At 39.0% G+C, this 288,358-nt stretch overlaps 6 protein-coding genes and 2 long non-coding RNA genes across 12 annotated transcripts in view; 4 read left to right on the forward strand and 4 right to left on the reverse strand.

The window, feature by feature from the left end:
• Positions 1-27,267: 27,267 nt before the first annotated feature.
• LOC134532229 (uncharacterized protein K02A2.6-like) lies at positions 27,268-28,244 on the reverse strand. Its single transcript, XM_063368650.1, has 3 exons — positions 28,197-28,244; positions 27,621-28,115; positions 27,268-27,390 (listed from the first exon to the last, which is right to left on the reverse strand). The coding sequence occupies exons 1-3, from the start codon at positions 28,242-28,244 to the stop codon at positions 27,268-27,270; spliced, it is 666 nt and encodes a 221-aa protein (XP_063224720.1).
• Positions 28,245-56,160: 27,916 nt separating this feature from the next.
• LOC134531669 (uncharacterized) lies at positions 56,161-58,292 on the reverse strand. The gene is made up of 3 exons (XM_063367456.1): positions 57,393-58,292; positions 57,146-57,295; positions 56,161-56,416 (listed from the first exon to the last, which is right to left on the reverse strand). The coding sequence occupies exons 1-3, from the start codon at positions 58,233-58,235 to the stop codon at positions 56,237-56,239; spliced, it is 1,173 nt and encodes a 390-aa protein (XP_063223526.1). The 5' UTR covers positions 58,236-58,292; the 3' UTR covers positions 56,161-56,236.
• A 4,083-nt stretch (positions 58,293-62,375) lies between these two features.
• LOC134531668 (uncharacterized) lies at positions 62,376-68,481 on the forward strand. 3 transcript variants are annotated; one of them, XM_063367453.1, is made up of 3 exons: positions 62,376-62,798; positions 64,532-64,696; positions 65,884-67,359. In XM_063367453.1, exons 1-3 carry the CDS (start codon positions 62,619-62,621, stop codon positions 67,342-67,344), a joined length of 1,806 nt encoding a protein of 601 aa, XP_063223523.1. In that variant the 5' UTR covers positions 62,376-62,618; the 3' UTR covers positions 67,345-67,359. The 3 variants fall into 3 exon arrangements, with proteins under 3 accessions (XP_063223523.1, XP_063223524.1, XP_063223525.1); XM_063367455.1 differs by lacking the exons at positions 62,376-62,798; positions 64,532-64,696 and adding exons at positions 67,424-67,573; positions 68,302-68,481 and having other exon boundaries at positions 66,427-67,326; XM_063367454.1 differs by lacking the exon at positions 62,376-62,798 and having other exon boundaries at positions 64,428-64,696.
• A 224-nt stretch (positions 68,482-68,705) lies between these two features.
• LOC134531670 (uncharacterized) lies at positions 68,706-80,341 on the reverse strand. The gene is made up of 3 exons (XR_010075059.1): positions 80,096-80,341; positions 78,544-78,695; positions 68,706-68,793 (listed from the first exon to the last, which is right to left on the reverse strand). It is a non-coding gene; the product is annotated as an uncharacterized LOC134531670 (long non-coding RNA).
• A 25,903-nt stretch (positions 80,342-106,244) lies between these two features.
• LOC134531671 (beta-catenin-like protein 1) lies at positions 106,245-201,762 on the reverse strand. Of its 3 annotated transcripts, none has more exons than XM_063367458.1 (11): positions 201,697-201,762; positions 196,417-196,662; positions 191,703-191,809; positions 185,888-186,059; positions 171,623-171,782; positions 138,988-139,211; positions 132,323-132,471; positions 127,850-128,031; positions 124,682-124,860; positions 107,710-107,908; positions 106,245-106,441 (listed from the first exon to the last, which is right to left on the reverse strand). In XM_063367458.1, exons 3-11 carry the CDS (start codon positions 191,774-191,776, stop codon positions 106,353-106,355), a joined length of 1,428 nt encoding a protein of 475 aa, XP_063223528.1. In that variant the 5' UTR covers positions 191,777-191,809; positions 196,417-196,662; positions 201,697-201,762; the 3' UTR covers positions 106,245-106,352. The 3 variants fall into 3 exon arrangements, with proteins under 3 accessions (XP_063223528.1, XP_063223527.1, XP_063223529.1); XM_063367457.1 differs by having other exon boundaries at positions 201,368-201,759; XM_063367459.1 differs by lacking the exon at positions 201,697-201,762 and adding an exon at positions 201,589-201,607.
• LOC134531673 (uncharacterized) lies at positions 124,531-136,786 on the forward strand. Its single transcript, XR_010075060.1, has 2 exons — positions 124,531-124,992; positions 132,280-136,786. It is a non-coding gene; the product is annotated as an uncharacterized LOC134531673 (long non-coding RNA).
• On the forward strand, positions 201,755-222,119 carry LOC134531672 (protein SET). Its single transcript, XM_063367461.1, has 2 exons — positions 201,755-202,120; positions 216,116-222,119. Exon 2 carries the CDS (start codon positions 216,271-216,273, stop codon positions 217,150-217,152), a length of 882 nt encoding a protein of 293 aa, XP_063223531.1. The 5' UTR covers positions 201,755-202,120; positions 216,116-216,270; the 3' UTR covers positions 217,153-222,119.
• A 24,413-nt stretch (positions 222,120-246,532) lies between these two features.
• The window catches only part of LOC134531674 (uncharacterized), a 523,079-nt gene continuing 481,253 nt past the window's right edge, over positions 246,533-288,358 (forward strand). Inside the window, exons 1-2 of the mRNA XM_063367463.1 lie at positions 246,533-246,644; positions 250,302-250,457. Of these exons, the coding sequence (XP_063223533.1) occupies positions 250,368-250,457 (90 nt within the window). The 5' untranslated portion in view covers positions 246,533-246,644; positions 250,302-250,367. The remainder of the gene's footprint in view (positions 246,645-250,301; positions 250,458-288,358) is intronic.

The raw sequence follows: 288,358 nt of genomic DNA on the forward strand, positions 1-288,358 counted from the left end.
TGAAGCAGCGCTTACAAATGCATAATGAATGTCCATATCCAGTCAGCTGTGCACCTACTAACCTCGAAAAGTGCTTAATGAGGCAGTAGTGGGATGCACCTTCATGTGTAAGCCACAGGAGGTCAAAATGTTGCTCTTTCTCGAGCTCTCCAACACGCAGTGGCACCACCTTGCATTTGTCGTCGACTGCATAAACATTGATAGAGACTGTTGGTTTGCGTTTTTCAAACACCTTGACTTGACTGATTAGCATGAGGAAATCAAGCCCGTCCAAGACAAACTTTGTCTCCAGGGCCAGGTACCATTGGTCGATTCGCTCTGGGTGATAACCATCCACAAACGACGCAAGTATGGCCCACTTGAAACATTCGCAATCATCCACATTCCGGGGATTGATGACGTCACGTTTTTCAGCAATGGTAGGAGGAAGCGGGAGGAAGCGGGAGGAAGCGGGAGGAAGCGGGAGGAAGCGGAAGGAAGGAGGACGCACGCAGTGGGTCGAGCTTACTGACCCGAAGCTGGATGCGCTTAACAGAGGTGAGGACCAGCCAGAGTTCTTGCCTTCATATTCGCCCTCCTCCCTGCATATTTTTTGAATGCATTTCCTTACCGCCTCGGCAATGTCATCCACATTGTACAGGGCAACATTAGGTGTCTTGAATGCTCGAAGATCCGTACCCTCATCGCACGGTGCCGGTTTAGCATAGTTGCATTCGAGCCATACATTGAACTTTATGAGTAGTATATAATAGGGGCGCCGAGCGCAGGTATCAGGTAGTGGATTGAAGATTGTCGGTCCGCCATCTTGGATTGTGACGTCACGGTGGCCATCTTGGATTGTGACGTCACGGCGGCCATCTTGGATAAGCGTAACGTGACACTTTTTCGTGCGTGCAGCCGCCGTAACGGGACACAGTGTAACGGGACACAGCGTAACGGGACACAGCGTAACGGGACACAGCGTAACGGGACACAGCGTAACGGGACATAACGTAACGGGACAAGTAGATCATGGCGTCCATCTTGAATCCGCCATTTTGTATGACGTCAATGTGTGTTCTCGAAAATTCCGGTGATGTGTTTTCCGCCATTTTGAATTATGACGTCACCGTTGCAATTTTCGTTACGGCCGCCATCTTTAACTTTTTTATTTATTATCCGATTTTAACGAATTTTTTTTTTAATTTATAAAAAAATTCACTTAATATAAATTTAATAAATTATTTATAAAAAAATTACATAAACGACACGGAGTTCGGAGTCCTCGGTTCGAACCCGACAGAGGCAAAAATAAATAAAAATGGCGACCGATCCAACCCTCACAGTGGACGCAGGCAGACTGAACCCCACCACTTATGTCAATGCACATATACCATCAGGTAGTATGACATCATGTCCGCCATCTTGAAATTCGGACGCCATCTTGAAAATCTTTATTTATTATCCGATTTTAATGAAAAAAATTCCAAAATTCATCAAAAAATTAACGTATTTGAATTCTGTTTGATTATATCGATGCACGTCCTTGGTTCGATTCCCGACGAGAGTAAACAGTCGATCCTTCCTCCATGAAAGCTACCTAGACTGATCTACCACCACCAATACCAAAATATATACCGTCAACTGGTATGACATCATGTCCGCCATCTTGTCTTTATCCGCTGGAGACCACCATCTTGTTTTCGTATGCTAGAGTGTGCCGATACCATGTAGTATAATTATCTGGTCACCACACCTTTGACCTTGACCTTGACCTTTGACCTTGACCTTGAAAATTGACCTTGACCTTGAAATTTGACCTTGACCTTGAAATTTGACCTTGACCTTGAAATTTGACCTTGACCTTGAAATTTGACCTTGACCTTGAAATTTGACCTTGACCTTGAAATTTGACCTTGACCTTGAAATTTGACCTTGACCTTGAAATTTGACATTGACCTTGAAATTTGACCTTGACTTTGAAATTTGACCTTGACCTTGAAATTTGACCTTGACCTTGAATTTGACCTTGACCTTGAAATTTGACCTTGACTTTGAAATTTGACCTTGACTTTGAAATTTGACCTTGACCTTGAAATTTGACCTTGACCTTGAAATTTGACCTTGACCTTGAAATTTGACCTTCACCTTGAAATTTGACTTTGACCTTGAAATTTTACTTTGTCCTTGTCGACCATCATGGACCCGACATTTAATGTTCAGTACATGCTACCAGGAGCGACCAACTGCTGGAGTACGTCATCTTGTGTGTGTACTCATATTATAGAGTACATTTACATCTGGTTAATTTTATTTTAACCTGCTACAGTGCAGTAATCATTTATAACCGAGGTGCCCCCCACCATCTTGAAATTCGGACGCCATCTTGAAATCATGTAATAATGTAGCTAGAAAAGCGGGAAAAAATCCAAAATTCATCAAAAAAATCACTCATTAACTTACAAATCGAATCGATGGATCCCTGTCCACGGTTCGATTCTTGACCAGAGACAGTTGTAACTAATTATTAAATAAATGTTAGGTTCTGTTTTCCATTACCTTTCGCGGAGTTTATTAATCATTCAATCTACGAAAATCAACTCAAGTCAATATACCGGACCAACGAATTAAATCAGTGCCGATTAGCCTATTATGAAAGTCTAATTTTTCAATAATCTGAATAACATATAAGCCGTTCATGTACAAAGCCACACATATAGATCAATTGCCTTCAGTCCATGAGACCGAGTCATGTCATTATCAGACGTATAGGCTAGTCATTTCAGGACCACATGACCTTCGTAATCCATCGTGACATTTTTATACATTCTAAAGGACCAAGTAACCTTGTAAAATATTTTAGTAACACCAAGAGGTGATAAACTAGTAAATATTCAATCACTACATTTTGTACTACGCGCAATCAACAAAAAAGGAAGCACCAACAACGAAAAGACAGCACCACCAACGAAAAGGCAGCACATTTGGAAGCACCGACAACGAAAAGGCAGCACATTTGGAAGCACCGTCATCGAAAAGGCAGCACATTTGGAAGCACTGACAACGTAAAGGCAGCACATTTGGAAGCACCGACAACGAAAAGGCAGCACATTTGGAAGCACCGACAACGAAAAGGCAGCACATTTGGAAGCACCGACAACGAAAAGGCAGCACATTTGGAAGCACCGACAACAAAAAGGCAGCACATTTGGAAGCACCGACAACGAAAAGGCAGCACATTTGGAAGCACCGACAACGAAAAGGCAGCACATTTGGAAGCACCGACAACGAAAAGGCAGCACATTTGGAAGCACCGACAACGAAAAGGCAGCACATTTGGAAGCACCGACTACGAAAAGGCAGCACATTTGGAAGCACCGTCATCGAAAAGGCAGCACATTTGGAAGCACCGGCAACAAAAAGGCAGCACATTTGGAAGCACCGACAACGAAAAGGCAGCACATTTGGAAGCACCGTCATCGAAAAGGCAGCACATTTGGAAGCACCGACAACGAAAAGGCAGCACATTTGGAAGCACCGACAACGAAAAGGCAGCACATTTGGAAGCACCGACAACGAAAAGGCAGCACATTTGGAAGCACCGACAACGAAAAGGCAGCACATTTGGAAGCACCGACAACGAAAAGGCAGCACATTTGGAAGCACCGACAACGAAAAGGCAGCACATTTGGAAGCACCGACTACGAAAAGGCAGCACATTTGGAAGCACCGTCATCGAAAAGGCAGCACATTTGGAAGCACCGACTACGAAAAGGCAGCACATTTGGAAGCACCGACAACGAAAAGGCAGCACATTTGGAAGCACCGACAACGAAAAGGCAGCACATTTCGAAGCACCGACAACGAAAAGGCAGCACATTTGGAAGCACCGACTACGAAAAGGCAGCACATTTGGAAGCACCGACAACAAAAAGGCAGCACATTTGGAAGCACCGACAGCGAAAAGGCAGCACTTTTGGAAGCACCGACAACGAAAAGGCAGCACATTTGGAAGCACCGACTACGAAAAGGCAGCACATTTGGAAGCACCGACTACGAAAAGGCAGCACATTTGGAAGCACCGACAACGAAAAGGCAGCACATTTGGAAGCACCGACAACGAAAAGGCAGCACATTTGGAAGCACCGACAACGAAAAGGCAGCACATTTGGAAGCACCGACAACGAAAAGGCAGCACATTTGGAAGCACCGACAACGAAAAGGCAGCACATTGGAAGCACCGACAACGAAAAGGCAGCACATTTGGAAGCACCGACAACGAAAAGGCAGCACATTTTGGATGCATCATCGAATAAGGAAGCACATTTGGAAGCTCCATCAACTAAAAAAGGCAAAAAGGAAGCACAAGTTACGAGATCTAAGTCTTAGTAAGAAATCATAATACAAGAAATAAAAACATTACATTCTTATAATTTAAATTATTTATTTTATTTCTTTACATTATACAAATGCAAGTAAAACAAGTCAATATTGTATGTAGCCAACATTCCTCAGTTCCTTGAGTATGAAGGATATTTCTTTGATGCACGAATAGTTTCCTGCACAAAGCGAACCATGTAGTAGTCTTAGCCGGTCAACCAATATGTTTGGATCTTTCCATGATGTGTAATCATTCTCTTCTACCACCATCTTCCTTGCACATTTATAATAAATATTATGATCTCTGATGTCTTCCGTTTTACCACCAACCTCAGGGTAACTTTCATGTTTGAGACGGTGATCATCACAAGCTTGATCAGATTTATTTAATATATCACGTCGTTTCCATCGTTTCGGTCTCAGGACACCGCCACATTCTTCGATCTTGGCAGCTTTAGGTGCTTTATCATAGTCTATGTCTTTGTCAACAGCCTCAGATTCACTGTAACAATCACCGTAGAAGGAATCGTCTTCACTCAATTTACCGTAATAATTCGATGTTGATGATGTTGAAGTGTCTTCATCGTCTTCGTGCTTCCTTTTTAGGAGTCCATCATTTTTACAAAGTAGGAAAGATCTACTTGAATTCGGCTGGAATATATTCTCACTTTTCACGTTAAGGATTCTTCCATTGTCTTCATTCTTCCGTAAATCATCAACCTTCTTCAATTTAAGTTTTTTGTCGAGATCGGAAGAGCCAAGAAAATTATTGTCGTAATGCAGATCACTCTTCCTTAGGCTAGTAGATTCATCGTTGTCCTCTAGCTTGTACGCAGGCTTGGCGCTACAAGTTCTGCCATGTCTTTTTAGGCTCTCTCTCCGTGTAAACGACTTGCTACATCGAACACAACTTATCATATTGCGCAGTGAATATTTAACACAGTCATTCTTCTCGTGTTGTCTTTTATTCTTTCTCAAGATAAACTCTTTACTGCAAAACTTACACCTATGTTCTTTCGAAACAGCGTCAGATCCCAAATCGGAATTCATATTAGTTACTGAGACTAATGCCAGATACCAATTGAGTGTTTTAAATTAGATTCAATACTTAAATAGAAATTTTTTTCATATTTCATCAGCGAGAATTAATATATCTCATGCAAAAGTACTTTATGCATGTAGTTCTGCTTTTCAACAACAGATATCGCCACATGTTGCTTGCAGGTAAATAATATTTAGTTATTTTATGCGGGATGCGGGATGCTCACTAACGATCGCAAAAGAAGGATGGCTTCGTTAGACTCCAAGGAAAAGGAAGTTCGTCTTGCATGTTGGTGCTCCACAGATGTCTCATGGCGTAATATTAATTTGACTGAGTAATGATATTTGTTAATTCCACCTGATAAAAATATTGCAAGTTTTGATTTAGTAGCAGAAATTATCGAATTAAATGTAACTCCAAAGAAAATGAAATGTCTCATTAGAACAAAAAAAAAATCCATGCAGAGAGCGGTTTCTCAGAATAGTCAGAAACACTTGAAGAAACCACAGGAATGATTGCAAGAACACGGGAAAAACCATCAAAATATTGTCAAGAATAATCAGGAGCACACTGAGAAAACCACTATAATATTAACAATAATAATCGGAAGCACACGGAGAAAACCATCATAATATTAGCAAGAATAATCAGGAGCACACGAAGAAAACCGCCACAAGTTTTCTTTGATATCATTAAAATACAAAAAAAAAATTAATAAAAAATAAAAACGAAAAAAAATTCAAACATTCTGCTAGCTTGTGAACTTCTCATTGTTGAGCAAAGATAGAGTTCTAGTACAAGCCAGAATGTTTGAATTTTTTTTCGTTTTTATTTTTTATTAATTTTTTTTTTGTATTTTAATGATATCAAAGAAAACTTGTGGCGGTTTTCTTCGTGTGCTCCTGATTATTCTTGCCAATATTATGATGGTTTTCTCCGTGTGCTCCCGATTATTATTGTTAATATTATAGTGGTTTTCTCAGTGTGATCCTGATTATTCTTGACAATATTTTGATGGTTTTTCCCGTGTTCTTGCAATCATTCCTGTGGTTTCTTCAAGTGTTTCTGACTATTCTGAGAAACCGCTCTCTGCATGGATTTTTTTTTTGTTCTAATTAGACATGTCATTTTATTTGGAGTTACATTTAATTCGATAATTTCTGCTACTAAATCAAAACTTGCAATATTTTTATCAGGTGGAATTAACAAATATCATTACTCAGTCAAATTAATATTACGCCATGAGACATCTGTGGAGCACCAACATGCAAGACGAACTTCCTTTTCCTTGGAGTCTAACGAAGCCATCCTTCTTTTGCGATCGTTAGTGAGCATCCCGCATCCCGCATAAAATAACTAAATATTATTTACCTGCAAGCCACATGTGGCGATATCTGTTGTTGAAAAGCAGAACTACATGCATAAAGTACTTTTGCATGAGATATATTAATTCTCGCTGATGAAATATGAAAAAATTTCTATTTAAGTATTGAATCTAATTTAAAACACTCAATTGGTATCTGGCATTAGTCTCAGTAACTAATATGAATCCCGATTTGGGATCTGATGCTGTTTCGAAAGAACATAGGTGTAAGTTTTGCAGTAAAGAGTTTATCTTGAGAAAGAATAAAAGACAACACGAGAAGAATGACTGTGTTAAATATTCACTGCGCAATATGATAAGTTGTGTTCGATGTAGCAAGTCGTTTACACGGAGAGAGAGCCTAAAAAGACATGGCAGAACTTGTAGCGCCAAGCCTGCGTACAAGCTAGAGGACAACGATGAATCTACTAGCCTAAGGAAGAGTGATCTGCATTACGACAATAATTTTCTTGGCTCTTCCGATCTCGACAAAAAACTTAAATTGAAGAAGGTTGATGATTTACGGAAGAATGAAGACAATGGAAGAATCCTTAACGTGAAAATTGAGAATATATTCCAGCCGAATTCAAGTAGATCTTTCTTACTTTGTAAAAATGATGGACTCCTAAAAAGGAAGCACGAAGACGATGAAGACACTTCAACATCATCAACATCGAATTATTACGGTAAATTGGGTGAAGACGATTCCTTCTACGGTGATTGTTACAGTGACTCTGAGGCTGTTGACAAAGACATAGACTATGATGAAGCACCTAAAGCTGCCAAGATCGAAGAATGTGGCGGTGTCCTGAGACCGAAACGATGGAAACGACGTGATATATTAAATAAATCTGATCAAGCTTGTGATGATCACCGTCTCAAACATGAAAGTTACCCTGAGGTTGGTGGTAAAACGGAAGACACCAGAGATCATAATATTAATTATAAAGGTGCAAGGAAGATGGTGTTAGAAGAGAATGATTACACATCATGGAAAGATCCAAACATATTGGTTGACCGGCTAAGACTACTACATGGTTCGCTTTGTGCAGGAAACTATTCGTGCATCAAAGAAATATCCTTCATACTCAAGGAACTGAGGAATGTTGGCTACATACAATATTGACTTGTTTTACTTGCATTTGTATAATGTAAAGAAATAAAATAAATAATTTAAATTATAAGAATGTAATGTTTTTATTTCTTGTATTATGATTTCTTACTAAGACTTAGATCTCGTAACTTGTGCTTCCTTTTTGCCTTTTTTAGTTGATGGAGCTTCCAAATGTGCTTCCTTATTCGATGATGCATCCAAAATGTGCTGCCTTTTCGTTGGCGGTGCTTCCAAATGTGCTGCCTTTTCGTTGTCGGTGCTTCCAATGTGCTGCCTTTTCGTTGTCGGTGCTTCCAAATGTGCTGCCTTTTCGTTGTCGGTGCTTCCAAATGTGCTGCCTTTTCGTTGTCGGTGCTTCCAATGTGCTGCCATTTCGTTGTCGGTGCTTCCAAATGTGCTGTCTTTTCGTTGTCGGTGCTTCCAAATGTGCTGCCTTTTCGTAGTCGGTGCTTCCAAATGTGCTGCCTTTTCGTTGTCGGTGCTTCCAAATGTGCTGCCTTTTCGTTGTCGGTGCTTCCAAATGTGCTGCCTTTTCGTTGTCGGTGCTTCCAAATGTGCTGCCTTTTCGTAGTCGGTGCTTCCAAATGTGCTGCCTTTTCGTAGTCGGTGCTTCCAAATGTGCTGCCTTTTCGTTGTCGGTGCTTCCAAATGTGCTGCCTTTTCGCTGTCGGTGCTTCCAAATGTGCTGCCTTTTTGTTGTCGGTGCTTCCAAATGTGCTGCCTTTTCGTTGTCGGTGCTTCCAAATGTGCTGCCTTTTCGTTGTCGGTGCTTCCAAATGTGCTGCCTTTTCGTTGTCGGTGCTTCCAAATGTGCTGCCTTTTCGTAGTCGGTGCTTCCAAATGTGCTGCCTTTTCGATGACGGTGCTTCCAAATGTGCTGCCTTTTCGTAGTCGGTGCTTCCAAATGTGCTGCCTTTTCGTTGTCGGTGCTTCCAAATGTGCTGCCTTTTCGTTGTCGGTGCTTCCAAATGTGCTGCCTTTTCGTTGTCGGTGCTTCCAAATGTGCTGCCTTTTCGTTGTCGGTGCTTCCAAATGTGCTGCCTTTTTGTTGTCGGTGCTTCCAAATGTGCTGCCTTTTCGTTGTCGGTGCTTCCAAATGTGCTGCCTTTTCGTTGTCGGTGCTTCCAAATGTGCTGCCTTTTCGTTGTCGGTGCTTCCAAATGTGCTGCCTTTACGTTGTCAGTGCTTCCAAATGTGCTGCCTTTTCGATGACGGTGCTTCCAAATGTGCTGCCTTTTCGTTGTCGGTGCTTCCAAATGTGCTGCCTTTTCGTTGGTGGTGCTGTCTTTTCGTTGTTGGTGCTTCCTTTTTTGTTGATTGCGCGTAGTACAAAATGTAGTGATTGAATATTTACTAGTTTATCACCTCTTGGTGTTACTAAAATATTTTACAAGGTTACTTGGTCCTTTAGAATGTATAAAAATGTCACGATGGATTACGAAGGTCATGTGGTCCTGAAATGACTAGCCTATACGTCTGATAATGACATGACTCGGTCTCATGGACTGAAGGCAATTGATCTATATGTGTGGCTTTGTACATGAACGGCTTATATGTTATTCAGATTATTGAAAAATTAGACTTTCATAATAGGCTAATCGGCACTGATTTAATTCGTTGGTCCGGTATATTGACTTGAGTTGATTTTCGTAGATTGAATGATTAATAAACTCCGCGAAAGGTAATGGAAAACAGAACCTAACATTTATTTAATAATTAGTTACAACTGTCTCTGGTCAAGAATCGAACCGTGGACAGGGATCCATCGATTCGATTTGTAAGTTAATGAGTGATTTTTTTGATGAATTTTGGATTTTTTCCCGCTTTTCTAGCTACATTATTACATGATTTCAAGATGGCGTCCGAATTTCAAGATGGTGGGGGGCACCTCGGTTATAAATGATTACTGCACTGTAGCAGGTTAAAATAAAATTAACCAGATGTAAATGTACTCTATAATATGAGTACACACACAAGATGACGTACTCCAGCAGTTGGTCGCTCCTGGTAGCATGTACTGAACATTAAATGTCGGGTCCATGATGGTCGACAAGGACAAAGTAAAATTTCAAGGTCAAAGTCAAATTTCAAGGTGAAGGTCAAATTTCAAGGTCAAGGTCAAATTTCAAGGTCAAGGTCAAATTTCAAAGTCAAGGTCAAATTTCAAAGTCAAGGTCAAATTTCAAGGTCAAGGTCAAAATCAAGGTCAAGGTCAAATTTCAAGGTCAAGGTCAAATTTCAAAGTCAAGGTCAAATTTCAAGGTCAATGTCAAATTTCAAGGTCAAGGTCAAATTTCGAGGTCAAGGTCAAATTTCAAGGTCAAGGTCAAATTTCAAGGTCAAGGTCAAATTTCAAGGTCAAGGTCAAATTTCAAGCTCAAGGTCAAATTTCAAGGTCAAGGTCAAATTTCAAGGTCAAGGTCAAAGGTGTGGTGACCAGATAATTATACTACATGGTATCGGCACACTCTAGCATACGGAAACAAGATGGTGGTCTCCAGCAGATGAAGACAAGATGGCGGACATGATGTCATACCAGTTGACGGTATATACTTTGGTATTGGTGGTGGTAGATCAGTCTAGGTAGCTTTCATGGAGGAAGGATCGACTGTTTACTCTCGTCGGGAATCGAACCAAGGACGTGCATCGATATAATCAAACAGAATTCAAATACGTTAATTTTTTGATGAATTTTGGCATTTTTTTCATTAAAATCGGATAATAAATAAAGATTTTCAAGATGGCGTCCGAATTTCAAGATGGCGGACATGATGTCATACTACCTGATGGTATATGTGCATTGACATAAGTGGTGGGGGTCAGTCTGCCTGCATCCACTGTGAGGGTTGGATCGGTCGCCATTTTTATTTATTTTTGCCTCTGTCGGGTTCGAACCGAGGACTCCGAACTCCGTGTCGTTTATGTAATTTTTTTATAAATAATTTATTAAATTTATATTAAGTGAATTTTTTTATAAATTAAAAAAAATTCGTTAAAATCGGATAATAAATAAAAAAGTTAAAGATGGCGGCCGTAACGAAAATTGCAACGGTGACGTCATAATTCAAAATGGCGGAAAACACATCACCGGAATTTTCGAGAACACACATTGACGTCATACAAAATGGCGGATTCAAGATGGACGCTGTGATCTACTTGTCCCGTTATGTTATGTCCCGTTACGCTGTGTCCCGTTACGCTGTGTCCCGTTACGGCGGCTGCACGCACGAAAAAGTGTCACGTTACGCTTATCCAAGATGGCCGCCGTGACGTCACAATCCAAGATGGCCACCGTGACGTCACAATCCAAGATGGCGGAGCCGGCTCTCGGCTCCACCGCCTGAGGCCTGTTTCCGGAGCCCCTATTATATACTACTTTTATGGCCCCTGAAGTCTCTATGACCTCAGTCAGTTGTGCAACTATCCTCTCCTCCATTGCCTCCAGATACGTGCATATGTCGAGTGAACGTTCAAAGTTGTTCCGGGCTATAAAGGTGCGCAAATTACCATTGAAGGCGCGAACCACTTCCACAAAATCTTTATTAAAATCATCCTCTACACTGTCAGGCTCTACGTCGGATGGACCCTGAGACATATAAGATATATTAGGTAACACCACTGGTGCAGCAGATGTCGATGGTTGCTGCCCATCATTGTCACATGCAACCATTGTGCGACGATGCTTGAGTGGTGGTGGCATGGGGGCAGGACCCTGACATTTAATTTGATGTGCTGCCAGGTTATCCCCCCTAGAGAGTGTGTTACCACATACCTCGCACATGATGCATGCACCACGGCTGGTGTTACCTTCGCAGGCAGTCAGCTCGTGTCTACGAGCATCGAAGCCCCGCTTAAATGGTCGGTAGCAGTACTGACAGTGTAGGGATGAGGAACGTGACTCAAAACCATTACAAATTTGGAGATGCTGCTTCAGGTTATCCCGACGAGCGAATTTGGTGCCACATTTTTCACAAATGCTCATTTAACGGTTAGTGGCACCGGCACACTGACGCTCATTTCGCAAAGCATTATTACGGGTTGTAAATACTTTCTTGCAGAACCTGCAACTAGCACCCATCGCGCCTACCCCCGAACTAGCAGAAAAATCGGCGGACATGGATGATGCCATCTCTCTTGACATAAGCTCCGGATCCTGCAGAGAAGCCTCGATGCGGTTCGACGGAGAAGTAGATAGACCTACCTACCAACGGAATACTAGTTTAAGTACTATGTCGAAGAATAACCAGAAGTCACTTGCATAAAAACAATTGAAAGTGTATAAACAGGACTATAAACTTATGAAAAAAATGTTAGTGCATGACTGGGAACTCATAAGCAAAAACAATTGAATGTATATAAGCAGGTCTGAGTAAACTAAAATACTGCGAGTGGTACTAAATTTAAAAAAGGAGTAATTGAAATGTATAAATGGTAATACAAATCGATAAACGAAAAACAATTTAATGTTTGCCGTCAACCGCGGTCTCGTGTTCGAGTCCGGGCGCGAGTTCTAGCGGGGTGGCTGGTCTGGTTAACGTTTTATGTTCCGGGAGGGCGCCAGGCTAACTCGGTGTCTAACCATGAGGGTTCGTGGTTCGTTGCCCCAGCGTGGTCCGCTAGAACCGTCGGCGGTCTTGTCTGGGAATTTACGTTAAAGAAGAATGCGTGGGATTGCCATAGTAGCGACGTGCCTTTATTCAAGGGATTGACGTCACACCATACAATTACTGAGCACAGACATGCCCCTGAGGGCTACTTGTCCGTTGCGAGGTGCAGGCCGGTACATGTTCAATGTTTCGTGGCACTGGTTTCTCGGGTAACAGTATGCAGGCCAAGTACACTTGGTGCAAGAGAGGCGCGCACAGATGACGTGGCGCAAAGTTACATTAACAAAGTACACTTAATGAAAATTAGGCGCGCACAAATGACGTGGCGCAAAGTTACGTTAACAAGTACACTTAATGAAAATTAGGCGCGCACAAATGACGTGGCGCAAAGTTACGTTAACAAAGTACACTTAATGAAAATTAGGCGCGCACAAATGACGTGGCGCAAAGTTACGTTAACAAAGTACACTTAATGAAAATTAGGCGCGCACAAATGACGTGGCGCAAAGTTACGTTAACAAAGTACACTTAATGAAAATTAGGCGCGCACAATTGACGTGGCACACAGAGTTTGTGGGTGACTGGAGTCGGCCAGTCCCGTAAGCGATTGTTTCTACGCTGGTGCCGTGCCCACTGGGGTGGTACACGCACCGCCACTAAACTTGGCGAAGTTTTCCTTGCGGGTTTGTGGTCAGCGCGAAGGCGCGTGGCCTTAAGAAAAGTTCTGTGGTTTGCGGGAGACGGCCCGTGCCGTATGCTGAAGAGCGACCCTGCGCACCAGGTGTGGTGCGGGACGTCTTTACGTTTACGCAGTCGGATTAGGTCCTGAACCGTAAAAAACGGACCGGGCACGCACGGAGAGGTGAATAGAAAAAGGTTTAGTTTATGCTAAATGACTATATTTACCGGACGTTACTTGCGATGAAGACAATGGTTGTGGTCTCTCCGTGGGACGTAGGTCCGTCCCGGTCCGCGAGTCGAGTTGAACTGCGGAACTGGCATGGCGTCCGGTGGCGCGTCGGCCCCTGCCGCGCCAAGCTTGACCTCATTACGTTAAAAACTAAATGACTGCGTCTGGAAGAGACTTTAAGGTCGCAAAATTCGTAATTAATTGTTTGAGGGGGAATGGGTGTGGTTCGTCTCTAGTCCACTCGGATTTAGTGTGCTTTATAATAATAATGTCTGGTTTGGCCGTTCGGCTCGGTGGCTCGCTCGACTCGGGTGGGCCACGGCCAGGGGTGCGTTCCGTTAGCGGGAGAGTATACTGGCGGGTGCAGGTCGGGCTTAGGGATGGTCGTCGGTCGGACGACGTCATGTTTATAAGCAGGACTACAAACTTGTTATATAAAATTTACCAATGTATGACAAACAAACATGTGTCAACATTTTGAAGCTGTAATATTTCCTGTGTAAACAAAAGCAAGTCATACTAGCTTTAAAATAATTAATTGTAATGGTAATAATGTGCTGGAAAGAAATGCAAGTAGTTGCTGGCGAGACTCTAACAGACCGTCTACCGCTATGTGACAAAGTGCTAGGCTACGTATGTACGTGAAAACTAAGCAACTTCTAAAATAATTACCAAGTCTTTATTGTCTGCGTGAAAACTTAATTTAATTAGAAAACGTGTCTGTGAAAACTTTACTGTCTGTAAGTGAAAACTTTATTTATTATGAATATATTTGTAATGAAATACGCAGGAAATGTAAATAACGAGTTAATAAAAACGTTCACAAAAATATAAATAATATTTATGATTTAATATTGTGTGGGACTCGGTCATATCGTGCGCGATGTAAGGAAATGGAGTCGCAGTGCATATATAATATCACGTAGCTCTGCGCTGGGTCAGAGCACTCCAGTGTGTGTGTGTGTGTGTGTTAGAGAGTGTGTGTGTTAGTGTGTATGTGTGTGTTAGTGTGTGTGTTAGTGTGTGTGTTAGTGTGTATGTGCGCGCGTGTGTGTGCGCGCGCGTGTTGGTGTGCGCGTGTGTGTTGGTGTGTGTGTGCACGCGTGCGTGTATGTAGGTGTGTGTGTGTAGGTGTGTGTGTAGGTATGTGTGTGTATCCAGACACTTTATGACATCAGCTCGTGCCTGCAGTAGGACGTTAACACAGACTACGTATGTATCAGTTGAGACGTGATAACATTACAGGTTACATCAGCTGAGACGAGTTCAAAGACTTGTCCGTACCCTCTAGCATAGGGTCGATGCCTGAGCGCAATGGTATATATAAGCCGCTAGGATATTACAGTACATTATGTAGACGCCAACTGCTAATCGCTGGTACTCAAGTCAAAAATGTGTTTAATAAATACGAAAAATAACTATTCTATGTGAAAATACACTCGTAAAGAATAATGTATGAATTACTGTATACTGTATTGTGTTTGTATAAAGTACATGGATGATAGTAACACCCCTCTGACTTGTCGACTCTATGTATCTATTTCTCGTATAATTTCAATTATTCTAAGGGCATAACATAGCTAATTAAAATTTATTATAATTTATTGGGCGCCTTTGCTATGTTATGTGAGTGTCCGTTATATATGTTGGACGTAGTGAATTAACTATGGAAACAAATGAAATTAAAATAATAAAAGTAAAAACTGTAATTGTGTAGAGTGAATGGGTATGACAATGAAAACAACACACAGTTTAATGAAGAAAGACATGCAAACATCTATAACAAATACACTGAACCATATTAATTCTAAAAAAACAATTACACAACAACATTAATACTTCTATTGCCACACAGTGGGAATTTAATGGGGTTGTTATGGATAGTGATAAATTGTACAGATTATTAGGGAGAAAAATTCTGAATTGGTCAGGTTAATTGTGGTTTTCCTGGTTAGGTTGACTGGTTAAAAATGCAGGAGATACGTAGGCACAGATTTATACTAAAGTTCGTTACATTTAAATTATCATTTGTCAAAAGTTCTTATACGAGAAACAGTTTAATAGTTAATGTATTCAGATTTCCGTAATTTAACGTCGATCAGTTTCAGTAAAATATACAAACACTAAGTAAATAATTATTATGAAATTCCTTCATTAAATAATATCGTCACCTCGGCTAGTGCTCAGGGTTAGCATAAGTTCTGTTTTTAGACCACTGAGTAGAATTATCACTATAAATCATTCTGAAATAATCATTCAAATCTGCAATAAAGTTCAAAAGAATTACAAAAAAAATGTTCCAAATTGTCCGAAATATATGTAGTTGATTGGAATATAATTATAGTGTTCAATAATACTAACTTGTAAAATTCCGTGCTAGTGACGCTATCCAGCAAAAAATGGCAACTTTTAGCTTAAGCTATAAGCCTCTAACTAATTTGCAGATAATTTATCTATTTGCCGCCGGATCCCGTTGTAAATACTCACGGTCTTAGTCACCACAACACAAATTAGTTTATAATCACAGAATTTATATTATCTTACAAGATTATGTTAATTATATCAATTAACATAAGGCTGGTGTCGGGATAGGCCCAGACGAAGAGACGCCTTTTCTTTCTATACCTATTAATTCACGGATGCACTTCCGCCCACGGCGGTATGCTATTATACAGGATAGCCTGCGGCTGTAAACATTGCAGCCAGGAACAGGTAATCTGATGTACGTGATTACTAATCACATCAAAACAAAGTGGAAAAACTATTAAATATAAAATATTCACTGACACACCAGCACGCCCCGTCAGGACGGATGGGCGCGGCTCACCCGACTCGTCAGCGGCCCGCACCGGGTCGTCGGCGAGCCGCACAGGACACCAGGTGTCTCCGGCGACACCGGCAGCACCTGTGGGGTCCACTGACACACCGGCACGCCCCGTCAGGACGGATGGGCGCGGCTCACCCGACTCGTCAGTGGCCCGCACCGGGTCGTCGGCGAGCCGCACAGGACACCAGGTGTCTCCGGCGACACCGGCAGCACCTGTGGGGTCCACTGACACACCGGCACGCCCCGTCAGGACGGATGGGCGCGGCTCACCCGACTCGTCAGCGGCCTGCACCGGGTCGTCGGCGAGCCACACCGGACACCAGGTGGCCCCGGCGATACCAGCAGCACCTGCGGACCGCCTGACGGCAGCGGCAGCGCCCCTGGAACAGTGCGGTGAGTCGTTCCAATTAAGGCAGTTGGGACCTGGGGCGGGGCATTTACTCAGGATTCCCGTCAGGATGGATGGACAGCCAGTGCATGCCCTTGTCGACACGGCTGCCAGCCACAAGTATGTGTCAGCTCAGTGCTCGAGCGTATGGGACATTGACTCAGGTGCGGAGGAGGTACATTTAGCGACGAAGGGGGCAACAGCTCTTATTGTCGGTCGCACGAACATCATCCTCTCCATCAGGGATCATGTCAGCCACACAACAGCACTAGTAGTAGATGGGCTACGGGAGACGCTAATCCTAGGACTGTCTTGGCTAGCACAGGAGGACGCCACTGTGGAGGTCAGGGAGGGGAGACTACACATTGGCCATCACTAGCGGTGCACAGTTTACAGCCTGGGCTATCGGCCACCTGCCGAACAGGGAACACCCATCATGTTCGCGGACCTGAGGAATGGTGTGCCCGCTGCCCATGTAGAGCTCATAAACAGTGTCCTGTCCCAACAGCCACAGGTGTTTGCGGCAACGGACATGCTCTGCTGTACCACAACCATGGAACACACCATCCCCACCCGACCTCACCAACCCCAGTTCGTAAAGCTGTACGGGTTCGGACCCACTGAGAGGCACGTCATCCAGACCCAGATCACAGAAATGCTACGCGATGGAGTCATCGAGCCCAGTGAGTCGCCATACAACTGCCAGATTGTCATGGCGAACAAAAAAGATGGCTCCATGCGTTTTTGTGTTAATTTCAAACCAGTCAATTCAGTAACCATACCCGCCCCACCACCGCTTATCAACATAATGGACGCTTTGGCAGGGCTGGGCGACGCCCGCATCTTCACGTCCCTGGACCTCAAGTCCGGGTACTGGAAGGTGCCCGTATGTCCAGAGGACCGCCCGAAGACCGCGTTCACTGCCCCTGACGGCCGACGTTTTCAGTTCTGTGCCATGCCGTTCGGGCTGATGGACGCCCCCGCGACCTTCCAGGCCATGATGGTACGTGTGTTAGATGGGTACGCGGGCGAGTTCGCCGCCGCATACTTGGATGACATCATCATTTGGTCACGGTCGTGGGAGGACCACGCCCGGCACCTCGGCCTGGTCCTTGAGCGGCTGGCCAGACACGGCCTCATGTGCGACCCCCAGAAATGCCACATGGGCACGGCTGAGCTGGAGTACTTGGGGCACATAGTGGACACGGAGGGTTGCCGCCCCCTGCCAAAGCACCTGAACCTTATTGAGTCTAAACCCGCCCCACGAACCCGCAAGCAGCTGCAGAAGTTAATGGGCCTTCTCAACTGGCTGCGCTCATTCATTCCGCATTTCGCCAGCATCACAGCCCCGATGATGGACTTGCTGTCACCCAAGCTCCGGTTTCAGTGTACCAGCGGGGCGGACGCCGCACTGGACGCGGTAAAACGGCAGCTCCGCGAGTGCCACCAGCTCGCCCGTCTGTAGCCTGACCTTCCCCTGTTCCTTCAGACAGACGCCAGTCAGGAGGGGATGGGGGCCGTCCTGTACCAGGTGGGGGACAAAGGCGTGCGCCGGGTGGTGGAGTACGCCAGCGCCAAGTTCGGCCAGCCCGAATGGCGGTACCATGTGAACGAGCAGGAGTGCATGGCCGTCGTTTGGGCTATGTGCCGCTACCCGCCACCACCTGGAGGGCCGTCGGTTAACGCTGCAGACGGACAGCCAGTGTCTCCGCTGGCTGGACTCTGCCCAGGGCCGCAAATCGAAGTTCACAAGGTGGGCGCTGATGCTCCAGAACTTCGACTTCGCGGTCGAGCACGTCCCTGGACGGGACAACCAGTTCGACGACGAGCTGTTGCGCCATCCCGACCCACACAACACTTTTCAGGATGACCAGGCCTGGGAGGGGCTGTTGCCGCCAGAAGGAGTCGCGCCGTCAGTCACTCCGGGGGAGGCGCCCGCAACCTTGTTTCACATCCCAAGGGCCCCCGACCATCCCGCCATCTTGCCTGTGGAGACCCTGAGCGAATTAGTGGAATTCGTGAAACAGGCCCAGCGGACAGACGACCCCACACAGGCCGAGGTGCGGTCATGTGGGGAGCAGGCTCACCCCTACCACAGGTGCATAGACAGGGTGTTGGAGACCCAGGTACCAGGGGACATGGACGCCTGGTGCCTTCATGTGCCGCTCGGTGCCCGTGAGCAGGTCATGGGCTTCCACCACACGCACGAGCTGGCGGGTCACCCGGGTGCACACAAGACACAATTAGACGTCCGTAAGACCTTCCATTGGCCGGGGGTGACGCGGGACGTACGGGACCTGGTGCAGCGCTGCCAGCAGTGCCAGCAGAGGAAGACGAGGCGGTCTGACAGAGTGGAACAGCAGCGCCCCGCCGGCCCCGCGACCCGTTTCACACCCTGGCCCTGGACATAATGGGGCCCTACCCGCGGACCACCTGGGGAAAGAGGTTCTTGGTCGTCATCACCGACATTTTCACACGGTGAGTCGAGGCCTTCCCGTTGTCCAACGTGCGCGCCGGAACCATAGCCGCCCTGCTGGACCACGAGATATTCCCGCGGTATGGTTTCGCGCGCGTGCTGTTGACGGACAACGGCTGTCAGTTCAGCGGGAGGCGCTGGAGAGCTGACTGTCACCGATGGGGTCTCGACCACCACACCACCCCCATTTACCATCCCCAGGCCGACCCCACTGAGAGGAGAAACCAGGAGGTCAAGGCAAAAATCACGTAAAATTCATAGGAGGTAGCGGGGACGGCATCAACCTATCAACCAAGAGTGAAACATTATTATAAAACAACATTTTCTGTTAATATTTCACGAAACATGGAATAATTGAGGTTTGTTTTTGCTGTGAAACCAACAGCAGATGGGAAATCAAACACCATATGCATAACCTCATTAGCTACACCTGATGGACAGATTATTCAAATTCCACTCGAACACCAACCTGCAAATCTACACCAAGCAGTTACAAATACTCCAAACTATGCCAAGGTCAGTAAATCATTAAATAAAAGACATCAAACACAGAAAATATGGATAAGTTTGACGTCGTGCGACCGAAGGCCACCCTAAAGCCCGACCTGCAACCGCCAGTATCCGACCCCGCTAACGGAACGCGCCCCTAGCCATGGCCCACCCGAGTCAGACGAGTGCCGCGGGACTTAGGTATTATCCACGCCCTTAACGTAATCGGCAAGAAAACTGAGTCATGTACACAGTAAATTCACTAAACTTTAATGAACCACCACTTTGAATTAACAACACCGTGCAACACAAGTGCGACGTAGGAATGCCCGGATCACTCATGTGTAGTTTTCTACTAAAACAGATGTGAGTGCCACCCTTGCGGCCTTCAGCCTGAATTCAATAGTGTAATATGTGACGTAACTCAAACCGCCCAAATTAGCATTTATCATTCACCACTGGAGTAGTTATCAAGCAACAAACAGTCTCCAGTGGGACTCTAATAATTCAAACTTATTTTATACCAATTTATTAAATGTCATTTCTAAAACATATATGGATATTAAGTTAATCATTAAGTTTTATTGTATGAATTTAGAGCCACTTTCTTTTTATTATTAATGTCATTTTTTACGAATAACGGAATTTTAGAAACTCTGGCGCGACAGGGAGCTCACCCCTCCCCTCGCGCCAGGGCTGCACGCCAGTACAGCGCGACTCGCGGACCGGGACGGACGCACGTCCCACGGGGAGCCATCATCTCTTTGTATCCATCGAACTTCCATCTGGTAATTATAGTCACAACCGAAACCCTTTTTAAATACTCCCCGTGTGCGCCCGGTCCTTTTCCGGTGTAGGGCCTAACCCAGCCGCATCAACTTAACACGCCCCACACCACGCATTACGTGGGGCCGTGCGATATACGGTACGGGCCGACTCCCGCCACCACAGACCTTTAATTAATCGCCAAGTGCACAGGCACTGGCTACATCCAATCGTAGACATGTTCTTAATTTAATAGCGAGCCGCGGTCCACACAGGTGGGCCCGCGCGTCGCAGTTTACCAATTACGGGATTAGCCGACTCTAATCAAACACTCTCCCTCAACTGCGACTGGTGTGAGGACGTAACGTTAGTGATGGCGCGTCAGAGCGCCTAGTGTATCATTGACAGTGTACTTTATGTAGGGAAATCGTGTGAGTGTAATTGCAAGTGTAATTTGCCAACGTAATTAAAGTCCACTCCGCACACTCCGTGCGCGACGTGCGAACGACAGTGCAAAGCCGTGTATATTATTTCTGAACCTCACCAATCCAGTTAGGGATCAGCGTCCTATGTTGTGTAGGGCCAGTGGGGCAACAGGCATTAGGGATCCCTAGCATCATCACCACCACCGCCGTTCCTAGTGGGCCACGCAGGGGCTTTCGGACCTCACGACCCACCTCGTGGCTAACCACCGCGTTAGCCTGGCGCCCTCCCGGACACGTTTCCCCGCAAGAGAACAGCCTTCCCGCTAGGAACACCGCCGAGTCTCGAACACGAGAACCCGGGCGATGGCAAGTTTGACAGATGATATATCAAAAACATATTTGGATAGAGAGAAAAACTTACAGTTTAAGGACTTTACCTGGAAGAAATTGAGGAAAAAACAAAAAGTGCTGAATCCATACCTAGTGGGTCAAATAAAAAATTGGAAAATCTGTTAGAAAAATTTCATGAAGGAAAAAAAAACTGTATCTGAAACTCAAAATTTAGGGAAAATTGCAAAAGATTTCATGATTGAGAAATTCACGGGCAGAAAATCAAATGCTTACCAGTGGATTAAAGATTTCAACAAAGAATGTGAACGTTTCCTAATCAAAGAAGACAAAAAGAAAATAGAAATTTTAAAACATTTCTTAGAATAATGCAGTGTAGTTTGGTACAACTGCATTTAAATGAAACTTACAGTGGAATCGGACTGGAACAAATGGGGGAAACCTTTTTGTGAGACATTTGCAAACAAAGGATGGTCACCCATCAGATATGCTGAATTAGAATAAACATCAATGACTTCCCGAATATATTGATTTTTATAGCAGGATATTGAAATTATTGAGTACTATAGTTCTTCAACATGCTATATTGGATATTATATATTTTAGAAGCAGCCAATATCTACTCAAATTCACTTTAATAGCAAAGTCATGTAATAAACAAAAAATTGAGCCACATCTAGACACACTTCTTAGATAAAACAATATGTATCGATTTTATTTTAACTGCAGCCAATATCTATTAAAAATCTACTTTAATAGTAAATTGATGTAATAACTATCAAGTTTTTTTACATTGTTATAAAATTTCTTTCATACGTCGATAAAGAAGTATCACTTTAAATTATAAATAAACCAAACTAAAAGGTAGAAAATAAATAGTTTAAAAAACTAAAAAACACGCTTTATATAGAAAACCAAACTAAAAAATAGAAAATAAATTTTAATAAATTTGAATTAAGAATAGTGTAAAAATTTTTAATGAATATAAATTAATAATAGTGTATATAAGAAAAAAATGTATTTTATTTAAAAAAAAAAGCGTGGGGTGCATGGTGTCAATATTTATAAATATTTCATTGACATATTAGTCCAGTCGATATAATTAAAAATAGGGGGTTAGCTGGAAAGTATTCCGAAGTTAATGAAATTTTGATATGTCATTTGGGGGTACTCTGGGGTGTAGAATCTGAGTTTTCGACCTCGAGGACCCTGTGCTAACTTTGGGGGGCCCAAAAAACCTCGAAATTTTTGGACATTTTTCAGTTTTTCACTTATATCTCGTACGATAAGCGTTTTTGGTGTACTATATTTGTTACGAAGTTGTAGACCATTAAATTTCCTTTAAAATACACTGTCTCACATTTTTTTCTCTCGATTTAATACTAACCGAGATACAGCCCGTCCAAGTAACAAAAAAATTTCTCAAAATTAAAAAAAAAGCAAAAAAAAAAAGATTTCTTTGACCAATAACCCATTCACACCAAACAACTACGACACCTATGGACCCACCCCCCCATTTCGCTCCTTCCAAAGTCAATACTACATCCTATTTCAATTTGAGAAATGCTTTACAAAAACCGTCTCTCACGCCAAAAACCCAAACATTGTACACCCTTCTGCGTGTAAGGGATTACTGGAGAAGTCAGCACAATGGAATGAACTCTCATAACCCCTTGCCTAGGTATAACATAACGGGATCAGGGACAGGTGTTTGGGCGAGCCTTATCAACACCGATTCAATAGAAGGCCTGAACGCTGGGGAAAGTTAATGGCGTGAGGGCAGGACCCTTCGCCCTGCTGCCTAAACGAGGGAGGCAGTCCTTGCTTGCTGTTCTGTTATGGTTTCTGTTGCAGTCAGCAGTTTTCATTTTAGTGTTTGGCTGCTTTTATTGTTCATTTCTGTGTTTATATTTCTGAAATAATATTACAAAGATCTATTTTTAAATGTTTTACAAGTGAGTGTACAAATCGCAGAGGAATTCATACGAACGGATCAACAGTGCACGTGTTAAAATTTCTACAAGATCTCGGGACTAACAAATGGCTTATAGCTATTTTAGTGAAAATTTTAAATGAAGTCTACGGTCAAGGGTAAGTCTTAAATTTTAGTTTAAAAACTACGCACTACTTTTACTTAAACGTCAATTCATTATTTATTTTAAAAAAAATGTAATAATTTTTCTTGTTTTATTGAAACAATCGTAGTGTGCTTGTACAAAATTTAGTAATATTCGAGTGAAGATTTTAAAAAAATTTATCTATAATCTCAGTATCAGATTTAAACCATATGCGGGATATTCTAATGTATTATTTACTATTGAGTAACTTATCTTAGTTATGGTATTACTATACATTTATAAGGGGTTTTAAAATTGAAATTGAAGCGGAAGGATAAGGTGGTTACACTAGCATCTGTTTCCTGTTCTCTTAAAATCAAGGACAAAAAGGTTCTCAATAGACCAGATGGATTGCGGGCATGCTATGCCTTCAAAGCATCAATGAGCAGATGGAATGTTCTGTGGAGTACGCTCAGAGACAACTGACCAGCATGTGGAAATGAGGCCTGCCCGCATTGCCGGGAATAATGGCGATATCAATAAACTCAGCTATTGGTTGGCTGACCATTCACCATTTCCTGAGACCCAAGAGCTTATGTCAATCAGCTCAGGAGCTGTTGCTCCAGAAGGTGTAAACTGCTACATAACCCGATTCATTGGTATCACCTGCTTGAAGAATTTTTTAGAAAAAGTAAATTTTGAAGATTTGAAATTGAAGTGGAAAGATAAGGTGGTTACACTAGCATCTGTTTTCTGTTCTCTTAAAATCAAGGACAAAAAGTTCAGAATAGACCCACTCACTCTATTCCAACGAGTTTGCATCATGAAGCAATAAGAGGCTGACCTCAGGAATTTGTTCGAATATGAGCTAGCCCATTTCCCAATGTCTCTATTCACAGAAGAAGGTATGCACAAGGGCAGAAAGTCAATGATGTTTATGGCATTCAGTCCTATATAAGAACAAGTGGACTTTGGTACCATAAAATGCAATGTCATTGATGGTGGGTACTTGCTTCATAAAGTCTGGAGTAAGTCAAATGAAGCCACATTTCAGGAGGTCTGCCAAAACTACATGGGCTATGTTCAAAGGCACTTTGGGAGCAATGCCATTGTAGTTTTTTTATGGATATCCTGTTGGGATCAGCTACCAAAGCACCAAAGCAGTAGAACGGCATCGGCGGTCATTGCTGCATTCATCAACGAAGTTTGTCTTTTTAAAGACAACATCTATTAGTACAATTTCACAGGCGAAATTTCTCTCCAATGACACCAACAAGAAAAACTTCATCACCATGTTGAAGACTGAAATGCAAGCCAAGGGTATCCAAGTAAAACAGGCATTAGAAGATGCCGATGTTATGATTGTGGAGACAGCTGTTTCAACAGCTGACAATTTTGACAGTGTCACCATTACAGGGGAAGACATTGATCTCCTTGTGCTACTCACTGCATTAGGTTATTCCAAAAATAACATATATTTCCATAAGAGTGGCAAAGGTAACACCCCTACTGTTCTATATTCATCCCATTCTTTCAAGTATGAACCACAAGATATTCTGTTCCTTCATGCAATAAGTGGGTGTGACAGTACCTCAGCACCCTTTGGAATTGGGAAGAAGAAGGTGATGCAAGTGTACAATAAGTATCCTTGGCTTTCGAAAATGTTGGAGGTGTTAAAAGAACCCGAGGCAACGCCTAACCAAATCGCTGAAGTTGGGGAGAAATTCCTTGTGATACTGTATGGAGGGACTATCAATGCTGACAACCTAAACGACCTGAGGTACCGCACATTCTCAACCATGTTGGCAAAGCCAAAATGTCAACTTGCCAGACTGCCACCAACAAGAGATGCTGCCAAGTATCACTTCTTCATGACATACCTGCAAGTCCAGACGTTGATGGGAAGTGAAGGGGGTCTCATCAGAAGTTGCCTTCTGCTTGGGTATGGAGCCTAACCAAACGAGGTTAGTATTTTATGCATGTTGACAACATGTCTGTCATGATATAGTAATACATTTTAAATTTTTAAGCACTGTCAGACGATTTCCTATTCCTTCATTCATTGTACTATTTCAAAATACATGTATTAAGTGAGTGATTAATCTGTTTATAGGTGTGGTCCCCATCACCACAACCATGGACGCTGCTCCAGAGAAGCTGCTCCACATCATCAGCTGCAAGTGCACCACTGGATGCACCTCTGGAGGCTGCAGCTGCAAAAAGGCAGGACTCCAGTGCTCTGCCATATGCAAGCATAGGCGTGCCTACATGGGGGGCCAGGTGGGCCATGCCCCCCCCCCCCCCCCCCTAATGTAATCACTCATATTGGCATTTTCTCTAATGCGTTCGTTAATATTCGTATATTCCTGGCACTGAGACACTCAAACTGTTTTTCAGTGTTGCAGCGTGCTAATTAACAATATTTTTAAACATTTTATCGTTCTGGACATACAGCCGCCTTATTTTATTTAAAACACGAGGTCATGGCCAAGCAAAAAAAAAAAAATATTTTAAGAGGTTTGTTAAAGTTCTGTTGTCTGAATTGCTGTGTTTGCATTCACTAAAAAGAAGTTCATTTCAAGGTAGATCTGGACCAAGCTATTGGAAAATTCGAAGGGGAAAAATGTGTAAGTACCCTTTAAACATTGTCTATGGGAAAAAAAAAAACATATTTTCAAGATTGTTAAAATTATACGGATATAAATATTAACTAGTAAACATATCTCGTTGATACTGCACAAAAATATAAACACGGCAATGAGTTAATGTATTTAGGCTATTTAACATTCTAAATTCAGCTTCTGATTTAAAAATTTAGCAGGGCCCCCCCCCCTAATGGAAATGTCTGGGCACGCCTATGTATGCAAGTACTGCGTTGGCACCGCTTTCGAGAACTCTCCAGATCCAAACATTAATGGAGAGGACTCAGACGACGAATGCGACGATCAGGCCAACCTCCTTCAGAAAACGTTGCCCCAGGAAGAAGACGTAATGGACGACGGCGATGCAATGACGACGACACAAACATGCCAATAGCACCAAAGCGATCAAAGTGTTTGGATACCTGATGTGCATCAGATTTTCCAGTTGTTGATATTGATGAGTAAGTACATTATTCACCTGTAAATGGTGAAGATAAAAAGTTATTGGGCAAAAAACTCTTTTTTTTTGCTTTTTTTTTAATTTGGAGAAATTTTTTCTAAATTTGACGGGCTGTATCTCGGTTAATATTAAGTCGAAAAAATTGTGAGACAATGTATTTTAAAGGAAATTTAATTCTCTATAACTTTGTAACACAATATGTTACATAAAAAATGCTTATATTTCGAGATATAAGCGGAAAACTGAAAAAAGTCCGAAAATTTCGAGGTTTTTCGGGCCCCCCCCCCCCCACCCCTCCGAAGTTAGCACAGGGTCCTCGAGGTCGAAAACTCATATTCTACACCCGAGAGTACCCCCCAAATGACATATCAAAATTTCATTAACTTCGGAATACTTTCCAGGTAAAAAGTGGATATCGACTGGACTATATATCATTAGAAGGATTATCATTTCGATAATAAGCACTCCACACATTTTTTAAATAAAATACATTTTTTTCTTATATTCACTATTATTAATTTATATTTATTAAAAATTTTTACAGTATTCTTAATTCAAATTTATCAAAATTTATTTTCTATTTTTTAGTTTGGTTTTCTATATTGTTGTCCCCAGGCCGTGGCTCCTTCCCGATCCCCGACGTGCGACTATGAATTTAGGTTGTAATTATTTCGGCCGACTAACTCAGTGAGAGGTGGGGGTTCGTGCCTACTGTGGCCGTGACCGGGAGCTGGGGAGAGGGGGAGGTGATGAACCAGGCAGGAGTATGGGAGTAGAGATCGAACCAGGAAACGTCCGCTGGTAGTCTACAAGATGTTTTATTTAGCCCTTTTCCCTGAGCGCGCCTGACCCACAACGATTTTACGGGACATGTCCCCCGCCGCGCCGTGAACAAACACAAATTGCAGGTCATCCACGAAAGTGACTGAAGATGTCGAACGTGGGAGCTAACCGAAACGACGGTAGCGACGCTAGCAACGCGCGTGGCAGAGGGCCTACGGACTCGCGGAGCGCAGCGATACAGAACCTCCCTCAACGGCAGCCAAGCGGCGACTCCCGACTCCCAGCCCCCCGCGCGGCCGGAAGGGATGAAAGCGGCACAGAGGGTCGCGTGTCCACTGCGGGCCAGGCACGGCCCCTGTACAAAGCTACACGATTCAAACAAAACACATAACTACCCTATTTGAATACACAATTACAAGTTAAGTTATTTACAAATAATTATACAAAGATGTCCGTCCTTGAGCGGTCCAGAAGCGAAGTTAGGGCGCACGCGGGTGCGTCCCTAGCACGGAGCACTCACTGCACTGCACCGTGGGTTTAGGGGAAAATAGCCCCCTTCAGGTACCCGGCGGTGGGCAGAAACGGCCTCTAAGTCTATGAGGGCACGACGACTGTCATCAGGATGCCGGGTCGTCTGGGGTGTTCGTCGTGCCAGGAAGAGCTCCTGGTGTCGTCGGGCATCGTCACGTAGTTCGTCAACAGTGGTCACGTCGGTGTCGGCGAGTGCTTGCGCCTCCCCGGGCAGGGCGAGGGTGCGCCCCTGCACCAGTTCGGCGGGGGAATGGCCCGTGACCACGTTCGTCCTTCGGCGCAGGCAGTACAGCAACGTCGGCAGGTGCAGGTCCCACTTGGTGTGGTCCTCGTCCAACCGTATGCGAAGCTGAGTCTTTATGTCCTGGTTCCGCCTCTCGGTCGGATTCGCGCGCGGGTGGTAGGTTGGCGTCGTGCGATGCTCCATCCCCCACCGCTCACAGGACATTCGCCAGTGTCTCCCCACGAACTGTGCCTTGTTGTCCGTCAGGAGGACCCCGGGGTACCCGTATCGTGGGAAGAACTCGCACTCAAGCAGGGCAATCACGGTGCCGGCCTTCACGTTTGGCACTGCGAACGCCTCCGCCCAGCGGATGAAGACGTCCGTGACCACCACGATAAAGCGCAGGCCGCGGAACGTGTGAGGGTACGGCCCCATGATATCCACCGCCACAGTGTGGAAGGGATCCCGGGGCCGTCGTGGGACCTGCTGCTCCTCGCCGTCGGGTCTCCGGGACTTCCGCTCCTGGCAACGCTGGCAGGCCCTGACATAACGACGTACCTCCGCCGCGTCCCCCGGCCAGCGGAATGTCCGTCAGATCTCCCGCAGTGTCTGCGCCGTGCTGGGATGTCCAGCCAGGGGGTGGTCATGCAGGTACCACAGTACCCACCGCCTGGCCTCTGGCGGCACGTGGGTCCGCCACCTGCCCGACTTGTGCGGCCCTCTGGTCTGGAGCACGCCGTCAAGACTCCGGTGGCCCGGTATCTCTTTCTCCCCACACTCGGCCAGCCGGGACAGGGTGTCTGGGTTCCGGAGCTGCTCCGCCCGCACCCGCGAAAGCAGGTCGGCTAGCGTCTCTGGCGGCGTGTCTGGTTCGGGGACAGCGAGACCGGGCAGCGCATACAACTCGCACGGCCGCAGCCCCGGGTTCTCGACGACGGGCTCGTGAATCGGGGGAAGCACCTCCTCCCAGCCCTGGTCGTCGCGGAACACACTCGTGGGATCCGGATTCCTGAACAGCTCGTAGGCCAGCTGATTTTCCCGTCCCGGGATGTGTTCCACCGAGAACGAGAACTCCTGAATCAGCATGGCCCAGCGAGTGAATTTGGACTTTCGGCCCTGAGCGGAGTCCAACCAGCGAAGGCACTGGCTGTCGGTCCTAAGCGTGAACGAGCGGCCTTCGAGGTGGTGCCGATAGCGCTGAAGAGCCCAGACGACTGCCAGGCACTCCTGCTCGTTCACGTGGTACCTCCTCTCAGCCGGCCCAAACTTCGCACTGGCGTACTCAATCACACGCCGGACACCATCGCCGTCCACCTGGTACAGCACCGCACCCATCCCCTTCTGACTGGCGTCCGTCTGGACGAAGATGGGTTGGTCAGGTTTCAGTCGCGACAGCGTGTGACAGTTCCGGAAATGGTCTTTGACCTGGCGCAGGGCCTTGTCCGCAGCGGGCGTCCACCGGAACTTGGCCTTCGGTGACAACAGGTCAGTCATCGGGGCCGTGATCGTCGCAAAGTCAGGCACAAAAGACCGCAGCCAGTTCAGCAGTCCCATAAGCTTTTGGAGCTGCTTCCTGGTCTTCGGCGCCTGCTTCTCCACGATGAGTTCCAGCTGGGCAGGATGCGGACGGCACCCCTCCGCCGTCACCAGGTGCCCCAGGAACATAATCTCCTCAGCCCCAATGTGACACTTGTTCGGGGCACAAGTCAGTCCGTGTCTGGCCAGCCTTTCCAGGACCAGCGCCAGGTGGTGCGCATGGTCCTCCCACGTCCTATAATAGACGATGACGTCGTCCAGATAGGCACTGGCGATGATGCCGATGTACCCGTCCAGGACGCGCATCATCATAGACTGGAACGCGGCCGGGGCGTCCATGAGCCCGAACGGTATGGCACAGAACTGGTACCGCCGACCATCTGGCGCAGTGAACGCCGTCTTCGGACGGTCGGCGGGGCATACCGGCACCTGCCAGTAGCCCGACTTCAGGTCCAGCGTCGTGAAAATTTTTGCGTCCCCCAGCCCGGCCAAGGCGTCAGTGATGTTGATCTGCGGGGGGGGGGGGGGGGGGGGAGCGGGGATCGTCAGTCTGTTGACGGCCTTAAAATTTACGCAGAAGCGTAAACTCCTGTCCTTCTTAGTGGCCAGCACCACCCTCAAGTTATATGGGGAGGAACTGGGCTCGATGACCCCATCGCGCAGCATCTCGTCCACATGGGACTGGATCGCCTCGCGCTCCGGGGGCCCGAAACCATGCACCCTCTCAAACGGCGGGCGATGCGGCACCATAGGGATACTGTGATCCGTCATCGTCGTGCGTCTTAACCGGTCTGCCGCCGCAATTACCTGAGGTCGGGACTCGAGGGCCCGACTGATGGCGTCAGCATACTCTGCCGGGACGTTGTGCCGGAGGTCCTCCAGGCGGGTGACTGACTGAGGAGGGGGAGGGGGGCTCTGGTGGATGCTGTACACTGTCCAGCGCCCGCGGGTGCCGAAGTGCATCCGTCCGGCCCGCACCTCCACAGCGGCGTCGACCTCGTGCAGCCATGGTGCTCCCAAGATCAGCCCCTCGCGCAGATCCAGGACCACCCAGGCCTCGATGCGACTGACATGACCAACGATGTTCAGTGTTACCTGGGTGGTGCCCCTCGCCGTCGTGCTGGTGTCCCTGATGGCCAGCTGCACCTGCTCCGGGAGCGGTACCACCGCCTCCTCGGCGACCAGGTGAGCCGCGCCGAAGGATCGGCTGGCTGCGGTGTCCACCACGGCCAGCATCTCCCGGTCGTCGGCACGAACTGGTATCCGCAGCAGCTATGGTTCCTCGGGTCCAACTCGCCCCAAGTGGACCGGCACCTGGCCCACCTCGCTCGCGAGTACCATGTCATCCGGATGTGGGGAGCCTAGGAAGGGCTCCGCTGGCAGCTCCGGCACCAGCGCGTCGTCCCCTCGGTGAGCTCCTCTGCCGAAGGCAGGCCGCCGGAGAGACACGTCCGGCTCCTGGATGGCTGGTGACGAAGCCACGGGAGTCGGGGTGGCACTCCTCTGTCCCGATGGCGACCCTGGCACGGGGGCGTTTGGCTCAAGCCGCACCCGATCCCCGCCGTCGTCCGACGGCGCTCGGTCCTGCTCCGCAGGCAGCGTCCGGGTCTCCGACGGATGCCATAATCGGTGGATTAGTTCTGTCGCTGGTTCCGCTGGTGGTTCACGCCCCGGGGTGCGGCGCCCAGCCGTATGTCCGCCCCCGGCTCCGCGTTTCCCGCCGACGGCGCGCCTCCCTCGCGCGCTCCCTCCAGCGCGGCCTTTGTGGGGCACAAGCGGTGCCAGTGTCGCTCCTCTGTCGGGCAGTAACGGCAGCGTGGTGGCCGCTCCTCGCTCTCCTCCCGACCCGTCTGGCGCCACGACGGGTCTGAGGGGGCCGACTGTGATGAGCCCCCTCATCATGATGGTCCTGCTGCGGGGGTGGGCGGACGTAAGGCACGACAGCATGTGCGTCCTTTAGTGGTATGGGTGCGAGGGGTGGTGCTGCATGCCGGGAGTGTACCGGGCCACGCGTGTATTGCGCGGCCTTGAGGTCCTCTTCTATGTCCCGTGCTAGTGTGAGGAAATTTTCCAGGCTTCCCCCGGCTGCCCCCCGCAGAAACGGGCGTAACTCCGGTGTTAGCAACTCGACAATACTGGACAGCATGTCCCCAAACCGGCTGCCCGTCGCGAGGCGTCTGTGGAGGCGGAGCTTTTCGTACACGGAGGCTTCCACGCTCTCGCCGCAGGTCTGAGCACAACAAAACAGTTCGCGCTGGCATCGCGCGCGCGCGCGAGAGAGTCGTTGAACCGCGACTCGAGGCGGTGAGTGAAGTATCTCCAGTCCATGTCATATTCGCCCGTCTGCTGCCACCAGGCGTGGGCTTCGCCTCGCAATTGGCCGCTGACGCGCTCCGTCCACTCGTCAGCCACGACGCTGTAGCGCGTCAGTTTGTCCCGACACACACGTGTGAATAAACACGGCTCCTCGTGTGTCTGCCCAGTGAACTCTGGAAGAGTGATTGGTCCTCTTGCAATGCGGGAGATCGGCAACACTTGTCCGTGACCCGCCTTGCTTGTGCGTTCCTCGCACCCTCCGCACATAAACAGGCCGTCACGAAAGTTCAAAAACTCTCGTGCGTCAGTGCATGCACGATGTTTCATGACGCCGCATTGGTGACAGCGTGCGGTCTCGTCGGGGTGCCCGTGACACTGTACTGCTGCGCATCGCGCACTAGCCCTGTCCTCTACACTGTCCGCCTGGTGTTCGGCTTTGAAGCATTGCTGGCACATGCAGTACAGGTAAGAATATTCCTCGGCCGGGCAGATGGCCGCGCGCGGATTACGGCAGTCCCGGCATAAGTCCTCCATGTTAATGGTTATGTGCGCGCAGTCTTGCAATACGCGATTGGTGGTTCCGACCCGGGCGGCAGGCCGTAGCATCGGTGACGGGCGGGACAAGTCGGAAGGGAGGGTGAAAAAAAACTGCCCCTTGTTTGGAGTGCACTACCCAAAAAAAAGGGCGGGGGAAGAGCGTGCGGCCAAGTCACTGGAATGCCGCACTTTTACCTCGCAAACAAAGGGTGTGGGTTCTGCCGCCCCCTTCCGTTAGACCGCCCCTATCGCTTTCCCTAGCGAAGCCGGGCGTGAGTCCTGCCGTAGGTACTCACTACTCCAGCCTCCGCCGAGCTACTCAACGAATTTGGCGAATTTTAGTTACACCTTGGCCACTCTAGTTGGGCGCCATATGTCGTCCCCAGGCCGTGGCTCCTTCCCGATCCCCGACGTGCGACTATGAATTTAGGTTGTAATTATTTCGGCCGACTAACTCAGTGAGAGGTGGGGGTTCGTGCCTACTGTGGCCGTGACCGGGAGCTGGGGAGAGGGGCAGGTGATGAACCGGGCAGGAGTATGGGAGTGGAGATCGAACCAGGAAACGTCCGCTGGTAGTCTACAAGATGTTTTATTTAGCCCTTTTCCCTGAGCGCGCCTGACCCACAACGATTTTACGGAACATGTCCCCCGCCGCGCCGTGAACGAACGCAAATTGCAGGTCATCCACGAAAGTGCACTACTCCGCGACTGAAGATGTCGAACGATGGTAGTGACGCTAGCAACGCGCGTGGCAGAGGGCCTACGGACTCGCGGAGTGCAGCGATACAGAACCTCCCTCAACGGCAGCCAAGCGGCGACTCCCGACTCCCCGCCCCGCGCGGCCGCTGCGCCGCACGAGTGGTGGCGGGGGGAAGGGGGGGAAGCGGTACGGAGGGTCGCGTGTCCACTGCGGGCCAGGCGCGGCCCCTGTACAAAGCTACACGATTCAAACAAAACACATAACTACCCTATTTGAATACACAATTACAAGTTAAGTTATTTACAAATAATTATACAAAGATGCCCGTCCTTGAGCGGTCCAGAAGCGAAGTTAGGGCGCACGCGGGTGCGTCCCTATCACGGAGCACTCACTGCACTGCACAGAGGGGTTAGGGGGAAATAGCCCCCCTCAGGTACCCGGCGGTGGGCAGAAACGACCTCTAAGTCTATGAGGGCACGACGACTGTCGTCAATATAAAGCGTATTTTTAGTTTTTTAAACTATTATTTATTCTGTCTATATCTTTTGACTTGTAATGAAAGTGTGGGGAATAATCGGAAATATGGTCTCAACTATCAGGCGGGCATGAGCTGAACAGAGGTATAGAATTTCCAAGCCTGATAGAATGCATCAGATTCTCCTTTCAGTTGCACAGTCTGCACAGGCGCGAAGTTTTTTATTTATTTTTACTTTTGAGTGTGTGCGCTTATTGTCGAAGCGGGGATAGGTACCATCCTGAACCGACCGATGCAAAACTGCTTTTGTTGAGGAAAGTGCGGGGTTGCCAATTTGATTTACAAGATCCCTTTCAATTATCAAAGCACCAGAAACATATTTTCACATTAGAAGCTATAAGTATGTAAATTATATATATTTTTTTCTCGTCTTTTGACAACCCCACCCCCCCTCCCGAAATTTAATTGTGCAGTCTGTGTCGTTAACCCCCCCCCCCCCTCCCTTTGTGGGCACCCCTGCAGTTCACGAGTACTGGGCGAGATCTATGATTCAACTAGCTTCTTCATGGCCGTTGTCCTCAAATTTATATCACAGAACAGCATTTCAATATGGCTGCTGGACATGTTATTAATTTGTCAACATTTAATTTTCAAAATATTATTTTACTGTAAAAATTATGTTCAAAAATTATTTTACTGTTAAAATTAAATGCAATCAATAATTTTAATATGATGAGAGTATTTATTTCCATACATGACAACATTTATCTGGGAATATAGATTTTTATTTTGTATAATTAATTATCCTTTGCATGTACTATGCATCCAGTGTGTACCTATACTTTTAACTTGTGTGTCAATTGCGTATCTACATGATTTAGAAGCTAGAGTCTGATGTTAATGCAGCAAATACATTAGTTGTCTCCTGACCGCACCTATACTGTTAGCTAGCATTAGTTCTTGTTTTTCGAGGCGTTTAATGTAGGGAATTTATTATTTTTCAAGCAAGAATCGTACTTTATGAATTCATATTTTTTCTTACAGCAATGTTCTTTGTAGAATATATTCTATGCTTTGGAAGAGGCTTTCACTTTCACTGTAGTGCGTGTTAGAGCAGGAGCACGGTCTAAGAAGGGGAGGTCTGGACACTCACCAGATAAAAGTGACTACTTATTGTCTCCATAGTTCGTTCGACGTCCGCTATTCAACTCTAGCGCTAGGTGTCTTGCGGTGGAAATATATCACTAGATGTTATTATGAATTTGTCAATTCTTTTGAAAAACAAACAAGAGGTATATAATACATATACGATACAACGAAAGTTAAAAATCTAGAGGTTGCCGTCGTCCGGGGTCTCGGGCTCGAGTCCCGGTGCGGCTCCTAGCGGGAATGGCTGTTGTCGGTGTAGTGTTTCCGGGTGGGCGCCAGACTAGCTCTGTTTCTAGTCGATAGGTGGGTCGTGGGGTCGGTTTCCCTGCGTGGCCCACTAGGATCGTCGGCGGTGTTACGTGGGTTATGAGGAATTCCCTACTTGGCGGTGGTTGGGAGTCGTATGGTTAATTAATTAGACGCTGAAGTGATGCAACAAATGATGTGCGTCGTTTATTCATGCGACTGTGGGTTTGGTGTAATACCGTTGATTACACACCACGTCGTACAGAGGGTGACGTCACACAATACAGAGGTTACACAATTACACAAAGTTATTCTGAAAAGTTACGTAATAAGACGTGGCACAAGTTCACAAAAAATGTTACGCGAAGGTGCGTTGCACAAGTTTATTGAATGTTACGCGGTGGCGCGTCGCACAAGTTTACAAAAGAAAACGTTCCAGATTCAAGGCGTCGCACAAAGTTACTAAATATTATGTATTAGCGTGGCACTAGGCGGTTCTGATCCTGGTTACTCAAAAGAGGGGTGAGGGCGAGTGGAGGCGGCCAATCCCGTATATCAATGTCTCGAGGCAGTGTTCGCATCCACTGTAGTGGAGCGCGGACCGCAGCTAAATTCGTCCAAGTTCCCTTACGGGGTGGTAGCGCCGGAGCGACTGGTTTTAGTTCAAGTTCTGTGGTTCGGGAGGCGGCCCGTGCCGTATGCTGAAACTACCCCGCAGACCAAGTGTGGTGCAGGGGGTTTTAAAAGTTATGCGGCCGGATTAAGTCCTGGACCGAAAATTGGACCAGGTACGCACGGAGAGATTAGTAAAAAGAGGTTTCGAGGAAGTGACTATAACTACCATAAGTGAGTTCAATGCAGACAATGGATGATGTCTCTCCGTGGGACGTGCGTCCGCCCCGGTCCACAAGTCGCGCTGTACTGGCGTGATGTCATGGCGCCCGGCCGAGGCTCGGTGGCCCTCGCGCCAGGGTTGACCTCATTACGTTAGTTTCTAATGTGACACGTTAATAACAGATTTTAAGGGCGCTAAATTCCTACATTAATTATTAAGGCTAAATTAACATCACTCGTCCCTTCTACAAATTGGAGTTAGTATGTTTACGAATTATGTCCTTTAAATTATACGTCACACCAGCGACTGTTCGTCTCTTGCCGGACTGCTCTGGTGGAGGTTAATAACAAACACAAGGGGTTAAAAATTATGTCACATGGTTAATTAACTAATCTAGGCAGAAGGCCGCCAGGGGGACACTCACACACGTATCGACGTATTTACACACGTGAGTGCCCGGGCACTCCTACATCGCACTTTCGTTAATCAACTTTTAATTTGACGCCGACCGCCGGTGCTCCCTCTGGTTCGCACAGGCCGTTATGCCACAACAACACTTACTCTTAAGTGCGCCGAACACACCCGAGCGTGATGTCCGCCGAGTGTGTGAAAATGCGCCGCGACGAACACCAAAGCGACGTCAGCGCCCGGCCGTGTGTGGCAATGCGCCTAATTAATTATATAATTATTCTGTCAAATTAAAACAACTAAATTAATAACAATTTAAAAGAGGATTCATGTAAGGGAAATTTTGTCTAATTGTTTTATAAGCATATATTGTGTAACTTGTCTTTAAGTCCAAAACTGGCCGGGTCGGTTTTCCCGCGTTCCACGTGGTTAGGCGCGAGGCCACAGGGCGGTCTCGCGCCCAGTTACTGTCGGGGGCTCGAAGGGGTCGGACGCTCCGCGAACGTCGGGCCATCAACTTTCGCGCTTCATCTCCATATCAGCAATAGTGTAAGTCTTTTAAAATCCTTTAACTTGCTCGGCGCCGACCCCACCTCAGTCGCACGATATTTCGTGCGACTCGTAACTTATTAATTTTTATCCCGACAGGGAATTTTCTCATGTTCTACGTAATATCGTGTCCAGTTTAAGGACAGCGTATAGTGTTACGCAGTTTTCGGCTTCATAGCCAGTTAATCGTTATTACCGTAGGCTTTTTGTAACGAGTGTTGAATGCTTACTGACTAACTTTCGCCTTTTAATTTTCACCATCTTAAATGTGTAACTCATAACGTGTAATCTAACTGAATAACTTTCAATTTCTAGAGACTTTTACGTGTACGCCTCCAGCTGGCGTATCCACGTAATTTTAGAGACATTAATATTTCGTCGCAGGCTAGACTGCAAACAATCCTGAACATAGAAACTTCTCTACGTATTTACATGTCAGCCTAAGTTGTGGCAACACCAGTTCCGTGACTATCTGCCAAACCTTTCATAGGGACGAGAATCCACCGTTTCAGCTTGTCGATATTACTTTACAATCTATCTTCGTCGCGCGCGCCGTTACGTTCAGAGATACGCTTGTCACAGCGGTCCGACAACGGACGCGGCCAGTATCGGGACGAATAAGTGTATCAATACTGAATAAAGTGCAGTGTCCTGTAACTCCTTTACCGTTCATTTACAAGGCGTCCTGGGTGGCCTGAACAGCCCAGGTAATTTCCGAACCGAGACGCGCTCCTGCCTGCAGCCACGAGGCCGAACCCCCGTTAAAACCCCTGAGATCTTTTACAACGCTAATATTTAATTAAAAAACTAAAACAGGCAGCGGGAGTGGCGTCAAATTTATACGTAATATTGTTTAATATTCTGTGTTTGTTTTCGCAACGTGGTCGGCTGTAATGTCGGTCTGTTTATTAGGGGGCCGGATTCTACCTTGGTTGCTGGTGGCTCGCCTGACTCGGGTGGGCCATGTCTAGGGGCGCGTTCCGTTAGCGGGGTTGAATACTGGCGGTTGCAGGTCGGGCTTTTGGGTGGCCTTCGGTCGGACGACATCAAGGTGTAAAAGTAATGAAAAAAACGTACCCGTATGTATTCGTTACTATAACAATTAGTACTCGTTACTTTCGTATCGTTACGGTAATTGTTACTTCTGATACCGCATAACATGCTATGTTATGTTACAGCAACGAATCGAGTTGTATTGCGTACGCGTACAGCATGACGTCGCGTAAATAATAATAAATCGAATATTAACAGTTAACAATATTTGATAATTAACAGTTTTTGTTAACCAAGAAACAATTAAATCTCATTAGAGCGGCTTTATTATATTATCTCCTTTCAGCTAAGAATTAAAAAAACTTGAAAATACGTGATAATAAAAAACAAAAACATACATACCTATTTCTAATTTGTAAAAAAATCTTTCTTACGTTTTTATGTTCCAATATGAAACTTTGTCTACACACACAATACCTTTAATAAACAGTAAAAAAACTTCGACGACGAATTTTCAAATTATACTTTACTTAATAAACAAACATCGTTCTTTGTAACGTACGTTTTAAAATTCATCGAATAATAATAATAATAATAATTACACTATATTTTAACATTCAAATTTAAAGGGTAAATCAAAGTACATAACTTGGCTGATTTACGTATTTGAATAACAATAACAAACCTGCATTTACTTTACATTATTTTCTACACAAATAAGTGCCATCGTCAGGTATTGTAATGTAAATTACAAACTGCGATTACTTCTAAACTAGTTTGCCGTCGTCCGGGGTCTCGGGCTCGAGTCCCGGTGCGGTTCCTAGCGGGAGTGGCTGCTGTGAATGTAATGTGTCCGGATGGGCGCCAGACTAGCTCTGGTGCTAGTCGGTAGGTGGGTCGTGGGGTCGATTGCCCTGCGTGGCCCACTAGGACCGTCGGCGATGTTGCGTCTGTTTAAGGAATTCCCTACTCGACGGTGGTTGGGAATCGTAGGGTGAAATAATCATAAGCTGAAATGAGGCAATAAATGACGTGCGTCATTTATTCAGGCGACTGTGGCCTGGGTGTAACGCCGTTGGTTACACGCCACGTCGTACAACAGGTGATGTCACAAAATACAAAAAACTACACAATTACACACAACTAAGTCTGAAAGTTACTTAATAAAACGTGGCACAAGTTTACAAAAGAAATGTTACACGAGGGTGCGTTACAAAGTCACTAAATATTCCGTATTAGCGTGGCAGTAGGCGTTTCTGAGCCTGGTTACTCAAACGAGGGGTCAGGGTGGTTGGAGGCGGCCAATCCCGTAAATCTACGTATCGAGGCAGTGCTCGCGTCCACGGTCGTGGAGCGCGGACCGCGGCTAAATTCGCTCAAAGTTCCCTTACGGTGTGGTGTCAGTGCAAGAGCGACTGATTTTAACTAAAGTTCTGTTCCTCGGGAGACGGCCCGTGCCGGATGCTGAACCTACCCCGCGGACCAAGTGTGGTGCAGGGGGGAGGTTTAGATTTATGCGGCCGGATTAGGTCCTGGACCGAAAAATTGGACCGGGTGCGCACGGAAAGATTATTAAAAAAGAGGTTTTAAGAAGTGACAATATTTACCGGAGTGAGTTCGATGTAGACAAAGGATGATGTCTCTCCATGGGATGTGCGTCCGCCCCGGTCCACGAGTCGCGCTGTACTGGCGTCATGTCATGGCGCCCGGCCGAGGCTCGGTGGCCCTCGCGCCAGGGTTGACCTCATTACGTTAGTTTCTGATATGATATGTTAATGATAGAATTTAAGGGCGTTAAATTCTTACGTTAATTATTAAAGCTGAATCAAGGTCATTCGTCCCTTCTACAAATTGAAGTTATTATGTTTAGGAATTATTTCATTTAAATTTTACGTCACACCAGCGACTGTTCGTCTCTTGCCGGATTGCTCTGGTGGGGGTAATAATGTAACACGAGGAATGAATAATTATGTCATATGGTTTCATTGACTAATACAGGCAGAAGGCCGCCAGGGGAACACTCACACACGTATCGACGTATCACACACGTGAGTGCCCGGGCACTCCTACGTCGCACTTTCGTCAACCGACTTCAAATTAATACATAATACTGTTTAATAATCAGTGTTTGTTTTTATAACGTGGTTGGTTGGAATGACGGTCTGTTTATTTGGGTGGGGCCGGGTTCTACCTTGGTTGCTGGTGGCTCGCCTGACTCGGGTGGGCCATGGCTAGGGGCGCGTTCCGTTAGCGGGGTTAATACTGGCGGTTGCAGGTCGGGCTTTAGGGTGGCCTGCGGTCGGACGACGTCAAGTTGGAATTTCGTATCTACGCCTTTTGAAATAACAAAGGAAAGTTTAGAGCACTGAATAAAAGTATTGTGGGATTTTTATTATTTTTTTTTAAGGAAGAGACCGCACTCGTTTTGCAAATGTTGTATTTTATTAAATAATGGTGTATTGTCAAATTACTTACAAACAGGTATTATCAGGGTTTTGCTGGTCATTAATAAAATTCATCATACATTCCATTAAAAAAAAGTCGGGCCTATACAAAAATAAGTAGGTATTCTTTAGACTACATTCATACAAATAATAAAATTTAACTTACTATTCCAATGACGTTTCCAAACTGATCTTTGTGATCCTTTTTTGTGAGAATGTGGTCTTCCACAAAATGTTTTTCGCATACATAATGGGATCTTTTAAGGACAAACTTGTCTCGTGGAGTTGCTTTCTGCCACAATTGCCTAACATTGTCATCATTGGGAACTCGGAATATCGCAACTTTCTCGTCCGACTTTGCCTGATAATTTGTTTTGTATCCAGGTGCAACACAATGGTTAGGCATTCTCACAATTACAATAATACACGCTTAATCTCTTTACTAACAATCAATGCTCCTTGCTCACAATGAAGTTCCCGTCTTCCCGCCAATGCTAATGTGGAAACAATACTATATAACCTAATTTAAGTACCTCATTTATGAAATAATTCCCAAACTTATAAAACAAAAACACATCCATTTTATTACTGTATCGATATATGGAGATTAATGCATTTTTAACATTTAAATGAAAATTTAAATGATTATTATGTTGAGTTGTTCACAACAACAAAGCTTAAAATACCACCGCAGAACAAGCAGCGCTACAGGTCAGCTGGTGGAGCAGAGCGGAACTACGGAGACATTAGGTGTGCCACTTTGTATGTTGGCCTGGTTGGGGAGTGTTCAGACCTCCCCTTCTTAGACCATGGCGGGCTATCTCTTGGGACGCCTACGTTTCACAAAGGGTTGAGGACCAACCCGAACATGCCCGAAGACTTAACCTTCGGTCAACTTCGGAACTTTGTTCTTCTTTTAACAAGACGCGCGGGAATTTTGATTAGTGAAGGCCCACCGCCCATACTTAAGGACAGAGGCTATTCCTATCTTGCAGAATCTCGTCACTGTTCAACTATGTAACAGAACTTAACTGAATTCAACATGTTTCAGGATAATTATATTTAGTGTTGTATCTATAGCATGTTTCAATTTTTTTTTCGTGGAAAATTTAAAATCATCTTTATATATTTACAGCTTAAAATTTTATTTTCTTTCTGGGAGGGTGCCAGGCTAACTTATGCAGCTGTTTGGTGGGTCGTCGGCCCCAGCTTTGTTCACTAGGATCGTGGCGGTGGTTGGATTACTAACTAGAGAAGTCGTATCACACTCCTCAGGCAGCATGGTTGGCTGATGCCTAACTTAGGTAAGGGGGCACTGGAAATCACTGTCAATTTGTTCTCGCATTTATTGGCATGCTATGCATTGCGGTGTTACACTATGCGTTATACATTATACTTTACCCTGACAAAAGTTTCTGATTGCTTTGTTATGTGCTTACGTTACATCTAACAGCAGTCTTATTGGGGATTTGCATGGAGTCGGCCATACCCGTAAGTTTTTGAATTACGACTCGAACAGGCTCTACGAGCCGTGAATCTACAAGTGCTTTAATGTCTTTGTTTGGGCCAGCAGACATATGCACGGCTACATTAAATTAAAACGCTTACCTCTGGAGTCAGCGAGTTCCATAATTGTCGACCCTGTGGTGTGGTCACGTGGCAGGGTTAAATCTAAGGCGGTTGGGATAAGCCCGGCTCCGCAAAGATGACCCAGGGATGTGTGGGTAACGAGAGAAAAAAGATTTAGAGGTGAGAAAGTCTATAAAACATTTACCACAATATTTCAAGACATGTGTGTAAAAATGCTGAGAGTTAATATTGTGGTCATTCACTAAAAACTGGTTTCATTATATTTGTGAGGTTCATACTGTGCAGCTATACTGCATGACTATTAAGTAAATTATATAAACAATTATTTTATGCACAAATTACTACATTATGTTTCTCACCATAAAAGTAATTGTCCATAAAGGTACATACTGAGGTTGTTTAAAACAATAGCATGTTATGAGACTTTGTAGTGTCACCTGATGGTATAATGTAAAGAGGAAATATTACTGTGTAAGCTCTGTGTTGGTAATGCTCAGTATAGAAATGCAGTAATGTATGAGACATTTGCAGCCTAGATTGTCACTAAAGAATATTTTTTTTTATGAAAAAAAACATAAATATTAAAATTTTTTTGTGTCCACAGTAATCTCTTTCCATTGTATTATTTTATCCGTAACATTCCTGTATAAAAAATCCTATCATTGTAGCTTTCCTAATTGTTCGTTGGTTTACTTGATATGTACCAACACTTATTCGTTGGTTTACTTGATATGTACCAACACAGTGGGTGAATGTATCTTGAAAGCGATACCACATAAAAGGTTACATGTTACATTTAAATTTATATGTTCACTTTATAAAAAAAATTCATTTATGTGCTGTGGAATGAAAAAAACGAAGAGACATTGAATATTTAAACACTAATATTTTAAAGGCATAAAATCTTGCACTTTCTTTCTTGTACATACTAATAACTACAATGTGTTTTAAAGATAACTGACATGTCAAAAGGTAAAATTATTTATTATGAACGTTCAGCAAAAATCTTTAAACTTTTCTTTCCTTTAAATGACAGCATTATTTTTTCCATATGAATCACCCAAGTTTGGTAAGTTTTGAAGATAGACAATCATGAAATATAAGGTTGTAAAAAATACTCTTTATTTCTCCAAAAAAAAAAAAAAAAAATTATTTCACTTTCTTAGTTACTATCAATTAACTGGCAATGAAATAAAATTCTAAGTGAAATAAAAAAGCACTATTATAACAAAAATTCACAAAATAATTCATTTTCATTGAATGTCCAAAGAATTTAATCTACAAGAAAATGTTCTAATGTCTTCACATGCCAGCATTAAACAGAAAATAATTCTTCCTTTCTATGGAGTGTCCAAGGAGTTTAATGTTTCAGCTCATTTTCTAATTTCCTTACATACCTGCAACAAACAGAAACAATTACAAGTACTGAGAATGTAGAGAATAAGTCATATAAATGGCAATCTGGAGACAAAGTCCATAACAGAAACTGTAGAGCAATAAAGTAATACATAGTATTTAACAGAAACTATATAGCAGAAAAATAATATTCATGGCAACATGATACACACCAGATGGTCAACACATTTCATTTGGTAAGTATATGTATAATTTGATAAGCTCAATAGTTTTGGTAAGCCTATCTTATTTAAATGTATACTGTTCTTCATGTATTCACAGCTTTCAATATTTCTTTTTTGTTTTTAATATTTGTCAAACATTCAGTTACATAAAAAATTGGAAATATCGTATACCTACATCACAAAGAGTGTTTGGTGATTTAATGCAATGGCAAAATCAGCACCTACACACATTAATTAAAAAAAAAAAACTACTACTGCTTATAAATACAAGTGGCAACAATAGTTAACAGCACTTAGCTCTTAATGTTTCTCAGGTAGATGTATAGAATATAAACGTGTGGTGATTGTAGTAGTGTGCTGAAACATGACTGTCCTACGCACAGAAAGTGTTTTGTTTTATTTAAATAACATTTTTATTATTATTATTATTTATTGACATTTGATGTGTTGTTCTATGATTATATATTTGGACGTATCTGCAACTACCATTTTCTATGGCGTATCTGAATGACGCCGAAGCTCAATTAACAAGACCCCTCTAGGGAACATTGGACTTAAAACGGCAAATTGAACTTTTTGTTTATAATTTGTAAAACAGAATTTCCATTGTTGGAAAATCCTATTTTAAATTTAAGGCATTTTGATGTATTAATTTGTTTTGTTAATTGTCTGTGAGTGATTTTGAACGTGTAATTAAGTCAACAATCTTAGGGTTTCAGCCAATCAGCTGCGGTGTTACTTAAGATAAGCGTCACTACAGAATTAACGGTAACGAGTCTTGAACTAACGGCGATGATGGCTACATAGCCTGGGTTTAAATCCCCTCAAAAATCAACGAAGATAAATAGCTGGGTAGATCATCCTACAACCAGGATGCTTATTACGTCGTATAAACTTAAAGTATATGTTATTTAATTAGGGCACGTCATAACTGACGTGTATTCAGGTGTGATTTACCGTGAGTAAACAGCCGACTCATGACGCTATGTTAATGTAACTGTTTTCTACCTACATACATCGTAATATTGCCGACGGACTTTTAAATATTACGTTTCATTGTTGAGCGCATTAAGGGACCTTTTAAGATAAACATTTTTATAAAGACAATCACTCATCCTGTTTCTAAACTTGACTTTGTTCAAACACCCACTGTTTCTTGATATAATTTGTGCTTTTATGGCACAGTAGGTACATCATATCATTTATAGTGTAGGTACTATACTATACTGCTGCTAAACTTCTTCGGTGTGTTCTTACTGCTGGTGCCAGTACCATTAATAGTACTCGTTTATTTATATATAGACCCTTTTGTTGTGTGTGTGTTGTCGGGACGATATACACTGGCTGTCACTATTTTTCAAAATATATATATATGTGTCAATGGTACTGTTATGCTCTTGTACTCTGACCATTAGAAACATGCAAAAAAAATGTTATTTATCATAAAACCCACACTCTTGGACACAGGCAGCTAGGTAACATGTATCAACACATAGGGATAGAATTCAGGTTTTTATTGATAATAAAAATTGCTATTCATCAGGGACAACTAACCTTGGTGTAGAGATAAAAATCAATATTGATATAATTAGATAAAAATCACAGAAAAACAATCCTAACGATACTGAACATGACTCGTGGATATGCGCTTATATAAATTAAACATCAGGAAAATACGTATTAATATAGCAAGCGTAATATAAATAACCTTTCACTTGGTTATTATTCGACTGATTTCTCGGGATATGCGACAGTCTTTCCAAGCTTAACAACGTAATTTTTATTCGTGCCACTAAGTAATACAATTTACATCCCATATTCCATTATCAGTTACAGCAAGTCCGAATTTAACATTTATGGACACAAAACATTAGTGATTTACTAAGATATTTAAGAGAAAAATAATTTTTTTTTTTCCCAACTTTTCATTGCTTCACTGTGAAATTTTGTTTTCAAAACTATGAGTGTAGTGAGCTTGTATGGTGCACCCATCTACTTGCAGCATTTGTGCTTGTTTAAAAATTTGAAATAGGGATAAAATGTGGTAGGTAAATGGATGTTCCTTTTGTGCTTAATCTGCTAGCACTATGTGAAGCAGGATGGCAAATATATTCAATAAAAAAAATTAAATAATTAAATCAGTGCCATTGGATGTGTAGTTTAAAGGGGTGGTTCTTAACTAAACGATTTTACAATTTTTTTTTGTAGCTAGCCTAACTCAACTGACCATTTTAATTTCTCAATCGTTGTAATATAACTAACATAACCAACTGTCCTTACCCACTATTTAAATATTTTAAATGTAGCTTACTAAATATAACCTAACCAACCATTTTCACAGTATCATAATTCTTGACATATTTTTTAAAAATTATTTAAGAAATCATTATGTTATTGTAGTATACTGTTTTAACAAGTAGAAATGTTAGGTTAGCTACATTAAAATTACTGTGAAATGGAGTGAATGATTGGTTAGGTTAGAATGTTGGGTTTACTTTTTGAAGGGTTCAATGCCGAAACATTTTGTTCAACATTTATAAAAAAAAAATTTTTTTTGTGTGATTTATTATATGGGGTCTATAATTTTAGCAGTTTAAATTATTACATTCTTGCTTTATTTAGGAATAGTCTCTTAGGCTCTAGCTTAAAGGAAGAAATTTTTAAAGTTAAGTTTTGGTGGGTACACTGTAGTGATATCTTACATTTAAGGTTGAAACAACTTTCATTTTTTTAATGCAGTTAATTTGTTATGGGCTTCATGCCATATGAACTGGGTTACTGTAATACAATTTCATTGTACATTAAATATTTTGGACCTATTTACCGACTAAAGTTATATTCTGTTTGTAAATACAGTGTGCCGTCACCCGACCTCAAAGGCCCGGGGGGTACCTGACGGGCGCTACGGGCGTCGCGATGCTGTTGTTGTCCAGAGGGGCGCCAGGCTAGCGGGCTGCTAGGCCGTTGATGTTGGGTCGTGGGTACTCTGCCCCCGCGTGCTCCGCCAGGTACACGGCTTGAATCTAACCTGAATGGTTCTCCCTTGGCTGTGCAGGCCGCTCGGCCGTGTGGAGGACGGGAGACTACGAAAAATGATTGTATACGAGTTGGTGAGAATTACCTTTAATTTAGTCCCGCTACAAAACCTCTTGCCAACACTTGGCGACGTCTAGCGGTTACACAATTAACAAAAAACACAACACTACGCGACACTAAAATTGTTACCGCGGCAGTCTCGCGGGACGCGGGTCGATGCTCGCTGGAGACGGCCAGCGCCGTAAGTTAACGGGTGCAGGGGGGGGCTCTATGAGCGGGCTCCTAAATTCGGAGAAACACTTACGTGAGTGCAGCCGGCAGGCATATGCACGGCGTCCTTAATTAAAAATACTTTCGCTGGAGTCGGCCAGTACCGTAAGTTCCGTGATACGATACATAGCGTGGTATCACAATGACGACGGTCGGGATAGGCCCAGTTCCGCAAAATACGCGCAGAGTCGACGTGGGCAGCGATGAATTAATAAAAGGATTTAAATTTGAAGGTGTAGTACAGAATAAAAATAATCAATGAAACAAACTTGAATGCTGCCCACGGACACACGTCTGTTCCCGGCGCGGAGTGGTTGGAGACTGCCGAACATGGCTGCCTCGCAAGGAAGAGAAACTTTCTCTTCTTTGTGAGTCGGCACCTAAAACTTATAATACTTAATTTAATTTGTTATATGATGAGTAAAAAACATGCTCCAGGTGCTTGATTAAAACTTTGCACCTGGTAAATATTTGCCTAAGGCTTAATAATTGTTTTAATTGATTTATTAATTTAAAAAGTGGCACCAAGTTGGCGACTGTAAATTTAAATACAAATTGTTTCAATGTGCACTGTTTGGGTTTGAATTCCCTTAGTTTGGCTAGACCACTATCATAGGCCAATTAATCAAGGCCAGTAGCCGCTGTGGCTAGTAACGAGGATTGTTTTCTGTTCTGTGCGAGCCGCGCACGCACGGAGTCTCTACGACGCACTTGCTCATTGCTTGTGATTACTTAATTTCATTCTAAAGCCTCGTTTGGGAATTGTTTTCCGTAGTCGAGCCCCCGGGGTTTCGTGTCCTGATGTTTAATTCAGTTAATTGAGGTCACGCCCGGGGCGCTCGCTTGACTCAATCCGGCTGGGCGAGGGGCGCGCTCCGAAAACGGGATACGGTACTGGCGGTGCGGAGCACGGGCTTAACGGCCATGGTCGGTACGACGTCAAGTGAAAGATTTATATCTCATTTTTAATGACATGAAAACTGTTTTTGGTATTATTTGTCTGTGATACAGAGAAATAGAATATGATGTAGGATTCCAAATTTGACATTTTGCAAATACTTATATGTAGTCTATGTCAGTGAGTCAATAATGCACCACTTCATAATCTGGGCATAACTTCTTGTAACTGTTACTTATGAGTAAAACAATTACTATTTTTAGCATTCTCTAAAAAATTTCCTCTATAATGGCTTAATGGCTTTAATCAAAAGATTTTAAATAATTGTTTACTTACAAATAAACATTATTCCTAGGCTTAAACATTTTGTTTAAAAATATGTACCTACGTCTTTCGATAAATACATCCATATATTATTACATTTTGTCAAATAAGTTAATTGACACTACAATTAAGTTATCAATAATGAATATTATTTACAAATGCTACAAACACTAATGTTAGTTATTATCATAATTTGAAACTTAGGCTTATAGAACCAAATATTAATTAAATATGTACATAGGTCCACTAAGTTTTCTGTTAGTGCAACAGGTACTTTGCAATGTTGCAAAAGTTGAAAGAAAAAATAATAAGGAACCACAAAGACAATTACATAAAATTCACTATCACATTAAAATTAGCTTAAATAATATTACAAAGCAGCAAGTGTCAGAGGCCTGAACGGTAGAGCTAAATTTTGTGATTGGTATGGGCGATACATTGTAGTGTATAAGAAATTGCATTTTTTTATAACTTTTTAATAATCAATGCATGGATGTGTTCTTATAGTTGTGAATAAAAAGTTAATTAGTGTCCATAACCATTTGTCATTATTTGTTAAATAAGTAAAAGAAAGCTATGTTTACTGGCTCCACATTTTGCACTACATTTGTTGTATATAGGAGGCTGATATAAAGCCAGCCCTATATCATTTGAAAGATAATAATGCAGTAAATGTAAACAATATTGATAACATTTTAATAAATAATATCACATATATACGTACTAAGTTCTTGACTGTTCATTTTTGTAACTTCTAACTCTTCTTTGTGCTCTTTTTCTCTTAGCAGCACATGATAGAATCTGACAGAACTGTCACTGAAACAACTTAACTGGTGTAGACATTGTGCAAGAAATGAAAATAGAAATGTGCAGCAAGCTGGTTGTTTATGTTTTGTTAACAATCAGCACCCTTTCTTCACCTCAGTGGCAGCTAGAATGAGTCAGCACTTAACTCTTGCACTAATAAGGGCAAAACTAAAAGAATTGTTTTAATGTAAAATACATTATTTTGTAATGCACATGTTCTTCAATATTGACTGTTCTTGTAATAAGTCATTATAACCCAATACATATAGAAACATAATACATTCTTTTTCTTTCTGTAGTCATCATGCTGGCAGAAGTCATAAACGAAAAGGAACATAGAAACCTAATTAACTACAACTCAACTAACAAGTAGTAGTAGTAACATTTTTTGACTATACCAACATGAGAAATAGGCTATTTATCTCCAAAATGTACCCTTAATGTACTGGCTCATAAAATCAGCATTCACGCATGTTGTAAAAATTTCAAATCTAGCTCTGGAACACTAGGGCATACTCCATGGTACTTTTTAACACTCTTTTGGCCCATGCTGAAAATGAAATTTAACTGTCTCGAAACATTTGTTGCATGAGAAATGTGTGTTCTAGTAAAGATGGCTCAATACAAAATTGATCCAACCAAATGTTAATTGGTTTGGTTTTATAATTGCCTCTTCTCTCATAGGCTTGTGTACATTATTGTTGATGGTATCTGGCGTATAATGAAGCATTCCAAGATTTGTTCTGTGTATCTTCTTTGGTTATCATGTATTGTTTTATATTTATTGTTTTTTTTTTCGTTAACATATCTTGTTCCAAAACATTCCTGTGTATCACTGATATATTTAATCCTGAATCACTTACTAAGCTTTTCCATCATTTCTTTAATATTCAGCTTCATCTTTAGTGAACAAAACAATCATTAACAAACAATGTAAAAATCAATGACAACATTTCTTTTCTTATAAATGCAGGATTATTGTTTCAATCTTGTAAGTCCAAGTTCAAATATTTTGTTTTATTGGTTTGTTTTTTTTAATTCCAAACCCTTGGATTGCCTCATTTAACTTACAAACCTTGCCTTTGCAATCCTTTTGTGGTTTCATGAATATCTGCTCCTCCAAATCACCATAAAGAAAAGCTTTTATCAATTTATATCCCGTTCTAACACCTCTATCAAAAAGTCCTAATTGTTGAATGGCTCACTAGAGGAGCCACTGTCTCTAAGTAATCACACCATACTCTTGACTGAGCCCTGTTGCCACTAACCTAGCATTATACTTTGTGTAGGCCAGGGCACCACATATGATGCACAGAGCTTCAGGAAATACCACACGTTTAACAACCGCTCCAGATATCAGAGTGGTATCTGTTTACAAAAATAATTTGAGAATATACTGTGAGAAAGGATGAGTAATTCTGTTTCCAAATTTTGTTTTTGGACTCCATCTTCAGACAAGTGAAAATGGCTTAAATAAATAGTTTCAGAATCATTTTAGCCATGAAATATTTGGTACAGATTCTTGAATGAAAGCTCTCAAGAAACTTGAACACCTTTAGCTTCATTTCTCCACCATATAATGTTATGGTTACCACTCAAATCTCAGTGTTGCCTTATGCACAACGATAAGACTGTGCAGCAGTCCAGAACTTTGTGCTTAAGAGGCGACACCACATTAGTAGAGCCAAGATTTTACGGTTTTATTTTTTGGGAAATTTCGTCCTAAAGATTTTGAGATTTCGTCTTTATCGTCATAAAAATTCAAATTTCTTTTGTATTGTCTTTATGATTTATTTCGAAGATTTAAGGACAGTGATATTAAATGTAATTATAATCCCTTATTTTAATATTTACAATTTTTGCTTAAAGTTAATTAAAACATTGTTCAAAGTAAATAAATACTAACGGTGTAGATTGTGTATAAAAGCAAGTATAAAAACACGATAAACATAACTTAGGACATAATTTTGACATTGTTCTTCTCATATTTGGTAAAGGCACATTTATATATAGGTGGCAGTATTTTATATTGGTTATCATTATTCACAAATCATGAGAAAGCGACCATAGTTAAAAGTTCTGCATTCTCAGGCAAAAGAGATCTTCTCCGGTCACTGACAATTACAGAATATTTAGAAAATGACCTTTCAGTGTCAACATTTGATGTTGGTATCCACATTAATTTTAGTGCAGCTGCAGCAAATTCAGGAAAGTCACATTTTAGTTGACACATGAGGTTCACTATGTCTACATTGTCTGTGTGTGGTTTTTGTAGTTCAATGTTTACAAGCTTTTGAAGGGACATATAACCTGCTGCCACTGCAGTTCTTGGCACATTTTGTAGGAACGGTAGAGAATCAACCACTTTGGAGAAGTTTTTGCCTTCTATACTCACATTCCCAATATTTTTGGGGTTGAGCAGGGCATCAGTATCACGAAAAAGTGCATGAGAAGGATCACTTGAGACCAAATCATGTAGCTTTAGTAAGCTAAGCTGTGATGTCTGTTTGAACAGTTCTTTCAAGGCTGCAGACTGAACACTTTTCATTTTGCTCAGTAACTTTTCAACACACTCTGGAAAAATTCCTTTTGTTAGAACTTCCAATGAAATTTGAAGCTTCTGAAGCTTTGAATAGAGGAGGTGGGCAGTTGGGTAGGAGGATCCCTCCAAGAAGTTTATTGTGTCAACAAAGCAGGCACAATTTTCAGTGACAAACACACACTGAGCTTCCAGGGCTTGTATCTCAGTTTCTTGCAGTCCCTTTATGAATTTCACACCAGCATTATTTTCTTCACTCAGTTGTTCGAAGAAGCTAACAATGTTATGCAGGTGGTCAGCCAGGTAGAAAACAGCATGAAACCACGTGTTCCATCGTGTCACAATGGGCAGTGGAAACATCTTCGCATTATCTTCTCCATTCTTGTCCCTCAAAAAGTTGAGGTAAGCATGCCGTCTCTTTCGTGTGTTCAAAAAAGCATTTTTTACCTTGATCACAAACAGGTTTAAATCCTCCAAACTGTTCTGCCAGATCTGCCCTACCAGATTGATTTTATGTGCCCAGCACTGCACGTGGTACACATGTTCACCAAATATACCTTTCAATGTGCTTGCAGATCTGGTCATATATCTAGCACCGTCAGTTACATATGCAACTATGTTTTCTTCTTTGATTTCATACTTGGTGCATATGTCAATCACAGCTTTCGAGCAGCTGACAGCATTTGCAGCTTCAAGTACACATGATGCTCCAAGTAAAATGCTATGTTCTGCCCCTGGTTGCAATATCTGGAAAAGAATATTGAACACACAGTTATTTGCTTTATCTGTGGTTTCATCTGCCATAATTACGACTTTCTGGTCTGCCACTTTTTCTCTGATCTCTGCCTCTTTCTTTTCCCTTAAAAGAGGAATATATTTTTTTCTTACCCAGTCTGCACTAGGTATATCACCAGCACCACCGACATGTTTTGCTAGCCATTCCCTAAGTTTGCAGCTGTCCAGTTTCTCAACAGGAATTCCAGCAGCAATAAATGCTTCAACTGTTTCCAGTACAAATTCATCTTTTTGTTGCTTGGCTCGTTTTAGCACTGGCTCTGCCTCATAAATTGAAAGCTGCCGTTTTGAAGTTTGTTGCCTTTGCTTCCCATTTTTGTGTCTCTCGGACTGAGTGTGTTTGTTTAGTGTATCTTTCCTTTCAAACTCTAAACGACAGTCGCAAAATTTACACATCAGTATTTTACCGTCACTCACATAAAACCCTTCTTTTGAAAATTCTGCTGCACGTGCAGCCACTGTTGGTTTATTTTTAGGCATTTTTTTTGTTTGTTACACGATGTTGCTACATCTTCCTAAAACAGGAACACAGAGAAAAAAATCCACGAAAACTTAACGAACGTAAAATGTTGTAAAATGTAATGAAAATATAACTCTAAATCTAAATTTCAGCACGGCAAAAGTATAGTCACGGACGTTGTAAACCACTTTTTTTTTTTTTTACAAAAATAATGTTTAATGCAATCGTGCCAATACACGAAACATTAATATTTTTTTTCTCTTTACACTGGCGATGCGCTGCACGTCATAAAGATTTTAAAGCTTCGGGTGCTGCAGTACATTTACTTAGTCAAAAAACGACAAATTTTTTCCCAGCTTTTAACTTACGTTATGAAACGCACGCGGAAAATTATTACGCTCAATACAATTGTATTTGCGCTTTGCGTGTTGGCTAACGGTGTCTGTTCACAATCTTCGCATAATGGCGGCACTGTTTTTCTAACGTGCGTATATAACCAAATATTTTCAATGTTTGATATAACCTAAAACTAGGAAGATTATTATCCGTGAAAAAACTATGAAATATTAAAATCTTCTGTTATATTTGTATATTGGAGAAGTGTGTTTGAAACGCCTACAAAGATAATTGATCCAAGAAACGTCGTAAACAAAAATTTGGCATCTAACGATGTTATTGTAATGCATTTCGTGTTTATATGGTACGTATTCTATTTTTCGCGTTTCGGTGGTGTTAACTCTCAATATCGTTTTATTTCGCGTTATTTCGCTTGTGCGAAAAAATTGTGGCCCTACACATTAGTGGTACCAGCGATCATTACTTTTATGATGGCCACATTCAAAGCTATTTCATTCAGCCTATATAATCCACTAATATTTGTTGCTGTGGCCTCAAACTCTCCTTGTACACTAAAGTCATACTTGTACACTATAACTCAGAAAACATGATAACACCTCTTTCTACCATTCTGTAGACAGAATGTTTGACGAACTCTGTTGCACATATACCACTATGCTTATTTTTATAGCACCATTACTTTCATTCTGCTTTGCTACAAATTATCCTTAACCTACACCTAAGAGAATGTCATTGTTTGCAATCGTAACTTTTTTTGAGCAATGTTCATATAATATTCTAACCAGTCTTTCCTTCTAGTTATCTGGGTACTTGTGCCAGAATAGACATTCCAGTTTTTGTACTCATGTTTGTCTTTAGTACTGCAAATAATGAGGTTTCAGAAAGATTAGAACCAACATTCTTTGCTACATTGTTTACTAATTTTTTTTACAATGTCTGATTTGATAATTGTATTGGAGCTCTCTAGTACCATAACCATGGTGTCATATTTTTCTGTAAAGATGCTGAGCATGATGATGCAAACAAATTAATCATCTTCAGGAGCACTGATATCTGCAAGTGTTTATACTGATGACATTACTTGATTAACATGGTCTTCCATGTTTCTATGAATACACAACTTCATACTGAACAAGGTTTATGCTTTTTTCTTCATATGTCTTGGTGTATTCCATTCCTCTTGTGCTGTTTTATCAGAAAGTATTACAATTAAGAATATTTTGGCTTCCAAACATTATTATTGTTCATGCCTTAAAGTTTTTCTGTAGTAGGTAGAGTACTTGTGCCTAGCAAAGTTGTAGGTGACATTAAAAAAAATCCTTCATCTCTAAAACACACTAATTCAAATAAACATGTGCTCTAGGTCCATAAACTACTTAAAATACTTAATACTTGGCAGCACTGTGTTAATATGAATACATAAAGCTAAGATAGAGCTTCATAAATGCAACATTACACTGGGATTCACATGCTCATGATTAATGTGAATTATGTAGCGGTTTTACACTTTGGATAGTTTACGCATTGTGAAAGACTTTACTTGCTGCTTAGAATTCCTGTTTACTTGTCTGAGGTAGAAATGAAGTCGTGTTGTACAGTAGAATTTTATAATAAACTTTAGCAATTCCTCTTCGTGATAAACACAGCCCAAACTTTGTGTACTTATTTTGGCTGTGACCTCTCTGATAATATGTAATAAATGGTCGGCACTAAGTTTGTCAGGTTTTAATGTGCTTTGCACAGTTGTTTCTATTTCACAAAGGAAATTGTGCAGTTGCTGTGATGGAACAATTAAATTACCTTGGTTACGAAGATCAATTACTAAACCATATTTTGAAAAATACTGATCGTCAGATTTTCCAATTAGAGAATCATTGCAAGCAGAGCACTGATATCTGCTTTTAATCTTACGTACAACATAGCCAGCAATGTAGAAAACAATATCATCTATATGTGATGCTACGTAGTCATGGTCAATTAGGCATGAGTTGTGTACTCCGAAAGTGACATGTGACTCACTGGATTGTAGCCATTTGTCCAGCTCTTCATCAATTACATTTGGTTTATTTATCTCAACTTTAGCAATGTCTTCCAGTGTCGTCAATACTTGTAACTGAGTCTCAGTGTCAGTTGGACAATTTCCATGTTTGGATGGTTTTGCCAAATTGTATACTGATAACAGTCTTGTTGAAAATAGAAATTTTCTGGGGCTGGGATGGATATTAACACCATTGCACTGCCGTATCAAACCAAAGAAGTGCTGCAAAAAGTGACAAAAACAGGTTATCAGCATTAATATTTTGTGATGTGTTACTTAAGACACACAAGTTTTATGTGTAGGTTGCAGAACTATAAGAATTATCTATTAGGTATTAAAATGGAAACTGGACAAAACAATACAATTCAGATTTTCAACGACATGGCTGCCTTCATAAGAGTGGAGAATAAAACATGTAGGTAGATATGTGTAAAGGTTTTAAGTTGGATTTGTTATATTTAATTTACTTATTTATTATGCTGTAAGTGATGGACTCAATTTAATTATTTGTTATTTAAATTGAAATCTCATTGCAAAGTACCACACTTAATTGAAACATATAATTCTATACCCATGTAATATGTTTTAAAATTGTGAACTTTTATAATGAAGTTCCAAAGCTGTATTTCTTATGTTTCAATGGAATTTCACTGAAGTCAAAACACATGTTTTAGAGAAGTAATATAAGAAATTGTAACTATCACGTTATAAAATTACTAGCTGATTGTTTTTAAATATATTAAATTGTGCTGGAAAAATCAGTGAAATAATATGTGTATTTGTATTACTAAGCCTGCACTAGGATTAATTTGTCCCTTGGCATGTAGTGTCTCTTGCTCCTGCCCTCTCTGTCGTCGCCAGGTGCTCAGAGGCAGGGAATGCCACAATTGATATGTCCATAAATTTGTCCCTATTTTTCATTTTCAACACTGATTACTTTCCTGCATTTCATAACATTTTTTCTGCTTTCCCAAATATAATTATTAAAAATTTTATAAGGCAAAAAAATTAAATTCCATTTGCAATATTGAACTTTTCCTATAGACATCAAATAAGGATTAGTTAATTAGCTATTATTTGCTTTAAAAAAATCAGCTATGAATGTTTTTTTTAAATAATACATACCTCCAATATGTTTTGGTTTACCTTTGATGTGAGAAGGTAACGAAAGCCAATAGAATTAAGTGTATGTGACAACTCAATGATTGATGTTATCGTTACTCTTATTCCACAGGCTGTTGATGGTGAAAGAAACAATTCTGGCTGATATTTGGTGGATAATTCCCACATGTCAATATACTCCAAGAAACCACGAAGTGTCTACATAAGAAACAAAGAATCATTATTCATTAAGTATTTTTCATGTTTCAATACAGGAAAATCTTTATTTTTGTTAAGTGCAGTTTATGAATAGAAGCAAATATTTCTTTTAATGTTAAATTATTACTGTATTTTTTATATCAGTTATTATAAAAAATAACTAAACGAATAATTCTGAGTAGCCTATTTGTTATGTACAGACATAATATTGAAATATTTCAAAATTTAGAGTTTTACCTTTTCATCATCTGATCCAACAGTCAGGCCTTTCCATGGTTTGTTGTTGTCTAGTATGGAATAAACTTGTGCAACTTTTTCTATGTAATTTACAGTGCCAGAAATATTTTCTAGACCAGGCTTGTTACTGTAAAACTTCAAAGCTGCAGCTGTTTCCATGCTGAAAAGCTAAAAGCATAAAAATTTCATTATAATTTTTACAGCAATAAGAAATTATTTTTTTAAGGTGAGTTTCGTGTAAGTTTCTAACCAGTTTTAATCATGTAATTACCCTCAAATGTATTGTGTTTGTGTGATAATGTAAATTAAATTATTAAGCTAGGTTGTTTGTAAAAAAAAATGTTAAATATAAAACTATACTGGTGACATACAATTTATTAATTTTTTTAGTTCTTAAATATAATGTTTTCATCAGTGATTATTGGATTATTTCAGTTCATGCAATGCCCAATACAAATAACTTAATAATTTAACATCTAGTGTAGCCTAGTAAGTTGAATTTTAATTTTGAGTGGTATCAAAATAATTTAGTAAAACTTTTGTTGTCTCCCCATGTTAAAAATAATTAATGGTAAAAAATAAACTGTCTATAAAATTATTTTTGTGTACTTATTTAATAAAACAAGTATATATATTTAATTTACAAAATAATTTTTATGTGTTTTGTGCACAGGATGTGAATAAATTGGCCGAGCCCATATTTCCCATTTCATTCCCAAAAATGCTCTTGGAAGTAAAAGAAAATTGTGTTCATAAATTCATTAGTGCCACTGGTAGTTAGTCGGTAAAGAAAACAATGACAAGTACCATCATCGCTTAAATTTTGATGTGTAGAACTTTTATTATGAATAACTGCATTATGGAAATTACATAATTTGTACAGCAATTTGTAGTTACCTGCTTCATGAGAGTAACACTCATTTTCTGGAAATTATTTGGCTGCACATGTTTATATGTTAAATTTGGGGCCATTCTTAGGCCTGCCGCTTTACTGTCATACTTCAGTAGAAGTTCCAAGTGGTTCATGCATGCTTCTTCCATCCCGATCTTAAATAAAACAAATTCCGTAACAGATTTTAACAATCAAATAATCATATTGAAATGTCAGCAATTTTTTTTTTTTTTTTTACATATGAAAACTAACCTTAAATACACGTGATTTAAGCCATCTGTTTCTTATGCACTTAAACAAGTGTGGACCATCAGAAATGAAATATAACTTTCTGTCGCCTGTTTCACTACATGGGTGGGTAACTGAATTACAAACTTTCTTCTCATCTTTTATGCCAATACCAAACTTTTTCCACATTGAACGGTTTGTTGTTGCTCCATCACACACTACGCAGTCTACAAACAGACCAGCTGCATCTAGTTTCACAATAGCATCCAGAACCAAATTTGTAAGGACATTGCCAGGGGCTGCATTTTTGGTGAGATACACACCAACAACCTGGCCCCAGTTACCAATAAATGGCCGAAAGAATAGGACCAAACCATGGTCAGCATACTGAGAGATTTGTGTGTATGTTGTATTAGAACCTATGTCCACTAACCCTGTGATTGTACCAGACACTGAATTTAAATCCAAATGTTGTGTTAAACTTATTTCGTCAAACAGCAGTACACCATGACGTTCAATTGTGTCTTTTCTTATAGGCAAGGATTTCAGTTTACATTGAATGCACTGCAGAATATCATCTGAAATGCCACATTCTGCCTTTATACCTCGGATGTATGTGTTCATAGTGCGTACTGTGGGAACATGAAGAATTTTTTGTTCTTGAATATGCTTGTACAAAGAAGGGCTCTTACATCGCATAAGAATACATTCCAGTATCCATTTCTTACTAAAAGAATTTTTCTGCAACGTACATGAATGAAAGCACTGTTTTACAGCTTCTTGCTGTTTTTCTGGCAAATTGTTTATGGCCTCTTGTAAAGCAGTAGTAGAAAGCTGTTTGTTTTTTCCTTGTAAGTGTTTTATCATTGTAATGGCAGATCTTTCTTTTAGTACCGAACGCTTCACATTTCTAGTTAGAAAGCATCTTCGTGAAACTTTAGATTTACTTATTAATCGTGTTTTGAAGCATTTGCAGTGTAGGCAAACTTCATTTGAAACAAAGCAACATTTTGGACTAAACAAAATTCCATTGCATATTGTTGCATTACTTAATATTTTTAATGACACTTGAGGTGAGTTCATGCTGGTTATTTCTTTGATATGTACCCCTTTGCAAAACTCTATTATTTCCAACTTTCTGAGAAGTAACAAAATGCTGTCTGTAGTATGGACATAGTTAAAATTTAACCTCCTCATATTTATTTTACGATTGCAAATGTACAAACTTGGCTGAGCACTGTCACGTTCCCAAACAACTTTAATTAACAAATCTGCATTGTTCTGCTCAGATTTTCGGTAGTAGAAATATGTCAGTGAAGCATTGTTTTCTGTTTTTCTGCCCCAACCATTATCAAGAGACCTTGATATTAGCCACTGCCACACATTTTCGTTTTTTGTGGTGCTTGGGGAGCTGGCACTTTGTGGCTCTAAGCGAGCTATCTTGACAGAATTTTTGTTATCAATGTTCTGAAAACAAGAATGTTCAAACATGATTATTATTTTGCTATATATTTCTAACAATAACTATTCAGTAAAAGTACACTGTTTACCTAGTTTCATACATTTATTTTATGCTTCTGATATAACTTAAATTATTGCCAAAAACTAATGTGTTTCAATTAGTAACAAATCTGAGGTGGTAATTGAGTAGTTAATAACACAAGAATTTTTCTTTTTAATCTCACAAACAGTTTTTAATATGATCCCTTCTTTTATGAACTACTGGATCTGTTACAGATTCCAATGAAGATTGTTTTGACTTTATTTACATTTGTGTATTCTTTAAAGATGTGTGTATGTGTAAACCGTTATGTGATAAAATAGGATTTTCTAAGCCCAGTGTAAATGAATTTTCAGATTGAAATTAAAATTCCCTTAAAGCTCTACTTAACAGTGATTAAATTAACTCACATAGGTTTTGTTTTATAGAAAAGCAAATACTTTGAAAATTATTATTATTCCTATTGTAATGCACTCAAAATATTTAAAAGAATTTCATCTGTAATGTGTTAGATTTCATTTTTTTTTTTTTTTTTTTTTTAATTTTTTCTTCTGAATTGTGCTGGTGCCCAAGTTTTAATAAACATTGCAAATTATACTGGAATAAGGTAATTTTAAACAGACAATTATAGTCAAGTCTTTAAGTGAATATAGATTAACTGAATTTCATGTTACGATTCTCAATTATATACCTTTAATAAAACTTAAATGTATTTCTTTCAATTTTATGTTTTACTTAAAAGTTATGAAATAACATAAAATATCATGTGATGCCTGCCCTGCAAATAGAGCACTTTGCTGCCATAATTGTTTTACAGCAGATCCAATGTTCCTGAACAGCCAAAAAATTGTGGAGAAAAAAAAAAGGTAAGTTAATTTCCCCTGCCATGAAGAAAAAAAATATTTTGTTGGACTTAATGCAAAAAAACAATCATAATGCACACACAAAATTCACAGCTATGCTATGCTGTAGCATAAAATCAAGTAATTATCTTAAAAACCACTTGAGTACTGTGTGGTAAAAATTTTTCATTAAAAGTAAAAATGCCACCAGCAACTGTAAATGGTTTAAAGTGAGATTTTGGTTACTTTGAAATTTTAAATTTAAATGGTCGTAACTGCAGCAAGTATTGTGTTTGATTCAAAAATGAACTTACACTCATCTCTAGTTTTCTTCTGTATGGCTTGCGCTGTGTCAAGTATGATGGCAAGTTTGGAAAAATAGTTGGCACTGCAGATTTTGTTAAAGTTACTTTACCTCTTGGTATCTTGATGGTTTCACCTTGAACTTCATGAACATAATTTCTTAAAATCATTTGTTCCTGAAATGTGTATACATAGTTGCTAATTACTTGATAGATGCTGTGTTCAACATGTATGCCACATGCCACTTCATGTCCTATAACACTTTGTGCTCTTTAAAAACTGAGCACCTTTGAATTTGAGCACATTATTGTTCGAGCTAAGTGGTTTTTAATGGATTTTCTCGTTTTTGACACAATCCACAATAATAAGCCCACATTTGTTGTATTCAAAAATAAGTAAAAATATAAATGTTGAGTAACATTACAGTCAACCCTAACAAAAATTAAATAGTTATCTCATTTTGTATTGTAAGTTTGGAACTATTCAAATCACTTTATTCATTCATATATATACATATATATATGTATATATATGTATATATATATATGTTTTTTAAAATCAATTGTGCTTTTTGTTCATCAATATTTTTTGCATGAATTTATTTAAACCAAAATAATATTTAAAATCAAAATGCAATTAAGGTAATAAAGGGATTTTGAATGAGCTTCAAATAGTCATTGACTTCATTTGAATTTAAATATTAAATAATGTACCTACAGCACACATTGATATATTTTTCAGTTGGTTGGAGCAAACTCAGGGCTGTTGGAAAGTAAATTATTATTTTTATACACGTGTGGTTGGGCTTTCACCTGTTGGCAAGAAGCTCCCCTCTAGCTCACTCTACCAATTTCTGAAGCCTCCTCCTGAAGTCCGTCCCTCCTCTCCCATTCAGTACCCTTCCCTCAAGCCCATTCCACTCTCGCCCTGTCCTCACCAGAAACACCTGCTTTCCTGGTTCAGTTTGTCTCCACTCCCTCTGGATCTTCCACTGGTGATCCCTCCTCCCTCTGTACACCCCTCGGGTCAGCCTATCTCCCGGATTTCCCCAGCCCCTCTACCCTTCAATTACTTTATATAACCTAACTCGTTAAATATATTTTTCCTACTTTATATTAAACTGAGGATCTTGTGTACTAAGTCACGTGCGTTTAGATTTTCCTAGTTGTGAAAGGAAATTGTACAAGTCTATAAATATATCATCTTGAAATTGTACAAGTCTATAAATATATCATCTTGGGACATCTGGCTTCCACAATGTTTTTTTACGTTCCTTAATATACAGTGTGTGTTCTGTGTGTTGTGTCTACTGGAAGATTGAGCAACAATTTAGACTGAATTGTTATTAATGCCAACAAAGTTTCAAAGTGCTGTTAACTTTCTCTAGTAAGCACAATTGCATTTAAATTTAAATTAACACACATGTAGTTCTGGTGAAAACATTTTCAATTATAATATTTAGATCTAATTGGTTATCTTAGTGGCATGTAGTATTATGGCAAACTAGGAGGCTATTTGAAAAAATTACCCTACTTACATGAATTTTGATTAAATATATATAATTTTATTTAAATTTGCCAAGAGCAAATTTGAATTAATGGGTGAATAAATGTTGATATTTAAAGTACCTATTACAATTATCAACAGCCCAAAACGTACTGACAATATGATTGCCAATTTTTTTTTTTAATTTTGGGGTTATTGGCATACAAAAAATGTAACCTCAAGTTTTTTTAATGATGATACAGAAACGAACACGAACCTTAACATAAACAAACAAAGATCATAATGTATGTTGTAATACCATTTTTATATCTGGTTTGATATCAACGAACTCATCCTACTACAGAGCCTAACGTGACTATCAAGCTGGAAGTCGGGATGGAATTGGTTAGGATATACAATTTATTTTCACGAACCTCGAAATGAATTTCACAAACATAATCATTTTTCCTCAAGTCTCTATCACTCCTTGGGATCTTTCTGTTCCATAATTCTCTTATTTTTTCGTCTGCAGGAGCCTTAAATACTTTAATGCTTGCGTCGTACTTGCTACTACATCCAGTTTTGCAACCGGGCACAAAACAACACTTAGGCATATTAAAAAACTAAATTAAATACTACTTATAGATGAAAGTTATGCTATCCTAATTTTAAATTCAAACCGAACTGATAAGTTTTACACATATTGTTATTTCACTTTGAAAATTGAAAACGGCCCATTTAAATGCATTGAAACAGATGAAAATGACCCCCTCATGGAACACTACTGCTACCTGGCGGAGAAACCAAATAGTGTGCCAAACTTATAACATTGATCTTCCCAACCTGTAGTAGAATTAACCTTAGCAGGAGTAAGGTTAATTCTACTACAGGTTGGGAAGATCAATGTTATAAGTTTGGCACACTATTTGGTTTCTCCGCCAGGTAGCAGTAGTGTTCCATGAGGGGGTCATTTTCATCTGTTTCAATGCATTTAAATGGGCCGTTTTCAATTTTCAAAGTGAAATAACAATATGTGTAAAACTTATCAGTTCGGTTTGAATTTAAAATTAGGATAGCATAACTTTCATCTATAAGTAGTATTTAATTTAGTTTTTTAATATGCCTAAGTGTTGTTTTGTGCCCGGTTGCAAAACTGGATGTAGTAGCAAGTACGACGCAAGCATTAAAGTATTTAAGGCTCCTGCAGACGAAAAAATAAGAGAATTATGGAACAGAAAGATCCCAAGGAGTGATAGAGACTTGAGGAAAAATGATTATGTTTGTGAAATTCATTTCGAGGTTCGTGAAAATAAATTGTATATCCTAACCAATTCCATCCCGACTTCCAGCTTGATAGTCACGTTAGGCTCTGTAGTAGGATGAGTTCGTTGATATCAAACCAGATATAAAAATGGTATTACAACATACATTATGATCTTTGTTTGTTTATGTTAAGGTTCGTGTTCGTTTCTGTATCATCATTAAAAAAACTTGAGGTTACATTTTTTGTATGCCAATAACCCCAAAATTAAAAAAAAAAATTGGCAATCATATTGTCAGTACGTTTTGGGCTGTTGATAATTGTAATAGGTACTTTAAATATCAACATTTATTCACCCATTAATTCAAATTTGCTCTTGGCAAATTTAAATAAAATTATATATATTTAATCAAAATTCATGTAAGTAGGGTAATTTTTTCAAATAGCCTCCTAGTTTGCCATAATACTACATGCCACTAAGATAACCAATTAGATCTAAATATTATAATTGAAAATGTTTTCACCAGAACTACATGTGTGTTAATTTAAATTTAAATGCAATTGTGCTTACTAGAGAAAGTTAACAGCACTTTGAAACTTTGTTGGCATTAATAACAATTCAGTCTAAATTGTTGCTCAATCTTCCAGTAGACACAACACACAGAACACGCACTGTATATTAAGGAACGTAAAAAAACATTGTGGAAGCCAGATGTCCCAAGATGATATATTTATAGACTTGTACAATTTCAAGATGATATATTTATAGACTTGTACAATTTCCTTTCACAACTAGGAAAATCTAAACGCACGTGACTTAGTACACAAGATCCTCAGTTTAATATAAAGTAGGAAAAATATATTTAACGAGTTAGGTTATATAAAGTAATTGAAGGGTAGAGGGGCTGGGGAAATCCGGGAGATAGGCTGACCCGAGGGGTGTACAGAGGGAGGAGGGATCACCAGTGGAAGATCCAGAGGGAGTGGAGACAAACTGAACCAGGAAAGCAGGTGTTTCTGGTGAGGACAGGGCGAGAGTGGAATGGGCTTGAGGGAAGGGTACTGAATGGGAGAGGAGGGACGGACTTCAGGAGGAGGCTTCAGAAATTGGTAGAGTGAGCTAGAGGGGAGCTTCTTGCCAACAGGTGAAAGCCCAACCACACGTGTATAAAAATAATAATTTACTTTCCAACAGCCCTGAGTTTGCTCCAACCAACTGAAAAATATATCAATGTGTGCTGTAGGTACATTATTTAATATTTAAATTCAAATGAAGTCAATGACTATTTGAAGCTCATTCAAAATCCCTTTATTACCTTAATTGCATTTTGATTTTAAATATTATTTTGGTTTAAATAAATTCATGCAAAAAATATTGATGAACAAAAAGCACAATTGATTTTAAAAAACATATATATATATACATATATATATGTATATATATGAATGAATAAAGTGATTTGAATAGTTCCAAACTTACAATACAAAATGAGATAACTATTTAATTTTTGTTAGGGTTGACTGTAATGTTACTCAACATTTATATTTTTACTTATTTTTGAATACAACAAATGTGGGCTTATTATTGTGGATTGTGTCAAAAACGAGAAAATCCATTAAAAACCACTTAGCTCGAACAATAATGTGCTCAAATTCAAAGGTGCTCAGTTTTTAAAGAGCACAAAGTGTTATAGGACATGAAGTGGCATGTGGCATACATGTTGAACACAGCATCTATCAAGTAATTAGCAACTATGTATACACATTTCAGGAACAAATGATTTTAAGAAATTATGTTCATGAAGTTCAAGGTGAAACCATCAAGATACCAAGAGGTAAAGTAACTTTAACAAAATCTGCAGTGCCAACTATTTTTCCAAACTTGCCATCATACTTGACACAGCGCAAGCCATACAGAAGAAAACTAGAGATGAGTGTAAATTCATTTTTGAATCAAACACAATACTTGCTGCAGTTACGACCATTTAAATTTAAAATTTCAAAGTAACCAAAATCTCACTTTAAACCATTTACAGTTGCTGGTGGCATTTTTACTTTTAATGAAAAATTTTTACCACACAGTACTCAAGTGGTTTTTAAGATAATTACTTGATTTTATGCTACAGCATAGCATAGCTGTGAATTTTGTGTGTGCATTATGATTGTTTTTTTGCATTAAGTCCAACAAAATATTTTTTTTCTTCATGGCAGGGGAAATTAACTTACCTTTTTTTTTTCTCCACAATTTTTTGGCTGTTCAGGAACATTGGATCTGCTGTAAAACAATTATGGCAGCAAAGTGCTCTATTTGCAGGGCAGGCATCACATGATATTTTATGTTATTTCATAACTTTTAAGTAAAACATAAAATTGAAAGAAATACATTTAAGTTTTATTAAAGGTATATAATTGAGAATCGTAACATGAAATTCAGTTAATCTATATTCACTTAAAGACTTGACTATAATTGTCTGTTTAAAATTACCTTATTCCAGTATAATTTGCAATGTTTATTAAAACTTGGGCACCAGCACAATTCAGAAGAAAAAATTAAAAAAAAAAAAAAAAAAATGAAATCTAACACATTACAGATGAAATTCTTTTAAATATTTTGAGTGCATTACAATAGGAATAATAATAATTTTCAAAGTATTTGCTTTTCTATAAAACAAAACCTATGTGAGTTAATTTAATCACTGTTAAGTAGAGCTTTAAGGGAATTTTAATTTCAATCTGAAAATTCATTTACACTGGGCTTAGAAAATCCTATTTTATCACATAACGGTTTACACATACACACATCTTTAAAGAATACACAAATGTAAATAAAGTCAAAACAATCTTCATTGGAATCTGTAACAGATCCAGTAGTTCATAAAAGAAGGGATCATATTAAAAACTGTTTGTGAGATTAAAAAGAAAAATTCTTGTGTTATTAACTACTCAATTACCACCTCAGATTTGTTACTAATTGAAACACATTAGTTTTTGGCAATAATTTAAGTTATATCAGAAGCATAAAATAAATGTATGAAACTAGGTAAACAGTGTACTTTTACTGAATAGTTATTGTTAGAAATATATAGCAAAATAATAATCATGTTTGAACATTCTTGTTTTCAGAACATTGATAACAAAAATTCTGTCAAGATAGCTCGCTTAGAGCCACAAAGTGCCAGCTCCCCAAGCACCACAAAAAACGAAAATGTGTGGCAGTGGCTAATATCAAGGTCTCTTGATAATGGTTGGGGCAGAAAAACAGAAAACAATGCTTCACTGACATATTTCTACTACCGAAAATCTGAGCAGAACAATGCAGATTTGTTAATTAAAGTTGTTTGGGAACGTGACAGTGCTCAGCCAAGTTTGTACATTTGCAATCGTAAAATAAATATGAGGAGGTTAAATTTTAACTATGTCCATACTACAGACAGCATTTTGTTACTTCTCAGAAAGTTGGAAATAATAGAGTTTTGCAAAGGGGTACATATCAAAGAAATAACCAGCATGAACTCACCTCAAGTGTCATTAAAAATATTAAGTAATGCAACAATATGCAATGGAATTTTGTTTAGTCCAAAATGTTGCTTTGTTTCAAATGAAGTTTGCCTACACTGCAAATGCTTCAAAACACGATTAATAAGTAAATCTAAAGTTTCACGAAGATGCTTTCTAACTAGAAATGTGAAGCGTTCGGTACTAAAAGAAAGATCTGCCATTACAATGATAAAACACTTACAAGGAAAAAACAAACAGCTTTCTACTACTGCTTTACAAGAGGCCATAAACAATTTGCCAGAAAAACAGCAAGAAGCTGTAAAACAGTGCTTTCATTCATGTACGTTGCAGAAAAATTCTTTTAGTAAGAAATGGATACTGGAATGTATTCTTATGCGATGTAAGAGCCCTTCTTTGTACAAGCATATTCAAGAACAAAAAATTCTTCATGTTCCCACAGTACGCACTATGAACACATACATCCGAGGTATAAAGGCAGAATGTGGCATTTCAGATGATATTCTGCAGTGCATTCAATGTAAACTGAAATCCTTGCCTATAAGAAAAGACACAATTGAACGTCATGGTGTACTGCTGTTTGACGAAATAAGTTTAACACAACATTTGGATTTAAATTCAGTGTCTGGTACAATCACAGGGTTAGTGGACATAGGTTCTAATACAACATACACACAAATCTCTCAGTATGCTGACCATGGTTTGGTCCTATTCTTTCGGCCATTTATTGGTAACTGGGGCCAGGTTGTTGGTGTGTATCTCACCAAAAATGCAGCCCCTGGCAATGTCCTTACAAATTTGGTTCTGGATGCTATTGTGAAACTAGATGCAGCTGGTCTGTTTGTAGACTGCGTAGTGTGTGATGGAGCAACAACAAACCGTTCAATGTGGAAAAAGTTTGGTATTGGCATAAAAGATGAGAAGAAAGTTTGTAATTCAGTTACCCACCCATGTAGTGAAACAGGCGACAGAAAGTTATATTTCATTTCTGATGGTCCACACTTGTTTAAGTGCATAAGAAACAGATGGCTTAAATCACGTGTATTTAAGGTTAGTTTTCATATGTAAAAAAAAAAAAAAAAATTGCTGACATTTCAATATGATTATTTGATTGTTAAAATCTGTTACGGAATTTGTTTTATTTAAGATCGGGATGGAAGAAGCATGCATGAACCACTTGGAACTTCTACTGAAGTATGACAGTAAAGCGGCAGGCCTAAGAATGGCCCCAAATTTAACATATAAACATGTGCAGCCAAATAATTTCCAGAAAATGAGTGTTACTCTCATGAAGCAGGTAACTACAAATTGCTGTACAAATTATGTAATTTCCATAATGCAGTTATTCATAATAAAAGTTCTACACATCAAAATTTAAGCGATGATGGTACTTGTCATTGTTTTCTTTACCGACTAACTACCAGTGGCACTAATGAATTTATGAACACAATTTTCTTTTACTTCCAAGAGCATTTTTGGGAATGAAATGGGAAATATGGGCTCGGCCAATTTATTCACATCCTGTGCACAAAACACATAAAAATTATTTTGTAAATTAAATATATATACTTGTTTTATTAAATAAGTACACAAAAATAATTTTATAGACAGTTTATTTTTTACCATTAATTATTTTTAACATGGGGAGACAACAAAAGTTTTACTAAATTATTTTGATACCACTCAAAATTAAAATTCAACTTACTAGGCTACACTAGATGTTAAATTATTAAGTTATTTGTATTGGGCATTGCATGAACTGAAATAATCCAATAATCACTGATGAAAACATTATATTTAAGAACTAAAAAAATTAATAAATTGTATGTCACCAGTATAGTTTTATATTTAACATTTTTTTTACAAACAACCTAGCTTAATAATTTAATTTACATTATCACACAAACACAATACATTTGAGGGTAATTACATGATTAAAACTGGTTAGAAACTTACACGAAACTCACCTTAAAAAAATAATTTCTTATTGCTGTAAAAATTATAATGAAATTTTTATGCTTTTAGCTTTTCAGCATGGAAACAGCTGCAGCTTTGAAGTTTTACAGTAACAAGCCTGGTCTAGAAAATATTTCTGGCACTGTAAATTACATAGAAAAAGTTGCACAAGTTTATTCCATACTAGACAACAACAAACCATGGAAAGGCCTGACTGTTGGATCAGATGATGAAAAGGTAAAACTCTAAATTTTGAAATATTTCAATATTATGTCTGTACATAACAAATAGGCTACTCAGAATTATTCGTTTAGTTATTTTTTATAATAACTGATATAAAAAAATACAGTAATAATTTAACATTAAAAGAAATATTTGCTTCTATTCATAAACTGCACTTAACAAAAATAAAGATTTTCCTGTATTGAAACATGAAAAATACTTAATGAATAATGATTCTTTGTTTCTTATGTAGACACTTCGTGGTTTCTTGGAGTATATTGACATGTGGGAATTATCCACCAAATATCAGCCAGAATTGTTTCTTTCACCATCAACAGCCTGTGGAATAAGAGTAACGATAACATCAATCATTGAGTTGTCACATACACTTAATTCTATTGGCTTTCGTTACCTTCTCACATCAAAGGTAAACCAAAACATATTGGAGGTATGTATTATTTAAAAAAAACATTCATAGCTGATTTTTTTAAAGCAAATAATAGCTAATTAACTAATCCTTATTTGATGTCTATAGGAAAAGTTCAATATTGCAAATGGAATTTAATTTTTTTGCCTTATAAAATTTTTAATAATTATATTTGGGAAAGCAGAAAAAATGTTATGAAATGCAGGAAAGTAATCAGTGTTGAAAATGAAAAATAGGGACAAATTTATGGACATATCAATTGTGGCATTCCCTGCCTCTGAGCACCTGGCGACGACAGAGAGGGCAGGAGCAAGAGACACTACATGCCAAGGGACAAATTAATCCTAGTGCAGGCTTAGTAATACAAATACACATATTATTTCACTGATTTTTCCAGCACAATTTAATATATTTAAAAACAATCAGCTAGTAATTTTATAACGTGATAGTTACAATTTCTTATATTACTTCTCTAAAACATGTGTTTTGACTTCAGTGAAATTCCATTGAAACATAAGAAATACAGCTTTGGAACTTCATTATAAAAGTTCACAATTTTAAAACATATTACATGGGTATAGAATTATATGTTTCAATTAAGTGTGGTACTTTGCAATGAGATTTCAATTTAAATAACAAATAATTAAATTGAGTCCATCACTTACAGCATAATAAATAAGTAAATTAAATATAACAAATCCAACTTAAAACCTTTACACATATCTACCTACATGTTTTATTCTCCACTCTTATGAAGGCAGCCATGTCGTTGAAAATCTGAATTGTATTGTTTTGTCCAGTTTCCATTTTAATACCTAATAGATAATTCTTATAGTTCTGCAACCTACACATAAAACTTGTGTGTCTTAAGTAACACATCACAAAATATTAATGCTGATAACCTGTTTTTGTCACTTTTTGCAGCACTTCTTTGGTTTGATACGGCAGTGCAATGGTGTTAATATCCATCCCAGCCCCAGAAAATTTCTATTTTCAACAAGACTGTTATCAGTATACAATTTGGCAAAACCATCCAAACATGGAAATTGTCCAACTGACACTGAGACTCAGTTACAAGTATTGACGACACTGGAAGACATTGCTAAAGTTGAGATAAATAAACCAAATGTAATTGATGAAGAGCTGGACAAATGGCTACAATCCAGTGAGTCACATGTCACTTTCGGAGTACACAACTCATGCCTAATTGACCATGACTACGTAGCATCACATATAGATGATATTGTTTTCTACATTGCTGGCTATGTTGTACGTAAGATTAAAAGCAGATATCAGTGCTCTGCTTGCAATGATTCTCTAATTGGAAAATCTGACGATCAGTATTTTTCAAAATATGGTTTAGTAATTGATCTTCGTAACCAAGGTAATTTAATTGTTCCATCACAGCAACTGCACAATTTCCTTTGTGAAATAGAAACAACTGTGCAAAGCACATTAAAACCTGACAAACTTAGTGCCGACCATTTATTACATATTATCAGAGAGGTCACAGCCAAAATAAGTACACAAAGTTTGGGCTGTGTTTATCACGAAGAGGAATTGCTAAAGTTTATTATAAAATTCTACTGTACAACACGACTTCATTTCTACCTCAGACAAGTAAACAGGAATTCTAAGCAGCAAGTAAAGTCTTTCACAATGCGTAAACTATCCAAAGTGTAAAACCGCTACATAATTCACATTAATCATGAGCATGTGAATCCCAGTGTAATGTTGCATTTATGAAGCTCTATCTTAGCTTTATGTATTCATATTAACACAGTGCTGCCAAGTATTAAGTATTTTAAGTAGTTTATGGACCTAGAGCACATGTTTATTTGAATTAGTGTGTTTTAGAGATGAAGGATTTTTTTTAATGTCACCTACAACTTTGCTAGGCACAAGTACTCTACCTACTACAGAAAAACTTTAAGGCATGAACAATAATAATGTTTGGAAGCCAAAATATTCTTAATTGTAATACTTTCTGATAAAACAGCACAAGAGGAATGGAATACACCAAGACATATGAAGAAAAAAGCATAAACCTTGTTCAGTATGAAGTTGTGTATTCATAGAAACATGGAAGACCATGTTAATCAAGTAATGTCATCAGTATAAACACTTGCAGATATCAGTGCTCCTGAAGATGATTAATTTGTTTGCATCATCATGCTCAGCATCTTTACAGAAAAATATGACACCATGGTTATGGTACTAGAGAGCTCCAATACAATTATCAAATCAGACATTGTAAAAAAAATTAGTAAACAATGTAGCAAAGAATGTTGGTTCTAATCTTTCTGAAACCTCATTATTTGCAGTACTAAAGACAAACATGAGTACAAAAACTGGAATGTCTATTCTGGCACAAGTACCCAGATAACTAGAAGGAAAGACTGGTTAGAATATTATATGAACATTGCTCAAAAAAAGTTACGATTGCAAACAATGACATTCTCTTAGGTGTAGGTTAAGGATAATTTGTAGCAAAGCAGAATGAAAATAATGGTGCTATAAAAATAAGCATAGTGGTATATGTGCAACAGAGTTCGTCAAACATTCTGTCTACAGAATGGTAGAAAGAGGTGTTATCATGTTTTCTGAGTTATAGTGTACAAGTATGACTTTAGTGTACAAGGAGAGTTTGAGGCCACAGCAACAAATATTAGTGGATTATATAGGCTGAATGAAATAGCTTTGAATGTGGCCATTATAAAAGTAATGATCGCTGGTACCACTAATGTGTAGGGCCACAATTTTTTCGCACAAGCGAAATAACGCGAAATAAAACGATATTGAGAGTTAACACCACCGAAACGCGAAAAATAGAATACGTACCATATAAACACGAAATGCATTACAATAACATCGTTAGATGCCAAATTTTTGTTTACGACGTTTCTTGGATCAATTATCTTTGTAGGCGTTTCAAACACACTTCTCCAATATACAAATATAACAGAAGATTTTAATATTTCATAGTTTTTTCACGGATAATAATCTTCCTAGTTTTAGGTTATATCAAACATTGAAAATATTTGGTTATATACGCACGTTAGAAAAACAGTGCCGCCATTATGCGAAGATTGTGAACAGACACCGTTAGCCAACACGCAAAGCGCAAATACAATTGTATTGAGCGTAATAATTTTCCGCGTGCGTTTCATAACGTAAGTTAAAAGCTGGGAAAAAATTTGTCGTTTTTTGACTAAGTAAATGTACTGCAGCACCCGAAGCTTTAAAATCTTTATGACGTGCAGCGCATCGCCAGTGTAAAGAGAAAAAAAATATTAATGTTTCGTGTATTGGCACGATTGCATTAAACATTATTTTTGTAAAAAAAAAAAAAAGTGGTTTACAACGTCCGTGACTATACTTTTGCCGTGCTGAAATTTAGATTTAGAGTTATATTTTCATTACATTTTACAACATTTTACGTTCGTTAAGTTTTCGTGGATTTTTTTCTCTGTGTTCCTGTTTTAGGAAGATGTAGCAACATCGTGTAACAAACAAAAAAAATGCCTAAAAATAAACCAACAGTGGCTGCACGTGCAGCAGAATTTTCAAAAGAAGGGTTTTATGTGAGTGACGGTAAAATACTGATGTGTAAATTTTGCGACTGTCGTTTAGAGTTTGAAAGGAAAGATACACTAAACAAACACACTCAGTCCGAGAGACACAAAAATGGGAAGCAAAGGCAACAAACTTCAAAACGGCAGCTTTCAATTTATGAGGCAGAGCCAGTGCTAAAACGAGCCAAGCAACAAAAAGATGAATTTGTACTGGAAACAGTTGAAGCATTTATTGCTGCTGGAATTCCTGTTGAGAAACTGGACAGCTGCAAACTTAGGGAATGGCTAGCAAAACATGTCGGTGGTGCTGGTGATATACCTAGTGCAGACTGGGTAAGAAAAAAATATATTCCTCTTTTAAGGGAAAAGAAAGAGGCAGAGATCAGAGAAAAAGTGGCAGACCAGAAAGTCGTAATTATGGCAGATGAAACCACAGATAAAGCAAATAACTGTGTGTTCAATATTCTTTTCCAGATATTGCAACCAGGGGCAGAACATAGCATTTTACTTGGAGCATCATGTGTACTTGAAGCTGCAAATGCTGTCAGCTGCTCGAAAGCTGTGATTGACATATGCACCAAGTATGAAATCAAAGAAGAAAACATAGTTGCATATGTAACTGACGGTGCTAGATATATGACCAGATCTGCAAGCACATTGAAAGGTATATTTGGTGAACATGTGTACCACGTGCAGTGCTGGGCACATAAAATCAATCTGGTAGGGCAGATCTGGCAGAACAGTTTGGAGGATTTAAACCTGTTTGTGATCAAGGTAAAAAATGCTTTTTTGAACACACGAAAGAGACGGCATGCTTACCTCAACTTTTTGAGGGACAAGAATGGAGAAGATAATGCGAAGATGTTTCCACTGCCCATTGTGACACGATGGAACACGTGGTTTCATGCTGTTTTCTACCTGGCTGACCACCTGCATAACATTGTTAGCTTCTTCGAACAACTGAGTGAAGAAAATAATGCTGGTGTGAAATTCATAAAGGGACTGCAAGAAACTGAGATACAAGCCCTGGAAGCTCAGTGTGTGTTTGTCACTGAAAATTGTGCCTGCTTTGTTGACACAATAAACTTCTTGGAGGGATCCTCCTACCCAACTGCCCACCTCCTCTATTCAAAGCTTCAGAAGCTTCAAATTTCATTGGAAGTTCTAACAAAAGGAATTTTTCCAGAGTGTGTTGAAAAGTTACTGAGCAAAATGAAAAGTGTTCAGTCTGCAGCCTTGAAAGAACTGTTCAAACAGACATCACAGCTTAGCTTACTAAAGCTACATGATTTGGTCTCAAGTGATCCTTCTCATGCACTTTTTCGTGATACTGATGCCCTGCTCAACCCCAAAAATATTGGGAATGTGAGTATAGAAGGCAAAAACTTCTCCAAAGTGGTTGATTCTCTACCGTTCCTACAAAATGTGCCAAGAACTGCAGTGGCAGCAGGTTATATGTCCCTTCAAAAGCTTGTAAACATTGAACTACAAAAACCACACACAGACAATGTAGACATAGTGAACCTCATGTGTCAACTAAAATGTGACTTTCCTGAATTTGCTGCAGCTGCACTAAAATTAATGTGGATACCAACATCAAATGTTGACACTGAAAGGTCATTTTCTAAATATTCTGTAATTGTCAGTGACCGGAGAAGATCTCTTTTGCCTGAGAATGCAGAACTTTTAACTATGGTCGCTTTCTCATGATTTGTGAATAATGATAACCAATATAAAATACTGCCACCTATATATAAATGTGCCTTTACCAAATATGAGAAGAACAATGTCAAAATTATGTCCTAAGTTATGTTTATCGTGTTTTTATACTTGCTTTTATACACAATCTACACCGTTAGTATTTATTTACTTTGAACAATGTTTTAATTAACTTTAAGCAAAAATTGTAAATATTAAAATAAGGGATTATAATTACATTTAATATCACTGTCCTTAAATCTTCGAAATAAATCATAAAGACAATACAAAAGAAATTTGAATTTTTATGACGATAAAGACGAAATCTCAAAATCTTTAGGACGAAATTTCCCAAAAAATAAAACCGTAAAATCTTGGCTCTACTAATGTGGTGTCGCCTCTTAAGCACAAAGTTCTGGACTGCTGCACAGTCTTATCGTTGTGCATAAGGCAACACTGAGATTTGAGTGGTAACCATAACATTATATGGTGGAGAAATGAAGCTAAAGGTGTTCAAGTTTCTTGAGAGCTTTCATTCAAGAATCTGTACCAAATATTTCATGGCTAAAATGATTCTGAAACTATTTATTTAAGCCATTTTCACTTGTCTGAAGATGGAGTCCAAAAACAAAATTTGGAAACAGAATTACTCATCCTTTCTCACAGTATATTCTCAAATTATTTTTGTAAACAGATACCACTCTGATATCTGGAGCGGTTGTTAAACGTGTGGTATTTCCTGAAGCTCTGTGCATCATATGTGGTGCCCTGGCCTACACAAAGTATAATGCTAGGTTAGTGGCAACAGGGCTCAGTCAAGAGTATGGTGTGATTACTTAGAGACAGTGGCTCCTCTAGTGAGCCATTCAACAATTAGGACTTTTTGATAGAGGTGTTAGAACGGGATATAAATTGATAAAAGCTTTTCTTTATGGTGATTTGGAGGAGCAGATATTCATGAAACCACAAAAGGATTGCAAAGGCAAGGTTTGTAAGTTAAATGAGGCAATCCAAGGGTTTGGAATTAAAAAAAACAAACCAATAAAACAAAATATTTGAACTTGGACTTACAAGATTGAAACAATAATCCTGCATTTATAAGAAAAGAAATGTTGTCATTGATTTTTACATTGTTTGTTAATGATTGTTTTGTTCACTAAAGATGAAGCTGAATATTAAAGAAATGATGGAAAAGCTTAGTAAGTGATTCAGGATTAAATATATCAGTGATACACAGGAATGTTTTGGAACAAGATATGTTAACGAAAAAAAAAACAATAAATATAAAACAATACATGATAACCAAAGAAGATACACAGAACAAATCTTGGAATGCTTCATTATACGCCAGATACCATCAACAATAATGTACACAAGCCTATGAGAGAAGAGGCAATTATAAAACCAAACCAATTAACATTTGGTTGGATCAATTTTGTATTGAGCCATCTTTACTAGAACACACATTTCTCATGCAACAAATGTTTCGAGACAGTTAAATTTCATTTTCAGCATGGGCCAAAAGAGTGTTAAAAAGTACCATGGAGTATGCCCTAGTGTTCCAGAGCTAGATTTGAAATTTTTACAACATGCGTGAATGCTGATTTTATGAGCCAGTACATTAAGGGTACATTTTGGAGATAAATAGCCTATTTCTCATGTTGGTATAGTCAAAAAATGTTACTACTACTACTTGTTAGTTGAGTTGTAGTTAATTAGGTTTCTATGTTCCTTTTCGTTTATGACTTCTGCCAGCATGATGACTACAGAAAGAAAAAGAATGTATTATGTTTCTATATGTATTGGGTTATAATGACTTATTACAAGAACAGTCAATATTGAAGAACATGTGCATTACAAAATAATGTATTTTACATTAAAACAATTCTTTTAGTTTTGCCCTTATTAGTGCAAGAGTTAAGTGCTGACTCATTCTAGCTGCCACTGAGGTGAAGAAAGGGTGCTGATTGTTAACAAAACATAAACAACCAGCTTGCTGCACATTTCTATTTTCATTTCTTGCACAATGTCTACACCAGTTAAGTTGTTTCAGTGACAGTTCTGTCAGATTCTATCATGTGCTGCTAAGAGAAAAAGAGCACAAAGAAGAGTTAGAAGTTACAAAAATGAACAGTCAAGAACTTAGTACGTATATATGTGATATTATTTATTAAAATGTTATCAATATTGTTTACATTTACTGCATTATTATCTTTCAAATGATATAGGGCTGGCTTTATATCAGCCTCCTATATACAACAAATGTAGTGCAAAATGTGGAGCCAGTAAACATAGCTTTCTTTTACTTATTTAACAAATAATGACAAATGGTTATGGACACTAATTAACTTTTTATTCACAACTATAAGAACACATCCATGCATTGATTATTAAAAAGTTATAAAAAAATGCAATTTCTTATACACTACAATGTATCGCCCATACCAATCACAAAATTTAGCTCTACCGTTCAGGCCTCTGACACTTGCTGCTTTGTAATATTATTTAAGCTAATTTTAATGTGATAGTGAATTTTATGTAATTGTCTTTGTGGTTCCTTATTATTTTTTCTTTCAACTTTTGCAACATTGCAAAGTACCTGTTGCACTAACAGAAAACTTAGTGGACCTATGTACATATTTAATTAATATTTGGTTCTATAAGCCTAAGTTTCAAATTATGATAATAACTAACATTAGTGTTTGTAGCATTTGTAAATAATATTCATTATTGATAACTTAATTGTAGTGTCAATTAACTTATTTGACAAAATGTAATAATATATGGATGTATTTATCGAAAGACGTAGGTACATATTTTTAAACAAAATGTTTAAGCCTAGGAATAATGTTTATTTGTAAGTAAACAATTATTTAAAATCTTTTGATTAAAGCCATTAAGCCATTATAGAGGAAATTTTTTAGAGAATGCTAAAAATAGTAATTGTTTTACTCATAAGTAACAGTTACAAGAAGTTATGCCCAGATTATGAAGTGGTGCATTATTGACTCACTGACATAGACTACATATAAGTATTTGCAAAATGTCAAATTTGGAATCCTACATCATATTCTATTTCTCTGTATCACAGACAAATAATACCAAAAACAGTTTTCATGTCATTAAAAATGAGATATAAATCTTTCACTTGACGTCGTACCGACCATGGCCGTTAAGCCCGTGCTCCGCACCGCCAGTACCGTATCCCGTTTTCGGAGCGCGCCCCTCGCCCAGCCGGATTGAGTCAAGCGAGCGCCCCGGGCGTGACCTCAATTAACTGAATTAAACATCAGGACACGAAACCCCGGGGGCTCGACTACGGAAAACAATTCCCAAACGAGGCTTTAGAATGAAATTAAGTAATCACAAGCAATGAGCAAGTGCGTCGTAGAGACTCCGTGCGTGCGCGGCTCGCACAGAACAGAAAACAATCCTCGTTACTAGCCACAGCGGCTACTGGCCTTGATTAATTGGCCTATGATAGTGGTCTAGCCAAACTAAGGGAATTCAAACCCAAACAGTGCACATTGAAACAATTTGTATTTAAATTTACAGTCGCCAACTTGGTGCCACTTTTTAAATTAATAAATCAATTAAAACAATTATTAAGCCTTAGGCAAATATTTACCAGGTGCAAAGTTTTAATCAAGCACCTGGAGCATGTTTTTTACTCATCATATAACAAATTAAATTAAGTATTATAAGTTTTAGGTGCCGACTCACAAAGAAGAGAAAGTTTCTCTTCCTTGCGAGGCAGCCATGTTCGGCAGTCTCCAACCACTCCGCGCCGGGAACAGACGTGTGTCCGTGGGCAGCATTCAAGTTTGTTTCATTGATTATTTTTATTCTGTACTACACCTTCAAATTTAAATCCTTTTATTAATTCATCGCTGCCCACGTCGACTCTGCGCGTATTTTGCGGAACTGGGCCTATCCCGACCGTCGTCATTGTGATACCACGCTATGTATCGTATCACGGAACTTACGGTACTGGCCGACTCCAGCGAAAGTATTTTTAATTAAGGACGCCGTGCATATGCCTGCCGGCTGCACTCACGTAAGTGTTTCTCCGAATTTAGGAGCCCGCTCATAGAGCCCCCCCCTGCACCCGTTAACTTACGGCGCTGGCCGTCTCCAGCGAGCATCGACCCGCGTCCCGCGAGACTGCCGCGGTAACAATTTTAGTGTCGCGTAGTGTTGTGTTTTTTGTTAATTGTGTAACCGCTAGACGTCGCCAAGTGTTGGCAAGAGGTTTTGTAGCGGGACTAAATTAAAGGTAATTCTCACCAACTCGTATACAATCATTTTTCGTAGTCTCCCGTCCTCCACACGGCCGAGCGGCCTGCACAGCCAAGGGAGAACCATTCAGGTTAGATTCAAGCCGTGTACCTGGCGGAGCACGCGGGGGCAGAGTACCCACGACCCAACATCAACGGCCTAGCAGCCCGCTAGCCTGGCGCCCCTCTGGACAACAACAGCATCGCGACGCCCGTAGCGCCCGTCAGGTACCCCCCGGGCCTTTGAGGTCGGGTGACGGCACACTGTATTTACAAACAGAATATAACTTTAGTCGGTAAATAGGTCCAAAATATTTAATGTACAATGAAATTGTATTACAGTAACCCAGTTCATATGGCATGAAGCCCATAACAAATTAACTGCATTAAAAAAATGAAAGTTGTTTCAACCTTAAATGTAAGATATCACTACAGTGTACCCACCAAAACTTAACTTTAAAAATTTCTTCCTTTAAGCTAGAGCCTAAGAGACTATTCCTAAATAAAGCAAGGATGTAATAATTTAAACTGCTAAAATTATAGACCCCATATAATAAATCACACAAAAAAAATTTTTTTTTTATAAATGTTGAACAAAATGTTTCGGCATTGAACCCTTCAAAAAGTAAACCCAACATTCTAACCTAACCAATCATTCACTCCATTTCACAGTAATTTTAATGTAGCTAACCTAACATTTCTACTTGTTAAAACAGTATACTACAATAACATAATGATTTCTTAAATAATTTTTAAAAAATATGTCAAGAATTATGATACTGTGAAAATGGTTGGTTAGGTTATATTTAGTAAGCTACATTTAAAATATTTAAATAGTGGGTAAGGACAGTTGGTTATGTTAGTTATATTACAACGATTGAGAAATTAAAATGGTCAGTTGAGTTAGGCTAGCTACAAAAAAAAATTGTAAAATCGTTTAGTTAAGAACCACCCCTTTAAACTACACATCCAATGGCACTGATTTAATTATTTAATTTTTTTTATTGAATATATTTGCCATCCTGCTTCACATAGTGCTAGCAGATTAAGCACAAAAGGAACATCCATTTACCTACCACATTTTATCCCTATTTCAAATTTTTAAACAAGCACAAATGCTGCAAGTAGATGGGTGCACCATACAAGCTCACTACACTCATAGTTTTGAAAACAAAATTTCACAGTGAAGCAATGAAAAGTTGGGAAAAAAAAAATTATTTTTCTCTTAAATATCTTAGTAAATCACTAATGTTTTGTGTCCATAAATGTTAAATTCGGACTTGCTGTAACTGATAATGGAATATGGGATGTAAATTGTATTACTTAGTGGCACGAATAAAAATTACGTTGTTAAGCTTGGAAAGACTGTCGCATATCCCGAGAAATCAGTCGAATAATAACCAAGTGAAAGGTTATTTATATTACGCTTGCTATATTAATAACAAGTAAATCTGTAATTTATCTGTAATTGAAGTACAAAGCTGACCTCAACTTCACTTTAGTTATTATTCGCCTAATTTCCATTAATCCGCGAATCAGCAACGTTAACAAACTAAAAAATCGTTCATCACAATAGTATAGTTACTGTGATATCAAACCGATAAAAACACAAACAAACACATCTATTTTCATCCAGTCATAACTTATCTCAAATATTTGCTTACCTTCATATGCAGATTCGATTGCTCGCGGCGAAACAAAAACGCAGTAGTTTTTATTTACGTATCCAAAAGCCATAAAGTTGTGAAATTCACACATTCTTTACGGAAGACTTGTTCAATATAATTCTTGCAAACAAAAAGCACATAACCAAATACCATACCGACTATTTTAATTGACTTCAATGCGGTTTTCTCACGTTCACGTTCACCCTCATAAAATGGCAGTGTTGTTACCCTTTAGCTACGCCAGCGCACCTAGCGGCAGAAATTTTCCCTGTGCCAAACTCGCCCATAAGAAAAGCCGTTTTCTTCCTAACCTGTAGTAGAATTAACCTTAGCAGGAGTAATCACCCTGTAATCACCGTTAGGGATGCAACATCGCTCTGAAAAACATCGATATCACGAACATCGATGTTCAAACGAAAAAAGCATCGATGTCAAAAAACATCGTTCTGACAACCGATACATCGATGTTTTAACCGATGTTTTTAAATATCAGGAAAAACATGCCAAAATGATTTAAACTATAGTATGTAGCCAATAACCATACCTACTACAGGTTCCTGACCACAATATCCACAACCCATTTACAGTCGTGTCTCATGCAGAACAAAAACATGTATTAAAAGCAAAGTCTGCTACCAAAAACTTAAAAATCCGCATGAACTACTTGACCAGCTCTCAGTAAACTTCAAAGAGTTGTGGACAAATTTAAATGACTACAGCTTCACAACTTTAACAGAAATAAAGGTAAACATTAGAAGGGCATGTCCGTAATTCAAATGTATGTAAAACTGGCCGTCTGTTCGGGGTTTATGTGTGTTAGTGAGGCGGAATGATAAGCGCGACGCTCGCTGGTGCTTCCAGCGCGGTATAGTCTCTAAGCGCAAGGCTCTGAACTGGCGCGCATTCGTCTCGTCGTCACAGGATAACTGTGAAAGTTGAGCGGTGACCGTAACATTATATAGCGGAGAAATGAAGAAAAAGGTGTACTGCACTGCCCTTAAGTGGTTTCAAGATTCTGTATCGGTTGTTTTATGCCTAAAAATTACTCCGAAAAAAAAACATTTAAGCCAATTTTCACTCTACTAAAAACACAGTTTAAAAACTTAATCAGAATTCAAAAGTACCTTTCGGCATTCAGCGAACACTCAAATGCTTTTCGTAAACAGACCCCACTTGGATATCTTGAGTAGTTTTCAAATCACGTTTTTCCTGAAGCTCTCCGCACCGTGTGTGTGCCCGGACAGCCTTGTTTATGTTTTTAGTTATCATTTCATGAATATATTGTAAATATTAAAGATCATGAGAGATCTATCTATCCAAAAAACCATTGCGATACGTCATCTAGTTTTCAAGAAACTTTTTTTTTAATTTTCTATACTTATAAAACTTACATTTTTAAGTATAAATACATATTGCAAATGCTAAACCATTTTGGTTGGTATCCTTATCATTTTTTCCCCAGTATTTTAAGAAGTCTAAAATCATTTTAAAAATAACTATTTTTTTACACAATTTATTTTTAATTGAAAAAAATAGGGGAAAAGCATGAAGTGCAGGTTTAAAATGTTACATTAATTTTCTCATTAGAGCTAGCGAGACCGTATCGGTAGATACCAATAGCTTGTATGTACAACAAGCTATGAATTGTCCATAAAGTCTCGCTGCTTTTTCCCTATATTTTTATAAATTGAAAAGAAAATTCTTATTCAAACAAATTTTTTTAACAGTATTTATTTTTTCCAAATGATTTTACACATCTTTAAAGTACTGACGCCGTCCCCGCTACCTCTGAGTATTTAGACGTGATTTTGTTCAGTTCGTGATCTCAGGGAAGGTTCGGCCTTGTGGCTAGAGGTAGGGGTCAACGCAGTAGGGCCCCCCGAGCTGTTGAGGCCACTCGGGACGCCTGAATAATAACACAAAACTTCTTCAGATAGTTCGTGAATTTAATACAGCACAGCCCAATACATGGTGCTGCCCGTTCTGGCCGTAACGGTTTGCCCGACGCGACTAGTCACACGCGCAGCTCACTTCCTCAGTGGCGGCTCACGATTCTTATGCGCGTGAGGGGCAGACTCGTTTACGTGATGCGAAAGTTACAAAAGACACTCTGACATGGCACACGATATTTTGAAGCACAATACACTACACTAATACCTAGCTCTGGATTAAGTTTGGTGGCGCACTGCCGTACGACGGTGATACATAAGCCCTGACATGACGAATTACACTTAGGCGAACAACTATTCCACTAATACATTACACTTGATAAACTGGGCTAGCAGCACGTAGGCCCGTGTTTCCGGCGACTCTACGTGGTGTCTAGATGTGACCCAGGGACTGAATCGTTATTAAGTCTGATAGCACGTGTCGCCTGCTGGCTGCCCCGTGCGGGCCAAAACTAAATAGCCTGTAGGCTAGGTTGGGCGCGAAGCGCCGACGTGAAACCACATAATCTCCCCACAGTACTTACGTATGACGTGGAACACTCATCTTGAGCACTGATTGAATTAAGTTAAGTACCTCATGGTAAATTTAGGCCGACCGCGGAACTGTACAAAAAGGTTGAAAAGAAATTACACTATGGAAAACTACATGTCGGTGAATGCAAAGTTTGAAGGTTCCGCGTTGCGCGCAGGCTGCCGGCCTGGTTGAGCTCTCGAAGGACACTAGCGGTGTCGCCGCGCGCGACCCCCCTCCCCCGCCAGCCCTCCCGCGGAAACGTGTGAATTTCGCGGGAAACTGAACCGGCCAGGTTCGGGACAAATCGCACATTGAAACATGATTTTGCAAAGACTTAATTATTAATTAATAAAAAATAATGTTTAATAAAATCCTGTGGAAAAACATAATTATAACAATTTGTTGTAGTGCGGCGGAAGGATATGCCACACCCGGCCGGATCCTTGCGCCGGTGTAGCACTCGTTGTATGGCGTTCGCCTCGTCGCACGAACTGCACTTTGCTGCGCGCACGGGCGCGTTCGGTGCACACGCTTTTGCGAGACGTTGATGAGGCATAGCGGTCTATGCGACAGAGGAGCATTGGCGGTCGGCGTCAAATGCCCCCCCTTCTCTGAGACCGCTATGTGCATCAACGCCTCGCTTCACACGCTGAGCACTTCACTGACGTTCGCCGCACTGCGAGCCCTACACTACGCGGCGGAGTGGTGGTGTGTTGTGATGTAAACATTCTGCCCTGAATACCTCTCCCACTCAATGAATGATAAGGGGTTACGCCCTGACCCGTGTCCTTTCCCCCCCTGGGACTGGGCAGCGACGTGCGCCTCTTCTAGCTCAATATGGTGACAAGTGGGTGGGGGGGTCAGTGTGGTCGGGGTGTGGCAGGGTGGTGGAATGGATGACGTGGGCGGGGGGAATGATAGGGGTCCGGCCACGAGTGTTGGCACACCTGGATCGCCCCTTACGGGCCGCGCCCGGGTGGAGTAGCTCGACGGGGACCTGGACCACTCGTAATCCGCCAGGTAGGCCGGGGGTCGGCGGGCCCTCTGTGGTCGTGTGGTGGGGACTGTGCTGGTAGGGGTCTCCACTGTGCAGAGTGTGGTAGGTCCCCTCGTGTCCGGTTGGGTGGTCGGGCAGCTCGCCTCCACGGCGGGGACAGGAGCGAACTCTACCGGCTCGCTGTCGTCCGCGCAGTACGTCCTGACCGGGGCCCGACGTCTGCGGGTGGGGCGCCTATCCCTACTGTCCGGCTCCTCCTCCCCCTCCTCGGGCTCGTCCACGGATACCCGGAACGTGGCGTCCGCCAGGCTGAGGTCCAGCGGCCACAGTGGCTCGACGTCCTCCTCCTCACAGACCTCCTCCCCCTCCTCGTCAGGAAACCAGACCAACGGATTCCCCACCTCCTCGGGGACGTGCGGAACTGTGGCCAGCGGCACCGGGGACCTGCTCGGGGTGTCCCGGAGGTCGGGTTGGTTGCACTCATGTGCCTGATCAGGGCTACCCACGTCTGTGTCGCCCGTGTGCATGTCCCCCCGGGTGGTGGGTTCAGGTGCTGCTCCTTCCCGCGGCGTATCTGTGGCTTCCTGGAGTGTGGGGGATGGTGAAGAGGGGGTCGTTGGGCCAACTCTGACCCCATGCGCGACTACGCGCAGGTCGTCCCGGTGCACTTTAGCGGGCCGTCCCCTTGGCGTCCGGACCGCATAGGATGAGGGGCCCGTCCTCCACAGGACCTCCCGTGGCTCCGACCATCGAGGCGCCAACCCCGCACAAAAGTTACGCGCCCCGGACGACAAGTGGTGCTGCCTGACATATACCAGCTGACCTGGCTGGATGGGGGGTGGGGGGTGACTAGTCATGGGCGTGTGGGCCGCCAGGAATTGGGCCTGCCGTTGTCTGGCGTGCTCCCTCCCCTCCTCATGATTGGGGCGCGCCACCGTGCCCATGGCAACATCGGCCACCCTGCTTTCCCCGGGCAAAGCCAAGTTCTTCCCGTACAGAAGCTCGGCAGGGGAATGACCGGTGACAGCGTTGGTGCGGCGCCGGAGGCAATACAACAGCTTCGGCAGGTGGACGTCCCATTTGGAGTGGTCGTCCCCCAACCTCAGCCGCAGCTGCGCCTTGACCTCCTGGTTCCGCCTCTCAGTGGGGTTGGCCTGGGGATGGTAAATGGGGGTGGTGTGGTGGTCGAGACCCCAACGGCGACAGTCAGCTCTCCAGCGCCTCCCGCTGAACTGACAGCCGTTGTCCGTCAACAGCACGCGCGCGAAACCATACCGCGGGAATATCTCGTGGTCCAGCAGGGCGGCTATGGTTCCGGCGCGCACGTTGGACACCGGGAAGGCCTCGACCCACCGGGTGAAAATGTCTGTGATGACGACCAAGAACCTCCTTCCCCGGGTGGTCCGCGGGTAGGGCCCCATTATGTCCAGGGCCAGGGTGTGAAACGGGTCGCGGGGCCGTCGGGGGCGCTGCTGCTCCACCCCGTCAGACCGCCTCGTCTTCCTCTGCTGGCACTGCTGGCAGCGCCGCACCAGGTCCCGTACGTCCCGCGTCACCCCCGGCCAATGGAAGGTCTTACGGATGTCTAACTGGGTTTGGTGCGCACCTGGGTGTCCCGCCAGCTCGTGCGTGTGGTGGAAGCCCATGACCTGCTCGCGGGCACCGAGCGGCACATGAAGGCGCCAGGCGTCCATGTCCCCTGGTACCCGGGTCTCCAACACCCCGTCCACGCACCTGTGGTAGGGGTGAACCTGCTCCCCACATGACCGCACCTCGGCCTGTGTGGGGTCGTCTGTCCGCTGGGCCTGTTTCACGAATTCCACTAATCCGCTCAGGGTCTCCACAGGCAAGACGGCGGGATGATCGGGGGCCCTTGGGATGTGGAATAAAGTTGCGGGCGCCTCCCCTGGAGTGACCGGCGGCGCGACTCCCCCTGGCGGCAACAGCCCCTCCCAGTCCTGGTCATCCTGAAACGTGTTGTGTGGGTCGGGATGGCGCGACAACTCGTCGGCGAACTGGTTGTCCCGTCCAGGGACGTGCTCGACCGCGAAGTCGAAGTTCTGGAGCATCAACGCCCACCTCGTGAACTTCGACTTGCGGCCCTGGGCGGAGTCCAACCAGCGGAGACACTGGCTGTCCGTCCGCAGCGTGAACCGGCGGCCCTCCAGGTGGTGGCGGTAGCGGCGCATAGCCCAAACGACGGCCATGCACTCCTGCTCGTTCACATGGTACCGCCGTTCGGGCTGGCCGAACTTGGCGCTGGCGTACTCCACCACCCGGCGCACGCCTTTGTCCCCCACCTGGTATAGGACGGCCCCCATCCCCTCCTGACTGGCATCTGTCTGAAGGAACAGGGGAAGGTCAGGCTGCAGACGGGCGAGCTGGTGGCACTCGCGGAACTGCCGTTTCACCGCATCCAGGGCGGCGTCCGCTTCGCTGGTCCACTGAAACCGGAGCTTGGGTGACAGCAAGTCCGTCATCGGGGCGGTGACGCTGGCAAAATGCGGAATGAACGAGCGCAGCCAGTTGAGAAGGCCCATCAACTTCTGCAGCTGCTTGCGGGTTCGAGGGGCGGGTTTGGACTCAATAAGGTTCAGGTGCTTTGGCAGAGGGCGGCAACCCTCCGCGTCCACCATGTGCCCTAGGTACTCCAGTTCAGCCGCGCCCACGTGGCATTTCTGGGGGGCACACGTGAGGCCGTGTCTGGCCAGCCGCTCAAGGACCAGGCCGAGGTGCCGGGCGTGGTCCTCCCACGACCGTGACCAGATGATGACGTCATCCAGGTACGTGGCGGCGAACTCGCCCGCGTACCCGTCTAACACACGCACCATCATGGCCTGGAAGGTCGCGGGGGCGTCCATCAGCCCGAACGGCATGGCACAGAACTGGAAACGCCGGCCGTCAGGGGCAGTGAACGCAGTCTTCGGGCGGTCCTCTGGACGTACCGGCACCTGCCAGTACCCGGACTTGAGGTCCAGGGACGTGAAGATGCGGGCGTCGCCCAGCCCTGCCAAAGCGTCTGTTATGTTGATAAGCGGTGGTGGGGCGGGTATGGTTACTGAATTGACTGGTTTGAAATTCACACAAAAACGCATGGAGCCATCTTTCTTGTTCGCCATGACAATCTGGCAGTTGTATGGCGACTCACTGGGTTCGATGACTCCATCGCGTAACATTTCCGTGATCTGGGTCTGGATGACGTGCCTTTCAGTGGGTCCGAACCCGTATGGTTTTACGAACTGGGGTTGGTGAGGTCGGGTGGGGATGGTGTGTTCCGTGGTTGTGGTACGGCGGAGCATATCTGTGGCCGCAAACACCTGTGGCTGTTGAGACAAGACATTGTTTATGAGCTCTACATGGGCAGCGGGCACACCGTTCCTCAAGTCCGCGAGCGTGATGGGTGTCCCCTGCTCGGCGGGTGGCCGATAGCCCAGGCTGTAAACTGTGCGCCGCTCGTGGTGGCCAACGTGCAACCTCCCCTCCCTGACTTCCACAGTGGCGTCCTCCTGCGCCAGCCAAGGCAGACCTAGGATCAGCATCTCCCGTAGTCCCTCTACTACTAGTGCTGTTGTGTGACTAACATGGTCCCTGATGGAGAGGGTGATGTTCGAGCGGCCAACAATACGCGCTGTCGCCCCCTGCGTCGCTAACTGTACCTCCTCCACATCTGAGACAATGTCCCGTACGCTCGAGCATTGATCCGACACATACGTGTGGCTGGCGGCCGTGTCGACAAGAGCATGCACCGGCTGTCCATCCATCCTGACGGGAATCCGGAGTAAATGCCCCGCCCCAGGTCCCAACTACCCTAATTGGAACGACTCACCACACTGCTCCCGGGGCGCTGCCGCTGCCGTCAGGCGGTCCGCAGGTGCTGCCGGTGTCGCCGGGGTCACCTGGTGTCCGGTACTGCTCGCCGACGACCCGGTGCAGGCCGCTGACGAGTCGGGTGCGCCGCGCCCGTCCGTCCTGACGGGGCGTGCCGGTGTGTCAGCGGACACCGCAGGTGCTGCCGGTGTCGCCGGGGCCACCTGGTGTCCGGTGCAGCTCGCCGACGACCCGGTGCAGGCCGCTGACGAGTCGGGTGCGCCGCGCCCGTCCGTCCTGACGGGGCGTGCCGGTGTGTCAGCGGACACCGCAGGTGCTGCCGGTGTCGCCGGGGCCACCTGGTGTCCGGTGCGGCTCGCCGACGACCCGGTGCAGGCCGCTGACGAGTCGAGTGCGCCGCGCCCGTCCGTCCTGACGGGGCGTGCCGGTGTGTCAGCGGACACCGCAGGTGCTGCCGGTGTCGCCGGGGCCACCTGGTGTCCGGTGCGGCTCGCCGACGACCTGGTGCAGGCCGCTGACGAGTCGGGTGCGCCGCGCCCGTCCGTCCTGACGGGGCGTGCCGGTGTGTCAGCGGACACCGCAGGTGCTGCCGGTGTCGCCGGGGCCACCTGGTGTCCGGTGCGGCTCGCCGACGACCCGGTGCAGGCCGCTGACGAGTCGGGTGCACCGCGCCCGTCCGTCCTGACGGGGCGTGCCGGGGTGACAGTGGAGGCCGGGCTAGGGTTCCAGGGACAGTGGCCAGCCATGGCACTACCCCCTAGCGGGCGTTTCCCGACGTAAGGCCGCCCGCCCCACGGGCTTGCCAGACAGCTGCCCGCGTGGGACGGACGTCGTGCCAGTGGTACCGCTCCTCACGGCAGTACTTGCAGCGCGGAGCCCCCTGGTTTGGTGCCCCGGTGTTCTCCCTGGGTGCAGTACGTCGGGACGGCTGCTCCCCCTGTTGCCTCGGCACTGGCTCCACGTACGGTACCAGAGCCCTGGAGACCTCGGGGGCCGCCAACATCGGTGGCGACGCACCTGGCCGTCGGGTGGGCGGCTCGCGGCTGCGACGGACAGCTTGCACGTCGCGCTCCACCTCGTTCGCCAACCGCACGAACGTCTCCAGTCCCTTGTCGGTGGCGGCCCTAAGGAATGGCCGCAGTTCGGGCAGCATCAGCTGGACGACTACCCCTAGCATGCTGCTGTCGTCCTCCCCTTCCGCCAGCCGTCGGTGGAGCCGCGCCTTAGACCTGATGAAGGCCTCCGCGCTCTCCCCCGCCTCCTGAGGCCGGCAGAACAGTGACTGTTGACACCGGGCCCGGGCACGGGCGTCGTTGAAACGCTCCTCCAGTCCGTTGGCGAAGTCACCCCACTCCATGCCGTATTCTCCGGCTGTGGTCCACCAGTCAAGGGCACACCCCCTCAGCTGATCGCACGCCTTCTCCGTCCACTCATCTGTAGGCACCGCGTATCGTGCCAGCCTGTCTCGGCATGTCCGCAGGAACTTTGCGGGGTCCTCGTGCTCCTGCCCTCCGAACTCCGGCAGCTTGAGGGTGCCGCCGGGGCGCGGTGCGACAGGGGCCGCCGGCGTCGCTGACGGTCTGTCCAGCGCGAGCTCGCACGAGCGGCACATGAATAGCCCATTCCGGAAGTTAAGGAACTCCCGGGCCTCGGTGCACGAGCGGTGCCTCACGGTGCCGCACTGGTGGCAGAACGCCACCTCATCGGGCCGCCGATGACATCCCCTCGCGCCGCACTGAATTGTAGACGTCGGCCCTGATTTTCTGTCGTCAAAGTCTGTTTTGTGCTTCCTATCTGTGTCGCAGGTACAGGTGGCGAAAACCCCTGCCGCGGCATGATTTATTGGCAACCCTGGCAGAAGGCATGCGTGGCATACCCCTTCCATGTCTATCTTTACCGCTCCGTCACGGCTCATGTTCGTGCTCCTGTTCGGCGCGTAGCAGCTGCGCAGCTGCGCCACCTGATCCGTGTGCGAGGCGCGCGGACTTCCGCTCCCACAGCCGTTATCTCGCCTGACGCGTAACTTGATGCGCGTCTGGCGTGTAACTTGACGCGCGCCTATCGCCAGGTGCCCGCTCCTTTGGCTGTCTGCGCGTCGCGTCCGTTTCCGCGCGATTCCCGACTTCCTACGCGAGCCTTTACTGGTACACTAATTTGAAGTATAAAATTTGAAAAATTTGAGAAAAAATGTGAAAAATTTGAAACAAAATTTGGAAATTAATTTTTAGAAAATTAAAGCCACACTAGTCGGGCGCCAATTTGACGCCGTCCCCGCTACCTCTGAGTATTTAGACGTGATTTTGTTCAGTTCGTGATCTCAGGGAAGGTTCGGCCTTGTGGCTAGAGGTAGGGGTCAACGCAGTAGGGCCCCCCGAGCTGTTGAGGCCACTCGGGACGCCTGAATAATAACACAAAACTTCTTCAGATAGTTCGTGAATTTAATACAGCACAGCCCAATACATGGTGCTGCCCGTTCTGGCCGTAACGGTTTGCCCGACGCGACTAGTCACACGCGCAGCTCACTTCCTCAGTGGCGGCTCACGATTCTTATGCGCGTGAGGGGCAGACTCGTTTACGTGATGCGAAAGTTACAAAAGACACTCTGACATGGCACACGATATTTTGAAGCACAATACACTACACTAATACCTAGCTCTGGATTAAGTTTGGTGGCGCACTGCCGTACGACGGTGATACATAAGCCCTGACATGACGAATTACACTTAGGCGAACAACTATTCCACTAATACATTACACTTGATAAACTGGGCTAGCAGCACGTAGGCCCGTGTTTCCGGCGACTCTACGTGGTGTCTAGATGTGACCCAGGGACTGAATCGTTATTAAGTCTGATAGCACGTGTCGCCTGCTGGCTGCCCCGTGCGGGCCAAAACTAAATAGCCTGTAGGCTAGGTTGGGCGCGAAGCGCCGACGTGAAACCACATAATCTCCCCACAGTACTTACGTATGACGTGGAACACTCATCTTGAGCACTGATTGAATTAAGTTAAGTACCTCATGGTAAATTTAGGCCGACCGCGGAACTGTACAAAAAGGTTGAAAAGAAATTACACTATGGAAAACTACATGTCGGTGAATGCAAAGTTTGAAGGTTCCGCGTTGCGCGCAGGCTGCCGGCCTGGTTGAGCTCTCGAAGGACACTAGCGGTGTCGCCGCGCGCGACCCCCCTCCCCCGCCAGCCCTCCCGCGGAAACGTGTGAATTTCGCGGGAAACTGAACCGGCCAGGTTCGGGACAAATCGCACATTGAAACATGATTTTGCAAAGACTTAATTATTAATTAATAAAAAATAATGTTTAATAAAATCCTGTGGAAAAACATAATTATAACAATTTGTTGTAGTGCGGCGGAAGGATATGCCACACCCGGCCGGATCCTTGCGCCGGTGTAGCACTCGTTGTATGGCGTTCGCCTCGTCGCACGAACTGCACTTTGCTGCGCGCACGGGCGCGTTCGGTGCACACGCTTTTGCGAGACGTTGATGAGGCATAGCGGTCTATGCGACAGAGGAGCATTGGCGGTCGGCGTCAGTACTGGAAAAAAATTGATACTGAAATCAACCAAATAGTTCAGTATTTACAACATTTGTGATACTTACTTAAAAATGTAGGTTTTTATAGTAAGTATAGACAGTTAAATAAATTGTATCTTAAAAACTAAATGTCGTATCGTAATGTTTTTATATATTCAATAAATTTTCATGAAATTATAGACAAAATATTATAAAAAAACTAGGGCAATTTTAATGATGAACGATGTCGATGTTTTTGGACTTTTTCGTCGATGCATCGCTTTTCAAAACATCGATGCTAACATCGATGTTTCATGAACGATACATCGATGTTTTCAAAACATCGATGTATCGTTTGCATCCCTAATCACCGTTCACATCTCGCCAAGCCACTCAGGGTATTTGTAAATGTTGTTTGTGACATTCCTGGGCTAATGGAACGTTGTTTGGGATGTTCCTAGGATTTATTTCCATGACCACCGCACCAGCTACAGGGTTGCGACTGGCAGCCTGTATTTCGCAGAATTATGGTTTAGTTAGACTGTCTCTTCCTGCGCTCCTGTTACCATGACTTCATCCAGCGACAGCGAAATGGACGATAGTAGGGAGCGATCCCGCAGCCCTCTGCATCGAAGGACGCTTCCTTCTTCAAGACCTAGTCTAATTTCTTCCTTGGACAGAGAGACTGAAAAGGATGCAGCTCGAACTACCATTCTCCTACTCAGCAGTGGTAGTGATGATGGTGATGATGATGATGATGATGATGATGATGATGATTATGATTATGTTGACATGGATAATTATACGGAAGATGAGTGGGATGCTTATTTACAAAATTTGTTTGCGGAGATAGATGATGAACAGATGGGGAGAGATTTTGAAGTCGAGGAGTAAATATTATCTTCCCGACCTCTCTGCTGTCATCTTTTTGTTGTTTTTCCCTCAATGTTTGCACATATTTACCCTCCCTTTGTGTGTTCTTATGGGAATTATTTTGATTTTCGGCTATATGGTTGGGGGGGGGGGGGGGGGGGGGGGTAACACAGCCAGGCATGGCACTTGGAATAATGTAATCGGATGGATGGTTTGTTTGTTACAAACAAATGAAAAGCCATTTCCTTGCATTACTCTTCTGGTACCATGCTTGCCCGGTGCCAAGTCCGGGTAAAATGGTGGAGGCATAATTTCTAAGTAGTGTCGAGATGTATAGCAGTTCAAAACTGGCTCCAATTGCCTCCAACTGCTCCAATTGCCACCAACGATAATGTTGTCATGAGACTGATAAAGCCCTAGTACATTATATTGAATATATTTTATAGAACCAGTTTCTAGCTTTTTGTTTTATTATGTTATATTTGATAATCACTATGTTTTATTTATTTATAAAGTTACTGGTAAAACATTTTGATGCTGTTATTAATCCCTGTGTTTCTATGTTTTTGGTAGTATGTATGTTATGAGTATACAATAAATATATCATATATGATAATTCTTAAGTGCTAAAACTTTCGGTAAATATTTACAATCGCGGTAGATGCCAAAAAAAATGCTAAAAATCTGAAAATACTTCTATTCTGTGCCCTTTCACTTCCTCTTTTCAAAACAACCGGCGGAGGTAAGAAATTCCAAATACTTTAGGAGATATAGAATTTTTTAATTTCATTATATGTAGAGTCGGGTAGATGCCAAAAAAATTGCTAAAAATCTGAAAATACTTTTATTCTGTGCTCTTTCACTTCCTCTTTTCAAATCAACCGGCGGAGGTAAGAAATTCCAAATACTTTAGGAGATATTGAATTTTTTTAATTTTCATCACAATACCTGCGTAGTATGCGGCGATGCCCATTGTTTCTTGTCATAGATAAGGTTTCTTGTTTACGAGTATCATGTTTCTTATTGGACATTTTTGTCACGTGACTGTTCCGTGATTGGCCAGTATTGAAATGAACCAATACGTGATTATTTATTCATTTATTGTTCAATACGATGTTTAATTAATCGGTCAACTTCTGACGTGAACGACTACATCATTTCCTTATAGTGACAAAGGAAATGTAGAATGTACCCGCCTCCAACTTAGGTGAGTTTTTAACGTTTCTAATTTTAAAGTATTATTTTTTTTTGGATATTGTTGCGCAAGTAATAAGTAAAAAAAAAAGTACGTGAGTTGTTGATGTTCATCATTTGTCCGGGTTTTGTTAGGTCAGGTCAGTTACATTATAAATAATTTAAAACTAAAGAACCATTAAATTAAATTCACATTATTTTTAATGTTCGCTTAGTTTGAAAGTATTTATAATGTAACTGACCTGACATAATCGACCATTTTATTTATTACGCATTCACTAACACACGTCAAAATAAAAAATGGCGACGTTCGAAGGGTTAAACGGGCGTTGTATTGCTAAATTAAAAAATTCGATATCTCCTAAGTATTTGGAATTTCTTATCTCCGCCGGTTGATTTGAAAATAAGAAGTGAAAGAGCATAGAATAAAAGTATTTTCGGATTTTTAGCATTTTTTTTGGCATCTACCGCGATTTTTAAATATTTACCAAACTTTCAATGGATTGTATGTATCGTGTGTAAACGAATAAGTATGTATATTATTCCTTCAATTTTAGTAACTATAAAACTTTTTCGATTTTCAAAATTATTTCGGATTAGGAAACATTAATTTTATTTTTTACCTTTGTCGGCACCCAGCCTTCCATTGATTTTGATTACCTTATTTTCAGTGATTTATGTATATTTATTAAGTCACAAAACCATTTCTTATTCTTAATACAACAGATGAAGTAAAAGAAAAGTTTATATCACTTAAGTGGTTCATCATGTGTGATCATTTTTAAAGTGTTTTTAATCCTATGTTGTATAAAGTTTGCGTTACCTACCAAATCAAATTAGATGGTAAACATTGGCGTAGCTGTGTTCATAAAGTTGGGGGGGACAAATAATGATTTTGATGTCATGTAAACCCATTCCCTTCTTACTAAGAGGGGTCCGGGGGTCCTCTACTGGAAAATTTTGATTTTGAAAGTGCAAAATAGCGCTTTTTAAGCAGTTTTTGTATCTAACCATTGGATACATCAATGTTAAAATTATTATTGTTTCCTTAAGATAAAATTTGAGTGTGAAGAAATTACAAATAAAGTTGGGCAGAATAATATTATAAAACAAAAATATCACGGTCTAGAAAGTTGGGGGGGACAGTCCCCTCCACCCAAAAGTTCAGGGGGACACGTCCCTCCTGTCCCCCCCGGTTCCTACGCCCCTGATGGTAAATGATATGTTTGACCAAATAAATATCTGCTTATCAAATATAATCTACTCAAAAAGAAAGAATTCTCACAACATAACCTTTTTACAATGGTGGCTCAAATTATTAATTTATATAGGTATACAAATGTATGTGTACTAAATAAAACTCAGTGTTCGTGAAAAGCATAATAAAATGTTCTTCAACTTTAATTTCATTACTTTTTTGGTTAGGATGGGCTATTTCAGATATATTGCTAGTAATAAAACTAAAAAAATAAATATTTAGAAAATACTTTTTAAAAGGTGGTTTTCAAAAAGTGTTAATTAAGTTACAAAATAACCCATTTCAATGTATTTTGTACTCTTTCGAATCGTAATTTTATAAGCTAGATTTATTTTCAGAACAATTTTTTTGATTGGAAAATTTGTTTTCGGATAATTTGAGAAAAATCAGGAAAAAATGAAAAAATCTACAGTTTTTTTCAAAATGGCGACCAACACTCAACTCGTAAATCGGGGCAAACTTAGGATACTCTTACTACGAATGAAGTTCGTCGATTAAAACAGATTCCAGCTTTCCTCTAATTATTCGTCACCAAAACCTTTATATTACTGGCCTATGAGGGAATGACGATGTTGATGTATGCTATAGGTGGTGAAAAGCTCTACAAGAATCAAATTTAAAAAAATTAAAAAACTTAAAAACTTATTGTATTACCTTGTGTCAGTGGCGTAGCGTGGGTGGGGCGGAGGGGGCGGCCTGCCCCGGGCGGCAGCCCGCGGGGGCGGGTCGCCGGTAGAGCGGGTTGAGATCTGATCTATGATTCATTCATTACATGTGTCAGACACACTATAATGTTCCATTTTTATCTAAAATTTTGCGCACCGACTATTTTTTAATATTTATTTAAAAGAAAAACTGCGAAATCACTGACAGAGCTCTTTATAACGTTTGTTTGTTCACATACGAACGGCAACATCGCATCACGCCGCGCGCGAGCCGAGTTGAGCGGCACTCATTATTATGTTAATTACTCATACAAAATCTTTTGTTTCACGCGTCGGCCCGTGTCGATGCCTCTCTTTCGCACTCATGTATTAGAAGACATCGACAAGGACGAGTTTCAGATGGAGCGGAAGCGTCTTCAGCAGTTTGTTGTTGTTGCCTGTTCTGAATCAGAGGAAGATGTAAGTTGTAAAGGACCACTGGAGCTCCTCCAGTTCATTCAAAAACTGAATATCGGAATTTCGGTTCCAAATATAGTCATCTTGATTCGTATATATTTGACTTTGGCGATTAGTGTTGCAAGTTGTGAGAGAAGTTTTTCGAAGTTGAAGCTAATAAAAAATTACCTCAGATCTACTATGAGCTCCGCTAGACTATCAAACTTGGCTATATTGTCGATTGAACAAGAATTGGCTGCTAATATTGATTTTGACAAAGTTATTTCTGACTTCGCTGCTCATAAGGCCCGTAGAATCCGCTTGTAAAACCGCTCATCCTATTTTAACTTCAATAAAAGGTACCTCATTGCATGTGAAATTTAATTTTAATCAAGCACCTATAGAATGGGGGCGGCAAAATGGGTCTCCCGCCCCAGGCGCCGAGATGGCACGCTACGCCACTGCCTTGTGTTAGCCTTAATAGTAATGGAAATACATATCTTATAATATATAATATACATTTTTATTGATAATATAACCAAAGCACTAAATTATTCTGTTGGTCTGTTATTTGCAGATGACCTAAAAATATGTAGAAAAATTACTTCATTATATGACTGTCACTTACTTCAACACAACATCTCTTCTGTTGTCGCATGGTGTAAGACTAATCTCGTTTAACTTAACTACGGTAAAACCACCACTATAACCTTCTCAAGAAAATATCATCCTATTGTATTTGAATATAAACTAGACAATCATACTATTGCAAAATCAAATTGTGTCAGAGACTTAGGTATCTTGCTAGATTCAAAATTATTCTTTCACAATCATATTGAAACACTAAGATCAAATGCTAATGAAATGTTAGCGTTGATTAAATATATCACATCCAATACATCTAATTTAGATTCAACACTTAGTCTTTATATATCCTTGGTGAGATCTAAATTTGAATATGGTTCTGTGATTTGGAATAACATTAATAAATCAGATAGTGACAAATTGGATAAAATACAATTCAAACTGATCAAAATTATAAACCTAAAAAGTAGCATTAATCTAAATGTAGATTTACACTCCCTTCTTGGTTCCTTATTATTTAGAATAGAAATATTAGATGCATTATTTGTATGTACACAATTGTTACAAAAATAAAATTAATTGTAATTATTTTCTTCACAATACTGGATTTAGAATACCTACCTACTTTCGATAGTCGTAAGCAATCTTTAATTTGTACGTTAAGTAAAACAAATGATCTATTATTCAGAATCACTAAAAATTACAATAAATATGCAAGGTTCTTTCCCGTATTTTGTGGTTAATAATCATATTGTTTAAAGTTAGTTTTTTTTGTGTTATTCTTATTTCCTACATTATAAATTTGTAAAGAAATTATTTACTAATTGTTAAATGTTGCATGTTGTGTGTATTGTTTTGTTCTGTCTGCATGTATCTGTGTTGTTTGTATCATGCCTACCACCCAAGGCCATAAGCTGTAGGTAGGCATGCAACAAATATTAAATAAAATTTAAAAAAAAATCAGTTACATCAACATTTGAATCACTGTAATAGTATTAAAATAATAATAATTATTTTGTCGTGACTAGGGATGTAAGGGAACGAACAAATTAAATGTCGGAGTGGGCGCCACCACGTGATGTGGGCACGTGGACCCGGCGGAGACTCTCTTCAGGGCGTGACGTGACCCGTGTAGGGCTAGGCTCGGTTCCCTTAGCATGCAATATCGTTACAGTGGGCTCTTCAGGCGTCCCACACGCCTCGAGGTTCAGGAGCAGGAACACGTGGTCACTCGACTAAAAATCACACGTTCGACGTACTCCTTTTATTTCAGCAACGTTACAACACGTCTCCAATCGCGCTACACCTACATACACTATGAAACTGTTAAAACGCCAACGGCGGGAGAGAATAAGTTTACAGGCTGACCAGGTCACCTCGTGGCCTGGCCTCGTTAGTATAGGACGCGGTTCGTGATTAAATGTTCGAATTGAACTTACATATTTATTAAAACGAGTCGGCCACCCGGGGTAGGCCTCGCAAATACAAAAAAGGTTTAAGAATGATAAAAAGTCCGGCGGATGTTAAAAGATCAGTTGATTAAGAAAAATGTGAAGTTGCGCGGTGCTCACCAAGCATCTTACCCCGGGTGACAAACGGAAGCGACTGAAGAGGCCAGGGCAGCATGGCAGCCGGAAAGCACTGGTTTTACCATTAGTCTCTCCTGTTATTTATTAATACATATTTTAACTAAAACAAATACACTAAAAATTCTATAATAAAATCATACCAAGGTTTCGTTAATTATTTAAGTTGAGTATTGATTATTTTAATTATGATTATGGTTCAAACTAGTTGCGGGTAGTTCCATTGCCTGCCGCGTGGGGCGCTTCGCCGTCCTTACCACTAGCACTGCAAACATAATCCTTAGGGAATATTATTTAAAGAAAAGACAGTTAGGTAAACCTAAAAATTGAATAATAAAATAAAAGGGGTCGTGACAAAGACTTTACTCCCGCCTCTTGTCGGCACCTCACACGCACACACACACCTGCACACGCGGCGGGAGGTTTGAAATAGAGGCTGGAGATGGGAGGAGAGGGGTGGCGACGGCGTGAGGCACATCGGTCTTAGGGAGGGCGTAGCCCCGGTCGACGTCAATTTATTTATTATTTTCCATGTCTTATTCGCTGTCAGTTTTTTTTTAATTTAAAAAAAAAACAGTGTGTGACATAGGTTTATGATGAGAAAGAATAGTTTTTAATGCATGCCTTGGGATACAACAATTCATACCAACGAATGGTGTATTCACTTAAAAAACTGCTATTAAACGTAAAAAAAAAATCTATGAGTACAAGGCGTGGAGTGGAGGTGATGACGATGGTGACATCTGCTGTGGGAGAACAGAAGATCATGAAAATTAAAAATGGAACATTTTATAAAAAAAAATTCCTTCAGCTTGTAAACTTCTCCTTAATTTTGGGTTTATGTAAGTGTAGTCGCCTTTAGAGTAACTCCGTGCATCTCCATCAGTGAAAACGGATAAAATCAGTAAAAACGGCAGGTTTGGTTCAACATAAGTTTAGTAGCTCTTGAATGTTGTTTAAACTATGTGAGAAGCATTCAACAGCAAAATTTTAAGACAAGACCACATTGGTTAAATAATACAGCAAACATAAGGGCACAAATTAGAGCCTTTAAGGCGATTGGTGCACGGTAAAAAACGGTCACAGGCCCGAAAACAATGAATTTTGTATCATATGACCACTGAAGAGTCTAGATGCCTATGTGGGTGACCGTTACTATGTAGGGAGGTCAGGAGCTTAGTTCCAGCTCGTCAGTGGCGAGATGGCCTTCAGACGGGAAGGGTGTTGCTGGCGGTCGCTCTGCGGCCTGCCATCTAGCGGTAACTAACAGAACCTCGAAATTGTATCTCGCTCTCCCTCTAACACATAGCCGATACGGTTCTATCGTGCCCGGAGGAGGGGAAGGTTTAGCAGGTTTCTCTTTCACTCATCCTTCGCCATGGGGAGGCGGAATGGAGTACTTTTTTGTCCGTAACTGCGCACATGTGACTGAGAGCTAACCTCTGCCACTCCCACACATCTTCTCACTCAACTCGCTCGTTCTCTCACACTATTTCAATAAATCTTTTCAAATCTTCAACATCAATACTTTAAACCATTGTGCTTCCTACGGATTAATTATATTTCATGCACGAGCCCGACTTCAGCTGCAAAAAAATAAAACGGGTAAGTAGTCAATTTTTTTCTTCAAAAACCTTCCGAAACACTGTGTGTTAAAAAACATTCTGAAAGCGCATTTTTCTAGATAAATGGAAATTCTAAATCACCTACGCCACAAGGAAACATTGTGCTTTAATATTATGTAAAGAAAACACCTCTTAGTTTAATAGTTATGTAAAGGTGGTGTGATATGTTTTAGATGTTAGATGCTATCAAAACTATTACCATGGAAATGGAAATATGGTTAAGGAAATATTTTTCAAATGTTTGTAAACAGTAAACAACATATAAAAAATCTTATAACTGTAAAATTAAAATACAAACAACCCTATAGCAAATTTAATTTCAATATGAAAAAGTCTAAAATAATGTTTCCAAGAAACGAAATTGCAATAGCAATACAAAAATATCGCAATTTTGTTACATTGTTAACGTATATATTATTGTTAATAAAGGCAATAAAAATGACATACTCAATATTTGGAATACAATAAATACCTTAAGCCCTACATAATTGCTGCGATATTCACAATAAATGCTTTTCTTAAATATAGTAATTAAAAAACATTGTAAATAAATTAAGAACATACATATTATGCTGAAGGAAAGTGGACACGATCACACTGAAAAATCTTAGAGGGTAGTTTTCCTCATCTTATTTCTTTCTTTGCGTTTTTGGTCTTGTTCGTTAAAATATTTCATGTTCAAATACTTGATACGCATATACGTTCTTGTCCTGACAAAACAGTATATAACTTCTTCTGGATATTTATTTTCAGTAGTTCCGCAAATAATTTTAGTCAGTGATTCAAAAATCCGCTCTTTTTTGCACAAATTGTTGCCATGAACATTATCAAAACACATTTCAGCGATATTTATTAATTCAAAAAATTCATTAGTGGGACATTTTAAGTTACCCTTTGATTGTACATGTATCCAGCTATCATCCTCCGAATTGAAATCCGTAGTGCCAAGGTCAGGTTATTTATTTTTGAAACGGTGAGCTAAATAGCCAGAAACATATTTCAGCCCTTAAAGAGAAATTTCGTCACTTGAAAGGGGCCTGGCCTCTAAATCTAAGTCTATTTCTTCCATGTCAGCAAGATCTATTTCATTTAAAGGTGATTTCTCTTGAAATGTGTTTGTAAAATACATTTCCTTGCACAAAAGTAGTTCTGTACTTTCATTCTGATAAGCCCTGTCCTGTTCCATTTTATTTGACGAAAAATCACTTACCAAACATATTTTGTCTGTCTTCTCATCCGTGTTTTTCCGTTCAGCAAAAACTGCTGCAGAATGTTTTCACAATATGTAGTTTATAATTCTGTATTTAAAGTAAATGGGCGACAGATGCGTATTTTGATGTCCCATACCTCTAATATATGGAGAGAGAAAAAACCACTCTAACACATCTTAGTTCAGTTAAACTGTTAACAAATATTTAGGTTAACAGGTCCTATACATATTTCCGAATGTTTTACTGACTGAGTTATACTGGACATTAATTAAATTGATCGCTGATATTTATACTTTTAAACAAAATTTTGGATTTATCATTTTATGTGAACTGTAATGCGTTAAAAAGTGTAACGCAACACTACACACAGGTAGTGATGTCTAGTGCACTGCCCTATGCACATTAGTTAACAAAAAAATAAAATGAAATATTAATTACTGATAAATATGACCTTGATGTCGTGATACAAGTAACACATGCTTATCTGATATTTATCTCAATTAGAATACGAAATAGGAAGACAAAATAATTAACTGATTTTAAGACTGATTTATTACTTACACACGAATAAACAAATACCACGTATCCCTCAATACAGTAATTCCATTTGACCAAAATATCACTCCGATTTTTTTTAACTATCGTTGCCAGGTACATGGGCACGACTTCGCAAATGTCAATGTTTCACGTAGAGTTAAAAAATGGATTTACGGTTCGAAAAATTCACTAACTCGTAAATTAAATCAATTGTCCGATAAAACATAAGACCTATAGACTCAAGACCACTAAGATAGTTGTGCATTGTATGCTCATATGATTGTGCCATTAATAATACTGATAGGCTAATTAATTTAGTAAATCTAATGTTTAATAGCTCCGGTTTTTTTTTTTTTTCATTTGTTAACTAAATTAATTCCCATAACTTTTAAAGCATCAGAAAAAAGTGGCCAATGTTTTAAACTGAAGTAATTAATCTTCGAACTTTTCGATGAACCTAAGAAAACTATTTAACAAAGAGAAGTTGTTTCAGTTGTAAGTACAATTCTTTACTTTTTTCATAGATTTCCAAAACGTGACGATCAACGACAGCTCTGGGAAAAAGCGCAAAGCGGAAAAATTGGACTGCATCTCCGAACCATGCATTGTGTACAGTGCATTTTGAAGACAAAGGGTCTTAAGAAGCGAAAATCGTACTCGATTAAAGGATGGTATGGTGTTCGGTATATTAAGGTTTCCCTCAAAGTAACGGTTTCACAATGCTTTTAAGATATTAGTTACATCCCAACATAAGTTTAAAACATTTCTCTTAAGAGTGTGCTTCGTAGCATTAAAAGATGTGCCTTAATTATTTTGCAAATTTATCATTGTTATGGTGACGATGTCAGGGGTTTTCGTAATCTTTTTAGAAATATAGTACAGTATTAGCAACTACGTTAAGAACTGTTGTTTTATTCACACAGAGAAAAGAAATACAAAATTCTAAAATTTAGCGTTTGTCTTTTTTTATATACTATATAGGTTTGTTATTATATGTGTGTTGTAACATGTATAAAAATTTAAAAATGTTAAATATATTCAACAAAATTTGGTAATTATATACATATATTAAAAAACTTTTATGTACGCGACTTGAAAGTACGTGAAAGGTTTTCAGTCTATAAAGGCCTATTCTATGATTTTTTAAAATTATTAATTCTTATGCAAACAATTAATAAAATTGAAAGTTTCTTACATTGTCAGTATATGCATAGCATTACAGTTATTCCAAACAATTCTCTACCAGTGTTTACCTAAGGTTTGCATGTTACGTTGGTTGAGTAAGTAGACTGGAACATGAACATGTTATTGAAAAGACTTCTAACTTCTACTAATACACGTATATTACAAGAGGTTTGTAATAGATTAAATGAGGTAAGTAAGAATTCGTTTTTATAAACGTTGTGTATGAAATTATAAATTTTGAGACGTATAACAAAAAGAAGTGCGTTCCGAAGACATATGTCGGTAGTGTTACCCACTGAAACATTATTCCCACTTCAACTCTCTGTAAAAATAAAAGAATGGGGTTGAATGGGTCAAAAGGGGTATATAAATAAAATTTGAGGCTTCTTCCTTATTTCATAAGCTGGTGTCCCCCACTTATAATTGCAAACAAAAATTTTTCCTCGATGTTGTAATTAATTTACTCTGCGTATTCACAAAATTTTTTGGCAGTAAATAGGTATTTAATTTTTAAAAATGAAAGAATTCATGTTTCGAAAAAAATATTAAAGCGGTGTGGGAAAAATGTTTACAGATACTCCAGTAAAATTTTGTTTTATTGTTTTGATAGTTTCGGAGCGGTTGCGAGTTTATAGTTTGGAGGATTTTTCGGTCGCGCGAGGCAAGTTTGGCTCGTTTTCGTTTTCTTCCCGCGTAGGAAGCAGGGAACAAACGCCGATACCCGGCTTCACCTCGCATCCTCTGCTGGTTTTCCCTTGTCCTCTCCAGATGTATTACTGTATATTAGCTCCATGAGCGCGACCTTGACAGACCCTTCGTTTCTTCGGCCTCCTCTCTCGTCCTCCCTCTACACCCCATTCTTCCCCCTCCCCACCCGCAGGCTGCGGCCAGCCGGCCGGAGCTCCGCCGGACTACCTGGTTCCGACAAGCGCCGCCCTCAGCGCCACGTCGCAGGGACATTCTTCCCGGCGGCGAGAGTTTTACACGCAGCACTAGAACTGTCACTCCAGAGGGCGTGTTTTGAGTCGGATCGTATCAAAAACAAAAGGATATGAAAATATATACATAACTCAATAGTGTTCTGCCAATTATGTTTTCATTTTCATTTAAATTTATTCTTTAAATCGCTCCTGAAGTAGTCCAGCAGTGATCAATGGAAATTGTCAATATTAAACTGTAATTTTGATGAAAATTTTTTTTTCTTACTTTTATAGGTGCAGAAACCTGTTCGTACACTCGTTACTTGAACTATACCTAAGTTTAACATAATTATGTGTTTTCTAAATAATTCTGGCTTGGAATGAAAATAAATGCATTTAAAATGACATAACTCAGTAAAAAAAAGTTTATTAAAAATATCCTAGGTATATTATGTCTTAAAAAGAAGCATCAAAAAATAAATATGTACAGTTAAATTAGTTTTGTCGTAATATTTTCCATGCACCAATCGCCTTAATACATAGTGATCTGCACATTAAAAATTTTGAGTAGTAAATGTACCTCCCTACTTGTTCATCCTTTTTTTTTTTTAAAATTACCTAATATTATAAATGCATTTAATTCTTACTGTAGAAAAAACATATCTTTAATGGTAAAAACTTTACAAGCAGATATATGTTCTTTGCTGTATTGGAATGCAGTGTAACTGCTAGAACTGTAAAAATAAAAAAAAATCATAATTATTTATGACACCATCCACTAGTGTAGTCTGTTTCATGTTCAAATTTATTTTTTTTATTCTGCAAATGAGGTCCTCCAGTCTTTCACGTGCCATATCACAGTATTAGTTCAGTTGTCTAAAAAAATAAATAACACAGAAGAAAGAATATGACCGACAGGCTTTCCCTCGGACGTTCCACGACAACGGCACACCATGTTACATGTCACGTCCGCTGCCTAGGTTCGCCAGTACACATTCAATAATGGTATCAGCGACAAGTGTCTGTAGGCAGGGTGAGTAGTTTTCCAACAAAGCTGTATGGTATAAATGACAGTGTTTGTAGGCAGTGCCTGCAGTTTTTCAACTAAGCTTTCTATGACTTCCTAGACAAACAGATAGTTCCCGATGGCTTTCACAAATAATAGTGTTTCTTCTGGATTTCCCAGACCAAAAGAATTCACTGCTAATTCAAAGTAGGGGTCTGCGAATACTTGAAAATTTCAAATTCAAATAGAATTATGGTACTTTCAATTTGACATTTAAAACAAAATAATTTTTCAAATTATTTGTTACCGATACATACTAAAATAGCTTATGGAAGTTTAGTTTTATTAGCTGTCACAACTGTCCATAACATCGCATGATAAAAAAAAATAACTGTATTATATCTTTGAAAATTCTCTATATCAAGGTTGTATCATTGCGATTAATAATACATGGCACAGTGGCGGATTCATAGGGGGGCGCAGGGGGCGCGCGCCCCCCCCTGACCAGGGCAGCCCAGCACCAAGCATGGTTCTTGGCAAGGGGAGGGCACGCACCCGGCCGCCGATGTTATACAATACACATTCATACACTTACCTTTAACGACTTCGTGTCTTGGAAACAGTTTGAATAAAGTTTTATTAAGCTTTGCATGTGACTTTATTTGTTTTACACCAATAGCTCAAGATGTCTTTTAGCGGTGGGATAAATACGTGTGTCAAGAACAGCAAATATTCGGGCGAGACGTAAATGAAACGGATAGAGCTTGGAAAAAGATCTCTGGCTGCATCCAAGCAACAAAGGTGATGTAACAAGGGAGTGTGTGGAAGAGGTAGACCTGCGCCCCCCCCCCCCCCCCCTGAGATTTTTCTGTATCCGCCACTGACATGGCATCATGATCACTAACGTCTGTCAGCCATCATATGAAGTACAACACATGCAAGTTTACAGGAGAATAAAGTCTTTACACAACTAAAACTTTTAACAAGCTACATACTTATAATGATTTTTCCTTTACTAAAGAAAATAATACTAATACGTTTCATTTTCTTTGTGCACCTATCCACCTAACCACATTCATTATAACATATCTGCCAATAGTTGAGATAAATTTCAAGAATTTAAATATTTTAAAAATATTACATGAATATTTACACTGCAACACCTCTCATCAAGGACTGATTGTTTCACAGTAAAATGACAGCAAACTTTTAACTTTACCTGTCCTTAAACACAACAATGGCGGTTGTACAAACAAAAGTCATAAGTTTTCATTCATGAGTTATATTTTGACTCAATGATCTCAGGCCTCTGCACACATTGACTGTTAATATCTCAGCGCTTGACCTCATCGCACATATTTTCAGAATTATTTAAATAGTATGTATATTGTTATCATCAAAAGTGTTTTTAATTGAATGACCTAAAGTGTTATCATCATGACCGAATTCAAAACTTTAAAGAGTACGTGCAGTTTTTTGTAGCAATATTATGAAGGTTACAGTTATGCAAATGTTTGTACTGTTCACAGAAACTAAAAGCACCAATAGGTTGGTACACTTTAACTTAACTTCAAATTATGATTTAATACAATAATTCCATCAGTAATATGTATATTTAAGAAATTTTAAGTCCTATTGAAATAAAAACTAACTAATTTATCCCACATAAAGTATAAAAAATTTGTATTTTTATAAGCCTGTGCTATCGACAGGATTAGATAGTACAGAATGTCCTTAGTCCATAAATTCTTACTTTTATTGTGTTTTAGTACACTTACTGTGTTGGGCATTGATTTTTCTTGGATTCCTGAGAAGTACCTATAAAAAATTTACTGAAAATTTTGTATTAATTTCGAAAAATATTCGTTATTAGTGAATAACCTGATATTTGATTTGAAATTTGATTCAAATAAAAAAACAGTATTCGCAGAAGCCTAATTCAAGGTTTCCCGATTTACCCGATCAAGTGGCCGTGCTGTTACAAACAAAAGACTAACAGGCCAACATATCCAGTATGCAGGCGTGGAGGGCAGGTGTTGCTTGGAAACCCATGGGAAGGGAAATAAACAAAATGAGAGAGGGTCAGAGAGCAATAAAGTTACTTGTTCAAGTGAAACTCGCTAAGGCAAGGCTCGAAGTTTGAATTTGTAGTCCATGATCCTGCTGCCGACTCAAGTTCAACATGCAAATAATAAACAAATAAAAATACAGATGGTCTTAAATATAAATCATGAAAATGTACAAACTAAGATTACAAAAAATGTTTTATTTATAAATATTGATTTAAATCACATTTTTTAATCTAACACATAAAATTAAAAAATTTGTACAGATTTATATATATATATATATAGTTAAAACTTGTCAACTAGTTGCAAAATATGTTGTTGCTCCATTTTCCGCCATTCCGTGTCTCCTACGTCACCTAAGTTGCCAGCATATTCTGAAACAAAAATTCAGTTAGAAATTTTAATTCAATAAAATCTTTGTTCAATGTACCATTAGCACAGAATATATTTATGGAAATATTAAAAGTGATTGCTGGGTCTTGCTGTCGTTATATAATAAACTGCACAACGTGGTATATTGTACCTACTTTTCACTTTGTATTACATCACATCAGGCATCTTCAGTTCAGGGTTTAGAGCTAGAAGGTGGTAAGGCTATATATATTCTGCTAGGGGTCTTCTTCGTTGTAAGACTTTACATATTCTGCAAGTTTTTTTTTATATATATAGGCTGCCAGTCACGAGTGGTATCTTCCTACTAACTCAAGTGTCAGTCAATCAGGGAAGGACTTTCCTACCATTGGCTTGCTGGGAAAAACATGAGCAGGGGGGGGGGGGGGGAGGGAAACGCCAGCAGATAGCAAGAGCAATAAAGAACACAGTGTCTAACTCCAAAATCAACACAGCCAACTAGAAGAATGCTAAACATTGTTAATTAACAACTGAATTCTTGAAGGCGGCTGCAACAAGGCATGCTGAAACGTCAGGCACACTATCATTTTCAAGGCCGTGGCATCAATAAAGAAGCCAAGCCGTAAACAGTTAGTGTGTACAATCTGGAGCCAACGGTGATTGGCAATGACATGAGACTAACACTTTAAAATCTGATTTTTTGGGGTACTTGCATGTAGTATTCTATGCACACTGTATTTTAATCTAAACTACAGTGAAACCTTATTAATACAAACTGAGGGGACACAAATTTACTAATTTTGTAATAATCAAACTTCCCCACGTTGAATGTACATGGTTGGCGTAAATAAAAGTTAACACAAAATTATTTACAATTTTGAATGGTATGTTGCTACAACTTATTATGTATGTATCTAATAGATCTCTGAGAAGATTTAGAAAAAAAAAAAAAAACCCCACACTATTTAGTTTGTTTCTAATTTATTTTTAACACACTTTGGACAAAGCCACACAACTGGTCCAAGACTTTGACTATTTCAGTGTTATATTGCAGGAAAGTGTAAATTGAGGGAAAACTCTAACTCCTCTAATACAGAAGAAACTCTTTTACTGTATGTATTCTTTCTTCAATATATACTTTCACTTTATTTTAAAGAAAAATTAAATGTCTAATAGCCTACTAATATACAATCAATCAGTAGTGTAGTAGGGGTGGTAGTAGTGATGGTAATGGTGATGGTAGTAGTATAGTAGAGGTGGTGGTATAGTAGTATCAGCAGCAGACACACACCCCTCATGACGTGGCGGATGGTCTTGAAGGAGCCGCCGCGCAAGTTGAGGATCTGGGTGATGCGCTGCTTGATGCTGGGCGGGCCGCCGCTGCACACCTCCAGCAGGATGTAGTCCACCAGCTGCAGAGTGAACAGGCCGCCCTCCAGCCGCCGCAGGTAGTTGCTCTCTTCGTCCTCGTCCGTCTCCTCGTCCCCGTCCTGCCCCACACCATTGAATATATATAATGTATAGAAGTCGCGAGCCCAGGTTAAATTTTCTGTCTGGTTTCTCAGAAGAATTGTTGTAGTTCCAAGCTCTGCCGCTGCGATCGCTTTCATCGCTGGGTATCGGCTATCGGCCGTATACGCCCCTGGTGGTATTTGGCAGAACTAGGTTAACCAGCCCAGTCGTGACATCATCCTTCACCCCCCCCCCCCCCCCCCAGACACCCAAATCAAAGACCGATTCAAATTACCCGGCAGGTCTTATCAGCATCGTTAGGCGACCTTGAAGAGGAGCTTCCTTTACCGTCGTTTGAGAATGATGAAATACCAAAAGAAGCTAGCCACGGAAATCACTGAATTATGGGATTCTGTACCCGAGTGAAGTGAAAATTAGCTATTAAATCTTTGTATTGGGCCAATAGTCAGTGTTCCGTTCAAAATATGGTTTTATTTTAAAAGTAAAATACTTATTTAAATTATATTTCGCGTTTGTACAAATTTACTTTTAGATATTGGCAAGGAAAATCAACATACCTTAAACAACCTTCTCTTATTCAACATTATCTATTAAGTAGTAAAAGGGGTAGATATTATTTTTAAAAATAAAAAAATGGATCCCACTAAATCAGTATTGGCAAGATATATATATAAATTCAATAATTAAATACGCATATTAAAATTTTTTGTATTTAACTTTTTTCGGTAATAAAAATTCAGGATGATTTTGGTTTAATTGGTTTACGTATATTGCTATATTTTCTAAATCACATAGAAAAGGGAAAAGAGTACATCAGTGAAAATTCAAAAATTTAGTTTAAGTAATACTAGCCATACCAAAAAATCAATATGCGAGATAAGAAATTTGGTAACTGCTCTACATTCCAATTAAAAATGCACTGGTTTCATGAATACTGAAATGTATGCGTAATAAGGCATATTATGTTATTATCCTAAGCATGACTATAACTAAAAAAATTACAGTAATTTCAAACGATGGCAGTCTTAACATACAATAAGTGCGCGAGTCTTAGTTTATATTTTAATTGGCTTCTTCGTCAGATGGAAAAGAGTTAAGAATTCATCAAGGAAATATATATTCTCAAAGTCACTAAACCGGGAGATAGAAAATAAGGTAGGTACTTAATTTTAAATAAAAGTTAAAATAGGCTTACGCTAAACCAATTAAAAATAAGTCGTAAAAATATTTTTATTTATTAAATATGTTCTATACTTGACAGTTCTTTGTGTATAATTCTTCAAAAATCTTAGGGAATTTAATTCATACTTTTCTTAAAATGGTAGAATATCAGCAATACCCGGAAATTACGTGAGCAAAGTCACGGGTTATTAGATATACTTTTACTATAAAATAAAAACAACTATACCTACATTTGTAGTTCACGAATGTGATATTTTGTTTATTGCTTCACAACATTCATTTGCCAGTCTCAAATTTCATCGTACCACTTGTCAGAAATGTCACCAAAAATGAGAGATTTTTTTTGACGAATTTCAATTACGAGGAAACCTTTCGCAAGATTTTTTTCTTCGCAGTAGTCACTGGGACACCATTTATTTAAATCCACTAAGATAATAAAATTGTATGTATAATGATTTGTTTTTGTGTATTTATATAACTTCCCAACCAATTTTTAATGATTTTCATGTGAATAAAAACTTGTAAAGCAATTTAATTAACTGTGTCATAATTCTTCTGATTAGATGGAAATACAAACTTTTCATCCGAAATATACGATGATAAAATATATTTATTATTGAAAAATAATATTCACTGTTCAAATGCAAATTTAAATAGATTATTCATACATGTTTCCTGCTAATTAATGGTTTAACATAATAATTTTTAGTATAAAATCCTTTTTCTCTTGTGTTAAAATGGGTTGCTAAAATGAGGAATTATAAATATATCACTTACTAAGTCCGTGCACAGATTTACACAAAACAGCAATGTAGATAATCTTTTTTGGTAGTTTCTAATGTTCTGCCCTGAATAACATGAATTTGGTTGAATTCATACCAAAGCGAATTTTTTGAACAACTTAAATTGATGTCATAAATAAATATTTATTTTATATTAAAAATCCACAAACTGTTTTTAAAATATAATATTTATCACGCCAGATGGAATATTAAACAAAAAATAGCTCCTATATGTTGTCTGTGTTTAAATAATTGTATTATATTTCATGGAAATAATATTTACCTTTCGGTTATTAAAAGAAAATATATTTGTATTCAAAATACTTGCGCATCGTTTTTACGAGCATAACTTGTGTATCTAACCTCAAAGCAAGGAATATAAAGAGTGGCAACTCAATGCTATAACAAAAACTCTTATTTTCTTTGGAGATCCGGGAAATGTGCGTTATTTATAAGCAACTTAGCATAGTAAATCGTTAACTTTTCAGATCTATGTTGGCAAAATTGATTTTTTTAGTGGTCATTCGTTACTGGGAATATTCACCATATAACGTTTAAGATTATTTATTTTGAATTACGAAACAACCAAAACATTATGTAAAAATGCTTCATCTTATGTTAAAAAAATTATAAACTGCATAGCCACAAAGTATGACATCATACCATTAGTTTCAGTTACTAATAACATTACGTGCACGCGTTTCAACAGTCATCGCAGCCATAGTTGTTTCATAGCTACCAAAATCATTCAACGTTGTCAAGAATTATTCCAAATTATGTTTTGCCATTTTACTCAATGCGCCACTCCGTTAACACAACATTTTATAAATTCTGAACTACGAATGTCAGTATTTTTTTTTACGTTATTACGTTTAAGAAATTTCTGTAGTTTTCTTATAATTAAAACTTAAATTTTTATGTTGGCATCTTTTAACAGCACTTTTTTTTTCGGTGGTCGTACTCCTCCAATTCAGTTGCGCCCGCCCGTATCTAAGCGCTCGGATTTCAACAAAAGGCACCGCCTCTCGATAGAGTGAGACAGAAAATTACGCGCATGACCTTGAAAAAAGCGACGCTACAGCGCTCTGGCGTGGAAGCTGGTAACTACGAGTACCCTCTTGTGGAAAGAAGAGCTGTCTAGCGGCGGAGCTAACAACTACCACAGTTTTGGATCCGAAAATTGGAATAATAAATCCTATCCCCTCGCGACTTCTATAAGTTATATATATTCAATGCCCACACACACACACACTCCTCTGCTCAACGCTTCGGGAATCCAGTCTATCACCACCTCGCACAGGCTGGTGCTCGCAGACAAGTGTCTGCACACTGGCAACACTGGTTAGACCTGCTTCCTCAGGCTGCATGAGACATGGTTAATTGGTAGCTTGTGGGTTGTAGTTTTTTTTTCTAGCAGTCGGAGGGCTAACTAGAGTTTGCGACATAAAAACCATTGTGAAAACTTTAGTAGAAACTAGAAATGATCTGAAAAAAAACAATAAAAAAGAACCTAGCAATGATGAAGTCTGGACGCTGCCTGGATTTCGTGATAATTTAATAAATACTTTCCAGCATCTGAAATTGATGAAACACTCAGCAACCTAGTATTGAAACAGATATGGCTTGTTTTATCTACTCTTGACCTACCCTGTTTTATCGCATAATCATCACACACGCATAATCGTCGCACCTATATTTTAGGGTGTCAAAATTTGGTTAAAAAAACCTCTCGCGTAAACGTTGCATGATGTTTTTGGTCCCGCTATTAGATTCCAAGCGCTTTGTGTACGTATATTTTTTGTATAAAACAATGTATTTTAAAGTAGAAATCTAATATCTATTCGGACATTACTACATATTACTACTTACTTATTTGATTAACGGGAATACTAAGTTGTCTGATTTGTAAATTTTCTTTTAAAGACTTTTTAAACGTTAACCTTTATCTGTTAGTCTGCGTCACCGCGGTGTACTGCTTATAAAAATATAGCCAGTGGTAGTTGGCATTATTCATGTTTGGTTATGTTGCTTCCCGTATAGAGCGCGCACACGTAGTCGAATATCGATACTGATATCTCGCCGATTCCATGCAACACGCGCTCTCTGTCGAGAGCTGAGTTAACTGCATTTGTTGGCTCGCACTCTTTTGTGGTGAGTGTGTACTACGACGATATCTAGTTATGCGTTAGTTCAGGCTTGCATTCACATTTTGTTTTTCTATTTAAAGTTGAAGAAAGGTTTTCTTTTTCGATTGACTTGTTAATTTAAATTGTTCGGCGTGCTCTTATATACTCCACTTTTTAAACAAACATACTTTCCATGAATAGGTTTTGTTTTTATGAATAACTTACCTAACAAAAAAATTTTTTTCTCTCGCATAAACGTCTCACCCCTACATTTCAAACTTGATTTTAGTATAAAATGTGCGACAATTATGCAATAAAAGACAGTATTTTTTAGTCATAAATTTATAACATTTGCAAGAAAACTATTTTTTTTTTAAAGCTGTCTTTTAAATTAACATTATTTTATTCCAAGAAACTAATGAGAATCTAATTTTAAAACCTAATACTTACTGTGAAAATGATAATTAAGAATGAACTCACATTTATTTGTGTGATAATAATTATCTCATAACAGAAACAGAAAACATTAAAATGGGACAGCATACAGAATCCTACCAAAAATTTTTTATTTTATTTTTCTTTTAATTTTATTAATCCATCCATCATCACTAACTTATACATTCAGGATTACGTACAGTATACATTACCGGTATTAAATCTTTGTCAACAACTGTTAAGACTAACGTGGTCAACAACAAATAATATTGTGAATAGGGGAAAACATTGCTTTTTCTTCTGTGAGTAATTGACTGTGTTATTATCTGTACATATTTTAACACGATGGCAGCATGTAAAAAAGGGGAAACATTTTCTGTTGGTGAAAAACTCAACGTTTTAAAGTGTGTGGACGAACACAAAAGACTCGTGTTTCACTTGCTGAGAGGTTAGGAATGCCGATTTCGGCGATTGTGAATAATTGTAAAACGATTGAAGAAAATGCATCTCAGTGTGGTGGTTTTTCTAAGAAGAGAAAATACATTCGTGCATCAAAATATGAGGAACTTGAAGTACTTTTGAAGGAATGATTTGTGGGTTCAAGGGCCTTGAATGTACCCATAAACGGTGTTTTGTTGAGAGAAAAGGCGCAATTTATAGCTAAGCTGCTAGGAATTGAGTTTCGTGCATCCAATGGTTGGATTGACCGTTTCAAACGACATAACCTTGTACACCTATCCCTCACTTAGCACGTCTTCAGATTGCGCGAATACAGTTAGCACGATGTTAATTTCATTGCCCCAGTCTTGGATAGCACGTCTGTAAATTTCAATTAGCGCGAAATTTCCGCAGGCAAAAAAAAAGTTGTTAATGACGCCACAAAGTCTGTTTTAACTTCTGTAAACAACAGATGTGTGGTGGCATAAAGTTATGTATCCGCGTGGGTCCCACTACACTATTGGCTGTTGTACAAACATCATCTATGGCTAGGGGCCGGAAAAATTCGCAATTTGCGATAGATGCGATTTTTTTGCGAATTTTGAGGTTAGATGCGATTTTTTACTAATTGTTGTTATAAATGCTATATTTGCGAAATCGCGGTAAAATTGCCATTATCGGGCGAAAAACCACTATAGAATGCAACAAAATGGCTTGAACACACATTCCTCAAAGTATTTTTTTTGAAAATAGCCACCATAACACAATTACCGTAAACAATAGCTTCTGACAAGGCTTGTTGAAGGAATAAAATCCGAATCCTAACCTTTATTTATAAAACATTCCTTAACCAAATATCACGCATGATAGTATAGAATAAGTAATTTTGTAAATTTATTCTTTACGATTTACTCAAGATACCGTTGAATGTTGTTTAGAAAAGAATGTTCACACTACTTATCGACGCAGTTATTTTGTTTTGTTAGATCACATCACGTTCGCCTACGTTCGCCATTGCATCGTGTGTTGCCTGTTCATGAAGAGTATCTAACCTAACAAAACAAAATTTCCCGGGAAGCGCATCACGGAAACCAACAACCTAGAAAATATCTAGGTCGTTGACGGGATCGTAGTGAACTTGCAAAGATAAAAATGAAAATATTTTAAATGCTGAAAACTACTACAAATATTTTAGTACGCGGTTTTTTACATTCGTTGATAATCACTTTAGTCTTCAAATTTTTTTTCTGATCAATATTTTACATAGGGACAAATCATACATTTTGTGGTGCACATTTAGCGTACTGAAGTTGGTCAACTCGAATCGTCAGTTTGTTTCCATCTGAAATTACTAGTGGTCAAACGTTTGTTTACAAATACCGTTTAATGATTTTGGTTTGTGTTAAAATTCGTCATAATGGGTATAAACACTATTACAACTTCTTGTATTGTTATGTAACTTTAATATCTTATGCAAATTTCTCAAAAATAGATGCTAATTTCTGGAAAATAGATGCTAATTTTCAACATCATAAATGCTAATTATGTAATAAATAGATGCTAATTTTTCCAGGCCCTATCTATGGCTTGTTAATTTGTGGCTATGGTCTGTTTTTACGTCCGCGCTAATACTGTTGTGTGGCTACGTGGACACCAGATGGACTGCGCTATCTCTCTCTCTCTCTCTCTTGTTCTTTCTTTCTCTTGACGGCAGAGGGGGAAATCTAAAAATAGACCAGAAAACACCCTTCCTTTCTTCCTTCGCTTCTCTTTTACTCCCCCCCTCCCTAACGCTTCACATACCACCCCTCCGTTCATGAACGGAGCCAGTCTTTCTATCAGGCCATTTCATTCGTGATTAAATCAAAAACTGTTGCAGATACAAAAAATTCCATAGAAACACTTTCTATTCATAATTTAATTTGCTACAACTTTTATTAAGTGTGTTTTTTCACTATAGTGTACCGTTTTCAAGTTACAGTATGAAATTAAGACTGGACGGTTCAAAATCTAACTTAACTTTTAATTTTTATAATCATTGTTACAAAAATTTTTCCCGCCATTGTCAGCTCTCGTAGTAGCGATGTTCTACTGTATCGGTTTCACTGTCAATATAGGATGGATTGGAAAGGTACGCGACATGAGTTAAAGGTCACGCCCGAGCGGGCAAGTCAGCCAGACGACTGACGATAAAGTACATAACCATGTATCTTCCATTATGCTGAGTTATATTGGTGATACAAAGAGCGATGGGAGGTATATAAAGATTAATGGTATGACATATTTATCGTTGAGTGTTATTCTACGCATTTATATTACATAAAGTATATTTCCCTACACAATTTTTGAACACATTAAATAAATTAGCCTTGCTATTTATGGAAACTAATGCTTCAGAATACGCGATTACGAATAACACGAGCATTCTTAGAAACACATTAGTCGTGCTAAGTGAGGGATAGGTGTATATAAAGCAGCATGTGGAGAAAGTAGGGACGTGCGAGGCTTCGAAATTTTCGAATCTGAAGCGAATATTTTTAGGATGCATATTCGATTCGTTCAAAAAAATAATATTCGTAAATATTCAAAGCTTCGAAGGCAAACGAATATAAATTAGTCTTCTATAAATTGCCATTTAGTAGAGCCAATTATTAAAATGTGCATAATTTCTGCTAAAAAATTCAGGAAAATTGGTTAAGGATTCGTATACTTACGTTGAGGTTAAACATACCGACGGCGTACTTGTACAATTCCCTCATACAGAAATATTAGGTACCATAGCAAATATGAACGCCTACACTATTACTAGTGTAGATATTCATTACAAAATCTTTATTTATGCATTTCCATCCCCAAGACATAAAAAAAAACACGTTATTCTTAAAATTTAATTTACATTTTATAATGTTTGTTTACCACAACAATATTTCCGCCATTTTGCGGCCAGATGCTGCCAACTAGCCGAACTATGCCAGTCAGTTGAACAATGCACACACATGATCACGGAAATAATTTGAATGGAAATATGTATCTTAGTTTTTCAGATATATGCCTCACGTTTTTCTTTAAATTCTAGTTGTCTTCGCTGTATTAACTGCGCTCATTTATACCCTCTCTTTTCTATGCCTCGACGTCACGTCTTTTGTTTACTTGTTCACCACGTTGGTTGAGTTCTATAAGCGTGCACCGTAAAATTTTAATGGTAAAAAATGTAATTACATTATACTTTAATTGCTTTAGTAGAAAGTGGCACCGTTTTATTATTTATCTGACGTATATTTGTAAACTAAACCTGCAATGGAATCGAAGGAAACTGCTAAGAGATCTAGCAGTGAAGTGTGGAATTATTTCACAAAATTGAGTGATGGAAAAGTTGTAAGCTGCAATAAATGCAAAAAGGAATACAAAATTCCAACAGGCAAGCAGTTCTCTTTATTATTTAGTAAGTGAGTCGCTGTTAAAAACGAAAAGTGCATAAGTTGCGTGAAATGTGTTATTTGAAGGTTATATAAACAAAAAATGTGTAGGCTTACTAGGTACGTTTATTTGTGATTAAAGAAAATATTAGGAAGCAGAAAAATGTGTTCCCGACGGTTTTAGTCACTTTCACAGTCCACAAAATAGCATATATAGCACAGAATATTTTGTTATACATTCTAATTAACTCAAATCATTTTGTGAGTTTAGTAGTTAGCACAGGGCTGCCACCACTTTGAAAACTATATCCTTGATTGAAATGTGAAATATCCTGTAATATCCTTGTTTGAATATAAAATATCCTGTAAAATCCTGTACATTAAAAAAAAAATGCAATTTTTATGAAAATTACTTGATCATAATGTACGTAACTATACTTCAGTCAAAACAATTCAATTAACACTATACAAGTATTTACACACACACACACACACACGTAGCCTACACTTCACCACTGGCAGTATTTAAATATCACTTTTTCAGATGTTTTGCCATATTCCTCATTTCTTCTGTTGGCTGGAATTCTGCCTTATTCTTCCTAGAAGAGATATGGAACAAAGCATTTAGCATTGGCGATTCAAGACATGACCTGTGCGCTGTCTTGATAAGGTTGAGCTTACTAAATATCCTTTCCACCCCTGCATTGCTGTGTGGAAGAATAAGCATTGCCTTTGCAAGTTTACAAAGCAGTGGAAAACATGTTTTCCCATTAATTTCATACTGTGACACTATATGCTAGGCCTGCCACCAAATTAGGTTCCTAAATTCTCTTTACAGCATTTAAAAATCCTGTAAAATTTATAGCCGTAAATGTCATAAATTATTTTTCGCGGTAATTTTAAATATACATTGCATTTCAAAACATAATTTAAAAAAAAAATCAAATAAATGTAAAAAAAAATTAAGATTTGCCACTTACATTACAAAAATAATATTTGATATCACAATAAAATGAAAAGTAATTTAAAAATTTTTCTTCAGTAAAGGCTTTGGTGCTTTTCTTATTTACAAACTATAAATGCATCCATACAACTGAAGTTATTTACAAGTTTAAAAAAACAAATGTGTTTCACATCATTAACTAGCTACTTTTCCATGTTCTGTGCTCTTTTCCGCATCTCATCAGTGGGCTTGAAAGCCAGACCTGCAGATGTTCTCATTCTGCAATGCAACAGTGCATTTAACATTGGTTATTCCATTGACGATCTGTGAACAGTTTTAACCATCTTGAGATTGCTGAAAACCCTTTCCACAGCAGATTTTCTCCAGTTGCAGCACCACTCAAAGCCATTACTTTGTACAGATGAGTTTCAACAATCTCAGACCTGCCTAGTGACTGTAACATCAGTTGATTTCATCAATCATCAGTGTAAAAAATTGTGGTTTCATTGCATAGGTAACATAATCTGCAGCTGATGTACCCAAAGATTGAATAATTATCTGGCTAGTTTTAGAGCGAGAACAAGGAAAGTTTCTTGCGATTTCACTATCTGGAAACATTTTTGGGACAAGTTTCGTGAAATTATCACCGAGTTTCACAGATAATATGTTTTACTTGATGTAGGCTTTTGGACATACGCCATTGCTTAGCACATGTATGTCTGCAGAAGAAAACTACAAAAAAACACAAATGACAAAAAACACAAATTAAGCAAAAATTGCTGTTGTCAGGATTTAACGCCACACAATATTCCACAACAGGAATATGGTCAACAAACAAGGAAAAAACAAAGAAAAATGGACTAACAGAACGAAAAACCCCCCACAAATGATGACAGCACAAAAATTCCGAACCCAAAAAAATTCAACACAACAGTTGAAACGAGACAAAAAACACAGCAAAACAAAAAGACTAAACAAACACAATAGTTTTCCAAAAAAACAAAAAGAGAAACGAAAAAACCCCCACAAATGATGACAGCACAAAAAATATTGAACCCAAAAAATTCAGCACAACAGTCAAAACGAGACAAAAACACGACCAAACGAAAAGACAAAAACAAACACAACAGTTTTCTAAAACAGAAACAAGCGACGTTTCGGGAACTGCTATCTGCTTCCGTCCTCAGGCAGAGACGCACATGGTACGGAAACACAGGTGCGACTGAGAAGGGGCTGGAAAATGAGGGTATTTATCAGAAAATGGACTACATCCATGGTGCACAGCCAATGAGGAGTCAGCTTGTCTGCCATTGGCTGAGCAAGATGTAGTCAATTTTCTGATAAATACCCTCATTATCCAGCCCCTTCTCAGTCGCACCTGTGTTTCCGTACCATGTGCGTCTCTGCCTGAGGACGGGAGCAGATAGCAGTTCCCGAAATGTCGCTTGTTTCTGTTTTAGAAAACTGTTGTGATTGTTTTCGTCTTTTCGTTTGGTCGTGTTTTTGTCTCGTTTTGACTGTTGTGCTGAATTTTTTGGGTTCAATATTTTTTGTGCTGTCATCATTTGTGGGGGTTTTTTCGTTTCTCTTTTTGTTTTTTGTTTTTTTGGAAAACTATTGTGTTTGTTTAGTCTTTTCGTTTTGCTGTGTTTTTTGTCTCGTTTCAACTGTTGTGTTGAATTTTTGTGCTGTCATCATTTGTGGGTTTTTTTCGTTCAGTTAGTCCATTATTCTTTTTTTCCTTGTTTGTTGACCATATTCCTGTTGTGGAATATTGTGTGGCGTTAAATCCTGACAACAGCAATTTTTGCTTAATTTGTGTTTTTTTGTAGTTTTCTTCTGCAGACATACATGTGCTAAGCAATGGCGTATGTCCAAAAGCCTACATCAAGTCATGCACTCCCATTGCACAAATCTTTCAAAGATAATATAATATGTTTTCACAAACGAAGTTCGCCCATAACAGTTCCGCATCAATTATTTTGTTTGGTTTGGTTACAAAACTCGTCAAAGAACAACTCTGATCAGCAGCTCGTTGGTTTTTCGCATGAACTTGCGTCTTCAAGCCGCCCTTTGTCACGTTCAGTTCCGAGTTGCAAGTCGAATAAACGGCGGAAAATTCAGTTTTGCCACGCCTCAACCATTTCAATTCTTGCTCCCATTCTTTACGATAACGCTGTTTATAAGTGACCTGTCTGGCGAAGCCTTTCGTTTTTTCTCCATCACAATCAGCTAAGACCAAAACTACTACTTAAATCACGTAAGAAGTTTGTAAACAAATGCCGCACCTAAAACATTGTAATGGCAAAAAATACCAATGTTTAATGACGCCATGACACTTCTTAGCGTTTAACTCAACAAACAAAAAACATTTCCCCCGAAACCATAGATATTGTACTTCATGAAATGATATGTGGGAGTATATATATGTTTTTGGTTTGTGGTTAAATGATTGGAAGTTCCATGGCACTACACCTAATGTGAGTGTTTGCTTTACTGTTGGATGCTTGTATGGTTTGACAACTTCAAATAGGGAGTTGAATGTAAATATTTACACGAACAAAATTCAAATATGAAAATATCGGCGAAGCGTCGTAAATCTCCGTGAATGTAGCCGTTTATCCGTTAGTCCATTTTAAGCTTCAAATATCCGTGAAAACTGATAAAATCCATAAAAACGGCAGGCTTGAGTTGGCACAATGATATGGTGTTGTTAACAGGATGTACAATGGTGGGGATTCAGGCTACAGGATATTTGTCAGGCCCATTTCTGAATAAAGGAAAGGGAAAGGGTGATGACAGTACAAAATGAAAATAATTGTGCTGTATGTCATGTGGGAGCAGTATTTAACACATCTTGAAAAATTATTCAAACTTCGATTTGAATTCGCGAATATTTACAATATTCGCTTCGAATTCGATTCAAACTGAAAAAGTCCACTTCGCACAGGCCTAGGAGAAAGTAGAAGTGTAGACTCTACGACAGTAGAAGTGTGGAAACAAGAGCAGTTGCACAAGTACATACAAGGATGTGACCCGAAGGACATTTCAATGCAGATGTAACAAGCCTGTTTTATTCTCTTCTCCCAGACAAAACACTGTGTTTATAAGGGGAGCAATTTCATGGTGGTAAACTTAGTAAACAAAGGCTCACAGTTTTGCTAATGACCAATCAGATGGCAGTGAGAAACTTCAACCATGGGTGATAGGGAAGGCACAGAATCCAAGGTGTTTTAAAAACATAAAAACTTTGCCAAAAAAATATTTGGCAAATCAAAAGAAAGGCTTAACATCAAAAATCTTTGAACAGCATTTGCGTGCTCTGGATGCAGCAATGGGTGTTCAGGGGAGAAATATTTTGCTGTTTATTGACCAGTGGCCACCTCACCTTCAGGATTTGAATTTAAGGAATGTAAAGCTTGTTTTTTTCCCCTGCCAACTGCACCAGTGAGCTTCAGCCTTTGGACTTAGGCATCATACATGCCTTTAAGTTAGGGATGGGACAAATCCACATTTTGGTCGAATCTCGAATCCCAGACAGTGTTTGGGAATCAAATATGCCATCTTTCACGACCAACTGCAACGAATGAGCCAAAAAAGGTATGTGTTTAAAATGTGAGGAATTAAGTGCTGCTGTAATGTTACAAGCAAAAATTTGACAAAAAATGACAAAAATTTTGTCAGTTATTTTCCATATCCTGCACACTTCTTCAATGAAACTAATAAGGTTCTCTGCATTGTGGGAAACTTCACGAAAAGGTCTAACTTCGAGACACAAATGACATGCAACATAGTCACTGTTTACAAAGTATGCTGTTATACCCATAAAATCGTCATTGGCTGTGGACGTCCACATGTCTACAGTAAGGGATATAAAGTCTGCTTGCTGAAGAAGTTTCCCAACTTTCCTCTTCACACTTGCATACATGTCAGGAATCACTTTGTTTGCTATATGCTTCCTACAAACCATTTTGTAACGTAGTTCTAAGTAACTGATACGGTTGTTGAAGCCTTTATTTTCTACAATACTCAATGGCTGATTATCAAGACATATCATCTGGGCAATCAATGTTGTGATTTGTTTGCTTCTTGCATCATTCATATTAAACTTGCTTTTCTGGTTCATAAATTCAGCTAGGGTTGGCTGAAAAAAATCTGACTCGCATTTTGTAGAAGGTCCCGCCTCACTATGCACTGAAACTGTTTGGGGTTCAACCAGATAGGGATCATCTTCTTGATCTGATGTTGCGGTGTTACGATTTCGGTTGATCGCAATTTGTGCAGAATGAATTTTTAAGTGTTTTTCATGGCACTTGTAAATTCCAGTTTTTCCTCGTGATATTTTTACACTGCACAAGACACACACTGCTTTCATTCTGTCAGTTTTGTCAAGAAGGAAATGCTGCCACACATCTGACATTGTGTGATTCTCACTGGTATTTTCAAATGAACCAAAATCTGAAATATAACATCACTTGTCCATAATAAAATACTAAACGCCTATTTTGTGGCATTCAGCATGAACGTAAACATTAAACACTCCTTGCTTTTTAAAAAAAACTTTAACTACATGATATACATGCTCTTTCAAGTACGTTCAACCAATCCTACACGCTGCTTGGGCTCTTCCCTCTATGTTCAACCAATCATTTGCTCGCTGTTCTAACTGAATACAGTGCCCCCACAATTATAGTGGCCATCTTGTGAATCATTAACAGCATGCCGCGCGGGCCACTTTACTTTCTGGCGTCAGCGCAATTATTTACTTTCAAGCACAAAATCTGTAGATTGCTAATAAATGCAGTGATGGCTTAATAGTACAGTAAGTCCTCGGTTTACGTCGGGGTTACGTTCCTGAAAACCGCGACGTAAATAGAAACGACGCAAAATGAGCCATGTTTCATGCCACCGGCCGGCCGGAAGCGCTGGCATACAGACGTGACAACGGGCAATTTTATCAGCAAATGACAACCGACAGCGTGGGAAACAAGTCCAACTAGTACTTCTCAGCTTTATAGAATGGTTATTTAACCAGCTGATTTATTACCTTTATTGATTGAAATATAAAAACAGATATATAGTACATACTGTACGTAATATAAACGCATAATGCATTCAAAGTGTAAGGATACAAAGTGGTTTAGCGCTACACAGATTTTACTTTGAGTCATTCGCGGTAGAAAACAACTGTTTTCTTTTGGAGGCTGGTAAGAACAAAGTAAAAAGAAATGCATACATATACTAATCTCAACAGCCCGAATCGAAACGTCTCAAAACTTCCATTTTCGTGGCTAATGAAACATGTGTTCTGTTCTTATTTTTTGAAATTACGTTTGAAGATAAATTTAGTCGTTTGGAAGACATCTTATGAAGAAAAAATCATAAATTGCAGTGAGCTGATACTGTAGGCCTACTACAAACGCATTTAATCACGATAAAGTTAACAACTGCACGTTTAAAACTCCGGCCAACTCAATGATATCATAGCGACTGAAGTGCCAAGTAGTTGGACGAAAAGGGGTAGGAGAAAATGCTGTGTCGTTGCGGGAAGTAGATAACACTTCTACGTGCGAGATACGTGGGTGGCTGAGCGGGCGGGCTGGTAGTATTGCATCACCGCGCGGAGAGCAGCAGAGAGCAGGAAGCGTCCCTCATGATGTATGATAAGATAAGGCGGTGAACGTGTAGCTTACGCTACATAGCATAAATTAACTACCGAAGGAAACAAAGAATTATAAACGAATTATATACGGTGTTTTGGTTAAAATAAAGATTTATGGTCATTGTAAACGATGTTATTGTGAATCGGCGACAACTTAAATTGAAACATGAGTACTCAAACATTAGCGACGTTAATCCGAAACAACGTAAATCGGTACAACGTAAATAGAGGACTTACTGTATTAGTTAATTAAGGGCATTTCTCACAGTTAATCAAAGCATCAATTTACGTCTGGAAATGGTTAACAACAAAACAACCATTGGGGGAAACGTGATGAAGACAGAAGTGCCGCTTTTCATTAGTGCGTGCTAGCAGCAATTATCTGATTGGCAGTTGGGTTGGTTTTACTGACAAACAAAAGAGAAAAGTTAGGATTAGAAGCACCTGTTATTTTCGCACATTTAAATATCATACTTAGTTTATTTTATATATTTTTAGATGTAAAGTTATAAGAATAACTTCTGTGTCATTACTTTTACCGTGTCAACAAATTGAAAACAAACAACCTGTTGTAAACAAATATTGAAATTATGAAATAATAAAAAAAAGTGCATAGTGTATACACCTGATATAAAATAGAGACAAATAACCTCAAAAACCACACACGTAAGTTTGCATCTGTATAATTCTCTGTTAAATTAATCCTTCCTATGTTTTCAATAAAATACGTTTGTATAACAGACACCATTTAAAAAAAGTTACTTTTTTTCTGCAATGTTATATTATTGAAGGTTGGAAATGATTGAGTAGTTATGCTAATTGACAAAATGCAGCGTAGTTTATCTTATGTTTGTGCTATTTCCGTTAACTTAATAATATAGTTCAGGTATACAATTTTCAATTACTAAAACTTTTAAAAACCCACCTCGAATCCTACGAATCCTCGAATCCATAGGATTCGGTATATTCGACAAATCCAAGATTCGAAAATCCCATCTCTACTTTAAGTTGAAGTACAGGAAAAGGATTGTCCCAAAAATTTTGAATCTCTTGTATGCTGGCAAAAATCCACAAGGAAAAAAAATCAATGTTCTGGATGTAGTGCATGAAATTGTTTATGCATGGAAAAAGTTACATCAACCACAATTTTGAATTGTTTCAGAAAGGTAGATTTTCAGAGTTCAGGAACAGTGTGTACCAATGAGGACAGTGAACCAGGTGACAGTATAGAGGAAGAAGACTGGAGGAAAATTCAGTCAGACAGTTTGTTCAGCGACTTTGTCAACATTGACAGTCATGTGCAAACTACAGAAGAACAATCTCTTGATGATGTCAGTTCACACATGAAGGAAAAGCAACATGATGGTGATGGTTATGAAGATGAAGATGAAATCCTTATGCCTCACAAGCATGAAGCGCTAGAACCAGTATCTGTTTTGAGGAATTACTTTTCCAGGGTCAACTGTCCAGACAGTTTGTTTGACCAGCTGAATCATACAGACAAAAAAAAATAGAGGAACTGGGCAGCCAGCAATTAAAGCAAACCAAAATTTAAAATTTTTAATGCAGTAAATTGTAAGTTGCTTTTTGTACCTATACTTATTTGCAATTACTGAAATTAATTTTACCACTTTTTCACAACCTGTATTGTAGCATGTAACTGAAAACTGGTAATTTAACATTATATTCAAAAATTTGAGAACGGTATTTGAGTAAACATCACTTTCAGCTACGAATAAGGGCACTGAACACGCGAAGGCACGTCCACAATGAACTGCTCGAGGAAAGGAGTCCACTGAGCCTCACCCTGCGCTCCTTGTCGATTTCCAGGTCCACCTCCTCCACCTTCTCCAGGTACTTGAAGTGCAGCTCCATGAGGCGGTCCACCTTCTCGTGGTCGTTCTCCGTGAACTTGTTGAGCAGGCGCTGCCTCTGCGGGCCGTGGCAGTTGCGCAGCATGCTCGCGATGATGGACACCACGTGCTCTGCCCAGCGCACGACACACACACACTGCACACGCTGCTCCCTCGACCCGTCTTGCCACCAGGCCACAACTAACTCACGTGCCTGGTCATCACTTATCAAGGGTCCGTGCGTGAAGTCCACGCATGACAGAGGTGAAACTTCTTATTGTATTATTAGTAGGGGCATGCAGATTTCGCGAAAAGATTTCGGGACTAGATGAAAGTTAAAACACTGTAGCATCGTCTGTGTTTCGTGATTGGGCGAGTTTCTTCCCAGGTACATATCGATTGTAACAACACCAATCACAGTGATTCAGTGCGGAAGCAAACGCGTCCCGTGTGGCTGGGTCAAATAAGGCAACGACTTCTCTCACAGACGGCCGCCAATCGCAAGGAAGAAACCACAGGCGCGGGTATACCTTGTTGCAGTCTAATATGTGTTCAGATCTTTTCGCGAAATCTGCATGCCTCTAATTATTAGGTATAGGAAACATAATTCTCTTTGGCCGAGGTCACATATATATGTGTGTGTGTGTGTGTGTGTGTGTGTGTGTAAATGCTAAATTATGCTATTGTGTGAGTACACAAGTGTGCAAGTACTCTGCATCATTTCTACCTCTCTTCTGCCATCTCCTCCTCTACCGGTTCTCAAACATGTACCTATTTCCCTGATGCAATTGTAATTTTCGTAACTCTTGAAAATTGTAGCCCCCTCAGAAAAGATTATCACTTCAAAAATATTAAAAGAAAAAAATACTAAAACAGGTAAAATGAATTCGTGAACTAAGGCCTTAACATGGGGGTCATAGAGACATTGAAGGGCAATGAGATGAGTGGAGCATTGAACAAATAAACGAGTGGGGAAAACTGGAGTACCTTGGGGAATACCCCCCCATGGCTCATAAAATGCCAAAAACATTTTCTCATTGAAAAAAAAAAGTGTAAGCTGAACATTATAATACCCAGATTGCCTTGGTGAGCGGTGAGTGTCATGCCACTCGGCCACTGTGGGTCACTAGGATAGTGAACCTATTTTGGACAAGCATTGCACGGAACCACACACGATTCATCTCAATTCCAGGACTCTGGCTTGGACATGACTGCAAGCAAATGCTGGGATGGTTCCTTACAATATGTAGAAACAAGATGGTATTGTGGTTAATTTTATACATTTTATAAATGAAACTATTTAAATTAATATACGTATATGATTTATGCAATTTGCTATAAACTTTCTATAGATAAAATAACACTGGTTTCATTGTATTTCAAACATTAAAAAATTACTTTTTCTTATGATTAGAACAAATTTTTTGGTTAAATGCTGCTTAATTTCATGATTTAACTTGCTTTTTGGTGCTATATTGTGCATTCACCTGCATTCCATTGTTAAAATAAGGTGTATTGACATGTTTAACGAAGTTAATATGGTTCAGTCACAATTCACCAAAAAACCTCCAAAATAACAATATGCTATTGCCTATAGGAATGCTTTATGTTATCTAATACATTTTAAAGTACCTAGTATCTCACTGTAAACAATGCAAACTACAATTAAGGTACATTCAATATTTTCAGCTCACAGAGCAAATAATTCATTATAGTAACTTAAATAGAATCACCATTTCAACCTGACATATAATTTTATCCAAACTCTTAAACGCTTGAAATTTCCCAGCCCATTGACTCATATATTGGCAAGTTAATGGGCACTACAACTTACAGTTTTTCTGAGTTACACTAGGTTTTTTTTTATTAACCTGCTCCATCACTACTTTATACCACTTCATATATTACGGTAGCAGGGACTGTCAGTCCCTTTGTTAAGTATGTTAAGTATCCAGTTCTACCAATTTTCAGCTTAACCAATGATAACTTTGCCCAACGCAATGCATTTCCAGTGCCAGTTTTTTATATATATAAAAAAATGGGTGCGTGTACTTATGTACGCGCGTGAGAAGTTATACTTCTTTGGCATCATTAAAAAATAGTTTTTAATTGCATGCAAATAATTAAATACAATAAAATAATAAAAGGGCTGGAAAAAGATAGTCAACACAGTCAATAAATTTCAGTTTAAATTTGAAAAATTAAATAAATGTATATGACAATTTGTACTAAATATTATAAGATTCTTAATTTTATATATTTATTATTGATTATTTTATATTTTAAAATAAAATAAATAAATTTAATAATAAATTCAAAAATTTAATTTAAGTTTATTCATTTTCTAAATATTTATTATTTTCTTAATTTGATATTCACTTTTAATTTTTATCAAAAAGTTTTCATTAAATTTGTTCATTTATTTTTATAAATATTTATTACTTATTCAATTTAATAATAAATATTAAAAATTAGTATTTTAATTTGATGTTCAATTTTAATTTTTATCACAAACTTTTTATAAATTTTTTTATTAAATTTATTTCTTAATTTTGTAAATATTAAATAACCAATAATAAATTTTAACATTAATAATTTAATAATATTTAGTATTAATTATATGAAATAATATTTTAATTTATATCAATAAATAATACATACGGATAGTTAACCTCAATTATATTGGAGCACTTGAAAAAGTATATAAGCACAATTTTTTTACTAATATTTACGAATAGTAAATAATATTAATCAAAATATTCAATTTAAATCACTACTGAATATAATTTATTAGCACATATATAATTCGCACTTGTATGAAACTAAAACATGTGTTGTGAATGTAGAAACTAGAAACATGTGGATAAATATTATAAATATGAAAACAGTGATCAGAGGCGACGAGCGTGCCAACATGCGCGACTAGTAGAGGTTCTATTTCTATTTTGTTGGTAGCTTTTTCTCGAGACTTAATGAGCGGTTTAGCGGGCAGCTTCAACCTGTTATTTTGTGTTACAGTGATGCGCGCACATCTTAAAATCTCACTCTCATCTAATTTTTTCATTACGTGCCTAAAGAAGTATAACTTAAAAAAAAAATCTTTCAAACACAGACAACTAACCTTCATGTTCTTCAGTGGTAAGTACTTTCTTCCTGTTCTTCTTGGGTGTCTTCATGAATAGAGGAAATATTGTTCTTAAGCCCAGGATGTCAACAAACTTGTTGCAATTCTCTTTGCCATCAGGACCAGACATGGCATGATCGACTACTTTCAGGGAACCATTTCGAGACAACTTCTTCTCACTAGAAAAAAAAAAATAATTTGCTTCGATTCCAGACTTTGAGTTTTGTAGTGCTGTTTGCAGACGTGACCTGCCCTGCTGTCAGTTTTTGTTGTACTGCTCAGGGCAGTTCCCAACAAGATGTGTTGCTATGTTTACGTGTTGGGCAGAAATATATTTTTTTTTTACTCATTTAATATAAATTTTGTAAGGTTTACACATCTAGAGATTATTTATTATCACTTACAGAAAAAAAAAATATGTATCTTAAATTGCAGTTCTTCAATGAGCACTAACTGTTTTTATTTTGCTGACCCATTTAGTAATATGAAGACGTTAAAACATAAACCTTCACTTAAAATCCGGCACACTTTCGGTAGTAACAACAACATCATACATGACACTTCAAACGCCACCTAGCTCAAAGAATCGGTCTAGAATTGACATACAGGTACCATGAACAAAAAATTGTTACTGAAAATGTATCACACACACAATCTAATATTCACTGTTTTGTTTTTTATTGAGATTTCACGAAAAACTCTCCAGTCATCATGGCCACCATTTTTCGACCACAAGAACAATTACATGTCGAATCTACAAACAAGTAGGACATAAGCTCTTCAATGATTTCAAAACAAAAAATTTGACTGTTCGCAAGTACCGAAGGATGAATATTGAAAAAACACTTCGCAAGTATGTCCCATGGTTGCAATGAACTCACGGTGCACGCCAAAAGACTCAGTCCACAAAACGAAATTCACTCAATACTTGCTGTGAGCAAAATATCTGTGACTGTGATCAAAAAATTCTAGTCTAAAGTTCCAAAACACGAAAAAGGTTGATTATATAAGGCAGTGCCAGGATTACAGCAGTGAGATTCTCTCTTCAAGCTCTTTATATGTTAATTTAGGGCCACCGCCTATCACCTGACCTCTCGGTACCTCATACTGACGCTGACTAACGAAGGAGACTACGCAGTCGCGTCCACCTGAAGGAAGTGGCAGGTGCGTGACCTCTCCAACTAATCACAGCATAGCCCTCACAAAACATAGCAGTATACAAATTCCTCAACCCTCGCAACAAGGCTTTACTGAAAGAGATTACAACAAGAAAAAAATCACTAAGTCTAGTGACATCATTTTAAACCAATCAAATTTATTACATGCAAAAAATACCAGGCAATCATGATGCATAAAAAAAGCAACCCAACAAACTCCAGAGTCCTTTCTCACAGTTACAGAACTTTCTGTCTGTCTCTCTCTCTCTCTCTCTCTCTCTCTCTCTCTCTCTCTCTCTCTCTCTCTTTCTCTCACTCATTCTTACACACTGACAAACTATTGCATCAGCTAGATCAAATAAAGAATCATGGGAAACAAAAAAAAATTTACCAGAAAGCACATAAAATCGTTACTACATACATAGGTAACAATAACGCTTGAGGCCTTATTCACCATACAGTAAGCCAATTGTCAGAACTTAAAAAGCATGAAACGTAAATTATGATCATAAAACATATGGCAAATACAGGAATACTTCTTAAAAGGAATAAGAAGTTATTTAATGATCCCTACCACAGTTCTGAAAAGAAGACAACATAATAAATTGTTAATTAAACCTTTTAACAAGTGGGAAGAGCAGGAACCTGGGTTGTTATAAGGTTAGGTTCCTAAGTAATGTTGTTTGAATCAATTACAATCCCATGTATTTTGACCTAATTTTTTAACAGCAATCTATGTAATACTAAAAGAAGAGAGCATAATGTTACTGTGTTCACATGTTGTTATTATCAACAGCAGTGAATTTAAAATAAACAAACATTGGACTGATTATGAAAATGAGCATCAAAAAAAAGATATCACAAAAATTCACTGTTTAGTAATATTAGATATTACAGCATTTTACTGCCAATATATGAATTTGTAGCATTTATTTGCATCTATACATATTGTTGAAACAATGTTAAATGATTATAATGGTGTTATATTTGAAAATTTTATTGAATAATTTTTTCCCAACCATTGAGGGAATAAAAATGATGAACTAAAAATTAATGCAAAACTTTCTTTTTCATTATAAAAAAAATTCACAATAACACGTGGTTGGTTTGGTCCCTTGATTATTTTTTGTATCAAAGCTTTACTGTATTTTTTTCAAACTGAATGTGTGCATTTTTAACATGTACTACTGATATCCCTTTGACACCAATTCTCGGGCGTCTCCCCTTGGATTCACTAAGACTGTTACGATGCGCTGCCGGGACAGAAACAATGAACTGATGAACAGATGAGTGTCTGCAAGGTCGATGGTTGATCCTGTAAACCCCCCCCCCCCCCACCCCTTCCCCGTGCGGTCACCACGAGCAGAGGAAAAGTGCGTGCAAATCTCATCCGGGATGGCTGCGTGGCTCATCGCCTGTGCCGAGTTTGTTTGTGCTGTGTAGTTAGCTGCCTCCTGGGGCATACACCCAGGATATCCTCGCCAAGCAACACCCTGCCGCCTGCGTAACTGCTACTGGTGACATCATGACTCTGAACGCAATTACCACATTTTGTTCGCGGTGGGCTAATGCGCGGTTCTCAATTTTAACACATTGAACACATTGGCTGGTGCCCTATCCGAGTAAGGCTGGGTTCACAATTGAAAAAATAACAGTAACAGTAACAGTAGGTCGTGTGCATAGGATATGAACGCCATGTTTCCTAACCTAACGATTCACAATAGCAGAAAGTTGGTCGTGTGCATGGGAGCGAGGTCGTGCGCATAGGAGTGAAATGAATATATTTTATTTTGGTCGCGTACGCATGGCACAACAGCCAATGAGAGAAGAGCAGGGTGTTTTTTTTAGGTGGGACTAGAAATATGTTTATATTTATTAACCATATTGTGGTAAGAAAATGTCGAGATAATAAAAGTATTATCGTTATTTTGAAAGTTAATGTTTATTTACTAACACTGCTAACAGATGTTGCATCGTTCGCGAAATTTCATTGGCTGAAATTAACAGTAAGAATTCAATTGTGAAACGATTTCGCAGTTCGCACAAGTCGTGTGCACAGGTCGTGTGCATGGCTTGCTATGCACTCGCTTAATTTTTTTAATTGTGAACCCAGCCTAACCCCAACCACCTAGTATTATTCTCACCCACTACCAGCGACTAGTCACTCCATCACACCTGTGCCCCATCCCCACCAACGCATTAGGTATCAACCTTAGTGGAGAGTGAGACTGTAAGAAGTGATTGTGCTAAATTTGTTTATGGTGGAAATGTATGGAAAATATCTGTACCACTACTGCAGTGATAGCATTTTAGTTGGCCACTACAGCCCATATTAGGTATATCCCTTGATAGTTATATACTTTCCTTACACTCACATTTAATGATATAATATACTAGTATTATTTATTACGTTAATATATCAGTTCTTTTTGTATCAAATTCTAATACAAATAAAATACCTGATGAATAATACTGAATTAAGTAAAATAAATAAATTAATAAATAAAGTTTGAATGAATGTCACAGTTCATGTTTATTTTAGGGAAAAAAAAATTGGTGAATAAAATTGAATCATTTTGACGGGACGTCTAATAAATATAATAAATACAGAAACAGAACTATTAAAGAATTAAGATGTACAGTCTAGGGTTTTTAATTTTTTTTTCTGGAGTGTTTGCAAACTGCATGATTTTTAAATGTTTTCAAATCTAAGAAACTTCAAAGATGCAAAGATGTAGATATTCTACGGCCAAATATATTGGCCCCTTACTATAATGACTGATTAATAACACATTTATACTGTACACCAATGACTACACCTCAATGTCAACCATTACAAAAAAATTGCTTCACAACACTTTAAAAAAATCCATTAATAAATTAATCATAGCACTGTGTAAGCATTTAATAATAAATAATTTATTTTGATATTTTAAAACTCAAATTTTCACACTGACTTATTAATGAAGAGTAACATTTTCTCACTTTACACTTTCATGAGTTTTGCAATATTTTTTCCTCATCCTTGAAAAGTGAAATAAAATATCTGTTTCTGCTGTGTTTGTTGCATCTCAAAGCTGATGGCAAGAAAAACTGATTTCCGTTTCATATGATGCTATACACATAGGTAGAATAGCCTATAAGTGAATCAGTACAACTTTAAAATCCAAAAATATATTTTTTTTAAATATTATTACAATACAATTTTACATTTTTGGTAATTTTTTTCAGTAAAAATAATTAAACTGTTGATTCCTATTTTTGTTTTAGTAACACTGACTGCAGGAGAGAGTGCAGCTACTCGGACGCTCACCGGAGCATGAGGTTCATGAGCTGGAGACCTTCTCCCTTGAGGAAGCGCTCCCTGTTGGGGGCGTGCATCAGGCTGGAGCACAGGCAGTTGAACAGGTTCTCCATCATCTCGTTCTCCTCGCTTGAAGACGGGTCGTGGCGCTTGTAGAACTGGACACACACACACACACACACACACGCTGATCACTTACTGTCACACCACGGGAGCACACTACTAGTCCGCTTCTGCCATATCATCGTTCACTATGCAACAATGGGTAAATAGAGTTGTTTGCTTGCAGCTCGCAGTTTTGAGTTTGTTACGCACCAGTGTAGCTACAACGGTACAACTTTTGGAACTGATTGGACACAAAGTTTGGAGTTCTCTTTACAGTACCTCTGAAGGTACTTGTTCCATTCAATGTGTATTCAAACTACCTTGCCTTATCCTGCCATTGGCCTGAGGTTCTGATTCCAAACAATCTCCCACTGGGATATCGGCCATTTGGCCCAAATATTGGTACTTCTTTCACATATTTTAATGCCAGGCTGATTTTACCCTCAAATAAACACCTCTGGCGCTTTAAAATTACTTTTCCAGGATTTCAAATAAATTTCATGATATTCCCTGACTGATTCCAGCTTCTTGAATTTCCAGAATGAGAAGACCCTAGTATGGTTTCATAAATGGATTTTGTGTGAACTCACAAATTTATGGTATTTCATTTAAGCAATTCTAAAGAAAAAATTTTACCCTTGTCAAAAACTAACTTTAGTTTCAACAAAAAGGTTCCTAAATTTCTGAGGTTTTTCTTAGGAGGTAGCTGGGAACCTTATCTTTCATTCTCACTTGGCTGTGCCTAGCTGAAGTTCAGTGAAGGATGATCAGTTGTATCAGCATTTTCAATACTTTCCATTTTATTCAGGGCATTTATACTAAGGTTCACTGTAAATACATCAAAATTTATATTCTGTTGCCAATTTTATAGCTAGGTATTTGCTATATAAATTCCGCTATCTGAAAAAAGTCAAGCAACTATTCACAATTAAAAATTTGTACTCACCATTTAAAAATCAACATGGCGAATGAACTAGCATTAAATGCATTTCAAGTTGCATGAAAAGTAGTGATGGGATTTTCGATACTTCGATACCTCGATACCTTCGATACTTGACGGTATCGCAAAGTATCGAGTATCGAAACTATAAGTTCGATACAATTTTTCGATACCGGAATGCTTGTTCATTTGTATTGAATTAAGTTTTGAGTCGCCATCGAACAAAATACAACTACAGTAGTACTTCGATGATACTTTCCCGTTTCATACATTTTCCCGTGTCATACGCCGATTAATTTTGGTCCCGCCGAAAGTACTATATTTACAATGGTTTACTTTCCTGGAACATACACTTATAAAATAATTAATTTCCCTTTTCATACGGTTTTACGAAGCGGAAAATTCCTAAAATTCACAATTTTTTTTTGTTATATTCCTCCTGATAAACTACGTTTTAATGCTTTTATTTTGAAAAAGTTCATTGTTTACCTTTGCAAACGTAGAAAAATAACTTTATCGCACCATAGATATGGATAGTATCAGGAAGACTGTGCACTTCGATAGTAGCATCTATGGCCAGCACCAAGCGAGACTAGTGGCGCAAACTAGCAATGATTATGAAAATGGTGCACGCGCTTTACCAAGGCACGGAACTCATATTTTGTGCACTCATTAATCTTTGAACTGAATGTACCCGTCGTCCCGTTTGTTATTGTTTTCTTCCGATCGGATTGTTTTGTATTTTACGTTTCTCACGTTAAAATTTTATTTAAAATTGTTATGTTGCATTAAGTTGTTTGTAAAATGAAACAAACAAGAAAAAATTTCTGATTTTCTTTTTATTTACATTTGTTCGTGGTAAAAAAAAAAGTGTACTGGAAAAGTGTTCTTGAAGATAGTTTGTATTTCACTTCTATTTTTTATACTCAAGTATTTAAAGTTGTTTGCAGTTTGTATTTTTGTAATAAAGAGGGAATTTATATAGTTTAAAACTAATTTATGTTATTTGTAATATTTGTTACTTAATGGGAAAATATTTTTCCCTGGAGTATCGAAAGTATCGAAGTATCGAAAGTATCGAATTGAAAAAACAATACAGAATCGAGTATCGAAAGTGTGGTATCGTCCCACCTCTAATGAAAAGTGATATTAGTGATTTTTGTTCAAATCTACAGGTATGCAAATGATCATATTTTCAAACTCAAAATGAATAAAAAAATTGTTCAGTTCGGGTTCATCTTGCTAAAGTTAAGTTCAAACTTGAAAGCAGTAATCTTTAAACATCGTGCTGTCGTCATAATATCTAATTACATAATGCAAACATTCTATGATCTAAAACCAAATCAAAATATAAAGTGTGAAAATCCATCAATGATTTCAAATACAGTAGAACCTCTGTAAGCCGAACTCGAAGGGAGACGCCAAAAAATTAGAGTTATAGAGATTTCGACTTATGGAGGGTTTCGACTTAAGCGGATTTTGATTCGACATAAAGAGGTTGAGATTTATTCTTACACATACATTTTGAGTTAGAGAGGTAAAATAAATAAAAATTCAAGTTGCAGAGGTGACAAACATATTTTTATTTATTATAAATCAACATTATTTCAAAACATCCCTAAAATAAAAAAATATGGCATTAAAAAAGGGCAGTAATTTTTTTTTTTGCTTTAAATAATTCGGTTGTTCTCTATCTATAGCATTGTCTAAGGTATAAAGAGCAGAAAATTCTTGTTCTTCGGAGTTGCTGGTTTGCTCTATAAAATTCCATAAAGTATTCAATGCGGTTCTTGCCTCTTTGATGGAAACCCATGGAGCGCATGTAGTATTGTTCTAGTCTTCTATGTCATCTAAATCATTAGTATTGGTTTTCTGAGCTACTGAATCAATAATTTCGTCATCAGATAATGTCCCAGCAGTCAACTCCATCATCGCACTTAACAAAGTCCTCAAAGGATATTCCTGTTTCAGAGCACTTCCAATTTTTCAGTGAAACTCAAAATTTTCAGTTTACGTTTCACAGCACTCATGTTTTAACAATTTTATTTGTAAACTGTCCTAACAGTCGACAACAAATGGCTTGCTTCGCTTAAGTTCAAATGAAATCAAAAATAATAAAATTAAACACCTGACACTAAGCAAGCAAACACATGAGTCATAAATTCGTGGTAATCCTATTTATTGTGTACTCCTAAATTTACTTCTAAGAAACAATGGTGTACTTACATTGTCGACAAATTCTTAAAGTTGGTAACTTATTTTTCTTCGAACTATAGAGGTAATAAGTTTCAAATAATCGAGTTGTAAAGGTTGTAAAATAAAACATTTCTATGTTCAAAATACAGAGGTCCAATTTAATTTTTCGAGTTATGGAGGGAAAATCTGTACCAAAATGGCTTGGAGGGACTCACTGATTATTTTGACTAATAGAGGGTTGAGATTTCGAGCAACGGAGGCTTTGGGGCTTGAATGGAAGGGAACACAACATTTTTTCGAGTTTGGGAGGTTTTCGACTTATCGAGGTTCGACTTAAAGAGGTTCTACTGTATTATGATAGCATGTTGATGAAATATTGCCAAGTCGTTTCAGTAGCAAACTCATGTTATTTGAGGATTGAAATTGTTAAAAAAAAATTAAGAGGGTTTTTTTAATGTAAAAACCTTTTTAGTTATGTATTTTTATCTTATTTTAGGTCATGATGAATGTTAGAAATATCACCAAAAAAAAAGCATCCCAAATTTTACACTATTATCAACACCAATACTGTATGCAGACACCATGGCACGCCATGGCAGTACATTCAGATCTCAACAGAACAAGTCAACACTTAGTTAATTTAGTACAGGACAAAGTGCGCGTGTGTTACATAAGCTTTCAAGCAATTGTGTAAGCCCACATTTTGTACTGTGTCACCTAAATTATGAAAACACATTAAAAGGTGCACTAGCTTTAGCAATTAAAAAGAATGGAAATATCTATAAAAACAGTTTGCAGATTCCACACTTAAAGTTTCATATACTTTGTTGCTTCTTTTAAAAATTGACAGTTTAATAACAATAAAACTATAAAGGTTAGGCTAGTCTAGCAATTATAAGTAAAAGATAGGTTGAGGTGAATAGATTATCAAAGAGTTCAGTTCAGGTTTGAGTTTGGGGAACTTGAAAAGAAAAAGTATTTGCACACTCCTATAATTGTTACAGGCAGACATCTGTGCACGTGAGTCACCTCCTACTTGTATTTACCAATACTCTAAACCCAGAATTAGTCTGATTGAGATGGGTGTTTGTGAAGTTATTATTTAGGCTAAATAATAAAATTATATTAGCTGTTTCACTATACCCTGTACTCTTTAAGTATTTTGTTGCATAATAAACACAAATAAAAATTGCAACTACAATTACACACATGGGTTGGAATAAGAGAAGAAATGTTTTCCGTTTAATTTATATTATACCATATCCATAAACCATAATATAACACATCAAACACAATTCCGTATAATATCCAATTGAATTATTAATATTACTATTATGAAATTAGTGACATGTGTCTGATTACCCAGCTGGAACTATAGCAGGATATTATGTAGGCACAGAAGTAAAATTACAAAAGTCTATCGTCCAAAATTATATTAAATAATATTTCTCCAATTACTGTGTATGTAGCAAAACGTTATAAATGTTACTAGTTCGTGTTAGGTTTCAATAAAGATAATTATGCCACAGCTTTAACTCAGGGTCAGCTTTGAAACTCATAAACTTAGACCACTGGTTTGTGAATTCAAATTCCAGACGAAAAAGTTTTAATTTAAATAGTTTAAATTGTTTCGCAATAATAAATACGACATCTCGACTTGATTGAAATGTGTATGATTTTACAGATATTAACATATTACAAAGTCATTAGCGATGTCCAAAGCTGCGTCCTTTGTAACGCAAAAGTATCTATAAAATACGTATTCAATCTATTGATTACAATCATATTTTATACTCACAAATAATACTTGGAGTTAGGTGAATGCGTTGATATATAAGAAAAACACTGAATCTAATAAATTAATAAATTACATTTTTCTATCACCAAAATAACAAGAGGCGTATTGGCCAGACCATACGAAGATGACGCCTTATTACTTCCTTTCTTATAACAATTAAAATTTAATTAAATCTCCAGACCTGAACCGGCTGCTGATTGGCTGAAGAGCATTTAAGACATATGGCCTTCAGACAACAACCCGCGGCAAAGAACCTGGTAAGACATAATTAAATTATTAAAATAAAAACAATGAAATTTAAAAACATACCTTAACCAAAGACATATTTCCAAAATTATAAGTCCGTGCTGAAAACAATGAAAATACCAAACAATATTATAGGTTAGGGTTCAAAACAAATATCTTAACTGTTATTTATATTGTTGGGTTGGGAAAATAAGTGTTTGTAAATAGTCTGGGTTTCTAGTCTGTTGCTGGACATATAAAATATGGAAAATAAACATTACACAATTTCTTAATATTAAATAAATAAAACAATAACAAAAATATTTAATGTGTCGGAACTCTTGTTTCCGCACATTACATACAAAATATTTTGCATGTCAAACATTTTATTCACTTTACCACGCTTGTTCCCTGGAGTTGTTTGGCGCCTGTTTGGCTGTTCTCTGCTCACTTTATAAAAACTCCACATGGCTCTCTATCTAATTAATGCAGGTACATTTCGGCAGCTCTTGCTGTATCCCTTTGAAGCAGCTCGAGAAGACAACTTCTTTTTAGCCTCTTCATCTCAATACTGAAACACTGACTTTATATTTACACGTTCACTGCTGCGGATAACTTTCCCATACCTCTGTGACCTTCCTTTACACTCCATGGCCTTCCATGCAACTGAACTCACAGGTGATATGCCGGGCAAGGGTTTCCCCCCCTTTTCATTTTCAACCCAGCACTCTTAGCCTAAAGGCCCTACCGCCCTGGGGCCCCCATGGGCATGGATGCGGATACGCCGCATACGCAACCGGGAAGGGCGTTAGAGCTTTGGCTATACACAGGGGCTGAGGCTACCCATCCCAGCTTATGTACCACCTCCGGTCCCCTACCCCACTCAGCTCACCAGAAAGTTGGATGCTCCCTTAGCCCTCCGGAGTTGTCATCACTTCTGGCGCCTACCCCAGTTTCCCGCCTCACACTGGGACTCCTCAATCACCCAGCGAACCCGCGGTCCGGTGGAGGCCTACCCAACCTCTCCCAGCTGTCCAGGCTGGTAACCGGAGCTGTCCTCGTCGCTCACAACGTCAGCACGTCAAAGGGCTAGGGAACCCTGATACCTGGCCCTAAAGCACTCGGGGCACCACTCCCAAGTACGAGTCCTTCCCAACAAGAATCCTGGGCCTTAGAGGAAACCTCAGCGGGGCACCATTCAAACATGATGGATTCTCCCCGTACTACTACCAACTTTTGGTCTACTCGTCTACTCTACTACTATTTGTAGAACAGCTGATAGTATACTCTGACCTGCACGCACATCTCCTCACCCCACTTCCCCCCCCCCCCCCTAGGCATGCACAGACGTCTGCCGGCACCAGTGCACACAACCATAACAAATCGACAGAGGGAGGGAAGCACACTCACTGCCAACTGCTGCAGCAAGACGTCGATGCCCTCGAGGTCTCCGAGCAGCTGCCTGTTCTCTGGTGTGTTCTGCAGAAGGATGGACAGTATTTCGCTGGCGTACAGCTTGTTGCCGTCAAACGGCATCTTCAGCCGAATCCTGCGCAGCAGCCATTGCATCAGTCCTTGCTTGGCTGCATCCGCGCAAATTTCGGGCCTGAATTCTGTCAGATTCTCAAATATCGCTGGAAACAATGGCACAATCATCTAAAATCAATTCTGGGTGTGTGTATGCATGTGTGTGTATGTGTGCATGTGTATGTGACATGTGACTATTATTACTGTATAGTCATCAACTGTCATAGTTTCCTTCAAACAGTTTTAACACAGAACTAAACTTTTTTTTTGTCCCTGCAACAGTTAAAACTTTAAAATCCGTAATGAGGAGCATGTACCAAGAGCTAACAAATTTCATCAAATCTACATCTTAAAACATTTATAAACAAAAATTATACCACTAATATTCACAGTAAATAAATGTTTTTAATGATATGGACCAGTATTCAATATCAATCACTGCAGTATAAGATTTAAAAGTACATAGGCCTATATAATTTTTATTTGTATGTAGCATTTTTGTTTTCATTCAGTGAAAATTTTGTTGCATGGTGCACGTGCATCATAAAAATTCACTCTCATAATTTTTTTCATAACATGCCTAAAGAAGTTAGTATAACTTCAAAAATTTTTGTCCGGAGAGCCTGAAAATATATATATTTTTTAAATTTAATATTGCGACTATTCGACTCTGGCCAAAGCAACACAAAAGCTTTACTGCACACAGCAGGTACAACCCCCCAACGCCCCCCCCCCCCCCCCCCCAACACCAAGTAATGCTGTTCCATTAGCACATTTTGAAGTAACTACACCAATAAATTACGGCATGACTTGCAGAAACACGGTCGAAAATTTGAAGAAGTGCTGTTGTCTTGTACGTGAAATTTTATTTCCATGTGCGCACAATGACAATGGCACTTGTGTAGTATTAAATACAATGCTACAAATTAATAATGTGATGAATCAACAAACATTATTTTGACATGAATCTAAGGTTGGGAGTTCATTCAGCTGAATCGACACTGCTTAAAGCTCAAACTATTAAAGCTACAGAGTTTAAGTAAATATACAGTAGAACCCCGATTATCCGCGACTCGATCATCCGATTCGCGGATTAACCGCGATTTATGTCCATCAAGTCCAATTTTTTAGTTACATATAACCAATGATTCAAAATGTATATAAATGTTAAAATACTTTGCAAAATGTATGTTGGTCAAAGTATTTTGACTCAGTTATGTTTATATACACAGAAAGTTTAAAAAAAAATACTAGTACATACATACGTATGTACATAATATTTTTGTGTTTCATGTTACGTGAATAGATTATACACATTATACGCATGACCGGACTGTACACTCCCGCGCGCAGCACGGCGCCGTGCCACAGAGATTACCCGGCGCATGGAGACAGTCCATTCCATTAGTGAACGTTGTAGAAGCGTGAAGGTGGTGATAATTTTATGTATTGTAACAGTGATCTGCATTCCGACGGATTATACCGTTGTGTTGTGCGGAAGTGTTGAGCGCAACATTTCATCATGTCATCAAATAAACAGAAAAGAAAGCGAGTGGTAATGTCCATCAACAGCAAAACAAAAATTATAGAAAGATTTCAGAGTGGAGAAACGATTGCAAACTTGCGACTGAGTTTAATGTCGCTAACACAACAGTGCGCGACATCATAAAAAATCGCGAAAAAATCCTTCAGTTTGCTTCACAGGCTGACACTTCAAGTGGATTAAATAAACACAAGACGATGAAAGAATCCACATTTAGCAGCTTGGACACTTGTTTGTTTGAATGGTTTCAACAGAAAAGGTCGGAGGGTATACCATTAAGTGGCGTAATTTTATCACAGCAGACGTAATTTTTTTTAAAAAAACTAGGCTTGACAGAAGAACCATTTTCCTGTTATATTACTTCTCCGTTATTTTATGAGCACCGACTGTACGGAAGTGTGTGTGTTGCAACTAGTGCTTGGCACGCAAAATAAATTCAGCCTATCACTTGCTGACGCGGCGCAGTGTTACGACGGTGTTTGTTTATTTCAAAACTCAGCTAAGAGTGAATGGAAAATATATATAACGACCCCTCACGGTTCCCGAGATTAGGGTCGTTAAAAAGAGGTGGTCGTTATAAGATTTCCGACCCATCTGCAACACTAAGTCATAATAGGCCGTTTTTGCACTAATTCCACGTTCAGCAAGCTAAAAATAAAAAATCTAACATTTAAAATTCATATAAATAAAGGGGGATAAAAACACCGTGAATTATACGAGACGGAGACACCGTTTCTAAACCATCAAATCAAGTCTCAATGCACTGGTATGAAAAATCTTATCTCGAAAAGAATTTTGAAGGCAGTCGTTCTGTAAAACAATAACCAGTCCGATGGTGTTACTGACAACAGAGCAATGAGCTAAGTGTGGCAGCGTCGCTTACGGGCGATGAAAAGAATGCGTGACCTTGGCAACTATCAGCTGTCTTGGGCCCTCGGACTGGCGGGCGGCTAGTCATACACCTCGGTGCAACAACGACTCGCGTGCCCACGTCTCCGCACACGAAAGATTTAAAAACCACTGCTGCCCAGCACTAAGCAGTCCGCTTCTATGTCAACAACGCACACGCACACAAAGCATGTGTATATATGTAATCTCCGAATGTCCACAGATGGCTGTCTGTGGGCTAATGACCTTTGAGGCAAGCATGACTCGGCTAACCGCGATTTTCGATTATCCGACTCACTCGTCCCCTTCATTAACACGGATAATCGGGGTTCTACTGTATCAGTAGAACAGACTTTGCTTGTGGTCATTACATACAACTCACCAGGTTAAATTTGCAGTGATGACGTAATGAGCGTTGGTGGGGAGCATCAAATTGAAGTCGGTGAGAGTTGAAACCCGAAAGTAATAGATAGATTTACGTGATTTAAACTTTTAGTTATCCATGAGTGAGCAATGAGATGCTAGTTGAGTGAAATATCTACCTATAAAGTTAGAGAAAAGAATGAAAACAAGTGAAATTGCCCAAGCAGAAGCAATTAAAAATGGAGAGAAGTGTCATAGGTATTAAATGAGGCAAAAAATAGCAGAGAGAAATAAGCCAGTGGGGCAAAACAAGCCCCAAAAGAGGCGCGAAATTTGCGCTCAAGTGAGCCTGAGCCATCTACTTCACGAGAAGCGACGGGGAATGCAGAAGATTGTTTGGTAATGGACGATGAAATGCTCTCTGATGATTCTGATGTTTATATGGAGTCGGTTGAGCCAGTGGTTGCGAACGATTGGCCGAGTTTGTCATGGTTTGGTGTCGCAATTTCTGGCATGGACACCCAACCATCAAGTAAGACGTTCATCAAATTCATTTCGAAAAATAATTTTGTTAAATTATTTTATTTGTTTCATACATAACATTTACGTTCAGAGCGATGGAAATTTATGAAACAAACCCCTGGTGGCTGTAGTCTAACATAGAGCCTACCCAGAATATTTTTCTTTTTCCTTAATAGCAATTCACTTCTTTGTTGCATATGGGCCCATGTATTCAGCTAAACTTTATTTTAAGTCATCCCACATGTCAGCAGCAGCTCTGCAGAGTTGAGCCAGAAGCTTTCACGGCTAGTTTATCTCGTACCTACTAGGATGTGCTAGTGGCAAATCATAGCAGACATACTTTTAGTAGACAACTGAGCCAGGAATTACATTAACAGGTTAAATAATCTTTCCAATAATAGAAAACATTAATTCATGTTTTTTTAATTCTTATTAGAATTATTATTTTGTAACTCAGAAATGTTGTTACGCTTACTTAGGAATGCACATGGTGGCCGCACAATATCTTAAATGAAATTCCCTGATTTTCACAGTTTTCCCTGACCTGAATATAATTTTTCTGACAAGATTTTGCACTTTACGCTACTTCACTTTCAAAAACTAATCAGCATTCTTTTTTTTAACTGCAAGTATTCAAAAGAAAAATGAGTCAACAAAGATGAAAATTAATTTTATTCACTCAGTTGTCTATTATCCATGTATAAAACTCACTGAGAGTAAACACATTATGAGATTATGTATGTAACCCAAATGAATTGTACCAGACAATTAAGTTAACAAAATAAGCTGCAGTAATTCTAAAGAGCCACTTTTCTACAAAAATAAAATAAAAAATTTCAAAATGCTTCTTTTTTTAACTTCCTGAAATGTTTTCCAACTATTATTTAAGAGGACACTGTGATACTACAAGTAGTTTACCAGTATTTGGCCATTTTAAAGACAGTTGTGTTAGGTACATGAAACAAGAGCAAAATTTTAGGAATGGTTGGTTAGGTTACATTAGCAGAGCTGCCAACCTCAAATCACACCCATCAGTAATGGCAATTAGGTATATGAAAAAAAGTACGCGTAAATCATGCACGATAAATTTTTCCTTGGGCATTATAACATAACACACCCACAAGATAAAACAAGGACAATAATATGCAAAAGAAAAAGAAATGAAAACAATGCAAATTAATGAATAAAAAAAATCTATTTGAACAATACAATCATCTGAATATGTAAGAAATATTAATAATTTTACTGGCTATTTTGAATCTTCAATTCAAAGTATTCAAAGTTAAACTTTAAAACAACTGTATTTTTATTTGCTTCTTTTATCCTGGTTGGATAAGAAATGTCATGTAAACAAACAACAAGACAAACACAAGGACTTGTAAACAATAACTGCGTTCGTTACTTTCGTTTCTTCAGATGTACAGAAAAAACGAAGATATAGATTTATTGCTCGTCACGGCTTTAAAATGTTCTGCATGTTTCTTTGATTCAATATGCCATTTACAGTCATCCCTTCCACCATGTGCAATCGAAAAGTCACACGTGCATACATTACAAAACCGTGGCGTTCCAAACATTTGAAAACGACAAGCATGGCCATTCTTTTGAATATTTAAGTCGAAAGTTCTGAAGACTTGCGTGTTTTTTTTTCCAGATACACATTATTCTGTCACACGCTTCATTTCTAAAACCGGCACTGAAGAACACAACACTATCGAAAAACATAAAATAAAATCACGTCTGTAGACACCACAAAAACACTATGATGAAAAAAATGGCTTTCAAGAATTAAATTAACACAACACAGGTTAGCTAAAGTACCGTACAAAAATTATCGTGATTTAAGTAGCCTTCAAACGATAAGTCCGAGAATATGTACTAGTTGTATCGTACAACGGACGTAATACCATCCCATTATTATTTAAAAACACGGGAATTAATTTACTTATTTCGACAGTACATCGTACATGCGCACACTTACTAGTTCCATTATTTGAGCAACCAAGCGATGTATTCAAACTGCGTTCACGAAACACGCACAGCAGAAACGGAATTTTCTCCGTTACCATGCAACACAAAGCCTCGTTTCCGTAATAAATCAGGGATGTTCCGTAATTCCTTAATTCGGGGTTAAAATCCGTAATAATTACGGAAAATCCGTAATGGTTGGCAGCTCTGCATTAGCTTCATTAAAAATATTTAATAGAGTGGATTTTTTTTAGGTTATGTTACTTACTTTAATTTACTTTTAAATATTGTTAACGAATGGTTAGCTTCATTAAAAACACAATAAAATAGTAAGGGTGTTCAGTCAGTTTAAGTTAGCTACATTATATTGGTAATTCCTAACCAAATGTTCTAATAATATTTTAGGATTTTTAATATAGCTAACTTAAATGACCATTTTCACAATATCACAGTATTTTTAATATGTAACCTAACCTTATCAATTGTTGTATCATAACACCCTCTTAAAGAATAATTTTAAAACCTGTCAGGAAGTAAAAATATGTTATCTGGACTTTTCAATTAATTTTTTACAGAAAAGTCTCTCCTTTAGAATTACCTAAGCAGTGCTACTGAGTAAGACTCGCACCCTGATTTTTAGATCAACAAAATTTTTTGATTAGAATAAGCCTCACACCAAACTTCAAAACATATCTTTGAAACATGTTTCAATTTCTATTAACTTTTTAATTCTGGACTCACATAATCATTTTAACTAACAGATTTCCTTAAAGGTTTTCTGTAAAAATAATATAGCATTCTCGGTACCGTTGCAGACGTCTAGCAGTTATTTTTTCAACACTATATTATTGCCACAAGTATAGTATTAAAAGTTTCAACACTTCCATTCTTAGTGTATTAGAAAGTAAATATTTTATTTATGGACTAACTGCAAATCATATCATTTTTACCTTGAAGCAAGGAAATAATGGTCATGAATGAAAAATGAGTACTATAGAGGCAAATGGTTGTGCTCTCATAGAAGCATTATATTGCAAACTAAATAATTATTTATTTATTTATTCTTTTTTTTTTAAATTGCTTTACATGTGTTTAACGCAATTATTGTTCTTTATAATTTCTTACTGTACTAAAATAAGTTTTTGCCTGCAATTATTTCTCTAAGCGTTGCGCTTGTTTAAATATTTATATTTTGTTTGAACACACCAATGTTAATTTACGTTTTTAAGCTTACATTGTGTTATAAGAGGTTGAACTTACAAGACTGATTGCTAGTGGCGTTTAGGACCTTCACTTGGATTATATGTTTCATTAAGTCTGTGTTGTTTGCATTTTCACACCATATCTTTGAGAATCATGGACAAGAATTAGAAATTTTCCTTTTGAAAGTGGTAATTGTTCCATCGTCGTACTGAAAGGATACATGAAAATGAGCTCCTGCATGAAAGATTTCTGGTTAAGTTCGAGATATTTATTGTAAGCAGTGGAAACCGGTATTATATTGATTGACGAATATCTGTAATATAGAAATTTTTGATTTTCTATCATTGCAACAAATTATAATAAGAGACATCATTGAAGAATATTAGAAACTTCCTAGAAGAAGGATAAATCGTCTTAAGTTACTACAACGTCAAACAAAGAGAGCCTAAGAAGAATCTACGTCAATTCAACATCCCGAAAGAGGGATGTCGTTCCGTTGGCAGAGTATCAAGGAATAGCAGATCTCAAAGACATAACTGCCGAGTTGAACTTCAATTCCTGTTGTATCTGCCTTAGTCGACCCAGAACTATCAAACCCGAAGGAAGTATGTTCCCATCATCCGCAGTCGCAGTTTGACATTGCAGAATGGAGGCCTATTCCTAAAGGGTCATCAACGTCAACATTTTACGGTATACGTCTAACTGAGGTGGGTTGTTCTCCCCAAGTAAACGACTGAAAATTCGTACCACTTGTTATAGTCGAACACAATACTAAACATTTCAGGATTTAATGTATTAATCTGTATCATGACAATACTTTTATTTTGAGTCAAACTGTTTTGTTGTTATGTTAATCATAAAACGGATGGTGTCTGTTTTCACCTTATAAATACTAGAGTAAATATACATAATAATTTTTGTTGAGTTAAATTTTGGGTAAATATGTAGTTGGGTGATATTTGCTAAAAAATATTTTAAAACTTCGAAAATACTTTTATTCTATGCTTTTTAACTTCCTCTTTTCATAAAACCCGGCGGAGATAAGAAATTCCAAATACTTTAGGAGATATCAAATTTTTTAATTTTCATCACAATACCTGTGCATTCATGCGGCTTTCAATACTGTTTTTTTGTTTACGAGTATGAAATTTTTTTTTTTCTTGCGGCGTTCACCATTCTTTCTTGTTTATGAGTATCAATTTTTTTTTATTGAAGAATGTTGTCACGTGAACTTAGGTGAGTTTTTAACGTTTCAAATTTTAATGTTTAATTTTTGTAATTAGGATATTGTTGCGGTTTGTTAGGTCAGGTCAGTTACATTATAAATACTTTAAAACTAAACAACCATTAAAATTAATTCATATTATTTTTAATGTCCGCTTAGTTTGAAAGTATTTATAATGTAACTGACCTGATCTAATCAACCATTTTAATTAATTAGACATTCACAAACACACTGCAAAATAAAAAATGGTGACGGTCGAATGATTGCACAGGTCTTGTATTGCAAAATATGAATGGCGATATCTCCTAAAGTATTTGTAATTTCTTATCTCCGCCTGGTTTCATGAAAAGAGGAAGTTAAAAAGCATAGAATAAAAGTATTTTTGGAATTTTAATTTTTTTTTTTTTTTTTTTTTTTAGCAAATATCGCCCAACTACATATTTACCAAATTTTGTGCTTATATTAGAGTTCACCACCCAGTGGTCTAATTGCTGAACCGCTGGGCACACTTAGCTAGAGCCTTTGAAATAATAAGTTTTACACTTACAATTAATTTTAGCTTGAATCTGATAAATATTTAAAACACCATTGATGCATCATATATAGTGTGGTGTGACACTGTTCACTTTGTGTACTACCTTTTACTGTGTACTCTTTTCCTCTGTAACGTTATTCTCCTTGGGAAATTATGTTGCTATGATTATTATTATTGGGCGCCTGGTTTTTCTAATTATATATCAATACTGACTTGCTTGTGATGTCGTATAGTAATAATATTGCAAGACCCAGGAGACAACTCCAGAAGAGGGATACAACTGACATAAATTTGACATAAACAAAATAAAACTGAGGATAACTGATAATATAATGTAGTGTATAAATGTTGGGGGAAATGTATCAGGTAAATATGTGAAGCGGTAATAACAAAATATTAAAGTTTTGGGGCACAAGACACAATACACATTTAATATAACATTAACACTGAAATGACACATACATATACCCTGTAGCATTGCAGAACCCTGCCCTCCGAATTAAATAATTTTCTTTTAAACTTCTTTCTGTATAAGTAAATATAAATAAGTCAATGTTTTTAGAGTGGTGTGTATATTATGAAACAGTAGAATCAGACATTATGGCTATTAATATATGTTAATTTCGCTTGCTATGTGTTTTAAGAAGGTATTTTGTATTTTAACAGACGTTTTTAATCATTACTATTTTGTATGAAATTATTCACAAATGAGCCGTTGACTAGATTTTTACCTGTTTAGGCCTACTTTTTCAGGTTATTTCGATATAAGTTTATTTTGGTAAAGTAATTCGTATTATAATTATTGTTCTTAAATTTTATTAACGTGTTGTAATATAATTATAAATCACGGGACTGTGTCTGGGCTTGTGTGATGGTTAGAAAGAGAGGCATGAGATGCCTGTAAGTGTAAGTGAGAAAGAAACAGTGTTTCCCCGCCAACCGAGATAAAGACGGTAATTCCCCCTCTGTATGGGAACTGAGTGTTAACTGCTCTCTCACGGTGTGGGAGAGAGATCGAGAATGGAAGTCCCCGATTTCGATGTGAAATTGAAAAGAGACTGATCAGGGGAAGCCCAGAGTTCTGTGTGTAAAAGGTTTTTTCATGTATTGTAACTTGTTCTGTGATTGGCTTGTATCTGTAAAAGTGAATGAAGCGTGCGTGTGATTGGTCGGTGAGGTCATATGACATCTACTCCCTGCGTGGAGGAGACGAGTTCATGAGATCACCAGTCGTCTGTCGATCGCTGCCACAGTAGGTCGCGTTCGGTGGCTTCTCGCTAAATTATCATGTAATTTACGAAGAGATCATTTCACGTTGGTGGTCGGAGCCAGGCCTGTATTTAAATCAACCTAATTGTTTTTTTTTTTGTTTTGGATATAACTTAATTAGAAATTGCGGCCACCTTCGTAGGCATGTTGGCTCGGGGCGGAATTCGTTTTCGCTGGGTGCGGTTCTCTTCGAGGTCGTCCCATTTTTTTGTACTTGCAGTAAAACATTACTGAAGGACTCAATCTACGCGATTATTTTCCGGTAATTTCTCGTCATGCGAGCTACCAGCAGTTGTTCGACGGGCAGATGTATGTGGACTGAATGAGTAACTTCTTTTGAAAGTGTTTGGAATCGTCTGTGCAACATTCTATTAAAATAAAATAAAAACATCAAAATTTGCAATCGGCGTTAAACTGTTTATTTTGTCTATAACGAACCGTTATATTTGGCGCCCGGCCGCGCGGCTTGAATTTGGACACGACCCTGAGAGCAAGACGGACATTTTCGGCGGTAAACAAAGATGATCTCCCAGAACTTTCGGCGCAGCTGAGCGGTGAATGCAGTTTTTCTCCGCGGCGAGAGTCTACGAGCGGCTTCAGCGAGTGAAGTGTTACGGAGAAACGACGGAAAACGGTACTTCGAGGGACAGAGCGACCCAAGGCACCGTGGGACTTCAGGCCTGTTGCATCGCGGGACTTCGAGATCGTCACTTCGCGGGACATCGCGGGATGAATCGCCAAAAAATAGCAAGTCAAAAAAAAAATTGAACTAAATTGATTGTTTACATTATTTTTCTTTTGTGCTGAGCATTTAACTAAGATTTGTGTTAAAATTTTGTAATTTGTATATTTCATTATGACGATTAGTAGCCCAGTTGAGGTTATGGGGGGGTCAGACCAAATCATGCAGTTACTATTGGTAATGCAACAGGAAATGAAACAATACTATCGGGAAATTAGACAGGGACAAAAGGAATTCCAACAGAATTTTACTCTAAAATTAGAACAGGGTCTAGCACAAAACACGCAGGAAATAAAACGGGAATTATCACAGATGAAGGATGAAATTATTGAACAGGTAGCTACATGTACAAACAAAGTAGATGGGTGTGCAAATAATGTGGCAGAAATGCAAGTGGAAAGGGAACAAACTGGTTTAGGAACTAGTGAAAGGGAAATAATAGTGTCAAAAGAAAATGTGGAAGTTGTACATGATGTACATGAGCAGGTAAACATTGTGAATAAATGTGAGAAATTCCTAGATGAGGTAAAAAAAGGGAAATGTGGACAATGTGGTTGAAAAGGTTAGTAAATCCAGGGGAAATACACATGGAATCAGGATTATGTGTAAACAAATGAGAGAAGTAGAAATTGAAATGCAAACATTCTCAGATACACTTAAGGATGCATTTACTGAGGAATTGATCAGTGAAGTGAGTTTTGCAAATTGCGGAGAAATATTAAAAGGGAGATTTTTTCCAAGTGTAAACAGTAATGTACCAAGATGTGTGTTGTGTATGCCGAATAGTGTACAAACTAAAAAATCTTCACTGATCCCTGTGGAACATGAAGTGGAAAAAGCTGTGCAACATGGTCAGAGGTTTTGGGTGTGGAAGCATGTGTACAGAACTATCGCCGAGATAGTAAACAGTTTTTTGTTCTGTTCAAAGGCAGAAGAAATGAGTAGTAAAGGTACAGGAGTGATGCAAAATCTGGAAACAGTGTGTGTTGACTTGTTTGGCCCGATGGAAGGGTAGAGTCAAAACCAGTTTTGTGGTGTTTGATGTTTTTTAAATTTTATGCATTTTTTTTTGCCAATTTTTGTAAATGTTTTTCAGATTTTTTATTTTTTGAATTGTATACTTTTAATAATGATTGGTATCTTGTAGAGTTTTTGTATTTTTTGAAAAATAGTTATAGTATAATATAGGAATGTATATGTAAGATTTATGACTGCAAGTTTTTGAGATGAATAAGGTTTTTTAAAGAGAAGGAAGGTTATACACATAAATTTTTAAGATAAATAACTATTTTTAATGTGAATGTTTTTCTGTTTTAGAAAATAACTATGATAATATATATATAAATTCTTTGAGTACACAGTTACTAAAATGCTTTACATTGTGAGAATTTCATTGCACTTGGGTAATGTTTTGTTTGTTTAATGTTGTGTCATGGGAAGGTGTTAACTGAAATTTATTGAGTTGTTTTGGGAAAATGATATCATTTTGAAATGGTTAAATATTTTAAATGAAAATGCCACACATTGGTAATGGTGAATGTTTTGGATTGAATGACAGGGTGTCAATATCCTATATTAAAGGTATGAAAGGTAATACTAAACATTAATGAATAACAGTCGTCGAGTTTTGAAGCTGCAGAAGCAGTTGTGTGTTCATGATGGCCAGAGTTTAGGTGAATTTTTTGTATTGCCCTAAATAAGCAGCAAATGTTTTGTTTTTGTGTAATGTGGTTTGTGAGGCAGCTGGGGGGCCAGGAGGTTAATTTTAAATATGTTTGCCGGCATGGAGTCCGATGTTTTTATTTTTTCAAGGGTGCATCCCTTCACCTTAGTCGCTCCCACCCCTCATCAAGGTTAATTTTGTGCTGTTGTTGCTGAAAGGGGAGATATTGTTTGAAACCTAAGGAAGGGCATTGGTTCATGTAATTTGTTTTTGAAGAATAGAAGCATACGATTGTATTTTAATGAAGTATTTGTCATGCCATGACTGTAGAATTGTCAACTTGTTGTTTGTGGAAATTTAAGTGAGGAATGTAAAGCTTAAAATTTAATGTATAATGACAAGTGCTGGGTATATTTGTGTATAACTTTGCGTATTTGTTATGTATAATAGGTTAGCCGAGCTGACTAGCAGCTAAAAGGGTTTTAGTTGGGCGCCCCTTACCTTTCGGCTAGCTCAGGAGCTAGGAATGATAGGGAAGTGGGATCTCTCGGTCTGTTGGACCTACATGTCGTTCTATAGGTTCGGCAACACACATTCCTCTGCCTGGAATGACAAATGGAGACCCTGTTGAGATGTCTGGGCATGTTATGTCATGATGGGAGAAGATGGTACGGCTCCGCTAAGAGTTCCAAAAATATTACTGGATGGAGTAGTCTCTCCGCTAAGAGTTCCAAAAATATTACTGGATGGAGTAGTCTCTCCGCTAAGAGTTCCAAAAATATTACTGGATAGAGTAGTCTTTCCGCTGAGATTTCCAAGCCTGTTCTCGTCATAGAATAAAAGAGTCTGGTGATCTTGGTTCTGTGGAGTATTTTACCCCTAAACCATACCGTATAGTAAGACCCTGAGCACAGGATGGCCAAATGAAATGGAGGTTCGGTTGCGTCTTTTTGAAGACGGATCAACAACCTGCCGTATGAGGGAGATAGTGGATTCACTGTTGAGAGGGGAAGGAAGTTTAAAAATGTATTTGTCAATTCTATTCGTCGTATTGTTTCTTCATATATATATTATTCATGAGATCTTCAAAAATTATTCTATTAGTAAAATCTTCGTAATAATCATAATAATAAAATTAAAGGCATCAGCAGCAGAAAGGTCGAATCAGAAGTTTGGTCAGCAGTCTGAGTTAGCAGTGTTGTTGAAGTTTGTTGATGCAAGTATGAGGGGTGGAGGAATTGATTGATTCATGAATGAAAGTGAGGGGTTCCTGGTAATAGAGGAGTTATCCGTCGTCGTGCAATTGTCGTCTTGAGAAGGCGATTGTTGTTGTTCATCGTCAATTGGGGTTATATGTGCCAGCTAGTGTCGAGGTGCTCCACTGCTGAAATGTTATTTGTCGTCGTTGAGAAGTTTTTATCATCGTTAAGGTAGTCATGGAGACGTAATTCCTGGAGTTTTTGTAATTTCTTGGAGTTTATTGCAGCTAGTGTCGAGGTGCTCCACAGCTGAAGTAGGTTATCGTCGAGATTGTTTTTGTCGTCGATATTGGTTTCAGGTGGTCAGAGGGACGTAATGCCTGCAGTTCTTGTTCCAGCTAGTGCAGCTGAAATAGTTATGTCTTCGAGATTTAAGTTTGTCGGAGTTGTTGCAGTTTATGTAGAGGTGTCCACAGCTGTTCCAACCAGAGTTGAGATGTGATAGGAAGATTTTTCGTAAACCAGGGAACACTGCTTGAAATTTGTGAAGAAATTAATTTTGAAACTACTTGTATTTTGTATTAATGAAACTAAGAGATGAGGATTGTTGAGTGTATCAAAACTGAAATATCATTTTTAAATTTAACAGAAAATTGGTATTAATCTTTGTATTTCTAAAAAAAAAAAAAAAAAAAATAATAGTTTTTGAATTTCTTTTATAAACAAGAATGTAATGACAGGATGCATTTATGTCTTAAGATGTTTTGAATGTATTTTGTACAGGTTAATTTTTCACTTTTGTAACTTTTCAATTAAATGTAGTGTTAATTTAATTGAAAAGTTGGGGGGGTTATGTAGCATTGCAGAACCCTGCCCTCCGAATTAAATAATTTTCTTTTAAACTTCTTTCTGTATAAGTAAATATAAATAAGTCAATGTTTTTAGAGTGGTGTGTATATTATGAAACAGTAGAATCAGACGTTATGGCTATTAATATATGTTAATTTCGTTTGCTATGTGTTTTAAGAAGGTATTTTGTATTTTAACACACGTTTTTAATCATTACTATTTTTTATGAAATTATTCACAAATGAGCCGTTGTACTAGATTTTTACCGGTTTAGGCCTACTTTTTCAGGTTATTTCGATATAAGTTTATTTTGGTAAAGTAATTCGTATTATAATTATTGTTCTTAAATTTTATTAACGTGTTGTAATATAATTATAAATCACGGGACTGTGTCTGGGCTTGTGTGATGGTTAGAAAGAGAGGCATGAGAGGCCTGTAAGTGTAAGTGAGAAAGAAACAGTGTTTCCCCGCCAACCGAGATAAAGACGGTAATTCCCCCTCTGTATGGGAACTGAGTGTTAACTGCTCTCTCACGGTGTGGGAGAGAGATCGAGAATGGAAGTCCCCGATTTCGATGTGAAATTGAAAAGAGACTGATCAGGGGAAGCCCAGAGTTCTGTGTGTAAAAGGTTTTTTCATGTATTGTAACTTGTTCTGTGATTGGCTTGTATCTGTAAGAGTGAATGAAGCGTGCGTGTGATTGGTCGGTGAGGTCATGTGACATCTACTCCCTGCGTGGAGGAGACGAGTTCATGAGATCACCAGTCGTCTGTCGAACGCTGCCACAGTAGGTCGCGTTCGGTGGCTTCTCGCTAAATTATCATGTAATTTACAAAGAGATCATTTCACGTTGGTGGTCGGAGCCAGGCCTGTATTTAAATCAACCTAATTGTTTTTTTTTTTGTTTTGGATATAACTTAATTAGAAATTGCGGCCACCTTCGTAGGCATGTTGGCTCGGGGCGGAATTCGTTTTCGCTGGGTGCGGTTCTCTTCGAGGTCGTCCCATTTTTTTGTACTTGCAGTAAAACATTACTGAAGGACTCAATCTACGCGATTATTTTCCGGTAATTTCTCGTCATGCGAGCTACCAGCAGTTGTTCGACGGGCAGATGTATGTGGACTGAATGAGTAACTTCTTTTGAAAGTGTTTGGAATCGTCTGTGCAACATTCTATTAAAATAAAATAAAAACATCAAAATTTGCAATCGGCGTTGAACTGTTTATTTTGTCTATAACGAACCGTTATAACCCTTACACTGTAATAATATTAAATATACACAAAAACACACTCATAAATGCAATTAGCTTGGTATTGACAGAAGTTAAGATAATAAAAAATATGGATTTAATTTGGTGTGATTAAGGCAGACCTGGTGATGTTTAACTGGATCAAATATCTGGATTTATGGTGAGATAGATTATTCAACAGTACGTTACTTGTATTCAATGAAAAGTAGTCCGGAAACGATTTACTCAGATTTAAATGTTAAATGTTTTAGTTTATGCAGTTGTACCTCAAGTGAACTCTTAAAATATATACCGCGGCTAGATAGTTCAGTGGGAGCATGATCCCTAGACACGCAGACCACTGGTGTATTGTTCCAGCTAAATTATGTCATCAAAACAAATGTTAATTAGCCAGTGCTATTATAGACGTAATTACAAGTATTCTGACACGTCGCACAGCTCGTGTTGCAAACAAAATCTCCAACAAAGTTATTAAATATTTGTGTGGCATTAGGAATATAATCGTAGATAAATGTCGATGGCTTAAGCGTCCTTCTAATTATGGTAATACCTAATTACCAACAATATATTTCCTGCCACATTTACTCACTGCATGCCCCGGCATCGTGTAGAATCGGACGCACTATTATTTATTACCACAAGTAATAAATCAATTAAATTATATAAAAATTTCTACACATCGGCATCGGGCTAAGCCTTACGAAGGATGCCTCAGACATTTCTTTTTTTTTCTAATCTCTCATTCCCTGTTGTACAAAAGTCTTATTGTTAGCTTTAAAAATCAGATTACTGATTGGCTGATGTAAAATCATAACATGAGGCCTTCGTACACATGTACACAGCAAGATACAGGTAAGTGAGAAAAATATAATGAATTAATAATAAATAACAATTAAATACCAAAATATCATAAAACAATTTCAAACAAATTCCGTTCATGATAGATTTCAAAATAAGTGCTTTAAAAGATGTAATGTCTATTGTTAATGAAATTCGAAATCAGAGTTTCTATTGTTCGTGGCTGTAGCTTATTGACACTTATTCAACAATATTACATAATTATGACATTACAATAATAAAATATTAAAATATAACAATTAATTAGACAATAATAAATAAACAAAATCTGAATGAAAACTGTTGTTATCGTACAATAGATTATCCCGTTTTGATTATGAAAATAAGTAAATAATGATTTGCAATGTTTGTTTTGATAGCTAATTGAGAGAATTAGCATAGTATTTACAGAACTGAGCCCGTGATATCCGAACCCTCTGTTACTATTTATATTAGAATTAAGGAACAGGTTTTATGATTAACAGTGTTTCTTAGATATATTGTTTATATTTTGTGAAAGTGTGTGATGTCACCGGAGTACTATGAACCATTTAAAATTACCCACAGTATTCTACACTTAATTTGCATTTTATTCCAAGTATAATTCATGACCCTGAACACACAATTTAAATTCCAGGTTAAAATCATAGCTTATGGCGTGCGCTGTTGCCAAATCTCTAACACATTACGAATTTCAGGAGATGCGTGTCTTTGTAATTCGGATCGAACAAGAAGCATTTTAAGAAATCATATCGTAATTTATAGTATTTTATACTATTACACATATAAATTTGTAATAATGCCACTTTTATGTAAATTTCAAATAAAAACTACCTATTGTAGACAAAAATTTCTTATAGTTTTCTTTTATGTTCTAAAAATCCCATATATATATATATATATATATATATATATATATATATATATATATATATATATATATATATAAAATCACATTTTCATGAGCCCGATAAATGCCGTATTTTTGAACATGTCATGTCCAAAATTATATATAAAATATGGTAATGGAAATTCTCGGTCGAGTAAGTTATGGGAAAAATCCGAACAATTGGTTAAAATGGGGAAGATTTTTTGAAAAACAGAAAAATCGCAACAATTCCCATAATATGAATAATATCGAATCTGTTTTAAAGTATGATAACTCGGAGTATATAATGCCGAAAAATGTTTTCAAAATTTTTGATACGACCAGCCATAACTGCATGGTTTCGAAAAAAATTTTCACCGGACAAAAAACATAACTGCCTTAGTAGACACCTTATCAAATCTGTTTAAATTGTTTGTAAATATCATAATTATTTTCCAAAACTTTGTCTAAAACAATGTTTGATAAAATGCTTGGTGTTGAGAAGGATAGAAAAATAATTCAAAATTTTGTACCATGATCGCTATTAAATTCCTTCGTATTTATTTTATACATTTTACATATTATGTTCAATAATCGATTAAAATATTTTTGTTGACTAAGGAAGCCATGTATTTGAATTTGCTTGTAGGACAGAACCCCACTTATCTAAACACACGACCCTGTTTCCTCTTATGACGGCAGCGCGCGCTCTTGTACTGATAAAACACATCTTTAACAGCTATTTCCACGGAAACTGTAGAAGAAATTGAGATGGAGCTGCTTTTAAAAACTAATTCAATTCATTGTGAACATTTTTCACGCTTTCGTTCCCCATCTGTCTTTAATAGAAAAAAATTTTTCCGCTGGTCAACTTTTTGATGTGTCAGTTTGTGAGAAAATGCATTTCAATATATTAAAAAAATTATTTAAGTGAAACCTGTACAGTTTTTGTCTTAACATTTGTTTGGTGGCGACCTAAGGTATTAATTTATTAATAAAAAAAATCTGAATGAAATACACATGTAGGTTTTTTTTTGATGTGAAACATATCGGAATACTTCAAAACAGTTCGCAGCGAATAAGTTATGTTTTTTAAATTTTTTGGACACTTAAAATATTGTTAAGTATTCAAAATAAGCATTGCCTGATGTGTATTTCGATGCTATACAATATGAAAAAAAGCTTGGTCCAAAAATTAAAATTTTAATTTCGTTTTATATTTGGCAACAACGCACGAAGAAATAAGGACAGTGCTAACGGCAATTGGCGTGTGTTAGAGAGAGAGAGAATGCGCCCATTTACTTCCACACTGCAATCTAAGAACAGTGTACGACTTTCAAACCATTACTTCAAAGGGCAGCTCCACAGTACATATCAACAGAAGATGTTTTGTTTACTGCAGTGAAGCTGCATTAAAATTTTGGTCACAATTTTATTTTTTCCCTCTAGTCACATAAATGACTTTTTCCCATAGCATGGTTTCCCATTAACTCATCAATTTGAATATGTTAGGGTTTTTCAGCCATAAATAATCGCACCCACAAACCTTGGGTAGTAATTGCATCTTTTATCACAAATATATGCACTTTAAAACTACATACAAGAATACGTATGTTGTCCATTAGGCAACCGCAGATTAACCAACCTTGGAGCTTCAAGGAATTTGTGCTATGCAGTGTTGCCTTGCAGCGTTGTCACATTTTGAATAAGCCACGCAAGGTGCTTTTTAAACACGCATTTTAAGAAATATTGTGCATGGATTATTAGGAAATATGGTAATATTCAGACACAATTTTGAAAATGAATACAGCCAATTAATGTTTTTATAACGAATGGCCATTGAAGAAACCATTACAATGAAGAAAAAAGTTATCTCAAAACCTTCTCTGACCCATCGAAAAAATCCCAGACTTTTCCAGGTTTTCCCGCTCTGTGGTCACCCTGAATACCATGCCGAAGCCCTATTATGTAAACAATATGGTACGTCAATTTTTGAATTTTAATTTCAGGTTGTTTAGTCTCAAAATGTATTTTAACATTTATTTAAATGTACTTAACATGTAATTAGACATATTTATATAGTAAATTAAATTTAACGGAAGCAGTGTCTTGATTAAAATGGTAGTCAGCAGGCACACTTACTTGATCAGAAAAATTATTTTGATTAACGTGCACTCTTATGGAAAAAAATATATATATTTGATTAGCGTTGTTTTGATTAGTGCTCTGTTTTCCTGGATTTAATTAGAGCATTACTTCTATAAACAAGTGTACATTAATAACAGTATAAGATCACCACATTTTCAGTTGCAGTCATGATTACTGTATGAACCTCCTATCATTTAAGTATTAAAAAAAACATACAAAATGGATTATTTAAAAGCTTTAACAAATAAAAATAATAATCTTTTAAATGTTTAACATGTTTTTCATCTACTACCTTTACATTATACAACAAAAACAATTTGTCATTTAATCTGTTTGTGTAAGGTTATACAGGATGACTACTCCAACACTAGAATAAAATTCCTGGGTATTTCCAGGTTTTCCAGAAATTTATTTTCATTTTTCCAGAATATTTAACTCATTTTCTATACTAAGTCTATGCGTTCTTTGTAATACTAAATTACACATAAAAATATAATATTACTATACCTGCACAAATGTGGAAATGTTTCTCGGAAAAAGATACCCTGGAATAACTTGTCATATCAAAGAAAAACTAGAAACTCTAAATTATTAGTTCAAATTATGTAAAATAATATAACATCCAATCAATTTGGTTAAAAATAAATATAAGAACACCGATATATGTTATATGTTGTCAGTAAGCACAGTACGTAATTTCATAGCTTCACAGTTTTTTTTAAACCAGCAAGTTCATCATCAATTTTTCTAGCTTCAGCACGAGCCTCTGAAGAATTTTACACACTTCTTGGCTTCCAGTTCCTTCACAGCCAAATCGCTTAGTTTGCGACGACGAGATTCCTCTAACTGAGCTGATGCTGCTGCACTGCGTTCCTGCTGGGCTTCTGTGAAGCGAGCATGTGCTTTGCGTGCTGCGTGGAGGATAGGCTTGGTAAGTGGCACTGACTGAATCCCACCCAGATAGCTGACAGCATCATACACACATTTGTGCGCTACGAGGGTCCATTCTTCCATATTGTCTGTAAGACAATCTGCATCGACCGAAAATCCTGTGTGTTTTGCTCCTTTCATGTGACTCACAACTGCAGTCCGCCCCATTGATGACAATGAAAACACTTTGCAACAAAGAGAGCAAAATGCTGAATATTTGTCACCCTGGACTTTATGTAACCAATCAATCCTTAAAATAAGGTTCATTAAGCCACTGTTCCTGAAAGGAAGACTTTCCTGTGTGGCCTGGTTTGGCTATTATTGAAAAAATTCACCACCACTGAATATAAACGGATACTAACATATTAGTAACTAAGATTATTTAACGAACAGAAACTATCTTAACTTAAACCATAACAACATGAAACAGAATAACAATTGCAAAACAAAAAATTGAGGTTAAGTTACATACGACATGTTATTTTTTTTCAAGCTTGATCTTTCCATTTGTTACTTCAACAGTTATACACTTATAAAGTAGGACGTAAACGATTTTCGTTACAGCGACGTTAATTAATTAAATTTAAGTTTACTTCCAAGCCTGCCTACATAATCATATCCTAACAAAATGCCGAATTACGTTACTTTCCGCGAAAATGCACATTGCAGATACAATGATATTGGTACATTAGACGAAGAGTTGCCAACTATTGACAAGATAAAAGTTTACACCTAAACAAGTATTAGCTGTTATAAAACCAACACCAATTAGTTAAAAGATATACCGTATGAAAATTTAATAAACTGAATCCGTAACTTATCCAACGATAAAAATATTAAACTTCATTTTTTTTCTTAAGAAAATTGGAATCACGCACGGTAAACAATCTTAATTCTGCTGCGCTCTGGCGTCAGGTTCTAAACACGTTTCTCTGAGCGTCACAGTCACACACGTAAACATTAATGGCGTCAGGATTGCCAATAACGCTTTCGTCTGTGGATGCTGACTCTCCCATGTCGTCTCTTATTCTAAAATTAAATATTTACTACACAATCCATTGCTATTTAATATATATTCAATATAGATATTAACTGCAGATGTACATAATCAACGACTTTAACGTTAGACGATAATTACAGTATGGAAGAATAGCAAATCTCCCGAGGGGTAAATAAATTCCTGGGTATTTCCAGTATTTTTCCAGAGGCAAAATATTACTGGGTAATTCCAGGTTTTCCCGAATTTCCCGACCAATCATTACCCTGTTATATCAATATTCAATAACAAACTAAATGCCACCGATGTCAACGTAAAAATTATTCCCTAAAAACCTGCTAACCATTTATAAAAGCAATAAATAATTTTGCCGGAAATTCAAGCAATCGACTCTACTTTGCAATCACTTGTTGTGGACACGTGGTCAGAGTGGAGAGCCAATGTTGGGAGAAGCACAGCAAAGCTGAGCTCAAAGAAAGAGATCACAGTCGGAGCACTAGTCTGGGCAACATTCCCGCATCTCCCCGCTGCTGCTGACAGATGAAAGGTGTGGCAGGAGGCCAGCCAACTTAGCACAGACTTGGCATAGCACTGGGGTGTGTCGCAAGTTAACAATACAGGCAGCGAATCATCACACGTGGCGGAAGTGACAGAATAACTTAAAATTAATTTGACACGAGGGTAAAGTATACCTCATTTGTGTTAAAACAGCTTTGAAAATGTTTAACTTGGTGTAGATGGTATTTGACAAACTATATGTGAAAATCTGGACCTTGTTAAAGCACGAGTTCATTGGACATGCAAAAATATTACGTTACAACTTGAGGAGATTGATGAAGGAATTGGCTATGACCAGAGATAAGATTTGATGGTTTTATTTCTTGGGCAATTTCATTTTTAAAAAAAGGATAATTGTGTGTTTTTGTTTTATTTTTATATATTGTCTCTACTCATAAAACAAACTGTATTATTCAACAAAACAAAATCTTAATGTTTATTTTACCAAAATAGTTTCATCTTTACTGACACTTGATGCACTTATACAGTATAATCATTAGTAAATTAGTACCTAATTTGCATGTCTAGAACAGAACGATTCATAAAAATAAAAATTCAATGGAAATTTTTGTGTGTTTGAAATGTGTGCCATCATTAATGTAAAAATGTGTTACTAAAGTAAGCCATGCAAGTTCAAACAGTATAATATTAATTTTTTTCCAATCCATTTTAGTACAAATTCATGCTAAATAAATTGAATTCAATGAATTTAAATGATTAATTTTTTTTTGTAATTAGAGATACGTTTTGTCAAAGTGCTGATTTATTTCATGTTTCTAGTTAAATTTCTATGCTAAATGGTGTATTAAAATGCATTTCGGTGTTATACCTTGTACTGACATGCTTTGCAGTGTTATTGCAGTTATATCACTATTCACCATATACACTATAACAGGCCTGCCGTTTTTACGGATTTTATCCGTTTTCACGGATATTTGAAGCTTAAAACGGACTAACGGATAAACGGTGACATTCACGGATATTTACGACGCTTCGCCGTCATTTTCACATTTGAATTTCGTTCGTGTAAATATTTACATTCGAATACCTATTTGAAGTTGTCAAACCATACAAGCATCCAACAGCAAAGCAAACACTCACATTGTGTGTAGCGCCATGGAACTTCCAATCGTTTAACCACAAACCTAAAACATTTACTCCCACATATCGTTTCATGAAGTACAATATCTATGGTTTCGGGGGAAATGTTTTTTGTTTGTTGAGTTAAACGCTAAGAAGTGTCATGGCGTCATTAAACATTGGTATTTTTTGCCATTACAATGTTTTAGGTGCGGCATTTGTTTACAAACTTCTTACGTGATTTAAGTAGTAGTTTTGGTCTTAGCTGATTGTGATGGAGAAAAAACGAAAGGCTTCGCCAGACAGGTCACTTATAAACAGCGTTATCGTAAAGAATGAGAGCAAGAATTGAAATGGTTGAGGCGTGGCAAAACTGAATTTTCCGCCGTTTATTCGACTTGCAACTCGGAACTGAACGTGACAAAGGGCGGCTTGAAGACGCAAGTTCATGCGAAAAACCAACGAGCTGCTGATCAGAGTTGTTCTTTGACGAGTTTTGTAACCAAACCAAACAAAATAATTGATGCGGAACTGTTATGGGCGAACTTCATTTGTGAAAACAATTTATCTGTGAAACTCAGTGATAATTTCACGAAACTTGTCCCGCAAATGTTTCCAGATAGTGAAATCACAAGAAACTTTCCTTGTTCTCGCACTAAAACTAGCCAGATAATTATTCAATCTTTGGGTACATCAGCTGCAGATTAGGTTACCTATGCAATGAAAAAACAATTTTTCACACTGATGATTGATGAATTAACTGATGATACAGTCACTAGGCAGGTTGTAGTTAGCAAGGTTCTTTCCATCTGAGATTGTTGAAACTCATCTGTACAAAGTAATGGCTTTGAGTGGTACTGCAACTAGAGAAAATCTGCTGTGGAAAGGGTTTTCAGCAATCTCAAGATGGTTAAAACTGTTCACAGATCGTCAATGGAATCACCAATGTTAAATGCGCTGTTGCATTGCAAAATGAGAACATCTGCAGGTCTGGCTTTCAAGCCCACTGATGAGATGCGGAAAAGAGCACAGAACATGAAAAAGTAGCTAGTTAATGATGTGAAATACATTTCTTTTTTTAAACTTGTAAATAACTTCAGTTGTATGGATGTATTTATAGTTTGTAAATAAGAAAAGCACCAAAGCCTATACTTTTCATTTTATTGTGATACCAGCTATTAGTTTTGTAATGTAAGTGGCAAATCTTAACAATTTCTTACATTCATTTTGTTTTTTTAAATTATGTTTTGGAATGCAATGTACAGTAAACTCCCTATTTAACGCGGTTGTCGGGGGACATAACTTTTACCCGCGTTGTTGCATAACCGCGATGTTTCGATGTGACCAAGGTCAAAAGGCATAAAACACCGCCTGTGTTCTAATAGGTCGGCAAGCACGCACAGTATAGACGGCCCGCCGTTGTGCGGACTTTGCATCCGCAGTTTTCACTAAACGCGGGTGAAAAAAGAAAAATAATAAATTTTAAAGATAAATATTAAATGTTGAATTGTTTTTATTTTTCCGCGTGCCGCGCACAGTTTGTCGCACGGCCTACGAGCGCGCCACACGCCGCCATACACACGTGCGGCACACAAGCTGCTGCCAGTCTCGTGGTGTCAGCCACAGTATCTGCTTCGTCAGTGTCCGTAACAAAGTAAGTGCAGTGTGTGCGGTTACACACGATTCTGTGGTCGAAGTCTTCTAAAAAGAAAGGCCGTAGTGATACTTCAAACCGAATATGAATCGCAAAGTACCGAGTTTGATTGACAAAATAAAAATTCTATATTTACTTACAGATAGCTTGTCTTTTGCAGAAGTAGGCCGCAGATACAGGAAAAAACTATTCTAGCATTCGTAAAATAAAAAATAAAGAATCGTCTATCGTGTCAAGTGGTTAAACTTTATTATCCATGCTTACAGTAAATTATAAATGGTCACGTGTGGGAAACAAAAATTGCGCCAATTTAATTTTAGCGCAATCAGTGACGCCGTATTAAAAACCGTGTTAAACTATGTCTTTACTTATTTCACCAAACACTGTGTCGAGTTGCTGAGTGTGTGTTGCTCGGATCGGCAAGTATTATATTCCCCAGCCTCTGGTTAAAGGTCGGGAGACCGCTACACATAAACATTTCCGGGAATTGTTTACGACCTCACGGCAAAAGTGGTACAGTATGGTTCACGTAAGTATTGGACCACTGGGAATTCCTGGGCAAAGATTAAAAATACGCTAGCTGATTTACTTTACCATTTAATGTTAAAACATTATACCAAAGTAAAAAGATGAACGTGTATAATACAATGAATTACCCAATAATATAACGTCTGTAGGTTTAAGTTGTAACAAAACATTTATATACAGATGTACCAATTATGATTCTGGAGTGGAATTTTAAACACCGGACTACCTGATTTTGCCTTGTACGCAGGGACGCTGCTCAGTCAAGTGACTCATGCTCTGCCTGTGTGCTGCGTGAACACATTCCCTCCCCCACTCCCCCTCGGCCTGTTTCTGCCCGCTCTAATCTCTACCTCTCTCCATGTTCTCGGCTAGCCTCTCCCTACCCAGCGCTTGCCGACAACCAAGCCTATCCAACATCAATCCCCAGCCTAGTCACGCTGGATAATGTTGCTGGACGGTGGGCTTTATCAGATCCCCTGCTTCATTTGTGAGATAAAGCGACGTTAAGAACTAGTCTTTCAGAAAATATCACTGGGCTGGATTGGACCATAATTTGAAAACACTACAAGATAGAGGAATAATGTACGGAGATATCTTGTTTAGAATTTCACTGCGGACATTTTCTACGCCTAGGCTTTTTTCTGCCCGATGCTTAGTTTGTTAGTTACAATGCAAAATTATCCTAATCTGCTATCAACCATTTATTCCATTATTATTCATTTCTGACTGGGGGACATGGTTTGACCCGCGATATACCCGATTCCGCGATCAATCGGGGCGCGATATACCGGGAGTTTACTGTATATTTAAAATTACCGCGAAAAATAAATTATTTCAATTACTGCTATAAATTTTACAGGATTTTTAAATGCTGTAAAGAGGATTTAGGAACCTAATTTGGTGACAGGTAGACATCTGCGAATTGTGATTTTTCCTTTCGAATCGAATTTCAAAAACATTCACGAGTTTCGAATTTTTTTCGAATCGAATTTGAGAATATAAAAAGAAATTTGAAAAAAAAAATTAAAAAAGCGGGAAAGTGAAAATAAAGGGAAGACCATAAAAAGTATCACAGTTTACCTTATTTAGCATGTTTGACTTTCAAGGATAAAAATATTAATAAAAATATCACAGCATAAGGAAGTTGTACAAAAAAAATAACAAATTTACCGTTTTTATAACTTAAGCATCGCACATTTTATTCTAAAATCAAGTTTGAAAATTAGGGGTGAGACCGTGGATGCTACTATTATGCAAAAAAAAAAAACACATGTAAAGTAATCCATAAAAACAAAACCTATTCATGGAAAGTACGTTTATTTAAAAAATAAAAAGTAGACTTTGCGAGAGCACGCCAAATAATTTACATTAATGAGTGATGCAATAAAACTATTTTATCAACGTAAAAAAAAATTAACCCGTAACAAGAACGTGATTTGTAACTATACGCATAATGATCGTTCCTGACAGCGCGCGCGTGCATGCAGTCTGCGAGCTATCGATATCGATCTTCGACTACGTGCGCGCACTCTATACTGGAATACAGGAATCAACACAACCAAACTGGCGCTGCTTACGTTTTATAAGCGGTATAAAGCGACTCCCGAAACGTTAAAGATGAAGTTTATAACTTTTAAAAAAGTCTTTAAAACACGATGTACACATCAGATTACTTTGTAATAGGATTATTTTAGTTAGTATGCAGTTTTATCAGAACGAACGGCATAAACTGCGTAAAGCAATAGGCGCGTGCATGCAGTCTGCGAACTATCAATATCGATCTTCGACTACGTGCGCGCACTCTATACAGGAATACAGGAATCAACACAACCAAACTGGCGCTGCTTACGTTTTATAAGCGGTATAAAGTGACTCCCGAGACGTTAAAGATGAAGTTTATAACTTTTAAAAACGTTTTTAAAACACGATTTACTTTGTAATAGGATTAATTAAGTTAGTATGCAGTTTTATCAGAACGAACGGTGTAAACTGCGTAAAGGAATAGGCGCGTTGTAAACAACGGGAATTTATTGCATTACATCAAATGAGGTTAAAACGGGACATAAATAAAATGGTTCAAATAACGGGAAAACGTAAATAACGGTAACGTAAATAAGGGGTTTCGCTGTATAATTTTTGTAAGTGAAAGATGTAATCGTCCATTTACATTACTTTAAAACATTGGGGTCGGGGGGGATGTCTTATATTAGTGTACCTGGGCCAGATTTTGCAAGTCGAATTATTGTAAAATGAATTCGATTCAAATTGACGAATCGAATATCAAAAAATTCGAACTCGAATTCGGAAATTTCGAATATTCGCAGAACCCTAGTGACAGGCCTGGCATAAAGTGCCACAGTATGAAATTAATGGGAAAACGTTTTCCACTGCTTTGTAAACTTGCAAAGGTAATGCTTATTCTTCCACACAGCAATGCAGGGGTGGAAAGGATATTTAGTAAGCTCAACCTTATCAAGACAGCGCACAGGTCATGTCTTGAATCGCCAATGCCAAATGCTTTGTTGCATATCTCTTCTAGGAAGAATATGGCAGAATTCCAGCCAACAGAAGAAATTAGGAATAGGGTACAACATATGAAAAAGTGATATTTAAATACTGCCAGTAGTGAAGTGTAGGCTACGTGTGTGTAAATACTTGTATAAAGTGTTAAAAATTGAATTGTTTTGATTGAAGTATAGTTATGTACATTATGATCAAGGAATTTTCATAAAAATTGCATATTTTTTTGTATTTTTTAATGTACAGGATTTTACAGGATATTTTATATTCAAAACAAGGATATTACAGGATATTTCACATTTCAATCAAGGATATTGTTTTCAAAGTGGTGGCAGCACTGCACTAGAATCTTGATTTTACGTACGCTCATGGTTACAAAGATTGCATTCGTAAAATCACTAGACATCTGCGAATTGTGATTTTTGAGTTCGATTCGAATTTCAAATAAATTCTCGAGTTTAGAATTTTTTTCGAATCGAATTTGAGAATATTTATGAAAATAACATAGATCATTAAAAAATTTTAACATACCACCTTTGAAAAACTTGTCACATAATTCACAGTTTAAATCAAGTAAATAAAAATTAAAGTGAGACTATATTGAAGAAGCACAACCAGATTCTCAAAAATTATATATCACTACTCAAAGAACAAAGTATAACAATGGTGCAAAGTACCTTGCATCATAACAATGATTCTATATATGGAGTACTTTTAGTAAATTTTTTTTTATTAGAGAGTAACAGCATGCTAAATTGTAGTGAAAAAGGTGCTCTGCAAAAAATTTCTTGTCACTATTAATGGTCAGTGTAGCACTAACATAAATCACTTCGCAAATCATTTCAAACTGTCATGGAGAAAGGTGAGTTCATCGACATGGTGCGGCAACAACAATTATCTGCGGCTGGTAACTATGTTGCCTGCCACCTTATTTAGCATGTTTGACTTTCAAGGATAAAAATATTAATAAAAATATCACAGCATAAGGAAGGTGTACAAAAGAAAAATAACAAATTTACCATTTTTATCGCTTAAGCAATGCACATTTTATTCTAAAATCAAGTTAGAAAATTAGGGGTGAGACCGTGGGTGCTACTATTTAGCAAAAAAAAATGTAAAAGTAATCCATAAAAACAAAACCTATTCATGGAAAGTAAAAATATTTAAAAAGTATACTTTGCGAAAGCACGCCAAATAATTTAAAGTAATGAGTGATGCAATAAAACCATTTTATTCAACGTAAAAAAGAAAAAAAAACCCGTAACAAGAACGTGATTTGTAACTATACGCATAACAATCGTGCAGGTTAACTCGGTACCTGACAGAGCGCGCGCGTGCATGCAGTCTGCGAGCTATCGATATCAATCTTCGACTACGTGCGCGACTCTATACGGGAATACAGGAATCAACACACCCAAACTGGTGCTGCTTACGTTGTTATAAGCGGTATAAAGCCACTCCCGTGACATTAAAGATGAAGTTTATAACTTTTAAAAACGTCTTTAAAACACGATTTACACATCAGATTACTTTGTAATAGGATTAATTAAGTTAGTAAGCAGTTTTATCAGAACGAACGGCGTAAACAGCGTAAAGTAATAGGCCCGTTGTAAACAACGGGAATTTAGGTATTGCATTACATCAAATGAGGTTAAAACGGGACAGAAATAAAATGGTTAAAATAAAGGGAAAACGTAAATAATGGTAACGTAAGTAAGGGGTTTCACTGTATAATTTTTGTAAGTGTAATCGCCCATTTACATTTCTTTTAAACATGGGGGGGTGGGGGAGGGGGAGGGGGAGGGGAAGTCTTAAATTAGTGTATCCGAGCCAGATTTTGCAAGTCAAATTATTGTAAAATGAATTCAATTCGAATTGACGAATCGAATATCAAAAAATTCAAACTCGAATTCGGAAATTTCGAATATTCGCAGAACCCTAAAAATCACTACCTTTGTAAAATGGGGGGAGTGGCCCATTCTGAACCCCCTTATCAAAGAAATAATACTGTTTTACTTTTTGAAACAAATATATCCGGGATTAATTGTGTATTTTGTCTTAATAAATAAAATACCATTAAATACTAGTAATAAAACGATTAAAGTAATCCGATGGACCCCTTCCCCCTCCAACCCACCCAGCCAGTCCATCCATCCTTATCTGCACTGAGGCCCGTCTTAGAAGCTTGGTCTTGTTAACAGCCGCGTTATCTGCTTGTTTAATTTTACTGAGAAGAGTAAAAATATATTAGAACTGTCACCAAACCAATAAAACATGTCCGTAAAACATGGCACAACGCTGGCCGGTGGTTATTTTTGTTCAAAATGTGGCTAAGCAAATTGTTTGGATCAGGTAGAGGAATCTGTTAATCCGAAATGCAACCACATGCTTTTCGAGAAGATATTAACAGTGACTCAACCGGATGCGCGCCCGCCCCTTCGTCCTTTATAACTGCTGCCGGTGATGTTTACTTTGACAGCTGAAGCAATTATCTTTTCCCAAGCTTCACAGAATGAAAAAAAGCTACACCACTTTTTCCCCTAGCCGGAAACACTAGCTGCCATGTCCTCTCCTGCATTCCCTTCCTCCAGACTCCCTAACATTCGTCTTGCCTGCTCGCACGGCGATAACAAAGCAACGTAACAGCTATTAGCCACATACGCACCACGCATTGCCCCATGTTTATGCTTTGTTTGGTGACAGTAGGTGGTCCAACATGCTTTACTTGGGTATCCTTCCTTTTCAGAAGGTGCCTGCTATTAAAATAAATTTACATATGAGTTTCAAAACTTGTCAATTCCTTTGCCAGAGACTATTGAACACGGACTTGGTGTGAAAATGGCATATTTTGACATAACAGTTAGACGATGGGTGGAAAGACCAGTCCTTCGAAAATGTTTATGACTACCCCCTTCCTGCCCTAGCTTATGACTAGTGGTGTGAAAAAATGGTGTAACCATTTTTACGCGAAAAAACGCGAAATAACGCGATAATTGGACTTAAAAACGACATAAAACGAAAATACGTTTTTTAAACTACTAAATCTGAAAAACAATATACATCGTAAATCAGCTATATCGGTGAACATGTTTTGACGTTGTAAAATACTATACATATATACATTCTTTTATTTTTATGAATGCACTAATTTCTTAGCATTTTTAACATTGATAAATGGTTAAATATCACGTTCACTGAGGTAACAACATAAATATTATTCCGTTCTAACGTTCGCTTTGTTTTAGCAGAATCGCCAACATACGAGAACACATAACTTCATGAACGCGACTTAAAACTAATTTCAAAAAGTTAAATATTAAGTCAATTTCCAACTAATTTCGCGCGAGTTAATATACGTTTAGTTTCTTCAAAACGTAACACAATTTCATTGTAATTTTATTTTACCAGCACTTATAGATACTGGTATTTTTATTACAATTTTGGCTTGGTAACGTTGGCTACGCGTAAATACTGGCAGTCCTTTGTCACGTACACACGTTACGTTGCTGCTTCAAAACAATGCCGAAATTAAAGCCTACTGCCGAGTCCCGAGCAAAATAATTTAAATGTGAGGGTTTATATGCTTCTAACAAGATTGTATTTGCAAGTGGTGCAATTGTAGAGTTGACCACGAAAGGTGCGACACTGTTGTAAAACGTCAACAGTAAACACCACGTTAAAGTTAGGTTAGGAAGTGCAGCTGGTGTCAGCAGCAAACGTTTAGCCACGATGGAAGAAGTGACTACTGTTGCCAAAAAAATGAGAGAAGACAGAAAAGTTCATCATTAAAACTACACAGGCGTTTATCTCTGCAAATATACCACTTGAGAAATTGTTTTTAAAAGAGATTAAATGCGTATAGTGGTGAAACTATGTAAATTTATTGAGTAGTCATAAAGTTAATAGTCCATTTAAAACAGTTTAAAGTGTTTCCGATAGCATTACAGTGTACATGGTTACAAATTTAAAAATACGTATATTTTTATCCTTATTTTCTGCTGCAAATTCCTATAAAAACACAAAACACCGAAATTGTTGATTTTGGAAACGAAAGTGGCTAAATTATAAAACCATAATTTCACACCCCTACTTATGACCCTATTCCCAGGGACCGTAAGAGGTCGTAAAAACAGGGTACCTATGGGTTTCCGGTGATTAGCCATAAGGGGAGAAAATCACTACTCTATTTCTTTTGTTATTCTTTTCTCACGCTGCACACGGTTGCAATTGCTGCTAAGCATTGCGCACCGGAAATGTTAAAATGCGGAGGGAAGGTTTAGTATAGTTAATTTGCAGTAAAATAAATACTTTTATGGCCCTGCTAAATTTTTCCATCCAAGAAATTTCAAAGTTTGTGATATTCAGTAGAAATACTGCTGTGTAACTAATGAACCAAGTGTACCTAGTTCATGTTTTTTAAAAATTTAATGTGAATGTCTGATGCCATAATAACTTATACAGTATTTATAAAATGTAAATTTACATTGCATAGGCCTTAAAAATAATAATTTTACTGGGTATGGACTATACTAAACTGTGTGGTGTTCTGGCTTTTCTAGCACGTGGTGTGTGGGTGGGATTGGGGGAGGGGGGGGGGGGGGGGGGAAAGGGAAGAATGTTGACATTTTCTTACGTGTATGAGAGGAGGGAATGTTGGATTGTAAAAAGGGGGGAGACATCTCTGGGTTGAAGAATGTAAACCAGTAGACGGAGGGATAAGCCATACGACGATATGATGCCGCTGGCACACACCAGCTTGGTCGGACGAGTTTCCTTCGCACTCACGTTGCAGAAGCTACCACTACCACATTTTCAAACAAAATGTCCAATTTTTTTGTTCTTTTTATAGGAACATAATTCAGAGTATTAAAACCCAAACAAAATATACGCAGTGCGTTTAAAAATTACTTTTTTTAGTAAGATTTCCATTGTGATTGTTTTATTTTTTTATTTACTGTTTGTTTATATTCTGGTAAATCATTTCAGATTTTTCGATGGTACCCGAGAATGTATTCGTAAAATTGCTGTTTCGTTAAATCCGGGGGGTAATAAAATTAGGGTTCTAGTGTAATATTGTCTCTAGTTATGATGCTGGAGTGATTTAGGAAAACTATGGATGATCATAATCCAGGATCGGGACACGCTCAAGCAGACGGGAGGAAGGGTACAGCGGACTCACATAGAGTGTTGTGCACACCCTCCGCCTCCTCTCTCGCGCTCTCGTCCAGCCTCTCCAGGTTCTGCACGAGCAGGGCACAGATCTGCTGGTCGAGCAGAGCATCGATCAGCGTGTCGGCTCCCTCCTGGCTCTCGTGCAGGATGTCCACATCGGTCAGCTCCTGCACCACACAGCCCTCTCCAATCAGCACTGGTTTCATTTTACTGTATTATGTGGTTATTCACACAAAGCAGAAGCTCTGTTCAGCAGAGTGCTTCTGAAACCTAATGCCTGTACCACTACTGATATTTGCAGCTCATGTATTCTATCCCAGAAATACCAAACCTCTATGAGTAATAATTTTTTTTTTTTTGGAAAGCTGTGAAAAACAACAACTGTTTAAAATATGTGAACTGCTCGTTGTAGTTTTACGTGTGCAGAGCAGTCTATTGCTTCCCCTACTTTCTCCTTCACATCTCATTCTTTCCCCTGTTGTTGGAGCTGCCTTCTACTCATTCCTCCCTCCGCAGGGTAGCAGAAACTTATGAAGACTTTCAGCTGCTCATCTGATTGCTTCCTGAAAAGCCTTACCATTTATATTCATTGCTTTATTTGTACGATGCCCATTAAGGAATGTGGTGGTGGTACAAATGGTGGTATGAGTTTTTTTATTACGTGTGAAACGTATCAACTAAGTATTGTGTGAGCGACTTAGGTGTACGCCGAGTATGGTCGCAACTTTCAGAAGTTGGCTGCCTGCGCCAGCCATGACGTCATAGCCACGTGACCAAGGGCGACTACTGTATAGAGCATTCTGGAAAGAAATGATCGTTACCAGGCTCGTGGGTATAAATAGGGAGCCCCAGCAATCCAGCAGCAGAGAATGAGTGAGCAGATTGGTAGCAACCAGCACGACAGAACAGAATTTACATCACATCGAGCACCGCCTGAATCGCGGCCATGCCATGTCATGTTGCGCGACAGGAGCTGTGAAACTTTAGCTGGACTTAGCCATCGACGAGTGGTAAGACACCATATGTAATTTTGCGAAAAGGACTTAGCCCATCTTCAGCGAGGACAAGCGCAGAAACGAGAACGAGTAAGCAGGTGTCGAAGAGATAACGAGTCATGGACGTGTGCAGTTGTACCAGCTAAGTCTACAAGGGACAGATGCAGTGCAAGTAGACTTTGGGGGACTTGTACCTAAGCCTACCATACAGCGAAGAAAATTGCAAGCACATTTTCAACTGTGAATATTTTAAGGCAGTCGTGTCCGGCGGGCGTAAGGTGCAGATGGCTACATTTAAGTAAACGCTTGACAACCAGACTGACGTAGCAAGATCCGCGAACAAAACCGAGGTGCTAGCTGAAAAAAGTTGTGTTCATTGCTGCAGTGAACATGAATTTACATGACCTACCATAAATCTGTACAGCTAAGTGAACTACTCGTCGTCGGCAGGCATCCAGGTGTGCTGCAGCGACGGGAGCAAGCACAGTAGTGTAATACCCCAAGTGTCTTAAAGAATAATTAAGTAATTAGATAAAAAGATTTGGAAACTCTGAATACTGGGGCCCTCAATTAATAGCTATAAAAGTCAACATCAGAGGCGACACTAGGAGTAAACAAAGAAAATTTAGAGACTCCCTACGAACACTTGGGAGGAAAAGGATCGTTATTATATATTAAATAAATAAAAACAACTGTTACATCTATAGACTTCCTTATTTTATTAAACATTGTTCTTTTTTTTTTATAGATTAAATTTTCCTTAGTAACATCTGTTTTTCATTGATAAGTGATCTTACTTAAATTCCTCACAATTACTCTTATTATATTATATTCTTTGAACTTATTTACTATCGGGCCGGCCCTGAATGTTTAACAAAAATAACAATACTTAAGAACATTAATGAAATCAACATTGGTAACTTTAAGGGTTGTACATATAGTCCTTGCAAAACATAATATAAATTTCTTCTCCTCGACTTGCTTTTACTGTCCGCTGTCTTAAATGGGTTACACTATTTTTTTTGAGTTCGTGAATAGAATAATAGAATTATGCGGGTATCACCCGGGGCTGTAGGTAGACGGTGATCGAGGTAGTAGGTCTAAAGATGTTGGATTCTGCTCAGGAACCGACTCCAGTGGGTCCTGGCAGAGGATTTTGGCTGCCCCAAGCTTGGAACCCTGTCTGAAACAGAGGTCCAAATTCCAAAGAATTAGACCTGTTTCCAGACAGTATACTTAAATGGCGCAAAAGGCCAATAGAGGGAAATAAAGGGGGGGATGACGTCAAGACTTACCAAAACAGGGCGTTGGTCCTGGCGCTCAGGAGAGGGTGTCTCGTCTCCGAAAACCCGAACCACGATGCGCGGTAGACACGGAAGTCATCATGAGTAAAAAAATATGTATATATATAATTTAAAAAAACTAAGGTTCTCTACTTTTAACTAAACTACTGACTGGTTAATATTAATTTTAGATAGGGACTTCATCCCTCTAGTCTGAGAAGACTACATAATATACGATGCGATGTCGATGATTCGCCGAAGATCGCAGTTACAAACGGTACCAGTCAGTCAGGAGGCGCGCACCGAAGTAAGTTCAGAGCGGGATATCACCAGAATATCATAAGCGCGGGGTCTCTAGAGAATGGGAGGGGGGGGGGGGGGGGGGGGTAGGCTCTGAGCCGAAAATTACCGAGTCCACCCGAAGGTGTCCGGCATAAAAAAAATTAGATCTTACTGGAGTGACTGCGCGACTGAGGCACTATCTTTTGGTGGCGAGAAGAAGTACTAATAAATCGACTAGTGACCGACGAGTGTCAAGCTAGGGGGTAATGGAGTAACCAGTGGTGCCACCTAGCGGCCTGAGACATAAGGGGGAGATAGGTTGTCGTTACCTCCGCGCGAGCGCTGGTGTCGGCGCTGCCGACGCCCACAAGTGGCGTTAGTGACCACAGCCGTCGCTAGGTGTCGTTAAAGTCCAGAATCGTAACTGCGGCTGTCAAGCCTGAGATGGCCTTGACTTCGGTTAACGTACCCGAGCGGTCGTCGCTTCTAGCTTCACTTCTGAGAAGAAAGGATGGGTGAGCAGGAGGGGGATGGCTTCAAAAAACGCATGGTCTGTGGGACGCAAGGCCCACGGGATCCTCCTGTCGTGTCTTGCTGCTAGTGAACCTTATACCGATTCGTGAGAGTTAGCAGGGCTCAGCACTGCTTCACAAGCTGCTCTAGGCAAAAGTGGTCACGCGAAGAAATAAAGTTACCGGCCCTCGACGTGCCTGGAGGCGGGAGTAATATTAGCCAGAATGCTAGCCTAGCATGAGGTTGGGAAAGAAAATCAGCTCGCCTCTGAGAACAGAGGCTGAGGGCCTGGCCGTAAAGAAAATAAGATGAGAGAAAAAAAAAAATATTTCCAAAAATATTTAAGATTACAAAATTTTAAATAAAACGTGCCTAAATCCCTAATACACGGCACAGTAGCAGAAAGATCACAGAGCGAGTAAGGGAAGCCGAGTGGTCCACTTGCCGAGTGAACCTGTCCGCTCAGCCGCACAAGTGTGAAGCCATAAGTGAAGGTGAGTGCCCGCTGACATAAATGCTTTATTACGAGCGAGTTTCAACTAGCGAAAGACACGTATAAACTATTGAAATTTTTCACAAAGTAAAAGTTATATTTTTTTTAAATCTCGATTGTAAAAGACATTTGAATTATTTTTATCAAGTTGTGATAAGTTAATTGATAAATTTGTAAATTGCTTGGAAAGAACTTTTGTAAGTTTTAAATATTAATAGTGCTGACATTGTCTTATGTGTAAATTTTATGACAGCAGACCAATTAAGATAAATTCAATCGTAATTAAAGTTCAGATGAACTGGAATGTATTTTGTACGCCCTTGTTTAATTTTGCAGATAAAGTTGTACAAATAATAATTAAAAGCCAATGCCTTCTTATATTTTATGTAATCTTAAATACCAGCTGTATAATTATGTGTTGTTTCTGATCGCAAAAACTTTGTCATTCCAGTAAGATTTTACTACAAGAACCACTGTACAAACAAGACAACATGGTCAATTTTTATGTTTGTTGGAAAGTTAATATGAAAATTCCTAAAATTATATGTACATAAAGAACTTCTCTCGCTTGTTATTAAAAACTACTGTTTTGTGTTGTGCTTCATGGGGTACAGCAAGTTTGTGTGTGTCAGACTTTTCAAAATACTTGTTTTGTATCCCTTTCACATTTATTTTCACAAATGTAAGTGTTCACTTTAGTTATTTCTAACATTTGAGAGACCCATCTGTGACATTCTTAGGCTATTTTCAAGTTTGTTTTTAAATTATCCATTTTACTGTTTTAAAACTAGCCACACTAAACTGTTTTGAACACAAAAATGAGGGGGGAGAGGTTGAAAATATTTTTTTGGAAAATAAAGATTTTTACTAGGCCTATGTATCATATCACATGTAAGCTTACCCCACCAATTATCTACTATTTTAAATTGTCACTGGAGTCTACTGTATTTAAATTTTGCATGGGTTGAAATTTCTCCCAGCCCACTGTGTCAATCTTGGAACTTTTTGAGCACATTTTGCACCTGATATTTTTCTGACATTTGGGTCCTCGGAGGACCACAAAGACGGTGATTCCCAGTCCTATCTCCTCTCCAGCATACTGCACACATGAGAGATTCAGCTAGAAGCAAGGCAGCAACTGCCATGTAGGGACACCGCTGTTAGAGGAGACGTACAGAGGAAGAGGCCCTTTGATATGTGACATCAAACATGATGCTCATCCACCATTTCACAATCACGTCTAATGGAAAAAAATATCTACTAGCAAGCATCAAAATACATATACTGACCATCATACCTTTAAGTTATCGTGAAAATAAAATAACAACACTACTACTATATGTTTTTTTGATGGACAAGTTGAATTAGGCTGTTTCCGGTTTTCTTGGGTAGGTAAAGTCCCTGTTTAAATGAAGGAAATAGACCAAAAAGAAACTTTGTTGCTTTTATATTGGGCACTATGTGATTTTGATTATCTCTGCGATCACTGTGGTACCAGAAAATGTGTGTTATCTACCAAAGGCGCTAGCCAGCATGGAGTGGCTGGAACGTGAGGCAGTTGTTATCGTCATGAACTGTGACTTAAGAGTCGTGTATACCCCTTTTTTAAAACCAGTTATACGTGTCCACTACTAGCCTATTTTCTCGAGAATTATGATAGCTACAGCTTCCAGATTATTAATCTGACGAGAAAAGTAATGCAGTTTTTCCAATATAGTTTTATATTTTGGAAATCGTGATGCAAAACATATCTTAAAAAATGGTAAAAACAAGGAATTCGTTGACGAATTTCTAGTTATTCAATGAGAAAAATTAAAATTTGAATCTATATTGGAAAAGATTATATTTTTCTGAACAAAATGGTATATTAAAAGTATAAGGTCACAGCATTAAATATCAGTGTATTTGGTTAGGAAAACTGGCTAATTTGGCATTTTTAGTGTCTGCCTTGTGCTGCTCGACGGGAAATTTGACGCCAAGCTCCGGGAAGACGAGCAGGGTGGGGATGACACTGACACACCTCAACGTTGCCCGCTGTAGGGGAAGTGCTGATCTGTAACGGTGATAAACCTCCCTCTTCCCTCCACACAGCAACACCGTTTCTCTGAAGGATTCATGGGACAGACGATTTCCTTTGCGACAAGAATAAACCAGATTATTACAGTATATTCAGAAAACTGATGAAGAACGCCGTCAAATAGAAAGAGAAACGATACTACAAGCAGGAAGTGGAGAATGGCTGGAAATGAGACGGAAACTATTGACAGCTTTAAAATTCGGGAGGGTAATACGTATGAAGCCAACAACAAGCTGCAAGAACCTAGTAAGAGCCATAATATACTCTCATGACATACATAATGTTCCAGCAGTACAACATGGCAGGCAGTCCGAAGAAATAGCCATCAAACAGCTAGAAGACCAGGAAAAAATTAATATAAGTAAAGCTGGTCTTTTTATTGACCAAGAACACCCATTTCTTGCCGCAACACCCGATGGCCTTGTTGGCGAAGACCGTCTCGTAGAAATAAAGTGTCCTGCTTCGGCATATGAAATGGACATAAATGAAGCCATGCGAGAAGGCAAAATAAAGTATTTAAAATATTCTGAAGAAAGTCCTGTCATTTCATTAAAAAGAGATCATGAATATTTCTACCAAGTCCAGGGTCAGCTTCACATAACCAGAAGGGGTATTTGCTTGTTTGGCATCTGGACTTCGAGCCAAAAGAAAGTAAAAGTATTGGAAATTTTCAGAGACGACACATTCTGGAAAGAAAAAATGGAGCCAAAACTCTTTTTATTTTACACACAATGCGTTCTTCCCGAATTAGTTGATCCTAGACACACAATAAATATGGAAATTCGGGATCCACCGCACATAACAGAGGCTATCAGAAGCGATAAGATAAAATGCATGGGAAAAAGAAGATCGTCCAAAATAAAACCGAATATTACATCCTGATTACATTAAACGTGAATATTTTTCAAGCTTTTGCAGTACTTTCAAGAAAATGTTGGTCTTGGGATAATCATTCAAACTAATTTTTATTGTGACCTGTTTGATTTATCAGTCTACGTTGCCTGCTCACTTAGCTTCATAGACTTATCACCTTTCATACTGAAAATTATTCTTGCTCATTGTTTCCAGAACGTTTAACCATGACAAGCATTTTCATGAACCTTCATTTTTAGTATGCCAGCACCTACATGTGCATAAGAAAGTATAGCCCGTGTGGTCACGTTCAGTGCCTACCTAGAGAATCATTACCGTAATTATTTTGGATATTTTAAAGCTGAGTTAAGCTATCCAGAATGGTTAAATGCTCAAAAGAGCAATGGTGCTTTAAAATTATAGAAGACATTGCTTGTTTAGGTGAATAAATACTGAGGTGGTCGTAACTGTTACTTAGTTTGAAGGAAATTAATTCATTTGGCAGCCAAATGAGAAATTTTGTAAAATTTGTAAATGAGAAACAAGAGAATTTCCTAAAAAGAGTGTTCAGTATGTTATTTGACATTTGAGTTGAATGAAATGTTGTGTGTAGCAACTGTTAGCTCACCCGGCGCTCCGCTCGTACAGGGAAGGCAGGAAGGCAGGCAGGCAGGTAGCAATTCTGTCGAGACATCCCGACCCGTACTGCGCCGTCATGAGGAGGGAATGACCATGGAGTGAGGGAGGGTAAACCGAGTCCATCCCCTCTCCAACCGATATCATTTCGCCAGGACGCGCTCCTAGTAAGCCACTCCTCCATGGCTAAACTCCGCCCAGGCTAGAAGTATTTTGTGCTGCTCGCGCCGGATTCTGAGTAGCCGCTTCCCTATATACCACTCTTAACGTTTCATCCACGCTGAGGTCACTGGCGACGAAGAAGGGTGGAGCGATGTGATGGAGGAGCGATGGAATGTACCGTTGGGAGAATAACTCACCGGCTCACTGCAAAGTCAGCCATATTTTCCATTTGTGGAAAAACCCGGTGTACTCACGCCAGGTGTTAACTATGATGCAAGGCACCTGACCTCTCAACCAATCTCGCACCTCAGCACGCCATACCCAAAGATTAAGGGACTGGGCCAGTGTCATTTTGAGACCACATAACACATGTTATTGCTCATGTAATTCCAAGTATCTACACATGTATACACCCACAACACTTTGAGCTGAAAGTAGAAGTGCCAGGACTTACTTTCACCCCTTCTAGTTCTGCAGCCATTTCATCACTTCCTGTGTTCTGATGATCTCTTCCCAGGAGTGTAATATGAAGGAGGTAGTGTACTTTGGATTTAGAATAATGAGAAAAAATAAAGCTTGGTAAAACCTATGACACTAGACTGGTAGAGTCCTCAGAATGAGCCAAAATTTACAGTTGTGTGTTGAGGAATGCCGTATCGCGGTCATGGTTGGCAAGTACGGAACAACAGCTTTGACAACTTGAGACTCTGTGATTTATGCCACAACTGGGCCTGTCACATTAAATTTAATTACTTTTGGAATAAAAAACATTTGCAATGTAAACATAAATTAGCAACATTATTTTGAATAAAAATATACAAGCAAAAACTAAGCTATGTACATACAATAGTATATTTAACATAATATTACATAATCAACCAAGCTAATTTTTTAGTAAACTGTGAAAACAATTTTCCTTTGCCAAAATGTTTTTCTAGACAGTACACTTCCTGAAATCATAATATGATTTACTATAAATAGACTGAGAAGCGGGAGTTTAGCTTACAAGCCAAGAACTCCATGCACTTCATTGAGGTTTATTACTAAGTTGGTATTTTTTGTTCAAAAAGATAAAGTTTTTTTTATAATGTACACAAATTTAAAGCATCTATCAATTACTTTTTTGTCAATTAGTGTTGTAACAAAAAAGTTAAAATTGCACACTTACCCAAATCTCTGGCATTGTAAATATTCATCTACAACAGCTTTTCAAAAAAAGAAGCGTTCTATTGAAAATGGTTTTTATGATATTCCACATATCAATTTTAAAAAATTCTACTCATTCATTATATACATGGAGTACAGGTAAATGCAACCTTTAAAAGAAATATATAACATAATTATTACTGTTGCAGAATTTTTAGTGTTTAGAGAAACAATTTCAGGACTTTTTCAGAACCTTTTAACCATTTTTATTATAAAAGGGTGATTTTTAAATCTACCTGCATAACAAAATTCAAACATGAGCAATTGCAATTCCAAAATTTTCTACAATTGCAGGACCATACAGATGTTAAAAAAGATAAAAACATTTTTGGAGATAATTTCCACATGACTAATAGAAATTGAAGTTTTGTGCTTTCCAGCACAGTTGCTGCTTATTTAGGGACTTTTTTTTTGTGACTTCCATGACCAGACCTTCAGTTTCCTTACTTTTTCATGAGTTTCGAGACTTTCGTGACCTGCAGACAATCTGTCCTGGGTCGAACCAATGTTGACTGCGTGGAAATGATGACTTTGGGTGTTATCGCATACCCACGCTCTAACAGTGGGACATCTGGACTACCGGATGGCCAAACAAACTTGACACAGCAACAGGGTAAGAGTACAATGACAAAGGAGGTGTAACTACTTACTTGACAATACAGATATTAAAGTACCTACAGTCAACAGGTAACAGAAACCTTTACTATCCATATTAAGTAAGACTCTTAACATTTTATACAGATCTAATTCAAACTACAATAAGTATAGTAGTTATTTCTCTCTAACTGATAATAAAATAAATATTAAAAAAATCCTACTACCTCAATTTTAAATTATTGTTTTTTTTGTTGTTGAGGATATCATAATAATAATATTATGTGGTTTAAACTATGTTGCTTAATTTATAAGTTTGGATCTACATTAGTGATGGCCCGATATTCGATATCGGAGATCGGTAATATCGGCACATTTTTCAATATCGGACATCGGTAAATACTTCCGATATTTTGATAACCGATGTTTGCTCTCGTCAATTCCGTAATTCCAAGCTTATTTTCCGCGGGCGTAATTTTTCTTTCTTCATGTCATCATATTACCTAGTAATTCGAAGCATATTTTCCACTGAAACAATTTCAAGCCTATTTCTTCTTTCTGATACTGCAATGCATCCCGACGGTACAATTCTTCCATGTGTACACAAATCCCAGTCATTAGTGCATATTTATTCGTTTCAGATATTCGCAAAATGTTTTCGCTTGATGAAATTTCGAAGTTCACTAAGTGTACATAAATTGAAAACATAAACGAAAATAATTATGATATTTAATTTAATAAGTGGTGTAGCCATAAGTAAACATGAAGAAAAATAAAGTTGCTGCTTGGTATAACAGGCATTATTTCTTTCCGTGTCGTTTCATGGTCGCCAACTGCTGTTCTATACTAAGACGTTACGTATGTTTTACAAAAGCTGCGTTGCCAACCCTTCAGCAAAAAAAGTCCGTACGAAAATGTCATTTGGACCGTATTTCTCGATCCATGTCCGTACATTAATTTTTTTTACGATTATATTAAAGAAAACTATTGCATTGCACAATAATGACTTCATGATTTAATTTCTCCTTGAAATAGAATTACGAAATAAACAAAATAAAATCTTCTTCTTACCCAACACAGTTATGGAATAAACGACTTGTGACCTCACATAAACGACTTGTGACGTCACAACAGATTGCAGGCTGGGAAGAAACAGCATTTTTTTTTCACAAACAACCGCACGTCTGCCGCGTTCTGCCGTAGGATCAATGCTACGTGCTTGTAACACGACTCCAGCTAAAGTATAAGATAAACACCAAATTCAAGTTTGAAATTACTGCCCATTATTAACATATGTTTAATCGCTGAGAAATCTGCGAGAAGTACTCCTTTATTGTCAACAGCAGTAAGGGTTATTTTCGTTGACTCGTTTATTATGGATGAAATGCCTAGTAACAAAACTTCTGCAATCTTTTAAAATTTATTGATGAGAGTGAATTAGATGTATAAACTAATCTATAAAAACTATTCAGCTCATGTTATTACATACGTTTTCAGACATTATTTGTGTAAAATCATCTGTTCCTACCCATGATTCAGAGCACAAACGCTCTTGGCCAAGTCGTCTATTGAGTAATATAACACGTTGGGTCATACCCGCCAACTTAATTTCTGCTGTGTATAATTAAACCCGATTTGCTACACTGTGCACAATTCACTCGTAAACGTTTTTATCGCGGCGCTTTTACCGACTCCGACAATCAAGAAACGCAACGGCCACGCATTGCCTTTCTGTTACTACTGACTGGCTCTTTTTTTATCAGCGTCCAACTCCAACCAGATAGTACGGGCATTCCCCTTCGGTAAAAAATTACGAAGTGCCGTATTCCCCGCACGGTAGCCAATATAGGCCTACGTGGAAGTGTATGAAATGTTGAGATTTTCAAAACTAGTTAGATATTATTGAAACAATTGTGTCAAATATTTTATTGGGTAGAAACCACATTCTACTTGTGTTGATTGGACCGTATAAATGGCGTACGATCCAAGGACAGGACCGTACGTCCGTACACACAGTGAAATTACCGTACATGTACGGTCAGGACCGTACGGTTGGCAACGCTGCACTCCCGCCTGTGTTGTTAGTATAGAGCTGTCTGGGTTATAAGCATTAGCATTATTGTTTTGTGAGTAGGCCTACAATGCGAAATGCTGCCGAAAAGTGACATCTGGTTACATTTTCAAGTAAAAACCAATGATAAGGCAAAAGCAATTTGCAATTATTGCTGTAAAGAAATATTGCGTGGTGGGAAATCTTCTAGGACATTCAATACATCAAATTTGTGGAATCACTTATCCCTGCATCATCAAAAAGAAGTTGGTGGTTCTGACAAATGTGATTCTCTCTCTATACCTTCAACAAGTTTTTGCCAGTTCACTGAACCACCTCAGAAGAAATTAAAGCAGCATGATTTGGGATTCTTTGTAGCAAAGCAAACAACATGGAAACGAAGTGATCCACGATGTGTTGAAGGAGACAAGTCACTAGTGAAAATTATTTGCCTCAATATGCAACCAACATCTATCGTAGAAGAAGATGGTTTTCTGCAGTTTGTCAAAACCCTGCAGCCATGCTATTTGTTGCCGGGGAGGAAGGACATTATGGGTAAACAAATTCCAGAGTTACTTGAAACTGTTAGAGCCAAAGTTAAAGACATATTGTCAGCTGCTGGGCATGTTGCAATTACGACAGATTTGTGGACGTCTGGTGCTGGTGGTGACTTTATTAGTATAACTGCCCATTTCATAGATGAAGAGTGGGAATTCATTCATCTGTCTTTAGAAGTGATGCCATTTTGCGGTGCCAATCACACAGGTGAGCTCATAGCCGACAACATTCGGGCAGCCCTTTCTGCATGGGGTATTGAATAAAAAGTGAAAATCATTGTTTCAGACAGTGCAGTGTACATGAAAAATGCTGTTTCTCTGCTACATTGTATTATTCATGTTCCTTGAGTTCAACACAGACTGCATTTGGTTGTGAAAGATGGGTGCATGAATCAAGTCTGCTGTCATAAAATTGACTTCAGCAGCAAAACTAATTGTGTCACATTTTCACATGTCTGTTACATCAACAAAAATTTTGAAAGAGGCTCAGGTGAAGTACAACCTTCCACAACACTCTCTCATCAAAGAAGAACCAACTAGATGAGACTCTTGCTTTGACATGTTAGAAAGGCTAGTTGAACAGCAAGAAGCTTTACAAAACATTACTCGTAAAATTCCTGGACTTAACACTCACTTTTCTCCAGCAGACTGGACCCTGGCCGAAGAGGTCATCGAGCTCTTAAAACTATTCAAGGAAGCGACTTTGTTTCTCAGTTCATTAAACTGTATGATATCTGATGTTATACCTCTAGTTAACAGTCTTGACAGGGGTCTCCAAAAACTCAAGATAAAGAAAGTGTTTGGTTTGAAATCTGCTATTACTGAAATGCTGCATTCGTTGCACAGTAGATTTGATGGTGTAGAATATAACATCGAAGTGTATGCAGCTGCGACAATTTTGGATCCACGATACAAAAACAGGTAGGTGTAAGGATGTTCAAATGTTCAAAATACAATAATACTCGGCCAGTATGTTAGTGCCTTGACCATTTAGGCCCTAATGAAAAGATGTTCACTGTTTCAATTCAAAATCAAATTACAGTAATTTTTTAGTGACTTTAATGTTTAATAAACAAAATTTTATTTTTACACAAATGAGTATCTACTAAAAATTAATATTTCCACCTACATAGTTGGTAGTTATACAAACACTTTAAAATCAAGTTGATTTTTGTATAGAGATAGAAAGCCTTGAAACAAAAATTTAAATATTTTTCCAGGGTGTTTCAAGACCATCATGCAGCAGAAAGGGCTTAGACTGGCTGGCTGAACGTGTCCGACCTGAGAATTGCCCAGATCCAAAGTTACCAGTTAAAGAGCCCACAGAGAAATTTAAATCAGCTCTTCAAGTTATTTGTTCACAGTTGATTGAAGATTCACCGACAGCCTCAAAAACTGAAAATAGTTTATCAAATGAAGTTGCACAGTATCTATCAGAACCAAACATACCATTTAATAACAGCCCACTGGCATACTGGAAGGCAAATTCTACCTTTCCGAGACTGAAATTGTTAGCCAGAATATATCTTGGCTTTCCATTTGCCTCAATTCATTTTGAAAGATTGTTTAGCACTGCAGGTGGAATTTGTACCAAAAAACGGAATCGCCTTTCACCTGAACACATTCAAATGCTAACATTTCTCCATAAAAATCTGAAATTTGTTTCCTTGTAGTTACAATATGTTTTTTGCATACTGTAGGTAATACCTACGCCAGAATATTGCTTTATCTGGCCTTGAAAAACAATTTAATTTTTTAAGACCTTGAATTTAGAGAGCTTATTTGTAGGCCATTATGATAATTTCATTATTAGATTTCATTTAATGTGAATTGACAATATTTTACAATTAATAAAAATAATATACATTCACATAAGTATGTTTTATTAATATTTACATTTTTCATTATTGTCTCTAACAATACTCCAGAACCACAATTTTATAGAATCAGTGTTAGAAATGAGATAGGCCTATTATCGGAATATCGGGTATCGGGTAGGTAAATTTGGAAATATCTGAATCGGTATCGGTATTGGGTTTTTGGATATCGGGCCATCACTAATCTACATACAATCTTTTGTTATCTGTATGCTGAAATAATTGTTTGTTTTTCTTTTTTTGTGTTTTATGTCAACTATTCTGCCTTTAGTACAGTTGTCTTTGTTACTTATGTATCTGTGTTAGTTGTATCGTGCCTACCGTACAGTGGCGTAGCCAGGTGGGGAGGGGGGGGTTTAGGGGGTTCTAACCCCCCCCCCCCCCCCCTTAGCACCAAATCTTTAATTAATTTCTTATTCATCACTCAAACATATTTTATAATAAAATTAATAAAATATTTACCATCACAATATTTAAATTTAAGTACCAAAAACTGCTAAAATAGCACTATTTAGACCAAATTTTCCCGGGGGAGGTCCCTCCCCGGACCCCCCCGCTTTAATACGGGTGGTGAAGGGAGGGGGGGGGAGGGACATGCTGCTTAACACCCCCCCCCCCCCCCCCAGTACACACATCCTGGCTACGCCGCTGCTGCCGCACAAGGACATGTGGGAGGGGGAGGGAGGCGCGGAGACCTGCAGCAGGTCCACCACGGCGACGGCCACGTCAGTGTTGTCGTGGGCCAGCAGCTCCAGCAGCGAGGGCACCGCGGCCAGCTCCACCATGACGGGGTAGAGGTCGGGCACGGTCGCCACCGCGTGGAGCTCCTGCACCGCCTCGTGGAGCTCCACCTCCGACTCCATGAACCTGCCGCACGCCACTCCAGTGTCACACTAAACTGTCCAACCATAACAAATAACTAAGTAAATAAAAGGGGGGATGGTTGGCTGGTTGGGGATGGGTATCACCAGCCAGCCAAACATTAAAATATTAAAAAAAAAAAAAATTTGTCGTCTGCAAAGTCGGTTTACGGACGATAGTTTAACGTGACGACGACGTCATAACAAAACATTGATTAAATGATTGCGTACTTTTATGAATAATGAATAATATGTACCCACCGATATTACCAATTATAATACTTTACAACCAACACCCACGGGAAAAAAAATTGCAACAATTTCATTCTCAGGGGAGGGACAATTGTTCCTGAAATTTTCGGGACTTTGAAAAATTGATTTTTTTTTTGTGCATTTCAAGGAGTGTAACGAAGTTGGACGTTGGTGGGTGTAACACTACTACATTTACTCCTTTACATGCCATAGCCGCATTGCTGATGTTTGTACAACAGCCGATCGATAGCGCAGTCAGACCTGCGCGCGCATATCTCTTTCTCCCTCGTACAGCTAACTCTATGCCACTGTCATCTGTTGTTCACCGAGTAAGAAACAGACTTCGTGGCATCATTCCCAACTTTTTTTTTTTTGCTCGTGGTGATTTCGGGCTAACTGAAAATGTACAGATGTGCTATTCAAGACTGGGGCAGTAAAAAACTAACATTGCGCTAAATTAATTTGTGCAATCTGAAGACATGCTAAATGAGGGGATTGGTGTAGTATATGTGAAGGCCTTTGAAGTCAAATGCATGGCGTAATTAAAAATGAGACAAAATTGAAATAACATAAACCATTTTAATAATTTTAAATGATTTGAACCCTACAATTTCCTAGATTGTATTTCCAAAAAATTTAGAATTATTTTTTTAAATTTTCTAAAATGTTTTTAATTGTTTTCAAAGAGAGCATTGTGATACATAAAGTGGTTTACAGTTGTTCACCTTTTTAAAGAGTGATTAGGTAAGGTTATGTTAGGTTAGTTACATTACAAATAGTGAGAATGATCAGTTGGTTAGGTTAGCTACAAAAATAATGCAAAATTAGCTTCATAGGACACGACACGACCCGACTGGTAAATTACTTGAAGTATCTTAACGCCCTTTTAGAGGAGGACTCAAAAACGTGTGGGGAAATTTTTTTTTTTAAATTTATTATAAATTTTCAACTTTGTAACATATTATCTAGTAATCAACATGGTTTAAGGTCTGGAATTTCAACTACTACTAACCTACATACTTTTTTAAATCCTATATATAACATAGTTACCAATAGGGATCAGACAGATGCATGTTTTTTTCGACTTAGCTAAAGACTTTGATATAGTAAATCATTTCTTACTTCTTAATAAATTATACAATTTTGACCTATGTGACAATTATGAGAATTGTTTTACAAGTTACCTTACCAATATATATATTTTTTTTATTGATCAATAATTATAAATCTTCTCTGTACAATGCTTGTTCAGGTTTATTCTCAGGGAGGTACAATCTCACCTCTCCTCTTTAATATATTTATTAATGATATTACCAAGGTACTCAGCTACTCTGTTGGTATACTTTTGCTGATGATATAAAAATCTATTAAATTATTTTTACATTAAATGATTGCCTATTAATAAAAAAAACATTATTGAAGTTAATTGGTAATTACAAAATCTGGTCAAACATAAAAATAAAACCAAGGTCATATAATTTACTAAGAAATGCCATCCAATTGAATATGAGTACAAATTAGCTAATTCTTTCATTTCTAAATCCCTTTTCATAAACGATTTTGGTGTCATTCAAGATTCTAAATTATAATTTCACAAACTTGTTCTTTTTTTATATTCTCATGCTCGAAGAACTTAAGCTCTTACAACAAATATTACTTCTTATGTAACTAATTCAGACTCAATTATCTTAATGTATTTGGCACTTGATAATCTAAGTTAGAATTAAGTTCTATTATCTAGAATGTCATCAACCTAACTGATAATCAAAATAACATTACTCAATTTCTCACAACCTAATTTAACTCCCCTTGTAGAGCATAGGGCCAGTCATGATGCAAATTTTGTTCAAAATTGTTATACATCTAAATTCAGTTGCTTATATTTTCTTGACAATACCAGCTTAAGAATTCTCCCAATTTAATTTCCGCTCACATTCAACCCTGTGTACTCTTCATAATTTGATTCTAATAGTGTGTAACTACAAGTGCAAACTTCAAAATTTTTTTATATAGTTTTTAGTTTTAAGTCCATGTCTGTTATTTGTAGCAATTATGAATAAGCAATTTTTGTGATTTTTTGTGTATTTTTTTGTGTTTTTCTTTATTTACTATAGTAGTATTTGTGTGTATCTTTTGCTATCTCTGATAATGTGTAGTACTCTTTCTTGTCCTCGTGTGTTGGCCATCTGCGGTTGTTGTGCGTGCTGTGGTACCGATGGTAATAAGAATCCATACTTTTGCAGTGATTACTATGTATTTGTCTTTACATGTCATGCCCACAATTAAAGATTTATGACTGGCAGTGGGCATGTACCAATTTAAATAAAATATTAAAAAAAAATAAAAAATTAAAAAAAATTGGCTCTCTTTCAAGATTATCTCCATAGAAACCAGTCACATTTAAAAATAAACAGCCCTTACTAGCAACATCATTACTCAATCATAAATTTTTCATAATGTTTTAATATTCTTCCAAAAAAAAGTTACCATCTCCTAATAATTTTTTTAACATCCTTAAATGGGCTTGAAAAAATCATGAGCATAAACTATATCCTTACAGAAACAAAAATTTTCAACAAAACAAATATCAACCCTGTATTGATTTTCCTTTTCTTCTGGCATTTTCTGGTTGGAAACAAACTAACTCAATAACTCTCAGTTAACTTTGCTCCATGGAGGTAAGTCTAAGACTGGTCTAATTTTATCATAATCACTTGCCATTGCTTTGTTTAGATTGCTAACAAAAAAATATGCTATCTTCTTATTTCATTAACTAATTTCATTTAGAAAACAAACAGATCAGTTATAAACGAGTATGCATTTTTCGCAAAAAAAAAAAAAAAAAAAATCAGTTTGCTCATTGGACTGCAATACCGCTTGCCCATGCTAGTGATTCCTTGTGACTGGCATCTTTCTGCGAGAGAAGCCATAGCCTTATTTGGGTGGGCCATCCCGGACGCTTATGCTACCGCACTGGATAGCTCAGATAGGTGTGCGGACAGTAGATATGCACCTGAAATTAATCCCCTAACCAACCATGAAACACAGACAATGCTACAAAGTTTCAATACACAACTGGTCTAAAAAATTTTCGCAAAAAATGCAAGGCCAAACTTATAAAACAAAAATTAAAATTTCATTTCAAGTAAAACATTTTATGAATAAGTTTTACTCACTCTACGTGAACCCACATGAACAAGATTTCCTACTGGCCAGTAGCTAGGAAACTCTACCAATGTAATTAAGGCTTGAAATCCATTCCCTTCCCTAAAACCCCAACAACTGAAACACTCCACTTCCTAACTTTTATCATTATTCAAATAAAAAATAATTGAAAGAATTTTTAACTAGTATTTGACTGGTCTGTAAGGTCCACATGAAATAAGTCACTAACTTGATTATAAAGCAAACCCTCCTCCAACCATGCATTGCTTACTGTTACTACCGTGTTTTATTGCATAATTGTAGCACATTTTATACTAAAATCAAATTTGAAAAGTAGGGGTGCAACGTTTATGCGAAAAAAAAATTTGTTAGGTAAAGTTATTCATTAAAAAAAAACCATTCGTGGAAAGTACGTTTATTTAAAAGTGGAGTACACAAGAGCACGCCGAACAATTTAAATTAATAACTCATGCAACAAAAACCTTTTTTCCACTTTAAATAGAAAAACAAAATGTGAATGCGAACGTGAATTAACGCATAACTATCATCGTAGTACACACTTACCACGAAAGAGTGCGGGCCATCAAATGTAGTTAACTCGGCATGTAACAGAGAGCGTGCTGTGAGGTGGACTGGAGCTTACCCCAATACCCTGGTAAAATGGCAGTTAAGCCACTTCTTCCAACCGCTCCGATAGCAGTATTGTCTATAGCAAGGGGGCTGTTATTGGCTAGGAACTACTTTCTTGCGCCCTGATCCACCTAGTATTTAGCTTGAAACTTTTGTGTTGTGAACTAACTTGTAGGACATCAATAATAGTGGTTAAACACTTTCTGAAATTATACTTCGTTAGAATAAGTGAGCTTGCTAAACAGTGTTGAATTCAAATTCCCTCATTTGGAGTGCGGCGGAGGGATACGGAGTGCCGACGGAAGAGGAGACAGAGGAAGAAGGTCAAGATGGAGGATGGGATGCTGAGAGAAAACGTATGTGTAAGGTGCACAGGGGAGGAGTAAGGAAGCTGCACTGCAAAAAGACTGGATCAACGTGTTGCGAGTTGGTTGAGTGGAAGTGATACGACAAACTCTTGTGTAGCCATTTCTCGGTAACCACTGAACCGCTGTAAAATCCCTTTGGTTGGGGAGTCGTGCAACCAATGGCGCCCGAACAAACGTGAGTCAGGGGTGGAAAACGTTACAGCACGTTGCATTAAATCGGTTAGATATCGATATTCGACTACCTGTGCGCGCTCTATACGGGAAGCAACACAACCAAACATGAATGATGCCAACTAGCGCTGGCTACATTTTTATAAGCGGTACACCGCGGTGAAACAGACGAACAGTTAAAGGTTATAACGTTTAAAAACATCTTTAAAAGAAAATTTACACATCAGACAACTATATATTTCCATTAATTACATAAGTAAGAGGTTTTTTCCGAATAAATATTAGATTTATACTTTAAAATACTTTTTTATACGGAAAAGTGCACAAAGTGCTCGGAATCTAATAGTGGGACCAAAAACATCATGCAACATTTACGCAAGAGGTTTTTTTTTATCCAAATTTTGACGCCCTAAAATATAGGTGCGACGAATATGCGCGTGCGCCGACTATGCGATAAAAGAGGGTATATTTATCCCTGAACAATTGAAGCAATTCTAACCCTCACGAAATGTCTTGTAAACTATTATTTTAGAGTGAAATCCTTTAAATCCAGTGAATGCCCCAATTCCTTAATTTTTTTTTACCTCATAAAAATTAATCTAAAGCAATTTTGAACCTATGCCCTTGTGCATGAGGTATACATGTAATTACTTGAAAACTGAAGTAATTGTGACCCTATGTACTTTTCCACAGGTCAGTGTTTGACATTAGATAAATATTTAATTTAAACAATTTAAATTACTTCATTATTTATGTGATTCTATTTATGTTGTAACTTTTGTGTTTAGCTATGACTATTTATAAATATGTTCTATTATATATTAAATTAAAAAGAGTTGTTTGTTTAGTAGTAAATAAAATTAAAACAAATAAATCAGGGTTCTTGTGAAGAAAAATAACCTGCATTAATAATACTCTTATTTTGTTACAAAGATAAGTGATTGTTATATAGAAATAAAATGCCTTGTGTTAAACATAGTTTTGACTAGGACTTAGCATAAAGTTTGCTATAGAGAGATTCATTAAGTACTAGGAGGTTTTACTTTACTGGTAAATGTACGTACTTCTCAGGACTGTCTGGAAACTTTATCCTCATTTCTTGGTTTTTCAATGCCCTTTTTTCAAAGAGAAGAATCATTCTTTTCAGTGCAGATTCATCCAACACGTCAGCCTAGAAGCACATCAACAGATAACGACCACTAATGCTACTTAAAATTTTATGATTAGTAAAATACTCTAAATACAGTTACATATAAGCTGCTTGAAAAGTTCTTAACAGTTTAATTATGTGGACAAAAATATGTAACCAATATTTAATAGTCACTGCTAAATACTATTAAGTATTCAATATTAAAATTGAAGTGAATTAAAAAAAATAATATTTTGAAAACCAAATTAACAATTATTATAATCAGCCAACAGTGCCAAAGAAAAAACCATGAATAAATATGTATAGTAATTAAAACTGTAAAAATAACATAAATTTCAAGATTCAGAGCTATAACACATAAACATCACTTGACACTATCAGCAACTTGAAAAGGTCAACCAAACAACATCACACCAACGAGGATGCATACAGTAGTTAAAAATGTGGATGAGGATAGGGAAACCTGCGGGGTGGGATAAAGACCGTATCTTAGCTTCCCTGCTGTAAAGCCTAGAAGAAAAACTGAAAGTAGCCAGTACAATCTGATGATGTCAAAAAAATAGCCACACTAAACTCATCATTACTCAAAAAATATTCAGTCAAATCATTTGAAAATTTTACTGGCTTTTTTTTTTAACTTTCAAATACCTTGTGAATAAAAATGATACAAGAAAATTGGCTACTTTCTTTTTTTACTTTTATGAAAATGCAGTGCAAAATGAAGTATGTATGTGAAACAGTTTTTGGTTATTATAGACATATGGATAGTATCAGCCATGGCTATCTGTATGTGTCTATTACTTATTGCAAGAATGTAAAATGGCCCTCTGACAAATATTCTTGCATTGAAAAAAATAAAATCTACAGAAAATATTAAAAAATATAATACTTATTTTGAACTTCACAGCTACATTTCTCACAATGTTAAGACACGTTACAGTTACTAAAGCAAAGGTTTATTTGGAGTTGATTTTAACAATACGCCAGAATTATAAAATGTATTCACAAAAATGAACTAAATAGGTAACTGCAGGTGTCAAAGTCACTATTCTTTTGTGAAGTTATCTTTGTCAAGTTATCTTTGTCAAGAAAGAATAATCTGTTGATGTTGATAACATTCAACATGTCAATTAATTAGTTCAGTACTTCCATGAGCTGCCATTAGTTCTAATGGTATTAATTGGTGGAGCCAAGATTTTATGGTGTTATAAAAAAGCAAATTCCATCATTAGAACTACTTAGTAGATTTTGTCTTAAAGCAACTGAAAATTAACACACACGTAATTAAAAGTACATATCAAGCACAATAATATTAATCAAATGATCCAAAAATTTGTATTTTACGAAAATTAAAATGTGTACATAAAAACAATAGTACATACGTATATTGATTACAGAAAGTAATAAAAAAAATAAAAAATTAAATATTCTCCTGTAATATTTCTTAGTTCATGAGAATATTACAAATATAAAAATAAAACTCACAGCCAAACTTTTTTTAAAAAATGCAATGTCTAAAGCCAATGTTTTGACAAGTTTTGTTTACATTTTTTATAGTATTTTATAGTATGTTTTCAACAGGATCCCTGCCTCCCTTCAGCAGACATGTTTCACTTTCAAGAAGACTCATTACATTCCAGATTACGTTCTAGCAGTAACACACTGACTGGCCTTACTGCTAAAGCTTAGTGTCTTAAGGATAGCAAAATAGTGTTTCAAGATTGTAGAACTTTGCTCCTGCCAATCCCTTTTTGGACATAATGGATTAATATATATGCAAAATGTTTGCATAAGAAGAATGTGTGTGCTTCGTTTCCACTTTCCTTTCCCTCAGCCTAAACAACCCAAGACTTGAAAATACAAGTGAATTTATTTGGTCTATTGTTTAAAGGACATATTTTCTTTTTATTGCTACAAGGGGTCTACATAATAGAGGAACCAGGTGGCACTGGTACATCTTTCAGAACATCACAATTATGAAGCTGTTTAGATATTGAAAATATTATTTTGTACACGTATAAACATAATATTGTTATGCCCTTAAGTGACCCCCACGCCACCCCTTTGTCAGGATGTGTGTTTTACCGTGTCACTAGCTCTTGTCTTAGCGCCGTTCAGAAAGCCTGAGGAGTAGGCAAACAGCAATGCGCCTGAGAAAAAAATTGTCCCCGCGAAAAAAAAAATTTCCTTTCAGCACAGCCTACAGGTGTAGGTAGATTTCGAAGTAACTATTTTACTTTTCGAAATGTTTTGGAAACTTTTATAAACTCATGGAACTTTTTAAGAACTTAATGTAGGATATAACAACTTATATGTTCGCCAATATTCAAAATATATTGATTTAACATTTTCTGATTTTCTCATATTCCATGCAGCAAAAATATATTGAATGTTTTTAATTTATATATATATTTTTTAAAATCTAGAATATGTAGTATTTATCTGAAATCTACCAAAAATGCTACAGTGTCAACACCGCTGTGACGTTAGCTGAAGGCGGCCATTGTAGAGAGGCTGTAGATAATTTTGAAAGAACCTTCTAGGTGGCCTTAACGGCCATCCAGACGAGCATATAAACCCCCTGTTTGGGCTGCTGGAGTGCTGCTGCCCACCGAAAAAGAATATTGTTGTGCCACCCAAATGCTCAGACTTGCCGCACGTTATGCTGCCCGATCGCCGTTGGAACACCCAGTATTGCTATGACGCCAAGTCTTTACGTTATGTTTGGTGACAGAATTATTTTCAGTGTGATGCAGCTGATAGAAAAATATAGAGTTGAATCACTGCAGCAGGTATTGGAATAATTCTAAGTCAGAGTGGGACTTAGACATGGTCACCACAGAAAATACAACATGACAACTGAACACATATAGTTGGACATAAGGGCATACAGGCCATAGCTGATGTTTGGTAGCAACTGATGATGTATGAGCTTGTCTGTGGTTGGCAGTAGTTGGTGGCACCATCCCTAGACACACATTTTAAGAAAGTACTACAGCCCGGAGTGGCTTACAGAGTTATGTAAGTGTAGTTACGCTTACGTATAGTGAAAATGACTATGCTGATTTGGACTAACACAAAAGGGCGATCATGAAAATAACAACAGTTTTGTGGTTTTAAGTTTACGCAACTTGTGCTTACATTTGGTTATGTCAGTATGTGAAGTTGTCCAATGAGACAGAATGGATGCAAGTGGCAACCCCTGGCATTACTGGACCGTATTAAGGGTACAGTCATATAAAAGTTTGTGGCGGAAGCAGTGAGTTGAAGTGATTGTCCTTGTGTTCCCGTTTATGTAGACTGGCTGTTGCGGACTTGTGTTCGGTTCGTGTACTTAGCCGGCTTACGTGCAGCTGGATGTGAAAGCCCTGGACATCTAAATACTGCCATGGACTTGCTGGAGGGGTCTTCACCTGCAAAGGGAGCTGGACGAGTACACAGCTGCCAATATTACTTTGAGGGATCATGACTACTAAACTGAAAGACGAGTTTTAAGGCCACTATGACCAAGTGGTGTTAATGTCGAGAACATATCCAATTTGGTGCTATGAAATGCTACAGAGCCTGATTAAGTACAATTTCAGAAATCAAAAACTTGAACTTAGAGTGCTATTTTTCAAGTGTCTCTCATGAGACTTAGTACTATTTTGTATTGTTTTCTTTTTTGATAATCATGTTAATATGTTTCTATAACATTGTTTATGTAATTTGCCAAAAAAAAAAAAAAAAAACTGATTGTAAACTAAATATTTTTAGGTAGAAAGTTTTCATATTAATATTTTGGTTAATATTGACACCGAATTCATTAAGCACTGTTTTAAATGCTGTTACCACTTAGTAGAGTTTGAATAAATATTTTGAGCATTAACACTGTGTAATGAAAAATTAAACTATTTCAGTGATCATCACTGAGTGATATTTACCAACCCCATTACCGAGGTTTTAAGCAATACACTGCCTGAATGATCTGTGTTTGTTATTTGTGTATCATTGCTGTTGATATTAATGAATAAATGTATGTCTTTGGCTCTATGCTCCTGCTCTTTGCTTTAGAGTTTTCACCTAAATCATCCAGTTGTTGGGACAGGCAACAATATAATAAACATTATGTATTAACTTTCCCACAAATGCAATACAAGAGTAGTGTTTAACGATGAGGGGCAGGAGGGAAATATGAGAAGGGGTAGTCTGCCCTCAGCGCCTCCACTACCGACGGCCTTTACATCAGCGTATGACCTAAGAAGAAATATTTGTAGATCAATTATATCCCCCACTCTAGGCATTCTTGTTTCTACTGTTCTTTTGGATATGTATTTGGCCATGAAAATATTTTAGCTGCCGGGCCAGTATGAACTTGTGATGGTTCATATTTACACTTTGTTCCCTTTTAGACTATTTTCTAAAGGATCATGTAATTGAGCAACCAAGATTAAATTAAGTGTATTAAAATCTAATATACCTATTCTTGATGTTATTTAAAATAGAGTAAAATGAAACAACTAAATGAACTTTACTAATCTTTAACTTAAGGTTAGTTTATACTCCACTCACGGTACATGTTGACCGTACACGTTGCACGCTACACAACGTGGCTGTTCAAGCCCACGCGACCCTGCAACAATGCTCACGTCATTATTATCGCTGCTCTCGACCAGCTGCAGTATCTTCTCCCTCTCCTCCTCCGTGATCGTGCTCTCCTCTGCGCCGTCTTCCGTGACGAGCTTGGACGGCAGTTTGGGTCTCTCCGCGGGCGCCTCTCTCTCCGGGGCCTGCGCCCTGGGCCGCTTCCTCGCCTGCTGGTACCGCTCGTACTCGCTGCTCGCATCGTCGTCCTCCAGCTCATCATCCTGGGTCCTCTTGGGGGTGTTTGGGGGCTGCAATCACCGGTCAGGCCTGTGTCTCTCTACTGCACATTCATCACAAAATCACACAGATTCCAAGACTTGGGGTACTGAACAAACCACGACATAACTACACCCTGTAAACTTACATTATTCAGGACACTAAATGATAAGGACAGCCAAAACATTGTTATTACACAAAAAAAGCATTGGATCACAACAAATTTTTGAAAAACAAATACATATGCATAGTTTTGATTTAGGGTGTTAAGTGTGTTACACATGATTGCAGACACAATAAGCTGTTTTCTGTGCCATAACTGGTAGCCATACTTGTATTAAAATCAATAAAATGTGTACACACATGAATTTGTAAAATGTGTTTGGTGCACTTTCTCCATGCATTTATTTTATATTTCTGGAGAGTGCTTACCTTTGCTGCAGAACCAATGATAGATTGCAAAACAAAAACAAATAAAAAAGATAAGAAGTTTGCTTATTTATTTTGTTCTCATTGTACTTCTGTTGCATATTCGCATAACATGACTTGTCCAATACAACTGTATAAACATATTCACACAAAAAATATCTCTAATGGATACAATAAACTAAAACAAGAAAATAAAAGCCTAATACCTGACAGTTTATTTTTAAAATGTTTACATGGACCAAAGAGCTACTTAATCCATGTTAAAAATGTGATTAAAGGACTATATAACAAAAAAAGTATTTTCTTTCACTTATTACTAATAAAATTGATAAATTAACAGATGAGATGAAGGAAAAGATTACATATTTTACCAAAATTAAACTTAGATAGACAAGTTGTAGTCCCTATTCAAGCACATAGATTGGTGTAAAAAAAAGAAAAGGTTCCATGAAGCCTTACAGGCATGTTTTCTTTCTTAACCTCAGAAGTGAGGTCTGTTAAGCTATTTGCAACCAGAGATACTGCAATAGTACCTATTTGTTTTGTTTATAGAGTCTATGATATTTTGAGTATATAACATATCGTTGCAATCCTCTGACTAGTATGTGTTAGTGTTTAAAATAGCATAAGTAAATGCAGGTTTGATTTTATATCATCATGTCTGATGCCAGGGTTGGCTGATTTAAACCATGGTTTAAACTATGGTTAAAACCAAGAGGTTTTTATAAAAAAAAATAGTTTTTTTTAAATAATGTATTTTTAAATATAATATCTTAATTTTGTTTAATGAAATGGATAATTTCACTCAAATAACAACAAAAGTTTGCTCAATAATGTTTCTTGTGATTAACAGGGAAAAAAAATATACTATTCAAGAACTTATTATTTAAATTATATGAATAAGTTGTAAATTATACCCAGCTAATAATTCTAAAATTAAATTAATTAGTGAATTGTAGTTAAAGTGTAAAAGAAGACAAAATAAATTAACTAAAAAAAATTTTCTATCCTGATCCCTGAATGTACTGTAAATTCCTATTCTAAGGGAAACATGTATTTTATAGAGAATTCTCCTCCTGTGGGGAAGTACCCTTCCTTTGGTTAAGTCCCAGTCAGATGCGGAGATTAGTTGGACTTCCGGTCTTTGATGTCATAACTTTTCTGGCTCAACAGAATGCTGAGAACCAAAATAACGTAATAAAAAAGGCTGTTTTAAACCTAGAAAAACCTGGTTAAAAAAACAGGTTTTTTCCAACCCTGTCTGATTTACACAAAACAGAAAGTCAAAGTGAAAATGAGAGGCTTCTAAAGAAGAGGAGAAACATGACTAAAACCATGGGAGGAGAGGATTTTGTTGCTGATCCCCTCCATCACTTTACTACTCTACTTTAAATACTTGTCTTACCACCACTAATCTAGTAATTTATTTGCTTCAAGTTCCTTTATCCTGCTTCGCTTATTCCTCCACCACATGCCCTAGCCCTCCGTTTACCAGTTGAGGAACCCATTTCTCTGCTCCCTTGTTCCCATCTCCTTTTGTCCCTACTCCACCCCCTGGCATGTTATGACTGCCAGCTATTACCTCTCTCTCTTCCTTCAGCATGTCTAGCCTAGCATTTACGGTTCAAGTGCATTTTACGATACCCGATTCCAATAGGTTAAAATAACGGAGGGGAAAACGATGTCATTTTAGTAGGCTAAAGAGTTTGGATAATAGTATAGGAACCGAGTATGGAAGTGATGGTGTTGGTTGTACCGGAGGTAAGGGTTTTGATGTTTTCATTTGTTTGTGATTTGGTGCAAATGGGGTACGAGGAGTGACGTAACAAGGAAATAACAGTTGTATTGAGTAAATATATAAGCAGGTCTACTCAATAGATATTAAGAATGTTATAAGAATCATAGTGAATATGTGTGCAAATGTGTGTACTTGGATCTAGTGAAGAGCAAGGTGGTGTTTAATTGTAACAGATTGTTAAGAGAAAGAATGTGGGGATTGAGATTGTATTAGTAAATTGACGAACAACGGTTAGCATTTCGCGAGATAAAAAAATTAAATGGAGAAACAGCAATTGGATTTGGAATGAATGATGCAACTGTAAGAGAAAAATTTATGGTATACAACCACTGCAGTAAAAACAAGAAAGGTGAGTGGGGTTGAATGGATGTGAAGTTTTTTGTGATTTGTAGTTGTTTTATGTGTATGTTGTGTTGTGTTAGGTGACAGGTGTATTTAATTTAGGTGAAATATTGGTTTACGTAATCGTAAAGCAGATTTAATTTCAAACTAGGTTCTTTAGGGATACTGGTATTTAATGTGGTCAAAGAGAGACCTTTTCCAATAAAATTTTCACACTATCATCAAGCAGATTAGTCCCACCCGTGTAGTATAATTTGTGACACAGGTAAATAAATAATGGAAAGTAAAACTAATATGGAGTGTAATTTGCGATACTGGTAGTTCATCAATTAGAAATATGATGTTTCGAGTTAATATTTAATGGGTTTCGTGAAGTAAAATACAGTCCCACACAGTGTAGTCTATTATGCAATACTAGTATTTAAATTCTTGAAAGTACTCCTTAAAAAAAATTCCCAGTTATAAAGAAGTAGAATGCAGTCACACCTGGTCTATTGCATTGTTTAAAACGGGGAAGAATTATTTGAAAGTAAGAATTTTATAGGAAAGAGAATTGCGGTATCATGAAAAGACTACAGTCCCATGAGTTAGTGTATTTTGCAATACGGATAGATAATATTTTGAAAGTAAGAATTTTTAGGAAATATATTGACGGTAATGTGAAGAAGACTAAAATCCTGACCAGTATATTGTATTTTGCAATATCTGTAAATTATTTACTGATAGGTAGTATTAACAATAGAAAAAAATGATAGCGGTATCGTGAAGGACTACAGTCCCGGTCTAGTACATTTTGAGATACCAGTCATTAATGCGTAAGACTTTTACAGAAAATATTTTATCCGTATCTTAACAATTCACATCTCCTGCAATGTTTATTTTTCAGAATTATAAGTTCTCTAATAAATAGGGCAAGTTTTTATAATTCATGTACAGAAATATTGTCTTTGATGATGAAATTTCGGTATCACAAAAATAGACTAGAGTGGGGTGGGTTTATAGTGTAGATTACAATAACAATAAACCATGATATTCAAAATATGCAATACGTGAGAAAGTGTTTTTATAGTTCCCCACCCAAAACCCCCATATCCCCGTGCTTGACGCATAGGAATGTAGGGGTAGTAATGATGTAAATGATGCCATATTGGCGACTTCATTAGTACTGTTATGAATCGTAAAATGCAATAGTCCCGCATTTACTACCTGAACAGGTAGCCCTCATGTCACTTCAATGCTATAATTTGTAACAAAAAACTTCAGCTTGCTCCCCAGTCATTCAACTTTAATTTGTCCCAGAGTCCCTCGCAAGCATTATCACCACCTCTCCTCCATTCCTGTCCTGTCTAAATGTCTCGTAATCAGCCTCCTCAGTTCTCTATCCCCAAATTCCTTGTCAAACCACGTCTCTACCACTACAATATCACCACTATAGGTCTCCACCTTACTTCAGTATATGTATAACTGTATAAACACTCCATTTTATCATTACCATTTTCACGTTCTCACCTCTTCCCCTTAGTGGTACTTCTACTCTTACACAATTTTTTGTCATTCCCACTCTCTCCTTTATCCATTAGCCCTTTACATAAGCAGATTTAGAAAGGAGGGAAGGGGGGGGGGGGGCATGTGCTCCCCCAGAAGGATAAAACATACATTGGCTAAAACGACTTCTGAAGTAATAAAGTTGTATTATAATAGGTACAGACTATCGGTGCCCCACTCAGAAGTCAATCCTGGATCTGCCCTTAGCCCCTTATCCTGTTGCACTCCTGTTGACTAAGCTTAGCTCCATTTAATTATTCTATATAGCGGGTAGCATACTGATGAATTAGAAGGATGCGATGAAATAACTAGACCAAGAGGCAGTTACAGAAATCCGAAGATAAACATTTGATTAATATATCGTCATTTATATTTATTTTCATTATATATACCATTATATCGCCAAATACTATGCTACCAATACGCTACCATTTACAAAGTGAACGGATGTTATGCATTTATGTTTTTTTTTTTTTCTGCGGCTCTGCACAATACGAAAATATATACGAGCACGTTTAATATTACTAAGCGAAATATATATGCAACTACAGAAAACTTAAAAGTAACATAACATGATAAGTGAACTTTTTATAATTTAAGGGAAAAAAAACATTTCTCTAAACCTTATATGACAAAAGTTCGCCAATATCCATTTCAAGGTACACTTTTTATCAATTCCAGTCAAAGCATTAAAACGAACAAAAATACAACAGTTAAAACGACAGCTGCGCCCAAGCTTGCAGTAAATTTACGATTACTAATCAGTGTTGCCGCCAAACAAAAACTATAAATAATACGTGTATCCGTTGAATTTATTAATGTTAATAAAGCAATGTCAACGTACTAGAAATCTCCATTACGTTAAAAATAACTCAGTATTTTAATACATCACTATTTACACTATGGCTTCGGTCTCCGTATTAAATTATTACAAAAACATTTAAGTGTTTACGGTTCTCTAAGGTGTTTGGCAACTTGGAATTAAAAGACAACACCGCCTTCGTTTCCTTCCGGAGTCCCTGCGAAGCCAGCTTCCCTCTTCCCTCCTAAAAAACTAGTATGGTGAATTGCAGAGTAGCCATTTCACTCAATTTAAAATTATAGATTCTACGGGTTGACTTTTGCATATTTAGGGTTTGAAGAGCTTTTGAAATATCGTAACATAAAAACTGTTAAATATATTGATGTTTATACTATTATTTGTTTCTTTGTTTCATATCATTAAAAATATTTTAAACGGTTGTGATGAACTTATTGTGTTTCTCTTATTGGTCATCCTGCTTTAAATAAATGGTAATGGAAGTGTTTTGTAGGCAAATTGTATCTGTGAAAAAGCTTAATATTTCGTGCTGATCGAAGCAAATACAGATGTAAAGGTAAGAATCTAAGAAAGAAACTTAATTATAGATTTTAATTGGAGGGAATGGTGTGTGTATATTTTTAGTGTTTATGTTTTGTATCCTAACATTTACCGGCGTGCTTTTGGAATTGTTTTCCTTTCTTATGTGGTTTGTCAGCGTTGTAAATGGTTTTTGGTGCCTGTAAAACTATTCTTTGCGTGTGTACTTATTTTTGTTATATTATATGCGTAATTTATGAACACATTTTCTGTTCGTCCTGCGATCATTTATTTCTTGTATTCGAGAAAATGTATATTGTCACGTGGTGAATTGGCGGGTGAATTGATGTTGGCTGTTGAATATAACATTTGTTTTAAATACTTATCCTCGAGTATATTTTTATAGATATATTTTGAATTATAAACATGCATCGGTTTCTAACGGATATGATAATTGGTGTAGTCATTTTACATTACTACAAAATGTTTTGTTGTGTTAATTACCTTGTTTGATACCAAACTGATGAAAACTTTTAGTTAAGTTGTGACGAGAGTGACTTTTCCATTAAATTAATTAATTCCTAAAATTGAAAATTTCTGTACCACTAATGTTTGATGTACGAGAGTAGTCTAGATCTCGATACCATAACAATGTTCAGGACATCACCGACATGACGGCGCTACGTCATTGCCACCCCTACATTCTGAGAGAAAAAGTCCAGAAATATGTGGGATTTGGGCAGGTATTATTCACATGCTTGTTTTTCACAAACCACATTCTTGATACCGAAGTAATAGTTCCCAAGGTATCCTGTTCTATACTACCTAATATAGTATAGGACAATACCAAATTAATATTTCCCACGTTATGTTCTATACTTCAATTGTATCTATTAAATTATAGAACACCATATTGAATATACTTTTCCAACGGTATCGTATTATATACAGTAATCCCTCCCGGTTTACTATATTTTGCAATACCACATTTTTAATATATTCTATACACTAATTTATATTTTTCAACAACAGTATTTTTTGCAAACCAAGCATGTGAATATTCCCACTCCAAAACCCTTGTTCCCACACTAATAATGAAAGAACGGGTAAATATGTAGTGTACGGATTAGCGCCAAAAAAAATCGTAAAAATATGAAATAACTTTCATTATATGCTCTTTTACGTCCTCTTTTCATAACCGCCTGCGGAGATAAAAAATTCCAATTACTTTTGGAGATATCGCCGTTCTTATTTTGCAATACAAGACGTACGTAATCATTCGACCATCGCCATTTTATATTTTGCCGTGTGCGCGTGAATGCCTAAATAACAGAAATTTTCCATTAGGTAAGGTTAGTTACATTATAAATACTTCAAAATAAACGGAAATTAAAAATAATATCAATTAATTTTACTTGTATAGTTTTAAGTATTTATAATGTAACTGACCTGACCTAACAAAACGGGACAAAGGTAGATTAGGTCAGGTCAGCTACATTATAAATACTTTGAAACTGAACGGAAATTAAAAATAATAAAATTAATTTTAATGGTTCTTTAGTTTTAAAGTATTTATAATGTAGCTGACCTGACCTAACAAACCGGGACAAAGGATGAACAGACGACCACCGACGGAACTCACGTAATTTTCTTTTTACATGATGTAGTCGTTTACATGGGAGACCTAAGATACACATAAAGTTCTGCCATTCCCGATTACACCCGAACAATTCACCTTCAGCCAACTTCGGGATTTGTTTTATTTTTGCGCAGGAAAAATGAATTCAAATATTAGAAGTGGTCGGTTAGGTTAGCTACATTAAAATAAACAGGTTGAGAAATATAAATATTAATAAATAAACCCGAGGTTGGCCGAAGGTGAATTGTTCGGGTGTAATCGGGAATGGCAGAACTTTATGTGCATCTTAGGTTTAACGTACGTCTCAAAAAAAAAATCATACTTGAAAACAAGCAACAACGAACGCCGCACAAGTGCACAGGATGAAAATTAAAAAAATGTAATATCTCCTAAAGTATTTGGAATTTCTTATCTCCGTCAGGTTTAATGAAAAGAGGAAGTTAAAGAGCACAGAATAAAAGTATTTTCGGAATTTAAAATTTTTTTTTAACAAATTTTGCCCAAATATGATAATTAAAAAATTGGATATCTCCTAAAGTATTTGGAATTTCTTATCTCCGTAGGCGGTTATGAAAAGAGGACATAAAAGAGCATATAATGAAAGTTATCTCATATTTTTACGATTTTTTTTGGCGCTAATCCGTACACTACATATTTACCAAAGAACGTATAGGTCGTAATTACTTAAGCACAGCCTTGACTGCTTAATCAATATCCCTACCATATCGCGATGTAAAGATATATGTATGTATGAATGTTTGTGTGTGTGTATATATGTATATATATATATTTATTTATTTATTTACTTATTTATTTATGCTAATTACTCATTCATGACTGCAACACCAAAGACAAACCTTGGAGACAACCGTATCATGAAGCACATATATTAGCCTACTTCTTAGAGATGTGTATAAAATAGAAAATGGAAGCATAACAATAGAATAATATTGATATACAGTTACGGGGCATTCCATATCTAATCAACCAATAAAATACTGTAATTATTTTAAACTTGTGGTTTTTGAAATGTATCATATTTGTTGATTGTGTTCTACTCATCAGTAAGACCAAAAATACTAAGTTTAAATATTTTATACATTTTATTTTTGAACTATAAATGTTTGAGAATTTAAAAAATTACAGTTTTGTAGGAAAATTTTGAAATATTTAAAATCATGTAACTAAAACTGTTTGTTCTAGAGAGCTCAAATTTGTACCGTTCTCTAATGGCTTTCAAATTAAAAACTCAAAACACTTAATGTGTCACATCACTTTTTTTTTTTTTTTTTCCAGTAGAGCCCAAAAAAGTTTTTTTTATAAAAAAAACAAAATTTGAATTTTTAATTTTGTTGTAGTATATATATTTTCTCTGCCAAACCTCTTTATTAAGTTGTGTACAAAGTTTTATGATGGTATTCTAATGGTATCAAATTGAAATGATTATTTATGAAAATTGATGTGTGTGTAACTTGTGCTAATCATGACCTGTTACATCATTAAAAACTTAGATAATTTTTTTATGGAAACTTAAAGTTGATTCTCCATTATTCCATAATTTACGTAAGAAAAGTTAGGTCTGAATAGGGTGATAATAGTTTCTTTGGTAAATATAACTTCTGAACCTAACAGGAGTTGCTCAAGCAGTGACGTGTTTATTTCCTGTCTGAACTTGCAACCCTTAGTCAGCTTCCTCCTACTAGGGCTTTTTGTCGTAAGTCATTGTGTTGTGAGTTGTCTCTGAGTGAACAACTGCTCTGTGCAAGTTCATAAGATACAAATGGATAAACCATGGGGTAAATATTGTAGCAATCCATTTAATAGACAAACATTGTGTAACTAAAATCCTTAGGAATGTCGCAAAGCTAAATTATGTTATTGAAGACGGAATGAAAATTTGCACTTCTTGCCGCTTTTAGTTAAATAAGAAACAATCATACTCAAGTTCAGAAAGTGATACACATACTGGCCAAATTGTACGATTTACCCGTAAAATGTACGGAAAATCATGTTATTGTACGATTGTACGGCCATATCAGTTATTTAACTGGTTTTCCGACATTTTTACGGTATTAAAATACGTTTGTAAGATTTTGGTATCGTATCAGCGACGGGATATCAAGGTCAAATAAAATACATCCGTGTCAATTGTTTCTTCACTGGTTGCTACAAGCCAATCATCGCGTAGTTTATGTTATGTTTATCTTTGGGCTCTGGCTTTTGGGCATGTATTTTTTAGCAGTCTTTGAGTATTTTAGCGCGGAAGAAAGTGTTGTGGTTTGAATACGGTTATATAATTATTTTTTTATTTAGCTTGCATTAAACGAAATGCGTAGTGCTACGTAAATAATTATTTAGAGATGCGTGTATTGTAATTGCATTTGTGGCATCAGTACGATTGTATTGTTTTTCAATATGAGCGGAAAAACCAAGCAGTGCTCGCAGGCATTCAGAGACGTGTATATGCAAGAGTTTCCGTATATTATCAAGTCTGATAAAGATAATACGTATGCCTTCTGTAAGGTTTGTCGTTGCGACGTAAACATTGCACACGGCGGAAAAAACGACATTAGAAATCATGGCAAAACCACCAAACACAACAATAACATGAAAAGTGGCGAAGAAAATACGAAAATTCAGAATCATTTTGTGAAAACTGAAAGCGTGGACAATGCTGTCATTAGAAGTGAGTGTTTGTTTAGTTTGGTCAAGAAAAATAGGACCAAGTTCAGATCCCAGTTGTCAAATTAATAACTCTCTTGAAAGCATTTCTGTAATTAAATCCAGATCAGAAGTTTTCTGAGAAATTTACAGCATCACTGAAGCATTTCCCTTAAGAAAAAAAAGTTAGTTCGAAAGTGTTGTAAATAAGTTTGTAGGCCTATATTTAATTACATATCTAGATAAGAACATGAATTGAGTGCAGCTGATGATGGGTGCAATATTGTGTAAACTTCTATATCAGATGTGTGTGAAATATGAAATTCACAATATTACAATGCAGATTTTTAGGTAATTTAATAGCTGTATGTACTTTTTTGTTAGGTAGTGTAAAATATACAGTATTTGGTTATTTGTTATGTTTAATCATGGAGTATCCAAATTGCCGTGTTTGGTTTACGCTATAATTAATCATTTAAAATTTCTACTGGATTGGGAATTTCAAAAGCTGGCAAGTATGGATACAAATATTCATAATGAACGATTGACTAAAAATGTAAATACAAAACTAGGCTTCAGTAAAACTGATCCTGAGTATATGGATATAGAATCAGGTATAGGTTTTTTAAATGCATTGACATCAATAGTAGAATTGCCTGTTGTTAAAATAAAATGTAAATCAAATAATAAATACTGCAATGAAAAACTTGACAAAATTGATTTAAGATTTAATGAAACTTTTCCAAGCTGGCAACATAGAATATGATAACAAGAATCCACCAGACAACTCTCAGACAGAAATTCTTAATCTGCTAAAAGATAAAATTTGCAACACCTAGCAAGAGTGGAAAACTTTAGATTTAACAATTTTACCAACCAGTTGGTCTTGTGCAAGAATGGAATGTGAATTTGGTATTGGTAACTATATGGCGAGGAAAGCAAAAAAAAACTTGTTGAAGAAAAGATGGTGCTATCAACCTAATCCAAAACCTGAGATAACTCTACCACGTGAAACAGGTGTGTTGTAGCGGAATTAATATTAACAGCGAAGTGAGTAGGCAAATCTTTGGGGGGGAAAAGATTATGTGTCCTTGGGTAAGCCTTACATTATCCTAATTAAAAATTAAAAAATTTATTAAATGAAGGAAAAAGTAAAAAAAATTCACACATGCATCTAAAATTATTTAAACTCTATAAAATTGTATTAAGGCTGTTTGACCCAAAAAAATTTATTCCTGATTTTAGTGTTTAAATAATGTTTTCATATAGGTAAACAAATTTCCATAAGTGAAGAATTGTCTCTAAAACTGGTTATTTGTTAGCCACACGAGCTCAAAGTTTAGTTTTGTAGCATTTATTGCAATATGGATCTCGAAAAATACTTGATGAAATTTGCTAAGTTTTGATTTAGTGCAAGTCTTATACTTGAACTATTTAATGACATAGTTTAAAAATTTTAAAAATTGACCAGTATTATTTGTGCACAGTCATAAAATCAGCTAATTTCACTTTAATATAAAAACTGCAAAAATTCACTTACATTAAAAATCAATATAAACTTGAAATACATACCTACAACCATATACTTTTATAAAAAAAAACAATGTAGGTAAAGTGTGATATTCTTAATAGTAATACAGATCCAAACTAAGATGTGAATGCAAGTTTTCTTGGTGCCTGGAATTCCAAAATATATCAGATGCAACCTGCTACTCACTTGGCGCAGTGAAGTCTGGCTGAGCATTAGCTTTCCGACCCCACCCCCCTACCCTGCCCCCAGAGCGAGCAGTTAAACAGCCTGGCTGCCAGCCAGCCACAGGGTTGCCAGACCGCTGCTACCCTCCACCCCGAGCTGGCTTCGCCTACCTGACTGTCGCGTTCGCGTGGTGTACAAATGCCAATACGTGGGTCGCTAGTTTAATACAAACATGTGCTGGTTTTAGATGCAGGCTTTGTCAGTCTTGTGAAATAAATCGTACCGTTTTACATTCACTGATTTTTCTTGCAACAATGGCTCCCCAGAAATTAAGGAATGGCAAACGATATTTAAAAACTAAAAGAAACATGTCATAAGCAATAAAACAATACCAAGCTGCTCAGCGATTGTTGCATGAAAATGCAGGTGGTTTGGAAGAAATCCAGCCAGATTCATCAATTAGTTCGGCAGAATCTGGCCATCAAGTCCGGGAAGAATTTCAGGAAGTGTATTTTATTTACAGTACGGGTGAAATAAATATTTGCTTGCGTTTTAGTACAATTTTACGACAGCTTAATGAAAAATGCAGTTATGTATATGTAGGTATATTTTAATGTATATTTGTTTTAAAATATGTTCTCATGCATAGGTATATTGTGTGTGTAATGTAGGTGTGAGTACGTATATGTATGTTTGTTTATTCAGTCGTTTGGTCTGTGGTTAGAACATCCCAGTTTGCTTACTGCCCGATTTGAAAATGTTTTCGATTGAGATTTGGTGTTATATCCTATAATTCATGTGCCACCTAAGGCAATCGCAGGATCACCTTATCAAGAAAACCTTAGGTGTTTTAGCGGTTTCCAACCACGCCCTAAACTGATGTTGCCAAGTTCACAATTCAGCTAAGGATATCATCATCATGATATTCATCATCATTAATTTAATAGTCATCTGATAGTAAAATGTTCTCATGAACTCATGTTTGTATTTGTATGGGATACGAGTGTACGTTAATATTTATAGTATGTTATTTATATATCTGTAGTACGTTAATATTTATAAACATGTGTATAGGTTACACGTATGCCTTCATCCAAATATGTTGAATAGTGGAATTTTGTACACATAGGGGTATGTATGTTTGTGTATGTGTCGGGCATGAATTTTTGAAGTATTACTTCCAAATGTGTTTGGAAAGTAATTAATTAGGCTAAACTTGGTTATCTGGTAAATGTATAGATGATGGGAAACAAATATTTTATTTTGTTTGTTGAAATGAAGGGTTGCTACAAAAACATGGGAGATTAAGTTTATCAATTAGCAGAGTTTCTCACAGAAATATTTGTGATGACGAGACCTCCATGATTATAAAGGGCCTAGGAAAAATTTGCTACTGCTTGGTGTTAATGAACGATAACATGTCTGTGGTTAGACGGAAACACTTATTGGTGTTGTTTCCTCGGGATATTCAAACACCAAAGACAAAGTTTAAGTGACGTTAACACAAAAACTTTAAACAAATACAAACCTTTTAAAATTTTAAAGAATTAAGTCATACTTACAACACAAAGAACACCTAGCTTAAAATTATAAATTTACAAGTGGTACTTGGATCTTCCCGCCATATTTAAAAACAGCGGGTGTTCTATTATTAAAACAATTTTTTTAATAGATGCAAATATTTTAATTATATAATTTGGCAAAACTAATGTTGTGATAAGAACATGAAAGTTTGTATTTGATGATAATACATTGGTTTACATAAATGTTTTAAAAATCGTTAGGAGCAATAATGATGACTTTTAAGTTTTAAATATTCACATTAAAACATGTAGATTTTTATTAGTAATAATTAGTAGTGGCACAATGAGAAAGACAAGTAACTAACCACGCTTCTGTGGCTGTGATGCACAGTGAATTATAGGGTTTCAGCAAACCAACGTTAAAATTTTTTGTTTACTATGTCTGCTACTTTAAGTGACATTGTTATTCTAAAAGCATGCATAGATTTTAACTGACTATTAAACATTTGCTAAGGGGTCAGCGTATGTATTAGTTTTCAAACAATTCCATTCAAAATAAACCAACCAGCATGCACCACAGAAAGGAAATACAGTAGTTTGGTAGATGATTTCTAAAGAAAACATAGAAAATCTTAGCTGAACAGTTTATCTAGCACATGCTTATAATTCTGTTGTCACAACTACCACGTGCAAAAATCTCGACCAGTATTTTAAGAATTTGCTACTAGAGTGATGTTAATTAATATGTATAAGTAATGTATGAGTCTTTTCAAATGTAGCATTCTATACTTGGGGTAGAGATAATGTGTCTAGAAACAATAAACACATTATGGAAGCTGATAATTTTGATTACTTCATATAGATTCACCCTTGCTGGATTTGATTATGAGTATCAGAAAACATGATTATGTGTTACACATAAGGAAGAAAGAAAAAAAATTATGGACATAGATTAAGCTTTACTTCTTTGAGACAATTAACATTATAAAGTAATGTAATTGAAATTTTCAGTTTTCAGGTTCGCTGAATTTGAATTTAATCAATTGGTCAATCATTGGTTTATTTAAATTTATTTTTTACTCTTGCGGATGTATAGAGATAGTCGTAAACAACAAATATTTACCATTATAAAAATTATTTTAAAATACTCACAAAATGCTTATATTCTAAGTTTTATATGATACAAAATAATTTAAATAGTTGATACAGGAGAGATATTACATAACAGGTGGACATGTAACTGTAAATGTTAAAAATATTTTTTTCATATTTATTAGTATCAAATGGAAAAGATATGAGGTTTTTTAAATTGTATAGTTTAATCTGTTAATAAATCCTTCATAAAACATAAATAGAGCAAAAAATAATTATGTTGTAATATTAGTTTGATGTAATGTATAACAAAAGAAAGATATAATGTTATCTAGGTCTCAAGTTAAATGCTAGTTTGCCAACCTGTATTTACCAAGTATTATCATTTTCATAAAAGGCTAGAGTAAAAGATTTTCTTAAATTACTTTAAGTGGAAGCGATTAAAATAAATATTTTACCAAAATGTGCTTCAAAACATTAGTAGATCAAGTTTATAAAATAAACTTCTGCTCATATACTTATGGACAAGCTGAAAGGAATTTTCTCGTTTCCTTTATCTTGGAAGTAAGCTCAAAAGATTGCGGTTTATTCTTCACGGGTTATGGGCTGGATATTATGTATATTGAGTGCTCACTAACATTTCAGAGAACAAAAAATTAGTTCGTAGCATATTAGTTTTTGTGTTGTGCTGTTCTTGTGGTTAACCAACAATTTTCACGGTGTTCTTTGCTAACCAGTATTGATATTTTGAATGCAATTGATTTATCATAAAATAGAATTAAGCAGTACCAATTACATTACCAATCACCAGATAGGTTTGGGGTGCTCTTTCTGCTTTATACTGTCATAGACATAAGGGGGACCTAAGATATTAAGCTAAATACACGCTTTCTTTCACAAAATAATTTGTCGGATTACTTCTGAAGCTCCAAAAAATTTAATTTACTCGAACTGTTACTCTGACAATCTGAAAGGATTTGTTTTATGTGTTTTATAATTATTGTTGGCACAACTTTATTCTCACTAAATAAACACTTCAGTTATGTTAAAATATTTTTGTTGGGGCGATATATTTCTATGTCCATTGTGCACCTTAGGTTGCCAAATGGAATCTCGTACAAAATAACCTCTATCTTGACATAATTAAGAACATCTGACCTGTGTTTTGTAGTTAATTGTTCGTTAAAAATTAGTAGGGGCATGCAAATGGTAGAGTACATGTAGTACATATGGTACATGTCTGTTGCAATACCAATCACAGTAATCTAGTGCGGAAGCAAACTTGTCCTCAGTAGCTCGGTCTTCTCTTGCAGATGGCCGCCAATCACGAGGAAGAAACCATTGGAGGGAGTATACCTTGTAGCTGTCTGATCTGTGTTCCAAATTTTTTGCGTAAAATGCTTGCCCTAATAATGAGTTTAAAAGCTGGTTTTATGCCCTGAGTAAATAATATTTTAGATTTTTAATTTGACATTTGTGTGGTTTTAATACCGGCCAGACGTGACCCCTGCAATTGCCCAATAGAGATTTTAAAATTGTGTGTGTACGAGACCCCGTGCATTTCTGGTTTTGTTGTGGGGTAATGTGAAATGAATTTTCATATTCATAAAAGTTTTATTTCAAAACCTGTAAACTCAATACTGGAGACTTACTAAATAAATAATTAATGTGCAAGCCGTGTTTGATTTGAAGTTTTTTATTTTTAGATGCAACGATACGAGAAAATTGCTTAGGTTAAATGTTAGTCCAAAACTTATTTCCCGAAACAATTTAAATCCTTGCATGGAAACAAATAGAGAAAAAAATTCACGCCATTTTAATCTATAAGTCAACGACGAAAACCTTATTTCATTTCTGGAATTTCGTTTATTCTTCACATAGTCATAACATAACAATACATAGACCAAAAAAAAAATTCGGAGTGACTATTTACACGCAGAACAATTACATTTATTTTTGGTCACCCAACGAAGCTTAGAGGTTGGTTAGTTTTGCACTGTTTGTCATGGAAAAATTCTAAAAATCAAAAACATAAATAAAAAAATATGAAGATATATTCACAGAAAACAAGACTGAATCGACTAACTGAATCAGTCTTAATTTCTGTGAATTTTTTAATCTTTATATATATTTTTTTTTTCAATGACAAACTGCAAAACATCAATGGCGTATGTCCGAAAAAGTGCATTAATTCAAAATTCCCCATGGCATAAATCATTTAAAGAACGTATAAAATAGTGTTGGCATGTATGAAATTGATAAACTCCTACACCATTTGACCAATCACCATAAAAGTTGGCACATAGAAGTTTTTTTTTTTCAGTGGAAACTTTTTTTTAACTTGCTGCTAGATGGTGCTGCAGCACATCAACTCCTATACAGTTCAATCAATCACCATGAAAATTTGTGTGCATAGATATTTTAACACTGAGAATGTTTTCGCGATATCCATTTTGCTATAAATTGCCTCTTGATGATGCTACAGCGCATTAACTTCTAAACCGTTCAATTGATCGCCATGAGTAAAGAAAAAATCATAGGTCATAGACATGCAAACAGCAATTGAGTTACATTTCTCTATGTCCACCATACTGTCATATAGCACTATCCATTTGGTTTTAACTCACAGAGTTCTGTGTCGAGTTCTTTGTCATACATCATGCAGTTAAAAGAAGAAGAAAATACTTATAATTGCATAATCATGTTACCCATAAGTTACTGTTTGTATGGTAGGAAATTGTGTTGTCAGGTTTTTTTTGGAAAGATTTGGGTAAATATGTATTCTACAGATTAGCGCCAAAAAAAATCGTACAAATATGAAATAACTTTCATTATATGCTATCTTACGTCCTCTTTTCAGAACCGCCTGCGGAGATAAAAAATTCCAAATACTTTTGGAGATATGGCCGTTCTTATTTTGCTATACCAGACGTGTGTAATAATTTGACCGTCGCCATTTTATATTTTGCCGTGTGCGCGTGAATGTCTAAATAACAGAAATTTTCCATTAGGTAAGGTTAGTTACATTATAAATACTTCAAAATAAACCGAAATTAAAAATAATATCAATTTATTTTACATGTTGTATAGTTTTAAGTATTTATAATGTAACTGACCTGACCTAACAAAATGGGACAAAGGTAGATTAGGTCAGGTCAGCTACATTATAAATACTTTGAAACTGAACAGACATTAAAAATAATAAAATTAATTTTATTGGTTGTTTAGTTTTAAAGTATTTATAATGTAGCTGACCTGACCTAACAAACCGGGAAAAAGGATGAACAGAATAAACTCACGTAAGTTTCTTTTTACATGATGTATTCGTTCGCGTGAGAGTCCTAAGATCCACATAAAGTTCTGCCATTCCCGATTACACCCGAATATTCACCTTCGGCCAACCTCGGGATTTATTTATTTTTGCGCAGGAAAAATGAATTGAAATATTAAAAGTGGTCGGATAGGTTAGCTACATTAAAAAAAAACTTTAAAACCATTTGGGCGGTTAGTTAGGTTAGTATAGCTACATTAAAATAAACAGAGAAATATTAATAAATAAACCCGAGGTTGGCCGAAGGTGAATTGTTCGGGTGTAATCGGGAATGGCAGAACTTTATGTGCATCTTAGGTTTCTCCGTTCGGGAACATCGCAAAAAAAAATGATACTTGTAAACAAGCAACCGTTATCGCCGCACGAGTGCACAGGATGAAAATTAAAAAATTCGATATCTCCAAAAGTATTTGGAATTTCTTATCTCAGCCGGGTTTAATGAAAAGAGGAAGTTTAAGAGCACAGAATAAAGGTATTTTCGGATTTTTAAATTTTTTTTAAAAAAAATCTCCAAAAAATGAAGATTAAAAAATTCGATATCTCCTAAAGTAATTGGAATTTTTTATCTCCGCAGGCGGTTCTGAAGAGAGGACGTAAGATAGCATATAATGAAAGTTATTTCATATTTGTACGATTTTTTTTGGCGCTAATCCGTACAATACATATTTACCAAGATTTGTGGTAAACTACGATTTGTTCCAGCTCTGATTTATAGTTCTTTACATTGTAATGAATATATTGCTTGTATATTTAATGCTATACATAGTCCTTTTAAAAATATGTATATAAAATCAGTAATTGTTTATATTTATTGAGCAGTTAAATTCTCAATGTCACATTGCAGCTATTCTCTGCATAAAAATGCTTCAATTTTTGTTCAACCTTTTGCAATTCTCACCGTCCCCTTAGTTAGTCAGCAATTTAATAATGATGACCTATGGTAGGCCTTTCACTTAAGAACATTGTTTTATTCGTAAAAATACCCTTCAACAATCTGTGATAAAAAAAATCTGAAATATTTCACAAGTAAATGTTTATTGGAACCTAAATTAACTATTACATAATTTGTTTATATATTCAGTGAGCATTTTTATTTAATTGTGTATATAGAAGCATTGTCTTTATAAATGTCTAACCAACTGCACATACCGAGTTCATTGAAACATTTTTCAAGCTATTAGTTAGGCTTTTGATTTTTTTGTGAATCCAAATTAAACACACAGGCATTGCCATACAGTTTTATATATATATATATATATATATATATATATATATATATATATATATATATATATATATATATATATATATATATATATATATATATATATATATATATATATATAATTTTCACGCTGAAATTTTACTGTCTAAAGTACTGACTCATCAACTAATCTGAATATTTTGAAATTAACTTAGTTCAGACAGTCATTCATTTCAACAGCTGTACATACTAAATTGAATTTAAAACATAGCCTATGTTTTACTTGTTAGTTATGATATAATATTAAAAGTGGTTTTATGTTTTTATTCCCAGAACCAGGCTTTGGTTTTCCTCAATGGCCCAGTTAATGCCTTCTTAACTGAAATAAGTTACAATAATTTAAAAGTGTTACTTTGTTATGTGTGTGTGTATTAAAAATATATTCTATTACAGGTTATTTAAGTCAGGAGTTTTTCCTTTTAGATTAGGGATTTTCCTTTTTGGTGGTCACAGTGTATGAAATTATAACATTTTGGCAATGTTATGTATTCATAGTAAAAATTTCTGGAAATTGTTTAAAAATTTCCAACTGTAAGTATAATTAGGTGGCACCAAAACAATCAACACCTCAGCTTTTCGTCATAGTTCTGTCAGTTTTTGACTTAGCTGTAGCGTGGGAAACTGTAGATATGTGTATTGTTACAAGCTGTGGTGTTTGACCTGAGTGTTTGTATGTAGGTTGTCTTTGATTTATTGTCATAATACTAGTGCCTTTCTAAAATGTTAAAATGTCGAGCAGATGTGTTATAAAATAAAAAAATTTTACCTGCTGTGCTCAAAACATATCAAGTCTACTTTTGTCTTTACACAATATCCTCTGTTGCAGATGGTCAACTAAACTGCTTCCTTTCATAAGAAATTCAGTGAAGATTTGCATTTTAATAATTCAACATTATTATCACAGGCAGCTAAAATTCTGTTCCTGCTTGAACATTACCTATTACCAATTATAGTGCATTTACTAGGAATAGATAAGACACGATGGCTACAAGTGGAGCTACACCGAAGAAAGTGAAGAAAGTGGAAGGTGGAAATGCCACAGGAGAGAGTGAGACTAGAGACTACGACGTTGAGACGCAGAAAGCCTTGGAAGAGATAGATGCCTGTCAGAACGAGATTGATGCCCTGAACGAGAAAGCCAGCGAAGAGATCCTTAAAGTGGAGCAGAAGTACAACAAACTTCGAAAACCTTTCTTTGAAAAGAGAAATGATATCATAAAAAGAATACCTAACTTTTGGGTCACTGCCTTTGTGAACCACCCTCAGATTTCTTCCATTCTAGAAGAGGACGACGAAGATTGCTTGCATTTCCTGTCGAAGCTGGAAGTTGAAGAATTCGAGGACATCAAGTCAGGATACAGGATCAGTTTCCATTTCGACACAAATCCATATTTTGAGAATGACGTGCTTACGAAGGAATTCCACCTGGGATCGTCCGGGGACCCAGCATCCCAGAGCACTCCCATCCGGTGGAAGGAAGGCAACGACCTGACGAAGAAGGCGAGGGAATCTGCCGGGAAAGGGCGCAAGCGCGGCGCCCATCAGGAGTCGTTCTTCGGCTGGTTCACGGACCACGGAGACCCGTCGGCGGACGACATCGCAGAGGTGATCAAGGACGACATGTGGCCCAACCCCCTGCAGTACTACCTGGTGCCCGACATCGAGGTGGAGAACGGCGTGGAGGGAGAGGAAGAAGGCAGCGACGAGGACGAGAATGACGACCCCAACGTTGTTGTGGTGGAAGAGGAGGAGGACGAGGAGGGTGATGATGATGGAGAAGATGAGGATGTGATGGTGGAGGATGAAGAAGATGAGGCAGAGGGGGAGGTGGTGGAGGAGGGGGAGGAAGGAGATGAAGACTGATGTGATAGAGTGGAACACAGGGACTACACAAACAGACAAACTTCGTGGAGTAGTTAATAACACTTGGTTATCTTTCCAGCCAAGCAAGGTGTCTGTAAGTGCGGTAATCCAAACACATCATCAAATCCAAACTTCTTCCTGGATCTTTTGTTACTGAGTCTGCCATTCATGAAACCTTCTGTGACTTTAGGATTCCATTCACGTGTAGAACAATTTGCAAGAATAGGATTATAGTTCTGAATATTTCCCTGGAATGTTTTTCTTATAGTTTTTTTTAGACTTAACATTAATTTGTTATTTTACTGTTCAAAATATATTATTTTTGTTCTGAAATTAATTTCAATTTTCTTATCTTTGAAAGGTGTTGGAGTACAATAGATAAATTGGTCAGATCTAAATGTTTAACTTAGTAATTTAAGAAAGCTGTATTTGGGTTATTATATTTACATTGGTTCAGCATATACCTATGCCAAAACATTTTGTTCCGAATTTCTGAAATATTTCTTATTGAGTGTGCACAGAGGCACGATAGTTGTTGTGTAGTGTCTACTCCTTAAAATAACACATTTGTAGATAAATTGTATACAAACAAAGAAGTTGTGTAGCTGTTTAACAATAATTTTATAATCAGCAAGTGAGGAGCCAACCTTGTATACTGTGATTGTGGGTTTTTTATGACAGCTGTTTAATTTTTTTCAAAATACATTTTGTACATTACTGCATTTTGAGAGCCATATTTTTCTAAAGTCCATAGAGTTCTAACAGTCTTTGAATGGAAGGTCTTAAAAAATCTTAATTTCAGTTTTTCGTTAAAATTTTATTTGCCTGTCTCTTGAATGCAGTACGCAACAGATCTTATTTTAGGTCTTTATTGTTTTTTTATTTTAATTTTAAATGGTACACATGTAACAGTTGAATACAAATATAAAATAATTACCTAGGATGGGGTATATTCTTTTAACTCATAAAGAAAAGAAACCATAAAATTATAGCTCAAATCAATAAAAAAATTATTATGACTCTGACCCTTGAATGGTCCTTACCTGTAAGAACCTTGTATTCAAAGGCATTGTTATTTGTGTTTCTATTTGAACTTTGTATGGTGTGGTCTTAACAGAAGTGAATGTTGCTTCAGGAAACACCTGAACTTCTACAAGACATTTGACATATACCACATTATTATTTCTAGAATATATGTTAATAAGTAACAGAATTGATGACATTAATTTTGCATGTTAAATGAAACCATAGACATTCAACTTGCAGATGGCACTCCCATTTTTTTTATATTGAGAATGGGCTATTAAAGACTAACAACAGGATCCCCATACGTCTCTTCTCTGGTCTTTCATTCACATAATAAGAATTTATAGTGTGCGAGGATTTAATATTTTAATTTGGGGTTTTTAATGAATTTTTAACTTATTATTTAGTTTCATAATACTCTGAACATAGCCTTGAATGTAGATCAAGTATTTTTAGTAAAAATTTAATGTTACTCTTGTTTTGTAAGTCTCAAGTTAAAAAAATTTTTTATTAAGGTCAGAATACAAGAGCAATTATTAATGTTGTTTGGGTAATGCTCCTTCAGTTCACTGCATACTTAACTGTTCATAACAGCATTATTTGTGATGTTTAGTTATTTTTTTGTTCTCTTGCCCAAAAATATTATATGCCTACCCAATATTTATTAATTATTTTCTCACATCTCTTTCATTTTGAGAAATAGTTTATTTTCTTCCTTAATTGTAACTGAAAACAATTTCAATTGACAAATTAAATTTCACATCCTAAAATATTTGTTTCCTTTTTGAACACATACTATGTTGGCACACCTTAAACCCGTGGGAAGATAATGGCCTATGCTTACAAAATGTCATTTTACTAGTCGCATCAAGAGTTAATGGTTATAATGTATTGAATTATAGCTGAAACACAAAATAACCTTCAGTGTGTTTGTAAAGCCACCACATCCACTGTTTTCAGTGACATTTGGGAAAATTAGGACGGAGATAAACTGGAAGTCCTTACAACTTGAAAGTAAATGTTTTGTTCATTTGGAAATCCATAAGTGAGATTAAGGGTCACTGGAATCTGGATGTACAGCAACCATTAGTAACAATGACTCAATTTAGTGAATGAACTGTATTAAGAGAGGATCAGAAAACTTAAAAGAATAAAAGAGGGCACCATTTATTGGAGGGAGAGAACAAACTATATATATATAGTTTGTTTTATATATATATAGTTTGTTATATATATATAGAAATATATATATATATTTCTATATATATATATATTTCTATATATATCATAGGCACAGTTTTCTCAGAACTACACTGTAAGAACTTATTTTCTTTGCTATATAGGGCAATAGGCCTAATTTCTGTTATTTTTTTTTTAATCTCATTTTTTTAGTATTGGCTATTACTTCTTTTGAAAATATTCACACATATTTCACTGTCTTAATCTGTTGTGTACTCTGCTGTAAAAATCAATGTGTTTGTTTGCAGTATTTGCTCATGTACTTGGGTTGGCTTTCTTGTGTCTGTTAGAATGTATTAAGTATGTAAATAAAGTAGCTGTGTTTCATGTAGTGGTGTCCACAGTTTTTGCAAGTAAGATTTTTTTTCTTTTAAAATATTCACATTTTAAAATCTATTTACTGTGTTGTACTGGAAACAAATTTCCAGTCCTGAGATAGGTTTGGTGAAAAAAGTGGAACTTTAAAAACTTAATTGTTTAGTTTTAGTTTTTCATTTTTAATGCTAGTTATGTCAAAACAATAATAAGTTGAGTAAGTCAAATATTTATTTGTAAACTCTTATTTTTGTAACTAAGATTGTAAATTAATTTTATTTTGGTCTACTACGTCCAATATTCTGTATGAATAGTGTTCAAGTTTTGTAATGTGTTTCCGTGGTAACCAGATGCTGCATTCAACTCAACACCTAAGTGTATCATTCATTCTGTAAGAGGTTTTTTTTATAATAAATATTGTCCCAATATTAACCTAGTCTTCGAAAGTTACAGTTATGGTATTATATAAAATTCTCTTTTTACCTTTCATTGACACTTAAATTTAATGGTATAGAAAAATGTATCCTTTAAATGGGAGGCATCTTATTGTTGATGTTGGCAAAAATTTTTTGAAACTACTAGTAGTGTGTGCCTTTTTGGTGAAATCCTTGTGTAGATTGGTTTCTCAAATGAAGCATGCCAAGTTGTGCCCCAATTGTCTCGTTTAACATTTTCTGTATCTAATTCCTGTGTTTGTAGAAAATGTAATGCAATTTTCTCTTTGCAGCAATGTAAAAACTTTGTACTGTGTAACGAGAGATCTTGTAGACAGCAGGTTGTGTTAAAAAGGATTTACAAAAAAAAATTGAAGATAATTCAATTTTTATATGCACAGATTGAAAAAGACTTTAAATGCACAGATGCTGCTTAAAAATAAAAAAAGTTAGCAAGATCATTAAAATGAAGATGTCAGTCCCAAAATCAGGATATCTTCTAAGTTTTGTTGGTAGTCAATGAACATTTGCCAAGTTGACAGATGCAGCTTTCTGTTTGGTATTGTAAACGTAGATTGTGGCTTTCAAACTGGAAGTAACTTGTTTTGATATTTTTATTAAAGGATTCTTACAAGCTGATTTATTGTCATCTATTTTGCAGTTAGTGATTGTGTCTTTCAATTAAAGTAATTTTCTTGTAAGTTTCAGTTGCATCGGTAACTTTCTTTCTAGAGCTAAATAATTTCCTTTTATGGCATGCACACAAAATTAAGTTTTAATTTTCGTATTTGTAATATTGTAAATAATTAGCCAGCTATTATGGAAACTGGACTAGAATTGCACTTGTGGGTAGCAGGGTCAAAGTACACCTTTAATTAGGTTAGGATATTTTTATTCCTTTTCAATTTTATTGGGTGAAAAGATTTGAATTAATGGAGAAAAATGTTGAGTTCTGTTTCATTTATGATTCCAAAATTTTTGTTTATTCTTTATACAAAACTCATAGTTAATGGTTGCAAGGTCAATATCCTTAGCAATGCAGCAAGTAATGCTGGTTGTAAAATTGGGTCTCTTGCATAATGTGTTTGTACTGCTACACAACTCTTGTAAAAATTTAATATTTGGGAAGTAAAATGAATCAGGATTGTGAACAATTGCTAGTTAACATTTATTTATGTGACATGCATAGTTATTCTATGCATTCTTAATTTTCAGGCATATTTTTTTATTTGTTCAAGTTATAAAAATCAGTCACATTTGTCTTATGAATGTCCTAAACTTGTAACGTGTGTAAATTTGTGTCATTTCATCGAATATGAGAATAAAATTTGACAGTTATGTATTTGGTGCTTGGTATTGTTTAAAACATTTCCATCAGTATCTGTGCTGTCTGTGGACTATCAAATTTTATTTACTTGTGTGCTTCTTTGGAGAAAAAAAAAATATTATAAATTTTTTTTTTGTGACTTTAAACTTTTCTGGTTAGTGTAGTTTTTTTTTTTTAGTTTTTTTCCAGTGACAAGTTTTACCATTTTAGAAAAAAATTCTGGCATTTTATTTTGAATTTATCTCCAACAATTTTTAAGACCTTGGTATATAACATATAAGATTTTTCTATTTAAAAATCACAAATATCAATTTTGTTTAGTATATTGCTAATCAAGTTTTAAATTAAAATAAAAATTATTATAATGGGGAAATTCAACTATACATCCAAATGCAGTTATTTACATTACCTCAAAAAAATTAATAACCGGATTATGTGGAAAATTTGAATTTTAAGTATTTTGAATGGAATGAAAATGTCTGGTTTGGTTGCTTTTTATGTGTTTGTTGTATTGCATGTTTGGAGTATTAAAAACACCCTGGTATTTGTGCTTTGTATGTGTTGCTGTGTCAATTGTACATTTACAGTATATGTTCAGAACACAATAATATATGTACTTGTAAAAATTTTCACCTTAACTATTTTCATTTTCCCATCAGCATATTGTGCCATCTTCATAAGCTGTATGTGGTAAGATAGTGGTAGATAGAACTCTGAATTGTTTAGGCTAAATTTAGGCAGTTCTGAATTCAGTTCTCAGTTTTTACTTGCGACCTTGCATAGTTAACTTATCCTTGTGAGGTACTAGATTAAACCGAATGAGTTTAATGGTTGGCCTCTCATTAGTGTCATGTGAATTTACTGCAATTGACTTATGATTATATCCTTGTTTATAGTTAGAAAAACAATATATGTGCATGTATTTGTTAAAACTTACATATCAGTGTTAAATATTAATTTTTTTTAATTCATACTTTTAATATGTAAAAAAAGTGAAAATTATTTTACTTGTCTTAAAATCTCTTAAATATAACCTACAAAACATTTTTTTCAAAATGGCAATGTTTCTGTAACGTGAATTTGGGGAGAAGTGGCCTACATATATTCATCTATTTGCATACTTCACTTCGAGTTCGGACAGCCCTTGTGATGTCACTCTGGGGACAAATGCTTAAGGTGAATTCAGACATGAACTTTATGGGGAAAAGGGGTACTGTTCAATAGATGTTTCTACTGAGTGGTCATGATGTAATTAGTAAAGCAAAAACATCTTTTATTGTGAATATTTCCCAGACATCACAAATACCAGATTACATGTAGAATTATTCGGAGTGAAAATTAACAAATTAATATTCAATAGTTACATAGTGAAAAATTCATAAGAATTATAATAAAAAAATACCATTAAATTGCAACAAAAAAAATTGTAGACAAAGCAGTGTCCAAATGGCACTGGTGAAGTTTACTCATCCTAAAAATGGATGCTCTCCATTGTATAAATGTAGTTAAAATTATGAACTAAATACAGAATTAGATATATATTTCAAGTCTGCTGAAATTTAATTATCTTCTGACCTTTTGTATTGGTTCAGTTAACATTTGGCTCTCTACTAGTAAGGTCTGCTGTGTTCATCATTTTGTACTCTGGTGGGTTTTTTTTTTTTTTTCATTGGTTGCATGGCCCTGTCTTGTTATTTAGACTTGTTCAACAATGGATTATGGCCATTTAAATTGAAATGATGTATTCTTTCATCTAATGCTAACCTTGTTTTTTTGGATCAAACAAATATTAATTGTGCAAAATGGGTTTGCTGCATTAACTCATTTACATGGTAGGCTGATCATGTCAATTGTCTGTGATGGAATATATTTTACAAAGTTCTGTGATGTTGAGAAATTTGTATTTTTATGTGCTACTCAAAGTAGCTACTGTTTGCAATTAAATATGGACAGTTTATGTGGTGAAAGTGTGCATCAAATGTTGATATTCAGACATTTTTGTGCACTAAAATTTTGTACAGGTATGCAATCTACCTATAAAACAATGATTAACATGTGTCACCTAAGTTTGTAAAAGACTCATCAATGCAAGTTAACACAATAGCATGCATGTTTACTTCTGCTGACTGCATGCAGCTATCTGCTTGTTTTGAATGGATGAATTAATTGGGGCTTGATGTCTTAATGTTGGGGTTTTTACAGATTGAGGAGTGTTAAGATGAGAATGAGTGGGGGAAACAATATCTCAAGTAAACCATTGGCACATTACTACATTAGGCATACATTGTCAACCATCCGTGAGATGAGACAATGGTTAATCGCTTGCAGGATGTATATGATTGTATATAATTGCTGGATGTAAAAACACCACAGCATATTGATGGGAGTGAATATTGAATCTGCGCTGGTGTAAAAAGTGATGCCAACACCAGTGTAATATGTCTTATACTATAAAGTACTTATTGTGACGTGAACAACCAAAACTAAGTGCTAGATTAACTATAGACAATTTTGGTTCCAATATATGAAAATGTGAAATGGTCTATCAACCTGTGCCATCAAGCACAAGTCTAATGCATTCCTTTTAGATTTTTGTGGCACTAGTGTGCATAGGCCACCCAGTAGACCCCTATCACCTTTTACGTTGTTGCATAACCAGTGCCTGTGCCAAAGTGCAGGGATTATTGACTGGAGGTGACTGTCTTTTATGCATGTCACTAACAGATGGTGAGGTAGGATCTTGGACGATGCACCGATGGGATGCGGTCACAAGTGAAACAGAAAAATGAACCACCACTGGAAACCAGAATCATGCAAATTGGCTGTGTGTTTTATATCAGGGGCGCAACAACTAAATTTTCAATTGGGGGGCAATATACCTTTTTATAAAGAATCCTCAATCCCCCCTATTTAAGCAGGAAAATTTGTATCTCAAGGTGCAAAATGGTGCTATTTAAGCAGTTTTATTATCTAAAAATTGATTACATAGCACTTTCTTTGCCCCCACTTCAAGGTTTCAGAAGGGGGGGGGGGGGGCAAAATACCCTTGCTCCCCCTGTTGTTGTACCCTTGCTTTATATATATCTGTGCCACCACCAGTTATGATTATTTAGTTGTGGCTTGGTCTAAATACGTAGGGGCACAATTTTTGGGTGCAGTATGGACCTGGTGAGAACTAGTTCAGAGTTCCAAGATTGTGTTGTAAATTCCTCCCAATGCTGTTGTAGAGCACAGAGTTTAAGGTGAGGGCCAGGTACTGTGTGGAGGGATCGAAACTGTGGTCTATTGGCCCCCCCCCCCCCCCTCCAATGTGCTACATCTATGTTGCGGTGATAAAATGTTAGCAGTGCATGTCTGTGATGCCTTAACTAGCCATAAAGCCTGGGAGGTTGACAACCAGCGAAGCATCAACAAATGTGTTGAATGCCACGGAACTTACAGCCAGAGAAGTTTAGAATGTTCTCCACCAAATCAACTATTGCTACCAGGGACTATAAAAAACCCATTTCCCTGAAGCCAAGAGCCACCTGCACACGACATCCAGTAGAAGATATCCGATTCTTTTGTGACCCATCACTGTTGTTCCCATGCCACACATGCCATTGAAGTCAAGGAACATGGGTATGCTAATGCCTAAGTATTCTGGAAGAGACTGGGTGGTATGTTGTAATAAGTAAGCAGAAGACGTGTGAGTTATGCAAGGATTACATCATGGCGAAAGGATATTTCAGGTACCATATAGAGGAGAGCGAGTGGTGTTTCGCTCAGAGTGGTGAAAAAAAGATAGCCAATGTCACGAGTAGGCTCTTGGGCAAGGTGTTTGAAGAATTTAGAACAGGAAACGGCTGTGGCGAGGGTGTCTATGAGCGAGTAACATTTTCAGATGACTAAACACTGATGTGGATATTCGAAATGACAGGAGACGACGAGTTGTGATACTCATGTTTGGATTGAAAGAGTGTTATTGGGACCTAAGCCACGAGTAGCTGTGTTGAAGGGAACAGCTATCGTCATTGGTAACTGTCTACACCATTGAGAAGTGAGCAGGATATTCGTGCACCCAGCACGAGTACCGCACCAGTCTTAGCTACAGTAATTCGTTCCTGGGGGGCACAAGGCGAGTTGGTGTGAACGATCACCCGGCTTCATCGCTGAAGGCATCGGTCATGTGTTCCGGAGTTTGCATTACGAGGAGAAGAGGGAGTGCCACGCTCGTTCTGCAGAGGAAGCAGCCTTTTCATAGACGAGAGAGCACACCATCCAATCGTGCATCTTCAGTTTTTTTTTTTTTTTTGTTCACTGTAAATAAATATGGAGGTGTTGATCAAAGAGTACTAATGGTCAGTTAGGTTATGTTAGCTACATTATAAATACTTTAAAACATTGTGGACGGTTGATTTGGTTAGGATAGCTACATTAAAGATACGGAAAAAAACATGAACTTCGGGTAACTTCAGGTTTTGGCTGTCTCGTCTGTGAAAAGAAGACTGCCCCTTCAGAGGAGCCACCTAGAGTACCAAAGATTCCATGTCAAAAAAAAAAGCTAATTGCGATATTAAATAGCTTGCAGTTCCAGCGGGGTTGTCGGACATCAGACGCAAACTAGGTAACAATTATAAACATTATTTTTGTAAAATATTTTTAATGGCCTTTGCATCGGGGCTAATAATGATATTATTTGATTATAACAAAAGCTAATTTTGATCTTGTGTTTAGTCTTAAGCATTGTAATTTTAAATATTAGCCAACAATTTGTGTGTGTGTAAATCGTAATTTTAGACATCAGTTGCCGTCGCCCGGGTTCTCGTGTTCGAGACTCGGCGGTGTTCCTAGCGGGAAGGCGGTTTTCTTGCGGGGAAACTTGTCCGGGAGGGCGCCAGGCTAACGCGGTGGTTAGCCACGAGGTGGGTCGTGAGGTCCGAAGGCCCCTGCGTGGCCCACTAGGAACGATGGAAGTTGTGGTGATGTTAGGGGTCCCCAATGCCTGCTGTACTATTGGCCCTACACAGCATAGGATGCTGATCCCTAACTGGTTTTGGGGGGAGGGGGGGTTGCAAATAACGTACACGGTTTTTCACCATCGTTAACATGTCGCGCACGGAGTGTGCGGAGTGGATGTTTAATTATGTAGTAGTTACACTTGCAATTACATTCACACGATTACCCTACATAAAGTACACTATCATTATACACTGGGCACTCTTGATGCACCATCACTAAAATTACGTCCTCACGCCAGTTGAGGGAGAGAGTTTGATTTGAGTCGCTGTATGCTGCACTGCCCCACGCAATCTGTTGTGCGGGGAGTGTGATATTTACGTGGCTGGGATAGGCCCTACACCGGTAAAAGGACCGGGTGCACACGGGGAGTGATTAAAAAAGGTTTCGAAGTTGGACTATAGTTACAAGAAGGAATTTCAGTGAAGACAAAGAGATGATGGCTCCCCATGGGACGTGCGTCCGTCCCGGTCCGCGAGCCGCGCTGTACTGGCGTCTGGCCCTGGCGCAAGGGGAGGGGTGAGCTTCCTGTCGCGCCAGAGTTTTTAAAGTTCCGATATTCGTAAAAAATTATATTAATAAAATGTAAGTGGCTCTAAATTCACACAGTAAATGTTAATAATTAACTATATATATGTTTTAGAAATGACATGTAACAAGTTTTTATAAAATAAGTTTGAATTATCAGAGTCACACTGGAGACTGTTCGTCGCTTGATGACTGCTCCAGTGGTGAATGATAAATGCTAATTTGGGGCGGTTTTAATTAAGTCACATATTACACTATTGAAATCAGGCTGAAGGCCGTAAGGGGAGCACTCACAGATGTTTTATTAAAAAAACTACACGTGAGTGACCCGGGCACTCCTACATCGCACTTGTGTTGCACGGCGTTGTTAATTTAAAGTGGCGTATTCTTTAAAGTGTATTGAATTTACCGTGTACGTGACTCTGTTTGTCTTGCCGATTAAGTTAAGGGCGTTGATAATACCTATGTTCCGCGGCGCTCGTCTGACTCGGTTGGGTCATGGCTAGGGGCGCGTTCCATTAGCAGGGTCGGATACTGGTGGTTGCAGGTCGGGCTTTAGGGTGGCCTTCAGTCGGACGACGTCACAGTTGTGTAATGTTGGTTCTGATATTTTCCAGGTTCATAGGATAAAGTTTGTGTTTAGCTTTCAGGCAATAAAAGGTGTACATCCAGTAATATTTTTAACAGTGGCATGTATTCAATAGATGTTAGGTAAGCAGTGATTACACTGTTTTGTTATGTTGCTTGGCGTAATGTAATAATTTTTGCTGTCTGGTATTTTCATCACGTGTGCCAATGCGATGCGATCACCGTAGCAGGCGCGTCGGTTACCACGTCACCTGGTTGTCATGGTAACGTGAAAGCCGGGCGAGGTAGGCGACCGGACGGAGGGGGGGGAAGAGTTCGCGTATCTTCGTAAGACTAATTCGGTAATGTTCGCTGAAGGCCCGCTGTAACCAGAGCAACTGGCCTTAGCTGTGAGTGCGCGGCAGAAATTGCGTACTAGAACTCTAACTTTGCACAACAATGAGAAGTTCACAAGCTAGCAGAATCAGTTTTTGTATTTTTTCGTTTTTATTTTAAACTTTTTATTTTTTTTTCTCTAATTTTATGTTATCATTAGAAAACTTGTGGCAGTTTTTCCGTGTGCTTCTGATGATTCTTGTCAATATTATGGTGGTTTACTCCGTGTGCTCCTGATTATTCTTCTCAATATTATGGTGGTTTTCTCCGTGTGCTCCTGATTATTCTTGTCAACATTTTGTTGGTTTTCTCCGAGTGCTTGCGATTATTCTTGACAATATTTTGATGTTTTTCTCTAAGTGCTTTTGATTATTCCTGTAATTCGTACTTGTAATCGGAATACATAACATTAATTGTAATCGATACATTAAGGTAATCGATACTTTATATTTACTTGCCGTTACTTTTATTCTCGGAACGTATAAGGAATACAATTAAGAACAAGATATCATACACTTTTGTATTAGTAAAGTTTATAATTTTACGCTTGTAGTGCTACGATCGTATGCACAACATCTATTATCAAAAATAAAGATCCATAGTGACTTGCAGTGTCTCCAACATTACCCTATCCTAAAATCAACATTTTTTAAATCAAGAGAGGGAATCTATATGATGAGAACTTTAAAATGCAATTGTTTTGTAAGGTCAATTCCAAAATTTAAAGAGTTTTACTTTTATTTCAGGTACCGTAGCTACTTGTATGAAGTCTTTTGATGTTATTCAAGCAAGTTTGTCCTCAAATATTATTCATTTAATTAGAGATAATAAATTTAATCATTTTTTTTAACAAAACATATATGTATGCATTGACGCCGTCACCGCTACCTCTGATTAGTTAGACGTGATTTTTGTTTGGTTCGTGTTCTCAGGGAAGGTTCGGCCTTGTGGCTAGAGGTAGGGGTCAACGCAGTAGGGCCCCCCGAGCTGTTGAGGCCACTCGGGACGCCTGAATAATAACTCAAAACTTCTTCAGATAGTAAGTGAATTTAATACAGCACAGCCCAATACATGGTGCTGCCCGTTCTGGCCGTAACGGTTTGCCCGACGCGACTAGTCACACGCTTAGCTCACTTCCTCAGTGGCGGCTCACGATTCTTATGCGCGTGAGGGGCAGACTCGTATACGTGATGCGAAAGTTACAAAAGACACTATGACATGGCACACAATATTTTAAAGCACAATACACTACACTAATATCTAGCTCTGGATAAACTGGGCTAGCAACACGTAGGCCCGTGTCTCCGGCGACTCTACGTGGTGTCTAGGTGTGTCCCAGGGACTGAATCGTTATTAAGTTTGATGGCACGTGTCGCCTGCTGGCTGCCCCGTGCGGGCCAAAACTAAGTAGCCTGTAGGCTAGGTTGGGCGTGAAGCGCCGACGTAAAACCACATAATCTCCCCACAGTACTTACGTATGACGTAGAACACTCATCTCGGAGCACTGATTGAATTAAGTTAAGTACCTCATGGTAAATTTAGGCCGACCGCGGAACTGTACAAAAGGTTGAAAAGAAATTACACTATTGAAAACTACATGTCGGTGAATGCAAAGGTTGAAGGTTCCGCGTTGCGCGCAGGCTGCCGGCCTGGGTGAGCTCTCGAAGGACACTGACGGGGTCGCCGCGCGCGACCCCCCTCCCCCGCCAGCCCTCCCGCGGAAACGTGTGAATTTCGCGGGAAACTGAACCGGCCAGGTTCGGGACAAATCGCACAGTGAAACATGATTTAGCAAAGACTGAATTATTAATTACTGAAAAATAATGTTTAATAAAAACCTGTGGAAAACATAATTAAAATTATTTGTTGTAGTGCGGCGGAAGGATATGCCACACCCGGCCGGATCCTTCCGCCGGCGCAGCACTCGTTGCACGGCGTTCGCCTCGTCGCACGCACTGCACTTTGCTGCGCGCACGGGCGCGTTCGGTGCACACGCTTTTGCGAGACGTTGATGAGGCATAGCGGTCTATGCGACAGAGGAGCATTGGCGGTCGGCGTCAAATGCCCCCCCTTCTCTGAGACCGCTATGTGCATCAACGCCTCGCTTCACACGCTGAGCACTTCACTGACGTTCGCCGCACTGCGAGCCCTACACTACGCGGCGGAGTGGATGGTGTGTTGTGATGTAAACATTCTGCCCTGAATACCTCTCCCACTCAATGAATGCTAAGGGGTTACGCCCTGACCCGTGTCCTTTCCCCCCCTAGGACTGGGCAGCGACGTGCGCCTTTTCTAGCTCAATATGGTGACAAGTGGGTGGGGGGGTCAGCGTGGTCGGGGTGTGGCAGGGTGGTGGAATGGATGACGTGGGCGGGGGGGATGATAGGGGTCCGGCCACGAGTGTTGGCACCCCTGGATCGCCCCTTACGGGCCGCGCCCGGGAGGAATAGCTCGACGGGGACCTGGACCACTCGTAATCCGCCAGGTAGGCCGGGGGTCGGCGGGCCCTCTGTGGTCGTGTGGTGGGGACTGTGCTGGTAGGGGTCTCCACTGGGCAGAGTGTGGTAGGTTCCCTCGTGTCCGGCTGGGTGGTCGGGCAGCTCGCCTCCACGGCGGGGACAGGAGCGAACTCTACCGGCTCGCTGTCGTCCGCGCAGCACGTCCTGACCGGGGCCCGACGTCTGCGGGTGGGGTGCCTATCCCTACTGTCCGGCTCCTCCTCCCCCTCCTCGGGCTCGTCCACGGACACCCGGAACGTGGCGTCCGCCAGGCTGAGGTCCAGCGGCCACAGTGGCTCGTCGTCCTCCTCCTCACAGACCTCCTCCCCCTCCTCGTCAGGAAACCAGACCAACGGATTCCCAACCTCCTCGGGGACGTGCGGAAATGTGGCCGGCGGCACCGCGGACCTGCTCGGGGTGTCCCGGAGGTCGGGTTGGTTGCACTCATGTGTCGCCCGTGTGCATGTCCCCCCGGGTGGTGGGTTCAGGGGCTGCTTCTTCCCGCGGCGTATCTGTGGCTTCCTGGAGTGTGGGGGATGGTGAAGAGGGGGTCGTTGGGCCAACTCTGACCCCGTGCGCGACTACGCGCAGGTCGTCACGGTGCACTTTAGCGGGCCGCCCCCTTGGCGTCCGGACCGCATAGGATGAGGGGCCCGTCCTCCACAGGACCTCCCGCGGCTCCGACCATCGGGGCGCCAACCCCGCACAAAAGTTACGCGCCCCGGACGACAAGTGGTGCTGCCTGACATACACCAGCTGACCTGGCTGGATCGGGGGTGGGGGGTGACTACTCATGGGCGTGTGGGCCGCCAGGAATTGGGCCTGCTGTTGTCTGGCGTGCTCCCTCCCCTCCTCTTGATTGGGGCGCGCCACCGTGCCCATGGCGACATCGGCCACCCTGCTTTCCCCGGGCAACGCCAAGTTCTTCCCGTACAGGAGTTCGGCAGGTGAATGACCGGTGACTGCGTTGGTGCGGCGCCCGAGGCAATACAACAGCTTTGGCAGGTGGACGTCCCATTTGGAGTGGTCATCCCCCAACCTCAGCCGCAGCTGCGCCTTGACCTCCTGGTTCCGCCTCTCAGTGGGGTTGGCCTGGGGATGGTAAATGGGGGTGGTGTGGTGGTCGAGACCCCAACGGCGACAGTCAGCTCTCCAGCGCCTCCCGCTGAACTGACAGCCGTTGTCCGTCAACAGCACGCGCGCGAAACCATACCGCGGGAATATCTCGTGGTCCAGCAGGGCAGCTATGGTTCCGGCGCGCACGTTGGACACCGGGAAGGCCTCGACCCACCGGGTGAAAATGTCTGTGATCACGACCAAGAACCTCCTTCCCCGGGTGGTCCGTGGGTAGGGCCCCATTATGTCCAGGGCCAGGGTGTGAAACGGGTCGCGGGGCCGTCGGGGGCGCTGCTGCTCCACCCCGTCAGACCGCCTCGTCTTCCTCTGCTGGCACTGCTGGCAGCGCCGCACCAGGTCCCGTACGTCCCGCGTCACCCCCGGCCAATGTAAGGTCTTACGGATGTCTAACTGGGTTTGGTGCGCACCTGGGTGTCCCGCCAGCTCGTGCGTGTGGTGGAAGCCCATGACCTGCTCGCGGGCACCGAGCGGCACATGAAGGCGCCAGGCGTCCATGTCCCCTGGTACCCGGGTCTCCAACACCCCGTCTACGCACCTGTGGTAGGGGTGAACCTGCTCCCCACATGACCGCACCTCGGCCTGTGTGGGGTCGTCTGTCCGCTGGGCCTGTTTCACGAATTCCACTTATTCGCTCAGGGTCTCCACAGGCAAGACGGCGGGATGATCAGGGGCCCTTGGGATGTGAAATAAAGTTGCGGGCGCCTCCCCTGGAGTGACTGGCGGCGCGACTCCCCCTGGCGGCAACAGCCCCTCCCAGTCCTGGTCATCCTGAAACGTGTTGTGTGGGTCGGGATGGCGCGACAACTCGTCGGCGAACTGGTTGTCCCATCCAGGGACGTGATCGACCGCGAAGTCGAAGTTCTGGAGCATCAACGCCCACCTCGTGAACTTCGACTTGCGGCCCTGGGCGGAGTCCAGCCAGCGGAGACACTGGCTGTCCGTCCGCAGCGTGAACCGGTGGCCCTCCAGGTGGTGGCGGTAGCGGCGCATAGCCCAAACGACGGCCATGCACTCCTGCTCGTTCACATGGTACCGCCGTTCGGGCTGGCCGAACTTGGCGCTGGCGTACTCCACCACCCGACGCACGTCTTTGTCCCTCACCTGGTATAGGACGGCCCCCATCCCCTCCTGACTGGCGTCTGTCTGAAGGAACAGGGAAAGGTCAGGCTGCAGACGGGCGAGCTGGTGGCACTCGCGGAACTGCCGTTTCACTGCGTCCAGGGCGGCGTCCCCCTCGCTGGTCCACTGAAACCGGAGCTTGGGTGACAGCAAGTCCGTCATCGGGGCGGTGACGCTGGCAAAATGCGGAATGAACGAGCGCAGCCAGTTGAGAAGGCCCATCAACTTCTGCAGCTGCTTGCGGGTTCGTGGGGCGGGTTTGGACTCAATAAGGTTCAGGTGCTTTGGCAGAGGGCGGCAACCCTCCGCGTCCACCATGTGCCCTAGGTACTCCAGTTCAGCCGCGCCCACGTGGCATTTCTGGGGGGCGCACGTGAGGCCGTGTCTGGCCAGCCGCTTTCTCAGTGGCTGGGGGCGGCGGCGTCATCGTCGGTAGTGCCGGAGGTGTCATGTTTGAGTCGACCTGACGTGTCCACCCGGTCTCCGCGTGCCAATTGTACCACAGTGGATGGACGGGTGTGGCTTCCTCCATCTGCGGTGATGTCGTCACCACCCCATATGGCGGGGGCGGCGTCGGTGGCGGAGGGGGCGGTGTGTCTGCGCCGGCCTGACGTGTCCACCCAGTCTCCGCGTGCCAATTGTACCACAGGGGCTGGCCGGGTGTGACCTCTTCCATCTGCGGTGATGTCTCCACCCCATATGGCGGGGGCGGCGTCGGAGGCGGCGTCCTGTTGAGGACGGGCGTCTGGGTTGTCAGTGACGCGGGCGGCGTCATGGCTGTTACCGCGGCGTGGTGGTTGGCCGCGTGTGGCAGCGGCGATGCGGGCTGCGTTATGTGCTGTCGTAGCGGTGTCCGGATTACGTCCGGCCCCTCGGTGTCCGCTGCGGTGTCGTCCTCCTTCCATTCGTCCTGTTCTTCGTACTCACAGTTGTCATCTGGGCATGGGTAGCCCTCGCTTGCCCATGCCTCGTAGGCCTCCTGGAAGTCGTTAATTTCTAGTGACTCGTGGTGACTTGTGACGTTGTTGCTCCACCGTCCTTGCTTGCGGCTCCGTCACGGCTCATGTTCGTGCTCATGTTCGGCGCGTAGCAGCTGCGCAGCTGCGCCACCTGATCCGTGTGTGAGGCGCGCGGACTTCCGCTCCCACAGCCGTTATCTCGCCTGGCGCGTAACTTGATGCGCGTCTGGCGTGTAACTTGACGCGCGCCTATCGCCAGGTGCCCGCTCCTTTGGCTGTCTGCGCGTCGCGTCCGTTTCCGCGCGATTCCTGACTTCCTACGCGAGCCCTTACTGGTTCACTAATTTGAAGCACAAAATTTGATAAAATTTGAGAAAAAATTTGAAAAATTTGAAACAAAATTTGGAAATTAATTTTTAGAAAATGAAAGCCCCACGTTGGGCGCCAATTTGACGCCGTCCCCGCTACCTCTGATTAGTTAGACGTGATTATTGTTAGGTTCGTGTTCTCAGGGAAGGTTCGGCCTTGTGGCTAGAGGTAGGGGTCAACGCAGTAGGGCCCCCCGAGCTGTTGAGGCCACTCGGGACGCCTGAATAATAACACAAAACTTCTTCAGATAGTTGGTGAATTTAATACAGCACAGCCCAATACATGGTGCTGCCCGTTCTGGCCGTAACGGTTTGCCCGACGCGACTAGTCACACGCGCAGCTCACTTCCTCAGTGGCGGCTCACGATTCTTATGCGCGTGAGGGGCAGACTCGTATACATGATGCGAAAGTTACAAAAGACACTATGACATGGCACACAATATTTTAAAGCACAATACACTACACTAATATCTAGCTCTGGATAAACTGGGCTAGCAACACGTAGGCCCGTGTCTCCGGCGACTCTACGTGGTGTCTAGGTGTGTCCCAGGGACTGAATCGTTATTAAGTTTGATGGCACGTGTCGCCTGCTGGCTGCCCCGTGCGGGCCAAAACTAAGTAGCCTGTAGGCTAGGTTGGGCGTGAAGCGCCGACGTAAAACCACATAATCTCCCCACAGTACTTACGTATGACGTAGAACACTCATCTCGGAGCACTGATTGAATTAAGTTAAGTACCTCATGGTAAATTTAGGCCGACCGCGGAACTGTACAAAAGGTTGAAAAGAAATTACACTATTGAAAACTACATGTCGGTGAATGCAAAGGTTGAAGGTTCCGCGTTGCGCGCAGGCTGCCGGCCTGGGTGAGCTCTCGAAGGACACTGACGGTGTCGCCGCGCGTGACCCCCCTCCCCCGCCAGCCCTCCCGCGGAAACGTGTGAATTTCGCGGGAAACTGAACCGGCCAGGTTCGGGACAAATCGCACAGTGAAACATGATTTAGCAAAGACTGAATTATTAATTACTGAAAAATAATGTTTAATAAAAACCTGTGGAAAACATAATTAAAATAATTTGTTGTAGTGCGGCGGAAGGATATGCCACACCCGGCCGGATCCTTCCGCCGGCGCAGCACTCGTTGCACGGCGTTCGCCTCGTCGCACGCACTGCACGGGCGCGTTCGGTGCACACGCTTTTGCGAGACGTTGATGAGGCATAGCGGTCTATGCGACAGAGGAGCATTGGCGGTCGGCGTCAGTATGTTTATTAATGTAACAAAGTGTAAAAAAATTGAATCGTAGGTCAGTTTTAAAATGGTAGCGGAAAGTAATTGTAATTGTAATTTTACTGATTACTTCTATATAAAGTAATTTTTACTTGTAATTAGTTACATTATCACCACAGTAATTGTAATTGAGCCCAATTACTTTTTCCGAGTACTTTTAACAACACTAGTCACTGCACAGAATTCCTTCCCCTACATTCCCTTCCCCTCTTCACCATTCCACTCCCCTACTCCTTTCCCCTTCCTCTCCAACCTCCCCTTCCTACCCCCCTCTTCCTCCCTTCCCATCCGCCTCACCAGCGTGCTCTGATGAGTGTTGTACCGGGCCTATATATACTCGGCTCCCTGCTTATTCGTCGTAGTCTCTCGGTCGTCTGACTCGAAGGCTGTCACTGTGGGGGTGGCGCTGCATTCTGGTATGTACTCGGCTGTGACACTTAGTGTCTGTATTTAGTATGATGTATTATTCTTGCCTGCGCGTTGTGGCCGCGCCTTCACCTTTGTATTTTGCCACGATATGTAATGTTTCGTAATTGCTATCAATGTTGGACCCTTTAGGTCATTTTTTGAATTTAGTTTCTTTTGCTCACGCCAAGTACTGCCTGTAGCCTTGCGTAAATGTTTTGCGGTTTTATATGGGCACGCCACGATGGCATTGGACACTTCTTGTCAAGCCGCATTGTTAATTCTTTCTTGCTGTTGCTTTCAGCCTAGCGGCCTTTACATTGTTTTAAATTGTATGAATGATTGTGTTTATTGTATTGAATCCCGTGGGAATGCACTAGGAGTGCATAATTATTATAATTTGCTAAATTGCTTGTAATCAACTCATATATGCATGTCATATGTTTTCGCTCTATAGGCATTTTACTATGAATAAATAATATATTTTTTGTAAAGGCTTATAAAATTGTTTTTCAGCACCAGTCATCCACTGTCGTGAGTTTTATAGTAAATACCCCACCCGCCTTCTCCTTTTCAGTTGTGGTCTAACTTAGGCCGCTACACTGTAGCAAGGATTTTGTCATGAGAAGGAATGCTAGACGTCATGGGAAGAATGACTGTGTTAAAAATCCACTACGCAAAAAGTTAAGCTGTAATCGGTGTAGCAGATTGTTAAGACGAATTTAAAGCTTAAAAAGACATGGTAGTACATATAAAGCCAAGCCCACTTATGTCATAGAGGACATCGATGGATCTACTAGACTAAAGAAGAGTGATCTGCATTACGACAATAATTTTCCTTGTACTGAGCGTGATGATATTAGCTCACCCGATCGTGACGAAGAACATAAATTGCAGGATGCTGATGGCTTCGGGAAGACTGAAACTAATATAAGTATCAACACCGTGAAAAGTGAGAATACATTCAAGCTTATATTCAGTAGATCCTCCATACTTTGTAAAAATGATGGACTCCTAAAAAGGAAGCACGAAGACGATGAAGACACTTCGACATCAACGATATCGAATTCTTACGGTAATCTGGGTGAATACGATGCCTTCTACAGTGATTGCTACAGTGACTCTGAAGCAGACGACATGATCGAAGACTGTGCTGAAGCACCCAAAGCAGGCAAGTTCGAAGACTGTGATGGTGTCCTGAGACCGAAACGATGGAAACGACGTGTTTTAATAAATAAATCTGATAAAGCTTATTATAATCACTGGGACGATTGTGATATTAAAAGTATTTATAATGAGCATGCAAGGAAGATGGTGGTAGAAGAGATTAATTACACATCATGGAAAGATCCAAACATATTCGTTGACCGGCTAAGACTTCTACATGGTTCGCTTTGTGCAGGAAACTATTCGAGCATCAAAGAAATATCCATCATACTCAAAGAACTGAAGGAGGCTGGCTACATACAATAATGACTTGTTTTACCTGCATTTGTATAATGTTGAGAAGTAAATTATATATTGGAAGTAATAATTTAATGTTGCATTTCTTGTATTATGATTTCTGACTAAGTGTGTCAATCATGTGCATTATAGGCACCTTTTTTTAAAATTAATTGAGCTTTTTTTAACTTTTGTTACCTACTTAAATTTTTTGCTTCCTGCCATTTTATTCATCCCAGTGTACGACCGGGCCAATTCTCTTTCCCTCCCCCCACACACCATCCAGTTCACAGCTTCGCCAATGCTACGTTGCGACTTTGAGTGCTGCTTGAAGCGCCCTGGTCCATAACCCTCGCTTGCTGTCATGTTCTAAGTCTCGTTACACGAAGCCATTCCGTGACCAAACTTGCGGGGGCAAGCAGACATTCAGCCCCTGGTGACTTCCCCGAAGTCTCGCAATCAGCAAGCTTGGACAACCAGCCTGGTATAATTCTAGGTGCGGCATACACATCGTGGTGTTTCGTCGCCTCGGTTCTCACGAACCTTGCAGAATTTCCCCCGCTCTCGCCAGTCCCCTCGTCCAGAACCCAGGCCGGATCATAACCTCCCCCTCCCCCCTTCTCTCTTGTCCATGGAGGTTATAACCCACAGCCGCTCTCACACTCTCGTCTGCACACCCTGCCGGCGACGAGAGGAATTAAGATGTGCCGGACTGCTAAAAGACGTATCCGCGATTCATCTAGCGGAAGCGAGAGACACTAACCCCCTCCCTACCATCCTGGCTGTCCACCTGAGGGCAGCACTGTCGCGCCCATAATAACTATGTCTGAATTGACCCTCGACCTGACCGGTCGCCGGGCGAGTTGAGTTCTCGACTTCTTTGTCCAGAGCGTGCTGGCCAAGGATGCCAACTTCGAGTGCCTATGGCGACGAGCGCCGATGAATACCGAAGGCTCCCCCCCCCTCTTACAAGGGTGACTTGGCCTTTTAATTTAACGCCCCGAGGACACTTTTCTTAGGGCAGCCAACCGCGAACGTCTCCGGTCAGCGACTCTCCTGACTTACGCGAGAATTAGAAGACCGCCGATCAATCATTTTGTATGTAGTCTACTGAGGCCTTTCTTAAGGCGCTCGAGTTTGAAGTCGGAGATCGCAGAAGGGAGTACCAACTAAATGCAGTAAGAAGTACGGTCCCTAGGCAAAAAAAAATGAACTGAATAATAATTGAAAGCATCACTGCCTGTTTACTATTTAATTTTCCCGCTTGGGATTGGCTTGGCACATTGAATACAGTACCATTTACACACATCTGCAGATCTAGATCTCGCATTAAAAAAAAATACATCTAATGTAATCACTCATTACAACCACCATATTACGGGTAATTTTACAAACATTAAGAAAGCATTAGTTTTCCCTAACAGGTCCGTTGATTACAATCTTGGATGACGTAATTGTCTATAAAAGTTGTTTAGGCACATTCCCAATATTTTGGTCAAACCGGTCTCTAGTTATGACGTTATCATGCGAGTCTAACATCCCGCACCACAGCAACTTGTTAAGTCTGGCTTGCAGTTTACGTAATTTCTCACGTAGCGTAAAAGAAAAAAAGAGTAGAGTTTAATTCGCCACATTACGATTCAAGATGCTAGCAAGATATGAATTTGAGTTTATGATCACTCAAGTCTCTCTGCTTATTGTTTCCTTAAAAAACCAACCCGGTCTCTGGTTGTTAATAACGGTTGCGTCGAGGCTTACTTGTAGTCGCGCAGCATGTTGGACGATAACCCGGGCTGGCCACTGGTCGATGCGTAGGTGAATGGAACAGCCTTTCCATTTTAGCAGCGGCGCAACACGCCTGCACCCGTGAGGCGAAGTCGACTCCACCAGCCGCCACCACCGTCTCCCGCTCGCCAGCCGCAGACCGTCGCAGGTTAACGCCTCACCATGACGTCATAAGGCTCAGCGCGCCGCGCGGTGTTGGCTCGCGGAAACACACACACGCGCAGCGCCGCGAATGTCCGTAATGCTTTTGTTTTAATCAAGCTTCAGGGCGAGAATGAACCAAGTGCCAAACAATCTATCATAATTAATACCAAATCAATTTAAAACGACGTTACTGTTACAAAAGGACGTTAAAACAAACAAATAATAAAAGTGAAGTTAATGGAGGCGTGGCAAACGCTTCACTACTACAGTTGAGGCCTCAAGTGCCGATTTACTATTTTTTAGCTTTTAGTCTGCTCTAAGCAGTCGTCAGTTAATTTTTTTCTTCTTCCAACATTCTTCATAACCATCATGGTTTCCAAAGCCAACCGCGTGCTACCGCGTCGGTCTACGAGGCGGCAGCCAGGCAGCTGAGTTCTCCCCGCAGTGGTGAGGTTTTTTTTATGCTTTACCCCACCTATCCCGGTGGCGAATTCCGCCACCCTACCTAACGCCTGCATCCAAGGTAATTCGTACCGAATGGCCTTTGTTGCAGTGTGGGTTCGAGAGCACATCCCTCATCAAGATTTTGTCCCAGCAGTTGCACAACACCCGGTGAAACACCTTCGTCATTTTACTATCTCTCTCTCTTCTCGTCGTCTGCGGCTCACTATGCTTGACCGCCAACATATATATCAAGTCTACCTAACACCCGTGCCAGTTTATAGATGTTTTAATTTTTTTATTGTTTTATTTTATATTTCTGAACTGTAAATTTATAATTTCAAGTGCTAGCCAATGCAACGAAACAACAATTTTGTGTAATTATATTTGAACCTTTATAAGTAACCCCGTTGAGGCCCAGGCCGATGGTCAATTGTTTTTCACCATTTTTAAATAGGTAATGTTGTGTTAAATTTGTAATATGCCAACCATATAAAAATTATGAAAGTACTGTGAAAATTAAATAGAAAATCAATCAAAATTTATTCAGAATAAATCAAATAGCTTGCCAACCAACTCTCGGCTTCTCATATATCTTGCGATCCTCTCCGCCATCTGTAAGCCCACAGGGGTGGTAATAAATTCTTGTTCACCCTCCTTAGTGCCCCTCTGAAGTATTATTGACTTATCTTTTATCATAAGTTTATCTTTCCAGTACTTTTCCAAATTTTTGTATCTTAGAAGTTTCTCTAAGAAATTACCTAATAGTAATTAGCGCACCAAGGAGAGGCGTAACATAAGCCTGTGTGTTTCCGCTACTGTGTGTGATCATTCCGTTTCCTGTGTGTTCGTTCCGTTTCCTGTGTGTACTATGTGTACATTCCGTTTTCCTGTGTGTACATTCTGTTTTGGTGTGTGTACTGCGTACATTCGGTTTTCCTGTGTGAACATTCCGTTTTCCTGTGTGTACATTCCGTTTTCCTGTGTGTACATTCCGTTTTCCTGTGTGTACTTTGTGTACATTCCGTTTTCCTGTGTGCACTGTGTGTACATTCCGTTTTCCTGTGTGTACTGTGTTTATATGTCTGGCATTTTTCATGACTCGGTCTGCGGTCCGAAGATGCTTGGTGTATATGTATGGACTTTCATGTAAGGCATAGCGGCGCTGTATTTATTTAGTTAGTCAGGTATATTGACTTGAGTTGTTTTTCGTAGAGTGAATGATTAATAAATTCCACGAAAGGTAATGGCAAACAAAATATTAAATATATTTAATATTTAGTTACACCTGTCACTGGTCAAGAATCCAACCGAGGAAAGGAATCCATCGATTCAATATGTAAATTAATAAGTGATTTTTTCGGTGACTTTTGGAATTTTTCGAATCTCTAGCTAAATAATTACATGATTTCAATATGGTGCCCAAATTTCAAGATGCCAGTCGTAATGGCTTATAGGATGATGGTAGTAGTTGATTTTAAGCCTCTTTTAGGATTTTGAACATGATTTATTGAAATTATTTTTTTTTACATATAATTAATTATTTTGTGCTTTTTCCAAGAATCGAACTAAGAACATGAATCGATATAATCAATCATTACTTTAATAAGTTGATTTTTTGATGAATTTTGGATTTTTTCCCGAATTTCTGGCTAAATAATTACAAATTATCAAGATGGCACCCAATTACAAGATGGCGGGTGCCTTAGTAATAATAAATGATTACTGCACTAGTTGGTAAAACTTAAACAAGTATGATGGTAATCTACTCTATAAAATGAGAACACATACATGATGGAGTCCTCCAGCAGACGATAAAAAGATGGTGGCAATGATCTCTAGCAGGTGGTAGCACCTGGTAGCATGTACTGAACACAAAATCTCGGATCCATGATGGTCGTCAAGGTCAAAGTTCAAGGTCAAGGTCAACAGTCGAGGTAAAAGGTATGGTGAAAAGAAAATTATACTTACATGTCGCCAGCACACTCTAGCAGACGAAAACAAGATGGTGGTCTCCAGTGGATGAAGACAAGATGGCGGACTTGACATCATACCAGCTGATGATATATATACCATGTTATTGGTGGTGGTAGGTCAGTCTGTAGTTTGCTTCTGTGGAGGAAGGATCGGTTGTTTTTTGGTTTTTTTTTGCTTTTACCGGTTTCGAATCAAGAACAGGAATCGATCTAATCAATCAGTATTCTAATAAGTTAATTTTTTGGTGAGTTTCGGACTTTTTTTCATTAAAAACGGATAATAAATAAAGATTTTCAAGATGGCGTCCATAACTATAATTGATACAGTGGTGACATAATTCAAAATGTCGGGTATGGTGTAAGAAGTTTTTATTACTTTTTATTGAGAATTTTTTAAATATATTAATAAATTACTGGTTTACTCTCGCTGGAAATCGAACCGAGGACTGAAATTCGTTTAAATAACTAAACATTTGAAGTAGGCAATTTTTAAAATATTTTTTGGAATTTTCTCGGAATTACTAGCATTAAAATTACAGATTTTCAAGATGGCGGCCGTAACGAAACATGCAACAGTTACATCTTAATACAAGATGGTGGTCGTATCTTAAAGTGTAACGATGACATCGTGCTCAACCAAGATGGCGACCATAACAATTAGTGAAACAGTGATTTTTAAGTAATATTTTATTAAATTTTTATTATTTAATTCGTTTAATTAATTTTTTTAAATTATTTTTAAAAAAATTTCTAATTTTCTTGCATTAAAATTACGGATTTTCAAGATGGCGGACATTATGTCATACTAGGTGACGATATAATATACTTTGACATAAGTGGTGGGGGGGAGTCAGACTGCCAGTGGCTTCCTTGGAGGAAGGATTGGTCGTCATTTTTTTGTCCCTCACCGGGTTTGAACCGAGGACTCCGAGCTCCACGTCGAAAAGTATTTTTTTTAAATATTTTTTTACAATTTTATTAATTGTATTTTTTTATAAATTTAAAAAAAAATTCATTAAAATTCGATAAAAAATAAAAATTTGAAGATGGCGGGCGTAACGGAAATTGCAACGGTGATTTCATAATCCTAGATGACGTCAGAGGCTTATCGGAGGCTGTAGACATGGATGCTTAAGCCTCTTTTAGGATTTTGTGTTCTTTCTAAGGCAAAAGTATTTTGAGGATTTTCGAAATCCTAATTTTTGAATTTTTGTGGAAGAAAACGAGAAATTTTTCCTCAAAACGGAAACTTTTTTCAGTAATTTTGAGTCTTTTATGAAGAATTTTGAGGAATTTTTGAGTCGAAAATGGCCACCGTGACGTCACAGTCCAAGATGTTGGTTCGGCACCCGGCACCGGACCCTGGACCCTGTCCCCGGATTCCCCAAACTATACTACTCACTCGGTCCACCCGTTAAGGATGTGAACCTGACAGCTAATCCACTATCGCCGGATCACTGGAGGCGGACAGTTTGGCCACATGTTCCCTTCTGGTACGAGCCTGTTCTTGGCAGACTCTTCTTATCATGCCAGCCCGCCTGAACTGTGTACCGGGGTACACCGTGGCCTGTCGTAGTCATCGGCGACCACACTCCAGTCTCCCTGTTTACAACTTTGCCCCGACTGCTGTGTCTGTCGGCCTAATCCTCGTGCACTCCTACAGCACTGGGCCGCGCCTGATGTCACCCCGCTGGCGCAACTTTCTGACTCGCGCCCGTGGAGTCGCCTTCAACCATCGACCATCACTCATCACTGGACCACCAAAAGCATATCAACCTCAGCACCGGTGCCGTGGCCAAATGCCCTATCCCCCCTTATCAACACTACCACCAGTCGTGACATTTATTTCAGGTAAATGTGTCTGAGGACTTTCCACACCCCATTAAGGCAGCCCAAAGTGGCCTTGTTCTATGTTAAGCCTTCGGGTCGCTACCAGGAAAATGAGGTTTGCCGCGGTACCTAACGAGCTGCTATCAGGAAGGCAATGAGGCTCGTCCGAGCTACATATAGGATCAGGTCGTACTCTGGTCTCTGACCTGCATTTACACTACACATGTACATACAGGGTTTGGGCATCATAATTATCTCTCTACACAAGTATACAACACACAAAAACATAAATATATAAAGTTTTAACTTTCAAAAATCCAAAAAAGTTAAATTTTAAAAAAATATATATGTATCTGCATGCCTCTCATGGAAATATTATGCCTATACAAAACATGATGCGATTTATCGTGGCTGACCAGAGAGAACATGGAGCATTAGCAAGTGGCCGTAGCACTCGTATGCGCAGGGACAAATTTACAACTTTCTTTGATTTTAGCTTGATCCCCAATAGAACCATGTTGCGTCGTGAGATTTCAAGTTCGCTAGTGTTTGTGGTGATCCGGCGCAGAGAACTCGTCGGGCCTATTTCCCTTGAGCGGGCTCCACGTGGCGGCGTGCGGCTCAGGTTGAACCCCGCCATGCTGCAGGGACAGGCGGGTCGCGGTGGTAGGGACCCGCCTGCGCCTGACGCCACGCCGACTTGGGCAGATGGCAACACGACGGGGTTTGAGGTTATTGTTGTGCACCGTGCCACGGGCCATATTCGCAAGAAAATGTTGTTCTTTAAAGTACGTATTATTTTAATTACTTGTGGAAAACATCATTGTTAAACAGTGTTACATAAGTATTGTTTTAGCTATGTAACTGAATATTTTTCTTGTATTTTGCTTTTCACGCTTTGGTTTAACAGGGTAAATTATTTGTCACGAATTATTATTTGATTTACTACATCAAACACTGTATTATAGTTAAGAGCCCACGAGCGTATAAATATGTTAAGTCCAACTAAGAGGCGTGAATATTTCTCGATCGGAGTGTGGCTCAACAAAGTAATTGAGAAAGGTCCGGTTCGTACGCGATGCTGTTACTTTCATATGCCAGATACCTACATCAGACTCCACACGTCCATATGGAAATTAGTTAAGATGCATAAGCTACTTTATTATCGGCAATCTGCAAGTTTAAAAATTATTTAAAATCAAATTTTATTATACTTTGCAATAATTTGTTTTAAAAATACGAGAAAAAAATTCTGGTACATTTTTTAAGTGAAATTTTTTTTTTGCTGAGGGGACTGCAATTTTCTACCATTACGAAAATTCCAATGCATGAGGGGATTAGTTATGTACGCATGGGGGAACCGGTACAGGAGTAGAGTGTGTCAGCGGCGACGCCACTCCAACACATGCATTAGCGGTCGAATGGTAATTAGCAAAAAAAAAAAAGGGGGGGGGGGATAAGTACGTATATGCTATATGCTAGTTGTAACGGCTGGAAGAGAAGACGACAGGGGAGAGGTAGAAATGATGCAGCAGCGATGCTGGAGAAGTCAAACTCTCAATCATAATATCATAGACCTAGCGAGTGGAAAAACACTGGATTTGCTCTCAGGAAGACTATGTCCACCCAACCTAATTTCTGTTTTAAAATGTGTTTTCCCCGAATTATTTTACAAATTCATTGAGCCACCTTGCTGTGTGCATCCATCTCTACTATGTTGTCACTTTTGGAGTACTGCTTTCATCACGTACATGGGATGGATACAAATACAGGTATACAAATGAAACAACATACATAAAAATCACTGTAATTACCGATGCCTTGATTACAATGTTCTTCCAGTGAAGTGTTTGTTGAACCTTGGCGTGACAGCGAACAAACACTAGACAATCACCGCTATGTATCTACCCTTTAGCAGCACAGACCACAACGGCGTGGCATATCACCAGGGACGAAGCCAGGGGGGAAGGGGGTAGGTCCCAGGGGTCTAGACCTCTTCCTTCCAGGATTAAAAAATAAAAATAAAAATATAAGCGACCTTAGAATAAAAATAATTATAGCAACTAGGCTACATTAATGTTACAGAGATATTATTTTGGAAGGATTCGTTATACTTAGTGTGCTAGAACAATGTAATTTATTTCCGTTACAGCCCGACATGCCTGGTACACACATGCGGCAGGAATGTGTTTCCAAATAGTTTGTATTTTTTGCATGTCATCAATACAAACTTCACACGTGTGGTTCACGTATTTAATAACATTAATATATGTATGTATTCATGACAATTGACTAAATAACATTGGCCCTATATTAAAGCAAGTTCAACTATCAGCAAAATACAAAATGTTCTGATTTCTATTCTTAAACAAAATCATTGCTTAAATTTCTACGTGTATAAATGTTGGAGTTCTAAAAGTATACGATTCCTTGAGAATTATAAACTTACTCGTAAAGAAATGCTCTGATGGTTACACTGGACCGCGGACCGACCTCTTCACAAACACCTGGATACGGCCGTGGTACCAACCAGAGATTAGGGAAATATACAGATGGAGCATACGGTCCGATTATTGTGTGTGCGGGGGGGTGTAGGGGGGGGGGGTTGAAGCTAAAACTGGAGGGCGATTCCAATGTACTGCACGTACCAATATGGCGGCCGTTTGTTTTCAAATGTATCAGCTATATCTGTGATGGAGGTTAAATTGGAGAAAAATTGTCAACTCATATCATTACATTTGTATCATTCGTTTGGACTTTTAATAAATATAAAAATATTAACCAGTAATATTTTTTTTATGTAATGTTCTTCCGAACAGCTTAAATACATTAGTTAATAAAAGAAGGCTAGAACAGCTGATACAAATATAAACAAACGTCTGCCTATTGGTATGTGAAAATCAGGAAAAAATAAATAAATTGGGGATAAAATGGCTTCACATCTGCCGGCTAATGCTCCATCTGTAGCCTTTCCTAATCTCCGGTACCAACCCGCGGCGGTCCTGGGTTCGTCGCGGCTCCCGTCCAGGGCCTCGTTACTATCGACCCGTTCGCGCCTTCCAGGGAGACGGGAGGGGGGCGTGCTTGTCCGAGCGGCCGCCGCGCGCGCTGCCGTCGCCTCTAGCGCGGCGCGCCAGTCTGCTCGCGCCTCGCCAGTAGCTGCTGCGCCTCTGTCCGCGGCGGTGCTCGGTGCTCGGTGCTCGGTGCTCGGTGCTCGGTGCTCGGTGCTCGGACACTCCAGCGCGCGAGGTTGCTGCCTCTGCGCTCTGCGGTAAGTCCAAGCCCGAGCCTCTTTGTACTGTGCACTTTCGAGTTCTTGCCATTCGGACAAGAATGCTTTACGGCTCACGCATACCTGGGCACACACACGGCGCGCAGAGCTTCGGGGGAAAAAAATAAACAGCTCACACGTTTTTAAAACTACTCGAGATATCAGAGTGGTGGCTGTTCATGAAAAGCATTTAAGAATACCCAGAAGGGCAGATAAATAAGTTATGTTTCTGCATTCCGTTTTTAAACTTTACTTTCAGAAGAGTAAAAATGGCTGAAACGCGTTTTCAGAAGGAACAAAATTAGGTGTGAAAAACTTTGTCCAGTTTTTTTTTAAAAACGCTCCAGGGATTTGCATTACGTCTTTAACTTTTTTATTTACCATATTATGGTTTGGTTGCCGCTCAAATCTCATAGTTGCCCTATGCACGACGAGAAGACTGCGTCAGACCAGAGCCTTGCGCTTAGAGGCGATACTGCGATAGAAGCACAAACGAGCGTCGCACTTATCCTCCCACTATTCCTAGTGCTTTGTTAGTTTTATCAGGTGCGAAGCTTTGTTGCATTCGAATACTGTGTAGGAGTTGGCAGCACTGACTTCAGATTGCCTGAAATGCATGTACTGGACTGTAACGGATGTCAAACACGGTGCGAGGGGTCCTGGGTTCGAGTCCCGGGTAAGGCATGGGTGTACAATATATATTCTGATAATTTATTACGACTTTAAATTGAGATTCCCACTGACTATAATGACCCTTTGGCTATGGGCGAAAGCTGTAGGCCACATAAGTATATATATAAAAAAAAGGATGTCAAACACGGAGCAAAATCGTGTAAAGCTTGCAGCTGCCCGAGCGCTCCAATTAACACCTTTAAAGACACGGAACTGAGCAGTGCAGCGTCACGTTGAGAATTTCATCACTAGGACACGGTCACCTTCGGCGCAGCGGCGCTGCTTGTGGGAGCGAAGTGAAGTAGGCCGTAATCAGAGCGCTATGACTCTAGTGATATCGATGCCAAGCCATTGTCATTGCAAATGACAACGATGAAAAAAAAATAATTGGTAAACACTCGGCGACATAACTAGAATAGTTTCCACCCGGAGCAAAAACTCATCTTGCCCCCTCTTTTTTTTCTTCAAAACGTACTATCGAAAACGTTTTCCGACAATACCTCAAAACGCCCCCACGTATTAATTCTACTATTCCAAAAAATTTTGATATAACTTAGGTAGTAAATAAATATATCTATTTGCAGCAATTTACTTTTTAATACATCGCGAAAAATTCCAGTTATTAAATATTTTGACGATATTTATGTATGTATTTTCTTAAGTACAAATAAATTAGTTCATCTGCTCTCCAACATTTATATGTGTTATATTTTGCGATATTCAAGTTAATATCTATAGTAAACATTACTCTTGCAATTAAGCCCCCTCTCCCCTTACCAAGTGCGTCGCCCGGGTCGTAAGCCCCGTCTGCCCCCTTCTAGTTACGCCCCTGTAGCACTGCGCTCACGTAGTCCCGATTTCCTCAGAAGAAACCTCGAACCTCTGCTAACACCCGGTATCAGGCACAAGCTCAAAAAATGGAACTGGGAAACGAAGTAAATTATATATAAATTTAGAATTAATACTGTGTTCTTTGCCAACGAAGCATTGAAATATTACAAGAGGTGTTTTCACTGTAAACGATTAATTATTATACATGTTTGTTTACAGTAATGTACCATTTGCCGTACATGACTTTAATTATTTTACCTTTTGTACCATAAATACCAAGAGGTTTAGATAAATTGATAAACTATTATAATTATTTTTGCATATTTTGGCTTTTATTTAGGTAGGTACTTTTAATATATATATATATATATATATATATATATATATATATATGGAAAACGGGAAGTTATAATTTCTGTATTAATTAATTGAATGTTTGGTAAACAATTTAACAAATTTTGTAGAATCAAGAATGTTTTTTTAGTTTGTAGAGATTTCTGTTTCCGATTTTACGGTAATTAGCCACTTTAAAGGTGGTTCGTTCCGGTGAATGCGCATGAAATGCGCAGATATGCTTATGGTATTTGTAAATGCGTAATTTGTTATATAGTGTCGTGTAATGTTTTTACGAATTACTCTTTGTTTAAGTATAGTGCTTGGTATTTTATTTCCCGTTGCATGCTAATGCGTTAGCAAGACACGTGAATTGTTGATAGTAAATCCGAAAATAATGTTAGCTTCTCATTTTTTTTGTAATTCTTATGTTTTACATTGTTGTAGATTCTGTGTTTATTTTTTCGGGAAAGCTAGGTATTTGAAGACCTAGGTAATGGTAGCTAAAGTGAAGGTTTGGTTAGGTCAGGTTACAACATTCAAAGGACTGTTAAATCGTACAAATGTTTTAATTCTTGCAAAAATGAGTTATTTACTCCAACAGGATCTAGGATAATTTGGTAGTTGTAATGGTCTTACAATTTGAGAAAAAAAATTGTGTATTATAACTAATTGAAAAACGAGTATATATTGATAAAAAAAAATTTGAAATCACTCTAAAATTAGTTATTGTGAGCTTAATAAATTTCGCATTAAAATTGTCTTCTTTTAAATGATTTTTAATGCACAATTTCCTTGGAAATGCAGTGGCATCCTTGTAATGCAGCAGCAAATCCATTACCATGTTCTCTCAGAGTTCAGCTGGGATTGATTTACGCCCTTTTGCAAGACGATCAAGAAATTATGGTAGTACTATTCAAAGAGTGTCGGCCCTAGACTTAGCGGGGCCTTTGGCCATTTACATTTGAGGGGGCGTAATGCTTGACTGGGTCCAGGGAGGGGGAAGGAAAGGAAAGCAGAGAAAAGAAAAATGAGAATCTTTGAAACAACATTTTGAAGCCAAGCTGGAATTTAAATTTCCATTTGGTGTTGCTAATTTACCTTAAGAAATTCAAAATATTCTTTCCTGATAGTTGTACTCGGATTTGTTTTTTTAAATAATTACCTATCAACTTTTGAAATCATGTCATTAAATAAGACAGTAAAATCTTTGAAAGATTTTTAGTAAGCAATTTAGAAAACCCAATTGAAATCGAAAGTTTTTGACAAGAAATTTAAATTTCATTCAAATTACAATTAATTGTTACTTTTCTCATTAATCTACATTTTTCACACATAATATATGACAAACAAGAGGCCCTGCTAAGCACGGAGCACTGCCTGACTCGGATGCCTGCCAGGCATAGAACCCTTCTAGGCAGGACCCTGCATGGATCGGGGCATTGCCAAGCACATTACCATGCAAGGCTCGGGGCCATGTTAGGCGCAGGGCTGTGCTAGGCAAGGGACTCTGTTAGGCATGGAGCCCTGCATGTATCGGGGCCCTGCTAGGCATGGGACCCTGCTATGCACCGGGCCCTGCTAGGCTCGGGCCCAGCTAGGCTCGGGGAAGTCTGGGGCGCTGGGCTATGGACTTGAGTGTCGACCCTAGCGTAGCGTGGAATCAACGGCGACGATGTGACGCAAATCCTCATCGTGCTTCAACACTCGGTGCCTCTATTTGCTTGCATACAATTATACTGTAACTGACCCATGTCACATAAAAACACATTCTAAATCGAAACACGAGAAAGAGAATTAACCTCAACATTTCTTTCAAAGGCTGTTCGTAAACGAGACACCACGGATATATCCTGAGCAGTTCTCCACCACGCGTGTTCCGAGGCCATGTCGCTCAGGCCGGTACAGGAGCAGGCCAGCTCGCTGCGGTGCCCTCCTCGGGGCATGGCGGGAGACCTGGGTGACACTGCCAGCAAAGTATGATTCTTGTAGACCATTGTTTAAGAATCTAAGGATACTTACTATGATGTGTCGGTATATATACTCATTAATTAATTTTGTAGTTAAAAATAATGATAGTTTTGATAATAACAGTGCAATACACACTTATGACACCAGAAATAAATCCGACTTGCATGTGCCAAGTAATAATACATCAAGGTATCAAAAAGGTGCACTGTACTCTGGCATAAAACTTTTCAATGCACTCCCTCATAAACTAAAAGCAATCTCCCATTGCAACCCAAGACTATTTAAAGTTCTACTCAAAAACTATTTATTAGAAAATTCATTTTATACATTAAATGAATATTATAATAATGTTTAGAATAACTTATGATGATTTGTTTGTATATTGATGTATTTAATATTTTTGTTTTAATTAGTACTAATTTGATGTGATATTATGATTTAATTAATTTGATTGTTTGTATTGTTCATTTTGTTGACTTTATTGACATATTCTATATTCTTTTAAGAATCTGTTGAACGAATTTTGGAAATAAATAAATAAATAAAAGTGACTCGCTGATCTAGCCTGACAAAGTGGGGATCCAGGATTTTACCACCCGAGTAGTCTAGATCCCGATACCATAACAACACTGATGTCACCATTACGGCTACGCTGCGTCATTACCAACTCTACATTCTTGTGGGACAAGCGCGGGAATATGGAGGGTTTGCAAAAAAAAAAAATACATTTTTTTTTATTAAACTAACTTTCGGATATATATACCACATGCCTACCTATTCTTGTATAGAACACGATACCAAAGAAATTTCCCACAGTGTCTTATTATATAGGTACTATAATCTCGCCTAGTTTGTTATATTTTGCGATACCAATTTGGATAATTTATTTGTTTGTTGATTTTTTTACTGTGATTTAAACTTTTTAGGTATCGTAAAGTATACTTCAGTCCTACCTTTTCTAGCATAGAACACGTTACCGAAAATATATCCCGTACTCTGATGTAATTTCCTCCATAACAATATATTGTGCTAAACAAGCACGTGGATCTTACCTGTCCAAAGACACTCTGTTCTTGCGCTTGTACCGTAAGAACGTACTGGTTGTAATTACTTCAGTACCACAATGTTGACGATTTTTCAATTTCCCTTCCGTATTGAGATGTAAAAGTATAAATTTTTCGATTAGCTGACCTACCCCCACAAAACCTTTCGCTTTGATGTTATCACTTCAACTATTGCAAAACTAACTTACCGTAGGAAAACGAGCCTTTTTTACATAACCTAATACATTTTATGATTCACTCAACGAAGGAAAGTAAATATTTCAACTAATGTTGCAAACCAAACATACACAACACAACTATTACCTAACGCAGCAAACGAAATGCACATAAAATACTACTGCGAATCACAAACATTTAAAAACCATAAAAATCCACTTACCTTTCTTTGTTTTGAAGCAATAATCGTTTACTGTCAATAATACTATAGTGTATACTAAATTTACACCAAGAAATTTGCATTCCTCTATTTAATTAATTCAATATTACGAAACACCTTTGTTTTTCTTGTCACTACTACAATACTAAATTTACACCAAGAAATTTGCATTCCTCTATTTAATTAATTCAATATTACGAAACACCTTTGTTTTTCTTGTCACTACTACAATTACTCGACACATTAGTTCCCTACCCTGTACCATTTTATTAATCCATACTAATATAATAAATGCGAAAGTAACTCTGTCTGTCTGTTACCTTTTCTCGCCTAAACCACTGGACCTATTTTGATGAATTTTGGTATACAAAATAGATTGGACCTTGGAGAAGGACATAGACTGCTTTTTGTCGCGAAAATAAAATTTGAAGGGGGTGCAATAAAGGATAAAAATTTGTGTGGAGAATAAATCATTTTATTTTTTTACTCTTTCACGCCCGAACCACTCAACAGATTTGAGTGGGAACCCCTCAACAGATTTGAGTGAAATTTGGCACACAGCTAGCTCATATCCTGGAATAAGACAAAGGCTACATATAATTATGAAATTCCTTTATTAATGGAATGAAAATAGAGGAAAATTCAGATTTATAATAGAAAATCATAGAAGGTAGATAATAAAGATGCTATCAGTGAGTGTGGATTTTATCTCTATGTCCGCCACACGGTCATGTACAATCCTCTCCTCGGTAAGTTTTCTTCGAATGCCGATAGATAGTACTGGGTTATAAACGCCTGTTGCCATGGGGATAAATAATCAACGATGGTAGATTTTTTGGTTAGTTTGCTGTATTTTTGTTGTATGTTAACCTATAAAGTTAGAAATTTTGATTTTATCGTGATCCTGGTCAGGACTTTAGAACAAAGTTAACCTTTAAATAAAATAATTTGATTCATTTGCTGTAGTCTTCATATATGTAATTACTTAGTAGGAAGGTAGGTAAAGTACTTAGTTATTTTTCTGTTGTGATTCTTATTAAGTAGTTAAGGTACGTTTTGCAAGGAGCGTTTCTAGCGATGATCGCTGAGCGATCATCGCCTGTGATGTGTTTTCCCAAAAGCGTCTTTTCGCACGCGTTTTTCGGCATAATGTTCGCAGAGTTGTGCAAGGGTGGTTTATTTGAGTTTGCTGTGCGTTTTTAGGTAGCCTGAAATGAGTTTGAGTAAGAGAAAGAAGGCGTTTATTAAGTACCTCTTGGTTGAGGAAATGTTTGATGAAGAATTGCTTAAATCCTGCGCAAAACCAAGATTTGAGAAACATCCGTTATTTAAAGCTAGAAATGAAGAAGGATTCTTTCAGACATTGATAGCAAATCATCTTCGTGTAGACGACAAGACATTTTCTGAATTTTTCAGGGTTTCAATATCCCAGTTCGATTTTCTGCTTAGTTTTATAAAAGATGACATCCAGAAGCTAGCTTGCAACGTAAGTCAATACCCTGTCACACCTGATGAGAAACTTGCCATCACACTAAGGTAAGAAAAAAATATCACTGAACAGTTGATTGGAAATTACATCTGTAACTTCCTAGGAATATTGTAATGAAATAAAAACATTTCTTCTAAAATTCTTTCCGAACCTTAATTTTAATGTGGATTAATTTCACAAATAAATCTCCTTAATATTAAATAAGTCTATTGAAATGTTTGAGGTTTTTTCCAGTCTTCTGTGTTAGTTATTCAAAAGTAATTTATTGAGGATAAATGAATCATACAAATCAAATAATTTTTTTAAATAATTGAAAATACTCACTAAAGGAGATAAAAAAGTAATACTAAATTTCTATTCAATGGACTAGTTGAAAACATTCGTTACAAAAAAGCTAATTATTATTAATGTTCTGGAAAGGCGGCTGGTATTCTGTATCATGAGAACCGGAAGTTGAAACATTTGCAGGTTTGGCGGTAGGTTGCGGTGAATAAATCGGTAATGTAGTAAAACCAGTCAACATACGAAGAATAAATATGAGTTTGATTCTTCTCCATTGGATAAGAAGATGGTGAAAAATTTTCATAGGAATTGCTGCGTGAAGACGTATCATGAGAAGAAATAGAAAATGGAGGATCATTTGCCGGTGATGGAGCCATTCCTGAAGATAAATTCCACATCTGCATTTCAAGTTCACGAACTATGTTTCATGTTTGGAGCTTTGCACGCTGTTGTAAGTCTGGCAGCAATTTTTTCACTGACTTTGCAATGCTTTAAAAAATAAGTCGATGTCATCGTCTTCATCTTCTTTAAGCAAGTTTTTGATCAAGGTATTTCTCTCTTCTGTTCTTTTTTTCATGCTTACCAAAATTTTATCTCTATTGTTTGTTTTCTTAGGGATGATTGTTGGTTGATCGTATGTAATCTTGGTTTCCTGTTGATTGGGAACTTGTAAAGGAACTGAGTCTTCTATCGAACGTGTTTCCGAGGTTTGGATCGTGGTGTTCATGCCATCAGCTTTTTCAGTGACATTGTCAACATTGTTGTAACTTATGTTCGAGAAACTCCTGCAGTCAGAAATAAATTGTTACAGAATTAATTGGGACAGTAGTTGTACGTTTACGAAGGTTTGACAACGAAATGAGGAGAGAAATGTTAATTTCAGTAAGTTAAATGTGAAGAAAAATAGTAAGAATGTTAAAAACAAATTAGTATTATTGTTTTGTTTGTTAAAAGTATTTGCGTTTTAATTATTTTCCAAAGAATACTAAAATAAACTTGCATTCGGTGATGTTCTGCTGACTGAAGACAATGAGCAGCGTACCGTCCGTGACGAATAATCGCTCGCGACTGCGATTATATTTGCCTCGGGACCAGCGACTGAAGCGGGCCCGCGATCGATGCTAGCGACTCTGGCGATAAACGCTCGTGGCAACACAAACGTATGTAAACACCATCTGACCGGTTTCTCGCGATGATCGCTGAGCGATCATCGCTAGAGACGCTCCTTGCCAAACGTACCTTTACTTAGTGAGTAGACCAGGAATTTCTGTAAAACTTTGGTTAGCTTCATCGTAGGAAAAAAATATTCTTACGCTTATTTTTGTTCTTTTTAAGGTACCTACTACTGCCGATATGTCTCGCAAGAGTAAATTTAATTTAGCACGTAGCTCTAGCAAAGCTCGAGCAGTGAAAGTAGCTAGAACCCAAGAATCTGAGGAGTAGACTCGTACCCGGAAGATTTTACATGCCGAGCGTCACGTAGCTCAAAGAGCTGCCGAGACCGTAAGAGTAGACTCAAGCCCGTCAGGCTTTAGATGCCGAGTGACATGCGTCATCGATAGTTGCTGAGACGCCTGAAGAATCCCAAAAGACGACGTGCTTGAAATGCTGAACGGCAGACAGGAAGGATGCCTGCATTTACAATGAGTAAATGGGAGTCGTTTCACGATGCCGCTTTTGATTATGACCCATTGATTAATTATGATAACCATCGATTAGTTCTCATAGGGAGAATGGATAAAAAATGTATTCATTGTGAAGCACTCAATTGGAAAGAATAAACTCCGGGCATGTGTTGTTCTGGTGTATATACATATAAATGGATGTTGGTATATATGGGATTGATAAACTCCGACACCGTTTGAACGATAATCATGAAAGTTGGCACATCGAAGTGTTTTTTTTCTATGGAGAAGGTTTTTATGCTATCCATTTTTTTGTAACTCATCGCTAGATGGCGCTGCAACACATCAACTTCTAAACCGTTCAACCGATCGCCACGGATAAACAGAAAATCATAGGTCGTAGACTTACAAACAGCAATTGTGTGCCTTTTCTCTATGTCCACCAAATGTCATATAGCGCTATCCATTTTGCTTTAACTGCGGACAATATGTCACCCTGTGTTCAGCCCGGGCAAAGCCGGGTACTGCAGCTAGTTCAATATTAATAAACACGACCTAGCATTTCTCTCGTGACTACTGTACTCATTGCGATTCATTTCCAATAACTTTATTACTACTTACTCAATGCTTAATGTGTAATTATTTATTCACTTTATAAAGATATTCCATTCCTCTTATTACTTCACCCCTACTCGTACCACTACCGCCACTATCGCTCCAAAACTCACACACTATCATTTTTATTTATTTTCGCGACACTATTTAGTCTTTCACTATTACCAATATTATATACTATATTTTTTCTTCGTTCTCCCATTAAAGTTTTAATCATTGGTCAACCAACTAACATTACGTCATACATTTCCGCCTCTTTAGTAATGGACCCAAAATTAGGAGTAGCTTATTAAGCTTATTGCGTCCCAAAAGCATGCATATTCCATGCTTTTTACTCTTACACGTTTCACAAACAAAAAATGTGTGTTATAGTCTATAAATCTAAATATTAAACACTAAAGTTTCATCACAAAGAAATTCCATCCAGCGATACTACATTTTGGACATTCGCTCTTGTACAATTATTACTATGCAAGGCACACACGGGTGGCTGTTAGCATTAACATTCATAGTATTCAAACTGCTAATTAAATATTTATAGGTATATATATATGTGTCGCTTTTTCACGGGATCATAATGCACTTTTCCTTAAAACACCTGGAATCGGGAAATAACTTTAGTTTTTTATATAGCTATTTTTGTATAAACTGTTAGTTTACTTTCCCCATATGAATTTTATGCGCATTTTGAAGTGAATATATATAAAAATATATGTGGAAAAACATATAGTATTTATTAGTTTGGATGAAAGTGGCTCGTGCCTGGGGTAGCAGGCGGGGTCGCGAGGAGGTGGGGCATCACGACGCGGATCGCTCTGCTGATCGGCTCGGCAGTTATCTGTCCCAGGGCCGGCGCGGTCCATACAGGCGAACTAGGCAACCGCCCAGGGCGCCAAGTAGCTGGGGGCGGCGCAGCACGACACGTAACAGCTCATATGATATGTTTAACGATTATTGAAACTAGATGAAAATGGAGTTTTGTAACAGCTTGGAATGTTTTTTTTACTGATATAAGTCCACGGTGACCTGTTTATGATTTGTAATAAGGAAAAAATAAAACACAAGCCTGCTTACATTTGATTGTTGACAAAATCTTAGGCTTACGTCATGTATTTTGAGGCAAGGAAATTTTTTTTTGTGGTGTCCGGGGGGGGGGGGGGTGGCAATTAAGGTTTTTCGCCTAGGACGCCAATTGACCTTGCACTAGCCCTGATCTGTCCAAGTGACCCCGTCGAGCGGAAACAGCAAAGCGTCGCCTCTGGTTGCCCGTGTCCCTGATGGCGGCTGGTCCAGCGAGGAGCCCTCCATCAACAGGCGCACTGCGCGGGACTGCGGGTAGTCAGGTGTCTCATCTCTGAAAAATATAGAGGACTTACATCCTCAAATCAATCTACATTACCATAGCTGAAAAAAAAGAGGGTGTATCAATAAGTAACGCACATAATGTAAAAATGAAAAAAAAAAAAAATTGACGATGTGAAACAGAAAAGAAAGTAAATTACTCATTTATTATCTACTCTTTCACATGACTTCCATGCATGTTGAGGCATTTGACCCAAAGATGGATCAGTTTTGAGAACCCTGGTCTCGACCCCATCGGACGCGAGAAGAGCTACATTCGCGCAGCCCGCCTGAGTTCCGCCGCCTGAGTCTCACTTCTCGACGGCCGAGGAACATCTTCGCGGGTCCGCGCAGATGGAAATCGGAGGGTGCCAACCCCGGGCTGTAGGGTGTGTGTGTCACAACTTCCCAACCGTATCCCGGCAGTTTTTTTTTTTTCTTTCGCGAATCGGTACGGTCAGTACAGTCTTTTCCGTAAACTTCCACCAACTCCGATGGGATCTCTCCAATATAGTTCCCTTTTGCAAAAAAAAAAAAAAAATATTACCACAGCTTGTTGCTCCTCCACAGTGGCCGATGTAATCACTAGCGCCATGTCACCGGAGCCTGAAGAACGCTATCGGTATGTGCAATCACGAGATCTTGCATTGCGCTCAGTCAGTAGAGCCCTTTAGTTCCCCTTTTTTAGTAAATAATTTAATTTTTACTAATTATTTTCCTACTTAATTATTAAAAGTGCATTACTTATTGATATGCCCCCGTTTTATGGCAAGAAGTAAAAAACAGCAGTTTTAACTTTCAGTCTAGCAATTTTTATTTATGTATTTGCTTTACCTATTGGCTGGAGCCTAAAAATGTGAAAATGGGACATACAGCTATTGATGAAAATTGTATTACGTATTTTAAATTAAATATATCATAAAATTCCTACAAGAAGAACAATGCATTACGAAGATATTCAATCATAAGTTCTCCCCCTCCTGAATATTCTACAATTGACTATGGGCAACATGCATAACTTGTTGAAGTGCTACAACAGTATCCAGAAATCTCATATATTTTTTATTAAAGTTGTTGTTGAGAAGATTGCGTAATCTTTGTAACAACGGAAATTATTTCGCCAATAAAAAAAAAGTATAAAAAACCTTCTTAGTAGTAACGTATGATAAAGCTAATAAGTAGTTCTATAATTCAGCCTATCATAAATACAATTTTCTTCAAATTTATAATATTAATTTACATTTAGTGTGCGTGATTATTTTTACAGCCTCAGGAAGAATTCAAAATATCAACACCAAAAACTATTTTGACTCTTTATCTGTCCTTTAAATACGTACTTACATCTTTATCATAATCATTGTGCACTAGGCCTCTCCGCTACGATGGTAGCGTACTGACGTAGTATTCCTGCTGCGTGTCCTTCAGGCTCGTAAAAACAGGGGGGCAGACGGGGCTTGTGGCCCGGGCGCCTCATTGGTGTGCTGGGGGGGGGGGGGGGGGGGGGGCTAAACTGTCAGAGTAATTTTTTCTGTAGATATATATTTGAATATCGAAATTCTAGAACACACAAAAAAGTTGGAGGCTAGGTGAACTAAATTATTTGTATTGAAAGGTACATACACGTATATCTCATATATCGTAAAACTGGTATTTTTAGCACACTATTCAACTTGCATTGTATTAAAAATGAAATGGCTGCAAGTAAATCAATTCATTAACTATCTTAGTGGAATGAAAAATATTTGGAATAGTTAAATCAACATGTGGTGGTGATATGAAATGTCGGAAAATGTTTTGGTTTTGTCGTTTGATAAAAAAAGGGGGGGGGGGGGCAAGATGAGTTCTTGCCCCGAGTGGAAACTAGTCTAGGTACGTTTCTGGTGTCCGTGATACTCAAAAGTACTGGCATAGATTCGATATCTAGCTTATTTAGTTTATGATCATTTATAGTTACGAGCCGAGCTCTTTTTTGATGTGAAACTTATTTGCTGAGGGGCTACAATTTTCGAGCGTTACTAAAATTCCGATTGCATGAGAGGAATAGAAAGGTAGCTACCTGTACAGGAGGAAACGGCAGAGCAGAGGTAGAAATTACGCAGCATACTTGCACACTCGTCTACCTGCACACTCGCATACTTTACAATTGCAAACTCGCATACTTTACAGTTGCACTTGCATAATTGCATAATTTCATACTCGCATTCTTTTATACTGACGTACTTTCATAGTTGCATACTTGTATAACAGCATAATTTAACGGTCGCATACTTGCATATATTATTTTTATCTGTGACCTCAGTCGAAGAGAATTGTTTCCTATAGGTACCTTGACCTTGAAATTTGTCCTTGACCTTGAACTTTGTCCTTGACCTTGAACTTTGTCCTTGACCTTGAACTTTGTCCTTGACCTTGAACTTTGTCCTTGACCTTGAACTTTGTCCTTGACTTTGAACTTTGTCCTTGACTTTGAACTTTGTCCTTGACTTTGAAATTTAACCTTGACCTTTTCGACCATCATGGATTCTATATTTTGTGTTTAGTACTCGCTACCAGGAACGAAGGTTAACATATATTACCCGCGGGTTCGAACCCAGGACATAAAGGCATGTGTTTTTAAACATTTTATGAAAATGTGATTAATAATATTTTATTATAATTTTTGAAATTTTTTTCCAAAATTTCTAGCATAAAAATTACGGATTTCAATATGGTGGCCGTAACGAAAAGTGCAACGGTGTTTTTAAAGTTTTTTATTAAAATTTTATTAATTTTTTTTTTAAATTTTTTCCCGATTTTCTAACATAAAAATTATGGATTTTTAAGATGGCGGACATGACGCCATACAAGATGACGATATATATACTTTGACATAAGTGGGGGGGTGTGTCAGTCTGCCAGCAGCTTCCATGGAGGAAGGACTTTGTAATTTTTTTTAGTTTTGACCTCGTCGGGTTTGAACCGAGGACTCCGAGCTACATGTCGTAAATGTATGTTTTTAAAATATTTTTATTAAATTTTAATTAATTATTTTTTTATAAATTTCAAATTTTTTATATTAAAATTGGATAATAAATAAAGATTTTCAAGATAACGGCCGTAACGGAATTTGAAACGGTGACATCATAATTCAAAATGGCTGCCAACACATCCTAATTTTCAAGATCATGACCTCGGCGGCTTAAAGCGGCTAGCTCTTAAGACTTTTAAGCCGCTTTTAGGATTTCGAGTTCTTTCTAAGGCAAAAAGTCTTTTGAGGTTTTTCGAAATCCTAATTTTTGAGTTATCAAATTTTTTGAGATTTTTTGGACTAATTTGTTAAAAAAAAAAATTGAAATTTTGGCGATTTTTAATGATTTTTTGGATAAATTTTGGCTAATTTTTCCAAATTTTGAAAGTCAAATTCAAGGCCAAGGTCAAAGTTCAAGGTCAAGGTCATCCAAATTGGCCGCCGTGACGTAAGAGCAATCGGCTGGCTCACCGGCTCCAGCTCCAACTCCCTGAACTCTGTGCCAGAAGGAACCAAAACATTATACTCTGGTAAAACAGGCCTTTTATGTATGTAGCCTGCATTTCTTATTTCTTTGAGTATGGTGACTACTTCGTTGAGGTGCGAGAAGTTTTCTTCACTAAGCAAAACAAATAGAAGTCTAAACCTGTCGACTAACATGTTAGGATCTTCCCATGATGTATAATCTATCTCTTCCGGTATCGTCATCTTTCTGGAATGTTTTTTATTAATATTTTTAAGATCACTATCGTCCCAGTGATCATTGTAAGATTGATCAGAATAATTTATTTTTTCATTTCGTTTCCATAATTTTGGTCTCAGTCCATCATTATTATTAGCTTCAAATTCTTAGATATAGTTCTCATTTTCTGTAAAGTCGCTGTTGCTGTCACAATTTCCGGTACTATTATTTAATCCTTTAGCTTCAGTAACAGAAAATCCACCAGAGAATTCTGTATGAAGATCAAATCTTTCATGACTCATATAAGGAAACTTGTCATTATTTTACTCCTGTAGGTAGTACTGTATCTTGCTGTCATTTCTTCGATCCTGCTATCTCATTACATTTAAATGCAGAGCCCGAGTTGATGATTTTTGCCAATTTCAAAAACATTCGGTACAAACACAAACTTTTTCTCAGTAGACGAATAAAGTGTAGCTTCGCAGACGATGAATTATGGGTTTATGGGTACAATCCAGAAACCAAGAGGCAGTCGTCACAGTGTAACAGTGTTTATAAAGTTGGGGTAACTGTTTGAATTGTCCATCATGTCCTGTGCGATGTCCAGATGCCATTGCTTATGCTCCATTGTTAGCAGCTTCGGTACAAATTTTGTGGACACTCTACTCATGCCCAAATTCTCGGTCAAAATTGAATGTACTGATCCGATGCTTACCCCTACATCGTACGTAATTTATCGGACTATGATACGACAGTCCTGCAAGACCAAAGTCTGCACTTGCTCAATGACATTGTCATTCCATCTTGTTGAGGGCCTACTTGAACGTGGTTCACTGTCTACTGATGTACAGCCATCTTTGAAATGGTTGAACCACTCCTTTGTGCGTACGGTGCTCATAGAATCGTCCCGAAATCCTGTTGAATCTTGCAAATGGTTTCCATTTGGGTATAACCGAGCTTTTGGCAAAATTTGATGCAATATCCCTGCTAAAGTTTTTCCGTCATCTTACAAAAACCGAAATCCGACAACCGCTCACTACACATCTTCATTCGTTGGCTGACTGCCAGCGACTGACACTTCTTGCGGGCGGGAAAAATTTCATGACTGCACATGAGTATCCCCTCCACATCTACACTGAATGAAGTCTCCCGCGCTTCATTGCATTTTGCGGGAAAAAAATGAGGTTCGATATTTTTTGAACACACCTCGTACCGTCTGTAACTAATATCAGATGCATTCAGAGATTTTTAATTGGAAACATTTATTAAATTTAATTTATAATATTTCATCAGCGAGAGTTAATTTGAAATACTGAAAGACTTGTGGCTAAATATTTCTGCTTTTCAACAACAGATGTCGCCGCGTGTTGCGTAGTGGTTAAAATTATTTATTTTTTATGTGGGATGCAGGATGCTCACTCACGATCGCAAGAGGAGGAGGACTTTGCTAGACCTCAAGGAGAAGGAAGTACGTCTTGCATGATAGTAGTATAGGATAGCCGGTCCGGGCGCAGGCGCCAGGCGGTGGTGGTGGTGTCGGTGTCCGCCATATTGGATTGTGACGTCACGGCAGCCATCTTGGATGGTTGTGACCTTGACCTTTGACCTTGACCTTGAATTTGATCCTCAAAAATCGCCAAAATCCGCCAAAATTGGGCAAAATTTGCCCAAAATTCCTCAAAAATCGTTAAAATTTCCATTTATGTGGAAAAAAGTTCCGCCAAAAAATCTCAAAAAATTCCACAAATTAAAAATTTCTCATTTCGAGGGAAAAATTTCCCGTTTCGAGGGAAAAATTCCCGTTTTTAGTCCTTAAAAATCCCAGCGGCTGAAAATTCCTAAAACTGGCTTAAGCATCCTTAACTCAAGCCTCAGTTAAGCCATTTCTAGGAATAAGGATACCATGACCGCCATCTTGGATTATGTCGTCACCATTGCAATTTTCGTTACGGTCGCCATCTTTAACTTTTTTATTATCCGATTTTAATAAAAAAAAATTAAAATTTATTAAAAAAATTCAAATATTAAAAATTTAATAAAAATATTTAAAAAGCATACTTTTTCGACACGGAGCTCGGAGTCCTCGGTTCGAACCCGATCAGGGCAAAAAAAATTAAAAAATGACGACCGATCCTTCCCTCGTGGTGGGTGCTGGCAGACTGACTCCCACCACTTTTTATCATCATCTAGTATGACGTCATGGCCGCCATCTTGTCTTCGATGCTGGAAGCCATCATCATTGTATCGTCGGCTAGAGTGCGCCGATGACATGTTAGTTTAATTCGTATCCGCTAGAGTGCAGTAATAATTTATTACTGTGACACCCGCCATCTTGTCATTTGGCCGCCATCTTGAAAATCCGTAATTATTTAGCTAGAAATTCGGGAAAAGTTCCAAAATTCATTAAATAAATCACTCATTAATTTACATATTGATTCGATCGATTCCCGTCCTCGGTTCGATACCCGATCGTTGCAATAATGTTTAATCTTATGTAAAAAAAATAATTTAAATAAACCATGTTCAACATTCGTAAAGAGACTCTAAATCCTCTACGACCACCATCCTATCAGACATCAAGACCACCATATTGGAAATGTGTAATTTTAATGCTAGAGATCCGGGAAAAAGTTCAGAAAACATTAAATAAATTTTTAATCCATATAATGATTGATTGGATCGACTAAGGTCCTTGGTTCGATCCCTGGCCGATACAAAACAACTTTAATATTCTTAAAAAATACTAAAAAAGTGTTAGGTTTGAGAAAATAAAAACACCACAAGTTCTTTTAAAAAAAATTTATTACATAAATTCAATACACTACTACAAGTACAAAAAAATACACAGACAAATTACTAAAGTTTTGTGGATTTCTCGATTCAAACAGTCTTCTTACTATACGGACAAAGTCCTTTACATGACTTGAAATGTCTATTCAGTCTATCAGGTCGACATATTGGTACACCACAATTTTCACACAAAGACGAATTATCGACTTCATTAAAAGGACAGTGATATATTTCATGTTGTTTTGCACTTCGAATAGTTGCTAATGTTTTGTTACAAAATATACAGCTTGATTCTGATGAATGTACAGCCAGTCTATCACAATTCCTGAGGTGCCGTTTTAATCTTCCATATTGTACAAACTTGCTTAAACACCTGTTGCACTGATATTTAATGCGTTCAGAGTTATTACTACAATTGTGTATTACATAATCCCGTAATTTCAAGTTTTTGATCTTCTCACAGTACGTGCAGTCGGGTGATGGAACACCGCTGGATGCTCCTTCCTTCATCAATGACACTGGAACTGTTGACAACCATTGTAACACTGCTGACATGTTAACTTCTGAAGCCGTTGAGGTCTGCTCTGCAGAAGATGTTGCACGCGTCGAAATCTCCTGCTGTGCTGAGAGAGCAGGTGTAGCTGTAGACATCGATGACATCGTGCTCTGCACTGATGATGGTAGACCTTCAATCCAGGTTGGTGTAGATAGTGGTAATGATGCCATCGAAGTCTCAAGAACAGGCAATAACACGACTTATGCACCAGAAGAAGCAAACTAGGTGATCCTTACACCGCCGACGGCAGTAACAAACTGAGCGTCCTGCTGTCTAGGACTCGTTTATATAGTCTCATCGGCTGGTACAACACATGAGTCAAATCAATAACCATGTTCATTATAGGTCTCGATAGCATTTTTTATAATGATGTAAGCTATCGAGACGTGAAATTAGTTTATTACATTTTATACACTGAAATTGTATTCTTTGAGCATTATTCTGACAGCTGCTTCTTTCATGTCTGCGCGCATTCGTAGGTTTAGTAAAAGATGCGCCACAATATTTGCATTGATGCGATGTACGCTCTTCATGAAATGAAGTCTGGAATGCAGATGGTGAAACTTCAGCTGATGATGGAACAGCACGTATCGTTGCCTCCTCTGCAGTCGGTATCGGGATCTTCACAGCTGTCGACACCTCAACCATTGAGCCCTCCGCTGCCATGGTCTTCTCTGCTAATGGTATCGGGATCTCCGACGCCATCATCGTTGCTGCCATCGAGGTCCCCGCTGCTGACGGTAAACTTTCTATTCCGGTCGACATAACTAAATCTCACGAAACTTACTGGAGAGAGCACGTCCGTACTGCACCGTGGTCAGAGGTGAACTGCGGGTCCAGTCGTCCGAACCTCGCTTATATACCCACGGTCTACTGGTATGCTACATGAGTCAAAATAATGTCTGTATTTAAAATTATTTTTTTATTAGGTACCTAAAAATTATAGAAATAAAAACACACACAAGTTCAAGTTTTACACATTTATTTATAAAACATACACAAATACACATTAGGTTAAGGAATCAAGCATTTTCACAAGCAAAGTCTTTAATGCCGCACGAACTGACTCGTCGACTCCGGTTCCAACTGGTTCGCAGGCCACGGGATCAGGAACACAGGTTTCCAGCTGGTCATCTTCTGCAACGTCGACAACTCCGACAAGACATGGTCGGTGACGTCTGTGACCACGTCTACGCCTGGGCTTTGGCTCAGTGCTAATTGGGACAGATTCACTGCCTGAACTGCGACGACGAGACACACACCGTTTGGACGTCTGCGTAGAAGCATCATAGGTCGCAACAGGTTGCAACACGTTCATGTTTGGTGTTGCACGTGAAGACGAGGCGACTACCTCAGCGATGCTAGCAGGAAGGATTGTGTGTGGTCTCATGTGATAGACGGCGCAGTTTCCAGGTTCGCAACAATCTACCAGCTGCTGAGTCGGTTCGTAGGACACGGGAAAGTGCGCAAACCGCCAATGCTGAGCGCCTCCATCACAGGTTTCTGTATATGTACGTAGATACCCGGAATCCCAGTAGCTGTACTCGATACTGCTGAAGCTAGGTCTCGCGCTCACGTACACGTTAGCAGGATGAAACGTAAACACCTTCTTGCAGGTCGAACGTCAACTGAAGGCACGTACGTATGTACGTCATTTATATATGCAGGCTCCTACTAACACTGTGTGTGCCATTTCTGCATTAACTGCGAGTTTGTACAGGCACAGACACGTTCAAAATTGTCATGTAGCTGCACGGCGTATATTGCACTAAGCTTGCGCAGGGAAGGACAACCGTAGTCGGTCTGTATATCCACAATTTCAGCTGCTCCGACGTCACACAGTTCTCGTAGCCATTTCTTCTGTTCAGGTCCGGCAACGTAGATTATTTCGTTTTGCAGTAGTAAGTCTTGAAGTGTGTTTTTCACTTGGTGGTACGGAATTTTTCCTTCGTCCCACTCTAGTCCATGATAATATTTACATAGCCATTCATTCGACCGTTTACTTTTTTCGTCTAGTAGTTTCCACGGATACGGAGGTAAGAAAGTGCGTGTTCGAGTCCGGCCGTCGTGAGTGACGCCAATTTCCTTGAGCACGAATCCGTTTTGGCTCTGGAAACCTTGCAGGTTGCAGTACATCTTGTCGCTAGCAATGCTCGGTCGTAAATAAATTATCATAGAAAACGAAACGGTATTTATGTCAGAATTTTCACAAGTTTGTCTCGACAATTGTACGATGCAAGCCGATCGTGAAGTATCAGACAAAAAGCATAGGTGTTTGGCGGAATATTTCCGCTAGTCGTTATCTCGATCCTACAGTCGATGATGTTTGAATTTATACGATCATCCTGTTTGGAAACGTCAAACACCATTAACGGTGCCTTGTTCTTGAAACTGTCGGGACTCAGTATCGGTGACTGTATCCGCCCGTAGTAAGCTTGCTGAAACTTGGCATACATTTGATATGCTAGAAGAAATCTTCCACTTTCAAAATCCATGTTCATGTCAACGTACGGATAACTTTCGCTGTTTAAAAATATTTTTACATTACGTATTTGACAGTTATCGAATACGGAGCGACTTACTCCTGCATTGAGCTGTCTTCCGGTCTGAAGACCGATGATGATGTATCTTGGTTTTTCCGTAGCGAAGCTGGACTTTACTATCCAATTGATACGCTGACTATGAGGCAAGCCAGGATAAGTTTCCAGGCTCCAGGATCGGAATGGCACATCGAAGTTCTTGCCATTTTCTATGTTCTTCAACATCTTGACTCGCTCAACGGTGCCCACTTGGATGTGGGGCAGCATCCACTCGATAGACTGTAGTGTTAGCGAGACATCTTGAGGGTTTTCTGCAGCGGCGACAATTGCATTAATGTGCGTGTTGGCTAGAAGCAGTACGAGCTCTTGTTTCGAATTAATGATTATATGCTTGTAGTCCTCAGCGAATCCGAGAAGCATGGACAGAGGAACACAAACTTCTAACTTCCCTTCGGCATAAACCGGAAGCTTATATTCATCCTCGAGAGCCCAACCGGCCATCTTTGCAGCAGACAGTTCATTTGGCGTGAGCGAAAGGTAATTTTTCATAGCAGATGTTATGCCTACATCTCTCGTCTGGTCTACCTCGACGCCATTGAGTACATATGTAATGCGCTCAATTAGGTGAAGAATACCATTGCAGGATATTGATGTCGTTGTCGGGTGCGTACCATCCGCTTTTGTCAGCGTGCCTCTTATACGTAGAAATGACTGCGAAGGTAATGTACAAATATCTTGGTGCTGTACAGCAATGCGTACTTCCGATGGTAGTGCGTACGGTCCGAGCAGGAAAGGCTGGTACTCGTGCAATTCCATTTTCGTAATGCTGTCATCAAAAATGACCGGATCTTCCACGTTGAGGATTTCGTCTTCCATATTTATTCGGCACTTGTCCAATACTGAGAAGATACTTTATGTTGTCAGGTGTTAATGCACCGATGTCTGGTAGAGAACTGTTCTTATTCACGACAATACGATTTCTTTTATAACTGTTCGGTGTTACGAACTTTATGCCCATCGCTTCAAGTGCAGACGTAATGTAATTTCCTCGTCTTGAAAATTCACCAATCGTCCTCGCTGGTCAACGATTCGGACGACGACTTCGTGTGCGCACTTCACGACGACTGGAACGTAAATGATACTTTGCGGTACTTCTACCAGTTTATATCCTGGCGGGACCATCGGCGAAAACTCGTGCAGCATGTTGCTTAGTCTTCCGTTGAGATACGTTCCACTTGCCAAATTACAGTTTATTCTTATGACATTCACAGGCAAAATGTTTACTGCGCGCGTAGATTCGTACGTTCTTCCTGTACCATACACCTTTGATTCGAATCCGAGCATCGTACCTATGGTCCCAGGTTTCGTAAAGTCGACATTTTCACTGCATGTTAGAATGCTTTTTTGAGTGTTTGGATTTCCACGCAGTTGAAAGTCTACATCCTGTGGTAACATATCCCTGATGTAATTTGCAATGTCATCTATTTCGTAAGAGCCAACAGGTAACCGTATTTCATGAGCGGTCCCATCGCTTTTCAGGAAGCAGATCTTGCAGTTTTCCTCGTCGATGTTCGGTATGGCATTATACGTTTGAAAATCTACGAGTCCGATACACTCCGTCTAAATCCAGAGGCGGGAAATGAACCGCTCGCAGCTCAGATGCGTGACCTGTCAAGGTAAGTGTTATCGACATGACTAATAAATTATCGTCACTGCACAACCTTTAAGTAGCAATTTTTATTGGTCAGCTAATGTTAAAAAGCGAAGACACAAGTGTCCGCAGTTTGTTTGATTAGGCCTCTGTTCCGTTTCGTAATTGTAAAACAACGTAGTGGTCCGACCCAGGTACTGTCGCAGTTCGGGCGGAGGCCGTAAATTTCCAAAACTATCGTAGTACTCGGCCATGTTTCCAGTCTTTACATAGGCCACCCAGTGCGTGCCGCGACCCGCCGACGTGTCTAAATTAATGATGGCACGTTCGTGCATTTTTGGCTTGCTGGGCAAAGTGTCTCGCATAAACACGCCGCGGAAATTTGGTATTTGAAGTTTGCGTGCGTACTTTATTAAATCTATATTGGTGAGCGGTCGTTTAGGTAGGGAACTTAGGATTTTTTCATTCGTTTCTTTTTCATGCCTCGGCTTCCTGTGTCAATATCTGATCTGCTCTGTGCCTAGATTCCAGATCCTTGCTTAATGAATATGCGATATCGTGCAAGCAGCAACGCGGGACTTGGAGAGAAAATCGCAGCGTGGGGCGTTTCCAAAATCATGAAGGCAAAGACGAAATTAGGACTGGGCGCTCGTCGAGCTCGCTCCATCAAGTCAAAGACTTACTCGCGCAAGACCAAACGCAAGACTGGTGCAGGCGTGCAAAAAGCCAAGCAAAAAATACAGACTCTCGACAAGAAGATTATAGGAGGATTTCTTCCTTTGCTTTTGCCTGCATTGGGTGTTCTCGGCGGCCTCATCGGTGCAACGAGCGGTATAGTGCGGGCAGTCAACACTTCGAAGAATGAAAGCAAGCAGTTAAAAGAAGCACAGATACATAATGCCAGCATGGAAGCCATTGCCATCGGTAAAAAAAAACGGCGCAGGACTGTACTTACGGCCGCACAAATCAGGCTGAGGCATGAAAAAGAAACGAATGAAAAAATCCTAAGTTCCCTACCGAAACGACCGCTCACCAATATAGATTTAATAAAGTACGCACGCAAACTTCAAATACCAAATTTCCACGGCGTGTTTATGCGAGACACTTTGCCCAGCAAGCCAAAAATGCACGAACGTGCCATCATTAATTTAGACACGTCGGCGGGTCGCGGCACGCACTGGGTGGCCTATGTAAAGACTGGAAACATGGCCGAGTACTACGATAGTTTTGGAAATTTACGGCCTCCGCCCGAACTGCGACAGTACCTGGGTCGGACCACTACGTTGTTTTACAATTACGAAACGGAACAGAGGCCTAATCAAACAAACTGCGGACACTTGTGTCTTCGCTTTTTAACATTAGCTGACCAATAAAAATTGCTACTTAAAGGTTGTGCAGTGACGATAATTTATTAGTCATGTCGATAACACTTACCTTGACAGGTCACGCATCTGAGCTGCGAGCGGTTCATTTCCCGCCTCTGGATTTAGACGGAGTGTATCGGACTCGTAGATTTTCAAACGTATAATGCCATACCGAACATCGACGAGGAAAACTGCAAGATCTGCTTCCTGAAAAGCGATGGGACCGCTCATGAAATACGGTTACCTGTTGGCTCTTACGAAATAGATGACATTGCAAATTACATCAGGGATATGTTACCACAGGATGTAGACTTTCAACTGCGTGGAAATCCAAACACTCAAAAAAGCATTCTAACATGCAGTGAAAATGTCGACTTTACGAAACCTGGGACCATAGGTACGATGCTCGGATTCGAATCAAAGGTGTATGGTACAGGAAGAACGTACGAATCTACGCGCGCAGTAAACATTTTGCCTGTGAATGTCATAAGAATAAACTGTAATTTGGCAAGTGGAACGTATCTCAACGGAAGACTAAGCAACATGCTGCACGAGTTTTCGCCGATGGTCCCGCCAGGATATAAACTGGTAGAAGTACCGCAAAGTATCATTTACGTTCCAGTCGTCGTGAAGTGCGCACACGAAGTCGTCGTCCGAATCGTTGACCAGCGAGGACGATTGGTGAATTTTCAAGACGAGGAAATTACATTACGTCTGCACTTGAAGCGATGGGCATAAAGTTCGTAACACCGAACAGTTATAAAAGAAATCGTATTGTCGTGAATAAGAACAGTTCTCTACCAGACATCGGTGCATTAACACCTGACAACATAAAGTATCTTCTCAGTATTGGACAAGTGCCGAATAAATATGGAAGACGAAATCCTCAACGTGGAAGATCCGGTCATTTTTGATGACAGCATTACGAAAATGGAATTGCACGAGTACCAGCCTTTCCTGCTCGGACCGTACGCACTACCATCGGAAGTACGCATTGCTGTACAGCACCAAGATATTTGTACATTACCTTCGCAGTCATTTCTACGTATAAGAGGCACGCTGACAAAAGCGGATGGTACGCACCCGACAACGACATCAATATCCTGCAATGGTATTCTTCACCTAATTGAGCGCATTACATATGTACTCAATGGCGTCGAGGTAGACCAGACGAGAGATGTAGGCATAACATCTGCTATGAAAAATTACCTTTCGCTCACGCCAAATGAACTGTCTGCTGCAAAGATGGCCGGTTGGGCTCTCGAGGATGAATATAAGCTTCCGGTTTATGCCGAAGGGAAGTTAGAAGTTTGTGTTCCTCTGTCCATGCTTCTCGGATTCGCTGAGGACTACAAGCATATAATCATTAATTCGAAACAAGAGCTCGCACTGCTTCTAGCCAACACGCACATTAATGCAATTGTCGCCGCTGCAGAAAACCCTCAAGATGTCTCGCTAACACTACAGTCTATCGAGTGGATGCTGCCCCACATCCAAGTGGGCACCGTTGAGCGAGTCAAGATGTTGAAGAACATAGAAAATGGCAAGAACTTCGATGTGCCATTCCGATCCTGGAGCCTGGAAACTTATCCTGGCTTGCCTCATAGTCAGCGTATCAATTGGATAGTAAAGTCCAGCTTCGCTACGGAAAAACCAAGATACATCATCATCGGTCTTCAGACCGGAAGACAGCTCAATGCAGGAGTAAGTCGCTCCGTATTCGATAACTGTCAAATACGTAATGTAAAAATATTTTTAAACAGCGAAAGTTATCCGTACGTTGACATGAACATGGATTTTGAAAGTGGAAGATTTCTTCTAGCATATCAAATGTATGCCAAGTTTCAGCAAGCTTACTACGGGCGGATACAGTCACCGATACTGAGTCCCGACAGTTTCAAGAACAAGGCACCGTTAATGGTGTTTGACGTTTCCAAACAGGATGATCGTATAAATTCAAACATCATCGACTGTAGGATCGAGATAACGACTAGCGGAAATATTCCGCCAAACACCTATGCTTTTTGTCTGATACTTCACGATCGGCTTGCATCGTACAATTGTCGAGACAAACTTGTGAAAATTCTGACATAAATACCGTTTCGTTTTCTATGATAATTTATTTACGACCGAGCATTGCTAGCGACAAGATGTACTGCAACCTGCAAGGTTTCCAGAGCCAAAACGGATTCGTGCTCAAGGAAATTGGCGTCACTCACGACGGCCGGACTCGAACACGCACTTTCTTACCTCCGTATCCGTGGAAACTACTAGACGAAAAAAGTAAACGGTCGAATGAATGGCTATGTAAATATTATCATGGACTAGAGTGGGACGAAGGAAAAATTCCGTACCACCAAGTGAAAAACACACTTCAAGACTTACTACTGCAAAACGAAATAATCTACGTTGCCGGACCTGAACAGAAGAAATGGCTACGAGAACTGTGTGACGTCGGAGCAGCTGAAATTGTGGATATACAGACCGACTACGGTTGTCCTTCCCTGCGCAAGCTTAGTGCAATATACGCCGTGCAGCTACATGACAATTTTGAACGTGTCTGTGCCTGTACAAACTCGCAGTTAATGCAGAAATGGCACACACAGTGTTAGTAGGAGCCTGCATATATAAATGACGTACATACGTACGTGCCTTCAGTTGACGTTCGACCTGCAAGAAGGTGTTTACGTTTCATCCTGCTAACGTGTACGTGAGCGCGAGACCTAGCTTCAGCAGTATCGAGTACAGCTACTGGGATTCCGGGTATCTACGTACATATACAGAAACCTGTGATGGAGGCGCTCAGCATTGGCGGTTTGCGCACTTTCCCGTGTCCTACGAACCGACTCAGCAGCTGGTAGATTGTTGCGAACCTGGAAACTGCGCCGTCTATCACATGAGACCACACACAATCCTTCCTGCTAGCATCGCTGAGGTAGTCGCCTCGTCTTCACGTGCAACACCAAACATGAACGTGTTGCAACCTGTTGCGACCTATGATGCTTCTACGCAGACGTCCAAACGGTGTGTGTCTCGTCGTCGCAGTTCAGGCAGTGAATCTGTCCCAATTAGCACTGAGCCAAAGCCCAGGCGTAGACGTGGTCACAGACGTCACCGACCATGTCTTGTCGGAGTTGTCGACGTTGCAGAAGATGACCAGCTGGAAACCTGTGTTCCTGATCCCGTGGCCTGCGAACCAGTTGGAACCGGAGTCGACGAGTCAGTTCGTGCGGCATTAAAGACTTTGCTTGTGAAAATGCTTGATTCCTTAACCTAATGTGTATTTGTGTATGTTTTATAAATAAATGTGTAAAACTTGAACTTGTGTGTGTTTTTATTTCTATAATTTTTAGGTACCTAATAAAAAAATAATTTTAAATACAGACATTATTTTGACTCATGTAGCATACCAGTAGACCGTGGGTATATAAGCGAGGTTCGGACGACTGGACCCGCAGTTCACCTCTGACCACGGTGCAGTACGGACGTGCTCTCTCCAGTAAGTTTCGTGAGATTTAGTTATGTCGACCGGAATAGAAAGTTTACCGTCAGCAGCGGGGACCTCGATGGCAGCAACGATGATGGCGTCGGAGATCCCGATACCATTAGCAGAGAAGACCATGGCAGCGGAGGGCTCAATGGTTGAGGTGTCGACAGCTGTGAAGATCCCGATACCGACTGCAGAGGAGGCAACGATACGTGCTGTTCCATCATCAGCTGAAGTTTCACCATCTGCATTCCAGACTTCATTTCATGAAGAGCGTACATCGCATCAATGCAAATATTGTGGCGCATCTTTTACTAAACCTACGAATGCGCGCAGACATGAAAGAAGCAGCTGTCAGAATAATGCTCAAAGAATACAATTTCAGTGTATAAAATGTAATAAACTAATTTCACGTCTCGATAGCTTACATCATTATAAAAAATGCTATCGAGACCTATAATGAACATGGTTATTGATTTGACTCATGTGTTGTACCAGCCGATGAGACTATATAAACGAGTCCTAGACAGCAGGACGCTCAGTTTGTTACTGCCGTCGGCGGTGTAAGGATCACCTAGTTTGCTTCTTCTGGTGCATAAGTCGTGTTATTGCCTGTTCTTGAGACTTCGATGGCATCATTACCACTATCTACACCAACCTGGATTGAAGGTCTACCATCATCAGTGCAGAGCACGATGTCATCGATGTCTACAGCTACACCTGCTCTCTCAGCACAGCAGGAGATTTCGACGCGTGCAACATCTTCTGCAGAGCAGACCTCAACGGCTTCAGAAGTTAACATGTCAGCAGTGTTACAATGGTTGTCAACAGTTCCAGTGTCATTGATGAAGGAAGGAGCATCCAGCGGTGTTCCATCACCCGACTGCACGTACTGTGAGAAGATCAAAAACTTGAAATTACGGGATTATGTAATACACAATTGTAGTAATAACTCTGAACGCATTAAATATCAGTGCAACAGGTGTTTAAGCAAGTTTGTACAATATGGAAGATTAAAACGGCACCTCAGGAATTGTGATAGACTGGCTGTACATTCATCAGAATCAAGCTGTATATTTTGTAACAAAACATTAGCAACTATTCGAAGTGCAAAACAACATGAAATATATCACTGTCCTTTTAATGAAGTCGATAATTCGTCTTTGTGTGAAAATTGTGGTGTACCAATATGTCGACCTGATAGACTGAATAGACATTTCAAGTCATGTAAAGGACTTTGTCCGTATAGTAAGAAGACTGTTTGAATCGAGAAATCAACAAAACTTTAGTAATTTGTCTGTGTATTTTTTTGTACTTGTAGTAGTGTATTGAATTTATGTAATAAATTTTTTTTAAAAGAACTTGTGGTGTTTTTATTTTCTCAAACCTAACACTTTTTTAGTATTTTTTAAGAATATTAAAGTTGTTTTGTATCGGCCAGGGATCGAACCAAGGACCTTAGTCGATCCAATCAATCATTATATGGATTAAAAATTTATTTAATGTTTTCTGAAATTTTTCCCGGATCTCTAGCATTAAAATTACACATTTCCAATATGGTGGTCTTGATGTCTGATAGGATGGTGGTCGTAGAGGATTTAGAGTCTCTTTACGAATGTTGAACATGGTTTATTTAAATTATTTTTTTTACATAAGATTAAACATTATTGCAACGATCGGGTATCGAACCGAGGACGGGAATCGATCGAATCAATATGTAAATTAATGAGTGATTTATTTAATGAATTTTGGAACTTTTCCCGAATTTCTAGCTAAATAATTACGGATTTTCAAGATGGCGGCCAAATGACAAGATGGCGGGTGTCACAGTAATAAATTATTACTGCACTCTATCGGATACGAAGTAAACTAACATGTCATCGGCGCACTCTAGCCGACGATACAATGATGATGGCTTCCAGCATCGAAGACAAGATGGCGGCCATGACGTCATACTAGATGATGATAAAAAGTGGTGGGAGTCAGTCTGCCAGCACCCACCACGAGGGAAGGATCGGTCGTCATTTTTTAATTTTTTTTGCCCTGATCGGGTTCGAACCGAGGACTCCGAGCTCCGTGTCGAAAAAGTATGCTTTTTAAATATTTTTATTAAATTTTTAATATTTGAATTTTTTTAATAAATTTTAATTTTTTTTTATTAAAATCGGATAATAAAAAAGTTAAAGATGGCGACCGTAACGAAAATTGCAACGGTGACGACATAATCCAAGATGGCGGTCATGGTATCCTTATTCCTAGAAATGGCTTAACTGAGGCTTGAGTTAAGGATGCTTAAGCCAGTTTTAGGAATTTTCAGCCGCTGGGATTTTTAAGGACTAAAAACGGGAATTTTTCCCTCGAAACGGGAAATTTTTCCTTCGAAATGAGAAATTTTTAATTTGTGGAATTTTTTGAGATTTTTTGGCGGAACTTTTTTCCACATAAATGGAAATTTTAACGATTTTTGAGGAATTTTGGGCAAATTTTGCCCAATTTTGGCGGATTTTGGCGATTTTTGAGGATCAAATTCAAGGTCAAGGTCAAAGGTCAAGGTCACAACCATCCAAGATGGCTGCCGTGACGTCACAATCCAATATGGCGGACACCGACACCACCACCACCGCCTGGCGCCTGCGCCCGGACCGGCTATCCTATACTACTCATGATAGTGATTGTCAGCCGTCTCGAGACATATTATATGACTTGAGTAATGGATTTGTTTTATCTGAATTCCACCTGATAAAAAAAATCCTTTTCGGCACAGCCTACAGGCTTAGGTAGATTTCGAAGTACTTATTTATTCTGGAAATATTTTGGAAAATTCTATGCAATTCTGAATGATTTTAAGAATTTAATGTGCATAACATATTTACGTTTCCCAATACAACAAAATTTTGGATTAAATATTTGTTCATTTTCCATGCAGCGAAAAAATCACGAATATTTTTAACTTGGTGTATCCATCATTGAATAGTTTACAACGCAGCAATGAATAGCTTAGAACGAATTTCATGTTATATGCAAACTAAGGTAATTATTTAATTTTTTTGAACTTCAAACACTTTTTTTCATCCCTTGCAGTAATGTGGGAAAAGGAGAAATCTGGCTATGTCACGGGCGTGGGTATGGGTCGGTGCGCTCAACAGCCAGGTGGTGGAACAAGCTACAATGCCAGCCGCGTTTCGGGCGAGTTCGCGGAAAATTAATTAACGGTCGAAGGCTGTTTGGTGCGCGGCCATGATGGAGTGTGGCTGTGTGGTTTCTGCGATTAATACTGTGGCGGAAATGCACACTGAGTGTGTGCCACCTACTATATGTGAAGAGAAACTGTAAGTTGTAAATTTACAATTTTATATTGACCGTGCCAACTTTAGCCTGGATCCTAAAGGACATGAGAGACACAGGTGGGACTTCGAAAAAGAAATAGTTTTAAAATTCATCAAGCTGTTAACGAAATATATGGAATATTACGTAGCCGAGTGAATTTAAAATTGCAGGCAGTAACTACCCCATTAGACTGGAAAAACTTTTTCATGGCAAGTGATTACGACTTTAGTATGCATAAAAAACTGGTTCCCTCACTGAAGAGTTACGAGTGGATAATTTTGCGTTTATAAATAAGTTGGGGACCCAAATCTTCTATTTTAGAACCTTTAGTACCTATATGATTAGGTTGTGAATTTTTGTGGAACTTTAAATAGCATAGAAAATCTCCTTGTTATCATACTTATTATACCTAAAAAAATTTAGGGATATTAAATTGTAAACATAATTATTTTTATTAATAATATGTATTTAATAATTTCTAGGATGTTAGTCTAGAGCTGTTCACTTTTTTTTGAAACCAGTATGTATTATAGTAAATATTGTAACATTTATCTCACTTTTAATTTGCTATAATTTAAAGTATGCTTTTATTTAATTTTATTAAGGGTTGCCTATTATAATGCGAATAGCATTATATGGTTTTTGGTAAAAGCCATTTGTCACGGAGTAATTGGCGTAACTTTGATCTGAGTTAGCTGGTCAATAAATCAGCGCATTTTTTTCAACTGAAATTAATAAATATTATTGAATAAGTAATGTTTACCGTTTCTGTTGTTCCCACGTAGTTCTTCCTTTTTGGTATTTGAAAAATAGTAAATTTATTAAGACTGTCGTTTAGGAGTGTCGTAAATGTTTTGTTTCTGTTTAATAGTTGCGTGCTTAGTGCGCGAATCGGTTGAGACTCCTGACAAAGAGCGACGAAGTTGTGCTCCCCCGCGAGTCAAATAGTGGGATTTTGGCGGTAATCGAGTATGCAGAAGGCTTAGAAAAGTTGGTGGTACGGTATGACAAATGGTTAAATTTGTATGGTGACTACGTAGGTATTCTATGTGTTGTAAAATTTGTTTTGTTTGATTATCTTAAATAAAAATATCTAGAGAAACAAACATTCTTTAATTATAGAATGACCCTCGTATTTCACATATTATCTTTGTAGGTCAAATGTTACTTTTTAGTAATAAAAATTATATGTTTACATATTACTGTGAAACAAATTTTTATTTTTCTCTGACAACTCAGTAAATAATACATACATACTGTAGGCCTAAGCAAGTTATCAGCACGATCATAAGTTATTATTTTATTTTAAGACAGCATATTTTATATTGGCCTGTGATTAAAATATGACAAGTTATGATTCATGCAAGATCTTAATATTTATTAAAAAAACTAAAATATAATGATATAAGCCAAGTTAAACTGCAAAAGTCATAACTTTGACGTGACGAAGTAACTAAATTGGTCAAGATATGTTATTACAAAGGCATTAGACCACTGAAATTTTATATCCGGAATAGGAATAATTACTAGTACCATTGCATTAGGTAGGCCCTATATATAATTTCTTGCAACATCATCCAAGCTTTGACGTAATGAAGTAACTTAATTGGTCAAGATATGTTATTACAAAGGCATTAGACCACTGAAATTTTATATCCGGAATAGGAAGAATTACTAGTACCACTGCATTAGGTAGGCCCTATATATCATCTCTTGCAACATCATCCAAGCTTTTGTACAAGGCATCAGTGGTGGATCCACAGATTGACAATGTCCCCCTACTATTAAATCTTTATTGATAGGTGAACTATTTGCAATGTTAATTCTTAATTTGTAAAATTGATTTTATTTGTGTTCTTTGAAACTGTTTAGTATTTAAATACAATTCTTCCGTAAAATTAATAAAAGTGATTTTTTGCTAAAAGCCCATTTATTTGTGGTTACTTTACAACATAAATTAATAATTTATGTAATGCAACTGTATCACTAACGCGTTGATGGATAATTTGGAACGTTCCATCCCCTCCCTTTGTGACTCCGAGGGAATGTCCTGTTGTTACAGGAGCTCTTATATTCGAGAATATTGTGGTCTTAGAGTTGAAGCTCAGTGTAAGTTCTTTCGTATTCGCAGCGAGTCTTTAAAAAATTAGATGCTTTAGCTATGCTGCTCCCACTAGTCTGACATTTATGGAAAGTGTGCAGTTAGATAAAGACTTATGATAAAGTTGACCGATTTCGTATCTTGTGCATGTACCCGTCGATGCTTAAGAGTTGCCAACATAAATGCTGTAAACATCTTCTGATTTAAAAAAAGGAAACATACTTTATTTCACACTTCGCAATCCAACACATCTATGCCATTGGAAACATTTAAATGTAGACCATTTTTAATGTGTTCGTCACTTGCTACTTACATTTTTTCGGCATTGGAAACTATAAAAAGAGTTCAAGTTTTGACAACCTTTAAACAGCGTGTCAAGCACGTACTCCGCTAACTCAAGCTTCCGACAGTTTGTAATACGGTTGTTTGGTGCGCAGCTTCCTTGCGCTCTCTACCGCGATGTTCGCGACCCAATGCAGACCGGCGGGCCAGAGACCTCCATGTTCTGAAGTCCAGAACCACCAGTAGTTATGGTGTGCAGGAAGCTCATCTCCCCAGCAGTGGCGAAAGCACACTTAGGCTGTTCAGCGCGTTCACGTGCGCACGGATGAGAGCACTCACGAAGCCCATTAGGAAGTCCGTGCCGCCCAAGCGCGACACTGCTGTTGGGATTTTGTCGTGGTGGCAACCCGATGCGTCACTGCCACCCGAGCTTGACGCCGCTGGAGGTTCGCTGTGGTGGAAACCCGATGCGTCACTGCCACCCGAGCTTGACGCCGCTGTAGGTTCGCTGTGGTGGCAACCCGATGCGTCACTGCCACCCGAGCTTGACGCCGCTGGAGGTTCGCTGTGGTGGAAACCCGATGCGTCACTGCCACCCGAGCTTGACACCGCTGGAGGTTCGCTGTGGTGGCAACCCGATGCGTCACTGCCACCCGAGCTTGACGCCGCTGGAGGTTCGCTGTGGTGGCAACCCGATGCGTCACTGTCACCCGAGCTTGACGCCGCTGGAGGTTCGCTGTGGTGGCAACCCGATGCGTCACTGCCACCCGAGCTTGACACCGCTGGAGGTTCGCTGTGGTGGCAACCCGATGCGTCACTGCCACCCGAGCTTGACGCCGCTGGAGGTTCGCTGTGGTGGCAACCCGATGCGTCACTGCCACCCGAGCTTGACGCCGCTGGAGGTTCGCTGTGGTGGCAACCCGATGCGTCACTGCCACCCGAGCTTGATGCTGGTATCGGGATGTTATCGTGGCTGCAGCTTGAGACGTCCGCAAGCAGCGCCTGCAACACAGCCAGCAGCTGCTGCCGCGGTAAAAAAACACAAGCCATTGCCACTTGAGAATAAAGGGTAAGGGGGGAGAGTCTATCTAGGGATGTTTAGAAGTATACAGAAGCAATACTATTATGAATTTTTGTCATGATTTTTTTATTAGTTTTTGAAATTCCCTCTCTTAAGGATATTTAACATGAAATGTTTTGACATATAGTCAACTTTATGATATCAACTATTTCAGGTATTGAAATTAAAATGTGAGAGTGTTTAGTGTGTTGCTAAATAGTAGTATAGGAATGACGGTCCGAGATCTGGGTTCTGGGTGTGGTGTCTGTGGTGGTTGTGACCTTGACCTTTGACCTTGACATTTGACCTTCAAAATGTGTCAAAATCCGCCAAAATTGGGCAAAATTTGCCCAAAATTCCTCAAAAATCGCCAAAATTTCCATTTCTGTGGAAAAAAGTTCCGCCAAAAATTCGCAAAAAATTCCTCAATTCGAAAATCAGGATTTCGAAAATCCTCAAAAGTCGTTTTGCCCTAGAAAGAACCCTAATTCCTAAAACTGGCTTAAAACTCCTAAGAGATAGCCGCTTATAAGCCATTTCTAGGAATAAGGATACCATGACCGCCATCTTGGATTATGTCGTCACCGATGCATTTTTCGTTACGGCCGCCATCTTTAACTTTTTTATTTATTATCCGATTTTAATAAAATATTTTTTAAAAATTATAAAAAAAATTAAATAATAAAATTTTAATAAAACATTTATAAAAAACAAACATTAACGACACGGAGTTCGGAGTCCTCGGTTCGATCTTGGATGATGCAAAAAAAATTAAATATAACATCAATTTAACATAATAGTAACAGGTTCGAGGAATTAAACACTGCAAGTTCTTTTACAAACATAATATTTATTACATAATTTCTATTCTACTACAGGATCATTTGCGAAAGCCAGCAATCTTATAATCATTTAGTTCCGCAGCGGTGTGAAATGACTAATTCTTAGCTCCAATCGGTTTATACTAGACAGAGTCCAGCCAGAACCTTTACAGACATAGTCCACCTCTTCTTGACAGAGTTTCTGGATACCGTTTTTAACAGTTTGCTTCACATCGTTAGAACTGTAAATTACTGCAGCCGATGTCTTGAATGCACACTTCTTCACTTTGTCATCGAACGGATATGGCTTTCCATATATACAGTCCAACCACAAGTTATATTTCAAAGGTCCGTTTGTTGCTACATCATCAGTAAGCTGATTGATTATGTCCTCTCTGATATCATCAAGAAAATTACAAATGTCTTTCGACTCACCTAACGTATTTAAATAATAATAGTCCTTCAATGTTCCACGAAATGCAGACTGCGCCAAGTAGAAGCCATTATCGTTCACTTGTAATGCTCCGAACACAGTCTTAGGTTTATTTTCCTGTTCAGACGTCATACCAATCGGTTGCTGCACATCGGTTTTCTTGCTTGTACGCTCACGAGCCTTCAACCTAAACCGAGGAGTCGAAATTTCTGCAGGTAGTTCAGCAGTAGGCACACGGACTTCACCTTTACAGTTTTTCGCATGTCGTCGCAAATTATCAATTCGAGTAAACCATTCATGACACTCATCACATCTAAACTTCATGCGAGATGGATTCTTCGTGCATTTGCTCCGCTCATGTCTTCGTGCATCATGGGAAAATGCGAACGACGTATCACAGTAGCTGCAAGGATACCGTGGTGATGAAGACGATCCTTTCAGACCCGATCCAGATACAGGCGTTACAACAGTAGTACCATTTCCAGGCATTCTCTTATGCACATCGATGCATCGTTGTTGCGACGAAACCTTTACTTTCTGCCGAACAGCAGGACCTTTGCATGCCTTCATGTGCGTTTTCATATTATCTTTTCTGGCAAACTGCTTATGACATTTCTCACAAACAAACATTTTACGATATAGGTTCTTGGCACATTCGCTCCTCTCGTGTCGCCGAGCATTGCTGCTGTTTGAGAAAATCTTGTCGCAATAACAGCACCGATGTTCGCTAGTTGTCAAATCAGCATCCATTGAAGTCTCCATCGAGGTCGTATCGTCGATCGTCGTGGTTTCCTGCACATCCAGCTCAGTAGTCATTAAGCTATCTTCTGCTGGTGGTATCACATCTGTTGAAATCTCCTCCAGTGTTGACATCGACGTTGTCAACGGAATCTGCTCCTTCTCCATCGTAGCTGTCGTCAAGGTTCCCGTAGACGATGGTACAACCTCCATCGAGTTCGTCGTTAAAGTCGGTAAAGATACCATCGAGTTCGCAAGAACAGGTAATTACGTGATTAATGCACCAGAAGAAACAAACTAGGTGAACCTTACACCAACGACGTCAGTAACAAACTGAGCGTCCTGTTGTCTAGGACTCGCTTATATACATGCACCGTATGGAATAAAACGCTAGTCAAATCAAGAACCATTTACAATAATACTAGAGTCAAAACAACATTAAAATAGAAGGACCATCAACGAAAAGGCAGCACATTTGGAAGCACCGACAACGAAACGGCAGCACATTTGGAAGCACCGACAACGAAAAGACAGCACATTTGGAAGCACCGACAACGAAAAGGCAGCACATTTGGAAGCACCGACAACGAAAAGGCAGCACATTTGGAAGCACCGACAACGAAACGGCAGCACATTTGGAAGCACCGACAACGAAAAGGCAGCACATTTGGAAGCACCGACAACGAAACGGCAGCACATTTGGAAGCACCGACAACGAAACGGCAGCACATTTGGAAGCACCGACAACGAAACGGCAGCACATTTGGAAGCACCGACAACGAAACGGCAGCACATTTGGAAGCACCGACAACGAAAAGGCAGCACATTTGGAAGCACCGACAACGAAAAGGCAGCACATTTGGAAGCACCGACAACGAAAAGGCAGCACATTTGGAAGCACCGACAACGAAAAGGCAGCACATTTGGAAGCACCGACAACGAAAAGGCAGCACATTTGGAAGCACCGACAACGAAAAGGCAGCACATTTGGAAGCACCGACAACGAAACGGCAGCACATTTGGAAGCACCGGCAACGAAAAGGCAGCACGTTTGGAAGCACCGACAACGAAAAGGCAGCGCATTTGGAAGCACCGACAACGAAAAGGCAGCACCATCATCAAAAAGGCCGCACATTTGTCATTGGCTCCAGTATTCATTGGCTCCAATATTCATTGGCTCCATTATTCATTGATTCCATCAGTCTATTGATTCCATCAGTCTAGTGACTCCATCTGTCATTGGCTCCTACAGTCATTGGCTCGTACAGTCATTGGCTCCAACAACTGTCTTTTGTCTCACCAACTCCAAATATATATATTTGGCTAGAATTCTACGAGTCTAAGAGACTATGAGACCACATGGCTACGAGTCTAAAATGATCTAGCTGGTTACGAGTTATACATGGCTTGCGAGGCTACAGAGCTACGAAGTTTCTAGTACATAGGTTTACATGACTGCGAGGAAACAGGACTACAAGTCTGCAAGAGTACTTGACTACGAAGGTACTCGTCTACATGACTCCAGTTACCGCATCTGTCTTCGACGGAATTTTCTCTTTTGCTCCAACTGCTCCATCAGCATTATGTTATAAGATTACAAGGCCTCTTGCTTACGTAGCTTCAAGTCTACAAGCCTCCAATGCATCATGACTGCGAGACTACGATCAATGAGGTTACGAGTCTACGCGATTGCGAGTCTTCTAGGTTACGTGATCGCGAGGCTATAGGACTACGAAGCTTCTAGAACGCATGGTTACGAGACTGCGAGGCTACAATTCTACGAGGTCCCAAGACATCCAGGCTACGCGACTACGAGCCATGAGGTTACGAGACTACGTGACTACGAATCTTCAAGTTTACGAGACTGCGAGGCTACAGAGCTACGAAGCCTCTAGTACACAGGTTTACGTGACTGCGAGGATACAGGACTACGCGACTTCGAGCCATAAGGTTACGAGATTACGTGACTACGAATCTTCATGTTTACGAGACTGCGAGGCTTCAGAGCTACGAAGCCTCTAGAAAACGAGTTTACGTGACTGCGTGGATACAGGAATACAAGTCTGCATGAGTTCTTGACTACGAAGCTACTCGTCTACAAGGCTCCAATTGACACATCTGTCTTCGATGGAATTTTCTCTTTTGCTACATCTACACCATCAGCATTATGTTATAAGATTACAAAGCTACTTGCTTACGTAGCTTCAAGTCTACGAGGCTCCAATACATCATGACTACGAGACTACGAGCCATGAGGTTACGAGACTATGCGATTGCAAGTCTTCAAGGTTACGTCATCGCGAGGCTATAGGACTACGAAGCTTCCAGAACGCATGGTTACGAGAATGCATGACTAATTGGCCGCATGGCTACGAAACTTTATGTCTCTGACTACAATAGCACTATTCAGTGGTGAGAGTTAATTTATTTCATGCAAAGGTACTTGCTGCAAGCAGTTCCACTTTTCAACATCAGATGACGTCACGTTTTGCTTGCAGGTAAAATAATATTTATTTATTTTATGCGGGATGCGGGTTGTTCACTATCGATCGCATAAGAAGAATGGCATCGATAGTCTTCAAGGAGAAGGAAGTTCGTCCTTCCTGCTAGTGCTTCTCAGATTTCTCACGGTCCGCCATCTTGGATTGCGACGTCACGGCTGCCATCTTAGATGGGTGTGACTTTGACCTTTGACCGAAACCGCAGGAATGATCGCAAGCACACGGATTAACCATCAAAATATATATAAGAATTATCAGGAGCACACGGAGAAAACCATCATAATATTGGCAAGAATAATCAGGAGCAATCGGAGAAAAACCACACATGTTTTCTTTGATATCATAAAATTACAGAAAAAAAAATATTTAGAAATAAAAAAATTAATAAAAAAATTTAAAATAAAAACAAAAAATACATAAATAGATTCTGCTAGCTTGTAAACTTATCATTGCTGAGCAAAGATAGAGTTCTAGTACAAGCCAGAAGAATCTATTTATGTATTTTTTGTTTTTATTTTAAATTTTTTTATTAATTTTTTTATTTCTAAATATTTTTTTTTCTGTAATTTTATGATATCAAAGAAAACATGTGTCGTTTTTCTCCGTGTGCTCCTGATTATTCTTGCCAATATTATGATGGTTTTCTCCGTGTGCTCCTGATAATTCTTATATATATTTTGATGGTTAATCCGTGTGCTTGCGATCATTCCTGCGGTTTCGGTCAAAGGTCAAAGTCACACCCATCTAAGATGGCAGCCGTGACGTCGCAATCCAAGATGGCGGACCGTGAGAAATCTGAGAAGCACTAGCAGGAAGGACGAACTTCCTTCTCCTTGAAGACTATCGATGCCATTCTTCTTATGCGATCGATAGTGAACAACCCGCATCCCGCATAAAATAAATAAATATTATTTTACCTGCAAGCAAAACGTGACGTCATCTGATGTTGAAAAGTGGAACTGCTTGCAGCAAGTACCTTTGCATGAAATAAATTAACTCTCACCACTGAATAGTGCTATTGTAGTCAGAGACATAAAGTTTCGTAGCCATGCGGCCAATTAGTCATGCATTCTCGTAACCATGCGTTCTGGAAGCTTCGTAGTCCTATAGCCTCGCGATGACGTAACCTTGAAGACTTGCAATCGCATAGTCTCGTAACCTCATGGCTCGTAGTCTCGTAGTCATGATGTATTGGAGCCTCGTAGACTTGAAGCTACGTAAGCAAGTAGCTTTGTAATCTTATAACATAATGCTGATGGTGTAGATGTAGCAAAAGAGAAAATTCCATCGAAGACAGATGTGTCAATTGGAGCCTTGTAGACGAGTAGCTTCGTAGTCAAGAACTCATGCAGACTTGTATTCCTGTATCCACGCAGTCACGTAAACTCGTTTTCTAGAGGCTTCGTAGCTCTGTAGCCTCGCAGTCTCGTAAACATGAAGATTCGTGGTCACGTAATCTCGTAACCTTATGGCTCGAAGTCGCGTAGTCCTGTATCCTCGCAGTCACGTAAACCTGTGTACTAGAGGCTTCGTAGCTCTGTAGCCTCGCAGTCTCGTAAACTTGAAGATTCGTAGTCACGTAGTCTCGTAACCTCATGGCTCATAGTCGCGTAGCCTGGATGTCTTGGGACCTCGTAGAATTGTAGCCTCGCAGTCTCGTAACCATGCGTTCTAGAAGCTTCGTAGTCCTATAGCCTCGCGATCACGTAACCTAGAAGACTCGCAATCGCGTAGACTCGTAACCTCATTGATCGTAGTCTCGCAGTCATGATGCATTGGAGGCTTGTAGACTTGAAGCTACGTAAGCAAGAGGCCTTGTAATCTTATAACATAATGCTGATGGAGCAGTTGGAGCAAAAGAGAAAATTCCGTCGAAGACAGATGCGGTAACTGGAGTCATGTAGACGAGTACCTTCGTAGTCAAGTACTCTTGCAGACTTGTAGTCCTGTTTCCTCGCAGTCATGTAAACCTGTGTACTAGAAACTTCGTAGCTCTGTAGCCTCGCAAGCCATGTATAACTCGTAACCAGCTAGATCATTTTAGACTCGTAGCCATGTGGTCTCATAGTCTCTTAGACTCGTAGAATTCTAGCCAAATATATATATTTGGAGTTGGTGAGACAAAAGACAGTTGTTGGAGCCAATGACTGTAGGAGCCAATGACTGTAGGAGCCAATGACAGATGGAGTCACTAGACTGATGGAATCAATAGACTGATGGAATCAATGAATAATGGAGCCAATGAATATTGGAGCCAATGAATATTGGAGCCAATGACAAATGTGCGGCCTTTTTGATGATGGTGCTGCCTTTTCGTTGTCGGTGCTTCCAAATGCGCTGCCTTTTCGTTGTCGGTGCTTCCAAATGTGCTGCCTTTTCGTTGCCGGTGCTTCCAAATGTGCTGCCGTTTCGTTGTCGGTGCTTCCAAATGTGCTGCCTTTTCGTTGTCGGTGCTTCCAAATGTGCTGCCTTTTCGTTGTCGGTGCTTCCAAATGTGCTGCCTTTTCGTTGTCGGTGCTTCCAAATGTGCTGCCTTTTCGTTGTCGGTGCTTCCAAATGTGCTGCCTTTTCGTTGTCGGTGCTTCCAAATGTGCTGCCTTTTCGTTGTCGGTGCTTCCAAATGTGCTGCCGTTTCGTTGTCGGTGCTTCCAAATGTGCTGCCGTTTCGTTGTCGGTGCTTCCAAATGTGCTGCCGTTTCGTTGTCGGTGCTTCCAAATGTGCTGCCGTTTCGTTGTCGGTGCTTCCAAATGTGCTGCCTTTTCGTTGTCGGTGCTTCCAAATGTGCTGCCGTTTCGTTGTCGATGCTTCCAAATGTGCTGCCTTTTCGTTGTCGGTGCTTCCAAATGTGCTGCCATTTCGTTGTCGGTGCTTCCAAATGTGCTGCCTTTTCGTTGTCAGTGCTTCCAAATGTGCTGCATTTTCGTTGTCGGTGCTTCCAAATGTGCTGCCTTTTCGTTGTCAGTGCTTCCAAATGTGCTGCCTTTTCGTTGTCGGTGCTTCCAAATGTGCTGCCTTTTCGTTGTCGGTGCTTCCAAATGTGCTGTCTTTTCGTTGTCGGTGCTTCCAAATGTGCTGCCGTTTCGTTGTCGGTGCTTCCAAATGTGCTGCCTTTTCGTTGATGGTCCTTCTATTTTAATGTTGTTTTGACTCTAGTATTATTGTAAATGGTTCTTGATTTGACTAGCGTTTTATTCCATACGGTGCATGTATATAAGCGAGTCCTAGACAACAGGACGCTCAGTTTGTTACTGACGTCGTTGGTGTAAGGTTCACCTAGTTTGTTTCTTCTGGTGCATTAATCACGTAATTACCTGTTCTTGCGAACTCGATGGTATCTTTACCGACTTTAACGACGAACTCGATGGAGGTTGTACCATCGTCTACGGGAACCTTGACGACAGCTACGATGGAGAAGGAGCAGATTCCGTTGACAACGTCGATGTCAACACTGGAGGAGATTTCAACAGATGTGATACCACCAGCAGAAGATAGCTTAATGACTACTGAGCTGGATGTGCAGGAAACCACGACGATCGACGATACGACCTCGATGGAGACTTCAATGGATGCTGATTTGACAACTAGCGAACATCGGTGCTGTTATTGCGACAAGATTTTCTCAAACAGCAGCAATGCTCGGCGACACGAGAGGAGCGAATGTGCCAAGAACCTATATCGTAAAATGTTTGTTTGTGAGAAATGTCATAAGCAGTTTGCCAGAAAAGATAATATGAAAACGCACATGAAGGCATGCAAAGGTCCTGCTGTTCGGCA

Source organism: Bacillus rossius, chromosome 5, assembly GCF_032445375.1.
Source record: "Bacillus rossius redtenbacheri isolate Brsri chromosome 5, Brsri_v3, whole genome shotgun sequence".
Taxonomy (NCBI): domain Eukaryota; kingdom Metazoa; phylum Arthropoda; class Insecta; order Phasmatodea; family Bacillidae; genus Bacillus; species Bacillus rossius.

Coding starts and splice junctions, on each gene's coding strand:
- LOC134532229 (XM_063368650.1), bottom strand. CDS start 28,244: ATGGGGCCGTACCCTCACACGTTCCGCGGCCTGCGCTTTATCGTGGTG. Junction 28,116..28,196: donor GCCTGCGCTTTATCGTGGTG/GTCACGGACGTC, acceptor GCCCTGCTTGAG/TGCGAGTTCTTCCCACGATA. Junction 27,391..27,620: donor CCGTTTCTGCCCACCGCCGG/GTACCTGAAGGG, acceptor CCTGGCCCGCAG/TGGACACGCGACCCTCTGTG.
- LOC134531669 (XM_063367456.1), bottom strand. CDS start 58,235: ATGATAAAACACTTACAAGGAAAAAACAAACAGCTTTCTACTACTGCT. Junction 57,296..57,392: donor TTAAATCACGTGTATTTAAG/GTTAGTTTTCAT, acceptor GTTTTATTTAAG/ATCGGGATGGAAGAAGCATG. Junction 56,417..57,145: donor GTGTTACTCTCATGAAGCAG/GTAACTACAAAT, acceptor TTATGCTTTTAG/CTTTTCAGCATGGAAACAGC.
- LOC134531668 (XM_063367453.1), top strand. CDS start 62,619: ATGCCTAAGTGTTGTTTTGTGCCCGGTTGCAAAACTGGATGTAGTAGC. Junction 62,799..64,531: donor TTTGTGAAATTCATTTCGAG/GTTCGTGAAAAT, acceptor TACACATTTCAG/GAACAAATGATTTTAAGAAA. Junction 64,697..65,883: donor GAAGAAAACTAGAGATGAGT/GTAAATTCATTT, acceptor TCTTGTTTTCAG/AACATTGATAACAAAAATTC.
- LOC134531671 (XM_063367457.1), bottom strand. CDS start 201,397: ATGGATATTGGCGAACTTTTGTCATATAAG. Junction 139,212..171,622: donor GGGTGTGCACAACACTCTAT/GTGAGTCCGCTG, acceptor CATTGTTTCCAG/CGATATTTGAGAATCTGACA. Junction 128,032..132,322: donor CTCATGAACCTCATGCTCCG/GTGAGCGTCCGA, acceptor TTTTTTTTCTAG/TGAGAAGAAGTTGTCTCGAA.
- LOC134531672 (XM_063367461.1), top strand. CDS start 216,271: ATGGCTACAAGTGGAGCTACACCGAAGAAAGTGAAGAAAGTGGAAGGT.